Genomic DNA, 266,992 nt, shown 5'->3' on the forward strand with positions numbered 1-266,992 from the left:
ATATCTTTATTTTTCTTGACATAATTAGGTACTCAAAATGTGCAATAGGTTTACATGAAATTCACTTTACCAATTTATAATAATAACCTAAAAGCATGATAAAATCTTTGATGACAATTGTACATACATATATTTAATAGAGGCCCTGCATGCTTTTATCAATTGGCTTCAACTGATTTAAACTGGCAAACCCGGGCATAATGCTATCTATTTAATATATTGTTGGGATCCATGTATTTTCTATGGAGTTAACTCAGTTGTATGTTCGAGATATTGACTTGCTTCTATTGAATTGAATTGAATTGAATATTCTGCCGTGTTTGCTAACTACGTCACATGCAGGACCTCTATACATTCAATACCGACAACAAACTGCTGTACACCACCATAGCATAGTTGGAAGCAGGATCATGACTTAATAAGCAGTGAAAATATATTTGGCAAAAATCCATATGATTATTCCAATTGAAATCCATACAGCCCCTATAGAAGACATGACCACAATCTTCCACACAGGGAGTATCCATTTCAAATGGGGGTTACCTGAATAGGTGACTCTATTTGAAATATACACTCCCTGTGTGGGAGATTAAGATCATGTCTTCCATAAGGGGTTTATGAATTTCAACTGGAACAGCTCATTCACCCATAAATTCTGCTGAACCGATTTACATGAATCCAGAAAGATTCTCATAGACCTTTTACACCCAAGTAAATCTGGGACAAACTAATGATTCTAGTGAATTACTGCTGCCAGAATCCAAATGAATTCTTGCAAAATGAAACAAAATTCTACCCAGCTTACACAGCAGATATCGCAAATAACATTTTTGACAATTATGCAAATGAGGTCATTAATATACTTCAATATGCAGATACCTTAACACCAAACTATGCAGCAGCAGAACTCATCGCGCTTTATAATCCTCTACCAGCTTGAGTTACAGCTCTTATGTTTAGGTGGTGGATGGAAAGGATTCATACATCCCCTATGGAAGACATGACCTTAAATCTTGTATACAGGGAGTGTAAATTTCAATTAGGGTTACCTGTATCTGTATGGGTGACAACCTTTGAAATCTACACCCCCTGAGTACCAGATTAAGGTAATATCTTCCTTAGGGGGTGTAAGGATTTCAACAGGAATAGCCAAATGCCTTGTCCCTGCGGAAAAACGTTGGACTATACATTGGCATTTATTCAAAACTTGCTTATACATAGATCAACAAACATCGCATAATTAATATTCAGTAGTTTATTCTCTAGCACAAAATGGTTTTCTTGCATAGAGAATCTATAGGATATAATTATACCATACATAATATAACAGAAATAAACATAATATACTTCAGATAAACTGTACATAATTATAGATATCTCTTTATCAAAATTAAATGCAGAATATTTTAGACTGACATCTTTTACATTGTGCTATTCGAGTTGAACCCCCCCCCCCCCTACAGAAGGCATGCCCTTAGGCAATAGAACCAAATTAGTTTGATCTTTCGATGATCAACAATCAATTTAGGAAATTAATTAATTGACTATTAATTGTGAGAACCAAATTAGTTTTGGTTGACCCAAAGATAAAACAAATTTGATTTTGGTGCCTTAATCTTCCACATACGGTGTGTTAATTTCAATTGGGGTTACCTGAATGGGTGACTCCATTTGAAATCTACACCCACTGTGTGGGAGATTAAGTTCATGTCTTCTGTAGGGGATGTATGGATTTCAGCTGGAATAGCCCTTTGTATCCCATTAACCAGCATAATCCGAAGGTTCGGTACAACGAAGGCTTATTTCCAGTAGCTCTCCTGGATAATGTTATTCACCAACACAATTACATTGGTACACAACATTACCCAGGAGAGCTAATAGCCTTTGTTGCAGTGAGCCCACAATATAAAACTGAAAATAATTATAATCATGAAAAGATGTAATGACACATAGAGCAATAAGTCATGACCAATTTGGAATAGTATACAAATATTGAACCTTTGAGTACACTGGCAAGAGTATTTTCATGAGGTGAAATTGGGACTGTTCCATTCAACCTTGGTTACTTGCATTAATGATCAACTTCAATGAATACCAATGTTTCATTTTGACCCTGGCATTAATTTTTACACTTATTATGTTGACTGAGAATCTACATTATGTAATGTAATATCTGTGGCATTCTGCAAAATAATCTAAAGAATGCCTGGACGAAATGGCGCACTTTGCAAATATGGAAGACCAACAGGCGTGATAGAAACTACCATGGCATCAGCTCTGATCAATATTTCTAGGGTGGAGATATTAATTCCTTCCTTCTACTATCCTAGCTCTAGTATAGAGCTGTAGAAAAATCCCATCCACTTAAATGCTGTACGCATTTCACACCGACACCCTCAATGCTTGCGATATGCACTCGTTGCTGGGCTGTATGCTCCCAATTAGGACATCAGGATCAGAGGGAAATGGGCCATTTCTGCTATACCATTTTTACCCTGATATGGCAGTGACGTTAGTGCGCATTCCATTGGGCGCAGCCTCAAATCGCTAGCGTTCATTCAAAGTGTTGCGTACACATGCACACGCTTAAAAACTCCACATAGACGTGCAAGTGTAAAAGCTGCTTCAACGTATTGACATCACAGGGTGAAAATGGTATACTATGCACAATGCTTGCTCAGGTAAACAATACTATATCATGCTCTATTTCATACCAAATTTACCAGGATCAGTTAGCACTGCCCTGCCAAGCCAAAATAGTTGTGCATCATTTGTTTTGCAGATACTAAACTTTTTGTGGAAGACATGCTTGTTTGTGTATAATCCAACTGTTCTATGCTACCGGTGGCATTTACTGTGCACATGAATATGAAACCATATAGAAAAAAAATACATGAAGGAATGTTATATGTGATATATATACACAAAAAAACTCTGATAATAATTTATACAAGCGAAATAATTCCCTTTTCAATGAAAACCAAAAACTGCTCAGATTTAAAGGTGGGCACAGTGACCTGATTAGCATCGGTAGCATCCACACCCCAAATTTAGACAACGGAAGAAAACAATTTTTCTCATAATCCAAGTAAATTTGTAGACCCGAAATGTGTACCGTTTAGATGTTATGAACAAAATAGTAGTACACCCCCCATTGTGATACCATTTTTGTGTCTAATATCCAAACCGCTGGTACACTGAAAACTTGGAATCAGGTTCTTTTGGTGTTATCAGAGCACATCAGACATATCGAATTGCATTCTGAATACGAAGAATGTCCTTCTGATATCAAATAATTTTGATTTTTGAAATTAGCAATGTAATACACATTTTATGGCAAATGATTAAAATTGATATTTTTGATATTTAACAGTACTCGAAATAAAGTTTATAAATCTGATGATTTATACTTACAGTGTATGTAGGTGGGATGAAAAGCCGACAATCAATTGAAAATTTGGACCTTCCGTATTGAAGATATGGATTTTTTTCCCAAAACACCCAAAAAAATTAAGTCTTTTGGGAAAAAATCCATATCTTCAATATGAAAGGTCAAAATTTTCAATTGATAAATAAACTTTTCCTCCCAACTACATACACTTTAAGTATATATCATTAGATTTATAAAATTTACTTCGAGGACTGTTATATATCAAAAATGTGAAAAATATCAAATTTTAATAATTTGTCATAAAATTTGTATTATATATATCGTGAATTTCAAAAAATGAAAATTATTTGATATCAGAAAGACATGCTTCGTATTCAGAATACAATTCGATATGTCTGATGTGCTCTCATGTCCCACAAAAAATACTGTCCAAACACTCAAAATGCTCATTCCAGATCCCTTAATGTTAGGTACAAAACACAATATGAAATAATCAGACCACCCACCTTTAATCAAAAGAACATAATCTAAGTAAATTTAAAATATCAAAACTATAATATTCAATATTCATGGGGCAAACCTGTATAACAGGAAATTTTGGAAGGGTTTTAATGTTCATGGTTAAACAGGCAACCTCAAATTTAAAACCCAGCAAAAATATTTTGAACCCATAGGCTTTAATATGTTGCTGTTCCAAACCATGAAAAAAAGAAATCACTATTTCTGTTTAGAACAGTTAAAAATGCGAAAAATGAATCCCACAAAAATATCCTGTTATAGAGATTTAGATTCACAAGCATACAATGTAAGACCTATCTTCTTACTTTTGCATCAAATATAATAATTGAAATGAAAATATAGGTTATAGGTACAGCAGAATGAGGCGATTCCAGTTGAAATCCATACACCCCCTATGGATGACCTTAATATCCTAGGGTGTGATTTAAAAGGAGGCACCCATTCAGGTAATCAATTTGAAATTCTCACTCCTGTGTGTGGGAGATTAAGGTTGTATCTTCCATAGGGGGTGTATGGGTTTCAACTGGAATAGCCCATATCACGTCATCCCATGGTGCATTGCAAATAATTGAGCAAGATTACATAATTGCCCTATAATAAAAAGTGTAAATTTGCTAGTTGGTTTCAAGACCTTTTTCTAGGTAAAAATACCGACTTTTAAATATAGGCCTACACCTCTTTGAAAAGAAAGTTATCTTGGTACATGGTGCATATTTATTTGCTTTTTGATACATTTTAATCCTTGTTGGGCTATTCCAGTTGAATTCTGTACACCCCTATAATGGGAAACATGTCCTTAATTGTCCACACATTTGAAATCTACACTCCCTGTGTGTGAAATTATGGTCATGTCTTCTATAGGGGGTATTTCAACTGCAATAGCCCATTACCTTTCATATTCTTCACCAACCCACAAATTTGACATTGCCTGATTTCTGTTTACATACATTAGAAGTGTAGTTCTCTAAGAGGATCCAGACTAGACAAGTGCAGAATGCTATGGAATCCACCATATTGGATAGGCATGCATGGGTGATTAAAATAGTGTACCTTTGGCATTTTTCAAGGAGGGTCCAAAATCAAACTATAACATGCATTCTTAAAGCATAAGCACTACCAAGATTTCACAAGTAGGGCTTAGCACAATGTGCACTTTTAAGTTGGTGATGTGTCATTGGCCCCTGAACATGGATAATGGATAACCTCCTATGTGACCTCTTGGCAGTTGTGTTTGTTCAAGGGCAAATACATATACTGTGGTTCACCTCAAGTTTGGTAGTGACGTCGATGCTTTTTCGCGGTTGAGTCAAGCGTGAGGACAATCCACCCTTGTACGCATGCGTGTACGCTCTGCGCCTTTAAGTTTACGCGCGCGGTTCACATCAAAATATGCACCTACGTCACTACCGAACTTGAGGCGAACCACAGTATAGGTTGTTTTTTTCCTGCCTAACGACTTGGTGAAATAATCCAAAGTTACACTACTCTACTCCATCCATGCGTGACACATGAACATGGCAGACTCCAGAGCTGTCTAGTTTAACCCCCTGAGCACTACCTGCTGATCTAACATTGCCTTTGATTGGTCAATTACATCATTTTTTCACTTTAATTACCAATCAGAATGGAGCTTCGCAAATAATTCACCCCAATTTTTTTGTGTGGTGAAATTATTCTAACAATGTTGCTGATTGGGTCAATTGATAATGAAATTTTTTTTTGGCCAATCGGCAGATAGTTCTCATGGGGTCTCTGGTAGTTTGAGTCCTGCATATAGATCTCAGGGAACCCATCTCCAAAATGATTTGGATGGCTTCTGTTTACATGTACATCTCTTTAGCTCCATATATGCTGCTGGCCAGGGAATATACTTTATCCGGTACCCTCAATTTTGATTTGGCTGGCTTCCATTCAGATAGTTTAGGATTGTAGCTCTACATAATTTGCTGGGAATAATCCTTCTTTACCCCTACACTCTCCTTTCCACCATCCTTCATCAATTTGCTCTATGTTGGTTATCACTTCATCTGGGTCAAAGGTCAATTCATCATCATCGGCTGTGGATTAAAGAAAATGTGCGAATTAGTATTCATGACAAAAATTACTCATCCACTGCGATCATTTGGTTTTACCTCCACCATTCTAGGGGAGTTAACAGCTGTAGATGACAGATGATGGTGGATGCGATATCGCTATTTTAGGCGTCGCCATTGGATTAACACATAATCATGAAATCTTCACAAACAATTCTAAATTTGTTATGTGGTGTCAAAGCAAAATTATCTTACTCTAAAACCGTTGGGGTTCTGCAAAGTACCCCACTGCAAGTATGTTAATTGTCCATTTATAATCGCTAACCGTGTATTGTGAATGGGGCTGTCAGCCCTGTATCTTCGCCAGCCTCGTACGTCTGTGTTGCGTGTCCTATGCCGCCTGGTAGATGAGGTGATATTTGCAGACGATGTTGGTCAAGTCATTTTAATGTGGCAACAAGCAATTTCGTAAGCAAAAACAGACAATGTGACGGCAACACTGCCTAGACGTTGGACACAAATTTTAATATTTTTCCCGAACTGAGGTGTGTTTTTGGCTCTATTTGCCCAGTTACAGAATTACTTACTTCCTTGGTAGTCATAGACAGCTATTGCTGTTAGCCCTGTACCTCCTGCTGACGGCTCATCATACTGCTGTTCGGGCTCTGCATGGCAAAAAACAAAGAATTACAAGTGGTAGTAGTAATAAGTTAGATGCAGTGGTGGTACCACAATTTTTTTTCATAGGTAAAGTGAATTTGGGTAGGCAACAAATTTTGGCCCAAAAGTGGATCTTTTTTTGGATTTCTTATTGCGACAGGGGAGGGGAAATTGGGAGGGAAGCCCATTATTGATTGGAAAAGCCCCCTCTCATGCCAGCCCTGATGTAACATGGTGAGTGAAATCAATGAGATGCAAATTTTACTGACACATCTTCAAATCATGGGTGTTTTTAATGTGATGGCAATTATGGCATGTTATAAATCACAGCAGCTCACACCATTGGCCAAGTGTTTCTAAAATATGTTAAAAAACCAACTTGATTTTACTGCAATATTCACGGTACGCCTGTGACCTCTCCGGAAAAAGCTGAGTGTTAGGTTTTTCAAATAAATATTTTTTGTGTAAAAACTGTAATGTCAGTAAAGGAATAAATGAATATTAACGCGGCTGTGTACTCTAGCCATTGTTTCTTTCTCAAAATTGAGTTTTTATGATATGTTTGTACCTTTTTATGTTTTTTATAAATACAAGGAATGAAAATTCAGATTTGTAAACTCCAACTGCAATATTTTAAGGATTTTATTTCACTATTCCACTCGTGTTTGAAATTGAAAAGGAAAGAAAATCTTTGTTGTACCAGCAAGGTACCGCGGCGCAACAACTCATCGCGTTGCGTATCGCGCAATTTGTTAACGTACAAATACGCGACGGATACGCGACGCTTATCTACATGCGTGGCGCATCTTATGGAAACACCACGGAAGCACTGATTTCACAAAAACCTAGTGGTCAAATGGCTCCGTTTTAGCTGATAAAATGTGGGTTTTTTTTTTTTTTTTCCCCCGATTTAAATATCAAGTTATGAATGGATTTCGCTCAAACTTCTCAAGGGGCTGTGGATTTACCCGATGTTCACGTAATATAAGTTACAAAAGCGAAAACTGTCGCATTCTCCTGTGAGATTCGATGAAAGTGCAAAATGTGACCACTTTAAACTTCAGCGGCCATTATTTCAATGTTCATGTTCTCGGTAAAATGACGATTTAGGTACACGATAACTCAATAAATACAGCATCTATAGGTAAGCAAATATGATCATCGTAAAAAACATGATCGACTCAAGAAACGGTTTTCTCATTTTTTTATATTTTGGTCTATTTCCGATTTTGAGCATCATTTTGTGCAAATAGGCGTTTTGAATTTTAAAAAGTTCATTTTGATGCCTTATATGGTCAATATCTCAAAAATAAGGGCAATATCAAAAAATAAAAAACCGTTTTTGGAATGGAGCCTCAAGGTTGAGCTAAAAACAAAATAAAATATTTTGGAAAGAGTGTTTTTTTGTTATGATGTACCTAACAAATATTGCCAAAAACTCACTTTTTGTGATTTTCTTCAAAATTGTTGTTTTTACCCCAAATCTGTATTTATATTAAGATTTATTGATGTCTTGCCTTCATAAAATGTATACTTTTATATGTTTTTGTGAATAATTACAAAGTTATTGCACTTTTACTACATACATGTCTGAGAGTACACAGCCACCTTAAATAATACATCTATTTAAATGATTTTTGATACCTACTTACATGTACTTCACAATTCATTTAGTATAGAAGGTAGAGCATTTATTTAAATTTTATATATGCCACCTTTTTTAATTTAGTGAAAACTGAAAAAGATGGTAAAATTATATGTAAAATTTAAATAGAACCCCTCAAAAGATTACTGTTTTGTTGTCATGGTAATCTTATCTTTCAATTTCGTAAATAAAGGGATTTTTGGTGCAAAATGGAACAATCCAATGCCGTATCAGAAATGGAACAATCCAATGCATTATCAAAAACACCATATCTGTCAGCTTCAAAATGGAGTTTGAATGCAGTTCGTAATGCAACTTCTGGTAAGCTTGCGGGAAATACAAACATGTGTATTGGGTAATATGAATAAGCATAGCAACATTAGCATGTAGAACACACAATTTAATAACAATTTAGCACTATAATACACATTAATGTTTTTAAGCAGATCAAATTCAAAAATATGGAACGTTTTCTTATCATGATATTGTTAATTCTATACCCGATAGTTGCTTACATGTATATAAATTATGTTTAAAATTCAATATGGCTATCAATAAGGTAGGTGGCCGAACGAGTTAGGACGTTGGAAGTATACTGTAGCCACGATACCGGCTGTGTGGGTTCAAGGCCCACCTCTGCCAAACTAAATTTCCCTTTTTTTTAATTTCATATAATAAATATTTAGGGAATGAGGCTGTGCAAATTTTTGTATGGCACAGGGAGAAGTGGTTATAAATTGTTGCAGATATGCCCACAGGTATAATAAAGAGTCTATATATTCCAAGAAAGGGTGATGTTAATATTGTTATTAATATTATAATAATAATAATAATAATAATAATAATAATGGACATTTATAAAGCGCACAAAACAAAGGGTCTCTAGGCGCTGCACAAAAGGAAAAATACCGTTAACTACAAACATCTTAAAAACTACAGAAGCATAAAAACCCATCAAAAATCCATTATAATATAATTAAGATAGTGATTCTATTTAGGATATATGTAAACTAGTTTAAGAAATTATGTTATTGTTAATTCTACATTGTGTATTCATATTAGTCCAAGAAAATGAATTTGTGATGTTATTGCATTGCTTCTGCCCAGCAAATTTAATTGCAATGACACAAACAAATCTTGCAATTTGCAAAAAAAAAAAAAAAAAAAAAAACTTTTATAGCTTGTAACATTCAGCAAATTATTTTTTACAATTCACAGCTGTGATACTTTTCATAACATATTTATGCAACTACATGTATTTTGGACTTGGTATACAAATATTGAATGTTTATGAATACAGGTATAATGGTAAGAATATTTTTAGGACGTGAAATTTTCAGGAGGGTTCCTCAACGCTCCCGCCGTTCATCATCTGAAAAACTGTTAATTTGCCGGTAAGTGTTCCTTTTGTTATACTGCACCTGTAGCTTGGAATTCCCTTCCCAATACCATCCACAATATCACTTCTCTTGCTCAATTCAAATGCAGTCTTAAACTCATTTTTTCCAACATGCTTGCCTTGAATCTTAAGGTTTTTTGTGTTTCACTGTGTGTCCTTTGCTTTTTTTCACAACCTGAGATCTTTTTGACGATTTTTGCGCTGTATAAATACGCTCCATTATTATTATTATCATTATTATAATTATATGGACTGTTCCATTCATATGAGGCTTTGCCAAGTTGAATGGAACAGTTCATATTCACCAAATGAAAATATTCTTTCCATTGAACAAATAAGAACATTCAATATTTGTTTATTTAACTCATTTATAAATTCCCTTTCTTCCACTTAATTTTATAAATCACCAGGCAAACATCATAAATTAAAATTTATCTACGCTATTATTAGGTTTTTGTTATTGAGCATGTCAATAAAGTCCAAACTTATCATCACATAAATTTGCATAAACGTGCTTGTCATGCATTGCACAATGCGCAACTTGAGGTATGTACTGCGCCAAACTGTGTGCATGCCATTCTATATCAATACACAATGTTATGATTCTAAATTTTTTCGCCAATTATAAAGTGAACAAACTTTATAAAACTATAAAAGTCGAGGGAGTCACCACGCATTATAAGCTCACATGTGTCAGCGCTGCCATGGTAGCTCCATGTGAATGCAATGGAAACTTTACTACTGAACTTGCACGAGTGCAATAGTTTTTGCAGACGACACTCAATAGTAATCAGCCAATCAAACGACGAGAATCTTTGTATGAGATGTATAGCATTATGAACAAAGGCAATATGTGACATGATCTGGTCCATGGGGGACAAAGGAGGCATTTTTGAAAATTGAGTTATTATAATTATCACATTATATTTACAATAGGCTATCATTTACTGAAAACACCAAAGGCCTAGCATACTTGGTTCTAAAGTTATGAAGTTTTTTGATGTCTATTTTCTTATGAATTTTTTTTACTCCATATTTTTACCTTTATCTTAGTTTCAAATTTGCCGCCTTTGGCCCCTATGGACCAGATCGTGCCACATATATAACACATGCAATTTGGCTATTGGCAATGTCAATCAATTATAGCACTGTTAACAGGAGTAAAAAAGCTACTTTCTACTAGTTTATGTGGAATAGAACCTCATCTTATGCAATTAAGCAAGCAAGCATATTATGGTATGCATACATCATAGAGCAAGCAAACAATCAATAGATTAATCAATTATTTAATCATGCAAATAAGTAGATTAATCAAGCTCTTAGTTGTCACCATTCACATGGCGCCTCATCTTAACGCGACATCAGAGCAAAAGCAAGCAAAGAATCAGGTAATAAAGCAAGTAACACTAGCACCAAGTAATACCTTGTTTTCATGGGACCTCACCTTACAAAGCTCAGAGCAAAAGCAGCAACAACTTAATCAAGCCAGCAGGTAATCAAGCAACCTATCACTCAAGCAAGAATATTAATCAAGCATGTAGTAATACCTTGTTCGCGTGGCACCTCATCATACACAGCATGCATATCATCAGGTGCAGGATCGCTATAAAGAGCCTCAGGCTCTTCATGCATGGCAGGCCCTGCATCCTCATAAAAAACTTCTAGAAACACCATCACCAGAGACCCACAGAAGAAGTAGCGTGAAGGTTATACAGGAGTTAAGGAAGGTGAGTGAAATTAAAAGAGTTAAGGTTAGTGTTAATATGTGAGTAGGGTTGAAATGAAGTGGCTTTTGTCCATCCAATCCTCAAAGGGTAAACTATTGGATACAACTGGCCAATAAACAAAGTATACATTTTTCTAGTATAAGAGAATGTTTTTCCCTTCTCCTTATGCACCAATATGGACATTAATAATGCAATACCACATGAACTCATTTTGGTCATACTAAATTTTGCGCATTGAGCTATTCCAGTTGATAAACAAAAAATACATAAAAAATAAATTGTTGGATTTATATAGCGCCTTTCCAGATCTCAGACGACTCGTAGGGCTGTAATTTCGCTGCCATGGTCAATCATCACAATCAGATCGCATCAACTAGGCTAGTTGCTGTCGAACCCCGCGCACACCTATCCGCATTTACATTGTAATATCCACAAATTAACTGTACAGCTCCCCAAATTTCATTGGGTGAAGGAGGTTTTTGAAACCAAACAACTAATCTCCAATTTTTGATACAACCCCTATGGAAGACATGACCATAATCTTCCACACAGCAAGTGTGAATTTCAAATGGGGTTAACTGAATGAGTAATTCTATTTGAAATCCACACCCTTTGTGTGGGAGATTAAGGTCGTGTCTTTCATAGGGGGTGTATGGATTTCAACTGGAATAGCTCAATGCCACTGCTTAGATATGTGGTACATAAGAGGCCTACTCTAGATAACATATCGAAAAAATATTCCAATATATTCCAATAACAACAACCTTGCTGCACTGAAAGGACAGGAAGTTATTAAAAACAAGTAAGATAAGCTGCATACCTTAGTGAACAAGTAAAGTTAAGTGACACGGTTATGTAACATCTACACAAAGCATTGGACAAGGTATTGATTAATTAGCTAACATAAAAAAGGCTACAAGATAAATATTATGTGACCGCCCACCACAAATGGCTATAATGTCAGCATTTTCACATTTTGAGATTATATTACAGGCAAATTTTCCTCAAAATAAGCTTTACAATGATATATTACATCAGTAAAGAGTTGGGGAATCTTATTGTTTTTTGAGAGGTGCAATGCACCATAAAACAAGCTATGCCGACAATACAGCATATTCATGGTGGATGGTCACATATATAACACAATGGTTAATTAATTGTAAGTGAAGTTAAATCTGGAATAAGTTAGGTACCTGTTAGTCTAGATGGCCTATTCTAGTTAAAATCCATACAACCCCTATGGAAGAGATGACCTTTATCTTCCATACAGAGAACAAGAATTTCAAATGGGGTTACCTGAATGGGTTACTCCATTTGCAATCTACACCTCCTGTGTGAGAGATTAAGGTCATGTCTTCCATGGGGGTGGGGGTATGGATTTCAAATGGACTAGCTCCATTGTTGGCATTGAGCTGCCCATCCCCAGCCTCCTCACTCCAGAGAAAGCACCCACCCTGTATTTCAGATTCGGTGGTGTTCAATCAGGGCAGCTAGAGTTATAACCACCCTGAACACTACATCTCAAACAACAGTACCCTGAGGCAAATGCTGCTACAAACTCCCTCAAACACATTTGCATGACCGACATGCCTCACCCCTATGCTATTCACTAAGATTTATCTTGTAAAAAATGATCTCCTGTGACCTTGATATGACCTCCCAAGTCTTGACTACTTCTATATTCTGTCCACTTTATATAAACAGAAGAGAGTAAAAAACACTAATTCCTCACTAATTGATAAGACCCCCCAAAAAAAAACCCAGATTGTTTGCTTGTCCTCCATGGACCGTCCCTAATCTGAATGTTTATTTTACAAATGAATACCGACTCTAATTTTGGAAATTTCAGAAAAAGTTTTTTTTTCTTTCAACATTTTTGACATCCTGAAAAGTTTTTTACAGTTTCTACACACTTCTTAACTGTTTTAAAAACATGAATGAAGTGGTATACAGTAGAGAAACATCGCAATTCACAACTATTTGGGCTATTTTATTAAGCTAATTAAAGGCATACAGTTATGTTTTGGCTATGACCTTTAAAAAAAAGATTTTTTTTAAAATCCTGACCGACCCAATTCTAAAAAAGTTATGGAGGACAAGCAAGCAATCTTTTTTTTTTGCCTAATTGCCCTTTTATTCAGATTCATAGCTTGAGTAATCTTTGGCAAATTCTTATAAATCAATGTTCTGCACAGGTATTTGTGGTTAGGCATTCACGACAGGATTCTCACCTCATTGACAAGGCAAAAATTAATGTCTGTTTAACTACTAGCCTGACCAGAGTATACACATGGCAGACTCACCTGGTTCAGGGTCAGGCTGGGGAATGTCTGGTAGTTCTCTTCCCTGATTGGGCCTCGCTGGTGGTTGTGGCTCTGGTTCTGGCTCATACTGTGGCTCTGGTTCAGGGCTTGGTTCCCTCTGTGGTTCTGGTTCAGGGCTTGGTTCCCTCTGTGGTTCAGGACTTGGTGCTCTCTGGGGTTCAGGGCTTGGTTCCCTCTGTGGTTCAGGTTCTGGTTCTTGGCTGGCTTGTTCTGCTGCCAATTGTCTTTGCCTTTCCTGATATAAAAGCGATTAATAAATCAGAATAATAGCATGTTGTTGATCTGATGAATGGTTTGGTAGGTATAATTAAAGTTGGGAGATAAAGTAACTAGTTTGCAACTGATGATCAACGTGACTGGTTAGCATTTAAAGGTGTCTTTATCAAAAAATATTATGTCGGTACTTTTACAAGGCAAAAAGCACCTTTTCTAGGCATTCTTGACAGACATGGAAAGAAAGTTTCCTATTACCAAGTCCCAATTTTTGAGACAGTTTGTTTGAAAATGCGAAACTAACCATAGGCATGCTGTTTTATCGCAAAATTTCAAGCATCATGACAAAGTGTCTTTAAGAAATTGCTTTTGTTTTTTAAAACACTTACAAGAGTTCAGATACTTTTTGTGTACAGTATAGTACTTTTTACAGAGCATGGCATTCCTAATCTAACCAGGTGTATGAGTAAGGGCCGGGAAAGAGCACCAACTCATTCACTCATTCAATTGAATTGATTGCAAGCTATGTCCATTCAGCTGATTAACAGTACGGATTGATATCTTGATTTTAACCAAGCATGATGTCCAAAAGGATAGGTTAGAAACTGATGGATTAAGCCTATGCTAGTGCAGAAAACAAAAACACACAAACATGATAGCGGCCTAAATCTAAGACAAGAATACCAACAGAGATCGGAAGCACCGGCGAAATCTATTGTGAACAACTGAACCGTGCCAATGCATGTCTGCTTAGCCTGATTTTGTGCTTCAATACGCAAGAAAACGGCAATAAATATCTGTAGTAAAGATTTTTACGAAGTTTGAGGTCTGATCTGTGTTACTGACACATTCATATTTCATATCATATCATTATTTTGATGTTAAAATACACAATTTGTAGCTAAAATGTAGGAAAATTGCTGTAATATCGAAAATTGACAAAAATGTAACAAACTTGTGCTTCAAACTACATATTATTGAGACCTACATCAAGTCAAGTCTAGTCAAGTTAAACTTTATTAATCCATTTCTGGAAATTACATGCACATGAGATCATAAATAAACTACATTAGAGAACAAGCATAATACAAAAAAAACAGGTATTATAAGCAAAATTGCAATGCATTAAGGAAATAATACACCATGTTATGAGCAACTTTAAATTTACCTAATCGGAAATGGATTTAAATGGATGTTATAACAATGCCTAACCGGATGTTGCACACAGCGATGAATGGGCTCAGGCTATGCTTCCGACCTCTGTTGGTATTCTTGTCTCAGGCCTACATGGTACATTTGTATGACATCATTTCACGCCGATAATATTTCAATAGAGGCCTTGCATGTGACGTATCATCCCGTAAATATGGCGGACTACTCAAATGCATTCACCAAAGCATGATTGCAATCTACAGTGACAGTTTGTCTCACACACATAACCATGCACTACGATCAAATAGGTTGATGACAACATTTGATTGAATGGACTGCACTCCGCCATAACTACGGTGAAGGACACCGGTTCAAATCCTTTAGGAGCCAATCGATAATTTCATGCAGGGCCTCTATAGTATCACAATAAGTCTTCAAATCCATTTGTTTACATACACATATATTAGTATGCAAGAGCTCATTTAGCGCTCGTTAATTACATGTTTACAGGCCAATGCATCAGATGACAAAGACTCACCTCTTCTATTCTCTTCTGTTCCTCCCTTTCCCTCTTATCTTTTGCTTGTCTTCTTTGTCTTTCTTCATCAGCTCTCTTTCTATTTTCCTGTAAATAAATATTAAATATTAAACTTATATCAATTTGACAGGTCCTGTTAATATGTTTATTACATTGGAAGAACTCAAATTTTGCCGTTCTCAGTGGTTTTTTAAAATTATATTAAGATGTTCCTATATCCTCATCAACTTCATGTTCTCCGTCCAATTTTGAGCCCAATCCGAGCCAGGGCTGGATTTACCTTTCTGGGGGCCCTGGGCCAGGTCATAATTTAGAGGCCCCAAACTCACCAAGTGGCCAAATGTTGCTTACGTAAGATCGTTAGTCCAATTTCAGACTATTTTAGCCCACAATGAAGATGAATATTGCTATTTGAAAGGCTAAATTTTACCCTATTTTGGCCCAAAACACATTGTTTTTTCGGCTAACAGGAAGATGAATAGGGCAATTTGGGGGCCTCAAATTGTGGGGGCCCTGGGTTCAGCCCCATCTGGTCAAATGGTAAATCCAGCCCTCTGCTTGATTTTCAACATTTGCCTTTCTTCCCCAATTTCTCCACCAAACAATTTTAAAATTTGACCCAGATAGCATTTGACACCACTTCATTGAACATGTTCCCCTCCTCAGGTTTATGTCATCAATCATAAATTTAAAACATCTTTTCTGACACACACATCACCCCACATACATGTAAAGAGTGTTCCTCCCAGCTATGCTGGAGACCCATAAAAACAAATCACAATGTATCTTTGGTAGTTTACTTACAAAAACTTTTATTATCTAGCTCCAAATCTTAGTGATTTTGAATAGATTGCACAGGACGGGCGTTCAATACGTATGTTTGGAAATCACAATCTCTCTATTATTCCTCTCCCTTTCTTCCCTCTCATCCGTTTCTCCCCTGTCTTCTCTCCTATTATTCCTCTCCCTTTCTTCTCTCTCATCCCTTTTTCCCCTGTCAACTCTCCTATTGTTCCTCTCCCTTTCTTCCATCTCATCCCTTTCTCTCCATCTTCTCTCCTATATTATCCCTTTCTTCCCTCTCATCCCTTTCTCCCCTGGCTTCTCTCCTATTATTCCTCTCTCTTTCTTCCCTCTCATCCCTTTCTTCTCTCCTGTAATGCCCATACCTCTTCTCCTGATTGTGCCATGCTTTCAAACTTGGCCTTCAAGTTGCCTGCTCCTCCAGATCCTAAAACAAGAAAAAAGGGATATATTTATATACATTTAAAAAAAACTTTTCTTTTAAAGGCAATCGTCACTGCACACAACATTGATGACAGAACAGCTATATAGCTCTATTTGCAAACAAAGCCTTTTTGCAATTTCTTATGCAATAATATAATAAGCATCACTGCAAACAATGTTGAGGAAATAATGGGTACACAGCTACAGACATACACAATACAGAATTTTAACAGTGTTTTTACTGGAACTGGTTTAGACTGGTTACCAAGCAAGATATTATTTTGGCGCTTAAATATTATAAGCATCACTACGAACAACATTAAGGAATGAACAGCTACATCATTTTAAAATTTACACATTGCTTATAGCACAACTGGTTTTACTGGTAACTATAATAGATGAGTCAATTTAACTAAACTCCCCTGCCAGGGTGTTAGCTCGCCATCCATCCACCCACTAGTCATTTTGGACAGAAAAATTCTAAAAATAATGCGAATAAGTTCTGTGAATTCAAAACTAGGCCAGACTAGGGGGCATACCCACAAAAAATTGATTCTTTTTTTTTTTTTTTTTTTGAGACCAAATAAAATGCCTTGAAAATATTACCAATTTTACAGCACATTTAATTGACAAGCACAGCAAAGCTTCAGAGTCCTGATTCCAGAAAAATAGAGCACTACATTTTTTTGGATTGAAAAATATTATCCTGTTTTGCCAAAGGAAAAGCTAAGTCAAATTTTAACATTTTTGCAATTTCACATGTTTTCTTACAATTGCAGTTACAAAATTCAAAGACTTGGAAACAGTCTAATCAAAAATCATGAGTATAGGCTAACAGTTTGCTCATAATTTTAATATATCTTATGTTAATTTTGATAATTTATTATTATAAAAGAAATTCAAAGATGTATTTTCCAAAGCTTAGAATACATAACATGAAATTAGTCTTTAGGCTTGATTGTTACAGCATACAAAAAACACATGTTTTTGGACCTTATTTCCAAAAAATTACCCAAATACTAAAATTTGACTTTCATTGCTAGTTAGAATTCAATTAACTAAAGGGTTAGGATTTAGCTATGCTTCATTTAGAAAAATAGCACAATATTACTTTTAATCCAACAAATTTAGTGTTGTATTTTTCTGAAATCGGAAGAAGTAACAAACTCATTGTGTCCAAAGTAATGCAAATCCCAACAAATGTGTTGACTCATAAAATACAGTAAACCAAAAAATTAAGGTACCAGTTGTGTTCACCCCTGTATATCCTAAATAAAGAAAATGTGTCAAAATTAAAACAAGCAGCCAATACCTGTACTCATTAGCTCTGATTTAAATTGGTTGAAAATTAAAGAAACGGTGGTCTAAAACCTAATAAAGAAACGAAATCCAAAGTGGCACTTTTGTGTTCTAATCAATGAAAGCACGACACTAGTTTTAACGTGTTAATCAATGGAAGCACGGCGCTGGTTCTCTTGTTCGTGAACGCATTGTGTGCAAATCAATAGGACACGCAATGGAGCAAATTGCAACTTTTACATTAGCATCTTCCTTGGGTTTTTGGATCGTCACATCTTTATTTCTTGAACAATTTCAACAAATAAGGTCTTAAATTCGAGCTAAAAGATGCAGGTATTGGCTACTGGTTCCAATTATGACATATCTGTCTTTGTTTAGGATATATAAGGGGTGAACATAACTGGTACCTTAATTTTTTGGCTTACTGTAGTATATCCTACATCACTATTTATACCACCTCACACCAATGATTTAAACCAGAGCATGGCAGTATAATGTTCTGGTGCAGAATAAAAGTCTGCACTTGTTAGAATGGTCACAACTTTTCTGATTTCATTTTACGCATGACTGTGTGGTATCATAATGCAGCTCACAAAATTCTCCCAACATTTGTATCCATTGGGCTATTCCAGTTGATATCAACACTCCCTATGGAAGACATGTTCTTAATCTCCCTCAGAGGGGCTGTAGATTTCAAATGGATTCACCATTCAGGTAATCCCATTTGATATTCACACTTCTGTGTAGAAAATTACGGTCACATCTTCCATATGGGGTGTATGGATTATAACCAGAATAGCCTGTTGTATTGGTTTTTATTAATGTGCTTACAGTTGTGACAATTCAAACTATAGTCTGTATACCTTCCGCGAGTCAGTAAAGTAAAATCAAATATTGATATTTTCTCAAAAACTATTAATTTTTGCAGGAATCTGTTATACTAGTTGGATTCCTTGCATCATTTCCTTTCTGAAAATGAATATACGTCTCATCATTACATTTAGAGATACAATAAAAAACATCTAAATTATTGACTCCAGCAAGTTATACAGACTATAGTGGGGATTCTCTGTTATTGTCGGTGTTTAATTACAGTAAAGAGACATGTAGTTCACCAAATCAACACATTTATGACATCTATTATTTGGACACCCTGTACATGTATATTGAAAGCAGTGAGACAATGCCATGGATATTCATAAAATTACCATTAAAATAAGACACTGTCAGAGAAGATATCTTACCCTACCCAGAATCCTTTGCAACATAATATATCACATTTCATCAAATGACACCCCCATTATTTTCTACAGATTCCCTTTGTTTCATTTTGACAATAGATATGGATCGATAGTCAAGAAATAAACTTATTTTGCATCTAGATGTGCTCTGAGCTAGCTGTTCACTGAAGTACATTTTGTCACTATGGACCCATGTTGCACTAGATAGCAGATCAGTACAGGTAATTAAATTGGGAGAAATGCATTATGGGAAGTGTAGAATATCTTCTCTGAGACTTTGTGTACCTACCACACACCACTGTTAAAAATGAAAGCAAGAGTGAGGGGAAAATAAAGTAAACATGCAAAAGGTTAATATCAAATGACCAGGAAATACCATGCATATTATAATGTGTCAGTAATGATGAATAGATTTAAAGTTTTAATATAATTATGTGACATGATCTGATGCACTCAGCCCAAGGTAGGACATTTTGAAACATGTCATTACCTAAGCTTAATTGTTCCAATTCTTAAGGGGTGGGGTATGAGCGTTTGGACAGTATTTATTGTGGGACATTAGAGCACATCAGACATATCGAATTGCATTCTGAATCTGAAGAATGGCCTTCTGATATCAAATAATTTTGATTTTTTTTTTTTATTCTCAATGTAATACACATTTTATGGCAAATCATTAAAAATTGATATTTTTGATATTTAACAGTACTTTAAGTAAACTTTATAAATCTGATGATTTCTACCTAATGTAGGTGGGATGAAAAGCCGACGATCAATTGAAAATTTTGACCTTTCGTATTGAAGATATGGATTTTTTTCCCAAAACACCCAACAAAAATTAGGTCTTTTGGGGAAAAAATCCATATCTTCAATATGAAAGGTCAAAATTTTCAATTGATCGTCGGCTTTTCCTCCCAGCTACATACACTTTAAGACTATATCATTAAATTTATAAAATTTACTTCCACGACTGTTATATCTCCAAAATGTGAAAAATGTCAAATTTTAATAATTTGTCATAAAATTTGTATTATATCGTGAATTTCATAAAATGAAAATTATTTGAAATCAGAAAGACATTCTTAGTATTCAGAATGAAATTCGATAGGTCTGATGTGTTCTCATGTCCCACAAAAAATGCTGTCGAAATGCTCAAAACGCTCATTCCAGTTCCCTTAAATCACTAGAATACTTTGTTGCAAAAGTTATCAATTTTTTAACATGTCCATATTCTTGGGGTTTTTTTTAATTGCTTCTGTTTCTTATATTTGACTCTATCTCAATTTCATTGCCAACTTTGGTCTGATGGGATCAGATTATGTCACTTTTGTCATTATTGGTGGCGGTTTCTCGACCTATAGACACTTACATAACTTTGTAATTGAATGGTGCATTTCAGCACTGATTTTTCCCCTTTTTTGAAATTGTATTTGATCACATGAAATAAATACATGCTACAAATTTGACACAATTGTCACAATTTCAAATACTGTTGTTGGGCAGGAAAACCCTCATACATGTACGTGCCATTGGCCCCTGAACATGTTTAAAGCAAAACCTCTTATGTAACCTCTTGGCAGTTTTGTTTTAAACATGTTCAAGGGCTGCAACATCACTAATAGATGTAGTACCTTTTACAGATGAGATGAATATGGCAGTTAGCTTCTATGGCACAAAATCAAAAATGATGTGATTAAGTGTTCTGTGATGACAACATGCAAAAGTATGTACGTCCCCAGTCGCATAGCCAGGGGGAGCTGGGGGAAATTACCCTCCCTCTACAGCAATGTTTCATGGATAAAATGGGGATGCCAAAGAGTAAGTTTCGGGAGCATGGTGACCGAGCGGAAAGGGCTCCGACTCATAATCTTGTTGTGCCCTTGAGTAAGGCACTTTATCTTGATTACTCCTCTCCACCCAGGTGTATAAATGGGTACCGGCATTCTTAAATGCTGGGCAGGTAAACAGACTCGCTGTGAAGGAGGTTTAGCGATCCCCTATAGCAACATTACATGGAGGAATTTGGCCCAATCGCCTAGACTAATTCCAATCAGCCGTCTACACTTCGCATGTACTGTGTTATGCTTCAGAGTGACGACTGATTAACATACAGTCCATATCGTGACGGACTTCTGAAAATATTCAATGCACCTTTGGTTGTGCGCTATAGCACGACTGACAAGCGGCGCGTGTACCGTGTGGCTGTACCGCGCCGTTGTGACAAGATTACGCTCTGAAGTTCTAAAAACAACAAACTTGGTCAAAAGGTCAATTTGGACACAACTGCGCATGCTCTATGCCACAGGAATCCTGTTGCAAAATCCGTCACTTTTTTTCCAGTCATCAATCCAGACGGTTGACGACTGAGGGCAGCAGTCTACCAATCGCCAATGAAAGAGAGATGGGCACTCCGATCACCAATTATACAGGATCGTCTCCTTCCCCCCCTTAAAGTTTCATTTTAATGACTAAAAATGGGATGAAAAACTGACAAATGGGGATGAAAATTTGGCTTTGTACCCCCCCCCCCACCTCTACAAACACACACTAAAAATCTGGCTATGCCACTATATGTCCCACATATCCCCCAGGTTTCTACTTCTGCTACTACAGAGAAAACCAAAATATTATAAGGTCACATCTGATTGCATGAGTACATTTGGCAGTAACATTCAACAAAAAGTTGATTTTTTAGGGGGTTTTCAGTGATTTAATTTTGATGTGTGCACATCTTTCAGCAAAGTCTGACACATTAATCAAATTGGTCTGACTTCTTGACAAAACTCATTTATATATGGGATTCTTAACAAATGGGCTGTAAAGACAGCAATTTGGCTTGAAATATTAGTGACTTTCCTAGAAAACCGGCTTTATAATGATATACTACATGAGCCTGCAACTTAATGTAAACTTGTCACCAAAGTAATAAATCATAAAAATATAATGGAAAAGAAATGACTTTTTTCCCCTATTGTTCTTGGACCATATCTTAAAACTAGTTTTGCCAACCTTTAAGACCACTTCTCTTTAGTATACTATGATTTGTCATGGATAGTCATCATTTTAATGCCATGGGCACTACTGTCATTTTACAGTACCTCTGATTGGTTAATTACATGATGCATTCATCTGAGTAAGCAATCAAAACAGAGCTTTTAGATATGTTAGTAATTTTAATCTTAATCCCCTTCAATTCTGCTGACTATTCTTAACCTATCTCTGATTGGCTCAATATAGGCTTTAGCCCTCTTTCTAACCAATCATAGTAGTTCTTTGAGGCTGATCATTTTGGCCAGTAGTGCTAAATGGGATTAAGATGACACAAAGAGAACAAGAAAGAATGATACAGTTTGCACCACAATAACCACACCGATGATGAAGTAACAGGGTAACCTGGGTAGAAGCTCAGAGAAACATGAAGGTGGGAGGAGGGGTGATAGTTTACACCGAAACACACCGAAAAGTAAGAGTAAAGTCAAAGTAAACATGGTAGGAGCAAGGAAGACATAGAAACGTGCATATACTGTAATAATGGTGGGTCTAATCATATCACTTAATGTTCTGTACCATTCATGGAAGCTCATCACATAAACATTATTTTTACCAAATTTCAGTTCAATCACTCATTTGGACAATACAAAAATTACTCCAAGTAATTTTATATGAATTTAGGATTAGGGTTAGGATTAGTGTTAGGGTTAATCTGGGTCTGGGATACTGGGTTTAATTCTTTCACCTGATGCAATATTGCATTTACAGGTGAAAATGAGTGCTATTGTGAGGTGTAAAAATGACTGCTGTTGTGAAGGGAAGATGTGATGCTCAGTGATGAAGATGAGGAGTTGCTATGGATGAGGTTGCTATGAAAGAGGATGAGGTTGCTATGGAAGAGGATGAGGTTGCTATGGAAGAGGCTGGATGAGGAGGTACTACCTAAGATATATAAGTATGGAAATCACAGTAATAAAAACAAAAACTGCAATGATGGCAATGAAAAATGAAAGAAATTGAGAGAAGACGCAGCTGGCTTACGGGCGGGGTCCGTCTTGACTGGTTTGTAGGACGACGACGCAGGCTCGATATCATCAAGCGACTTAGCAGCAGCATCTTGACGATCTGTCTGCACGCCAAACTTGCCGCCCGAATCCTTTCTTCATGTCCGTTTGGGATGGATGCAATGGGACATTCTCCTGATCATCAAAGCTATGGGCCGCCTTGTCGACACGGTCCTTCTGCACGCCGTATTTGCCGCCAAAACCTTTGGAATAGTCTACACAAAGCAGGGATATTTCTGTAACTTGGCAGTTCTTATTATTTGACAATAGCTTATACTGGACTTACTGGAACTTAAACTTTATCAATACTTAATATTAATTTTCGAAAAAATTAATTATTTTGAACATTTTCCTGCAGTTTGCTTTGGATGGGAGTATCTACACAGAATTAGAGATGAAGAACCTGTACTTGATCGCCATCTTGATACAGGCATGGAGCAAAAATTGGGGGGGGGGATTCGCTTTCCCTCGAAATGCCCTTGAGGCAATCATTGTCATGCAAGCACAACACTGGTGATGGGAGAGACACACTTGATGCGACCTGCACAGTCCACACAATATCAAGATGCTTCAGAATAGATGCATCATCGGCAAGGACCCAATTTTCTCCCCATAGCTGACAGGCGCTATTGTAGTTGGTGGTATAGGGAATCCAGATTCTCCTTCTCTAATTCTGTGAGCATCTAGTATATACAACATAAACTGTAACATTCTTCGGAATTGTCAGACACAAGTGTACTTTCTTATTACAAGGCGGTTCTCGAACCACGAGTCTCGCCTGCTTTCGCGATTCCTTTTGGTAGAGGTAAATGAATTTGGTGGTTATCAGCTGGGCACGATTATCTGGCTGATGGTGACCGTACCCATCAAGTTTCATGCCCATGCAACAGGTTTTACTAATTTGACCTCAGATGACCCTGGTGACCCTGAAATGACCTTCCAAAAATTTGGCTTTAAATGTTGACTGTACCCACCGAATTTCTTGCCTATCTGAAAGTTTTTACTAATTTGACCTCAGATGACCCCTGGTGGCCTCGAAATGACCTTCCAAAAATGTGGCTTTAAATGTTGACTGTACCCATCAAGTTTCATGCCCGTACAAGTTTTTACTAATTTGACCTCAGATGACCCCTGGTGACCTCGAAATGACCTTCCAAAATTTGACTTTAAATGTTGACTGTACCCACCAAGATTCATGCCCGACCAACAGTTTTTACTAATTTGACCTCAGATGACCCCTGGTGACCTTGAAATGACCTTCTAAAAATTGGGCTTTAAATGTTGACTGTACCCACCAAGTTTCATGCCCGTACAACAGTTTTTACTAATTTGACCTCAGATGACCCCTGGTGACCTTGAAATTACCTTCCAAAAATTTGGCTTTAAATGTTGACTGTACCCATCAAGTTTCATGCCCATACGACAGTTTTTACTAATTTGACCTCAGATGACCCCTGGTGACCTTGAAATGACCTTCCAAAAATTTGGCTTTAAATGTTGACTCTACCAACCAAGTTTCATGCCCATACGACAGTTTTACTAATTTGACCTCAGATGACCCCTGGTGACCTTGAAATGACCTTCCAAAAATTTGGCTTTAAATGTTGACTGTACCAACCAACTTTCATGCCCATACGACAGTTTTTACTAATTTGACCTCAGATGACCCCTACATGCACTAACCAATACAACCCGGTTCTGTCTCGGGTCAAGATGCACCCACCCACCAAGTTTGAGGAACGTGCGACTCATAGTCTCCGAGAAAATAGGCGGAAGGCAAACTTTAACCAAAACTTTAACCAAATTTGTCACATACACACACACACACATACACACATACATACGGAAAAGTGATTATATAGTCTCCTGCCTTATCAGGCGAGACAAAAATTGTACATAAATATTTTATTTTGTGATTCTAAGAAGTAAACTCATGTTTTGGTGACATGCCTTAGTTTAAGTTAAAATGCTACCAGAAACAATTACAGAGAGGAAACTAGGAAACAGTATAACAAAAAACTGAATTGCAGCTTGAAACTGGAACAAAAGGTACTGCCATCAAAATATGGATTTGCTAGTAAAAGTATCATCTAAACTTATTCTCTAGGGCAATCTAGATAAACCTAATATTTTACAAGATGCTACAAAAACGTTGTCTTTCCATTCCAAAATATATGCAATATTTTACCACATAACTACTTAGTCTTACCTTTTTGTGATTCATGTTTTGATAGTTCTGACTGGTACTCCCATCCAACAGCACTCTGTATTTAAAGTATTTAAAAGAAGACCAATACATTAACATTGGGCTATTCCATTTGAAATCCCTACGCCTCATATGGAAGACATGACCTTAATCTCACACACAGGGGGTGCTGAACCCTTTCAGGTAACCAGTTATGTGGAAGATTAAGGTCAAGTCAGCCATATACGGTGTATGGATTTCAAATAGAATAACCTATTATTTCCAGTGCCTGTATCCATAGATCAGGTGATGTGACATGTGACATCATACATAACACTCACCCATCCATTAATAGTTGTCACTGTTCTGGCAGCATGCACATGTATGGCATCCTAGTTTGTTGAGGATTTTTAAAACTTGCGCCAAATCACACAAAGATCAAAAATGCTATTGAAACTAAAGTGATTGAATGCTGTTCTCTGTAGTATAATCATCGATAGACCAGTCCCATGCCTTTGTTTCCTTGCATTTGTTTAGGCAAAAAATTACTTGTATTATTACAGCTAATTGCAAGGATTTTAAAATCCAATAACGGGATGTGTTTTTTCTCTCTCTTTTTTTCCCCTTGACTCAAACTCAGTCCAAATAAAGGTCTGGTTGAGATGCTGGAACTTTCAAAACATACATTCTAAAATCTTTTCACTATAATCAAATTAAGTACTACGGGTGTACGCAGTGTAAGGCGTGTGCATAATTTCTTCTGTACCACGCTATATTCGTGTGTGTTTATCGCGGAGCCATGCACTGGCATTCACTGTGTTCCAGTTTGGCCAAGAAATACTTAATTTGATTATAATTTAAAGTATTAATTACACAATTCTTCCAACAAATGCATATTTTACCAACATAAAATATTGGGATAAAAAAATTAATTGGCCAATTTCTCTGAAACAAATGCGCACCGCAAAAACGAATACATGTGGCAGCTTTCAAACAGAGTATTTTTGGCGTTATAAACATTGCAGTCACATCATCTACTTTATGAGATATACACTTGATTTCAGAGTAGAACGGCAGCCTGTGCTCAGATTGACGCGAATGCCCTGTTAACGAGCGACATATGCCAAGCTTTGTGTTCCCTTCAGGAGCACTGCTCTGCGCCAACCAATGCAATTAGCCAATCAGATTATCGGTCTGTTGTTATGATTGTCAGACGATTGAATAAGCCAATCCGAACCCCATTTCGGTGTTTACGCTGGGCATGCTCTCAAAATGTAAACAACTGTCACTTTTCTCTGCCACAAACTACAAGACTCCAACCTTGCTTATTTGGCCATGATGGGACCAAACATTGGCCGCACAAGTGACAAATGCAGATAAGTTATCTATGCATAATTAATTGCCCAAAGTGTTAAAATTGGAACAACAGGAAACTACTGATGATAGTGCACCAAGCATGATAAGTCTATTTAAACTTCATAGCAATGCTGTAGATAACAAAATTAATGGCCTTCAAATGCTTTAAAGCAAAGAAATAGAAACTGTGTAAATTATATAAAATAGTGTAATAATGTTTTCTTTAGAAGATTATTCAAGTGATGCGAGATATCACAGTACATACAGGGTGTTTCTGAAAGATTGGTACCAAAGCTAGTTTGTGTTCATTTGCTTACTTACAAGCAGAGGAAGTGGTAGGTTTTTATTACAAGGGGTCAAATTTTAAAATTTGCAAGTAAGCCCTACCCCTACATGAAAGGATAAATATTGAAATTGAAACTCAGTATGTTTTACCAATGCTTTAGTATCCTGTTTACATCATCAAATTTACTTATAGATGTTGTTTTACAGCGATTCCCCAAAAATTTATGATACTGATCTTTGTCCACGGATGATGAACTGTTACACACTATACACACAACCCTATCCAGGAAACAGCGACTCTGTACTGAATATGCAAGTTCACACAAAAGATTGTGCCCCAACGCTGTGCTCTAATTGAATAGTAAAATTATACGGCACTCAACTTGAGTAGCTACAACTCTGAAACCCAGATATCAAAGCTAATCAAATACTAGAGATCCCAGGTTGCCACATACCTTATCCACTCTTTCTTTCTGGACACCATATTTACCACCAAACCCTGTAGCATAATCTGTAAGAGAATAAAAAAGCCACATAGGTTACAGGTTGTTGATAGACATGATCGAGTTTCAAATAATCCGGAGGGGAGTGGGTACTTCCATGTTAAAGTGGATGTGCAACCCAAATGGGTCTGTTTTTCACAACAAATCCATAGATATGGGGTAGGTGTTTCACAGAAAATCCCTAGAAATGGGTCCATGTTTTGAAAAATCATCCAAATATGGCAAAAATGGGGAAGATGTTTTCAAACAATAATTAGAAATGGGTCCATGTTTTGCAAAAGAGCAAAATATAGCAGTTTGTAAGTACAAGTTACCCTTCGAAATGAGGTAGGGTGCTCTTGAATCTCAGGTGGCACACCCAGAAATAATTCAAAGTTCCAGCACAGTTAAATCACACTTAAGTTTGAACAAGAACCATGTATGAAGGGACTGGAAATTGGATGGCACTCATTGTACCATGTGAGTTGCTGGTTTACAAATTATCCTCAGTTGATGAGCAAGCATTCAAAATATGTTCATCAATTATAGACCCTGGTATGAATCCCAGCACAGTTACAACACAGTGTGTGGCTTGTGTTTGTACGATCGAAAAGGAGCCTATGTTCGGCTGTAATGAATGACTATCTAGAAATACCACCATAAATCATCAAAGAACCTTATTCTACAGTATCAAAACCAGTATAGGAACAGAAAGCATAATCAATGTGTTCACATTCCAGGAAAATGTTTAATTAATTGGCCAATTTCTCTGAAACAAATGCGCACCGCAAAAACGAATACATGTGGCAGCTTTCAAACAGAGTATTTTTGGCGTTATAAACATTGCAGTCACATCATCTACTTTATGAGATATACACTTGATTTCAGAGTAGAACGGCAGCCTGTGCTCAGATTGACGCGAATGCCCTGTTAACGAGCGACATATGCCAAGCTTTGTGTTCCTTCAGGAGCACTGCTCTGCGCCAACCAATGCAATTAGCCAATCAGATTATCGGTCTGTTGTTATGATTGTCAGACGATTGAATAAGCCAATCCGAACCCCATTTCGGTGTTTACGCTGGGCATGCTCTCAAAATGTAAACAACTGTCACTTTTCTCTGCCACAAACTACAAGACTCCAACCTTGCTTATTTGGCCATGATGGGACCAAACATTTCTAATGGACCCATTAGAAATGGGTCCATGTTTTGCAAAAGAGCAAAATATAGCAGTTTGTAAGTACAAGTTACCCTTCGAAATGAGGTAGGGTGCTCTTGAATCTCAGGTGGCACACCCAGAAATAATTCAAAGTTCCAGCACAGTTAAATCACACTTAAGTTTGAACAAGAACCATGTATGAAGGGACTGGAAATTGGATGGCACTCATTGTACCATGTGAGTTGCTGGTTTACAAATTATCCTCAGTTGATGAGCAAGCATTCAAAATATGTTCATCAATTATAGACCCTGGTACGAATCCCAGCACAGTTACAACACAGTGTGTGGCTTGTGTTGTACGATGCGAAAGGAGCCTATGTTCGGCTGTAATGAATGACTATCTAGAAATACCACCATAAATCATCAAAGAACCTTATTCTACAGTATCAAAACCAGTATAGGAACAGAAAGCATAATCAATGTGTTCACATTCCAGGAAAATGTTTAATTAATTGGCCAATTTCTCTGAAACAAATGCGCACCGCAAAAACGAATACATGTGGCAGCTTTCAAACAGAGTATTTTTGGCGTTATAAACATTGCAGTCACATCATCTACTTTATGAGATATACACTTGATTTCAGAGTAGAACGGCAGCCTGTGCTCAGATTGACGCGAATGCCCTGTTAACGGCGACATATGCCAAGCTTTGTGTTCCTTCAGGAGCACTGCTCTGCGCCAACCAATGCAATTAGCCAATCAGATTATCGGTCTGTTGTTATGATTGTCAGACGATTGAATAAGCCAATCCGAACCCCATTTCGGTGTTTACGCTGGGCATGCTCTCAAAATGTAAACAACTGTCACTTTTCTCTGCCACAAACTACAAGACTCCAACCTTGCTTATTTGGCCATGATGGGACCAAACATTTCTAATGGACCCATTAGAAATGGGTCCATGTTTTGCAAAAGAGCAAAATATAGCAGTTTGTAAGTACAAGTTACCCTTCGAAATGAGGTAGGGTGCTCTTGAATCTCAGGTGGCACACCCAGAAATAATTCAAAGTTCCAGCACAGTTAAATCACACTTAAGTTTGAACAAGAACCATGTATGAAGGGACTGGAAATTGGATGGCACTCATTGTACCATGTGAGTTGCTGGTTTACAAATTATCCTCAGTTGATGAGCAAGCATTCAAAATATGTTCATCAATTATAGACCCTGGTACGAATCCCAGCACAGTTACAACACAGTGTGTGGCTTGTGTTGTACGATGCGAAAGGAGCCTATGTTCGGCTGTAATGAATGACTATCTAGAAATACCACCATAAATCATCAAAGAACCTTATTCTACAGTATCAAAACCAGTATAGGAACAGAAAGCATAATCAATGTGTTCACATTCCAGGAAAATGTTTAATTTGTTTGTTCCATCATTCTGCATTATATAACCACAAAATTATCACATTTTGTGTCCAAAATCCTAAGTATTAACATGATTCTCAATTCTACTTAGAAATTATGAAAACAATAACAGATATTTTACACAATTTGACATAACTTTGGAAAATATTAGGAGAATTTTGATGATTTTTTGGTATTTTGAAGGGCAACATGAGTAAATAATTAGAAATCAAACATGCGCAACTCCTATGTAATCGAAGGTCGTAAAAGATAATCTGATAACAATAAAAACTTTCACAAATCAAGGATTCTTTCAAAATTCTCCTGCGAGAGTTCAACTGGATTCCCTTTTGAGGGAAGAACATTATAAGCAAAGTAAAAAAACACCAAACAAACCAAATGGAAATAATACCTTGGCACAAACTTTCACAACTGCGAGTGGAATCAAAATGCCCATTGTTAAAGGGGGTAACCCTATTGGTTTTGGATATGGATTGTCTTTAAAATTACATAATAATATCAAATATCTCCCCCTTTATGCTGCTTTGTGAAAAAACGAGAGCATTTTCAGCGTAAATGTGAATAAATAGCCAAATTTGCAATCCAATACCTTGTATCGTGAATTGCATTCTGGGTAGGCATGCAACAACAACAATTCCCGTTCAGTATGACGAGCTGACATGCTGCAATGCCCGGCCCGTATTGAACGGAAAATATTTTTTTTGTTTTGTTTTTTTGTTTTTTTCGTACCGTTTCAAAAAAAAAGGAAACAAAATATATTTCCCCTTGCAATATGTACATTTCAAATGAATATAAAAAGTTTGGGTTAAAAATGGAGAGGAAAAAAACCTTCCGATACCGGGTTTTGAACCGGTACCTCTCGGGTAAAAGAACGGTAGGCTAGCCAATTGAGCTATTTCACCAACTGAAATAATCAAGGAATTGTTTTAATTATATACGGCGGACCGTCTCCTCAGCACTTAGCGTAGTTCGCTTTTTCTCTTCCCATGATCCAAGTAATTGTTATTGTTTACAAACTGGTATACCTGTAAAAACCGCTGTGATTCATGATTTCTCCAGAAATACATCGACTTGGAGCGTCAAATTTCAGGATAGTAATGAGAAAAATATATAGTATCTATTATGTGATACCAAAACCTCATCAACAATGAAAAAAATCGGGGGGATGATGCTGTCGATCGGGTTACGGACCTTTAAGTATTGTATACTATATTACAAAAATACAATTGATGTGTAGAAGTGAAACAAACCTATGTGTTATAATTACAACATGCTAATTTCTTCAGAATTCCCTGTTTTCCAACATGATACAAACGCCAAGTTTTTCAGTTGTCACTACAAGCATAACACAAAAGTAGACTATGCAGGATGCAGTTTACTAGTATCTATACCTTTATCCCTCCTATACATTTAATATATTTAGTGTTAATTTTTTTCTTTATAATGATATCAAACTTTCAGGGTTCGTAGGTTTTTGCCGCATTTGGAAAAAAAAAAAGTTACAAAAATATTAAATTTCCTGAGTGTAAAAAGGCCAGATTTTGTAATTGTAAGTAACATATTAAGAAATTAAAGGCATGCATTTTCATTGCTCAAGAGCATTTAACCGAAATGTGGCATATATCAAATTCAAAACGTTTTCATTTTATTAAGGACTTGAGACAAAAAATATGTTGAATGATTCATTAAAAGTTTTGTGTTACTGTTATGAGCTTTGTGTGTTACTCTTTAATATTTGAGTGACTATAAGTGAGTTTTTGCCAGTTTTTGCCATTTTTGCCGGTTTAAACTGGGCAAAAACTGGCAAAAACATGTTTTTGCCACCCTTGCCGGCAGAAACAGGTTTTTGCCGGCAAAAACCGAACCCTGCAAACTTTCAATACCATACTCAGCCTAGTATGGGTAAATTATGTTTTACAAGTCCAAGAAATTACTCTCCTTTAGATGTTTCATCTTCCAATTGGAAGACTTCATCAGTAATGCAATGAATCAACAACACTCCTACTATATCAACTTCCGAGTGTTCAGTTCTTTGCAGTAGCTGGTCGTATACATGATTTATAATGAGTATGTCTCTTCATCACGATTGAAAACGTTGTCCCCCCTATTAACTGATCCACATTGCTTCTCTGATCCATCTGGTTTGCTTGCAAGAGTCTTCGTTGATGACTTTTGCTCCCTCCCAAAGGTCCCAGATGGAAACGTCTAAAATGTGAGTAAACTATTGGACTTGTAATATATAATTTACATATGTGACTGGACACTACGAATCAGCCGTAAAGTTGGCCCGGTCAATTTTGTTTTATTTCATGTTTAGAAAATATATATCATAAGCTTTAAAATAGTATATCATTTGATTTCAAACGATATCCAGAAGCGGGGTTATGGTTTGTTGAACTCTGCTCCTTCAACAAAATGGTAACTTTTTTCGTTTCTATGTGTATCTCATGGCATAAATAACAATATTTAGTGTTGGCCGATCCAGAATCGGTAGATCGAGATCGGTCAATCTGGAAAAAACCCTATGCTGCCGATCTTCATACCGATCTACCAAAAAAATTTCAATAGACTTTCCAGTGGTCCCAGCATAGATAAGCTTATAAATGCAAGGAAGCTTTTGTACACCTATTCTGGCAGAAAAGAATATTTTTTGTGTTTGTAGATTAAGAGACGAATTCCTCATGAAGGAAGGAAATTAAGAGATGGATACGTCTGTGTAGCCAAGTGTGTGTAAGGAGCAGCCCTCGAATTAACCCACGGCACCCATGGCATTTTGCCGTGGGTGCCCCCCCACTGCCGTAATGCCCTCAAAATATGTCCTTTACCCAAGGCAGTTACTTGCCGTGCCCTCTAATGAAGTTGCCGCCGGTGCCCCAGCCCTGCCCCTTCATTATAAAATCATCTATCTATGTTTGTGTGTGTTTTCTTCACTTTTGAGAAATTGCTTTGGTGCCCTTTTCAAATTTTCAACAATTGCCATGATGCCCTCTTGAAATATTACAAACTGCTGTGCTGCCTTGCCTTTTCAGTGAAAATCCAAGGCAATTATCAACTTTCCCTAAAAATGTTGCCGTGCCCCTTCAGATCCTTAATTCAAGGGCTGGTAAGGAGGGAAATTAAGTGATGAATTCGTCCATGTAGCTGTGTGTTAAGAGATATTAAAATTCATCTGTGTAGCTGGGTAAACTGAGGATGGACTAGCGCTGATTTGAAAATATTATAATTATTATATCTAAATCGGGATCGGATCGATCTGTGAATTTTGAAATCGAAGATCGGCACTGCCGATCTTGGGCTGGATCGGGCAACACTAACAATATTAATACAAAAAATACACAAAGCAGCTGTGGGATATATCACATTTTGCATCAAAACTCTTCACAGGGACTACCTTTTGAGGAGAGCAATTGCTCACTATTGCTCTCCTTAAATTTGATGTAGGAGAGTGATCTGTGATTTTAAGCTCTCCTTCGCATTCTCTCCTTACATTCTATTGTAATGTAAAGCTTTAAACAACTCTCCTTGAAGGCTCAAGAAGAGCTATTTAATGCTCTCCTGCAAATTCCAAAAGGCGGTCCCTGTCTTCAGTTCCACCATTACCTTTCTGTGAAGAATGCTGTTCTAACTTTGCCTGGTATTCATAACCCAAGGAAGATTTGTCTTGTCTGTCTTTCTGTACGCCATACTTGCCACCAAATCCCTTGGCATAATCTTTCTGTGACTCATGTTTATTGAGTTGTTCTACGTGATCAGAGCCAACTGCAGACTGTCAAAGACAACATGTAGACAATCATTATGAGGTTAATAAAGAATAGCATCAATACTTTTCAAGATATGAATAATTTTGCAAATGATACCTTGATATTTTTGCCAAATTATACTAGCCTGAGTGGGCCAATAAGTTTCATGCCTTACACAGGATTGAATTTAGAGATTATCATAATTCAAATGTTTTAATAAGTACTTTCAAGGATTTGAAAGTCCACTTAGTCCCACAGTCAAATACCATGAAATTAAGAATTCCGAAATTTGATTTTTTTTAATGGGAATGTCATCTCTAAGGTCTGTATGCACAAAACAGTTAGACCGGGTCTAAAGTTAGACCTGGTCTAAGTGGAATTTAGTCCCAGGAGAAAGGACATTTTCCTTTACATTTGCGTAAGTTCTTTTGTATTATTTTTCAACTTTGCATTTAAATCTTTAGAATTTGCCAGCTACTCTAGGCAGGAAATAAGAGTAAAGGACCATTCCCGAAGGAATTAAATTCCACTTAGACCAGGTCTAACTTTAGACCCGGTCTAACTCTTTTGTGCATACTACTCAAAACATGTCTGGCGACTTGTTCCAGGTTTTGTTGGAGCTGGTCACATTTTTGACATGGCTGCTTGATGTCTTGTCAACTTTAATACTTATGCAGAGTAATAATATTATTATTTGTTTGCACTATGTTATCAGTCCCTATCAGGTAGTAGGCTATTCCAGTTGAAAAACACACACCCTATGACAGACATGACCTTATTCATCTACACAAGGAGTGTGACTTTCCTACCTGAATGGGTGACTCTACTTGAAATCTACACCCCCCCCCCATGTGGGAGATTAAGGTCATATCTTCCATAGGGGGGGTGGATTCAACTGGAATAGCCCAATTAGGGAAACAGTCACCTTACAGAGGAAATAATAACAGCAGTGAAGAATAGATAAAATAATAATATCACAAGAACATTGGTTAGGGTGAGAGAAGTAGTAATTATTTGGAACTAATTTTCTTTTACAACATTGGCTCTCATGAGTCTTATCTACCTGATCCAGCGCATCCAGAATTATAACACAAAAATACTAAACAAAATCATCAAGAATGAAAATACAAAGTTTGCATGTTACATTTACAGTTCTATATACATGCAGACCTTTTTGAAATCCAGATCGGAAATGTTAAGTTAAACAGGTCATGTGTATCCAAGTCAGTAAAGCTAGTGCCCGATGCCAGGGCCTCGATTTCGTCTTGGTTTGCGAGAATAGTCGCTGCACTAACTGTTTGATAGAATGAGAGAAATTGATTCTCGCAACCAAATCTTACAAGAATCATCACAAGAATCGATTCTGTGATTCTCGTTGAAATCTAGGCCCTGGATGCCATTATGCCTCAATTTTCCATGAACCACTGAACCGGGTGCAGCGACCAGAAGAAAAAAAAAATACCAGTATTTAAAACAAAATGGTAGACCAGAAATGTCATGAATTTGTTCACTTTCAGGCAAAAATACAGCTTACAGCCAATGTCACTAACATATGAAACTATCACTCAGGTATTTGGAACTTCACAATAAATGGAAAGAAAAGTGCAATGTCTGTCAATTATTCGGCAATGTCTTGTACATAAGACATACCCCCATGCTGGATCGTGTCCTTCATGCAAATTCAGGCTAATTTGCATATTTTTGTGTTAACTAGCGGTAATGACCCAGAATTATAAAATGATGACCCGGAAAAACAAACTGGTCCTCAAATCCGTTTTTGTTCCAACTGTAGTCTCCATAAAAAAATGACATTATGATGAAAAAAAAAATTATACGGATCTGAAACTTAAGCTATTTACAAAATTCTTCAGAACACGTTGACTTGAATAGGTCTATATGTTAAAAATTATAGCATGAATCAAAGCAGGATCTATCAGCCTGGCTGTAAAAATGTTGAATTCCCAGGAAGATGCCAAATTTCACCACCTGCAACACAGCAAAATATCACCGAATTTCTTTCACATGGAAGCAATGTTTTCCTCCAAAGCACAAAATGTCCCTGCAATGAGCTTCCTGTATTCCTAAGTTTTTCCATCCAGGCTATCTATCAGATCACCACTGAGCCAGTACTTCATGTATCCAATCCTACCTTATCCATTCTGTCTTTCTCCACACCAAATTTGCCACCGTACCCATAGGATGCCTTGGGTCCTGTTTCTAGCTCTTTCTTCTTCGATGTTGAGTGATCTTCTGTGACGCCTTCACGAAGTTTGTGGATGCTGTACAGATGGTGAAAAGTTTTTGAATTAGAGTGAATGTGGGAAATTGGTAATTGGTTTTAACAGGGGGGGTAACCAGGGAGCAAAGCCCAAGTTTTGGGAGCAAAATAATGCCCCCTATTTTTTTCTACCCACTGCCACCAAAATACACCCAGTCTGTAGTTGGAGGTAAACTCGGAATATTGTTGCATCTGACATTTTCTCAATTAGATGTGATGTATTCATATCAAGTAAAATGAGTCGGATGATCATGATGGAATATTGATTTCAAATGAGATATAGCCAATAATTGTATAACTTCCGATTACTGACGCTATTATCGACCATGTGGGCAACTTGGTAAGCTTACTACACAAGATAGCATGGAAATATCAGCATTTTTGAAACATCTTGGTTGAAAAAAAGTGGTGGGGCGTTTATTTGATGGGGGCGACTATTCGAGGAAATACGGTAAATGCTACCACTGTGAGCTGATTCAGCTGAATAAATCTTACTCTATAGATCCCTGGTGTCCCGATCCTTCCACAGACTTTGATCCCCATCTGGATTCCTTCTCGCTGATGTCGTTGACAAAATCTGGATCAGTCTCCCAATCATCGTCATCACCATTGTCTACACTGGTTTGGGCTCCTACTTGAGAACGCCACATGCTGGATTAGAAAGGTCTGCAAAGAAGAAAATGGTTTCAAGAAATGTCAAAAACTATTAGAGTTTACTGTTAACTTTTAAACACTTTCGCTAGTCAGCCAAATTGGCCCATACAATTATGATAAATTATATGTACTAGGCGGTTACCCGTATTTGGCGGTTCTCGGCTGTCGCGATTACCTGGCTGATGGTGACTGTACTCACCAAGTTTTATGCCCATAGGACAGTTTTTACTAATTTGACCTCAGATGACCCCCTGTGACCTTGAAATGACCTTCCAAAATTTGGCTGTACCCACCACGTTTCATGCCCATATGACAGTTTTTAGTAATTTGACCTTGGATGACCCCAAAATGACCTTCCAAAAATTTGACTCTAAAAGGTGACTGTACCCACCAAGTTTCATGCGCATATGATATTTTTTACTAATTTGACCTCAGATGACCCCTGGGTGACCCTGGATGACCCCAAAATGACCTTCCAAAAATTTGACTATAAAAGTTGACTGTACCCCACCAAGTTTCATGTCCATACGATAGTTTTTACTAATTTGACCTCAGATGACCCCTGGATGACCTCGGGTGATCTTGGCCCACTAACTGAAACAAACTTGTTCTGTCTGAGGTCCAGATGCACCCATCCACCAAGTTTGAGGAGCGTGCGACCCCTAGTCTCCGAGAAAATAGGCGGAAAACAGTTTTTACTAATTTGACCTCAGATGACCCCTGGGTGACCTTGACCCACTAATCAATACAAACTTGTTCTGTCCTAGGTCAAGATGCACCTACCCACCAAGTTTCATGCCCATATGACAGTTTTTACTAATTTGACCCCTAGATGACCTCTGGTGACCTTGACCCACTAACCAATACAAACTTGTTCTGTACCGGGTCAAGACGCACCCACCCGTCAAGTTTGAGGAACGTGCGACCCCCATTCTCCGAGACAAACAGTTTTACTAATTTGACCCCTGGATGACCTTGGGTGACCTTGACCCACTAACCAATATAAACTCGTTCTTCCTCATACCAAGCTGCACCCACCCACCAAGTTTGAGGGCGATGCGACCCGTAGTCTCCGAGAAAAGAGGCGGACAGACAAACAGACAAACAGACAGATGGACAGATGTACAGATTCTGGTGAATTATAGTAAGATTTTACATAGAAAATCAAAAGTAAAAATAGGCCAAAGAAACCTACATAATTATATGTTGTCTATACTTCACTTGATCCCCACACACACACACACGAAGCAGAAAATCTGCATAGATTTTAATGCAAAAGTCAATGTAATCATTATGACAAGAAAGTTGCAGTCTACATTTAAAAAGAACAAGGGCCATCCACATCTTGATACACAGACTAACTACAGATTGATCAATCCAGGCACTGATAACTGGCGATGTATCATGTATGAGGATAGAATGGGGAGCTATCAGCTATCTCAAAACGTGTCAGAATTAGTGAAGCATGACACCGTGTAAAGCAATGGAACTTCGGAAGTAAATAACACCGATCACGATGGGTAAAGTGCCCGAAAAAGTTGCTCAAAGGACAAGTCGGCGAATTGTTAACCTCTTAAAAATTAGTAAACTATGCTCTAAAGATTTAGCCTAGGTAACATTTAGAACTTTTAATACGTTTGAAAATTGGCAACGATTGAGTGATTGAAGTAATTAACATATAGTTCCATACTCTATCTTCTATCCACCACTGTCCACACAGTAACTGTATGGTGTCGTGTATAGGCCTACTATAGTATTTTTAATTATATTTACTTAGACAGATTTCTCGATCAAACTACAAATTATTTATCAACTTGCATTCAGCATGAGGCCGATCATTCGACCGTACCATTTCTAACACAATCATGCCAGCATTGTGTGCCTTCGCGTATGTATATACCCTGTGTGGGCAAGTCATACTTCAGTATGACTTGCCCTGAACATCCATATATACTCGGAAGAGACGGATACATTGCATGAGCAGCCTGCCAATTTAAGCTTCCTATAATATCAATTGCACATAACATACGAAGTCACAAACTTACAAACTTCAATATGCACTTCAAATACAGCAGACCAGATGTTAATTATTACCGATCCTGTAGAATAACTTACATAATCGTCCATTTCATGGAATCCCGTTGCTCAGAATTGCCCATTTCATTTTTATCTGTCAAATGCGCTGTGGATGTGCTCCATTAAATCACAGGTGTGAAACTGACTTTATACCACTCGAAGAAAAGCCAGCCTCGTGGCGCTGGGGCATGACGTCATCGTGGACGTATGCAAAATTTCCGACGGGCGTCATATAACCCGTATTGTGATTGGTTGCAAAAGCCATTCTTTGAAATCGTAAGCCAATCAATGAACGCGACGGCCTTTTACGGTATTAATTAATGTGACTCGCCAGTAAAGTACGTCTAACCTGATTGGTTTACAAAACTACTTTGATAATTGCTAAGCCAGTCAGCGTGCTCGATGCAACAACCTCGTAGACACTGGAAACTTCAAATGTCTTAAATTGGAAAAATCGTCCTTCTTTTAATACCCTGGTTGAATGGGGAATTAGGTGTGGCTGACAATAGTACACACTCAAAAGAAGGACCAAAACAAGCTCAAATTAAGACCAAAATAAGCTCAAAGTTGGATGAATGCACTTGAATGTTGGATCAGTCAATACAGTCACAATAGGAAGAAGTACTTCACTCAAGAGGGCACTCAAGTGAAGTGGATTCAGTAAATTTGGCTTGAATTGGTCTTACTTTGAAGTTTGAGCTAGTTTTTGAGTGGTTCAGCTTATTTTGGTCTTACTTTTGAGTGTTTTGGTCCAACTTTTGAGTGTTTTTTATTGTCAGCCAATGCTAATTCCCCATTCAAGCTGGAAGATTAAAAGAAGGACGATTTTTCCAATTTAAGACACTGTGTGTTAGCAGTGAGAGGTTTTCGAGAGGCGAATTCACGTGATGATCCAGCGATCGAGTATAAATTGAGCTTGACACTGCTCTCGCGCGAGATCGCAGGTGCAATAACAATACATGGACACAATCACTGTCATTTACACAATGGAATAATGAATTATTTATGACATGCATCGGCTGGATTTTACGATCGAGGTAAGGTTTTTGGCCTGTCCCAGCGTGAATATCCTTAGTTTTCAGCAAAGATACTTGCGATGACCAGTTTTTTGCGGACACTTTGATAACAGGTAACTTTTATAGGTCATAGGGTAGTATACCCTGTGTGGGCAAGTCATACTTCAGTATGACTTGCCCTGAACATCCACATATATTCGTAAGAGATGGACACATTGCATGAGAGCCTGCCAATTTAAGCTTCCTATAATATCAATTGCATTAAACATACGAAGTCACAAACTTACAAACTTCAATATGAACTTCAAATACACCAGACCAGCTGTTAATCATTACCGATCCTTCAGAACGTTTTACTCTTACAGCTGTTTGATGTAAAATGCGACTTCGCTATCTCCATTTTCCCTATCGAACGTCGGGCGTTGTTTACAATTTTACTGGAAATGTGGGAAATCGCCAGGCCTTCTTCTGAAATCGCAAGGCATTGTGGGAAATTGTCAGAGCTGTGCACGTTGTGTAGCCTAAGTTCCTTGGCCCCGATCTCGAAACAATAAACATGGCGGAATAAAATGACTGTGCGTTAAAGCAGTAAAGGGACTGGTGGATCAAACCTATGTAACTCATCGGTCTGATAAGGTCAGGTCATTACGCATCATCAGAGTTGGTAAATACGTCATCTGCTTTACGCCATTGTTGTAGCCGAGAGAGCAAGCGTGAGGTCTGGACACTTTTCGTGTTCTGGACACAAATTTGTCATAAATATATTGGCGATGTCCAGTATTTAAGGGCACTTTTTACATACAGGTACGTTTGCTTGTGATAGGGTAGATTCGATAGCTGTACAAATTGTACAAAATATCAATTTGATAATGACCTCAAATTGTTTACAAAAATATATTTTTCCATACGTTGTCATTGTATCCAGTTGTTCGACGTTTAATAGGGTAGAAACTATAGTTGTACAATTTAAGTACGAAATATACATTTTGTTATAGGCCTAAAATGTTTACAAAAATATATTGGTCCATACGTTGTGCTTGTATTCAGTTGTTCGACGTATAGCGTATGTATACGCCGCCAACAAAAAACCCCTCAATTTACAATTACAGCTTTGCGTGTCTTCGTGTTTAGTTTAAGACCACAAAAAATATATGGTATGTCATGTACGTGAGCATGTGTGTGTGTAGTGCAGGGAACCCATACCGTAGGGCATCACCAAACGAAAATGTTGTACCGACTACCGATAAATGATGTGTCTGTTTGCCCGGTTTTTTTTTAGTTTGCCTTGCGAACTAGTAGTGTGTGCGAACATGGCAAAGGCTACCAGTTTGAGTTTCGCCCGTCACATTTCACAGAACAATCGAATAATGAATTATTTATGACATGCATCGGCTGGATTTTACGATCGAGGTAAGGTTTTTGGCCTGTCCCAGCGTGAATATCCTTAGTTTTCAGCAAAGATACTTGCGATGACCAGTTTTTTGCGGACACTTTGATAACAGGTAACTTTTATAGGTCATAGGGTAGTATACCCTGTGTGGGCAAGTCATACTTCAGTATGACTTGCCCCTGAACGTCCACATATATTCGTAAGAGATGGACACATTGCATGAGAGCCTGCCAATTTAAGCTTCCTATAATATCAATTGCATTAAACATACGAAGTCACAAACTTACAAACTTCAATATGAACTTCAAATACACCAGACCAGCTGTTAATCATTACCGATCCTTCAGAACGTTTTACTCTTACAGCTGTTTGATGTAAAATGCGACTTCGCTATCTCCATTTTCCCTATCGAAACGTCGGGCGTTGTTTACAATTTTACTGGAAATGTGGGAAATCGCCAGGCCTTCTTCTGGAAATGCGCAAGGCATTGTGGGAAATTGTCAGAGCTGTGCACGTTGTGTAGCCTAAGTTCCTTGGCCCCGATCTCGAAACAATAAACATGGCGGAATAAAATGACTGTGCGTTAAAGCAGTAAAGGGACTGGTGGATCAAACCTATGTAACTCATCGGTCTGATAAGGTCAGGTCATTACGCATCATCAGAGTTGGTAAATACGTCATCTGCTTTACGCCATTGTTGTAGCCGAGAGAGCAAGCGTGAGGTCTGGACACTTTTCGTGTTCTGGACACAAATTTGTCATAAATATATTGGCGATGTCCAGTATTTAAGGGCACTTTTTACATACAGGATGCGTTTGCTTGTGATAGGGTAGATTCGATAGCTGTACAAATTGTACAAAATATCAATTTGATAATGACCTCAAATTGTTTACAAAAATATATTTTTCCATACGTTGTCATTGTATCCAGTTGTTCGACGTTTAATAGGGTAGAAACTATAGTTGTACAATTTAAGTACGAAATATACATTTTGTTATAGGCCTAAAATGTTTACAAAAATATATTGGTCCATACGTTGTGCTTGTATTCAGTTGTTCGACGTATAGCGTATGTATACGCCGCCAACAAAAAACCCCTCAATTTACAATTACAGCTTTGCGTGTCTTCGTGTTTAGTTTAAGACCACAAAAAATATATGGTATGTCATGTACGTGAGCATGTGTGTGTGTAGTGCAGGGAACCCATACCGTAGGGCATCACCAAACGAAAATGTTGTACCGACTACCGATAAATGATGTGTCTGTTTGCCCGGGTTTTTTTTAGTTTGCCTTGCGAACTAGTAGTGTGTGCGAACATGGCAAAGGCTACCAGTTTGAGTTTCGCCCGTCACATTTCACAGAACAATCGGCCCCATTAGCGAGTGATGCAGAGACTCTTGACTATTTGGAGTTTGTCCGTTATCTTTTTCGTCCAAGCTTAAAACTTGATAAGCTTACGCATTCAAGTGTATACAACTTACAAGCGTGACAAGTAAACAACCTGATGAATTTGACACACCTACATTGCTTCACTTGATTAGCTCTTTTTGAGCACAACGTGGAATGTTTTATTATATACAAAGCTATTGGTATTATAAAGTAAAATGCTCTTTACATGACCACGTACCTTGTTGTGGTTGAAATGTAACAGATTCTTATAATTTGGGCAAAATCCTCAGCCCTAAAACACTTGTCGAAACTCAAAATGACTCAGCCTCGTAAACAGAAAACCACTTCCTGAATGAAACTACCTTTTGTAAGAGTACATTTTTAGCAAATTTTGTCATTGTTATGAATATTATTTATTTAAATTTATAATTTAAAATGAAATATTATATTTTTTGATTTATAAAATAAATTAGTACATGGCTTCTGTAATTTTAAAAGTTTTACCTTGTATTATTTGTTTCAGAATTTTACAATACTATTCTAAAAATAAAAATACAACTATTATTATTGCTCGCTTGATTGGTGGCGCTATTTAATAAATTTGTCGGCTGCTACCGTTTATTTATTTGCCCGGTTTATTTGCTCGTTTGCTACGCTATAGCTTTTGCTTGCTTGCTTGCTCGCCTATTCGCTTACTTAGTTGCTTACTTAATTGCTTAATACGTAGTTGCTCACTTCCTTCCTTATTTATTTACTTACTTCTCTTTACTTCTTTACTTACTTGACTTCCTTCCTAATACTTTAATACCAACTTACTGGCAACTTACCCCGGGGGTGCCAGTTGAACCGTCAATGAAGTCATCACCGACCAAAATTTCGCGGTAAAAGGGTATCTTTTTAAGCATAGGCCACGTCCCGCGCGAGACGCGAAAAGGGTCTCAATTTTGGTGTTTTCTGGAAAAAAGGGTACCTTTTTTACAATAGATATGTCGGCGTTTTGGGTTCATGAAAAATCAAAGTCCAGCATTTGACGTCAGCCGCTGTTTTCGTTCCTGATTGTAAACAACTTCTTACTTCCGGGTCTGTAAGTGTATTATATTAGTCTTGTGCCCGGTCTTGTACCATGATTAAAACTCGGTGATGTTTGTGCATGCTGCCGAGCGGGCTGCGTAGAGACGGGCGTAGAGACTACAAATTTTGTACAAGGTACAGATACTGTGTAATCGGAATGGATTACGACATACGTTTGACTGCTGAACCAGATATGACAGGAACCATGCCTTTTGGAAATCGTGAAGTGACATTTGCCATCGCTGTTTGTCACCCGCGCAAAACCGAAGTTAAACGGGGAAAAAAAAAGTGCTTTATATTTCAGATTTCAGAGCTTAGCGCGGATCATGGATTTTGTGTTAAGGATGATATTCCAGGCTATTTCATATTATAACAGAAATTGTATGTAAAGGGATTGGAAATACACTAGGTAAATATTGCTTTCTACCTTCGTCAGTGAAAAGGGTCATTGGGACATGTAAGCTAGGTCAGTGATATGGGTACCTTTGTTTGCACCATGGCTGTGGTCAGTGATTTGGGTATCCTTTTTTCATAGCAGGTCAGTGGTAAGGGTTACCTTTCAGCCCTTGGGCATGTCAGTGTTTTGGGTGAAAAATAAAAGTGTCTGGTCAGTGATGACAACATGCAATGGTATATGAGTGGCACCCCCGGGCAACTTACTTACCAACTTACTTTACCAACTTACTTACCACCTTATTACCAACTTTTATTTTATTTTATTTTATTTTATTTTATTTTATTCTATTCTATTCTATTCTATTCTATTCTATTCTATTCTATTCTTTCTATTCTATTCTATTTTATTTTATTTTATTTTATTTTATTTTATTTTATTTGTTTTATTTTCATTTATTATTATTATTTCATTTATTTCATTTAATTAATTTATTGATTGATTGATTTTATTTCATTTTTAATACCAAATTACTGGCGCGGCAATAAGTTTAAAAAAGTATTAAATAAGTATTAAATAAGTTTTAGGATCAAGATCAAGGATTAAAATAACTTTTATATTCAAGTTGACGTATGGTGACATTATTTTATTGCTTAAACATGGGTAAAATGGGTAACCATGGAAATACTAACAAAATAAAAAATAGGATCCATAAGCCTCAGCACACTTTACAGGTTGTCGCTGACCACTACGGCCCACATCATTCCATAAACCATTTAACAACAAATCAGGGACTTTGCTGCTTCAAGAGCGCACACCCTAGACATTCCACATGATAACCATCGCAACCAGGATCAGCGTTACTATAGGTGTACGACCCTAGATTTTTTTAATTGTAGGCCTATTCCTTATCTCATTAATTCGACACTGCATCCTGTGGGTAGTAGACACCATTGACCAACCAAATGACACCCTTGACCAACCATATGTTTTTATGTCTTTTAATCCTAAAAATCTTGTACATTTATATCTTTGCTTTATTGCGGTAAAGCGCTTTGTGATCGCTTGATGTATTGCGCTATATAAAATTAAAATATTATTATTATATTAGGCTTTGACCACCGAAGTCTACATTGACCCACTATGACACCCCTAATCAACCATGACACCCCTTGACCCACCATGACACTCCGCTTGACCCACCATGACACCCACGGTGGCGACGGGGGGGACACGGTGGGGGGGCCAGGGGACATCCCCAATTATTATTCTTGCTCCCCCAGTTCCCCCCCCCACGTAATCCAAATTACGTAAATTTCCACTTTGTGGCAATTTTGCACAAAATTTGTGATCCCCCCAAAAAAATCATTCCCCCCTCATACCACTGCACCCACTTAGGCCCTACTCTCAATGCCACGTACCTCTTGACTAACCGTTGACACCCCATGACCTACCCTAACACCCCTTCACATCCTGAGGTCCCCTTATCATGAGCTATCGTGGCATTTGCGTTAAAGAACCAAGGATCCAAAATAAAAATGACAGACACGGCCCTTTATAAAGGAATTTGATCAATAACTGATATTTTCAAATTGGCATAAGTGACGTATATTTATTGCATATAAGCTTTCGCTTTCAAGGGAATTTTATCAAATGCCCCCAAACAAAAGATTTTCTTGTCAATTTATTATAGAGGAGAAAAGATTGAATCATTTTGACCCTCCCTCCCTAACCATTCTATTATTATGAAACTACAAGTAGTTAGTCCCGTCCCCGTCCCTAGACCCTCCCTCGGGTCCGTGGAGAACGACTGGTAATGTAGATTACATAGCATTAAAAATAAATCAGCGCTCAATGGACTTTCGCGTTCACTTATAATACGAGTATATTTCTATATTGCTGCATGGTTGACTGTGGTGGGTGTAATTAGTGGCGTCGATTTGTGGATGAAGAGGAATGGGTTTTGGCATTGAAGAAAATAAGGGGGGAGTTGGCATTTTTTTCATAGGGCATTACGTAATTATTTATTGTTACATTATCCAGAGATGGAACCGAACCGAGACTGGGGCCAGTCTACCCCGTCCCCGGCCCGGCCCGCAGTCTGTGTATCCACGGGTTACTCATTCTTTCGCGAAATAAATGTCATGTGTGGTGATTTCTGTTGAAGGAGCACGATTCGCGAAACACACAACACAAAGTCATTTTTCCCCGGCATTTTTCAAAAGCTCTTTGTATTATTCATCATGCTCATAATCATGATAATATTGCTCGAAATTCTTTTTTTGGGAAACAAAAATACGTAAACCTTACTCAGTTTCGGGAATTGTCGTACGCGTTTATCAAAAACAGTGGCGTATAGCTAGGAGGCAAAAGTGGGGGTGGGGAGGTGGGGATTGGGGGAGTACCATGGGTGTCGCCTTTTGGTCGTCTTAGGGCTAAAAAATTGGGGGTCAACAATTCAAAATTGTGTGTGTATTGATATAATAATGTTGCCAAAAATTGCGAGTTGCTTCTTCCCTTTGGCCATATTGACGGATTAGCCTGGGAAAAAAAAAAATGCGGTCAACAATTAACAATTAGTCAGCAAAAATATTTTTTACAAGTTTGGGGCGCCATTCTGTACCACGGGTGCCACAATCCCTAGCTACACTACTGATCCAAAAAAAGGGTATCTTGAAATATCAGAAATGGGGTTAATGAACGGCAAACAATTCGCGAAATTGCTAGAAAAAAGGGTGTTTCCCTCAGAAAAGTTCGCGAAATGAAATGCCATAGGGTGGTGTTTTCAAAAGTTTGCGTTCGCCGAGGGTAGCCGACGAATTGAGTACCCGAAGATACACGCACGCCGGAAAGGGAGTTTCGTTCATAGGACGTCATCAGTCTTTTGGGTTAATGTTCCCTAATATAGCCCCCGGGGGGTCACTCCCATTGTGGCCTGTACACCATCCGCAATAATCAACTTTTGAAAAGCACCCTAAACAAGGATTTAACCCTTGGCTAAAACAATACCCTACAGGTGTTTTCACACCCTAAACAGGGATTTTATTCCTTGCATCAAATTTCATACCCTAAATTTCATTTCCGCGTATTAGCAATTGCAATTTTGCTACCCTTTTTTCTATTTTTTTATGTTTTTGGGACTTTTTGACACCCTAAACGCGTTACGCGCGTATCGTGCTTACCCACGAAAAACTACCCTTTTTACGCGTTTTCATTATCGTGGATGGTGTACAGGCCACAATGGGAGTGACCCCCCGGAATATAGCCTATACAATACAAATAACATTGAAATCAGAACAAAATAAAATATTAGGCCTAAAGAAATGCAACGTTTCACCGTGCGATGTAGACCATCTGTCGCCGTTGCAGCCCTGTGCCTATAGCGATTCATTGGGTAAGAGTCACAGTCCCCTGGTATTGTGATATCTCTATATTTATCTGAATTCGGAAACATTTCTAGGCTGTAGTCTGCTGAAAGAATGTCAAATATTTGTATTTTTTAAAACACGGATAGATCTATCAGTTTTTTTAAGTGGATGCCAAGATCTTGGTCTCTCAAATATTAATCATTTTTATAAACATTATTACGCCTATAAACTTTAATACTTTTATTGTCTGCAGTTGTTGAATCAACACTAGTATAATAAAAATTATATAATAGTGAGAAGTGACACGGATTTTCGGTGTATAGCGATTTAAAGCAACAGGGAACAGCACACAAAGATCTTTGTCTTTGGTCCCGGTCTTTGGTGCGATATCATGGATCCCGAGTTCAATTCCACACAGTTCCGAAAAAAAAAATCAAATCTGTTCCCCCATCCCCATCAGCATGATTTTTGGCATTCAGTGAGAGCATTAAATGTAAAAAATATGCGGGGTCATTGGGTGAGAACATGACCTTTTTCTTAAATGGAAACTTCAAATTTCTTTGTTTTTTTCAAAATAAGTAACAAAACCAGTGGTAAATGGAAGTTGCTGTTCAAATTGAAAAATAAGAGTCTTTGGGTGACAGATCAAATAGAAAAATAGGGGGTCTTTGGGTGACAGAGCATGTGTTCGTAAACAAATATGGGGTCTTTGGGTGACAGCGATGCTGAAAAGGGGGGTCTTACAGCCCTACATTCTCGTCACCTAAAGTGGGAGTGACATTCATCAGTTCCGATCAGGGTAATGCGCGATTTTTGGCTACAATTAATACCTGTTCTATAAAAATGCCCGACCAGCTATATACAACGGCGACTGGGCACTTGTGCCTGGCCGAAGTTTCGTCAACGTCGCGGTGGTGATCGAGAGGAACAAGCGTCTGCCATGGCTGTAGAGGACCGGCCAAGATTGACTACACAAAACTCTGAGAATTTGACTAATAATTGATAAAGAGTGATTTTCACGCGTATTCTTGCAGCTACGATATTCATGATAGGCCTATTCTAAGCTTTCTTTGTATATATGACTTACACATCTTTCACCCGCTTCGGATGTCAAAGCCAAATTTCAATTCGTACAAATGACGTCCAAAAGCTCGAAATGAAATGACGCGAATTAAGGGCTCAATGGCTCCATTTATCATGGGCCTTCATGTCGTTACAGGTCCCTAAGCAACCAATCTTATTTGAAGAATATAAATATTACATTTCAGGCCAAAATGTCAAAACAGATTCAGAATATATGAATCTTAAAATAATAAAAAACAGAGTACATTCTAGTTGAAATCCACCCGGGGGGCACATCGAAAAATATTGGTGGGTATGTTCCCCGGAATTTTGAGGTGGTGGGTCTTTGGGAGCTGACGGCGTACCGATAAAAGGGGGTTATCAAAAATCGACTATGGCATAGTCTAGTTTACATCATAATAATATCACGTGGAATCACAGGATTTCTATTTTCAGGAAATGCGTTTAAACGGACAAACATTGACCTGTTTCGTGTTTGTCTGTAATGTACATGATCATGGTGATGTAGGGCATTCTATAACCACTGCGATTTTTATTCATTGTGTGAATGCTTTTATGCGATTTGGGGGTGTACAAGGAGGGGGTAAATTAGTAAATTGGGGGTGGGTGTATTAGGGATCGGTGAAAATCCGCACGTATACCGGTAATAAAATATTACATCCCCCCCAAAAAAAATATATATGCCTATTATATAATGGTGTGTCCCTACTCCCTTTAATATGCTTCGTTTAAAAGTTGTTTATATAATTATTGTTGTGACCTGTAGTATACAGTACTCTTAGCAAAAAGGTTCCAAGTAGAACACTGTAGGCCCCCTAGAACCTAAAAGAAATCTTAAGCTGTCCGCTATGCGAAGGTCATATAAAGGGCCTACTTCGGAACTGAAATGGGATCTGTAAATGCCAGAAATCGTGCAATTTCCTACAGGGTTCGCAGGTTTTTGCCGCAGGTGGAAAAAACCGTGATTTTAACCGCGGTTTTAACCACTTGGCAAAAACAGTTTTTGCCGGCAAAAATGGCAATAAAAATTCCCTTTAAAAGGGAAGGCCAGCCTCAATGCAGAAGAGGTCTTGTAAATAGTTTGGGTCACCGTGAAAGGCATTTTTAGGATCACGCTTACATCCATGTTACATGACAGTTCACCAAACCATCAATGCTGAGAACATGCACACTGAAACAGCAAAAAGCATTAACTCCTATAACTCCTGTCAACTCTTAATTCATTACTCCAAATTGTTCTGTATTTTTGTCTTTACTGCTTTTTACCCATGCTTATTATTAAAATCAAGAAATACACTGCAGTTGTTAGTTAATTCGCTATGTAAACTCAACTTACATGCACATTTTATTTTAAAATGATTTTATATTATTTCGCAATGTATAGTTTACTATAAAGTAGATAGTGGCAAGCACATGATAAAAGGACTGATCATTCACAACAATCTTCACTTTTAAACTGTATTTTTTGAATGTGTTGATTGTTAGTCCGAAACTCCTGCAAAGCTATGGACATGGCATCTTACCTACTCCTTAGTAATAGTCTGCATTGTGTGTTTTCTCAGTCTTCAATCATTTTGTTGAATGTAATTTTATGAATCAAATAAAAAAGATAGAAAGTGGCCTCACTTTAGTTATGTGTCATTTTACAGTATTTATAATTTATAAAGTAAGACAATAATTTATTTATTTTCTATAAGTGCATGCCAAAATATGGGATATATTGTTCAATATTATAGCTAACCCCTAAAAACTTTATTTTCCATCGGATTTTTCCCGTTGAAAAGACAAAACTAATGTTAAAGATAGCAATAATATCATCAATAACATTTTGAGTCAATTTTATCCATAAAACGATACAGGATAGGATAGATAATTACTTTGACTTCAATGTGGTCCATATAATGAAGATTTTGATTCTACAACATTATTAGATCTGTTATCAACATCAATTATGCACTCACAGGCAACCAAACATCATGCTATGCTCAGTAGTCCACTGATATGACCTTGTTCCAGTGATCATTCCCCGCTAATTACTAATTGTTGACCATGTCATATTTTTGATATGCTGATTGCTGAACAAGTTTATGTTTATACGTGTAGGCCTAACCTATGATAACTTTTTAAGTCATAATTAATTCAAACATAACTTTGGCAATACTCAATCGTTTTCGTTCGTTGAAACGGCAAAACATACCTTCTTTTCCTTGCAAATCGAATTAGCAGACATCAAAAACATTTCCACCACAAGAAGTAAAAAAAAAAATTCATACCAATAGAAGAAGGCTATAATCTTAGCTAATCTTTAGTGTACACAAATCCCATCTCAGAATTAGGTACCAGCCCTATGGGCTGGCGAAAACTAAAAAAGTGATATATAGTTCACTTTTTTCATCTGAAAACAAATTATTAAGTTACAAATGCTTTCCTGAGTGTATCAAGGCCAGATTTTGTAATTATAAGTAACATATTGAGAAATAAAAGGCATATGGGTTTTCATTGCTCACAAGTGCATAAACTGAGATGCGGCTTACCAAATTCAAAACTTTTTTATTTTACGGACTTGATGAGACAAAAAATATGTTGAATGATTAATTGAAAGTTGTGTTGTACAGTTTATGCGCTTTCTGTATTACTTTTTATTATTTGACTGACTATTTATGAGTTTTTGCCATTTTTTGCCATTTTTGACGGTTTAAACCAGGAAAAATCGGGCAAAAGCAGGTTTTTGCCACTTTCTCGGCAAAAACAGGTTTTTGCCAGCAAAAACCGAACCCTGATTTCCTAGAACCCCTACAGCTCTCCGGTAGAACCTTATAACCGCTTTTTTTCTAAGAATGTGGAATTTGTTTAGAATATTGAAGTCTTCGTAGACCTGTTTCTTGCATGGCACTTCAGTCTGTGTGCATTTGTTTTGATCCACCAAATTACTTTGAAAATAAGCTATTCCATTTGAAAATCACACTCCCCTATAGTGGAAGATTTAGATTTACAGAGAGCGTGTGGGGTTCAAATAGAATAGACAATGGGGTATCTTCTATTTAAAAACCTCACTCCAGTTGTGGAAGATATAGGTAAAGCCATACAGGGGGAGTATGGGTTTCACAATAAGTGCCTCTAGCTAATTCCATTGGAAAAACATACTCACTTTTCTTAAATCTTCCACAGGAGTGGCTTTGGCAGATTTCAAAAAGAATACTTCAAAGCCTTTCAATTTAATGACTATAATTTCCTCACTCTCTATTCCATTATAGAATTCTATTCATTCTCTAAAAATATATTGCATCACACTTCAAATTATTCATGAAGTATGGCTGTCAGTCATACTCTAATGATTAGGCAAGAAATAATTGCTAATATGATGGCCTGGTTAAGACTGGCCCTGGAATTGACTAACTGTTCCTAATGTAGTCATCCCTTTTGCTCATGAGGCACTGAGCTGGGCACATGACACTCAGCAATTGCTCTCTCTGGCATTGAATGAAACAGCCAAAAAATAAAATCCTCGTCATGCATCAATGTCATTTCATGTCTTATCCATGAACCGACATTATTGACGACATTTTGGCACATTTTCTGAAATTCCATGCCATTGTACTTTTGTATTGTGTGCCAGTGCTGAAAGATGTGTTGAGGCATTCCTTTGCTATTCTCCAAGATATCTACGGAACTTTCACTGTATTTCAGTCTTCAAGCTCCAGCTGTTTTCAAGCACCAACTTCACGAACTTCCACACTCTGATCTTATAGCTTCATCAACCTTGACGCAACTAAGTTCTAAGTAAGCACTAAACCACATAGTTTTAACCATCCACACTCGCCAGCTTCTCTACATACTTCTGGATTGCTGCCTTAATATACGTGTTCTTCACAACTCTGGATTATCTTAGCGTCAATAGCGCCCGGACATTACGAACTTTGTGAGCGTGTCATTCAAGCTTTTGCTGAATCCGTGTTTAACTTTTTACTGAATCTGTGTTCAACTTCGGAGCAATCGAGTTGCATGACAAGAGACTTACTCGTTCTTTCTTGTACATGCCTGGGAATATCATATCATATCATAGCACCAGAGTTTATAGCTTTCACTTAATTGTACTATTATCAGAATTTTGGCTGGATTCCTTGTGTGTGATCATTTAAATGTGTGTGAAATACATCTATAGCTCGGAAAGGTTTGCATTTCTACTTTTGCATATGATGGGAATTTATAAGAACAGATTTTAGACTCCTCGACATGAAGATTGCTCGTGAATGAAGGTAAGGGAGATTTATCTTGATTATTATTGTCTTAATTAATACAAGCAAATTAAAATTTCACATGGTGCATGGTATTCATTAGCGCCAATCCGGCATGAAATTGGGGGGGGGGGACACCCGACCAAAATTGTTAAAAAGTGGCTGAAAAAAAATTGGTCATTTTGCCCGGGATTGACGCCCATGATGGTATTTAATATCAGGGGCTACAGATGGACCATATAGTGGCACTGGCGTAACTAGGGTTGGTAGCGCCCGGGGCAAGAAACAAAATTGGCGCCCCTACCCCCCACCCAAGAATATCTTAGACACCCCCCCCCCCCATTCTTGAAACAATTGGACAATTTTGACTTTCATCGCTTGAAGGGGCACAGAATCGATGCTAAATTGATCAATTTGGCGCCCCTAAGGGTGGCGCCCGGGGCATGTTCCCCCCCTCTGCCCCCCCCCCCCCGTAGTTACGCCACTGTATATAGATATATCTTTATTGATGAATACTCGTATGTATGAAAACTTTGCAAAGCCAGTCTCACTAATATAAACTTAAACTAATAATGAGAAAGAATAACTCTCGATTCTTTAAAATATATGATTCGTTCATTGAGTGATATTACTCGTACTCCTTGCTAGTACATCTTTTACTCCTTATTTAAAAGTGGCCCTTAGGCAAAATCTGCACGCCTTGTTTATCGTGTATAAGCTCTGATATATAAATAGAGACCATACACTTTATAAATAGGACATCATTTGAGAGATCGCAAGCGGGCATAACCATATTATGATACTATTCCCTGATGCCAATATAAAACGAAGTATCTGTGTAGTTGAGCGTTTTGAGCGTTTCGACAGTTTTTTTTGTGGGACATGAGAGCACATCAGACATATCGAATTGTATTCTGAATACGAAGAATGTCTTTCTGATATCAAAGAATTTTCATTTTTTGAAATTCACGATATAATACAAATTTTATGACAAATTATTAAAATTTGATACTTTTCACATTTTTGATATATAACAGTCCTCGATTTTATAAATCTAATGATATATTCTTAAAGTGTAGGCCTATGTGGATTTTTTTCCCAAAAGACCTTCTTCTTTTTTTTTTTGGTGTTTTGGGAAAAAAATCCATATCTTCAATACAAAAGGTCAAAATTTTCAATTGATCGTCGGCTTTTCATCCCACCTACATACACTTTATGTATAAATCATCAGATTTATAAAGTTTACTTCAAGTACTGTTAAATATCAAAAATATCAATTTTTAATCATTTGCCATAAAATGTGTATTACATAGCGAATTTCAAAAAATCCAAATTATTTGATATCAGAAGGACATTCTTCGTATTCAGAATGCGATTCGATATGTCTGCATGACGTGCTCTAATGTCTCACAATAAATACTGTCCAAACGTTCATACCCCACCCCTTAATACACTCTTAGAAAAATAAAAGTTTGACTTATTCCTTTATATATATGGAACCATCTGAGCATTTTCTAGAAAGAACAATTTCCACGAAAATAGTTCTAAAAGGAACCAGAGAAGTTCTACCAGCTTTGTTGGTTTTACAAAGAACCATTCTTATGGGTTTCAGAACCGTATACCTTTAAAAATGGTTCTTTGTTAAGGAACCATTTTCTTTAAAGGGATCCCGACAGAACCTAGAAAGGATTTTGAACGACATAAAAATGGTTCCTTGTAGAACCAACAAAGCTAATAGAACCTTTTTGGTTCCTTTTAGACTAGAACCATTTGTCGGGAAAATGGTTCTTTTAACCATTTTGGGAGAGGGTTCTATATACAGGACAAAAAAAGAACTTTTTTTCTAAGATTAGGATAAACTAAACCGGCTTTATCTACTGTTATTCACTGTCGATGTCATACTGCGTGGGAGAACAGAGTAATTAAAAAACACACCATCTCAAGTAAGAATACAGTATCAGACGTGTAATGTATCACCAGATAATGCTTTATAACTTGGGAATGCATATTGTGGAGATGGCAAAGTGGGCGTAACATTGGCTCTGGGTTAAGTCAAACTATCGATGGAGCAGAACTGCCGACATCCGCAGATTAATAGCATGATAAAAAAGGGGGGAAATTGGAAAAATATTTGGTATGCAAGGTAGATATAGGTACAAATCTGGTGGATTACTATTAAGCGCTATATAATATGATTTTTTTTATCTTTCCCACAAGACACAAAGTGCCCTGTGCTTTTATTTTCATTATATATTTTCAAAATCACAAGAATCAATAAAAATCACACAAGAAAAATCACAAATGCAGCATCAATATAAAAATGTTACATCATATAAAAGTCTACTTTACCAAATACATGTAATTTAACATTGTCTTCAACACAGCCCAGTACATGTACATACACAAAAACAAAATTAAAGGTCAAATCTCCACTTTTTATAATGAGCAGAAAGTTTACCCTTTTTTTTAGCTATGTAATACTCAGTTTCCCTGTTATTTTTAATATATACTTTGCAAGCAATAAAAGAGGGTTTCTTATTTTGAAATTTACACAAATAAATATAATATTTTACAGACAAGCATAGATATGTAAGAAAATTGTCTTTAGAAACCCCAAACATCTTTTCAAAATTTGACATTGAAAAATTAATGTCATGTTTGTCTTGAATAACCTTTACGAAATCATCCCAAATTGGTTTTACGAGCTCACATTCACAAAAAATATGAACAATAGATTCAGGTAATTTTTTACAAAGATCACAAAGAGGTGAATCTTTACGTTTGATTTTAAATAAAAAATCATTAAAAGCAATAGCTTTATGGAAAACCTTGAAATAAAAAGAGCGGAACTTTGTATCAATAGAGCATTTAAAATTACGCAAATGAATTTCTTCCCACTCAGTGTCATCAGGGTCATGAACCACATTATCGACATCAGCGATTTTTTCCCAAAATTCGACACGCCTCTCCGGAATACATGTCTCTGTCAAAATAGAGTATGCAAATTTTGGGACCTTTTGAGCACTAAGAAGACCCGCTGTGACATCATCAAAAATATTGGAGTTGGAATCTGAACCCTGAAGCCACGAACTGGGAATACATTTCATAAGGAAATTAAATTTTCTTCTATCTAACTTGGATATACCAAAGTCAAGAATCAATTCTTCAAAGAATCTACTACCTGGGAGAGGTGGATTTAAAAGATCACTTATATACACAATACCTTTGTCGCACCAATCCTCATAAAGAAAGAACTTCTTAGTTTTGGACTTAATATTTCTATTAAACCATAGACACTGGAAATATCCCAAATCAGAAAAACTTTTATTATTATAAATATCTTGACATGCCCTATCACGATAAATATACCAAGTCCTGAGAGAGTCAGCTAGTTGGATATTATCAAGCTTGTTAAGAAAACTCTCAGGAGCATATGATTTCCATAACAAATCACCAAAATGACGATCCATATCAGATAATTCAATTGTTTTCCAAAAGCTTTTAAAATTATTATCCAGTAACAATTTACCCCAATTCATTTTTTGAGCCAAACAGAAATTATAAGGGTCAATCATACGAAGGCCACAATGAACAAAATTGTTACGAACAAAAACTCTTTTGACCCTGTCATTACCACCATTCAAATAAATTTATAAAAAATCTTATCCAGGACTTTGAAAAAATGCTTAGGGATTTTAATACACAAAACTGAAAAGAAATAAAGAAGTTGTGGCAAGAGAAGAGTTTTAATAACACAAATTTTACCGACCATAGAAAGATTTCTTGCTCGCCAACAATTTAAAATACCCTCAATTTGTTTTAGTTTAACTTTATAATTAGTATCAAACATGTATGTAGACCGAGTATTCAAAGAAAAGTTAATGCCTAATGTTTTGAATTGGTTTCTTTTCCAAATGAGACCCTGCTCTGAAAAAGGAAAATTTGAAGACCCTTTTAGCACCAATCCAAATAGCTTCTGATTTAGAGATTCATTTTACAACCAGAACAAATAGCAAATTTGTTCAAAGTATCAAAAAGATTATCAAAAGAATCTTGAGAGCCGTCCAAAAAACAAGTGGAGTCATCTGCTAAAAGAGAAATTTTCAACTCGGTATCGCCAATAGGAATTCCCTTGATATTAATATATTTTGACGGACTGCTATGGCCATCGTTTCAATAACCAACAAGAATAAGTATGGTGAGATAGGGCACCCCTGAAAAATTCCCTTAACCATATCAACTGAATCAGTTAAGAAGCCATTATAATATAACTTTTTCTACAAGAATAGATAGTTTCAATCCAGGAAATAAATTGATCCCCAAAATTAAAATGTTTTAGAGCTTGTAATAAAAACTCATGACTTACACTATCAAATGCCTTTTCAATATCGAGAAGTAACAATGCACCAGGAATATCATTTGCATCAGTATAATCAATAATATCTCAAATTAAACGAATATTATTGCCAATATTCCTGCCCTTAAGAAAGCCAGATTGGCCAGGATTAATAAGATTATGAAGATACTTTTTCAACCGATTAGCCAACATTTTAGCAAAAATCTTATAATCAACAGTCAACAAAGAAATTGGCCTGAAATTTTTAATATACATGCAGTCTTTATCTTTTTTAGGCAATAATGTAATAACACCATTTCTTTGAGACATCGACATAAGCCCATTCTCAATAGAATATTTATAAGAATTGAACAACATGTCTGAAATATCAATCCAAAACACAATATAAAACTCAGCTGAAACCCATCATACCCTGGCGTTTTATTCTTTTTCATGGAGATAAGGGAGTCATACAATTCCTTCTTTGAAATTGGCTGATCAAGACTTTTCTTAAAATCAGGACACAACTTAGGGATGTCAATGCTCATAAGAAATTCCTCATTAATATCATAAGAATTTACAGCAACATTTTTAACAGAATACAATTTATGGTAATACTGATGAATTTCTTTTATAATATCACACTGATTTGAAATAACATCACCATTATCATCTTTAATCTTATGAATACATTTTTTCTCACCAGACCTTTTTTCTAAGTTACAAAAATATTTGGAACTTTTTTCACCATCCTCCATCCATCGAGATCTGGAGCGGATAATTAAACCTCTTGTTTCAAAATCTAAAATTTTATTCAATTCCGCTTCCAAATTTTCCAACTCAGAAACTAAGAAATTATTGGATGGATCATCATTAATCTTGATTTTGATCTTTTCAATATTATCCATTATTTTTGTTTTGACACCATTTCTTTCTCTCTTTTTCCTTACACTATATTCAATACATACACCAGCAATTGTACATTTAATGGAATCCCAGAGAACATTGGGATTACACTCAGAATTTTTATGAATGTCCTTAAAATCCTGAATTTTTGTTTTCACCAGTTTAATAAAATCAACATCTTGTAAATAACTGCAATTAAGTTTCCAAAATCCACGACCTTTACTTGGTTGACCATCTTTAAAATTCAAAATAACGACAGAGTGATCAGATTGAACGCCAGGGACAATCTTTGAACTAAGGCAATTGTCAGTGAGATCTTCAGAAACAAGAATGTAATCTAACCTAGATAAAACCCTTGGATTATGCTGATGCCTAGTATATTGCCTCAGAGTGAGGTGAAAATATAATATGATGATGTATACGTACGTTCTTTCGTAAGTGAAGAGGATTTTTATCAATTTTTTTAATAGTTTGAAGTGCAAACTTTTATAAATACCTTATTAGGTTCTATCCATGGATAGAAATAAAAGGGGGGGCAAGTCTTTTTCATGGTTCTGGATTAGGTTATTCCAGTTGAAAGCCATACTCCCCTACAGGGGTGTAGATTTAAAATGGAGTCACCCATTCAGGTGTTTAACCTTATACTATATAGGGTTGTTGAATTCAACCCCCCCCCCCTCCGGGCCCTCCCCACTGTATGTTGAAGATCATGGATTTGTTTTAAAATTTAAATTTTGCTGCAATTAAAGCACTTCAGGCTTAGTCGTTCACATGCAATTTTAGTATACTAGGCTTATATAATTCGGCATTACAATCAATCATGCATAAAGTAGAAATTAGAGAATAATTGAGGAGCAAATTACATTATGGTTTTAAGAATAAGTCTTCGTTGAATTTAAAATATATTAACAGGGCGCATTTCAATCCAGCGTTGATAATTTTGTTGGATCATAGGCATGCCTATATAATTCAAGGGATTCAGTCCGATTAATGCGGTTTTAGTCAAACTGGTTTGAGAACAAGGCACTTTTGTATTGAAGTGTACTTGATTTAATTACATTATTTAAATAGACGAATAGGCGTTGGTACTATCCTTTGTATAGGCCTATTATGCTTCGTTTGTCAAATGGAAGTTGACACGATTTCATAGAAAACACATTTGTGGCAATTAGACCACTATTTAGGGCGTATAGGCCTATAACATAATTTTTGATAGATCTCTCCTATACTTTAAGTCATATATAAATTAATGCAATTTCATAGAAATTTTGCTTGTATATAAAACTTGCACTTTTGAAGCTATTTAGGGCGTATTTTTTCGTCTATCTAAACAAATATAATGTAAGGCGTTGGCATCGTCAAGTTGATTCCCTGAAAGCAAACTCACACTCGAAATATAATATCAACTTGCATGCCAGATTGATACCGATTGATATGACGCGAGGATCATATTAAACTGTTAACTGCCATCTTAAGTTAAAAGGCTGTAACTATACTTTGTGTAAAAACTATTCTATTACAACTGGCCAGTTGAACCAAAGGATGGATCCAAAAGAATACAAGTGTGTCACATTAACAAATGGTTAATTTAAGGGGAGGAGCAACTAAGGTGACAATCTCCGATTTTTTTTTCGACAGCTGAAGTTGTGATAGTATAGTATTGAGATACAACAATATCATGGTATAAACAAGAATCATAGACAGTAACACCATGGCTGTCCAAAGATTTTTAAAAAAAATATGTTCCTTTGGTAAAAATTTCTATTGTCTCTACCCTTAAAAGCAGCAAAAATGTGACACAATATCCAATGGGAGTAACTAAAACAAATAAACACCCACAGTTAAAACCCAACTTTTCAAAAAGACAGAATTTTTCTTTATCAAAAGAGAATACCAGCTCTATATGTTTAGAGTCCATGCAGCTCTTGGTTGGTACACTTAGTGTTAAATCATTAGGTACACTTAATAAAGGTCTATATCTGGTCTCTCTCCCTTGATAAAGAAAATTTTTGTCTTTTCGAAACGTTGGGTTTTTACTTTGCATATTGTTATTTAATTGCTGACGAAAAAATGTTGCAAAATGACAATAACATTTTGACAAAATTAATTAACAATGTTGTTGTAGTGAAAAACGTTTTCATGACCTTTTTTATAACACGACATTTATGTTAAAACGTATGTAAAACCAAAAACATTAAAACTTCTTAACAACGTTTTGTGTTTGCTGGGTATACATGTAAAATGCTCAGAAGATACTTTCTTTTAACATGGATATGATGGAGTAGTATAGTAAGAAGTATTCGCCGTTTTATTTACTTGTTTGATACTGCATCTCTGTAAGCAGACTAATCATAAAACCTCTCAAGTTAAAAGACAGTATATGCTTCGTGGATTGCTCACAGATACAGTGTTTTGACTTGAAAAGACACATATTTAGAACTATTTTCACTCCGTCTACTGGTAGTTTTCTTAAGGAACTTGGGGCTTTCCGTGTTAATCACTAGTGGACCAGCCCCTCACGGCCAAACCGGGATAAGATTGGCATAAACTTGTAAGCGTCCAAGAAGAAAAAATAACTGGAAATATACTTAGACTTAGGAACCAGGGAAGGGGGGACTCAACCCCCTGAATAATTTTGGTGTGGGGTTCGAATGTACCCTTCAGCCCCTCCCAATAACTCCATGGGTGAAGTCAAATACCGGACAACTGGTGTTTTTTTACCTATTTGTGCCAAGTTTTTCGACCTCGGAGGTGGGAGGGGGGCATCCCTCGGGCACCCAGAAAGGGTCATCAACAGAATTTAGTTTGGTCATCCCTCCCCCCCCTGTTAAAATTCTTCCTAAGTAACTATCGATCATGGCTGCTCCTGCACATATCCAAACTGCGATTATCTATATTTGTTCATTGCCCAATTGGAGACATTTGAAGGTAGGAAATTATATTATAAACATTTTATCGGGTATTACACTTAGTTTAAGTGTGTGCGAGGCCAGACTGTGAGCAAGACTTACGATGCTTTATCGACGACAGCTACCACCACAACCGGTAAGCTTAAGCTTAAGCTTACCGGTTGTGGTGGTAGTTGTCGTCGATAAAGCATCACAGTCTCGGCCTCGCACAATCTAAACTAAGTGTTATACCCGATGAAATGATATACTTTATAATATAATTTCATACCTTTAAATGTCTCCAACAGATCTTGCAGACCCCGATCCACAGCTTTGCAGCAAGCCACTCATATCGGCCATCTTGTTTTCTGAAATGCATTTTGCCCAACACAATGACCAATCACAGTTCGCAAAGGAACACCATGTGACCATGGTTGGGCAAAACCATACTTTGCCCAACTTTATTGGCGGGAAAAGGATGTTTTTTACCAAGGTTGGTTAACTTTTAACCAACATTGTGTAAATACCATTTTTAGAGGTGGGGCCGGGGTCGGCCCTGCATATATTATTATTAAAATATTGCAATTTGTTAAAAATTTTACCAATGTGTAAAAGTTCAAAAATGTACGTTGCATAAACCTTTGCTCAATTTTATCAGGAAATTTTCTTTTCTAATCATGAGATCTGATCAATGTATGGCTAGCAATGGTGACAAGTACATGTACTTATGTTCTTAAATATGAGCTGTCAACAGTAGTGAATATATCATCCGCTTATTAATTTAATATTCATTGAAGAAATATAACACCAAGGTGTCCGTGTACTTTGCCTTACACACCCACTAACAGTGCACGTGGTGGTATGAGACTTGCAATTTTTCTAGTTTTTTCAATGGGATTTTTAACGGAATATCGAGCGTCAATTTGACCAAAAGCAAAAGCACTATTGTATAGTCCGACGTTGTTTTGGCGTTTTTCCCCCGGGTTACTGCACTGCGACAGCCGTTGCGTTTTGGGTGCTGCATGCGGCTTTCGGAATTCCCCGTTACAATTCATTCCGCTCAAGCCGTCACGGACAAGGGGTGCCCAAAAATGCCAATTCGAAGAAAGAAAATGTCCACTTTCTCTTAAAAGCGTTGGAACCAGCCATTTGAATGAAAAACTTACAAAATGACCACTGGTTTCCGTAAAAACGTTGAAATCGGCCCCTTTTTGAAGGACATATTCACAAAGGGCCATTTTGAACCCGAACACTTTTGAATTGCCAAATTAAAATTCTCACACTATAGGTCTGTATTAACCCTCCCGCAATTGATTTGAAATAATTTGGTTAAAAAAAGTGACCAGTTCTTTAGATTTCCTGAAAAATTGTGAAAAAGCACCCCTCTCTAAACCGGTTTTTGACATTTTGCGACCCAAAGCTATAAATGCACTAAAACACTCTCATCAACCAGGACACCGATCCTTGATCAAAAATGCATTGAATGACCTTTGAATATTCAAGTACAAAAACTTTTTTGAGGGCCGATTTGGAGCTATAGGGTTGTTAAATGAGGGTTATTGAACTTTGCCGTTGGAATTGATACCATTTTGGCTCATGGTGATGGGAGCCGAGTGTCGTCGTCGGCTCGGCATCGCCATCGGCTTGGCATCGGCTTGGCATCGGCTCGATATCGGTTCCGCATCGACTCCGCATCTGCTCTGCAAATATGACGTCAAATTCGGTATATACATACAACAAGCCATTGGGTTGGCACCGGAAAACGTAGGCTCAGCAACAATGGGCTTGGCTCGGCAACATTTTATCGCAGACATTCCGATGGTTAGTTTCGGGTTGAGGGTTCCAAGCATTAAGCAGCTTTCTCTACTACCCTTTTCAGCCACTCATCCGCACAATACCTATCTTATTGACCCCCCCTTCTTTTTCCTCGAGGTCCAACTAGAGGACAAACGAAGAACCTTTAGTGACACTTCAAAGGGTGAATATGGTGCTTGAGAGGCTGACATGCCCTGTGAAGCATTTTAAACGGCAAGACATTAATTACCATGTTTGTATATTTAACATGTACAGTCATAAGTCCGTCATATTTTGTAATCATTCAGTAAACATGGCATTGATATTGCATGGGCTTAACGGGTTATGCCATTTTAAATCGACTTTCGAAAAGTTTTTTGATACATTCATTGATTTCTCAAAAGTAAAAATCGCAGTTTAACAAATAACGGTTCAAATGAAAGCCATTATTGGGGGCTAATTGTTGTATCACTATGATAGGCCTGACACCAATATAAACACTTGTTTCGGTGACCCAAGTTCATGGTCATTTCTGCTCACGCACTTTTTTACAGATGGCCTGGAATTTCATATTTCGGTTTCAGCGATTGCCCGAAAAAGGTGGTATGTTTTTGAAAAGCGTTTCCGCTTGGAATGTAGATAGTTATTGTTGCTATTACTCTTCGCGATTTTGATTTATACCCTCTTTAGCCGACAATTTTCAATGCATTTTACACAATAGATACGTCGCTTGCATAAATACCGCTATTTTTAACAGTATCGTTTTTGTTAACCAACATAACATCAAAAAGAGTTCTCAAGACTTTGATGAGACCATAGATACCAAATCGGACTACATGTGATGAACAGATTTTACACTAGAATCAAAAGAACCAGCGTAGGCCCTCTCAAAATGTACTTTTTTAAATATCGCGTTGTGATAAAAATGACTGCCTTTTCCTTGTTTTTTATAACAAGGAAAAGCTTTACTACCTCGTCTTTCGATCGTAGTGCTGTCTCAGTGTCCGTTACTGGTTAGTATTATTCCGATTAAGCGATTTTCATGATTTAGGCCTACTTAGCCTACATTTGAGCAACTATTTGCCCACACCGTGTACGAATATATTCCAAATATGGCGCTGCATTCAGTATCACACTAAACGACAAGGTTATACTAAGATGTGTAAGACTTTCTGACACTATATTCACGGTTGTTCTAATGGCTATTCAAACTTATGACAAATTTGGCTGCTTTGCGTTGTTCAATACCATTTCACCTAGTCTTGGTACCAGCCGGTTTGTGCTCCTCCGTCACTAACGGTGACGGAGGAGCACAAACTCGGCTGGTACCTGACTACATTCTGAACGCCGACAAAATATCACTGCGTGTCCCGTCATTAGTTTTTCACCATTAAGTCTATAAAATGTATACAAAGTTAGGTTTCAATAGCAGGAAACTTTTTTTTTTTTTGACACCATGTCCGTAAGGCATAAATATGTTGTTTTTTGCCCCCGAAAGGTATTAGTGATCGCGGCGCCATTATCGTGATTATTGGGGATTCCTTTTTTGTGATGAAGGCACCAGCCGAAATGTCCGTATTCAGAATGTAATGAACTTAACTCTGTACTCCCCCGGGGAGATGATGTAGTTTGCGACACTCATACCCCCCTGGAATAGTGCATGATGGGAAAGAGGGAAAAAGGTCTATTGAAGCAGGCCTCAGTTTAGCGAACTTTGTCTAGTTTAATGCGATGCGAGTGCAAGCGCCGCTCAGACTGTGAAGGTTTCTGGATACCGAATATGGGTTTAGATTAGGCCTATATCATGTCCTCTAGGCCATATAATTTATTTTTGGAAAGGAAGGTCTAATCTCGGAGCCTATTCAATTGAGAAGGGACTGGATTTTGTCATAATAATATAAAAATTAATACTTAATGCCTCGCGATTTTTTTGATATCCAGCCATAGTATTTTAATTGATTAAACTGAACATAAAGCTATATCTTTACTAGCTTCATGCACTAATTTGCAAACCCGACCGGCCTTCTACATGTAGTGAGTACCACATTAGATTGTGTTTACAAGAAATAATAAGCGCTGCCTCCTCGAAATTTCTTATGCCATCAGCTTTGATGATTAAATATTATCTACAACTCGGCACCTGTGTTCAAGGCCTTTCTTTTATCTATTGACCTCAAAAGAAAGGATTAGAATGATCAGAATGCCGTCCCTGACCCCTTTCCACACATTAATAATGAGTCGGTAAGGAACGTGCTACCGTTATACTTCAATGAGTACGTATGGCTACTACGCAGTTCAATGGCCTTATTGTGATCTGGCGGGAGTTTTAAAAGCACGGTCCCTGACTGCGTGGGCATATTTCCGGACAAGGAACAATAGAGACCAATTGCCTGGCAATGACGTCACATGTACTCCCAGTCTATAGTGTGATTAGAACATTATAGGCTGGTGGTCACTTATAGTACGATCAGTACGAAAAGTCCAATGCGATTATTAATGTATTTTCTAAAATTAAAAGAACCACTTTTTAGCGGGAATTTTTGTAAGTTACACAGCTGAAGTTGTGAAAGGGTTGAAAGACTACAATATTACGGCTTAAACAAGAATTTCTTTGTTTGGTCGTTATTCCTATAGACTCATCCCTTAAAAGTTGTAACATGTATAATGCACTATATATTATACACGGGGTCACAGTTCTTTCGTTTTAGGATTAAGGGTCTTTATTTTGTCACCATCAAATGAGAAGAAATAATTACTTACAACACGATTTCCCCAAGTGAATTTGTTTTCAAATTATGGGTGCTTCCATACAATTATTTAAGTAAACTTGTTACACATGTTCCAATGTACATGATTATTTCGTTAGAGCGAAATTGACCTTTCCGGCTTTCCGTTCAAAAGTTACAGTACTTTTGGCAACTCTTTTTACATTGATAAAAATGTGTTTAGTAAGTTAAATAATGATATCACCTCGTTACATGCTAATCATGCTTACTAATACTATAGTTTTCAGCAATATTTAGTATTTATAAAAATATATTATTTGACATTTGTATCTTTAGCTTCTAACTTGTGAATAAAGTGGTGCATTTAGAAAAGTATTTATTTGCAACACATAGTTTTTATATTGTATTCTAAATTAGAGCATAATTATATATTTTTGTAACTGGTAGTTTCATTTAAGGTGATTCTATACCCCTTGATAAATTTGTGACTATTTTTGCATTTTTCTCAAAAATTAATAACACACTGGTAAAAAGTTATGTATAGGAATCCAGTTACACTGGAATTTCAGTGACTCAAGACAATCGGTACGTTATTTATGATAAGAAAAGAGGTACCGCTAGAATATGTACCTCATTTCTTAACATACCGGTATATAATGAACCACTTGTCTTGAATCAGTGAAATTTCAGTGAAGTAATTGGATTCCTTGCCCCTATAATATACATAACTTTTGTTACCAGTGTGTAGTTATTTTTTGAGAAAAATGCATAATTAGTCACAAAATTTATCAGGGGGTATGGTGGTGATAAATTAAGTCATATTTTGCACATTTTTTATTTGTATAGAAGGTACCTTTAAAGATTCATTTATGGATTACAAATTCAGAGTGCAAAAAAAACTTTCAAATTGAAGAATATTTATTAAAATTACATGTAAGAAGTGAAATCATTTTGAAAGTAGTGCACAATTACAGTTACCTCTACGTTTATTTATACGTATATTCAACTTAACCATGAATCTATGTTTTAGTTGAAGTTCTGTATCAAAGTATACCAAGCAAAAATATTGGCCAGAACATAGTTCGGTATTCAGCATAATTTTCTTCCATGATATCATTAGACTTTTACAACAAGAAATGTTTTTAAAAAGACAACGCGAGTGTGATGATTTTTTGTGTGTGTTTTGATTGCACTGGGAAATAGCTGGAAAGTCTAAAACGTGATGTGTTGCCACAATTTGGTAAAAAACAATGTAATTTTATTGTGCAATTTGATTTGCCAAATTTGATTCATAATTATAGGTTGTATATTGGTTAAATGGGTGCTATTATATAGGTATTTGTTAAGAAACCATGTTGAAAAATATATATGTGCCTGGATATATTTCTACATTTAGCGTTATTTTCTTCCATAAGCTATTTAGGCTCATAGACACTTGCAATAATATTTGTCTAAACATAGTTCTGTATTCAGCAAATTTTCTTCATAAATGCTCGTAGACTTGCGACACATGATGCTCTATGTAAGACTGACACACGGAAATTAGTTTGCTTTTCCTCGCCTTAAATCTCTGGCTGTGAGTCTGTTAATTACTCCAGGGAGATGGCTTGGGAGTGGGGGTAAGCACCCTGACTCCCTATCTTATTGTAACAGAACTAGCATAAACCGTGAGGAGATTTGATGGGGTTTAAATGCCGATGCGTTGTTCGAAAAAAGTGCAAAGGGGCGGGACTTACAGTATGTTTTATAATAAGTTTACAATATTTGCTATAGACAGATTGAGTGCGAATGAGAGGGAGAGAGAAAGATTGGCAAAAAGAGAGGGCAGAATAAGAGAGATAGGCAGACGAATGGACAGATCTATATGGGTGTGAGAGACAGACAGACAGACACCCTGACCATGATGACAGACACACAGACAGACAGAATGACAGACAGGCAGTGGCCAAGTCAGTGGGAGCCGGAGGGCTGCTCCACAGTGATGACAATTTTAGTGATGAAAATAGGGACAGCAAATAGTAAATTAGTGTCATTAAAATGACTAAAAATGGAACCAAATATTGACAAATGGGGACGAAATTCCCCCCCCCCCCTCACACACACAACGAGACAAAAATTAACGAAATGGGGACGAAAATTTGACTTTGCCCCTCCAAAAACTGAGACAGAGACAGACGAGTGGCCGAGGAAGGGGGACGCGAGAGGGTTGACAGAAACATAGACAGAGTTTGGACATGCGGGTGGACATATAGGCAAGAGGGATGAGAAAGACGGACAGGGAAGAGAGACGAGTGGACAGAGTTAGATGGATGGGAGAAACTGAGACAGAGATACGGATTTGTTTTCATGAATTGGAAGACATTCTTTGATGTATTACTGAGCTCAATCATCTGAAATTACTGGAGCGTGAGCCACCCAGGCTGGTGGCTCAGCATAGTATTTTATTAACAGAAGGTTTTCTCCAAATTCGTTTCCTAATGGGTTGGACAGACGTGACAGGGACAGAAGAATGTGACAGAGAGATTGAGATATCGAGAGAAATGTATGTGATATTTGATTTTAAACATTGCAAATATTATAGATCAATGTTCACGAGATGTTTCTTTAATAATTTCAAATAGCTGACTTTATTATAAGCTCTCGTATATACTCAAAATGACATTCGTCAATGTTCGTGAAATGTTCTGTCACGTACATCATACTTAATTACAGCTCAATCAACAGACCAGCACTGGTTTGTTTTTAATTAAAAAGATTAGCGTGATTAGTGAATCAACTTAACTTAGACAGTAGACAGCCTAACATGACACCTCTAAGAAGATTTTGAGTTTATTGCTGAATGAGGTAGAAAGGGTACGTATGACTTTGATAGTCCGATCTTGTATCATAGATACTTTACAATCATATTTTCTTTATCATATGTTTCTTTGATTTCCCCCCCCCAAAAAATAATACCCCAATCAACGTCACTGGAAACAGAGGCAGAGCCACGATTTGTTCTAGGGGAGGGGTGCACGGGGGAAGGGGACTGTCGATGGGGAATTTGACAAAATGGGCAAAAAAGAAATCCCGATATGTATTCGCTCTATATGCTCATGATGAAATCGAAATCGTGATTTGATTTCTTCTGTTTTCAGAATAGACCTACCACAATTTTTTCTAAATTTGATTAAATTTTCAAGCTTAACAATAGTATGGGCTATTTCAGTTGATATCCATACACCTCCTAAATACAAATTTCAAATTGAGTCACCCATTCAGGTAACCCCTTAAAACATTCAAACTCCCTGTGTGAAAAATTAAGGTCATGTCTTCCATAGGGTTGTATGGATTTCAACAGAAATAGCTCAATAATTAGAGTTCAATTTTATTTCTTTTATAGAATGAAAATCAAAAATTAATTTCATTTAGTGATAGGCCTTGTCAATATCCCCTTAAAATTTAATACCCACGAATAGAGCGTGTACGGATGTAAAGTACACCCATTATTGACTTATAAATATCCCATTGATTAGTCAAATGAAAAGGTCCACCTTAGTATAAATAGCAGATCATCAACTTCTGTATTTCATAATGTAACTAAACACAATCATGACGAAACAGAAATGTGAATGTAAGATTTCATCTTTCTCAAGTTCATCAAGTAAGCTGTCAATTATGCGTCAATGTAGGATGAGTAAACTCTACTGCGTGTTTTGGTTGCAACCAATTTCCAGCGGATTAAACTTCCGTAGTATTTTACCTGCGACAGGGCCAGTCACCCGGTATAGCATTCATATCTACATACTAACAAAGTATGATGTTTTGCATAACTTTTATTTTGCATAAAGAAACACCGCGCGATGTGTGTTGTAAGGGTGCATACCACCAAATTAATGTCCCTCATCATTTATTAGACATTAGGATAATCATCCCTGAAAACAGAAACATACAGTCATGCAGCGTACACTTAAGTGTGAAACATGTGTTTGAACCTGAGGTATACTGGTATACTACTCTCAGGTTTGACCAAGAACACTAATTTATGCAGGATACACCCCATCCCGACGCCTATACGGTAGGTCTGACCAAACACGGAGAAGCTGAAGGTCACTCTACCCACTCTGTTATTTATCTTCTACCTGACCAGCATGCAAATCCCTCAGAATTTAGACAACCGCAGGTCAAGGCCGTGTAGGCCCTATGTGTTGTTCGGTATCGGCCGCTTTAGGGGCAGAATGGATCCATACGGTCACTGTTCTAATATTGTTTACCTTTCAAAGAATAATTTATATTATATGTAGCCTAATACTTTAGGATTGTGGAGACAGATACAGATATTGCTAATTCATTTGTTACATACACAGTCCGCTATATTTTGCCTTTTTAAAATATAAGTTACCAATCATTGTGACATGCGCCCTTATTCACAAACACGAACTGCACGGGGTTTCCCAGCAAAACTTGTATTTTTCATAGTGACCGTAAAGTATGATATTTTGCATATGCAAAACTACATATTTTGCCGAAGTATGTAGTTTTGCATATGCAAAACTACATACTTTGGAAAGTATGTAATTTGCATATGCAAAACTACATACTTTTGGAAAGTATGTAATTTTGCATATGCAAAATATCATATTTTGCAAAGGTATGTGGTTTTGCACGCAGCACCGGTGCACGTATGAAACAATAAGCGTTGTGGTCGAGATTTATTCATAAAGTTTTCCAGAACCGCTGGACCAGGAGTCCAGCACTAATTTATTGTTCTGCTCATTTTAATGCGTAGGCCTATTCCTTGCCAATTTTAAATATGTTAATAATTTTTGTCTTTTTTATATATTTATTGAGAAAAGTTGGCCATTTTTTTTTTTTTATAGTTGATGTCAATACGCAAAGAGTTACTATGGGTGCAAGAATTGCTAATACTGCATGTTATGTGGTTTCGTGTCTTGTTCTATGTTCTATGGCATTTGAAATCAGTGCTTATCGTGGATTATAAAGAAAACCAACTTGAACATGTGAAGTGATTGGGAAATTCAGTAGTATTAGAATTAATTGGATTGATGGGGTTTTAATATAATATGAACTGGCTTGATACAAGAGACAAAACAATTATAGCAGATATAATAACGATTATGTTATATAAAAATGATTTGTGTGTGAAACTTGAGCTTTTATGAAATATATTTGAATTGAGATTTGTGTAATTGCGGTAATAAGCATGTTATTAATATTAACACAGAAAGACAAAAATGACATATGTTTATTAAAATCGTCTGTTCTAATTTATTTTAAAGGATCATATTTTGAAAATATAATATATGCCTTACGGTATAGCATAAAATGAGAGTTTCAATTAAACACTTGTAAAAAAAAAGGGAAACAATCGAATTACCATCATGTTAAATGCCATCCTCGTTATATACCATAGTGATAAAAGTGTAATCTCTTTCAAAAAGTTTTTCTAACACAAGTTTCCACAAACATAAATGGCAGCCAGTGAACATTAGAGAATGAATTTGGAGAAAACCTTCTGATAATTACAAACACTCGCTGAGCAGCAATACCTTCCCTCTAAGCTTTTAATCCGATAAGCTGATTATCTATTTGTTTTCATGAATTGGAAGGCATTCTTTGATGTATTACTGAGGTCAATCATCTGAAATTACTGGAGCGTGAGCCACCCAGGCTGGTGGCTCAGCATAGTATTTTATTAACAGAAGGTTTTCTCCAAATTCGTTTCCTAATGAAAATAATTACTGACCATTAATAGTTTGAACCGGGGGCCTTTGGATAACCGGACCAATGCTCTGCCAACTAAATGAGCCACATAGAGAAGAGTGGGAAATGAAAAAAAAACACGATGTCATAATAACAGACGGAATTTGGAACAACATGTGAAAATATACTGTGACCATCGCTTCTTAGTAAAATGTTCAACATGTTTAAATATCACAAGTTGTTTTAATTCCTATTATTAACTCACAAATAAAACCAGCATTGTATTTAACTATAAAAAGACACATTTTTTATCAAATTTATATGTTTCGACTTAAGTAGGAAATCCGAAGTGCATCTCCGAGGAAGTGCATAAATGCAGACCAGTTCCAAAAGATTCAAAATTTTCTTTGAAATTCAAAAATTTCAGAATTGTACATTTTATGACCATATTTGGATCAGCATGAAAAATGCATTAAAATAAGTACAAACAAGCCTAGTATTGGTTCAGTGGTTCATGAAATATCTCAAAACGTGGACTTATGTTGAAGCCTTTGCATGCCACGGGGCTGGTCAAGTATTAGTATACTTATGTAATTTCTTACGATTAATCAGAAGAAGGACGACTCCATTGCTGTGCATTTCTTACATTATGCAAATTAGGCATACGGTTTAATTTTTGAGACAATATAAAACATAATAATTTAGCAAGGTAGCTATCATCACCATATTAAAGTATTACATATTCAGGTGCTAACTTATCTATTATAGCTTCTATTAATAAATTAGGTCAAATTTAGGAAAAGCAACATAAGGGTCGTATTATGACAAAATCGGAAGTCCTTTCGTATCACTCGTGTGGTAGCATCAATGTTAATAATCCAACCGCCAAGTCATGGAATTTTTTATTTTAGTAAAATATGTAGTGGGGAATTTCATGTTGTTCATAATTTATAATTTGATTAGTCATTCAATATAGGCCTAAATCATTTTAAAGATATAGCTTTTCCAAGTTTATTTCAATCTTGATACGTTCTCAAGAAGTATATAGATATACACGGTAAAAAAGGGCTGTCAATTAACGTACGCCGGTATTTCAAACTTTCCCGTAAATTTACGGGAACCAGTCGTAAGCAAAACAGCTTTTTGTGATAAGAACCACCTACCTACCTACTACAAACACATGCATCTCTGTAACTCCCTCTTAATTAATTCGGCTTTAACACATTGAAAGTAAAATTAAAATTCCGTAATTTTACTGGTCCCGTAAAATTACGGGAAAACTCCTGCATGACTGTGTAAATTTTCCGATTATCTCGTAATTACATAAATTTGTTGACATAATAAGAATTTTACGAAAATACCTCAAGATGAAGCATTATTGTAAAATTCTTATGTTTCAAGAACGAGTAGTAATACCCCAAAATTAAAGTTTCCGATACAGTTCTTTCAGGGACACCCTGTATACATAGGTGGATTAGCATAATTCAACAGTCCTAAAACTGACAAAAAATTGGCAGCACATATGTGACCGTACAGCACGAAGGAGCCGTAAATGTCCTCAATTGTATTCTGAGTTACAGTGTAAAATGGGCATGAAGGTCGTATTCATAGGTACCTCAATTTGGTGCTACGTGTACCTCATTTAATGAGATACACGTAGCACCAAATTGAAATACCTATGAATATGACCTTCATGCCCATTTTACACTGTAACTCAGAATACAATTGAGGACATTTACGGCTCATTCGTGCTGTACGGTCACATATCATGAAACATTAACTTATTAACATGATTAAGGGGTGGGGTATGAACGTTTGGGCAGTATTTATTGTGGGACATTAGAGCACATCAGACATATGATTTTTGAAATTCGCAATGTAATACACATTTTATGGCAAATGATTAAAAATTTATATTTGTGATATTTAACAGTACTCGAAGTAAACTTTATAAATCTGATGATTTATACTTAAAGTGTATGTAGGTGGGTTGAAAAGCCGACGATCAATTGAAACTGTTGACCTTTCGTATTGAAGATATGGATTTTTTCCCCAAAACACTAAAAAAAATTAGGTCTTTTGGGGAAATTAGGTCTTTATGGAAAAAATCCATATCTTCAATATGAAAGGTCAAAATTTTCAATTGATCGTCGGCTTTTCCTCCCAGCTACATACACTTTAAGAATATGTCATTAGATTTATTAAATATACTTCGAGGACTGTTATATATCAAAAATGTGAAAAATTTCAAATTTTAATAATTTGTCATAACATTTGTATTATATCGTGAATTTCAAAAAATTACAATTATTTGATATCAGAAAGACATTCTTCGTATTCAGAATGCAATTCGATATGTCTGATGTGCTCTCATGTCCCACAAAAAATACTGCTGAAACGCTCATTCCAGATCCCTAAAAGAAAGACTCAGTTTGAAGTAATATATACCATTCTGTCACATATGGATAAAATACACACGGGAAACAGTGCATACATTTCAAAATCATAATGTGATTCATATTATTTATTTAAGTGTCCCACATGATGCATAGATTCTACAATAAAGGGATTTTCGGATCTTTATTACAATCGCAAATTTCCAATTTGCGAGTGTTCTGTTTTTGGTCTTTTTTCTTCTTTCTTTCTTTCTTTCTTTCTTCTGTCAAACTTTTAACGAGCCACCGTAGCCATATGCTTTAAGCCAATGTGACCATATTTGGTCACAAGGACCATTGGGTGGGGGCACAAATGTTACATGACCAACTCGGGGTCAAAGGTCATCCAAAGGTCATTATGACCAAAATGTGATTTTCACTAAAAATGCTACTTCTTCCACAAATTACATAACACAATGTCGTCACTTGCATACCTGCATCGCCTGTAGCCAGTGTCTAAAAGTTGTACAAAGAATTGGGGTGAAAGGTCATTAATGGGATAAAATCTTACAATTGCATTATCTCAACATCCGTAAAGGGTATGGGGCTCAAACTCAGTGACAACAAATCTCATGACTAGGGAACATTTTACAGGGGTTAGGTCAAAGGTCATGCAGAGGTCAAATTTAAGAAATGCATTTTCTGTACATCTGTAATGGGTACGGGACTCAAACTCTGTGACAACAAATTTAATGACCAGGGGAATATTTTGGAACACTTTGCAGGGGTCAGGTCAAAGGTTATCTTGGGTCAAATCTTACAATTTCCTTTTTTGGACATCTGTAAGGGGTACGAGGCTCAAACTCGGTGACAACAAACTTAATGACCAGGGGGAATATTTTGGAACACTTTTGGGTCAGGTCAAAGGTTATCTGGGGTCAAATCTTATACCGTAATTTCATTGTCTGTAAGGGGTATGGGGCTTAATTTCAGTGACAACAAACCTCATGACCCGGGAAACATTTAGGTCAAAGGTCAGGTCAAACGGCCATTAAAGGGTTACATGCCATGCGATTGTCTGCGCTCTGTGAGCGCAAATTATCTCTAGTTAGTTTTATTTCGTGACTTTCCTGGTGTTGTTACTGATTTAATGCAGTCTATATATGAGTAATGTAAAACGGAGTTTCCATGTCTGGCAATGTTTGAAAAAGCAAACAAAAATCTTAAATTGAAAGGGGTGCAAGCTAGGTGACTTCTAAAGGGAGTGGGATTTTGATTTTTTTTTTATAGAGGGTAAAGAAAGAAAGTGTGAGAAAAGAAAGAGACAAATAGATTAGCTGAACGAGAGTTAGAGGAGAGTCTGGAGGATGAGAGGGATGGTAGGGAAGGTGACAAAATGAGAAAAGAAGAGAGAAAGAGAGAGAGGGGATGGAGAGGGAGGGAGAGAGGGGCAGAGGGATGGAGGGAGAGGGTGGGAGGGAGAGAAAGAAAGAGAGAGTGAGAGGAGGAAGGGGAAAGATCATCATGGAGTATGCATGCGAAGTGAGAGAGAGTGCATGGGAGTAAGAGTGAGATCATAGGGCAAAATTCTTTTAACAAGATTGTCCAAGAACGATGGGTGTTAGAAAATGTGTGTTGAGAAATGTTAAGAAATTATTTTTCAGACTTATTGCACTTGACACTTGGCACAGAAACTGGTTTCATGATATCATGCAAATTACTCACTTGTGACTTGAGTTTAAAGCACACTACTGCAATAAGAATACAACACACGGGTCTTCTAAATAAATTTCAGAAATATACATTTCCATTCGGTGCCATTGTAGGTCTTTAAACAGACAGAAAGGTATAGGCTACCTAATAGGTAAATTAATGTTAAGGGGGAAGCATGAACGAACACATCATAGGAGGGGTGTCCTTTTAGGACCGATAAATCTATCGGCGCAACGCAGGTGATGACAAGAGTTATAGTGCAGACCCAGTGAACCGAAAGTGCTCACAACAAGTTACGTGCATACTATATGTGCATATATCATACAAGATATCTTGTGCTTGGTTATTTAACCTTATTTTGAGCCATTTTAGCTCGCTGGCCCCTTATTAAAATTGTATCGTCCCCATCGGCGTGCCGATAGCTGTATCGGCCCTAAATTGATGTCACGCATAGATGTTGGATGTTGTAAGGAATAACTAAACAAAAGGCAAAATTAATCGATAGTTTGATTAATAATCGATTCAATCATTCTGGATTTACGTACTCGTGTACTAAAATTAAATGATCAACCCACCTTCATTTGGGATGATTTTTGAAAATGTTACCATTCCCGTGACATCTATAGAACGAGAATAATGGTTTCCAATCACTTCAATTCCCCATACCAATAACCCATACCCCCTTCAATAAGGAAAGTTTTTTGTGTATCGTATGCGAGGTCTAAAACAAGGCAAAATAAATAAATAAATAAATAAATAAATAAATAAATAAATAAATAAATAAATAAGAATAAATAAACAAAAAAACAAATAAATAAATAAGAATAAATAAATAAATAAATAAATAAATAAATAAGCATAAGTAAATAAATAAATAAATAAATAAATAAATAAATAAATAAATAAATAAATAAGAATAAATAAATAAATAAATAAATAAATAAATAAATAAATAAATAAACCAATAAATAAATAAAATGAAGCATGCTGATAATAATCACAAACATTTTTTGCTGTTATTATAATGACTGCCGAATTTGGTGTACAGCCAATATGATATAAATCAAAGCATATTAATTTGTGTTGGTAATTTGGATCATATCCGCATTTTCGCAAATAGTGAAATGTTTGATCAATTTTCCCTTGAAGCGTAACGATTGATACATATCATTAGGACGTTTATATGCCTACATTTTCTTGTGAATTGGTGAATTTGAAGGAGTTTGAGCAAAATCTGGTATGTAAAATAATTGTGTCGCTGTTCTGAGGATATCTGATAAAACAGACCCTACATTCAATATCACAAAATAAGCGTAAGTGGGAGAGCACAACTCGTAACAATTTTGAAACATTTAATTTTTATTACTTTTTTATTAACATAATTTTGTCTGCAATTGATGATGGGCTCATATATCCACATGTAGCCACCATAGCACTGATGAAACTGTCAGTTGGGATATACTTGAAAGTTGGTGAATGACAGGCATATTCTTCCACTATGGACCATTTTGACAATTCCCAAAATCCTTTGTAAAGAAACTGAGACTACGTCACCATCAATGCGCACAACAATCTCTACTCAAGGGTGCGTGTTGGTGACATCAAGGACGGATCCGGATGGGAGGGCCGCTTCTAAAAACAATATAAAAATTTACACAATAGGCGAATTTGACCAAATTTTTAAGCATGTGCGAGGAAAACAATGTTTATAATAAAAATGATATCTGCAAATTAATGAATATTAATGTCTTCATTTGCATAAAAATAAGAAATCTTGTTTTCGCCACATACACATTTATTCACTACGTTAGTCTAGTTATCTCCTTCACTATTTATGGTGTGAGTCAGCATTTGAAAAGCACAATTTTCCATGTTCCCTTTGCACACATCAAAAACTACTGTGTCATAAAAAACCGATATAATACACTGACAATACAAAAGTTATAATTCCAGTCCAGCATAGGTCTACTAAATATGATTCATTCAATAAACAGCTGAACTCCAAAACACTTGTTCTAATGTCACTTACTTTTACATGCAATGAAACATTAGGAAAGTGTGCCAAAATATTTAGATCACTTTCTTTATCCAGTTATATTAAGGATCTAATCCCTTTAAGCTCAGTAAAGCCTTAAGTACAGCCGGCAAATCTATTCACGATCACTCAGTAAAGCCTTAAGTACAGCCGGTGAATCTTTTCATGATCTTTCAGATTTTACACATAAGTTCCATTAAGTGTGCGGTGTTTGACAGGTATGTGGATGTTCCATTTAAGGTGCGGTGTTTGACAAGTAGGGCCAAAAGAAGTGAACATCGACAGCTAAAGCCTGCTTTATAGACTTGAGACCCGCACAAACACACCTTTGGGATACGCGAGAACAATGGTAGGCCTACCACTTTCTCAAGTGGTGCGCTTACACAACGCACTGCATGGTTTATTGTTCTATTGTGTCCGATTTGAGCGCTGACATATTGGAAAATGTTGCCAATCAATATTCATGAGAGTGTACATTCAACGTAATGCACTTCGTACTTCACCTATAGTCTGGACCACTTTTAATTCTTATCTGAAAACCCATTTGTTTCCAAACTAATTGATTTTAAGTTTTTATTTAGTTAAGTTGTTTATTTCATTGTAGCCTAAGAAGCAGTGTAAGTTGTACTTTTAAGATCATTGGAATGCGCTTTGTTCATAAACCATTATTCAAAAACGGGCGATTGTATTACAAATCTGAAATATGCGTTGGAAGCAGAATTTATCTCTGCACATTTTGGCACCTCATTTGTAGCAATTGACTAAATATTGACGTCACAGCGTACATTTAAATGAATGCAACCCAAGATTTGAAAGTTGCAGTAAATTGTATTGATTTTGTATTCAGTATAATGGAAGGAAATCTGTAATGATTATCTGAGTGTTTTTGTATACATATTGTATATGTAAGTGCAACTTTCAAATCTGGACCTCACTACTTAAATTGACCAGTGTTTTATTGTTTTCTGCGCTATCGTATCAAATGAGGTGTCAAAATGTGCAGAAACAAATTCTGCTTCCAACGTATTTTACAGATTTGTAATACAATAGCTCCTTTTTGAATAATGGCCTTTATTTAAGGGGGGGTAGTTACTTTTTTTGAGATGTTTACTTATGCTAAGGCGCTGTATAATTTCCGTCTACCCATGTTATGAACTTTTTGATGTCCATTTCCTTGATTTTTATTGATTTTTCTCTCCTTAGGCCCTATTGAAATAAATAAGCAGGCCTATAATTAAAGTACTCTTTAAATCAATTATGAAATTAGAATGTTAAACACCCATCACTCTTTTTGTGAGTTATGATCATAAATTATGATAAACATGGGTATACAAATTCCTGTTGGAACCGTGACATGTACATGCAAGGGCGTAAATCGGGTGGGGGACAGGGGGACACGTCCCCCTCACTTTTTAAAGTGGGGGACACAATATCAAATGTCCCCCACTTTTTGGTCCTCACCCTAAAAAAAAAAAGGAAAAGAGAAGAGAAAGGGAGAAAAAGAGAAGAGAAAAGGGAGAAAAAAAGAAGAGAAAGGTTAAATTGCATGTAATTGAGTATGCCCATCACTGCCCATGCCTACAAAAAACGCACAGTCGGTTATATATAGGCCTGTGGTTATTTTAGGCATTGCGTGAAGGCGGGTCCACGGCCCATCCGTGTGAAAATTCCTGCGGGCCCGTCTATATGCAGGGCCTGTCACATTTTATCACCAAAAAAAAGTCAGTATTAAGATGGACTCAATGCTGATTTCAACATCAATCCATGCATGCTTTAGTAACTTGTGAATTTCAAATCTCAAATAGGGAAAACTTTTCCACGAAAGGCTTCATGGACCGTCATTTCACAAATTTTTGGCTTTTTTAAACTAAAATTTTACACACTAATTAGACACCCTGCGTAGTGGGTAAACAAGTAGCCATTTTCGCTTCTGCTTTCCACATTTGCCAATTTATGTAATTTATAGGCCTACAATAATAGGGAAAACTTTTCCACGCAAGGCTTCATGGACCATCATTTCAAAAATTTTTGGCTTTTTTAAACTAAAATTTTACACACTAATAGTGCCAAAATGGGCCATCAAATCGCTTCAATTAGGTATTCATTTTGCAAAAGTTTCTTACTTCTGAGGGGCACATCCCCCTCAGACACCCCTGCATCGCGCAAGCGATGACGCGATGAAGCCGCTTCGCGGCCATTTTTACTGTATTTATTGATTTCCCCAACTGTCAGTGTGTCCCCCCCACTTTCACAAACGGATTTACGCCCCTGTGTACATGTATTATATTATACGTTTTTCAACCTTTTCGCCATAAAAAAAAGAATGGTCGATCCTTTATGTAATTATATCGGGTAAGGTAATCCTAACCTCACCCTAACCCTAATCATAACCCTAACCCTAACCCTAACCCTTTGAGTGAGGGTGAAAAAGGTGTAGCTTCTTCAACTTTATTTCACCCGCCAGTATATGGACTCACCTTGACTTTATCAAAGAGGAAAGGGAGGGTCCAGGATTGGAGATAATTGTCCTTACACTGTCCGTGGGCTTACTATGAAACGATCACGTGTTAAACAGACTAATCTAAAGTTGCCCAGATTGCGTAGTCATTGTTAACCTTTTTGCCCTTATTCATGTTATATTAGGGGCAATCTTTATAATGGAATGTTATCAATTTCATGTCATTGAATTTATCTTTAATTGCGGATGGGAAGTCATTACTTTGAAACCTCTTATATGATTTTTTTATGATTGCATTTTGATTATACCCAACATGATAACATTGTAACGAAGCATGGGCTTCATGAAAAAGGCCTATACAAAAACGTTTTGTGTATCTTAAGGGTAGAGACAATAGAAAGTTTTACCAAAGGAACATATTTTGGTTTATACCATGATATTGTTGTATCTCAATACTATCACAACTTCAGCTGTGTAACTTACTTAAAGGAATCTGGAAAGGAACAGTGGCGACGCCAGGAATTTTTTCCGGGGGGGGGGCGCTTTGAGGGGGCAAAGTGAATTTTAGGGGGGGGGGCAAAATCAACACATTTTGCGCAAAATTACTGCAAAACAGGTGAAATTTTCGCAATTTAGGGTTTTACTGGGGAAATAGGGGCAATAGTTTGCCCCTCATGCCCCCCCCCGTGGCGCCGCCGCCACTGGAAAGGAATCTTTTCAGGCAAACAGTGCATGGAAACGGAGAACTATATTCCGGAAGATTGTCATAACAATCTGCATTCTACGACGACATTTGCCTATTACTTAGATGTAAATGATCTTCAATGTGGATAAAATGACACGAACAATCGAAATCTTCGATATTACACTCGTAGAAAATAGGACACTCTGTTAAAGTTTGTTGGTCTCTGAAAGTCATATAGAACTTTTTTAGGTTCTCTAAAGGGTTGTAATTTTTTAAGAACCTGAGGGTTGAATAGAGGGTTCCCCTTATAGAACCTTCAAATTCAAAGGGTTCATGAAAACCTAAGAATCTTTTGTAGAACCAACAAAGGTTCTATATGAATTTTAGGAAACAAAAAAGTGCCTTATTCCTTTTATCATGTTTATAGTTCTTCTATAAAGGAATCTTTTAAGTGTAGGCCTACTGTCAATTTTGTGAATGTGAATCTTGGCAGCCTGTACTAGTTCCCAATTAATGCAAAGGACCTCCGGATTGTGTTATTCCAGTTTAAATCCACACCCCCTACAGAATACACTACCTTAATTTTACACACAGGGATTGCGAATTCCAAATGGGGTACCTGAATGGGTGACTCCATTTTGAAATCTCACCCTCTGTGCGGGAGATTAATGTCATGTCTTCCATAGGGGGTGTATGGATTTCAACTGGAATAATCCATTGCATAAAAACCAAGTCCGACTCCGTGCAATAGATTTGAATCATTTTATGTTCATTTCCTGTACAAAAATTGATTTCATATTTCCTATGAGAGATATGCATCAATCAATCTAAATTATCAGTAGGATCAGCTCAGTTGTCTTGCCAAAAATATTTGAAAATTTAAATGCCAAAGTAAACATTGATAACTGTAAATATTTGGCTCAGTAAACAAGGTTCGTTGTATCTGATCCGGAAAATGCACTTACTTGTGTTACGTTTCAGCAATATCACTGTTGCCTTTGTCAACACTTGATAATGAGTGATTGCTGCTGGCAACCGACGCTAGATATATCTCCACCGCATGTCGTGGTGTTGCCAGTTGATTGTCCACAGTAGCGATCATTCATCAACATGTATTGACATTGGCAACAGTGTTTACTGAAACGTACACAAGTAAGTGCATTTTTTGGATCAGATACTAGTACAACGAACTGTGTTTGCTATAAAGTTTACTCCAGCTCTACTGATCCAGGTGAATTTGTTCAAAACTTCAACCATGGAAAGTTTGGGGTTTGGCCGAAAAGGGGGTCATGGGTGATGCGTGTTGAAGCTTATCAATTTTCTTGGCTATTTGGTATATTATCGTTTCCTGGTTTGAATTGTTCATCTTGGAATCTTCCTTTCCGATGAAAATTATTTCTAATTTCATTCCCATATACAAACTAACCTCGGAAATTTGAAAAATGAAAAAACAAAGTTTGATTTAGAATTCTCCGTATTCTATTTGAAGAGAAGCATAATCAAATATTCTGGGTCTTATGAAAGATAATCCGCAACCTATATGATCTAAATCTTATTCACGTCCCTTTCTTTTTTCAAACGAAATCCATGACTTGTAAAACAATGACACATACTTATGAAAATGGTGAACTTCAATCGCACAGATACACTGCACAATGTCGAACGTATACATGATCATGACTCTCACAGACGTGCCAGGTGCAATGAATACCATACAACTTTGGTACAGTGTAATAAGACCCTGGAGACCATCCAAATTAAAGTCAGCATCCGAAGATCTGTGTGGCACATCTCTGTTCATTTTTTCGAAGTTCCCCTCGGCGTAAGAAGACAAACAAAAGAAGAAGAAGCTAGAAGAAGAAGATGGTGACGTAGAAGAAAAAAGAGAAGGGAAAGAAGAAGGATGAGAAGGACGAGAAGGAGACGACAACGATGAAGACGTAGATAAGAAGGAAAAGAAGGAGGAAGAAGAAACATAGGAGGAGGAAGAAGAGGATCTAGACCAGAGGATGCATCAGATGAAGAAGAAAGAGAAGAAGACGCAGAAGAGGAAGAGGAATAGGAAGAAGAACTTATAGCACCTTTAAATTAAGAGATACCCCTGTCACTGATTAATTTGATAACCATGCAGGTTTAGTTCACCCCATGAGAACTGCTCTGGTGAGGTTTCCTCTTTAAAGTGATAAACAAACTGATATATTATAACTTGAAACATTTTGTCATACAATGTCATACGAAGATGGAGCAAAGATTCTGTAAACGATCAAATATCTTGTCAACATGGACAAGATAACGATAAAATGACTACATTATCTGCATGCTCTTCAACTTGACCCCAAGACCACGAAGACTATCTGCATGGTCATCTTTTTAACTTCTGTTTGACATGATTGTGAAGATACCGACTACGAAAGACAGATATTGGTACAGGTTCAGCAGAGGACATTGGCACGATTGGATTTGATCCAGTGAGACAAACGATATGGAACGAGAGCAAAGGGAGCATCCTTGATAACGAAAAAGGTACAAGGCTTGGATAATACATGGTATCAGTATAGCAGTGTGAGATGTATAATATAGTTATATATGAAAGTCTTATATAGACGAATCCAACGAGCCAAGTCATGGTCAGGATTTGGTCGGCCATTACTGGGTCCCCGCATCACCAAACTGATGTTTTAGGTGAGATGGAGCCGACGGGGACCCAGCTATGGCTACCATTGAGGTGTAGGAATGCGTGAAATTGGATTCGTCTATAGTTCTTGTCTTGATATATTTCTCAAGATTTGAAAATCGAGATATTCCAATGAGGCGTAAACTTCTGCGAAATGCACATTGAAAACATTAGTAAATTAGTAAACTAATCAAAAGGAAATATTATACTGAAGATGTACTGAACTCAACATGATCAAGAGGGTTTCAAATCTTTTCAGGCACGCGCCTGTCACAACATAGCCGAGATAACCTTTTTGACCGAAGTCCAAGTCCAAACCGGAAGCCCATCATAAGCTTCTGCTTAGCATTGCCCGTGTAACATTCAGCCTATCTTGTCCCAATTCACCCTTAATATTTCAAGTTCACTTTATCACCTATCAAGTTGAGGAATGACATTGAACAGCTAACAAAGTGACATATAAGCCAAAAGGCTTCTCACTTCCTGCGGCACAGTTCAATTAACTGTATCCAACTATCCAATAAGCATATCTATTAAAAGAGTTGACCTCAAGATGTGCGTATGAGTTTTTTGTACCTAACGAGTAACGCATTTAAAGGTATTTTTGTATATAAGTCCATAAACATTGTGGGTTAATGAACTGTGCCATGATGCATTTTAAATGTCGGAACTTAGTATGGCCCAGAGTTTCTCATGTTTTAACATAAATCATGTTTAGATCGGAAGTTTACTGGACTTAACTTACGTGTAACACATGGATTCATCGAGTAGATCATGTTTAGTTTACTGGACTTAACTTACGTGTAACACATGGATTCATCGAGTAGATCATGTTTAGTTTACCGGACTTAACTTACGTGTAACACATGGATTCATCGAGTAGATCATGTTTAGATCGGAAGTTTACTGGACTTAACTTACGTGTAACACATGGATTCATCGAGTAGATCATGTTTAGATCGGAAGTTTACTGGACTTAACTTACGTATAACACATGGATTCATCGAGTAGATCATGTTTAGATCAAAAGTTTACTGGACTTAACTTACGTGTAACACATGGATTCATGGAGTAGATCATGTTTAGATCAAAAGTTTACTGGACTTAACTTACGTGTAACACATGGATTCATGGAGTAGATCATGTTTAGATCAAAAGTTTACTGGACTTAACTTACGTGTAACACATGGATTCATGGAGTAGATCATGTTTAGATCAAAAGTTTACTGGACTTAACTTACGTGTAACACATGGATTCATAGAGTAGATCATGTTTAGATCGGAAGTTTATACTGGACTTAACTTAGGTGTAACACATGGATTCATGGAGTCATCATCATGGTTAACTTTACCTATCAAAGATAATGATGTTGAAAGATAGTACGCCTAAAATAAGAAAAAGTAAAGGCCGTGCCGGAGTATACCATCTATCTTTTTGCCGTTTGGGCTCAAGTACTTCCAAAAGTACCCTCATAGTATCCAAGCCGAGGAAGACGACTCGTCACTCAGCTTTGCGTGTTCGATTGGACCCACTGTCGAGGGTGCTTCTCGATGGACTATTCCTCTGGATACGTGACCCGGTACATGCCAGGCTTAAAAACCTACTTTTCTGCAGTTTATATAGAACAACTTTACGTGTGTTTTTTTCACTTTTTCACGTCCACAAAAAGTAAAATTTGTCTTAAAATTAATATGTTTCAATAGATACGATGAGCTTAACACGAGGCTTTACATCGGCAATAAGTTAATTTCAGGTGTGTTCAAACACACATGTGTACTCAGTCAAAAGGCAGTATTTGTTCTGTAACTTATTTGCAGATATTACCTTTTTACTTTGGATGGCAGAGCTAATGGACATACATGTACGTCTAGATATATGCCATCCATGGAGTCATGTGCACAGTACAGCCCGAATGACGCAGCGCGCTTACACCCCATTTGCATGTCAGAGGACCTGAAAATTACAACAATTTTGAAGTTCAAAAGTCCTCTGTAGGCTATGTCGGCGTCAAGTCCTCGGTAATACCGAACAAGTCCTCGGGAGGTTAACACTCCAACAAGAAAACCGACATGAAGTCCGAGGACGTTAGCTATTATAGAGGGATAGTATGGTTTTGACTGACGTTTCCCTGGGACGAAGTTACGTTTCGCGGTCCTCGCGTCTAGGGGGGTGGTCCTCATTGTGTTTGTGCGTTGTTCAGTTGAAGTCCTCGGAAGTAATGGAAGGCGAATGCAAAGATAATGTGAAGGTGCGCCGTGTGTTTTCTATGGGTATGTGGTCTTAGAGCTTCTTATGCAGATACCTTTAGCTTTGAAAGTAAAATGTGCAAGACTTCCGGAAATATAAATGTCATTTGTGGTTTCCTGAACAATTTCCCTATAGACCTGCTACTCATGTTTACTAGCCACTCATGTTACTTGCTACTCATGTTTTCCTGTCATCACAACTTTATGTTACACTATATATTTCGCCATTCACATTCGCCTTTGGCTGTTACATTAAGAAAAGTTGTATAAGACCATGGGCTGTAGAATATTTCTACAGTCCATGATAAGACATAAGTCAGGTCTATGCCAAATTTAACGCTGCTGAGTGTTTCAGTCCTGAACATTCAATGTTACAATCAAGGAAAACATAATTGGAACTCTTCCTAATTGCCGCTCTGCTAGTTTAGTCAAGGATAACTGCATGTGTTTAATGAGTTATACAAACCTTCCCCTTTCCCTCCACAATTCCCATTCAATCAAATTAGTTGTAGAGACTGGTGCCCAACAGTGTTTACTCAGAGGCTGTATGTCGCAATTTTGACCCAGTGAAAATAATATTTGGCCCACACAAATTTGCAATGCTGTATTACAATTAGTCAATTTGAGGAATTACTGAGCCAAAATTGGGCCAATTTGTGTTGAAAATGCTTCATTCGGCGCACCTAATTTACAGAGAGAGTAAACACTGGTGACAAAACTGCTTTCATCTACATTGAATTGGGTGAGAGGGGGGGTGGCGATTTACATTTGAAGACCTGGGCGCAAGAAGACGGTAAGTTCATTTGGCCCCTCAACTTGTATAAACTAATGTTACGTATAGTTTCTTCGGGTTTTATAATGTTTAATACATGTTCCAGGGTGAAAACATCATGAAAAGTTGTGAAAGATTTGTTTTGGCCACTGAACATGTATAAAACATTACCAAACTAAACGAAACTATACGCAACTTGAGTATACATGTTGAGGGGCCATGTGGGCTTACGGTCTTCTTGTGCTCAGGTCTTCATTTGGTATGCCGGAGCGCAAGCGTATATCAACATTATATGGCTAGAGAGGTTGTGATTTCTAAACGTACGTATCATACGCCCGTACATATATTCAAAATCACTCTCGTAAAGTGTGACGGGCGTACGATAACGTACGTACGTTTGGAAATCGCAACCTCAGAAGCACGAGGTGAGCAATAGAGGTTATCCACTTCACTCATGTGTGACTTCTAACAAAAGGTGCTGGTTCCCGTAGTATTCCTCATTCAAACCAATTTTAATGCACGACCTCGGAGTTACCTGCATGACTTTGGCGGGTTATTTTGAAACAGTCATGGTTGCACATGCAGGTATACTTCTTTTGAAAGTCCTAAACAAGGTATAGCAGTCGCTGATAGGATACGAAGTTTATAGAACACGGATAACCTCTATTTATCCGAACAAGAAGCATTACAAGTCGCTTCCACGCCTTCCAGTATGAAAGGGATTATTTTGCACTTCTTTGATCATCATAATTGTGTAAAATTAAATGTAAGACACTTTTGCTGTCTTTCTCAGTTAATCAACATCGATAAAGGATCAGACCCTCGAGCATGTAATGCAGCCAAATATGAGTTCGTTAGTCTTATCTAAAATAACAACATGGTCAGGGAAAATAAAAATAAGGTTAACTTGGCAAATAAATGGAGCAAATCAGGATATAAGGTTTGACATTGCGTTACTTTACATCATCTAAACAGGCTTTCCTTAGGCAAGTGAGGTTATAGTTAGGCTATTTGTTAACTTGATAAATGAACTTTTAACCGTGACACGGACAACGACAAGCTGACGTTTAAAGTAAAAAACGAGGACTGGACTCAAGTCTAGCAAGTTGCACCCTATCAGTAATTGCACCATATTCTTATCCAAAGTCACATTGGGACTTTGAATATTTCTTATACACGCCTTCCAATAGGAATGCGACGAACATCATTCGAACCCTAACACCTATATAGATTTAAATCGTCTGCTCTTCTCCAGTGTGATTCTGTGGCTTTATTGGTTAGAGCGTCGTGTTACATGTAGTAGGCGCAAATAGCCATAGTAGCTGAAGGCGCCATTAAACCCAAAGAAAGACATGTAGTAATTCAAAGGTTGCCGGTTCGAATCAGGCCAGATGCACTGGTTTTTTTTTCAATATCTGTTTGCGCTGGCTGCTTTGGGTAAAAAAAAATTGTTTAAACCTATTATGTTTATGTAATGTCGTATTTTTTTAAAAGGTTGATCATTAACTGGCCACGTAATAGATGTCTTTGAATCCATGATGGACTGTTTTTCATTGATCTGAAACCAATGATTTCCGTAAGCATGGTAAGTCCAGGGTATGGTTGCCGACGCCGTCGAATTGGGTTGTGTCAGTTGTAATCCATACACCCCCTTTAAAAGACATGACCTTAAGGTTGGTCTGAACCCTGGAATTATGGAAACTTTCGGGCCTCGTCACTTCTAAATTGTTGGTCTAAAGTATATAAAAGTATACATATTTAGAATGGCAAAGACTTGGTAAGTTCATCTGTGAGGTCAAATTTGGGCCAAAATGCCATTTTTGGCCCCAAATCCGAAAAATAACGGTTTTTGGCCCACTTTTTTTTCGTGCATCGTAACAAAAAAATTCTTGAGCCAAATTTTTTTTCACCAAAAATATTTGAAATTTTTGGCCAAAATCGGGCTTTTTTATGATTGTTTTTTGAAAAATCAGCATTTTTTGACCATTTTTGGTGCAAATTTCTCAAAGTTGGTCGAAATTCAAAAAAATGAAAAAACGGGTCCTACTGATATTTTGATCTAGTTTCTAAAAATTAATAAAAAAAAAATCTACGTGGTGTCTGGATTTCATCTGAAAAAGCTAGTTATTATAATATAGGCTATATACGGGATCTGAAATTTCGATATATTTTGCTTTAGGCGTAGGTCTAGAGCAAATGGCTTGCAAATCCGTGATGGCCTATTTAGGTCTCCATGATCCATCCCCGGGGGATTCATCCAGAAGATATTCTCCTATAAGGTTTGGTTTGTGACATTTTTAGGGTTCGGATTTTGACGCCCTGATAACATGGATTTATATGGCCAACCCAGTCAGTGGCGTAGCGTGAGTCATCCAATGGGGGTGGGGTGGGGGGGCACCGGGAATGATTGAGAATGTACTGGGACAGCTTTAAGGGGCACCATTTGATTTTTGATAGCTTTGCTATATATATTGTCAAATGTTTACTCGATTGGGCACACGTGCCTCCCCCTTCAGATGCCACATGTATATAGTTAAAACTAACGGAAAAAATAATTCCCTTGAATTCCTAGAGAGGAGTAGGCCTAAGTTTTGGTTTTATATCGTTTTCTGTCTAGAATGATGTACATCATTCTCAATAGGCCTATATGCATTATGGAATTTCAATGTTAATCGGATATGCTTTTAAAGTTGGAGCTGTTTCCTGATGCCTCATGATGGTAGCCTATATCTAGTCTCCAATCTGAAGGACAAGAATTCCCATGATTCTATAGGGATTATTGTTGGCTGGGATCTTAGACGGGGGGGGGGGTTCTTCCTTGTTGAAGGTATACGGGGATGTGCCACGGTTTTGGGGTACCTTTTCAGCGATTTTGGTATATCGATGGGTGGGTTTTCAGTGGAGACCAATGCGCCCAATTGGGCGCATTTTGGCAAAAGTGCCCTTAAAGCGCCCAATTATTTATGGCAAATTTGGGTGCTTTTTGGGTGCTTTTTCTTGAAAATTGGTATACTGATGGGTAGCAAAAACAGCAAAAAGTAGGTATAGAGAAAGTCAGCATCCGAAAGTCTGCGTGGCACACCCCCGTACAAAATTTTTGAAGAACCCCCCCCGGGATCTTAGACCTATAGAAGAGAACAGGGATCAAATTATGTTTATCTCAAGATGACAACATCCTGGTCTTCCCATATAATCCGCTGAGTGATGTTGACGAGAATCCTGGGCAGGCGATGATCCATGCCATTATATTCAATTCTCTATCTTGGGATTGCCGTATCCTCATGATCTTTAAAGTTGCACTATTCGACACGACATGCCTAAAAATGATCCGAGGGATGAATTAGAAGTTTGTGAAAACTCTGATATTCCAATAGGCTATATACAGTGGTGTAGCGTCATAGGGGCACGGGGGGGGGGGCACGTGCCCCAATCGATCTGAATTCCAATAGGCTATATACAGTGGTGTAGCGTCATAGGGGCACGGGGGCACGTGCCCCAATCGATCTGAATTTTTTAAATCCCATAGGAAAATGGCCGAAAAAACGGCTTGTGCCCCCTCCCCATGCATCAGACCCGCCCCCCAATCGGATGATCCACGCTACGCCACTGGCTATATAGGCTACTATCATTTATCTCAAAAATCTCCCACTGCATTTTACTTACTGCAGGGGGGGGGGCTATAATAACGAAATATCATATTTTAATATATGTTTGATGTGTACTATTAGTGTTATGATGGTCAAATGGTGCTACACATACATTCGAGTGCATACGTTTCACTCTCTTAATGGAGAGCGTATATGTCAATACGGTGGTTAGAATCTCGCTCGATCTGATGCATGAGGTCCCGGATTCGATTTCCGGGCGGATGAGAACTTGCTGGATATCGACATAGGAAAACAAAATACTAAAACATCTTAATAAATCCATGCTTCCGTTCTCCCCAATTGTGCATGAACCTTGCCAGAACTCCGTCCTTCGGAGGGGATGTTAAGCCGGCAATGCCGCACAGAATAGCCATACTACGACCTATTCGAAATATCAATCATTTTCAAATAACGCATCGGGTTAAACATGTTAAAGACACACATTGTTTGGATACACCGAAGCCATACTCATACCTGTCACTGTGATATACACAAGCAGCCCCTCCCTCCCCTTCCCTGGGGCGTTATTCTTGCAGGAGACTCCCTCGATGCCTTTCCTATCTATATGTTTATGATTCTCTATATCGAGTCACCGATCTGAAGGAAAAATTCCCTTAATTCTGGTTAGCAACTTATTTCCCGTGATCATCATGATCATTGGGCCATGATGACAGACCATCCAAAGCCTGTGAGTTCTCGCTCTATATCTACCATTCTGATAGACTAGTGATCAAAATGGTCTCATGTTCTATGCCAAAGTTCAAAAACCTTCATTAAGCAATGATATCTCCAATATTGACCCCGAGTTAATGAGTATTAGTTTTGTACCAAAGTCGGCACAGGTCATTCAATAACCGATATCATTATTGAGAGCCCGGATTGAGAGTGGACACAAATGGCTGAAGAACTTGGTACTTATAGATGATATTATTTGAGCTCTTAGTGTTAACTTTAAGTGTAGACGATGGGCCAGCATGTGTATTTTGAAATTAAGGTTACACGAAAAAGCGCCAAAAGTCGTATAGTCGCGTCTATTTTGCGATAGTCGCGGCTTTCCACTATATGACTTGATGATAATCGACTAATGACGTCTTTCTAGCGTTGAAGAACCTCTATTTTGCACATTATACACGATGCAGTCATGTCTACAGTATAATTCACCACGACCTTTGCAGGACTTGAACCCCATTAAAAGCTATTAAACCAAGATAACACTCATTGAAAACAGCTGCAACTATGTTAAATCAGATCTTCTCTGGTTAAATCCACACTACACATGTTTCTGTTTTACCTGTGCTGTGCGGTATTGCAATGAGCTGGTATTATAGTTTCAGTTGGGTAACCGATTATAAAGCAAACGAAAGGTAACAATACTGGGTGGGCCTTTGTTTACGAAATGAGACAATAATCTGCATATTGTTAACCATTATTCTTGAAAATGAGAAACATAATGGTTGTAGACTTAACACGGTTTGGAAATAATTTATTATAAACTAAGGACATATTACAAAACTATATTGTCTAGAATTTCAGAGAGTACTTTTAATATTTTTCACACAGTGACATTAACTAGGCAATGGCCTATACTTCTAATATACACTATTTGTAGAGGTCACACTTCAATGGTTAGAGCACTGTGTATTGTGTATAGGAAAACGGACAGTAACTGCAGATATGATAGTACAATTATATTTAATACTTTGTAATGCAAATGTGATGCATGAACGTGTCAATAAGTCAGACCCAAATATGGTGGTGGACGATGTTGAAATGGGGCGAGCCATGAGTGGACCAAACCTTGTTTCAAGAATTCTTGGTCATGATAGCTATTTTAGGGCGTATTTTCATGATTTTCATGCTTGTTTGCATGTTTTATTGACCGGAGATGTTCCCGCCCTAATTTCCATCATTGATATAACATGTATTTTTTAAGAGCAATGAACTTAAATATCATCAGTATTCCGATGTATGATGTGCTAATCAGTAAGGGACCGTTCACAGACACTTGTTGGGGGGGGGCTGATGCAAAAAAAATCATCGCGAACATTTTTTTCGGCCCTCCCCTTTTCAGATCTAAAAATTTCAGCCCCCCTTTGACATGAAAATTATGGGTAAACCCCATAGAAAAACATTATAAACTCAATTTTCCCGGGAGAATTGGTGGTCAATTTTTCAGCCCCCTTAGGAGGGCCAAAACTTTTAAGGCCTCATCCCATTTTGCATCAGGCCTTCCCTAACAAGTGTTTGTGAACGGTCCCTAATTGTTTTTCCGGGGGTGATGAGGGGGAGTGAATTCAGGGGATAAAAAATTATGAAATTTCCGTAACGCGAAAATGCCAATTGTTTTTAGTTTGTTGGTTTTTAACGGGTGCAACGGGGAGGGATCTCTGATTGGGGCATTTGTTATATGTTTTCCCAGTGCTACTGAGGAGTAGGCCTACTCATTTTTTTAAATGAGTAGGCCTACTCCTCAGTAGCACCGGGGGAGGTGTGTGAGCGGGGAGAATTCTTATAAAAGTCTGCCAACAATAAATTGATTAGCCCCCCCCCCCTTGACATGCCTAAACATTATTGCTCCCCCCCCCCCTTTGCGACGTGCCCAAAATATTTAGACCACCACCCTCTTTTTACACTTGACCGTCTTGGGGATACCATATAGGGCCTATTTAAAACCTTGCCTTGTCTAACCATGTGAGCAAGAAATTTTGCATATTTGAACGGTAGGCCTACTGTGGTCAGTCGGGTGGAAACTTTTTTCTTTTAGAGTATATTTCTATCTAGTGCAATCAGTTGCAAAATCACAAATTTGACTTAGGAACAAGGGGGCCTTGGGGGCTCAGTCCTATCAATAATTTTGGTGCGGGGGCTGGAACACCTTTCAGTCCCCGCCGGCCCGCCCCCATAATCCTGATAAAATTGTGATAAAATAGAGGGAAAATGGGTGTTTGTGACCTATATATTTTGCAAAATTTCCTGACTCCGGGGGGGTGACCCTTCGGGCACCCCAGGGTGACCACCAAAATTGTTTCAATTTTCAGCCCCCCCCATGTTGAAAATCTTACTAAGCCAATGTTTGAATTTCAGGTTTAAATCTGAATAATATGTCATTCATCTCCGAACTCCATTTTTTTGCGACATTATGACACAACTTCAATGTTACTCACCATAACGCTACAGAATTGTCAGACAATATTTCGTCATAGCAGCAATGGTCATCATAATCAATTTTGCACGCTACAAATCGTTCAGGAAATTATCAAAATGACAATGATGAGATCTGGTTAATTACTGGGTGTCTAGCAAAGGCTAATTGCGTAATACTCATTAAATATGTGTTGAAAATTACACGACAGGTTGATGATAGTTTTCATTAAAAATTTTTTTTTTAAATCAGAATTTCTAATATGTATGGCCTATATCATATTTGGAATCAACATAGAAAACGAACTACAAAGACTTAGAGTATATATGCCTAGTATTTGGTTCAGTGAAATAGTCATTAAAATGGTTATTGACAAGATAGCCGAATTCGGCAGCTTTACATGATTTAAAAGCGTTTCAAATACTTATGGGTGACGATTTGTGACACTGCCAGACATGACAGCTTTCTCGTGTCATGTATCAACCTAATAGTAACCTTCGGCATAAGAAAGTTTCCAGAAATCACCAAATTATTTTCATAAATATAAAATAAGAATAATAATTAGCATACACCTATTCGTCACAAAGTAATGACAAATCTGTACCATAAAGAGTGGATTATGCATATAACTGCAAAATTGAATTCATGGTCAATTATAATTCGCACGTTTTTGTTTTTTCTCAGAATGTTAAGCACGAGCTATAGGAGAGAGATAGGCCTATGCCCTATGTGAAAGGTTTGTCTAAACTCTCTAAATTGGTATTGGGTGCTTTCAAAGCCCTTCCCGGTTTCTTCACACAGCTATACACGACTAAGGGCCCTGCCAATTTTATACCAGGGAACTTCTTGTGGAAAGAAAAACAAGAGTGAAATCCTGTGAGAATAGTTAGAACCGGTCGCTGTCTGCAGATAATCAAGAAATTTACCCGGGAAAGTTAACCAGGAAAATTTGAGCTTTACTTTAAAGTAATGCAGATAATAATAAAGACGTCTCTATGAATTAATGTAAATGAACGATGACGAGGGGACGTACAAGTTTATAATCCTACGTGATAAAATGAAATGACATGGAAACTGGCAACCCTTCATATGCGCATGGCATGTATGTTAGCCATATACCCGGACAAGCTGGTCGGAGCATGTCTGATTGATCAAGCAAGGTTGGATAGTCCGACGAGTAGGACCTGTTTTTTTCTTAGTTTACCAACTATACTCTAACTCTGATCGCTCAAGAAAGATTAACCACAAAATTCCACTATCCTCCCGAAAAAAAGGGGCGCGGTCACTGGACTTTCGCGATTCGTCTTTCTTGCGCCATGTGAGATAGTGATCATAGTGTGAAAAGTGTATAGTCTGGTAACTTAGAAATAAAAGGTCCTACTCGTCGGACTAAGGTTGGAAAATACTACTTGTGGTGAGTTTATTTTACATGTTTTATATACTTTTACCAACATTCAAACAAATCATTGCACATGCTCACTTAATGCAAAATATTTCCAGTGGGACTTTTAAAGTGCATTTAGGGTTAGGGACTTAGGGTATGATATTGCGTTTTAGGGGTAAGCTTTTCAGGAAGGTGGGAAAGAGGTGACTTTTTATGATGTTTATGTTGAGATTTTGTTGACAAATACACGCAATATTTGGCGGGTTATTGGCAAAATTAAGTTTTTCCGAGGGTTTTAGTTTCTATAATAATTATTTCATCAACTTGAAGTGACATTAACGCCTACATCAGGCTTAAATTTAAAGTTCATTTCTGGCAACTTTTAATATTATGAATTGAGAAAAGTATGTTGACGTGACAACAAAATGTCGTATGAAATCAATATTGAAAACAAATCATACTAATACATTAACTTTATTTTGTTTTCAATATCGACCATCAGCTGTCATATGAACATGAAACTACCTAGCAAACACAAAACGTTTCCGACATTACTCGTATAAGGTTGCAAAAAACGTTTGAATGTCGGGTTATATAAAGGGTATAAAACGTTTTCATAACATTCAAAAACATTTTTTTGAAAACTAACTGCAAAATATTATTATATAGGCTAATGTTAGAACAAAAGTATTGACAAAATATTTGGCCAAAAATGTTTGCAAAAATATTTACCATAACATTTTCACAACATTTTTAAAATGTTGTTGCAGTGTGTTTTCACGGATACAAAACATTTTAAAACGTTTTCACGATCTTTATAAAACCCGACATTCATTTTAATGTTATTAAAACGTTTTTACCTAAATCAAAACCCAAAATATGATGTTTAAAACGTGTTGTGTTTGCAGGGTACTAAATTGTTAAAGTTAAAGTTTGCTAGCTGGAAAAAAGGCGTTGCATATCACCGGAAATAGAACTAAAATTCTTAATATTTCGTAATACTAATTTGCTAAAACAGTCATCGATGAATGATTGCTTTGCGCAAATGAAAGAATGGACAATATGTGACAAATATGACAAATGTAGGTCTTCAAAGGTGAGGTGTCCTGATTGGACTTAAAGCCTACGACAGGTGCGGGGGTCCATTGGAAAATTCGTATATATAAGCTTTAATATAGAATCCTTTTTTAGATAATTTGCTTGGAACTCTGGATGTAGTCCAAAATTAATACTGTCATTGTGTAGGCTATAAATGTTCAAACATGCACTATATCGCAATACCGCAATGGTAAAATATGTGATACTGGATTTTTGGGTGCAAATTTTGAATACAAAATGCCCCCCCCCCCCCCATTTTACCTTCCCCATATGGCTCATAATTATTGCACAGTCCCTTATAGCATAAATTGTGAGGGCTACTCTGTTAATCCATCTCGTCATATTGTAAAATCTTCACTTTGTTCTATAGGGCTATGCTTTGAGGAAACTAACATTCAATGAAATATCATCAAATATGAAATATGTTTTTATATCACACCTGGACGATGCCATCATTAAATTATTTTCCTTCTTACCAGCTATTTCAATCAATTTAATATTGGGCTATTCCAGAAATTATGCACACCCCCTATAGAGGAGTTCTGATTTCCGGACTTTTCGTCCAGTCGAGATTGTTGGAAATCCAGACTTTTAAATTGTCCAAAGGCGAAAAAATCCAGCAGAAAATTAGTTAAAATTCAGAAATCCTCAATTTGAGAGGCTCATATTTTTGGAATATTCCGTAATTTTTCATTCATTTAGGCCTAATTGTATTTCCAAGCTTTTTCCAAGTAACAATGGCAACTGGAATTCCAGTTGTTTTCAGAAAGCAGACTTGGAAATCCAGACATTTCTTTTAGTGCAAAGTTACTTCTCCATATATGACTGAAGACCTGAGCGCAAGAAGACCGTAAGTCCAATTGCCCCCTCAACATGTATACACTCAAATTGCGTATAGTTTCGTATAGTTTGGTAATGTTTTATACATGTTCCGGGGCCAAAACAAATCTTTCACAACCTTTCATGATATTTTCACCCTGGAACATGTATTAAACATTATAAAACCCTAAGAAACTATACGTAACTTTAGTGTATAGGGCCTACATGTTGAGGGGCCAAGTGGACTTACGGTCTTCTTGCGCTTAGGTCTTCAATTGTGCACTTATTTCTGGAATAGCCCATTCCTAATTTCACATCTCCCTGGCAACACATTATCTGATTAATATGGACACAGTATCCATGCCATGATGCCACCAACATGATAGGTGACCAACATGAAATTGGCATTTAATCAAATAACGCAATTAGACAAGGTTACCAATGATAAGTAAATTAAAAATCACCGATTTGTGTGCCACCCATTACGTGTCTAAAGTTTCTATATGTTTTAACTTGACATTATTTTAAAACCACATGAAAACATTAATGTCAACACTTGGACAGCTGGAAAGCGGAAATCGCAATAATGTCATTATTGCTATTAATTGAATGTGATAGTAAATTAGAACAACATCACAGATAATTATTGGAACTGTGATCATGGTGATCTGGGCGCGTCGAAACATGATCAAAAATTAAAAAACATGCCCGGTAGAAATAATGATGAAAACGAAAGGCAACAAAGGAAAAAAAGAAAGAAAAAAAAGAAGAAGAAAAGAATGAAAGCAACTTGAAGAATGAGAGGAAATAGAGTCAAATTAATGTATTCAATGTGGAATCGCTAACAATTTGGTGTAATTGACAGTGACTTTCTTATAAAAAGTGAGGAAAATTATGAAAAAAATTCGATTTTGAAATTAATTTGCTTTGCTCCTCTGCCATAATACTGAGCTCGTAAATGTGTACAATTTCGCCCAGTTTTACTGACTTACACTTTATGTAGAAATTTTGAAATATAGAAATTTATCCTAACTTTGACAACACGATACTTCTTCGCTGGAGCACGTGTAAGAGATTATCCTGTCGACAGCATCAATAAGGAAAAGCAGAACTAACTGAAAGTCTAAACATTTTTATTAGTGATTCATGAAGTAAAGAAGATTGTCTTTATGAATCATAAACAAAAGTGATCCCCAATGAATACAAATTATACTTGGGTATACCCCAAAGTGAAAAATTTAAAACTGATGTTTTCGGTTTGATTGAAGCACATTATGTGATATTGACTTTTCGCCAATCATGGAAAGTTGATCGCTTGGCCCTTAAATTCATGAAAATATAGCCATCTTTACTTGGAACGGTTGTCTTGGTTGGGGAGGACTGTACTGAACGCTTGAGCGCCCTCTTGGGCAAAGTGCTGTAGGCATAGTGCATGAATGTGGTTTTTATGCTATAACATGGTCTCTCATTGTGGGCCTCAAATCATGTTCGTAAAGACAATAATGCGAGAAAGACTTTTCAGTTTTCGCCAAAGACCCGTAAATGACATGGTTACACGTCGCTAGTCATAAGGGTCGCTAGTCATAAGGTTCATAAGTCATAAGGGTCGCTAGTCATAACGTGTAGTTTCCTATACCATGAGTTCGCTAGTCATAAATAAAACAAAGGGTTCGCTAGTCATAAGAAAAAAAGGGTTCATTAGTCATAAGGTCCGCTAGTCATAATAGGAAAAAGGGTTCGCTAGTCATAATAGAAAAAGAGGACCGCTAGTCATAATAGAAAAAAAGGCTCGCTAGTCATAATAGAAAAAAAGGACCGCTAGTCATAATAGAAAAAAAAGGCTCGCTAGTCATAAGGCCAAACAAAAATAAAATGATGTTTCCGGTAACATGCTCTGAAAAAATTGGGACGGAAGGAAGGAAAAAATTTTATTTTATAAAAAAATTTTATTTGCACATACTGAAATTTCGACCGAATTTAACACTTGAAGGCTAGCCAACAGAAAAACAGTATGACTCAGGGTCTCAATTGCAAAAGCTCTTCTCATACTTCACAAGTGTGCCGTACTGTCCAATATCATTTAGCTACCCTCTGTCATTCACTGTTCTTGTGAAAATAATATTTTGAAATGACCATAATCAGGGGTAGAAAAAGTAAGGAGTCCAAATGGACCCTCTTATCTTAAATCCAAAAATTAGGGGTCCATAACCAAACTTTTGGGATCCAAAAATAGTCCAATATATTAACTTGTAACCAGTTGATGACTTGAATGTGAAATCCAAGTGTAAATCAAACCAATTTTTTAAGTTTACCTGACTTGAGGATCAAATCTCGACAGAGGTTTCATGCCAATACAACATTTTACTAATTTGACCTCAGGTGACCCCTGATGACCCCCAAATGACCTTACCAAAATATGGCTCTAAATGGTGACTGTATCCACCAAGTTTTATGCCCATATGACAGTTTTACTAATTTGACCTCTGGTGACCCCAAAATGACCTTCAAAAAATTTGGCTCTAAATGTTGACTGTACTAACCAAGTTTCAAGTCCATATGACAGTTTTAACTAATTTGACCTCAGATGACCTCTGGTGACCCCAAAATGACCTTCAAAAATTTGGCTCTAAATGTTGACTGTATTAACTAAGTTTCATGCCCATATGACAGTTTTTACTAATTTGACCTCAGATGACCTCTGGTGACCCCAAAATGACCTTCAAAAATTTGGCTCTAAATGTTGACTGTACTAACCAAGTTTAATGCCCATATGACAGCTTTAACTAATTTGACCTCAGATGACCTCTGTTGACCCCAAATGACCTTAAAAAAAGTTGGCTCTAAATATTGACTGTACTAACCAAGTTTCATGTCCATATGACAGTTTTAACTTATTTGACCTCAGATGACCTCTGATGACCCCCGAAATGACCTTCAAAAAATTTGGCTCTAAATGTTGACTGTATTAACTAAGTTTCATGCCCATATGACAGTTTTTACTTATTTGACCTCAGATGACCTCTGGTGACCCCAAAATGACCTTCAAAAAATTTGGGTCTAAATGTTGACTGTACTAACCAAGTTTCATGCCCATATGACAGTTTTAACTAACTTGACCTCAAATGACCTCTGGTGACCCCAAATGACCTTCAAAAAATTTGGCTCTAAATGTTGACTGTACTAACCAAGTTCCATGCCCATATGTCAGTTTTACTAATTTGACCTTTGGTGACCCCTGAAATTACCCTCCACAAATTTGGCTCTAAATGTTGAATCTATATACACCTATCATTTCATGCCCATATGATAGTTTTACTAATTTGACCTCAGATGACCCCTGGATGACCTTGACCCATTAGCCAATACAAAAAACTTGTTTTGTCTCTGGTCAAGATACACCCACCAAGTTTTGGCCAAATAATAATTGCCCTTGTAAAACAAACTGGGACATCCCCATACCCCCAATTAACATGTGCTTAATATCTGTATCATCCAAGCATCCTCATCTCCAATGCAACGTTCACTATTTATCACTATGGAATTATATTTACATGTTGAAAAATGTAGGCCTAGGGTTGAGTTTCTTAACGGGATAATATGCAGGCATGGGCGAGCGACATGAGAAAATAAATGTTGGTTAATCCTGAAATCTGCCAGGTTAGTTATTTTATTTTTTGTTATTTCGGTGCTAACAAAATGCACAACTTCCTCAACGTTTATAAATTGAAATATTTGGACAATGAACAGTCTTTTATTCATACTTGATAGGGGTTTATCGTTGAGTGTCTAGGACAAGGAAGATTACACAATTTTTCGGCCTACATCATTTTTAGCATTTTAACTTTTTTATTACTTGCTCCCCGGGACTTGCTCTTTTTAATACGAGCTTTATGGGAATTAGTTTTACTATTACCGTTTTTATTAAATTTTTTGCGGGTTTTATGCTACTATTTGGTTGGTTTTGTGCGGATGTTTGGTGGTTTAATTTTTTCACAGACAAAATAGTTCAGTGGTTTTCAATAGTTATAGGCCTGCTGCACGCTGTTTTCATAAAATAAAAAAAAGTTGTGCATTGGCCTATAGGCTAGGCGCGATAAATATTATCTATCAATTCAACTGTATTTCTTTAATCATTGAATGGCAGAAAGTCGGGGGAAAAATAAAATATATGTGATTTCCAACAACTTCATGTCAGAATTTCGACACGGACGACTCTTGAAAAATTTTATTTTTCCAAAAGTGGCATAAAATTTTTTTTTTGCGGCACCAAAAAAGAGGGACGGGCGGGTTACCGGTTTATTTTTAGTAGGCCTAATGGAAAAAGAGGACCGCTAGTCATAATGCAAAAAGAGGTTCGCTAGTCATAATAAAAAAAGGACCGCTAGTCATAATGAAAAAATCACGGCCGCTAGTCATAATATAACAAAAGGACCGCCAGTCATAATAGAGAAACACGTTCGCTAGTCATAATATAAATTTAGGACCGCTGGTCATAAAAAAAGGACCGCTAGTCATAATAAATAAAAAGGACCGCTAACCATAATACAATAGAAGGTTCGCTAGTCATAATAAAACATATCAAAACGTTTTAGCTGTGATAGACCCTTTACAAACTGCGACTTATTACTTATTTCCAACACTGTTTATAGGGATCACAAGGTCAAACGAGATCTGTGCATATCGTTCTGTGCAGGCTCATGTTACCAGTCTTAACCTTTTTGAAACCTCACTATACCAACCGCCTCACTGCAGGTATTGTATACAGAGTGCGGAAAGACCAATGATATCTGGTTCACGCAGAGGTGATTTGGGGCTGTTGCTGCAAAAGTTCAATACTAGTTTTTTAGTTTTTCCGCTGTTTGCGAGTGAGATACTTGACAAATCAGATTCTTTCTTAGATGATTAGCTTGGAAACATCCCAGGCTCCAATTGGATACCAGGAAGCAGGTATACAAATGGTGTCATGACGTTGAAATGCTTTGAGATAAATGGTCAAAATACGTAGAAAATCAGTGAAAAAGCTGAAAACGCGGATCGCAGGCAGAGAATGAAGCAATATTAATGCATAGGTGAAGGTGAATAAAAATTATTTGCGAGTGAACAATATCATCTACATTATTTTCGATACGATCATAAATTGCAGGACATTCTCATGTTTGTTTTGGTGTAAAGAAGCATGATATAGGACTAATAATTTCAAAGTTATGATTTTAGTAATACAAATGTTTTGAGAAAATGTCTGATTTTTTGTTGATGTCAATGGATGGTTGTAATGGAATGAAATAAGAAAATGATCAATGGCGCTTAGGGTACCCTAACGTTTTGATATGAAAATTATCGCTTGTCATGAAAGAGAAAAGGGTCTGCTAAGCCAGAGAATTAGAACTAGAGCTGTTTGATGATCTCTGCATGCTCTTTGACCTCAACTATTATACAAATATTATTATTCTCAATTAGGTAGCTTTTTTATTTTGTAAAAACAATTTGATAACATTAAATGTCGGGTTATACAAAGGTCATGAATTTTTTTTTTAATATTTGTATGAAAACACACTACAACAATATTTTTTAAATGTTATTGTAAAATATTTTTTGCAAACATTTTTTACAAAATATTTTTTCAACACTTGAATAAAATTATTTTAGAATATTTGCAGTAATCAAAAAATATTTTTGAATGTTATGAACACGTTTTATACCCTTTATATAACCCGACAGTTAAACATTTTCCGGTCACCTTTTTCGGGGTCATCCGAGGTCACCCAGGGGTAATCTGAGGTCAAATTACTAAAACTGTCGTATGGGCATGAAACTTGGTGGGTACAGTCAATATTTCAAGTCAAATTTTGGAAGGTCATTTTGGGGTCAATCGAGGTCATACAGGGGTCATCTGAGACCAGATTATTTGGTATAGTCAACATTTAGAGCCAAATATTTTGACGGTCATTTTGGGGTCATCTGAGGTCAACTTACTAAAAACTGTTGTATGGGCATGAAACTTGGTACAGTCATGGGTCATATGTCGTATGGACATGAAACTTGGTCAGTCAACATTTAGAGTCAGATTTTTAGAAGGTCATTTAGAGGTCATCTTAGGCTATCCAGGGGTCACCTGAGGTCAAATTACTAAAACTGTTGTATGGGCATGAAACTTGGTGGGCACAGTCAACATTTAATGCCAAATTTTGCCAAGGTCATTTTGGGGTCATGCGGGGTTATCCAGGGGTCGTCTGAGATCAAATTACTAAAAACTGCCGTATGGCACGAAATTTGGTGGGTACAGTCAATGGATGGTCATTTCGTGGTCATCCGAGGTCACCCAGGGGTCATTTGCGGTCAAATATCTAATATTTGTCGTATGGACATGAAACTTGGTGGGTACAGTCAATATTTAAAGTCAATTTTTGGAAGGTCATTCGGGTGGTCATTCGGAGTCTTCCGAGGTCACCCAGGGGTCATCTGAGGTCAAATTACTAAAAGTGTCGTATGTGAATGAAACTTGGTGGGGACAATCAACATATAGAGTCAAATTTTGGGAATTTCATTCTGCGGTCATCCGGGGTCACCCAGGGGTCATCTGAGGTCAAATTACTAAAAACTGTCATAGGGGAATGAAACTTTGTGGGTACAAACAACATTTAGAGTCAAATTTTTGAAATGTCATTTCGGGTCATTTTAGGTCACCCAGGGGTCATCTGAGGTCAAATTACTAAAAACTTAGTGGGTATAGTTAAGGGTGCATGCCACTAAATCCGCGTGTGAAGCGGTTTCCGGTAAAAGTTTATCACGACTATAGTCCCAACTTTGCATTAAAATGTGCAAAATCGGTACAATATTAACAATTTTAGTGTTGCAAATCGTGTTTTGCTAGAACTTGTGAATGTGATCTCTACTAATTTGAACAGAAAACGCGAAAATTTGAGTGATGTTTACGATGATGAGCGCATGAACACACGAGGTCAAAACGCGGTTAGCAGTCGGACGTAAACACGGGAAAATTGGGTCTTTTATATAGCGCTATTTTTCTCAAAAAAGTAGACCTAAAATATGGTGTCATTTTCAGATATGTTATGCAGAATTTTGTTCTGATTAAGATGATATCAAATATATATTTCAAAGTAAGACGTAACTCGACTTATAGCCTAAAACGTGACCCCTATTTTGCACGTAAAGTCTATGGAAAGCTATTTTGTGGCATGTACCCTTTAAGGAGCAATTCCATGCGTTTTCCGCGCGTCTTTATCTATTTAAAATGCACGCGAAGAAAAGAGGAGGGACATCAACAAGCGCGTTCATGGACGCCGCCAGGTTTTTCGCTGTATGTGCGTTTGCCGCGAATAGGCCTGCTTTTATTTCCAATTTAATAAAAGTTCCGATTTTGGTAGAAGTTTGAAACCTTTTGATATGAATAAAGAAGAGTTTCAAAATATTGAAAACATTGTTTATTGGTGTTTAAATTACAAAGAAGTTTTTCAATTTCATTGTTATTTTTTAACCATTTTTTGTCATTTAAACTCAAGTTTTGGCCTTCAATTTTAATAAAATTACATAAAATATTAGATTTAAGATATTTAAGTTTCTAGTTTGCTTTATTTATACCACTGTCCAGTATTTTAAATTGTTATAACATTCAAAGTTTAATTTATATTAATATTTAATTTCAAATAGCCATTCATTACATTTGCTTTTTGGACAAAACGGGTTAAAAGTGACGCTGGAGGGGGGGGGGGTAGGCCTACTTGATTGACATTTCTTGTCTTTTTAAATATTCTGCAGGTACTGAGAATGTTTTAATTTTGAAGTTATGCACTTGTAAAAGATGTTTAAAGAACGTTTACTCTTAACATCAATTAATATCTTCATGAAAATAGCAAATCGGCAACCATTGTGCATTCATGTGCATCAAAATGACGAAAAATGGCAATTGTCGGCTATCATGCTTGTGCTTGAAATCGACATCCTGTCTAAAGTATGAAAGAAAATAACACACAATTTCTTACAATTAATTCAAAATGTAGTGAAAAAGATAACAAAATCATTTTCAAGGCCTAAAAACGATGTTTTAGCCTCTTCAAGGGTGCATGCCACTAAATCCGCGTGTGAAGCGGTTTCCGGTAAAAGTTTATCACGACTATAGTCCCAACTTTGCATTAAAAATGTGCAAAATCGGTACAATATTAACAATTTTAGTGTTGCAAATCGTGTTTTGCTAGAACTTGTGAATGTGATCTCTACTAATTTGAACAGAAAACGCGAAAATGTGAGTGATGTTTACGATGATGAGCGCATGAACACACGAGGTCAAAACGCGGTTAGCAGTCGGACGTAAACACGGGAAAATCGGGTCTTTTTATATAGCGCTATTTTTCTCAAAAAGTAGACCTAAAATATGCTGTCATTTTAAGATATGTTATGCAGAATTTTGTTCTGATTAAGATGATATCAAATATATATTTCAAAGTAAGACGTAACTCGACTTATAGCCTAAAACGTGACCCCTATTTTGCACGTAAAGTCTATGGAAAGCTATTTTGTGGCATGTACCCTTAACACGTAGAGTCAAACTTTTAGAAGGTCATTTTGGGTTCATCCGGGGTCAGCCAGGGGTCATCTGAGGTCAAATCTAAAAAAAAAGTATGGGAATGAAACCTGTAAGTGCAGCATTTAAAGTCAATTTTTGGATGGTCATTTCGGGGTCATCCGGGGTCACCCAGGGTTTATCTGATGTAAATTACTCAAAATTGTCGTATGGGCATGAAACTTGGTGGGTACAGTCAACATTTAGAGTAAAATTTTGGAAGGTCATTTCAGGGTCATCTTAACGCGGCTGTGTACTCTAGCCATTGTTTCTTTCTCAAAATTGAGTTTTTATGATATGTTTGTACCTTGTTATGTTTTTTATAAATACAAGGAATGAACATCCAGATTTGTAAACTCCAACTGCAATATTTTAAGGATTTTATTTCACTATTCCACTCGTGTTTGAAATTGAAAAGGAAAGAAAATCTTTGTTGTACCAGCAAGGTACACGCGCGCAACAACTCATCGCGTTGCGTATCGAGCAATGTGTTAACGCACAAATACGCGACGCATACGCGACGCTTATCTACATGCGCGGCGCATCGTATGGAAACATCACGGAAGCACTGATTTCACAAAAACCTAGTGGTCAAATGGCTCCGTTTTAGCTGATAAAATGTGGGTTTTTTCAAGTTCTTTCCCCGATTTAAATATCAAGTTATGAATGGATTTCGCTCAAACTTCTCAAGGGGCTGTGGATTTACCCGATGTTCACGTAATATAAGTTACAAAAACGAAAACTGTCGCATTCTCCTGTGAGATTCGATGAAAGTGCAAAATGTGACCACTTTAAACTTCAACGGCCATTATTTCAATGTTCATTTTCTCGGTAAAATGACGATTTAGGTACACGATAACTCAATAAATACAGCATCTATAGGTAAGCAAATATGATCATCGTAAAAAGCATGATCGACTCAAGAAACGGTTTTCTCATTTTTTATATTTTGGTCTATTTCCGATTTTGGGCATCATTTTGTGCAAATAGGCGTTTTTGAATTTTAAAAAGTTCATTTTGATGCCTTATATGGTCAATATCTCAAAAAATAAGGCCAATATCAAAAAAATAAAAAACCCTTTTTTGGAATGGAGCCTCAAGATTGAGCTAAAAACAAAATAAAATATTTTGGAAAGAGTGTTTTTTTGTTATGATGTACCTAACAAATATTGCCAAAAACTCACTTTTTGTGATTTTCTTCAAAATTGTTGTTTTTACCCCAAATCTGTATTTGTATTAAGATTTATTGATGTCTTGCCTTCATAAAAATGTATACTTTTATATGTTTTGCGCGAATAATTACAAAGTTATTGCACTTTTACTACATGCATGTCTGAGAGTACACAGCCACCTTAAAATCCGCCTTGTTTTTTAATGAAATCGGCCAAAAAAAATTCTCTGCACAAAGTCGTTCCTGTGTACAGGTGAATGGACATGAAAAGTGTGTATTCCACGAGTATAACGTGCGATGTAAATTTCGTGTTAGTTGAGGCTAGAAATGTAATGAATCAAAGAATGACCACGGAGTCCATAGTGGTCCAGAACTCAGACCCTCAAATGACGCAATTAATTGCTGTCTTCTGAAGATAGCAATAATATTTGCACTGACCTAAGTGGACACCAAATGATCACTGACCACAAAGTGACCACGTAAGAATGTTCCTTACCAAATGACTCAAAATCCCAGAATAACCACCGACTCAACAGTGGTCTAGAATAAAATATACAGACCCCACATGATTAGTAGGCCTATATACTATATAGTAGCTAGTAATAATAAATTAAATAATAATTGTCTTCAGTTTAACAAAATTATATAAATAATTACTCATGTTCCAGTATTAGATTTAATGTTTACAAAATAAAATACATTTTATAATCAATGTCTTCAAAATAGTATAGTAAAAAGGAAATGGCTTCAGTTTACAATAAATTATGTAGGCCTATGATATTGATTACTATCTTTTGTAGATAGCAATAAGAAATTACATAATTACTGTTGGTCCATGATATCTGGGGTATGGGTGGGGTAGTGGACAGTAATAATAGGCCTAAATTTGATAATTCTGACCCAAAATTACCCCCAAAAGTTATCACTGGTCCAAAAATCATGCACCCTGACACCCAGAGGACCCTAAATTACCCCTCTCTACAAAGTGACCGCAATTGGCTTGTTTTCAAAGTGACTTAAGGGGACTCGATCTTTTGTGCGTAATTATAGAGGGCCAGGGGATTCACTCTATCATTTAAAAAATTATTTGAAGAAGTTAAAGAGCCCTAAGAATAAAAAACTGTAGTGTAATTCACGCCAGACACAATTTCTTTATATGACAAAATTAATTTTTGTAATCGATCAAAAACAAATGTTTTATATCAATTTTAAATTTAGCCTGAATCGGTAAATATGGTACCTCTCGCCCTTTTTTAGGTCAAGGCTGTTTTTACCATTATGCTGCGAACCATTGTTGAAGCTATTTCACATACATGTACAAAACATTCTAGGGAAAGAATGAGGCCATATACTGTTGAAATATCTTTTGTTGATTTCGAATGATAATGTCATGAAGTCGTAAATTTTAAGGTCAAATTCCTAAAACCAAAACAATACATTGCGACGCAGATATTTCCCGACTTACGCAATTTCATCATCAGATCAGTGTCTTTATTATTTGTTTGAAACCTTTCCCAAACGTTCGTGCTCTTTATGCATAAAACGGCTAATCTATCTTTACAAAACGCGTCTTTTTTAGTAAACAAAAGGCTAAAGATGGCATTATGAGATTTATCATTTATCATTACACTCCTCCACTCAACTGCCACCTTGGCCGAGCGGTAAAGCGCCAGACGCGTAATCAAAGGAAGTTCCGAATCGCTGGTTCGAATCCCAACGAAGCCTGTGGAAACTTTTTTTTTCCTTCAAAATTCATGATCGCATTCCAAAAATTGTCGGTAAATCATATATCGTATCCTTAAAAATGATACATGAAGCCAGTGATTCTCACTGGCAACAAAGTTACACCAAAATGTTCCGTTAACTGCAAATGACCCCTTCCTTACCCCCAAATGACCGCCGACCCCAATTCCACGAATGACCGACTCCATAGTGGCCCAAAATGAATTCAGGTCCTAAAATTACACAATTTAATACTGTCCCGCATTATTTGCAACGCCTCATTTCCATTGCCACTCGCGGATTAGGATTCTGGAACGTTGATAAATTTTTAAGGAATCGGATTGCATCGCAGTATTTTCATGGTACCTGTGAGCACATTGAGACATTGATAGGCCTACTTTGTATATCTTTTTTTATATGTATTAATATTTATCAGCCCTTGAAGTAAACTTTATAAATCTAATGATATGTACTCAAAGTGTAAGCAGAAGAAAAGGCGTCATCATTTGAAAATTTTGACCTTTCGTAATGAAGATAATATAGATTTTTTGCCATAAGACTAACTTCGGGACTGTTAAATATCCATTTTTAATAACTTGCCATAAAATTTGTATTATATCGCGAATTTCAAAAAATCTAAATAATTTGTCATCAGAAGAACATTCCGCGTATTCAGAATGCAATTTCACTCTGATGCCACACGGCCGAGCGGTTTTGCCGGCTCTCTCCGACCATCATGCCGGGTCATCATGCAGCTCGCCGCCTGATATCTATGATATTCAACGTATATTCAACGTAAATAGCGCCCTCTGCTGTCTGTAACTGGAGCAATTTCTAAAAAATATTCAAATTAGGGACCGTTCACAAACATTTGTTAGGGGAGCAGGGCTGTCAACTTTTTGGAATTGCTTGGCGTGAAACACTAGTGGCAGAGCTAGAGCAGTAAAAAACTCGGCAGGGGGTGTCTGAGGAGGGATGTGCCCCCTGAGACGTAAGAAACTTTTGCAAAATGAAGACCTAATTGAAGCGATTTGATGGGCCATTTTGGCACTATAATAGTGTGTAAAATTTTAGTTTGTAAAAGTGGTAAATTTGTGTTGGACCATGAAGCCTTTTGTGGACAAGTTTTCCCTATTTGTAGGCCTATATATTGTGTTAAACATTCATTGTCAAATGTCGAAAGTAAAAACAAAAATAGGCGCTTGTTTTTTAGCAGGGGGTGTCTGAGAGGGACGTCCCCACCTGAGAAGTTGGAAAATTTTGCAAAATGAAGACCTAATTGAAGCGATTTGGTACGTGGACCATTCTGGCACTATTTATTTTTAGTGTGTAAAATTTTAGTTTGAAAAAGCCGAAAATTTATGAAATGACGATCCATGAAGCCTTTCGTGGACAAGTTTTCCCTATTATCGTAGGCCTATATATTGTGTTAAACATACATCCTCCAATGGCAAATGCCGAAAGTAGAAACGAAATGGGCACTTGCTTATTCACTTACGCAGGGGGTCTTAGGGATGGTGTCCCCGGATTCGTCCACCCTCAGAAGTTGGAAAATTTTGCAAAATGAAGACCTATTTGATGGACCATTTTGGCACTAATAGTGTGTAAAATTTTAGTTCGAAGAAAAACCGAAAATTTATGAAATGACGATACATGAAGCCTTTCGTGGACAAGTTTTCCCTTTTATTGTAGGGCCTAAATATAGTGTTACACATTATATACATTGGCAAATGTCGAAAGTAGAAACAAAAATTGCTACTTGTTTGGCCCCCTTTACAGGCCTAAAAATTTCAGCCCCCCCTTTTGACATGAAAATTATGGGTGAACCCCATAGAAAAGCATATAAACTCAATTTTCCCAGAAAAATTGTCATTTTCAGGCCCCCTTAGTAGGGTCAAAAAATTTCGGGGCCCCCCTTTTTGCATCAGTGCCCCCCAAACAATTGTTTGTGAACGGTCCCTTAATTCATGTATTCTTTTATTGAAGATTTTATTCAAGATATGTGCCTTAAAGTAAAGTATATCATTAAAACGTTAATACTAGTATTTTTATTAGTTGAAAACCGAAGTGAGGTATGGGGCTGGCTGTGAGTGCTACGGTATGTTAAAAAAAAGGACCACTTTATATTAGGTGACGAAAAAAAGAAAACCTGTTCTAAGTGCGGACGGACCTTTCAAGTAGGGTCGGTCGGTCGGTCGGGTTGTTTTTTTTCTTTTCTTTTTGGGGGAATGACCCACAAAATCACAAAAATCTGTTAATATTTGCAATTTGGGAAAATAAAAAAAAATGTTCCTGAAATTGTCGGAATTTGGGTCGGTATTCATTTGTACAGGAAATTTTTTTTCCCAATTTGTTCAAAATCTGGGGGTCGGGCCCGTAGAACAGGGTTTTCTTTTTTCGTCGCCTAACCGCGAAATGTGGATATCCAAATAGTTTGCTTCGGCCCGCACGGCTGCAAAGAAGCACTAACCGCGAAATATGGATATCCAAGAATCTTAAACTATAAATTAGCCCCCGAAAGAAGGCAGGGCTTGAAGAACGGGGGAAATTATGGGGTAAAAATTTAAAAAAAGTATTAAGGTTATGGTTTAGGGTTAGGGTCTAGGGTAACCTTAATGTAACATTGACTAAAAATTAACCATATTTACAGGAGAAGCGAGGAGAGGAGAGGAGAGGAGAGGAGGGAAGGGAAGGGAAGAGGAGGGGAGTGGAGGGGAGGGGAAGAGAAGAGAGGAGAGGTGCCCCAATCGATCTGAAAATTTTAAAAATCCCATAGGATTACACACGGCTTGTGCCCCCAAATCAGACCCGGTGCCCCCAATCATGGTCGGTGCCCACCCCCCCATGTGATACGCCACTGGAGAGGAGAGGAGAGGAGAAGGGGAGGAGAGGAGAGGAGAAGGGGAGGAGAGGAGAGGAGAAGAGCGATCACGGGGGGCACGTGCCCCCAATCGATCTGAAATTTTAAAAAAAATCCCATAGGAAAATTGCCGAAAAACGACTTGTTCCCCCATGTGCCCCAATCATGGTCGGTGCCCCCCCCCCACCCAAATGTGATGAACCACGCTACGCCACTGGAGAGGAGACGAGGGGAGACGAGACGAGTCTACCTAGCCTACCTCTCTCCCTTTCCTATCCTACACCCATATAACCCATCATGCCCATGGTGACGTCTCGTCTCAATCTCGCTCTCTACATGTAGTTCTTACTTTTTATTAAGGCTCCTTTTTATTATGACTAACGTTTCCTTTTTTAAATTATGATTAGCGGCCCTTTGTTTATAATGACTAGCGGTCCTTTTTTATTATGACTAGCGGTCCTAAATTTATATTATGACTAACGAACGTGTTTCTCTATTATGACTGGCGGTCCTTTTGTTATATTATGACTAGCGGCCGTAAATTTTTTCATTATGACTAGCGGTCCTTTATTTTGATTATGACTAGCGAACCGCTTTTTGCATTATGACTAGCGGTCCTCTTTTCTATTATGACTAGCGACCCTTTTTTCTATTATGACTAGCGGTCCTCTTTTTGTATTATGACTGGCGAGCCTTTTTTCTATTATGACTAGCGGTCCTTTTTTTTATATTATGATTATTGACCCTTATGACTAGCGGTCCTTTTTTTATATTATGATTAGTGAACCTTATGACTGACGACCCTTATGACTAGCGACCCTTATGACTGACGACCCTTATGACTAGCGACCCTTATGACTAGCGGGTGTTCACCAATGACATTACGGGACATTCCCTTATATACTAGCTATCTCTCGGTCGGATGCGAAGCATGCAGTCATTTCAACACGTACAATGCAGGACGGGTGGGTGAGGGATGAACCTGACAGTCTTCGTGACATGTTTGTAATAAAGTCCATGAATGGTTTTAATTCAAGTATCAGTATAATAAGTTACAGAAATATTCAATTTGTGATCTGTTTTGCAGTCATATGTGACACGTTGTTGGCCGACTTGCACACACGTGTTATAAAATGCAGCCTTACAATCATGTCGTTCAACCAGAATGCACAGGGTGCATGGGCTATTTTGACAAACCGGGGTCCTCTCATTCATTGTATTCATTTATTGACCTACTTCCACCTGTACCTACGTTTTCTGCGTTTCCCCACGTCATGTTTTTATACCTTGCTCTTTTTCTTTTCCAGTTGTTCATATATTCAAGGTATCCATGCCCATGTTCTGCTCTTTATCACACAGTTATTGGCGATTTTATATCGTACTCATCTAAACATGCTAAATGACACATTGCAGCTCCTGTACTGCAGTCTGCAGATCATACTGCAGTTACTGTCCGTTTTCCTATACACAATACACAGTGCTCTTTCCCATTGACGCGTGACCTCTACAAATAGCCCTACGTTAAAAGTATGGGGATATGCCTAGTTAACGTCGCTGTGTGAAAAATAACCGGCCAATATTAAAAGTACTCTTCTAAAGTTCTAGAAAATATATATAGTTTTGTAACATGTCCTAAATTTTTAGCTAATTTAGATGTTTGGAAATATGCGTACTTTGGTGTTTTAGTTAATGTTATAGGTAATAGTACATTGCCTAGTTAGCGTCGCTGTGTGAAAAATAACCGGCCAATATTAAAAGGTCGAGATGAATTCTACTGTAGACATGACTGCATCATGTGAGGCCATATCTTGCTCCCCTCTAAATATATACTTATCTCGGGTTCAAACAACGATTAAACATGCATATATTAAAATACCTTTTTAATTAGTCCATTTCAAAATTTGTACCTTCTGTTTTAAAAGTCCCTTACTTCCACATATCATGCATAAGGCAAAGTATTGCAAAAACTTTTATAAAGGCATGAGATGAGTGCCTCATGCGATCCACGTCCAAATGACGTCATCCTCACTCCCAACCTTGATTAATTAAGAACTTGTCCAATGACATGGTCTCATCGCGTCACTCATTCAGTGTCAGTTTGACATTGTTTAAAAGAAAAACATGTTTGCTTGTTTCTCACTAAGGATATACCAGCAATATCAACATCAAATTTGTAACAATACACGATTTCGTCTGGACTTTGCGCTGTTTTTGTTTTTATCTTGTTCGCCATTGCACCAACGTCAACCACGCCCCCTATAGTTTTTTGCGACTGATGATTGAAACAACCTCACATAAGGCTGCGTTCACATAGAAGTATACGGTATTCGGTATTCGCTATACGAAATACGCTCATTCGTTCAGGCTGAGTTCATATAGGAGTATACTATGTGAACTCAGCCTGATCGAATGAGCGTATTCGTATAGCGAATATCGAGTATGTCAGTTTACCCATTTTCTTCGTCTTATCAAATGCTTGTAACTTTACTTCTTGAGGTCACATTGCATTCAATGAGGTGTCATAATGTGCAGAATTAGATAGTGCATCAATTAAAAAAATGAATTTGCCCACATATGGTTTAGATTTTTAAAATTTGGACGGTATACGCTGCACTAAAAATCGAACATGCGCGATTCCCACTATACTATACTATACGCAGGTATACGGCCTTTTCGAATAGCTCTTATGTGACCCGGTACTATGAAATTACCTTGCTCGATTTAATCTATACGCGTGCACCTTCAAAACGTGCATCGTATACCCGAATAGTATACTTCTATGCGATCGTAGCCTTATGTGACCCGGTAGGGGAGAGCGGGGAGTGTTCGCCCTAGGGGTAGGTTCGCCCACCCCTTGTTTCTCAGCACTACGGCTATCGGGGAATTTGGTGATGGCAAAATTAGGTGACAAAGGTCATTATAAACTTCTCATATTAGCTACGTGATATATAGGGACGTGTTCATCGAACTGCAGCCAAAACAACAAATTAACACCAAAACGTAACTTTTTCTTGCATTAATAATGTTGTATTATCATTGATACATAAATACAGATGGTTTTAATGGAAATCTGTATTGGGAACAAATGGGATTTGTCAAAGATTAAATGCAGTTATAAACCCCTTATTCGATTTGTATTTTGCATACCCTTAAGAAAATACAAAAATGTGCACAAGGGGCACGTTCGCCCTTTTAAGGATGGGGCATGTTCGCCCTATATCTTCCCCGGGCGGACTTACCCCAAACTGGAGGGCGGACCTGCCCCATCCGCGTATTATGCAAAATATTGATAATTATACCATTAAACAAGGTAAAACAACTGAAAAGCATGTTTTTTAAAGTTATGTGGTATCAGTATTGCTCATACCACCGTTTATTTCCTAATCCATAATCTCCCCGAAGTTGTAAACATGATACGTTTAAACTCACTTTGGACCCCTACATTTTACCCTGACCCGACCCCTGCAACAAATTTAGTGACTCCCCAGAAGAGAATGAATGCCCTGTATACCCTTGCTAAATGTTTGCATTGAATATGTTATTGTTATGCAATGTTTAAACCTTTTTGGGGATTAGGGTGAACTTACCCACCATATGGGCGAACCTGCCCCAATATGGGGCAAGTTCGCCACTTTGCAAAACTTTTTTGTTTGCTCTATCCTATTGCTATTGTAAGGCGTATAGTTCTAGGATTGTGGCCGTATATAGCTAAGACATAGGGCTTTCACATGGGCTAATCAGGTCATCCCTAACCTTAAAATTGACATCGCTAGGCTGGTCAGAAAAAAATAGGGCGAACACTCCCCGCTCTCCCCTACTATGAAATTGCCTTGCTCGATTTAACTATATACGCGTGCACCTGTAAAACGTGCACCGTATACCCGAATAGTATACTTCTATGTGAACGCAGCCTAAAGAGCAATTAAAAGGTGTTAACCACTTAAGTGACAATTAATTTGTTGATTTGATAAAAACAACAAGTCCCCAGGGAGGGTATTTGTTTGAGGTCGATAATGTTTACTAAGGAGATGGCCCGCCTTCGACGGACCTTGGTGTGAATGTTTGAGCTCAAATCTTTGATTGCCCAAAAATTACGAAAACAGAAGATACTTCATACTACTATACTATACTATACTATACTATACTATACTATACTATACTATACTATACTATACTATACTATACTCATATGAAAAGGTTTGACTACAAAAACGATACACCTCGATACACCGGAGCACACAGACGCAGTCTGTGTAATGCTACACGGTTGAGTGCATAGCATCGTAAGAGCTGTGTGAGATCTAGTGGAAAATAGGATTCTGTGATTGGTTTTTGTCAAAACCTCAAGTGTTTCCTTCACTGATCCAATCAGAATTTTTTTTTATCGAACGAAAGCTAACACTTCCCCCTAAACACACTTTTCACCATATTAGGTCATCAACAGATAACGCAATTCAATGATATAGCAAGGCGAATGTGGTAAATGGGTATTTCTCTGAAAAGGTGTACTATTAGAAGATAGGCAAATATAAATTTGAAAATGATTATAAAAATGTTTCCTTTACATATCTGTAAGGATGTACGTCTCTAGTGCATGAAAACAATATTTGGCACAATCTTTAATCTGCAGGTTGTGCCAGGTGAGCATCATCTCCGCCACATTTAGGCCAAAAAGGAAAAAAGGACAACAAAATTGTTAAAACTCTTAATTATGAGTTTTATGGATAACTTGTAAGTTGCTTGATTCATGTTTGCTTTTTTCATTAAAAAAAATATGATTTTGTACTTTCGTCATTTAGTTGGGACAATGAGAGGCAGGCTGTACGGAAAATGTCATGTCTGTTAGTATTTTTTATACAAACTTAAGTATATTCATAATTTTGCTTGAAATAACTAAATAAATTTCTATTGACATAGTAAACACATACAATATCAATTACATTTCCAAATAGTAAATTCCATGTTGTCTGGGTCAAAGGTCAAATAAAGGTCAACAACAATTGTGATGGAGATGACAATGATGTGATGGAGATGATAGTGATGTGACGGAGATGATATTTCTACACAAATTCCTATAGAGAATCATCTCCGTCACAGACATTTGATTTCAGTAATGTTTTCACACTACTTGAAAATGAAATTCATACAGATGAGAAGGTTTATAGTTGGTAAGCATTTTCTGATAAACTAAACTGGACTTCGCTGTATCTCAAGATCCGGTGATGTGATGGAGATGATGGTGATGTGACGGAGATGATATTTCTACACGAATTCCTATAGAGAATCATCTCCGCCACGGCAAATTGTGACGCCAACTGATGTAGCGGAGATGATGGTTCAGACATTGTTTACGATTAATAGCAGGGTTAAGCTTACCCACGTGTTACATATCACCACAACAGTTTGTGGGACATATTCAACCATCATTATTTTGCGGAAAAATTCAACAATAAGACTTATATCAAATTGATCAGAAACGTTTGGAGATGATGTTGAATAAAGGTACGCGCGTGTATACTTGAAGATACCCTCAAAATTGGCAGGAAAAGAGTGCCAATGTGCACCTGTTCCGGGTTGATGTTTTCGTCGTCTGTAAAGGCAGCGTACAGGGTCAAATTATTGACCTCTGATATTTGGTCTTCACCTCCAGCCGTTTTGATGCCAATGTGACGGCAATGATGCAAAACCAAGGGACAGCAATTTTTTGACACAAATTTTTGAATTATTCCATAAAATTGACTTTAGAAGTGGTTTTAAGCATTTAAACCTTCTTAGACATGATATTTACCCCAGTCAGTGGTAATTTTCACTTCCCACACTTGCTCACAAAAATACTACAAAATCACTAAAATTCGGTGCGTGACATCGGGACATGGGGTTTTCAAGGGGGTCGTCAGATATTCAAGAATATTTTGACTCCAAGAAATTAATTTTTCCCCACTTGGATGTTCTTAACTATTTTTATACATACAAAAGTCCATGACTAAGCCAAAAAAGAAAAAGAAAATCCGCTTTTAAAACTTTTATGAGCGCCGAAAGTCGCGGGACTTAAAAGTTCCCCTTTTCAGAGAATCACCCAAATATGTTAAAAACTATCTATCCAAGCACATTTTTGACCAAAATGTAGGTTTTAAAAGTCAAAACCTCAAGTGTTCCTTACAATATTTTTCAAATTTTATGTCATCAAGTGAAAGAGCATACTATACTATACTATACTATACTATACTATACTATACTATACTATACTATACTATACTATACTATACTATACTATAGATTTACAAACGTTTACAACATAGTAAGTACACAAGTAACACAAGTTGTAATCAAGAAAATCCACATGAAGAAACGAAAACGACGATATTGCATATGCAAAACAAATGAATAGGCCCGCAACTATATTGTTACTTTCTTGGCAGCTTTACCAGATAGGGTAAGTCAGTATGACCATGATGACGAAGCATTTCTTTAACTTGATACTTTCCATTTCCGCTCCAACATCATCGTTTGGAAAAACAAAGATACATCAAATCACTGTAACATCAAATCATAGACATAGAATTAATCAAATCGCTGTTATACGTGTTGCCTTTCCTGTAAAAATATTTGTTGTCTTGTCCAAAAGGATACATCGGAGAAAGAAATAACAGACTGGAGGCGACAGAGGACATGTGGAGATGTCCTTAAATCGCTTTCACGATGAAATAAGAGAAGCAAAGACTTGTGTGGTTATCTGAGAGAGAACGTGATCATGAGATGATGGTCAAAGATGATAAATTTTGTGTAACTCCAAAGTTTATGGAGCTATGATGACAACTTGACAAGCTAATAGGATATATTGAGAACAACCTTTTTTTATCAATGCAAAATGTATTTTTATAATTAAACGAAAGTAAAAGATTTAGAGGAGGAGGAAGAGGAGGAGGAAGAGCAGAACACTCTGAGAAATATAGGTTCTAAAACGGTTCTAAAGTTTTCCTTTCAGAAGAACCCTTCAAGGTTCTCTAAACAACCAAAAATGGTTCCAAAACCATCGAAAATGGCCCCAAAAATGTGATACAGAACTGAAGGTTTCAGTCGCAACGTCGGTTCGTCCGTCAAAAATAGGTATGTCTGGTTGACCAGATTTAAATTAAATCTTAATTTCAACATACCCAGATGAATGAGAGTCTACACAGTGTGATACAGAACCGTTTTCAATTCTTTAGAGAACCTTTAATTGTTCTCCAAAATTAAAGAACCTTTTCAGAGATTCAAGAGGGAGGGTTCTTCTGGGAGGACAAAAAGGTTATATCTAGAACCTTTATTTCTTAGAGTGAAGAAGACTATGTAGATGAAGAGGATAGTGATGAGGCTAGGAGGAGGATGGAGGAGAAGTGGACATGTTGGCAGGATCTAGAAACTGAGGACGCAAAGGGTGGCAATTTGGGCAGATGAAGGAGCAGAACCACGCAATTACATGTCAAACCGGTACAAGAAAAACTTTGAGTTTATAGACTGAGTTTACCGAGCAAAAACCAGAAGGGATACTACATTAATTTGTCGTATTTAATTTTGTGCGTCAAATGTTTTCGGAGCTTTTCGGCATTTTTACCTCCAATTTGCGGTATTCCGACAGGGTCAGTTTCGGCGCAAGAGAAGTCTGTTGAAAGTGGACAACTTTTAATGCACTTAGAGACTATGTACGTCTAGTTTCAAGAAACACGGTTGTTTCTTCTATCGCTTCCTCACACCAATCGAAGACGTGTTTATATTTTCCTTATGCTATAGCTTAACCTTTATTTTTAGCATATAATCATGCCAATATTTAAAGAGGTCATAGACATTGTGCACATAGATAATCAAAACCAAAACTAAACTAAACTAATTCGGTCACTGTACTTACTTAGAAATGCTTCTATTTTTTGCGCCTCAAATTTGGAAAGTTGTTATCTTTTCTGAACTTTTCTGATACAAATCCACAACTTTGTTACGATTATAGCCGAGTCCAGGCTTCCAGATTTCCCGCGGAAATATCGGCTCAAATTAGGGTTTGGCTTGTTTTGTGAGGGAACAAAATGGAAAAAGGTGGTATTATGATAAGTTTTCCCGACTTTTATTTTGAAAGTACAATAAACTTTAAACATGCTAGGCTTGAAAAGCGGAGATGAAAATATCACCAGTAAGACATGTAAGACGATGCCAGGAGTTAGTTGAGCATCGATCGCATGCTGGCGCAATACTATAAATCCTTTCTCCAATGAGCTGCAAAAATGTCAGAGGGAGTGTTGTGTCCCCCATTTGATTGTGTTATTTAAAAATAAATTGAAGCGATAATCTTATCACTTGAGATTAATATGGTTTTTCGTAACAATAAAAAAAAATGCTGACAAATATATCTCGGTTTGATTCTAGCAGAGAGGTGCCACTACTGTATTTGATTCCATAATTGGAGCGATGGGAAAAGTTTAATAAGGGCATTGGACCTCGACCAGGACGGCTACCGGCTGGTCTACATTATTTTCGATTTCTGGTTCGCGTCTCAAAGAAACTTGCCATGAAAGAAAAAGGCAACAGAGAAAAATTATGTTTTTGGAGTTGGTATAAAATCAAACATGTTGACATAGGTGGTACTTCCCTGATTCTATAAGTTAAAGTATTATTTACAATTTACAAAGTTTTGGAGAAAATCCTTCAAACCTGTTTTTGGCCCATTGTTTTCGAACACGTAACAAAAACATTTCTTGAGTAAAAAATGTTTTGTATTAATTTTGAAAAACTAAATAGGACTAGCCTAAATATATAGGATCTGTTTTTTTTCTTTCTTTCTTTTTATGTTTTGTTTTTAAAATCTTGACCAACTTCACCAAAAATAATGGAAATTTGGGGGAAAATCACTCTTTTGTATGATTCTCTTGCAAAATGGAGCATTTTTTTCAACCACTTTTGGTGAAGTTGGTCACTAATATCTTTGCCGTTTAATATACTTGTATGTAGGCCAACGCGGCTTTAGCAGTTATGAGGACCAAAGGTTTCCAACAGGGTTTTTGATATCTAGCTTATATGCCATAGCATAGAATGATAATAATTACGATTTTAATTAAATGGTAGGCCTACCATATAGTAGACCTATCATTGTAACTTTATCGTGTTTGTCAGCTGTAATAAATCCAAAACCGCGGTTAATTAATAGGTTGTTAATTACTTGTTTCGTTGTTTAATTCTTATGAACGTGGTTAGAGAATTAAAGTGTGGTCTATCCATGATCAACATATCGGTCGGAAAAAATTACTTTTGAATAGATCTATCAGCATGATCAATTCCTGGGATTAATGATGAGTCTCGGAATTTAAATTTTGGGAATTGGAATATCAAATTATTTTGTTATGGCTGTTTTGTTGAAATGATGTTGAAGTTTGCAAATATCAGCCTTTTATCATACAATTAATATTTATAGACACTTTATTAATGCTTAATCTTCGACAAATACCTAACTACTTAAAACACTATATACACAAATCAATTAATTTGAAATCATTTCAAACTTAAATTTAGATACAAAACACTAATTGCTGTTTTCTTGGAAACAAATGGCAAAGTTAATAGCCTTGAACTTCATTAGTGTTTACTAAGTAAAAAGATCTCGAAAAATAAATACATCACATGTTTTGTTTGAACATACAGCATAACATGAAGGCCTCATTGGAAGAAAGGTTTGGTGCATGTACTTGATACTTGGAGTTCCAACTAATTAAAGTGATTAACAAAAACTTAGAGCAAACACATTTATCAGATTAAATTACTTTGGCGATACACAATTTTTCTTCCATAAAATTGCAAATAGAAATAATTTGAGTAGAAATCATTTAATCGAGTGGAATAGAAGAAAATTGGTTGAAAAATTGATTTTTTTTTACTTCTTCAATAACTTATACTAGGTGTGTTTAGACGGTAGCCTACATTTGAATGTTACTTACAAGCGAGCCAGCAATTAAATTATGCTACAAGCGAGTGTATGTCCACATGGGACTTACTTGTAAGCCAACTCACTTGTAAGAGTGACCTTCACTGGTAAATTATGCCATGATTATGCACAGTCAGAATAGGATTGGGTCATCAAGGTCATGCTTACAAGCGAGCTAACATGCAAGTCTTGTTCACACTGGCCTTACATTTGAATGTTACTCGCTACATGTAAGATATCTTACATGTAAAATCGTCACTTGTAACTTGCATGTAGCTACATGCGAGTGCGTTTAGACGGGCACTACATACAAGTTTACATTTGAATGTAGCCCGGTCCCCGCACTCCGTGCATTCGCGGGTATTCATGCTCGTCGAAAATTTCGCGAAATAAGGGGTGTTTTCAGACATGTCAGATGAAGAAACGTGATTCGCGAAACACAAAAAAAGGGGTGTTTTTTCAAACCACGTGTTCGCGAAATTGAAAAAAAAGGGTATTTTCATCGAGCAGCCTACGCGTTTCTGCCAGAAAAGGGTATATTAGAAATTTCGTTCGCGTTTTAGCGAAAATAGGGGTATTGTCGGAGGGCAAATAATTCGCGAAATCGCTAAAAAAGGGGTGTTTTTCCCCTAAAAACTTCGCGAAATGAGATGCAAAAGGGGTGTTTTTAAAGTTCACCGACAAGCATGAATACCCGCGGATGCACGGAGTGCGGGGGCCGGGGAATGTAGTTACAAGCGACTTTACAAGCGATCGTCTGAACAAGCCTACTGTTGAATGTTTTTGGTTATGAAATTGAAATCTTATACTAGTATTTCTTCTATACTTGTACTTTTTGGCGTCTTAATTCTTTCTCTGGGTGTCAAAAAGGATGTTAGATATAGTTCCTCCAAGTGACAATTGAGTGAGAAGTCACAAAACCACCGACCCGTATACCACGGGGCCGCCCGCTTTATCGACCACCTCAACTCGCCCCTAGGCAAATATGTCCTCGCTGCTATAATCACAGAGCGGTCTAAATCTAGCTGTTAACAGGGGCAGTGACGGGCGGGGAATCAAAACAATGAGTGGACTAAAATGCTGATAGTGATAATTTATTGAAAGATACAGTAGCTAAATGGTCCCTGAAATTCAGCAATTGATTGTGAGTGATCGGTTAATCGATCAAAATATAGGTCAAAAAGTACAACTGAACATTTTTACTGCAAGTTATTATTGATTTCATTTTAATTATTTGCTAAATACATGTAAAAACTAAGTGATACTAGTATTTTTCTATATCGGTATTATTCATTCATTTCATTCGTCTGCGCGCTGCGGAGCAGGAGACTACAAAGTTTCTCCAAGCACAGCGATAGTTATGCATATTAACGAAAAGTTATATGTCCATTAATCACAATCGCCATGCAGTGGCGTAGCTGGCGGGGGCCAGGTGGGGGGAAATTGCCCCCCTGGCAAAAATTGCCTATTAATGGCCCCCGCCCCTAGCGCAAGGAAAAAAGAGGAAAAGAGAGAGAGAGAGGAAAAAGGGAGGAGAGAGAGGGAGAGGAAGCGCTTATAAAATCCTTTTTTTTTCTTCTTTTTTTTTTTTTTGCTCTTCACTTTTTCAAACCACTGAAAAAAAATTGGGTCAACCTTTTCGGGCTGTTGTCAGAGGAAAGAGGAAGGGGCGGCAAAGTGTTTGGTGGATTTGGGCCCCCGCCCCATACAGGCTTGCCACCCCCCCGGAAAAAATCCCAGCTACGCCACTGTCGCCATGGTAACACAACCCAATTCGGTGGTCATCGCGTCAAAATGAAGACATTTCTGTTTCAACATTGAGACAGTATCATCTCAGTGGTTACAGAAGTAAGGACCTTCTTCTACACTCCCTTAAGGCGCTATACATTCCTATAGACCAGTGGTCTTGTTGATCACAAAGCACTTTGTTTAGGTTCCCATCAGGTATCTTAAGGTATACCAGTCTTACTGTCTGGAATGGACAACCTTGGCCTTGGATGATACAAGAAATACGAGGGCCATGAAAATACCCCGTCAAATAACATAACATGTAAGTGTGATATATTTAACACAAAGAAGTGCTATTTTGAAAGAAAATACTTATAAGACAAACAAGTTCAGCAAACACAAACTGTTTTGAAAACGTGAAAGGTGTTATTTTATATGTTTTGGGTTTGGTTAAAACTTATTAAAAACATTTAAATGTCGGGTTGTATATATAGCTCATGAAAAGGTTTTTAAGCGTTAAAAAAACAAAACAACACCGATGATATTTTAAAACTGCTGTCAAAATGTTATTGTACGATATAAAATACATTTAATATAAAAAATATTCTTGCAAAATACGTTGTCAACACTTAAATATTATCATTTTATAACGTTTCGCAGCAGGTTTTCACAAAAAACACAAGTATATCCATATGTTTTGATGAATCCAAGTGTATGAAAATATTGGATCCAAATCATAATAATGATTAAATTGGATTATTTACGCTCAATATTTATTGGTCTTGCTACATGGATGTGCTATGAGTTTTAAAATATCGGGCTCGAGTGCCGCTTGACTACGTCTCGTCCAATATTTTATAACACATAGCTATAAGGGGTACACCCTGCCCAATTTTGTGCCTATTTTTGCATTTTTCTCAAAAATTATAGAGCATGGCAAGTAAGATATGTATATTATAGGGGCAAGGACTACAACTACTGCACTGGAAATTTTATTTCAGCACAGACAACAGTTGTGGAGTTACAGTCAAAAATGAGGGAAAACCAATACTTGATCAATAAATCAATAACTACTTGCCTTGAGTTGCTGAATTTTCAGTGCAGTAGTTGTAGTCCTTACCCCTATAATATACATATCTTACTTGTCACCAACGCGCTATAATTTTTGAGAAAAATGCACAAATAGGCACAAAATTGGCCAGGGGTGTAGTACCCCCTTAATGCTGAATGACTGCAACATACTGACATCTGTTTGTGGAGGTACGGTGGCACCAGCGGTACGGGCTCTGCCTCGCAATCGGAGGATTCCGAGTTTGAGCCGCAGCGCGGCAGCAGTGCCATCGTATTTCGTGCAATTGGGCAAGCCGCTTTACAAGTCCTTGCATCTCTCCACCCAGGGGTGAAATGTGGGGGGGGGGGCGGGGGCTGTTATGAATATTATCCAGTGAGCACCGCCCAAAAGTATGAGCATGTCTTGGGCATTATATGATAACTGACATATTCTAACGACAGAGGAATAAGCCCTTTGATACACGTGACGTGAGAGGCGCTGCATTAATGCCAACATTTATCTGTAATGTAACAGATAATGCTTCCCCAGTCCTTATTTTTTCTTTTTAAAGGCTAGTAGTGTCCGCAGACTTCATGCTCATGAACGTGACTGAACTTGAAAATCTACCCTTAGGTGTATAATTATTCTAACTCCCCATTAAACATCGTGTGTCATGCAGCAGAATTCTCTGAAAAGATACCCGGGCTACACACGTGGATTTTGAAAAATACTCCACCCGCCATTCTGATTAAAACGTCTCGTTGATCATTTGACGTGCAACATTTAGAGGTTAACTTAATACTAACGTTAAATTAACTCAATAACCGGATAGTAATGGTTAGGCAGGTACAACAGTAGGTAAGAGGTGGATTTGATAACTGTTCCCATAATGCAACACGGCCGCATGCTCTGGTGTACCTGATAATTATAACATAGATCATATAAATAAACATCTCAAAAAAAGTAACTGACCCCCTTAAATAATGACCATTATTCAAAAATGGGTGAGTGTATTACAAATCTGTAAAATGCGTTGGAAGCAGAATTTATTTCTGCACATTTTGACACCTCATATTGACGTCACAGTGTACATTTAAGTCAATGTTGCCCAAGATCTGAAAGTTGCAGTAAATTCTATTGATTTTGCATTCAGTGTATATTATATGGAAGGAAATCTGTGTGATATCTGAGTGTTTTTGTATTATAAAAATTTGTATGTACGTGCAACTTTCAAATCTGGACCTGCATGCACTACATTAAATTGACCGGTGTTTTATTGTTTTCTGAGCTCAAATGAGGTGTCAAAATGCGCAGAAATAAATTCTGCTTCCAACGCATTTTACAGATTTGCAATACAATAGCCCCTTTTTGAATAGGCCCCTAATGGCCATTATTTAAGGGGGGTTAGTTACTTTTTTGGAGATGTTTACATAATAGATGATCTATGATTATAATTTATACAAATTGATCGTGACCTGCATCACTTTCTGAAAAATTCCCAGCTCTCCACCATTCCCATGATCATGGGCAAAATGAGGAAGGATAACGGATAAACGAAGGGAGGGGGCACGTCTTAATTTTTGGCGAGTATGATCCCCGCAGCCCATCTGGAAATGGTGGGTATTGGGAAACTGGTGACGACGTATCGGTCAAAGGTTAGGGAGCCACGAACTGTCCAGCTCAAGGGTCTTTCTTGGTTAAAATCGCCTGAAAAGTACCCTACTGAAATGAGTAATTTGGGTGGCTTTTAGGGTCAGTGCCGTTTTGGTAAATTTCATGGGTCTTTCGGAGCTCGCTGCGCGGTCCAAAAACAAGGGTCTTGCAAAGGAGCATATATCATACTGTCATTTATGTTAAGTAGGCCTACCCAGGTGTCAAATTTTATGTTTTATTAAATTTTGAAACAGTATACGGTTGATACGGTTGCGCGCAATGCACGCCGGGATGTCTTAAATCACTGCTGTGGCCATCGTGCCAGTAGCACGGAAAAGCATATAATTGTTAAAGGAAAACCACCGGTAACTATTATGACTTAAGTACGAAGTTGGTTGTGATAATTTATTGGTTATGATTTAATTTAGCTCGATGATGCTGTCAGTGGTAATACTATGGCAGGTATATAGGTCTGCGATACAGTGATATGCATGGGTGAATGAAAGACAGTTCGAGGAACGCACGGTGTAAAAAGTGTGACTGTCCTAGCTGGAAAAGTTAAGTAATCGTGAAAAATTAGAATACTATTATAAGCTTTGGCTTACACCTGGGATTTCTTAAAAAATATTTAAGGTAAAGGTATGAATATTCACAGGTCCATCTCTTTTTCTATACTTTTCTTGACGTTTTGACCAGACTGTCTTGAATTAACTGTGGAGTACTAGTAGCACAGGCTCTGTGCTGGCTGGACTCTGATACCTATGATGATTTAAGATATCTCACCAGTAGTACGCTACGCTCGCTGCTCGCGTCGCTCGCTATTTGAGGGGCGTCGCTGTTTGCGAATAGGGCTAGTTCTAGGCCTGGGGGTCGCCATTAGCCTTTTCGAGATATGGCGGACACAATAGGATGGCGCTGCACGAAATGGGTAAAGTCTTTTGAATTTGCCGGGTTTTACTGCTCTTCTATAATTGTGTACGTCTTATCCATGATATCTCGAAAAGGCGAATTTTTCCCGAACAAGTCTGTATTACGGCCCAACGCCATATTATACCGGCACTTATTTAGGCCCCGGTGGGTTCAGTCTTCACTGACAATGTGTACGCATGATGGTTCCAATTAGGGGTACTGTTCAAGAAATGTCCGCGGAATTTTCAAGGACAAAATTGTTCGCGATTGTCCAAATTAGGGGTGTTTTGGAGCAAAATTGTCCTTGAAATGAAAAATAGGGTATATTTCTAGGACTTTCGTCCGTGTTTTACCGCTACAGTTTTCGTTATTGTCCTCATTTCCCGGTGAAATAGGGGTAAAAATTCAAAAGCGTCCTTAAATGGTAAAAATAGGGGTATTTATTTCGAAAAAATGTCCTCGATTCCTCGTGATAAGGAGGCGAAATGAAAATGCGTCCTCAAAATGATAAAAATAGGGGAGGTATTTGGGGGCAAATTGTCCTTGATTTTGCGCAAAATAGGGGGTAAAATTGCTGCAAATGTCCTCGATTCCCCGTGAAATAGGGGTCATTTTCAAATCCTGGAACGGTCATACGTCCTACCTTTAAATACAAACTGAACCCACCGGGATTTAGGCCTGTACATCTGGGTGGAGACCGGGGTGGAGAACAGTTTAAAGTTCGATTCGAGATTTCGCGTCGATCGCGCGTTTTCTGTAAGCTTTAAGCCTGCTACGATCGACAATCAAGATAAAATTACCAAATAAAAAGGACATGTCATTCTGATCATCATGATCATGGTCCGGAAAAGTAGATGAGGGCGCATGACACAAATTCAAGTAAAAGAAGGAAAGAGAAAGACATATGGGCGACTAACGAAACAGACTGATGGGAGACGAGATAGAAATAAAGTTGCATTTATATTCCACCGCTGAGCGACGAGCGTTTGATATTTGACCAATGAGATAGCGAGCTTTTCCCAACGCAACACAAGGCTCGCTGCCTCATTGGCCAGAAACCAATGGCTCGTCTCTCAGCGCCATGAAGTATAAATGCAGCTTAAGTGATTAATGAACCATCAATTCCCACCGACCCCATTTTTCATTTTTTTTCTCCAAATCTTAAGCTTACTTGAGTTAAAACAATGAGATTGATACATAAACTCATTATCCATTTGGGAAGGCTATTGGCGACATACGATACAGTCATATTTGTGATACATTGCGGTACATCATTCTGTAGGCCTTACGTTGGTAAAATATTAATAGAATACAGTGGAAAAGTTAGGCTGATCTTTTTGGCACAATGTTGTCGACAGAGGCTAGCGAGCCATCCGCAATATTCCCAAAAGATATAAAAACAGTGATCCTGGCGTGCCGTTGTGCCAATTTGAATCCTTAATTGTTTTAGGCAATTGTGAAACACAAGATGACAATAGAACTATAAATGACCTATTCAGAAAAGTGCACTTAAGGTCGTGACACTTTATTTATAATTTCCCCTCACGTTCTTCTTCCAATCTTGTCCGCCTTCACCACCGTCCTCCAGTCTGCCGAATTCACCACTGATGCAAAATATTAGTCTCGATACCATACCAGCGGGACGTTCGACTAACAAAGGGACGCCCAGTACGCCCGAAGCCCTAAGGGTGTTATTATAACACTTAAATTTCAATTTCGCCCTTAAATTTTAACACTTATTATTGTATTAGTTGATATTAAACAAATAATAAATGCCACTGTTGATAATGATACAAGTATCAAACCGTATAAGAGGCGTGGTTTTTGATATAATATTTTCCAGCGTTACAGCTGTACAGCTGGTTATACGGTAGATTTCCGAATTAAGGTAATTTTGCAGTAACTTAATGTGTTTCTTGGTGACCTACTTCGAAACTTTTTGGTATAGAATTATGAGTCACGACTTTTGTCGACTTATCCGATCCTCAGTGAAGTAACATAGAGTGTTTAAAGTGTTCAAATTTCGAAGACACACTCTTAGAAATAAAGGTTCTAAAAGGCCTTAAAGAAACTTTTTTATACTCCATGGAACCCACAAGAAAACAAATTCTTTAACTAAAAAAACCCTCTTAGGTTCTTTAAGTGTTATTTGACCCTTTGTATAGAATCACTGCCTTTATAATTATAAGTTTTTGGCTCGTTGCGTAACCGTTGAGGGTTCTAGGGTTTTCTGCCAGGCCGTACATAAGTCTCCGAAAAAATAGAAAATAGACTAATAATCTGAACATACGGACTGGTATTTGCAGAACCTTTTTAATTTACAGGAGAACTTAAAGAGGAAGCCCCACAAGATCAAGAGCAGTTCTTCTGGGGTGAACCAACCCTGCCTGGTTATCAAATTAATCAGTGACAAGGTTATCTCCTGAACTTGACGAATGCTAATTGATGCAATAACATTAAAACATCAATTTGCACCTGTAAAATTCAGAGATAATCTTATCACTGATTAATTTGATAACCAGGCAGGTTTGGTTCAGCCCAGAACAACTGCTCTGGCGGGGCTTCCTATTTAAGTTTAAAAACCTTTTTAGGTTCTACTTGGAACCTTACACCTTTTTTTAAAGAGTGTAGCTATCTATATTCTTGTGTTTAAAATTAAAGAAACCTAAAACTGACATTTCAACAAATAAATTATTATTTTAAGTCATCGATCCATAATGATACGGTGCGCGAGATGCGGAAGCGCGCCGTGTTCAAAGAGGTATTATAGTTTTATATGTTTAACAAAATGCATATTTTCCCATGCATGCAACCATATCACCTTGTACAGTGTTATTTTTAAATTCCAGCATATATTCACGTCCGTGAACACATGATACAGTATACACTACCTAAATTAAATTGCTACAACAACATGATCAATAAGAAATTAAAAATATACTGTTTCACCTTCCCAAAATGGCCCTTCATGTAAGGTCATAATTTTGAAAACTTGTACGCGGTGTAAACCGATGAACAAAGTAGCAAAAAAGAGAAAATAAACACCTTAATTATGAGTAAGTAGCAAGGTAAGGTAAAAGATATGAATCTGTAGCCTCTCTAGAGAACATGTGAGGGTAAGCTTTCCACTAGTCGAGCCGTTGTCGCCTAGTATGCCTAAGGATGTCAACTTATACCGGTAAATAAGAACAGTGGGGTGCGAGCTGCCTATTGGACTTGCTACTTGATTTTGCATTCTCTCAACTTATGAACTTGAAAATGAAAGTTGTGATATTAAGGTTAGATACCGAATGGACCGGAGCTGAGAATAGGAAGATAATTGTACAGTGAAACAAAAAACGAAACCTGAGAAATTAGACATGATGTGTAGGCCTAAAAGTTGGACGTGCAACTTTATTTTACTTTATTTTGAGTCTCCCAAACTTGTGAGCTTGAAAAAGAGAGTTATGGCATAAGGTTAGAAACTTAACGGAGGAAACGAAGATAAAATGCAAAGAAATTAGAGAGAAATTTACTCGTAGTTATTGGTCCATAACGATTATGAGTATGTACCGTAAATCGGATTCGTCCGTTTGCAGAATTACGATCTGCGCGCTTAAAAGTACAAAAGTACGCTCGTACTTTCTTTAATTATGCAATAATCGCTATCGTCTCAAAATAAAGGAACTGACTTTTAATTAATATAGCTTATATACACTAGCACAAGATTCAATAGGTGAGTCGAACATCGTGTCAAACAGTTTTAGCAAGTTCTTTCAACTTGGAACTTCGAGTCATTATTGCCAAAGCGTTTTACTTTTTTCTTCTATTGTGGGCCTAATTAATTTGTGTGAAACATGATTGAATCTGCTTTATATACAATGGCGGCGGGTATGGGGGCAAAGTTAATGGGGGGGGGGGGCAAAATCAACAAATTTGCACAACAAGCCACGCCGGGGGCCTCTTACCCCTCCTATATTGCCCTCTGGGATGCTGGCCGCCGTTAAAATGTTGGTATTTTTTGCCAATACAATTGTTTAAAACAATTTTCGTCACCCCCTCTCCCAAGTCGTTTGCTCCTCCCTTTGCCCATTCATCTGGGCAAACCCTGGCTTCGCCACTGTTTTTCTGTTCTTTGTCGTCCCATTACGTGTAAAGTGTGAGAGGGGGAGGGTTTACACAAAGTTCATACAACACTATTTTGCTGCGGTCAATCAAGCCATGAACGAAGTGAAGTTGAAAAGTTGGCAATTTGACATAATCATCTCGTACCTAGGGATTTGTGAACGTGATTTTATCCCCAAGATTGCGGGTCTTGTACACCGTGTATCGAATTTATATACACCCACTAGGGTATATAGCGTTCACAAAAACAAGTATATAATCCTGGGTGGCCACTACGAGGTGTTAAAATTGATAACATTTCGTAATAACTGTTGTCATTTTTTTGTCAGATATGATTTTGCACTTTTGTTGTATAATCTTTATCAGCGATTAGAGTCGAAAACTATATACAAGTTATGATTACATTTGACAGAGATTAGGGCAATATTGGGAACGGTTTACTACACGGAAGCATTGTCTAACCTGGTCCTCAGTGACAGTAAATATTTCCTGTTGTCATTGGTTGTGTTGTGTGTATACATATCAACCTGAAATCATACGCAAATTGAGGATCTTGTAAGTTCTTCGTAAAACCATGATTCGCACATGATTGGGGTTTACGAATTGGCGCATGCTTCGATTTATGATTGAAGGAGGCGGGTTCGAACCCTGGCCAGGAGGGTGAAAGTGCATAGGAACAATGCCGGAAACTACGTCACTCTATTGTTCGACTTAAACTACATCATTTTTAACGCATGCGTGTTCGTTAATACAGCTTTAGTCTCCTCCACCTTCTCAACATGGTACGTGGAATGTCTGGAATCACACTGACGGCGGAGGAGAATACTAGCTGGTCAAACAGTTTAATTTTATCAAGCATATAATACCTAAACAATCACCTTCATTTGATCGATTTACTACAGAATATAATTGATTATTCAAAGTATAATTTTAATATTGTAAACATGTTAACTTATATATTTGTGTACTAAAGTATAAGGACACGTGAATAAAATCATGTCGAAGACAAAATGGCCGCTAATCCGCCTATTGTCTAGACTTAAACTACATCTTCCGGTTTGTTACGTAATACTAGGATGCCCATCCCTTTGTATCGATTCCTGCCCTGCCCTGGCGATGCCATTGTCTTTTGCACTTAGGCATGGGCGTACCGATATAGGGATAATGATATATATAATCATGATAATAGACTTGTTGTGCGTGAGGATGTTAGTACATGTCTAAATATACACCATGAAATACGGAAAAGGAATGGCGACGAATACGAAAGATTTTTTAGACGTATGATGAAATACGGAGTTAGGCAAAGTCATCATAGGGTGGGGTAAGGGGTTATGTAAGTGGGATATGATAAAGAGCGTGAAGAGCCAAGAAACAATATTAATGAGATGAGGCCGATAAGAGAGGATCGACGATAACCGTCCATGGTAAAGAGGAAACTAGAAAGTAACGAACATGATGATGATGGTGAGGAGGAGGAGGATGAGGAGAAGGAGGAGAAAGAAGAAGAGGAGGAGGAGGAGGAGGAGATCAGGAGAAAGAGGAAGTGGAAGAGGAGGAGGAAAAGCAGCAGAGATAAGAGAAGGTAGCCTATATGTGGGCAACAAAGAGGGAGGAGGATAATGTGCATGGAAAATATGATAAAAAGTTAGAAAAATACTATTTCATCTCAACAAACATGACAAAAGGAAAACTTGGAAGGAGAATGCGTCCTTGATGTTTTGCGTTCCTATCGGTATGATCAGGGTATAATATCATAACATTACCGTGATTACCATGGCCATGATGCCAATCTCACACAGTAATCAGACCTCCTTATTAGAAGGAAGCCGCGGTCATCATGGTCATACATGACTGCAAGATGATCCGTACATTCTAGGTATCATAACATCTTTGTAAAATAATATTGCACTTGGCAATGACTATGAATTCGTGGTTGCAAGCAAGTGTCAACCTAGCATCGCATCCAAGATCCGCTGCCGACGTCGGCATCTCACTCCTGACCTTACCCATCATGTAGGTGTAGTAGCGGTGTTGGCAAATATATTTGGCAATAAGTCTTGTAAAATATTAATAGATATGTCTGCAACAATAGAACATTTAAAAAGAATAGAACCATATGTCTTGGCAGAAGACACGAGCTCAGGACACATTATGCTTTATAATCAAGTCATATGTCTAAATAAAAAACAAGGCGCCTCAATACCGGCGTCATTTGACACTGCCTTGTATGCATATAGAGACATGACTTTTTGTCATAAAATTGGGTATGTCTTGCGTAAAGACTATAGAGAGACGTGTACTACGGTGTACTAATTGTATCATACTACTGAGTGGGACATGGCCCTAGTGGGAAATGGCCCAAGTGGAACATAGCCCTAGTGGGACATGGCCTAAGTGGGACATGGCCCTATTGGGGCATGGACCTAGTGGGACATGGCCAAATTGAGACATGGTGTAAGTGGGACATGGCCCAAGTGAAAATGACCTAAGTGGGACATGGCTATATAAGTGGAGACATGGACAAAGTGGGACATGTCCTAAGTGGGACATGGACTATGTGAGATTGGACTAACTGGGACTGGACCAAGTGAGATCTGGATCAAATGGGATTGGACCAAGTGGGAATTGCCCAAACTGGCTTGGCAGGACGTGTCTTAGATTGCTTAGATAGTGTTTTGGCAACTTGAAAAGGGAGGGCGTGGTAATTTTGTTACAAAATCATGGTGTGCACATATTCTTGGTATTACTGTAATACTATTACATAATATAATTTTTCATACCATTGGCAAATACCCCTGTCCTATTCATCACAGATCCGGGTGCTATACCTACTCGCTAGATTTAAATGCTATCACCTATTTCCAACTTTGCCGCCGAAACGCAAATCGACACCGTTGCAGATGAACCAAAACATTTATCGAATTTCCATGAATCCTAGAGGCGTCGTCGTGTTAGCTCAATTAAAAATCAAGTTAAAAATTAAAGAAAGTTCAGTTGTATTGATTCTTAGTAGAGTCCTCTGTTGAGAATTATAATACAAAATACCCAATATAAAGAAATCTAATATGAAAAATAAAAACCGGGACTGGTTACTTTAGAGTAAAAAGATACTCAATCATGTCCAAGAAAAACCTTTTATACTCTTGTCAACTGCATGGGATCTGCTTGTAAACATTGTATCCATAAGTAAAACCTCCTCACAAACATGATTTTGGCTGACAACCAAATCTTTTTTTCAGATCACACATTAATATTGTTTATGAGTATTATATATAATGCAGTTTGCTTGATTCAGACATTGATATGGAGTTATTACTAAGTTCCTTTATACGATCAGATTTGTAAACAAGTTCTAAGGTTCCAAGTATGCACTTCCAAGATTTAAGACCGTGGAATTGTCACGTTTTGGTGCAACACTTCTTAGTTTGCGATATCATCTCAAAGGTAGTCCCACAGGTTTTATTCTAGACATGATTGGAAATAAAATCAGGAACAATTAGGAATTCTCTTATACATGTATCCTTTGTCCTCTTATATCATTGGCTGTTTCTTCTTCGGTTCCTACAAACCCAATGTTGAAATCTTTCGTTTTCTCCCTGCTTTCGTTTCCTTCACAATCGACGAGACAACTGCCTTCTTTGTGCCTGATTAAGTTACATTTTCCCCACAAACTCTGATTTATTTCTAGGTTGCTTCCATCCAGAGATTTGATTGCAGGTTGCTTCCACCCAGAGATTTGATTGCAGGTTGCTTCCATCCAGAGATTTGATTGCAGGTTGCTTCCATGAGATTTGATTGCAGGTTGCTTCCACCCAGAGATTTGATTGCAAGTTGCTTCCCTCCAGAGATTTGATTGCAGGTTGCTTCCACCCAGAGATTTGGTTGCAGGTTGCTTCCATCCAGAGATTTGATTGTAGGTTGCTTCCATCCAGAGATTTGATTGCAGGTTGCTTCCGTCCAGAGATTTAATTGCAGGTTGCTTCCATCCAGAGATTTGATTCTTTTTGTATAGCCTCATTGACACCCAAGTTGGCTAGCAAGTCCATCTTCCAGCGAAATCTGCTATACCCCTGGGGAAGATTTTAGAAACACATCTTCCACAAAAAAGATTATGTTTTTCAAATGATATTAATGGTTAAAACTATTTTAAGAGAAGTTACCCCATTAGCTATTCTATTTTAAACCCATATAGTCCCTCTGCACTTAACTTATTGTATCTTTAAAAGTTTGATGGCAAAAAGGGCAGATCTACGTTATCTCGGTCTTGCAAAAGTCTTCTCAAATCGGCAAGACGTTGGCTAGCAAGTCCATCTTCCAGCGTAGCATCTTAATCTGTTGAAATCCGCTATACCCCTGTGAAAGATTTCAGAAACACATCTTCCACATATGGATTATGTTTTTCAAATGATATTAATGGTTAAAACTATTTTAAGAGAAGTTACCACATTAGCTATTCTATTTTAAACCCATATAGTCCCTCTGAACTTAACTTATTGTATCTTTAAAAGTTTGGTGGCAAAAAGGACAGATCTCGGTCTTACAAAAGTCTTCTCAAATCAGCAAGACCAGTGGCGTAGCTGGGATTTATTCCAGGGGGGGCAAGCCTGTATGGGGCGGGGGCCCAAATCCACCAAACGAAAATGTGGGTAGGTGCGAGTGGTGCGACGCACCCCCATCGAAAAGAAAGTGTACTTTCAAAGAAAAGTACACTTTCAAAGAAAAATTAAAAAACAAAGGTAACTAGTGGCAAATGGTGGTCATAGACCACAAACCTAGCTGGGGCATGTTGGTGTTTTGGAGGTATCTGACCCCTGCAAATTGTTCCAAAAATGTTCCCCTGGTCACAAGGCTTGTTGTCACTGAGTTTGAGTCCCGTACTCCTTACAGATATCCAGAAAATGAAATTCTAAGATTTTTACCCCCAGGTAACCTTTGACCTGACCCCTGCAGTGTTCCAAAGTGTTCCCCTGGTCAGTAAGTTTGTTGTCACGGAGTTTGAGCCCCGTATCCCTTACAGATGTCCAGAAAATGCATTTCGAAAATTTGACCTCTGCATGACCTTTGACCTGACCCCTGCAAAATGTTTCCCTGGTCATGAGATTTGTTGTCACTGACTTTGAGCCCCATACCCCTTACAGATATGCAGAAAATGAACTTATAAGATTTGACCCCCGTTAACCTTTGACCTGATCCATGCAAAGTGTTCCAAAATGTTCCCCTGATCATTAAATTTGTTGTCACCAAGTGTGAGCCCTGTACCCCTTACAGTTGTCCAAGAAATGCATTTCTAAAATTTGACCTCTGCATGACCTTTGACCTGACCCCTGCAAAATATTTCCCTGGTCATAAGATTTGTTGTCACCGAGTTTGAGCCACATACCCCTTACAGATGTCCAGATAATGCAGTTGTAAGATTTTACCCCCTTAATGACCTTTGACCCCAATTCTGTGTGCAAGTTATAGGCGTGTGGTATAGCCGGGGCATATATGCAAATGACGTCATTGTGCTATATAATATGTGGCAGAAGAAGCAATTTAAAGGTATTTGGTTAAATACCGGAAATACCCCCTTAATGACCTTTGGTCCCATTTCTGTTTGCACCCTATGGGCACTGGGTATAGCCGATGCTTATGTGCAAGTGACATCAAGATTTCATAAACACATCTTCCACATATGGATTATGTTTTTCAAATGATATATGGTTAAAACTATTTTAAGAGAAGTTACCACATTAGCTATTCTATTTTAAACCCATATAGTCCCTCTGCACTTAACTTATTGTATCTTTAAAAGTTTGGTGGCAAAAAGGGCAGATCTCCATGATCTCGATCTTTCAAAAGTCTTCTCAAATCAGCAAGACTGTAAACCCAAGACGCTTCTGCGCTACCTGTGAGAAATGAAATGGCGAATTCTTCGCTGAGCTTTTTTTTGTTGCTATATATGTATAATTACGATAAACCAAATATAGCCTACATGTAATTCGTTCCAGCATGAATTATGTCCATTTCTGAGGTTCTCACATTAATTTTGGATGACCAAATTATCTTCTTATATTGTCAAAAGGGCCATAACAAGTTTTACCTAAATATTTCAACTACAAATTTGGGAGTATTTTGTGTGTGCGTCAACATGTTAGTGTGTAAACTTTCTGAGCTTAAAATATACCAAATATAAGTTCGAGAAACACAGAATAAGAGATTTATCACAACATCCTTTTAGTATTTCTACACATGATTCACAACTCTCCTTTCATCATCTTCATAACACTATACTTCATACAATCAATGGAGTCCATTTCTACGGAAATGGCCGAAAGGCATTCTGATTGGCCAAAAGTTCAGTGCACACGTAGACTCCAAACAAGTCGTTTAATAATCCTTAACCTCGTGACCTTCGGAAGCTGTTCCAAGTAGTAGATTCTTAACCAGTCGTTTAGAAGTATTTAACTATACAATGTAATAACCTTTCAAACATTTTATTATATCCATATTAAATAATTGATGAATAAAACATTACAATTGTTGGGATTTTCAGAAATTGATCTGCCTGCAGCATCGACGGCGACACTGCAGTGACACATGTTGCCACATATCGTCGTGTTTATTGTTAGTTTTTAAAAATAATTATGACCGATGAATAGGACGATATAAACTATTAAATAGTCATTATAACTTTTGCGGTAGACCAAATGACACTGATGTATTAATATACCACCATGAAAGATAGTATGATGTTCCGAACGGCTCCTCCGCCGATTACTCACCGAATTTGAGGATGCGAGGAGCCGTCCAACGCCTTCTGACATTTTCATTAATGCAATAGCTATGTTGGTAATGTGTTGGAGGCGTTGGTTAGGTTTATAGTGCAGTGTGGCATGGCACCAAATACAGTGTATAGAGGGCAATAACATTCAAACATGTTACAAAATGATATTGATATTTTTGTAAGTGGTGTCATTGACTGAGTGAATGTTATTCATGGAATGAAATCTATCGTTTCTGTTGCCGTTCACCGTATGCCACTTGTCTCGAGATCCGATGAAAATATGAATATGCTTAATTAGCGTTTTTCAATCAACTAATCAATCCTTGTGATGTATCTACCTTCATCAATACTTGTTAATGTACAATAATAGTTTGAACAATAATTAGCAAACATCGAGGCCCCCCTTCTATGACCCCCCGTAAAATAAAAAGTTATATACCTATATTTTTTGGGTTGTGCACCTGGAGAGTGTTGAGGGGACCCAACTGGTCACCCGCATACCCAACATACCCTTTTATAACTCGCGAATTGAAGTACCCCCTGTAAAGAGAGCTCAAGTCCCTAGGTATCTGTTGTTATGCTTATGAAATTGATGAAAAATGAAAGATTGATTGATGTGATTTAATAAAACCATGATAAAACATCTTTTCCTTCGTCCTTTCTTCAATTCCCTCCCTCCCTCCCCCCTTTCTTCCTCCCTCGCTCCCTCCCCTTCCCTCACTCATCAAATCAATCAATCAATCAATCAATCAATCAATCAATCAATCAATCAATCAACCAATCAATCAACCAATCAATGATCTACATCCGCGTCCCATGCTCAAAAGTTAATCTATTCGATTGCGATAGCTATAGGGACAAATCCAAGCTTTAAAAAATCTTATTAATCTAATATATTAGAATCGAGCTAAATAGGAATTTAAATTAATTCAAATCCATAAGATTGACTCATTTTAAATCTAATGAATTTGAATATTAATCTATTAAACCCTAATTAATAGTAATCTATTAAACCTAGCAAACCTTTCTTCGAACGAACGAAGGCCCCCCTATGTTGGCCAGTCAATGCACACGTGTACACGTATACGCGTGCGAACGCATTTACGCATGCGCAATTGCCCTAGTCATCTTTTGTGGAAACTTATTGTTTTGAAGCAGCCACAAACCCACAAACCTCTAGAGTGATCCATTTAACAGTATGGGGGTTATAGCCCTACTTTTAAAATCTATATCTGCCACAAAACAATGGCATACAAATCCTATTTGAACAGTTTTTATCCACTTGTATACATTATCTTGTTGCTTATTTTGTCAGCACTTTAACAGTTCAAATCACACTGCATTCTAGAGCAAATTTGTCGGGTCTTCACGGAGCCGATATTCGCCTCGTTTCAACAAATAAACGTACCTTATGTTACCCCTTCCATTCACCCATGTGCATATTACTAATCTCTGGGGAAAATTGCAGCCTTTTGTTTTCTCCGCGGCTACAAAATAAGACGGAAAAGTAAGTTATAATGTGACAATATTTTGCTCTTTGAATTTTGGGTGGTTTGTTAAAACAATATCCGTGAATACCTGTGTACTTTTAACCTCTTCACAGCGCGGCGTGGAAGACGAGCGCATGCCAACAAGAATCTGAAAATCTCTTTTGACGGAAATTTGGACGGAGGCGTGTTTCAAGTCAGGCACCCCATGTCACACAGAGCAGAAGCAAAAGGGCTGTTATCAAGAGCATGCAGGGCCGTAGAAAGAGCCTCAGCCCATGGACTATAGGAGCAGTGCAGGGCCCTTTTCATCTCCTTTTAAATCCCACTTCAGTTTCGCTTTTGCTCGGGGCCCCTGGACTTCGTCCACTCACTGTCCACCCGCTTCCTATACGCCCTGGTTAAGAGGCTGACACCCCCATGCCACACATGCCAATAAGGGACTGTTTTCAGGATCTAGGAGGCATGCGGATTTGAGTATCTACCTGAACCACCCTCCATACTCCAGAGCCCCCTGAATTTGCAAAAGGGTAAAAGGGATGATTCTAAACACTTACGGGTTTTGGGATAGCTAAATTTAAAAATGGGGGTCACTGTATAGTTTTATGGATTCAAAGAAGGTCTACGGATTCGGAAAACGTTGATGCAATACGGTTTCTAAATGGAATGTTCATACAATGTGTTGATGGCAGATATTCTCAAAAATAATTCCACAATAAAAAATGAAAAAAGAATTAAAACAATTTTTTCATCCTCGAGCAAGAATATTGTTTTTCATTGGGAATTTAGAATCATGAGAAGCTGGCGCCTTTTAATCTAAAACCGCGAAATTTGAACCCAACCGGAACGGCTTTTACTTAACTCAACATCCACTCAACCAAATCTACCAGTCAATCTGCTGTTGATATACAATAATCTTAACAACATGAAAATGTAATAATCATGGGACTTAACGAATCAGTTCTCCCCTTCTTTGTGACAAAATCAGCTAATATTTGCCGCCACTTTTTTACAGTTTTTATGTCTGCAATTTAAACGTGCTTACATGAAAATCATCGCGGCAACTTTGTCATGTTTTGGTATTTTTAAACAGCGGAACGTCATAAATTTGATGTTTATTTACCGATAAACCACACAAATAGACATTTACTCTTGTGAATTGAAATGAAAATAGAAAAATGATTTTCTTATTGTTAAATGGTACAAGAACTGTTGAAATATATAATATCATTGTCTGTGGTGTTGCCATAAAATAGGTCATCTTAATGTTCTCGGCAGATTTTTCTTATGGCAGTGGTACTAGACTTTCAGAAAGGAGGGGCAGTAACTACGGGGGGGGGCAGAGGGGGCAACGTGCCCCGGGCGCTACCCTTAGGAGGGCGCCAAATTGACCAATTCAGCATCGATTCTGCGCCCCTCCAAGCGATGAAAGTCAAAATTTTAGCGAGCTTCGCGCGCATTTCAGCATAAAATCAATTGAAAGAACATTTTAATACCGATATTCAACTTCTAGTTATCAAATATAATTAGTGGTATGCCTTATTTGTCCAAAATGTCGCGGGCAATTCGTTGTTTCACGAATTGCCCGCGTCTAAGATATTCTCGGGGGGGGAGGGGCGCAAATTTTGTTTCTTGTCCCGGGCGCTACCAACCCTAGTTACACCACTGAGGAGGGGTGGGTATTACCAGAGTATGAGACGGGCCGAAGCACGGACCCTGTATCAACTGCTACTTCGTAGGGGGGGTCACTGGAAACGTCAGTGGTGTGTCTGCAAGAACCAAACAAAATTACGGAGAACCAAACAAATAAAAAGGAAAGGTGATTGACCAAAGAACTTTTATCCAATGATCATACGTATACGACGCATGAGCACTGAGCAGATATGACCCGAGTCAGAAATGACGTTTGTGATTGGTTATATATATGATTCATTAATCATCATGATCATGCTCATACTGCTTGTCCTATATTATCTTATATACAATATGGTTTAGTAGATGCCATGTGAAATGTGCATGATATCCCATCTCGTAAATATTTCAAAATTACCTCGACGACTACATGTATACTGTGTTCATTTTGATGGTTTGGTGCCCCGTCAACCATTACAACTGAGCATTTAGTCAGCTAAATAAAACTTTCGGTGTTTGAAAGAATAAATAAATTACACGATATGCAGAATTTCTGGATCCACGAATGTTAAGTGAAATAATTATGAATAGGTTTGCACTATAATAATAGTCATGCGTACATGACCTGAACTATGATTGGCTGAAAGTTGTTCATAACACTCCGACTCGGCTCATGCTCATACACCCCTTACAGAAAACAAATATCCTTAATCTCCCACAAGTGGGGGTAGATTTCAAATGGAATCACCCATTCAGATAAATCTAATTGAAATTCACACTCCTTCCATAAATAGGTGATAAAATATAAAATTAATGTGTATGTATAAGGCAAGTAGAATGGCAGTTTTTAGCCAATTAACTAAAAACTGCAGTGTATTTCTTAATATAAATAATGAGCTAGGGTAGCCTAAAAGGCAGAAAAGACAAAAAGACAGAACAATTTGGAGTAATGAATTAAAGTGTTGACAGTTAATGTTTGGTTTGCTGTTTCTGTGTGCATGTTCTCATCATTGTTGGTTTGGAGGACTGTCATGAAACATGATGGATCCTAAAAAGCGTGATCCTAAAATGCCTTCCACCCAAACTAATTACAAGACCTCTTCTGCATTGAAGCTGGCTTTCCCTTTTAAAGGGAATTTTAATTATAATCATGATCGAAATTGTATTTCGACCGCACAAAACAAAGCAACAAAGCAGAGTAAAGTAAGGCATTTTTAAAACAAAACAAAACAAAACAAAACAAAACAAAACAACAGCAAAACAAAACAAAACAAAACAAAACGAAACGAAACGAAACAAAACGAAACGAAACGAAACGAAATGAAACAAAACAAAACAAAACAACAGCAACACAAAACAAAACAAAACAAAACAATAGCAAAACAAAACAAAACAAACCGAAAAAACGAAACGAAACGAAACAAACAAAACAAAACAAAACAAAACAAAACAAAACAAAACAAAACAAAACAACAGCAACACAAAACAAAACAAAACAAAACAAAACAAAACAAAACAAAACGAAACGAAGCAAAACAAAACAAAATAAAACAGAAAAATCAAAAGCAAAACACCAAAGAAGTAATTAAACAACAAATATGAAAAGCAATTATAAACAAAACAACTCAAAAATGTAACCATGAAATGCAACATTAGCAATTAACATGATTAAAACAAAAATTACACTGTAAACACGCTGAGCTATTTTTACCCAAATCTGTTCATAGTTCGCCAATTGCCCAGCATGTCTTACAGTGTACAAACATGGAATAAACTGTAAGGTCCGCTGTATACCTTTTATTGAAGCAGAATATACGATGCAACATATCTTCGCTCAGTATTCCCAATCAATTCTAGTCATGTTTAACTCAAAAACGTAAAATCGATAATATATAAATTTCCACCTAGACTTCTCCGTAGTCCACTTGCCCATTTTGCACACTCTGGCTATTACATTTAAGCATAAAACGCTGATTTGTATTAATGTGTGTGTAATTGATAGATTTTCACTGATATTTTCAGTCACCATACTCCCTCTGTTTGTTAGCTTAGATCTTTTACTCGGGCTTTCGCGATCAATAAACTGGTAGATTCCAAAATCAGAATTGTTTAGTATTGAAGTGAGCCATTACAAGATATGTTGAATTCGATAACTTTTATTGTCACTAATCATTAAATTACATAAACTCTTTATGACAATTTTACTTGAACACTTTATTTTTAACATGTTTAATAAACATCAGTATAATTTTGAGTTCAACGGAATGCGTTCATCATGATTAAATAATAATAATAACATATTTTTATCAAAATTCGACTATGGCATATTCTAATTTCCACCAAACATTTGACATCAAATATAATTGATTTTCCGTCTAGAAGACTAAAATGTTTGATTGAAATAGATTGAATAACGATTACTTGTTGAACAAATATTCTACGTCAAATATTTGGAGTCTGTAGCGGCCCTTATTCTACGTCGGATATTTGGAGTCTGTAGCGGCCCTTATTCTACGTCGGATATTTGGAGTCTGTAGCGGCCCTTATTCTACGTCGGATATTTGGAGTCTGTAGCGGCCCTTATTCTACGTCGGATATTTGGAGTCTGTAGCGGCCCTTATTCTACGTCGAATATTTGGAGTCTGTAGCGGCCCTTATTCTACGTCGGATATTTGGAGTCTGTATAAGCGGCCCTTATTCTACGTCGGATATTTGGAGTCTGTAGCGGCCCTTATTCTACGTCGGATATTTGGAGTCTGGAGCGGCCCGTATTCTACGTCGAATATTTGGAGTCTGTATGGTCCCTAACGTCGTTCACGTACTGACCATCATGAGAGACAATTATCGCTCCAAGGACATGATGAGTTAAAAATAATAACAAAATAAACATATGTTCTCCTTCTTAGATTAAAATAAAGCAGGAAATTTAACCAACCGATATCCGGACACGCTTCGTACATTTTCAGAAACATTTCTTTAAAATTAATAATTGTCATTCAACATATTTGTATCAAATTTCACGCATCTTTTTGCAAAGAGAGAGAGAAAAACAAGTGCTTAATTCTCAACAAGGCGGATCCTGCATGCGTGATTACATGTGAGATACAAAAGACCTGTCTTCGCCAAACCTGCACAAAGTCGGAACTTTTCATTATTGGAGTTGTCGTCATAAAGCTGCGGCGACTTTATCCATATTTTGTAGAAGCATGTCTCAAGTTATTATGATGTTTAACATTAGTAATATGCGATTACAAGATTAGTCTTTTTCTCGAAGTAAATCATCTATAAAATCCTCCATGTTAAAAATACTTCCTGCTGGAAGTGCTTTTGTCAAAATCGTCATTGAATTGACAAGATTATTTTGGGTTTTAAAATATTTTTTTCGGGTTGGTCGGATGATGTAGCTTGATGTCATAATCATAATCATCATCACCATCAAGGATGGGATTAATATCATCGGTTTGATAATACATGTGGGTGACCTGTTGGTATGGCAAATTCATGATCCTTTCTGAATTGAACATGAATGACGATAAAATAAGATATCAGAACATTGGCAGAAAGTGGGTAGTTGACATCAATCTGAGCCAGGTAAGTAATGTATCAACAGATTTTCATTATTTTTTAATATTGTATATCACAGCACACAAAACGTTTTCGACATTATTCGCGAAAGATTAGAAAAGGTTGCCAGACAACGTTATGTCGGGTTGTATATAAATGGTATTAAAAGGGTATAAAACGTTCCCATAACATTCAACCTTATTGCAAAACCCGAATTATGATCTGGTTAAAACGTTTTGTGTTTAACGTATTCATGATATTTATATAACCCGACATTTAAATGTTAATTATTAAAACGTTTTGAATAAACGTTTTATGATCATTTTTGTGTTTGTTGATGGGATACAACATACCAGTAAAATCATGATAATAGGTTATAATCCGCATTTCATATTTTAAGTTACCAAAATATCAAACTTACTCCCCCTCCCCCGCCGGGGCCGAGGTGTGGCGGGGTTGGGGTTTCGAACATTTTTTCTCTACTTTTTACTGTTTTTGCAACCCATCAGAAAAGGTAACAAGCACATATAAAAGACAACATTCTTATTGACATGCACATCAGCAATTTTCATATCTGCACGTTTCTCTTCAGCTTAATTAACCATAAAATGGCATCAAATACTACCCAAATATTGAACATGAAATGACCTCAACTTGTGGGATCTTTTTCCTTTTCATATTTTATAATGTGTCATAATATTTTGAGTGTTGTAATTCGTTCCTTAGAGGGTTTTACGATGCAATATTACAGCATTAGACAACTGATGTTATCATGATTTAAAATCATTGATTTTAAGAGTGTATCTGTATACTTATTATGCTAGTCTCAAACAGGAAATGATCCAAATGACCTTTGACCTAAAATCAGTGAACACCCCATATAGACATACACACAGGAAAATGCATGACACTGCACTATAATTTGCCATCAAATTAGTCAAAATGTTGACCCCTATGACCCCGAAATGACCAGCAAAGTGGACATGTTTGGTAATGGACAGTGATGACATCATCAGTGACAAATCCCCGAAAAAAATCGAAGACACTCCCGGGCCCAATTTAGTCAGAACGCATCATATTCTGTTCAGGGCCCGTAATTTTAAAACTACCGCCACATCACACAAGAAGGCTATTGAACAGTGAAGTGGTTGTATGCAGTTCGCTCAAGCATATCGATATTCTAGTCCCTTACCTTCGTTGATAAACATTGAGGTCAACTGCCATTCTTTACCCATGGTATATAGCTCCTTCAATGTCGAGTTTCGGTTAGCGATTCGGTTTGCCAGAATCTGCGTAGTAAATCCCGAGAGTAAATCACCCTAAACAAAAACTGTTTGAAAGATCCCCTCCCTCCGCAATGCTTGATATCCAAGATTGAGTCAATAACTCTTAAAATAGCGTTTGATAGGTCTATATGTTATCTTTGTTTTGAAATAAATATTGGCGCGCAACTCTGACTATTATTTTGATGTTTACCCTGGATAGTTGTAGTCCATAGAGATTAATTAGTGCCAAAATATCAACACAAGCTATGCAGGCCAGACGTGTTGTTACGAGAGGCATGAAGAGGAAATGGCTCTCTGCCGGCCCTGCGAAATTGTCTGAGCCGACTTCAACACTTTGGACAATTATACCGTAAAACATGGTAAAACTGGAGCGAGGTGCAAAAGAGATGAACATATTCATTACTTTACTTCGACCGAACGAGCTACTGCATGGGTGCTTTTCCTACATGTATATTTACGTGCAGTTATATATCAATGGAATCTCATAATTGAAGTTATTAATTTTAAATAACTTGCCCTATAACCATGATAACATGCAATGAACGAGGAATATACGTTAACTCATTCAGAGCATTAATTCAATGAGATGTACAAAAATTCACCAGCCATATTATAAATGTGAAGATGGTAAGAATTGGTCTATAACAAAAAAAAACAGTAGCCAGGTCAATTAAGGAAAAGAATGTGTTAACCCACCACCATGACCACTAATTGCAACAAAGTCTGCCACAATTCATAATGTCATGAAAAATATATTAAATAATACATAAAAAGTCCCCAAAAATCCAAGTATAAAGCCCAAAATGGCCGCTTATGCAGGGGGTGAAAAGATGGTCAAATCTGGTTAAAAACATACCAATGTATCATATGGATTCAGAAAAAGTATAGTTTGACCTATCTCCGACATACAGTTCTTGAGTTATAAGTACATTGTATATAGTCAAATGTCGAATTTTGGGGTCCACATGACATTTACAATATTGAAAAATGCTCCGATTTTAATAAAACTGGTCTCAAGTTGTGCCTTTGGCAAAAATAAATAAAAACAAGAATATTATTGTTTTGGATGTTTTGTTTCATAGGTAACATCACTAAAAATAGGTACAAGGTTATCAGGGTTCAATTAAACAAACAAACAAACAAACAAACAAACAAACAAACAAAAGAAAATCATTATAGTGAACGCCACTACTAACACACACACAAATCCAAATCCTAAAAACAAATCCAAATTTGATAAAAATTCCCTTTAAAAGGGAAAGCCAGCTTCAATGTAGAAGAGGTCTTGTAATTAGTTTGGGTGGAAGGCATTTTTAGGATCACGCTTTTTTAGGATCCATCATGTTTCATGACAGTCCACCAAACCATCAATGATGAGAACATGCACACAGAAACAGCAAACTTTTTGTCTTTTCTGCCTTTTACTCTTCTCTCTCTCTGTGTCAGGTGGCGCTGTGTAGCGCTGCTGTGGTCTTCACAAGAGTACGCCATCTCACTCGATCTGATGCCAAGTGCGTTGCACCTTGCATTCCCTGGTTAGAAACCAGCTTCACGTCATTAGTCCAAGATGTTGGTGGACGTCCTCTTCCTCGTTTGCCTTCCATAGCCCCTTGCAAAATCTGTTTTTCTACACCTCCATGTTTCCTGACAATATGGCCAAAGTACTTCAGCTTTCTCTCCATTATGCCGCTTCTGATGGTTAGACTTGTACCAATCTTGTCGAGGATCCAGGAATTTGTTCTCCTGTCTTTCCATGTCACTCGTAGAAGCCTCCTGTAACACCACATCTCAAAAGCATCTACTCTTTTCCTATCATTCTTGGTCATAGCCCAAGACTCGCATCCATAAGTGGCAATGGAAAACACAGTTGCACGAAGTAGGCGTACCTTGAGGTCAATTGATAGGCCTCTGCTTTTCCATATGCTTGACATGCCCTGCACAGTTGTCCTTGCAATAGCCAGTCTTCTCTTAATTTCAGTTGTGCTGTCACCACTGTTGTTAATCATTGAACCCAGATATTCAAATTGCTTCACCTCCTCAATCTGCTGTCCATCTATCACAAACTCATCACTTTTCCGCTCTCTGTCTACAACCATTATTTTTGTCTTCTTTGTGTTCAGGAGAAGGTGTTTTTCTTCGCTGGCCTCTTTGATGCGCTTCAAAAGATCAATCAGCTCTACTCTGCTGCTACAAATAAGAGTGGTATCATCAGGTTAGTAATTCTTGTACCGCCAAACTTCACTCCACCTTCAAACTCCTCCAAAGCTGTTCTCATTATGTCTTCAGAGTAGATGTTAAATAGGTTTGGTGATAGCACACAGCCCTGTCGTAAGCCTCTTCCAATCTTGAACCAATCTGTGTCTCCACTACTTGTTCTGACTGCCGATTCTTGGTCTTCATACAAGCAGCTGATCAGATCCACAAGATGACTTGGGAAACCCATCTTTTTCATAGTTTCCCACATCTGAGGGTGGCTAACACAGTCAAAAGCTTTACTGTAATCTATGAAGCACATGTAAAGAGGAAGTCTATGCTCTCTGCATTTCTCAATCACATTCCTGATATTGACAATTTGGTCCCTAGTACCCCTTCCTTCACGAAATCCTGCCTGCTCATCAGCTATTTCTTGCTCCATTTTGTTCTTCATTCTCTTGATGATGATCTTCAGAAGCACTTTACTTGCATGACAAATCAGGCTGATGGTCCGGTGATTGGCACACTCTTTCAAATTTCCCTTCTTTGGCAGTGGAATAAATACTGCCCTGCACCAGTCTCTCGGCCATTTCTTCTTTTTCCAGATGATACCACATAGACGCCACATTAGGTCTATCCCTCTTTCCCAGTTGCCTTCCACAACTCAGAAGCTACATTATCAATGCCAGGTGACTTAGCATTTTTCATTTGTTCCATGGCAAGCTCAACTTCAGATCTCAATGGTGGAGGTTCTTCCTCACTCGTTTCACACTGTACATACACCTTGTCATCTTGTGCCTCAAACAGCTGGGAACTATACTGAACCCATCGCCTTTTGATGTCTACACTTTCGGTAAGAGTTACCTTTCTCATCATTTATAACATCCATCCTGGGGGTCCACTTCTTGGTAAGTTCTTTGGCAATACCAAAAGCTATTTTTGAGTCACCCTTACATCTTTCCATTTCCACACATTTCCTTTCGATGTAGTTTCTTTTGTCCTCCTTAACACTTTTGGAGACCTCTTTGTTTAAGCGTGCCCATTCTTCCTTTCCTCCATCTGCCTTTGCTCTCTTCCTGTCATCAGCTAGGTTTAAGGTCTGCTGAGAGATCCACGGCTGTTTCCGTTTCATCTTTCTAGGGATGTACTTCTTTGCTGTGCTCTGGACTGCTTCTTTCATGTCTTCCCACAATTCATTTGGGGTCTGCTCCTCTTCATTAACTTTCAGTAACTCGTCAAACCTGTTCTTCACATCTACTGAATATAGTTTTTTGGTTAATTTTACATTAATTCGCAATGTATAGTTTACTATAGCACATTATAAAATGTATAAAGACTAATTACTCACTCCAATCTTATCTTTTTAACTTTTTAAATGTGTTGATTGTTAGTCCGATACTCCGGCGAAGCTATGAAAATGGCATCTTACCTACTCCATCCATTCTATAGTCTACATTGTGTGTTTTCTCTTCAATCATTTTGTTGAATACCATAATAATTATTTAATAATCAACATGATAAAATAAAAAAAAAGTTGGATTCACTTTAGTTATGTGTCATTTTATTTATTGATAAAATAATACAATAGGCCTAATTCATTTGTTTACCTACCTATTTATAATACATGTCAAATGGGGTATATTGTTCAAAATTATGCCCATATCATAGATAGGCCCTGAAACAGCATCGCATTTTTCCCATTGAAAAGACAAAACTGATGTTTAAGATATCAATTATTTCATTCATGACATTTTGAGTCATTTTATCCATAAAATGATACAGGATATAGGATTTTTTTTTACTTTGACTTTTACATCCATCAAGGTTTTAATTCTGTTATCAATACACTCGCATATCATGCTGTGTTGGTCTCCAGGAGGTCTGCAAATGTAAATCTAAGAACGCCTGTTAACAAGGATACTATAATTTTCTTTCGTTGATATGCTGTGGTAACTATTATAGGCCTGGCATATAACTTTTAATGTAATATTTCCTTCAAACCATAACTTTTGAAATTCTCACTCGTTTTCATTCGTTGAAACGGCAAACCATACTTTCTTTTTCTTACAAATCAAATAAGAGGTCTTACATTATATTTTCACCATAAAAAGGTCCGCAAAGTAATTCAAACCAATGCTAGTAGGACCCCTACCCTGTAATCTCGTTAGCAAACAAAGACGATCTCCGAATTAAATAGCCAGCTCTTAGCTGGCGAAAACAATAACAATTAATTTGGACTCGAATCAAAAGTTCACCAAAAACTCTTTTAACGTAATTTTTACTTTTGTCTTGTTTACCATGTACCATGCATTCGTTAGCATGTTAAAAACATGAAATTGCAGAAACACATAAGTGAACAAAGTGGACTGAAACAGGCCAAAATGGCAAGTTACGCGTTTAGTCACGTATTGTAAAATACATCAAATATTATTTACACATTTAAACATGTGTGTTTGTTACCTGTGCATATTTTTTTTTTATTAAAAAGCATAAAATAGTAATTTCATAACTGACACAGAGCGTGAAGAGACAAAGAGATAAAAAGAGGTTTTAATAGTGATAGTCACGTATTGTATGCTTAAAATATAATTTAAAAAATAAAACATTATATTCTTGAGTACGAGTATAAAGTATAAGAAGACAAATTATGACATGGCACAAAGGGATTATTTACATATTTCTGTTATCGAAAACATTGATTAAATCACGTTTATTTGTAATTGGAATAATACACAATACATTTTTGACAAACAAAAATAACATCAAACAAAGAAATTTTTAATTTTTTATCATTCAATTTTTTTATTATTATAAACATCGGTATTTCAATTTCAGTACTCGACTGATAAAAGAAATAATGCAATACTTTAATAATTTCGCCCAGATGACACCCGATATAAAAATGAGTGAATGTCATGAACAAAATAATATGAAGGTATTTCTTTCTTTTTTCAAACAAAGAGAAAGAACAGTTTTTCATTAGCGGAAACTAAATGGTTTGGTGGGGTTATTAATTCGTTCCGTTAACTATAGTATTGATATCCGTGGGAAGGAAAATGAATTTCATCACACTTACTGGTGTAGATAGTTGAAGTCAAAATGCTTTATGGTGAACTAAAAAAGTCCGTTCTTGTGCATTTCATCATTACATAATAGCCATGGTTGCATATAATAGTCCTTTTGAATTTGAACAACGAATAGGCTATTCCAGTTGAGATCCATACATCCCCTAAGACATGACCTAAGTGAATTTCAAATGTGGTTACCTGAATGGGTGACTCCATTTGAATGTATTGACCCCCTTTATGGGAGATTAAGGTATATTCTTCCATATGAGATTGCCCAATACGCGGATACAGGTTAGTCAAAATGATACCTAAATCATAAAGCAATATTTAAATATCGCTGGATAAACTTAGGCTGATATGCTGCCTTATAATGAATGTACAACAAGAGCATTTGAAAAAAGACACCCTGAAAACTAAGTTGCGGCACGGATGTTAAATACAACCACACTGTCTTTTAACTATGACCTCTACATAATTGAACAAAAATCATACAAAGGATACGTGAAAGTGATTTTAGTGTTTTTTAATCAAAATATCTTGTAGAAATGTATCCATTCATACAAATACAAATGAAGTTATATTGTTCTCCCTGCAGGGTTATTGTTTTAAATCGTAAATCAAAATCCGGCCGGCTGACCCACCAGATTTGAGGCTGGGGGGGGGGGGGCACAACAATTTCTTTTGGCCTAATTAGACACCAAGCATTACACATAACCATGATAAAAGTTAAATCTCTGACAAGAAAATGGAACAAATGACCAGATATTTTGATTCAAAATAACTAATTTCTAAAATTCTAAATTCGATGTGAATGATAGGATATAACAACTTTCTATCATAAACAGAATATACACGGTCATAAACGCAGCGTCATATTTATTTAAGGTGACCACGATTAAAATAAAAAATAAAAAAGTCGTTGGGCGCAGATGATTTTGACTCACCCTGTATAGGTTATTCAACTGACATGTTACGCTTAATAATCATCTCATGTTTGTCACAAATATGCGGTTTTCAATTCCAGCTTTGTGGGTGGCTTATTTCACACTTTGCTACATTTCGAATCATATTTTACAACTCCCTTAACGCCCAAAAACCTCAAAATCAATCTTGGCAATGGGTATACATATCTACCAACCATGGAACTATATAATCCTATATGAATTAGAGATGATTATTCATTATTAATATCTTAAAACTCTTCGTAAACTGGATGCAAAGTATGATACAAAAATGGCCCCATTTTTATCACAATTATCAAAATTTAATAATTTGTCTTTTTCATTATTATATTTGACATATATGCCTACATGAAAATGCAAAATATGAGTTCAAATATGGCTATTATCGGTACAGTGGTTCCTAATATGAACGTTTTTAAAGAATGAAAAGATTTTGACTTATCGTTGCATGCTTACGCGGCAGTTATGGCATTAAGGATGTGGGTTTTTGGTCATCATGGTTTAAGGTACTTAACTTGACTGAGGCAAATAGATGTTTACGATGATGAATTGATATTTAACAAGGTTGTAACACGCATCGTCAACTCAAGTTTATCTCAGAACATGACATGGATCATTTGTAAATATGGTAGGAACGAAATATACATGCGTCAAACGTTTACTTAGAAACATGTCGAAATAATAATAAGATTTCATCTCTTTTTTTCATGACCTATGTTTCATCATTTTCATGGCCTAAAATTAACATTTTTCATGATAAGGCCTAACAAAATTAACATATGATATTCAAGGCCTAAAGTTGAGAAAACTCTTACCATGCTTACTCTTTTGAAACATTGATATTGAACGAGTGAATGGAGAAGTGTCGGTGATTTGCGGTAAATCACTCAGATAATCAGACTCATACAATCATTCAGATAACACTCAATGAAGATAAAATATCGCATTGTTGATCAATAAGTTTATGTAAACTGTGTAGTTTCATTGTAGTTTTCGGAGAACATCCGACCATTGCTAAAAATTACTAAGCCAAATAAGTTGAGCCGACCTTTAATAATTTTGGGTGACTTGTAATTTACAACCCTATAATTTTGTTTACATATAATTATAACTCAATACACCAAATCTTGAGAGGTCCCCATAACGAAATATATAATCAATTTCAGGAGATCGATCCGCATGATCCATGCATCTTAATTCATCTTTTATATTTTCAAGTTCATCAATCATAGGACTATAGTTAAGCATTTTACAAACCCCTAGATTGACAGGAATGATCTGATTTGATCGATTCTGGGAGATCGATCCACATCATCCACGCGTCTTAATTCATCTTTTATATTTCCAAGTTCATCACCCATTGTTAGAGAACTAAATTAGTTGCGCATTTTACAAAACCCCAGATTGACAGGAAGATCTGATTTGATCGATTCTGGATCGATCGATCCGCATCATCCACACATCTTAATTTATCCTTTATATTTTCAAGTTCATCACCCATTGTTAGAGAACTAGTTAAGCATTTTACAAACCCCCAGATTGACAGGATAGGTCAAAAGTTGGCAACAAACTCTGTCGGGTTTTATTTAGCCCTATGGGAAAACTGGCGGAATGTTCGCATCCCCCAATGGCATTGCTCAATGACCCACATTCTTTGAGTGTAGAATTATAGTGGAGTTAGGAACTGTGTCACTAAAGATTGTCATGTTTGAGATTCTACAGCGAGAGAAGCAGGCAAAAGACAGGTTTGGGCATGAACAAATTTCTTTCTTGAAAATGGTAACAGAGTTTGCTCGGTAGACTGGAGGTAGACCGTGGCAGAAAGTGCTGTTTGGTGTTTCGAAAGTTCTAAAACTTTTCATCAGCTAGCCTGAGTAGAGAGTTCCATACCCCGGATGCGACTCTATTGGTTCATTCGTATAAAAGCGTCGAGCACAGATGTGGTCTTATACCATTGCGAGGAACTACTTCACGATCACGTAGATTTATTCTCTCCATCTGAAACATTCAAGGGGCTTGTGCACTTTTAAGTGATATTTATAAATTCGTGGTTGGAAATTGGAGGAACGCCTTAATTGCCTACACGTGCACTAGTTAGCGGTTGTTTACTGGCGGCATAATAAATAATGATATTGAAAGTTTGTTGAGATGGAATAACGTCTTTAAATGGTAAGTGAGCTTTATAATAGAGATAATTTTGATTTTGAAATAAAGGGTTTTAATATATAATAAAACATGTACTAAAAGCATATACAAAACAGGTAATTGTTATGTTCTTAGGATTTTATAAATTGGCCAGCATAGTGTGTTCGGCTATAGTCAACCAGAAAAGATCTTGCCCATCTTCTCTGGGTATTAAACCAGTCATATAACGAAATTATAGAGATTCCTTATTGTTTCTGACAAAATAATGTCTAACAGTAACAGTGTAGTATTTGTATATAAATACATTTATAGTGCCTATTGTTGACGATTGTTTAGCTTCTCCAGCGAAATGTTAACTGTTGATATACCGTAGATTATCTTTATCATGCGTTCAACTCACTTCTTAACAACAAATGTAGCATTTTGTCAAAATTTCATCAGTTATAATTATTTGATTAAGTGTACCATATTTTAATATGGTACACTTAATCAAATAATATATCCGTATCCGTTTATTTAAAAATAAACGGATACGGATATATTATTTAGGCCGAAAAAATGTTTTGGTTCTCATCCCCTCTTCCTCAATTTCTGGGATTTGTCAGATTTTTGTTGTTGAGATTTTTCAAAATTTATGATAATATGAAAAACTTAATTAGAGAACAATCACTTCCAAGAAGTTTGTCGTACTCTAGGGGTTTATCACTCAGAATCTCACATTCGAAAAAAAAATATATAAAAAGGGCATCCGCCTTTCCTCGTCAATTCATGAAAATCCTCTGGACAAGAAACAAAATATTAATTACAATTTATATAATATTACTTTTTAAATATTTGTTCAAATGTGGCTATGTTGTTGTTTACACATTAAGTAAGACACATAATTTACCGGGCTGCGATGTCGTGGGTGACTGTATTTACCATGTTTATAGTGACCATGATTTTCCTGTTTTTAAGAATATTATTGAGAAATAAATCGTCTTACAGGTTTGAAGGCACAATGACATATATTTTGGAATACAATAAACGGAAAGGCATTTAGAATAATTGCGTAAATGCAGCACCCAAATGTTTCCATGGTACAATTCAGTTATTGTCATCTCTGTATCGACATAGCCGTTATTAGGAAGAAGATATGTTTTCCGGTATTAAGAAATATAAGAGATTATAACAAACGTTTACACAATTCGAATATGTAGAGTTCATGTAAAAAGAATAACAGTGAGAAGTTTTTTGCATGAAAATTAAGATTATGAAATAAACACTATTTCAGTAAGACTCTTCCTGACGTGTGTTTGCAATGTGTATATAAGTTTTTGTATAATTGTGAAATACTAATTCGGCCTTTATACATCAAAATATTGTGATTGAATCGCATGTCAGTGCCTGTGTCAAATAATTCAATTTCACTGTCTGCGTGACAGCTGTGATGACATTGACAACAACTTGACTAAACCAATCGATCTCAAGATGGGTTTTCAAACTCATTATTTTACCAAGTGCCTATCTTTTTTTTGCAATTGTGAATGTTTTGAACGCCTCTTCTCTAACAATCATAGAATATCATGGCTCTGTTATTTAAACACCTTTGTTGTCAATTTGAAGTGTTTTGTTAGCTTTTTTGTAAGCATATCGCTCCAAATTGATAGAATATGGGAAAACAAATTTACTGTCAATTTCAACAGTTTTGTTGTCTTTTTTGTATAAGCATGCCTTCTCTTGTAATATGTGAGAAGTTATAATAATAGCGACAACTACCAAACAAAATTGTTGTCAATTTCAATGTGTTATTGTCATGATAGAAGACGGCTAAAATGGGAATTGTTGTCAAATGTTCTTTGATTCAAAGATCTTTCTTTACGTCAAAATATACTTTTATCATTGGAACAATTATTGTTTGTTCTTATCATGCTTATGAATTATATTGCCGACGTATACCATTATCAATATTACTCTTGTATGTTTCCGTGTTTAACATTCCGGGTGGGGTGTGTTGCGGGAAGGTGGGCTGATCCCGGAAAATGATCATGTCTGCAAACATGTTTTGATATATTTATACCGGTTATGTTTAGCAAAACACACACAAAATGATGATACAAAATACAAATTATTTCATTATTTTCATAAATACGATACGAACTTTTATATATTTCACAAAAGACAAAAGGACAAGTTTTCCATGTTATTTTCATCACTGCTGCAGAATAAAGAAATAAATAAAAAATAGAGGAACTACAAACAGGGAGGGGGTTGTTATATTCAATGCAAACACCCTTCATATAAAAAATACCAATTTAATAAAACTAAGGTAAATCTCACAATTTCCATATGTTGAAATAATTGGGGAGGATTTTTGCCCTGCTGAAGTGTCCGTGGTATTGCACAATGACTCGGTAGTACCATCTGGTTAAAAGAGGTGCAGGAGGATGCACACAACAAAATACTCATGATGACATTTTCATACATATCATAAGGTGTTAATACATCTGGAATGAAATCGTCGCTGTTTCCATCTTTCTTATTTCATCATCATCTCATAATATTCCAAAATCATCATAGGCTACTGCAGTTACTGTCCGTTTTCCTATACACAATACACAGTGCTCTCACCATTGACGCGTGAACTCTACAAATGATGTACGTTGGAAGAATGGGCACATGCCTAGTTAACATCACTGTGTGAAAAATAACCAGCCAATATTTTAGCTATTCTCCAAACTTCTAGCAAATACATTTCTCTAACATGACCTAAAATTACAGCTAGGTTAGATGTTCAGAAATAGTCGCACTTTTGTAAAATATGAGTGAGTGCAAGGCATAGCTAGCCAACTCCCCGTGTTAATTGAATGGAGATTTGACCGAAAATATTAGTATCGGACCGCTCACTTCTGAAGGATGCCAATAAAAAAGGGTATAAGCTACATTTTAACTATTCTAAATAGGTTCTAGAAAATATAGTTTTGTAACATGTCCCTAATTTTTAGCTAATTTAGATGTTTGGAGAGGGTCGCACTTTTGTGTTTTAGGAAGGATATGTAAACGACAGATAACACCAAAAATATGAAGAAATTATTTCCAAACCGTGTTAAGTCAACAATCATTATGTTGCTCATTTTGAAGAATGCTGGTTAACAAAAAGCAGGTCTTTGTCTCATTTCGTGAACAAAAGTACACATACCATTGTTTCCTTTCGTTTCCTTTATAATCGGTTACCCAACTGAAGCTATAATACCAGCTTTATTGTGATGTCGCACATTGAAAACAGACACTTGTGCACAACCAGAGAAGATCTGATTTAATCAGTTGAGCTGCTTCAATGAGTGTTATCTTGGTTTAATAGCTTTTAATGTCCTGCAAAGGTCGAAATGAATTCTACTGTAGACATGACTGCAACATGTCCCATTTACAAATTGCGCACTTCGCATTCAACACTAATTTGACCTCATGTGTGGAGTATGATTTTTTGTATCCAACCCATCCAAAGGTCATTGGATCAATGTACAAACATATTGGGGTTAAAGAACTTAGGCCGGCAGATGAGTGAGCAAAGGATCCTATTATAGTTTTATTGTATGTTCCTAAGAAAAGTGACTCACCGGGAGTTTCCCAATCTCGCCGAGTCACAACTCGTCTGTAATACTACGTCTATGTAACGTGCCGTTTTTTCTGACGAAAAAAAAAGAATCTTGCAAACTGTGTTGCAATTTTGTAAAAACATCTCCCACGTAATTCAAACACCTAAATCTTGGCACGCGCAAAGGTTTACATTGATAATAAAATTATTTGCGGGGCAAATATTTTGATCGGTCATCTGGCGCCCAGAGATGATTCAGTTTTAGTACGTATCGTATAAAAATGCATTTTTGTTAATTGACATTAATGTTTGGTTTGATATCATTGGTACGACTCTATTTTAATCATTAATAAAAAGTTATTATTTTAATATTTACTAATATCTCCTTTACCATGCATGCTCACTTCAAGTCAGTATAGCCACGAAGGGGGAAAACATAAGACATAAGAAGGAGAGGCCAAATAAGACCAAAAGTGTTTAAAGACTGTTCCCCGGGGCTGCCCCACCTTTACAGAATGATGAAGAATATAATAATGGGGAGAAAAGATTAAGTACCCTTTTTAAATATCGGCGTCGTCTCTTTAGTCTGCGAAATATCGAAAGTCTGGATAAATTTTTGTACCAGTTTCGGGTTCAGAAACTCTTTATTTCCCACCTCATTTTAAAACATTTTTCATGTTTCATCAAAACCATGACCTACATTCCCACGAACACATTGATGTTACAAAATGTGATTTAAAAGCATTAATTTATTACTCGTCGGCTCCAAGCGGAAAGGGAGGTATACAAGTAAAAGGCCCAATTAGAAGTTGAATTTATTTATGTGATAAAGGTTATGTACTATGTTGGAATACTGTGATAAATTCGTGGTCAAAATTCTCTGCGGAGCTTTAATTTATATCTTTAAACGTATTTGCACACTTTTGGTGCTAAATTGTACTTTATTTTAAAGATAATGATTCATCTTTTTAAACATATCAAAGACGTCGTGTGAAAATGAGAATATCGGGTTAAAAATTTACGTTATTTTGATGTTATTGTCGATATACCCGAAATTCAAATTCCCAGTTGGAATTGAAAATGTAGGTTTAGGAGATAGTTCTATATAGTTATTTAAGAAAATCTGAAAGCTTTTCGTCCATCGGGATCTTCTGCAAGCTTAGATTTAGGACAAGGCACCTTTGAAGTTTGTAGCTTACTGGGCTATTCCAATTGAAATCCATACACCCCTATGGAAGAAATGATCTCAATCGCACACACAGGGAGGGAATTTCAAATGGAGTTACCTGAATGGGTGACTCCATTTGAGATCTACACCGAGATAAAAATCACGTCATGATTTTTTCGGTGGAATTGTTCTTTACCGGTATTGGAGCGTATAAAAACATTGGAACACTCTGAGAAAAAAAGCTCTTTCAAAGAAGCTCATCTCGCTATATGAAAGTTAACTCCACATTTAATTTTAACATTATTTACGGAGTAGTAACCTTGGTAACCAGAAATTTCGATACACATTTTTGATGCACCGTTACCTGGTAACGTGGGTGTTTATGATGTTCACATTTGGCCATTTTTTCAAGTAATCTTATCTCCCGGATAGCTGATTGTCCATACTCAATATCGGAAGATCCACTTACAACTGTAATTAGACATTATTTGAACTCAAAATTGTCGTAAATCATCATTTTGGTATTTCATTTAAGCGATTTGTACGACTTGTTACACGCGATGGGAAAATATAGTAAATGGCGTAGTAAAAATGAAATACTATCACTCTGAGGTAACCCGGATCAAACTGAGCTGGATCCAGATCAAATAATGAGCTAATCTGATCCCAGATCATTTTAAATCTGGAACCTAGCTCAAATTTAATCTTAACCGGATCGTAATTGATCTCAAGTGGATCGAATGCGAGTTAAACATGTTGAATTTTGAATCAAATTGATCGGATAAATGCATTTGATCCTAATCCAGATTTAATTTCATCGGTCTAAAACGCGAGAAGAAGGGGTCGTGAAAAGGTCGCCTTATTCTTTATTTGACTACTGTCTGAGGACTTTTATTTCTATTTTGAGAAGTAATTTAAGAAGTAAACATTTAAATCTTCCCACAATGTCAAACTAGAAAACTAATTATTGGAATGGTATTGTAAATAATAATAATGGCCAGCGATTTGTGTTGTAGAGACGATAGTTGCAGTTAAGGCGCGTCAGAGGGGTCGGGATGCACTTAAATATTGAGACAAATAAAGCAGACACACAAGAGATATGGTATGGGTTCTATAAAGGAGATCCCAATGCTTGATATAAGGGGTGTCATTTCCGCCCCATGAGCATGATATTTCTTGGGTGGGGAAACGCAAACAACTTTCGTTTTGATCAAGAATTGCAAGACAAATTGAAATATACTACGAAGATCATGATGTTGCTTCTTCTCATGCTGAACAATTAATGATTAATGAAAGTAAAACGGCGATACAACCAAGATGACAATCGACAATAGATTGATCACGATGTCCAACTTCTGGACAATAAAATGCACATCTGGTTTTCAATCAAAATAATAAACAAGTTTATTTATCATATTCAATCATATTTCAAAACTTCAAACAATGTCGATTTCATAATACACCTATCACCTTTTGACCCGTGTAGCATCCTTATTTTGAAAGATGTATAAAATGTGCTATTCCAGTTGAAATCCATACACCCCTGTGGAAGACATAATCTTAATCATCCACACAGGGAGTGTGAATTTCAAATGGGGTTACCTGAATGAATGAGTTCATTTAAAATCTTCACCCCCTGTGTAAGAGATTAAGCTCATGGCTTCCATAGGGGTGTATGGATTTCAACCGGAATGGTCCAATAGCTGGGGAGTTGTTTGTCTTCTAAAGATGCCGAGTCGGGAGACTTTCTCCCGGAGGCTCTCCAATAGTTTGAATAAGTAACAATGTTAAAAACCAGCACACCGACTGAAATAAGTTTCTAAATATTTATCTAAGTTTCAAAGCTACCTTCAGAGTTGTTAAACCAACACCAACTTGGTTTGCACCCGACTTGGTGCATTTTCAAATTACACCGTAAAAATGTTGACAAGAATTACAATTTATGATTTATTTTGTGGCAATTGTGTTTGCAAATTTTGAACCTGTCATTGTACTGGACATCAGCGTGCTGAGGCCAAATCGGAGCGAGTTAAAAGAAGGTCAAAGTGTCATCCAAAGGCCAATAAGTTCATCTGGGTTGTCTTATGGGTATCTTCCTGATCCGTATCTTTGGGCGTCAAGAATTATCTCATTTCTCTGATTCGGACATGTTGAATTTAGCTCACAGGCTGTTTTCAGGCCACTCTGCCAGCAATTATGCCAATACAACTTAATTTGCTAAAGGTGTGTCCCTAAATGATTGAAAACGCATATTTTTAGACAGATATAGGTCTAATGATTATAAATATAAAATAAATATTGCACTTAAGAAAGAGATTAATCGTCTCCTCCACTTCCAGCTTCTTCTTCTTCCTCCTTCTTACATGTCTTACTCATCTGTTTATTTGTCTTTTTCATTATCATCATCTTCTTCTTCTTTCTTCGTCTCGTTCCTCTTCCTCCTCCTTCTCCTTCTCCCTCCTCCTCCTCCTCCTCCTCCTCCTCCTCCTCCTCCTCCACCTCGTCCTCATCTCTCACATCTCAATCGATCATTTATTGGTATGTATTATTAAAAAGTCTCGTCCGGGGCTCACCGGCGCCCGGTAAAACTGCCGCACTTACAAAAGTTTAACAACACCATGCACGACTGCATTACACCAAATCATTCTCGAACATTTCATTCCTAATATTGCATTCATTTGAGATTATGAGTATTAGGAGCCTGCATGAGAGTATCTTTTTACTAAATGCATATTGATAAAAGTTTGGAACTTCGGAAGAATCTCCTTTTAAAAATAGTAACTTGGTTTATAATAAATGTTTCGTTCAAGAGAGTTGTTTTTCAGCATTATCTTAACAGGAAGGTCCGATAACTCTGCGTTTAAAATTACACCGATTTTAGAAAGTATAATAACTGACATACGCTCAACAAAAACATGCAGCTTACTGTAATTTATTGAAGTATTAATAAATTGATAAAGGTATAAATATGGATTAAGTTAAACCCATTTGAGTGACTGCAAAGATGAAATAGCAAGCGATAAGCGCTAAGTATCTGATATCTGAAAATTGTGACCCAAATATTTGACATCTGAGACGCTTTAGTACACTTGATAATTCCACTGACTGATGAACCGATAACATGACATTTTTTCTGATCCTATTTTTGTTATTAAAGTTTAAGGTTTCAAAAATTTTGTTTTTATTTTGTATATTAACAGTTTGTTATGTTATTTTAGAATTTATGTAATAATATCGCCGTAAACAGGTCAATCTATGAGCGCTTAACACAGTAACAAATTTACGTGTGCGGTCCAAGTTTCAAGCGTACAGAAATATCTATGTTAATATTATTTTAAGAAACTCTTCCCTATAGCGGTGTACACACATGACTTTTAACAGGGCACCTATCAAATTCACGTTGGTCTAGATTAAACTGCAGCAAGTGTATTTTGTTGTCCGAAGGATCTTGAGAGAAACCTCTGTCGATGACCATTGGCGACAATTTTAATGTATATGGAATGACGACTTTGCAAGCTTTTGGAAACTTTGGGCTATTCTAGTTCTCCCCCTATGGAAGACATGACCTTAATCTCCCACAAAATCGGCGTAATTGCAATTAGACCAGGTCTAACTTTAGACCTAGTCTAAACAATGAGGTAAATCAGTGAGTACCAACGTCACCATGCTTGCCTGTCACTTCCGAAGAGCCGAATAGTGCAACTCCAGATTATTTCGCTATGAGCCGGGTACACTATTTTCCACTCCATGGGTGACAAACAAACATGGTGAAGTTGGTATTCTTTGTTGTACCTCGTTGTTTAGACCAGGTCTAAAGTTAGACCTGGTCTAACTTGTTTTGTGCATATAGACGTAGGACTGGGGTTTCAGGCAAAATTCTATTGCTCATGTGTTTTCTATTGTTGAAGACATGTCTAAGACACCATATTGCTATGGCATGATTTTTTTTACTGTGTAACATTGTCTCAGAAAATTTTGCCCCCCCCCCAAATAAAAACCAATCAGGTCAGGATACGGTTTAGGATTATGGTTATTGGGGCGTGCTATATTCTGCAGTGATATTTCATATAAACATCTCAAAAAAGTAACTAACCCCCTTAAATAATGGCCATTATTGAAATAAGGGCTATTGTATTACAAATCTGTAACATGCGTTGGAAGCAGAATTTTTTTCTGCGCATTTTGACACCTCATTTGATACGATAGCCCAGAAAACAATAAACCACCGGTCAATTTAATGTAGTGAGGTCCAGATTTCAAAGTTGCACTTATATTATATACAAATTTTTACAATACAAAAACACTTAGATATCATCATACAGATTTCCAAATCTTTGGTTTTATACATTGATTTAAATGTACGCGCTGTGACGTCAATATTTAGACAATTGCTGCAAATGAGGTGTCAAAATGTGCAGAAATAAATTTTGCTTCCAACGCATTTGACAGATTTGTAAATGGGCTATTCCAGAAAATAGATGCACCCCCCCTATTGAGGAGTTCGGATATCCAGACTTTTTGTCCAGTTGTGACTGTTAAAGTGCCCAAAGGCAAAAAAATCCGGCAGAAAAGTAGTTCAAAATCATAAATCCGCAATTTGGGAGCTCATTTTCAACATTTCCGTGATTTTTCCTGCATTTGATTGGATTTCCAATCTTTTTCCAGTGACATGGGCAGAAAGCAGACTTGGAAATCCGGACATTTCTTTGATTAAAAAGTTACTCCTCTATAGGGGGTGTGCACCTATTTTCTGGAATAGCCCAATACAATCACCCGTTTTTGAATAATGGTCATTATTTAAGGGGGGTTAGTTACTTTTTTTGAGATGTTTACAATAATGACTTGATTAGTTGAATGTGGTGTGATTTGGATTCTAGTGTGGTATGAGTACCTCCATTGTCATGATTGTCTCAATTTTCTGTCTGGCAAACTTTAGCCGTAAACTTGAGCTTCAACTTACGGCTACTAATATTCTATAACTGTCTGATATGGTGGTCCCCATGACGAGCCTTAAGGACCAATCTCATTAATGACTGTGGATGGACAATATGGACTTCAAAAGAGATGCGACCGGTTTTCGTGTTTGGAAACATTTTGAAGAAAGACCAACCTTAATTTTATATCAAATAAAATTACATTATTTTGATAAGATGTCGTATACAGTATATTGGGTGTTAATGGCTTCAAAAATAAATGTTGAAAAGTTTGCATAACCATGATATGTAACCTGTACTAAAATAACTGTTTGGTCCTTGTGTTTGGTCAATGTTAGGAAATATTAATTTTCAAGAGAAGTTCAAAAATTATCCCTTTGCATGGGGAAACGCTCTGCACTTGTCATATTTGTCTTCTACCCCTGCAGAGTACCTAACAATCGCATAGAATGAGGACGGGGTGAAGACAACTTAACCAAGGGCAAGGTGTGTACCCACGCAAAGGGATAATTTTAAGAACTTCGCGGAGATGCTTAGAAAATGAGGCTTTAAAAGTTGAACTTGAATAATCATATTAATCGGAGGGGCACAGCCGTAGGGAAATATTGGTTGTTTAATTAATAAATAGTTTGTGGTTTTAAAGTTGGTCTCTGGCCTTTCAGATGTTCCTTATTTGCTGCTGGGGGATGGGGGTTGACACATTAACACTCAAGGCATTCAAGTGTCTGTTGCAAGAGTGACATCTTCTTGCTATGAATTCTGCTTGAAGTGAAATTGCAATTCAGAAAACGGCGAATGAAATATAAAAAGCAGTATAATGTAAGAAAGGGTTGGGAAATATTTATTCTAGGTACATAGGCCTATTCAATCGTAAAGAATAAGAAATTTCATGACTAATGGCGAATTCATGACTTCGCGATTTATCATGATTAGTCATTTACGTGCACTACTAATTTATTACTAATTGAATGACTAATTAAATGACTAATTATTTATCAAAAATCTTGTATGACTAATTTTAGTTAGCCGAAAATAAGTCGAATTATACCTTTTTTGACTAACTTACGTTTAAGGTGTAGCTAATTCTAGCAATTAACTGAATAATCAAGAAAATCGTCACTTATTAATAACAAATGATTTAGAATATGTTATGGAGTTGAACGGAATAGTGTTCAGCTTTGACAATTGCATTCAAACTTAACTCTCTTCACGCGGGCGTCGACTGCAGACGACATGTTTCAAAAACTTTTAAAAAAATAAAAAAAATTCAGAAAAGTAAATTTTCATGACCATATTTGGAATCAGCATGAAAAATGCATTAAAATGAGTACAAACAAGCCTAGTATTGGTTCAGTAGTTCTTAAGATAGCTCTTGATATTTTGAGAAAATATTTCAAAACTTAACTTTTTCCGTTGAAGCGCATGGCTAGCACGCAGAGCATAGAACATTCATGTTAGTTGAAATGATGTTCCTAATTCGTGCTGTCATCATGTTGTCCCACAAGACTAAAGATGATATTTGCATCAGTCATGAACGGCATCTCTCGAGAGAGCTAGAGTTAGACATGTCCTAAAGTATGCCATGTTATGCATCTTTTATATGATCTATAGAAATCGCCGACATCATGCCATAATTGATTTATTAGCTTCAGAAACACCTTAAATATGTTGGACAGAGTAACGACCCTAGATAGCAAAGTTAGTTGTCTTGTAAATGTATATGGCTGTCCCAAATGAAATCCATACACCCCCTATGGAAGACATGACCTTGATCTCCAACACAAGGGGAGTCGATTTAAATGGAGTCACACATTCAGGTATAGACCCCATTTAAAATTCACTTCTTGTGTGGAAGATTTAGGTTTTGTCTTTCATAAGGGGTGTAAGGATTTCAACTGGAATAGCTCATAGGCAGTCAAGTTAGCTCAATCGATAAGGCGTTCGACTATGAAGCGAGAGGTTGCGGGTTAGAATCCTGGCGGTGGTATCTCGTGAAAAATTTAGTTAGTTTGAAATTCCCCCGATTGACAAGGAACTTACTGCTAATTGTCTCGTTGTATGAAACATGTAACCCGTATACGGAAACTCGGGGAGCCAATCCTGGTTGAGATGGTCATTGTGTAATGACTAGGGTGTGCGCGCTTGAAGCTGCAAAGTCGTAGTTGTTAAATGGTTTATGGAATGATATAAGGCCTTGTGATCAGCGACAACCTGTAAAGTGTGCTGAGGCTTGTGGATCAACGTCTGGGCGTTGTGCCTGTGCTTAGCGCACTATAAATCATTGCACTTTCTTTCTTTTAAAATTTTTTTTATTTAGGACCTAAAATATTTTGATCGCCCCATATTTTACACCACCACCCTCACCAAAGTATTTATGAACACTCCCTTGACTGGATTCTGCTATGATGTTAACTCATTTAACAATTTATTACTGTTAGTGTTATACGATGACTCACATGACTTGTATCGTACAAACATGCATGGAACCTCATATCGGTATTTTATGGTTCTTGCCAAAATTAAGGTAACTTTTAGACAAACTAGTAGTTGAACATATAAATATATATATGTTCTGTTTCAGAGACGGCTTATGTGATATGTAGAGCGTGCATAGCTATTTGTTTAAGCGTATCAGTGGCTTGAGGCCAGAGGAAACGAGTGATTTTGGTTCGGTTATAGATCTGTGTGAACTGAAAATAACATTTCTTACCTTGAATGTCTTTTCTGACCAGAAATGAAGAACCGAGTTCCTTTTTGTAGGAATTTATTTTTACCTGAAGTATCCGGGTGCCGTCTATCGGCTTGCCAAGTACGCGGAATTTAATTTGGTTGCCGATCGGCGAATCGTAAAGCTTAACAATCATAATCCCTGGACGAAAACGCGCGCCTTAACGCTCATCTGGTAACAGGAATCCCGTTGATGAATTTGGTACTATACTGATATTGCCGGGATTGCAATGGAAAACAGAAGAAGAGCAAATAAAAATATCAGCTAGCAATCAAGCAAACAAACAAACAACAAAAGGCAGTAAAAAGACGCAACCCGGGGACGCAACCCTCCCCCCCAAAAAAAATTAACACCCAACAGTAGAAAACATTGAATTATGATATAAACCAAATGCCCAAATGACAGCCTAATTATAACTACATACTTTAAACTTAAGAAATAAAATAATCACATGATCACAAAAGCCTTGGTTTTAAAGTAGATGGTACCTGGGATTTGATCATGTAGGACGAGACGAGTAAAAATCAGTGCAGATTCTTGAATGTCGATTCACCAGTCGTGACTATAGGCTTATATGGGCTAATGATACATTGACTGACATACGTATTGCAATCAGTAGCACTTAGGCTATTCCAGTCAGGAAATGTCCTCCCTGTCATGAAGTAGCTTCGGCTATTCCTGTCAGGAAATGTCCTCCCTGTCATGAAGTAGCTTCGGCTATCCCAGTCAGGAAATGCCCTCCCTGCGTCCATGGATGAGAAATTAAACAAAGGAATAAAAATAAAAGAATGGGTGCCGGTACTTATTTTTTTTTCGTATTGCATATATAATGCAAGAGCCATTGGAGTATCCCTAAAACATGTAAAAGGTGTGAGCTGTCTAGGATGATTCGTTTCCGTTTGTTGAAGACAACTTCTTTCTTTTGGTTGGACCTAGCCTGGACTGTAATAATAATAATGAATGTTGTTTGATTTTACTTGCGCTTCAGCTAAGATGACCTAATTATCAACACACTTCAACAATTATTCCGCTGTCATTAGGATATATCAGAATCATCTCCGCTTCACCAAGTCTGCAACTGATGCGCAGGTACTCCCCATTTTACACCTGGGTGGAGTGAAGCAATTGGAAATTAAGCTATCTTGCTCAAGGACGCAATACACTGGTCGTGGTGGGGCTCGAACCCGCAACCTTTCGATTATGAAACTCGCGCCCTAACCATTGGGCCACTGTGATGTAACCGAACATCAATACGTAGTACAAGTAAAATATTAAATGAGGTTGACTTACTTAGTACTATAAAACGACCATAATTTCCAAGCCTATTTTACCTATTTATAATTATAAAACATCATGTAAATTTTATATTGAGGCTCATTTTTCTGCTTGTGTATAATTTGGAAGTACAGGAGTAACCATCTGGCAAAGTATATCAAGGCATTAACAGCATTAACCATGACTAGCATATTGCAGAGATTGCTGACTGGTTTGCGCCCATTACGCCCAGTAGCATATAGCTACGGAACAGATTGGCAATGAAACGTAAAAGTCAATTAGAGTTATATTTATCACGGGGTTAAATTGTAACCACCCTTTGCATATTGAGAGTTATAACGAGGAATATATTCAAGTTCATCCAATATGACAGGTTGGTCACTCCCGGTCCTGGGCCATCATTCCCTATTAATCTAAAGTAGCTTATGCCTACATCGTATCCCTACCCCGGGATCCCTACCCGTGAATTACTAACTCTAACCATAATCTAATCCTGTAAATCCTAAAAACACTCACTAACCCATACACTAAACATTATCCCAACTCTAAGCACGAACCGTTGTACATGACACAATTGGCATTTAGTTTGTGTCAGAATATCTTAATAATTGGATCGTAGAGCAACAGCAGATCTGTAGAAGTTCCCAACTCGGCGATTGTGATTCAAGGGGTACATTTCATTTCAAGAATAGCCCGTTCCAAGTTGAATATTTAACTTCGGAATGATGATAGTAAATGATTGGAATAAACCGAATCGTTCTCCGTGACATATACCTCATAGACCGTCTCTGTGATTAGGTGTTCTGTCACTATACCAGCATGTCAACAATAATTAGCTCTCACTGTGATTAATGACTGATTAGACAAGACATTATGACAATGTGGAATATGAAATCGTGAAATTAGGCCGATGCTCCTGTAGATGAGACAGTGGGAATTTGATTAGTAATAATGGCTGGGGCCTATGTTTTAATTAAGTATAGTACATTTATCGGCATAAATCGTCACCCATCCCTTTCAGGGGTAAAACTGAACTGAACTGAACTGAACTGAACTAAGGCACACAATAATACAAAGTAGCATAATTCAATATTCTTCGTTCACCAATCATTGATAGTTGTGGGTCTGAGGATATATACGCGATCGCGGTATTCGCGCACACAAATGCGTTTATTTGATGCATTTGCGGTTATTATTTTTAAAATGTTTTTTTTTTTGACATTAGGGTCATTCAAGGTTTAATACGTTACTACTAAAAAAAGCAGCAGTTATTTACGAAGTTTTTTTCAAAGCTGGATAAAGTTGTACGTTTTAATTACTGTTGCTTCTATTAAACAGCCAAGGACATATTGAATTAGCATGCATTGCTAGCTGTTCAATAGAAGCACAAGTAATTAAATCGTGCAACTTTACCCAGCTTTGAAATAAAACTTAGTAAATAACTTGTTAACTCAAATGGCATTCTATGAACATGATGAATGTACAGATATGTTGAGATGAAAGACATGTGTCGACATATTGGAGTGTTATAAAGGTTTTATTCTTCATTTATCCTCCAGAAGGATCTATCGATGTCTCAAAAATTGAACGAACATTTTCGGTCGCTTTCTATCTTAAGAGGACCCTCTTAAGAGGACCCTCTTATGGTTCTCCCAATTGTTTTGTTTATGGTTGTTCAGATTAAAGGGCTCTTCACGATATGAATCTTATGATCATTTGTTTTTGTTCCTATATAGAGCATATTTATGCCTAACAAAGAACCCTTTACGATATTTTAAGGGTGATGATCCTTCTGGAGAACAATCTAGAATCTGTTTTAATTACAAAAATTTAGAAAATGTCTCTGGTTTGAAGTATTTAATCAGGTGTAAATAAATATTAGGCTATTTCGATTACAAGCGGTTCTGAAAAAGGCATTTTAAAGGAAAATTTGAAATTCAATGAATGATGTAGGACTACCATATTTTTCTGATAAATAATAAGTTAATTCTCTTCACGCGCGGGTGTCGACTGGAGACGACATGTTGTTTTTTTTAATTCAAAAATTTCAGAAATTTTGACCATATTTGGAATCAGCATGAAAAATGCATTAAAATGAGTACAAGCAAGCCTAGTATTGGTTCAGTAGTTCTTAAGATAGCTTTTGATATTTTGAGAAAATACTTCAAAACTTCAACTTCAGCGCATGGCTAGCACGGAGAGCATTAAGGAATGCACACCCTAAAATAAAATATCTCAGTATCTGCTTAGTGTAACTCTTCAGATCTTCTGTCAGCATCACCAGCTCAGAGATAAGTTCTACTTGTGACAGATAAATCGGAAACCAACCGAGTATTGGGATTTCTAAAATTTATGAGCATAGCCATAAATTGATCAAACTTACATTTTTTGTGTCTTAACATCGCTCGTTATTTGTGTAATGTTTGCTTTCATTTCTCTCGGCATTTCATGTCTGTGCGAGTCGCTGGGGATTCCTTCTGGGCAAGGAGAACAAGACATAGCGCCATAATTTATCGAACATAACATAACGTGAGTTTTAAAGACCATTGAGCAGTACCCTGGATGCGCAGTAGTTTAATTGTAGATGTACATCATTTAGTTCAGGACAGTTTCAGTTGAAGATTATTAAGATTAAGTGTTACTTTTGAATTCCAAGAGCTGCAGACCACAGCCTGATTTTCAGGCATATTGGTACTTGGTGCCAATTTCATGCATTTTCTATGACATATTTATAGCTACACAAGCATGCAAACAAACAAACAAAAATTATCGGCTGCTATAATGATGTGCATTTAGCCTTGAATATGCTGATTCTCACAAATATTATCTCTAATAATTAAGCATCTAAACGTGATAATAATACCATAACATTTTCTTCATCGTCTATGTATAGTCACCATGACACGGAGAAAGTGTTATTAGAGATTTCAGTAAAGTGCTTTAATAGGCTTAGCGACAAAGTCACTCCAAGGTCATGGAGATAAAAGATGGAATAATTAATTTTACGTTTTGAATACATAGTTGCGAAACACGTGATAGGCATTTAGATTAACTCATCCGTGCATAGTCACATGCGAAAGTTAACCGTATTAACTACCATAGCAATAGGTAAAACAATTTTTTAATATACCGCGCTGCACCGTCACGCGGTACCTCTGCATTGAACCATATTATGCTGATCACTCGCACCTGTAAGGTTAGTATCTTTGAAAAGACTGGTTTGTATTCAATCTATGATTGCAGACATACACAGGTGATGAGTACAACCTGCTTGTAGTGCAGCGCGATATATTGTTTTCACCTATTGCTATGGTAGTTAATCCGATTATTACGTAACTTCGTCAGCGTATAGCCACGAAAGGGGCTTCGTTATTGTTGTTGTCATTTGATTTGAATTAATTCAGTACGCATGTTGGCGGTTAAACTAATAGCATAAAATACGCTCAACAGATGCAAGTTCATGAAGAGTTCTGAAAAGAAATGATTTTTCTTATATATTATGCCTATACTGTTAATAGAATAGAAAAGAAAGGTGTCAAAATTGTATAATAAATAAGATCCTGTAATAAATAAAAACTTGTGTGTGTTCCACTCCCCAGTGATTTCATTTAGGTTCGTCAAAGTTATTTCTATAATCGTTGAAAATTCGAATCCAGCAGAACTATAACATACAATTATATTACCATCACGACCCATTTGTCAAAATTGCGCACTGTGATTGGTTGAAACACATCACATGATAGTACTTTAATCGCAATAATGGGTCGAGCGTCGACACGCAGACGCGCCGGACGCGAGTTGTTAATCGGTGATGAACAACGGTGATACATATAACTATTGGCTCCTGTAGAAAGGTATAGGAAGAGTTGTTGAATTCAAGATGAAGCGCGTACGCGTGTGTCAAAACGTAAGCGACAGCGATAATTGGGCTCCGGGAAATATTGCTGGTGTAAACCAAACGCAATGCTTTACGTACAACATGTAGATCGTGTCACGGCGTCTACAATGTATATTGCATTGCGCTTTGCTGTGCGTTGTTTTTCGAGAAGAACATAAAGTCTATTGCCCTGGCCACTTTATTGTAATTAAAGATTTTCACGTTACGCGTTTCAACCAATCACAATGCGAGATTTTAGGTGATAGAATTGTACATACTAGTACACTGGCTTTTTACATTGGGAGTGCAGATTGGCTTCCAAGCACCTGCGTCTCGATACGATAGCTTCAATTGTATTTATTTTGTTTAGACATTGTGAAATGCTTTGGTCTTAGCCTATGAACTCACTGTTTCCTGTTATCTACGTACCTATTTGGTCTGGATTCAATGTTAATGGCTGCTTACTGATCGCAATGCTCTGCTTTATTGCCATATGATTCAACATACAAAATCCCAAGTTTTGAGATATTTTTCAAAATATCAAGAGTTATCTCAAGAGCCACTGAACCAATACCAGGCTTGTTTGTACTCATTTTAATGCATTTTTCATGCTGCTACCAAATATGGTCATTACAATATACATTTCTGAAATTTTTGAATTTTCAAAAAAAAATTGAAACTATGTGGATAGGGTTAACTATCGAAAGTTCGAAACCCTGATCATTTGTACTTCCACGATCAGAAAAATATCCAAATGGTTTGCCTTTACTTAAATGTTTTATGGGAATTTATTTCAAAACAAATCTCTTGTTTCTTGTGTTTCTCCATCAAGGAGAAATGTTAAAAATAATACTTTAAGCGAGTCACCGATTAATTACTTGTGACAGTTATTTGCTACAAATTTGTCCGAGAGAAGACACAAATTTCAAGAATTGGGCCCTAATTTAATGCTAAAATCGTTTTCGAATTTTCTGGTGGTCCTCAGCGTATTTGTATGAGTAAAAAGTTTGCAATACGACAGGGTATATCAAAATGTTCGAAGCCTTACAGCATGTTAAGGAAGTTTGTGGTTTTATAATTCCTGTACCAAGGCTATTATATTGCCTCTAACATGTCTAATGTTTCCTCAATGAAATCACAGATTTATTGGAGAAAACGTGTTTTGAAATACCTGCCATTATACTGAAATGTCTAAAGGGTTTAATAAACTAAGATATCAGAGGGACGAAGATCAAAATACATGTAAATGCAGCATTGGAAATATATGTAAAGATCTGAAACATCTTTGACAACATAATCACAACTTGTTTAATACCATGAGAAAAACTATATGAACCACCATGGAAGTGTCTCCTAGTTGCACTTCCCTGGAACCACAATGGCCTCATCTCAATGGCATAGTTTAATAACCTCAATCAAACAATCATAGTGCAAAATTTGACCGCAAGTTGCAGAATATGAGTTTTTTACCCAAATTTTCAAAGGTCATTCAATGAATGTACAAATGTATTGGGGTTAATGAATTGTACCCTGATAGATGAGCATGTTGTGGATCTTAGTGAAAGCGTTTTGAAAAGATACGAAGAGTTCACCGTTGTCCCTGATCTAAAAACTAGTAAACATACCTTAATATTACAATTAACTTCCGTAAAGAAGTATAAGCATATATTGTTACTAGCTGTTGCTGCATCAGATTTATTTTTATGTAGCAACAGCCACAAAATAAAAAGTTACTGACACACTTCATAACATTCACGACCAAACAAGGACAACCCAAAACGCACTTTTTCAAAATATTTCCGAAGTTCTTTTGTCCAAAATAACATTCCTCATGTAACATTAGATGTCAAGTTCCTGGGGCAGAATACAGACAAGATATACCGTTTAGATAGCATTGTCATAAGCCGGTATGGACTTTGAATGACTTGTTTGTGCTATTGTTACGCCTTGGCGAAGACCATGACTTGTTTTTCCAACACCTTAGTAAGATGAAGCGCTTCAGGCATACCGAGACAAGACGTTCAAACTTCCCTTGTATTGTAAACACCGCAAAAAAAAAAAAACCTATACTACTAGTTTGAGTGGTCATAAGTATTAAGATAACCTAATTGATTAAGAACATTAAAATAATTGATATAAATGTATGTTCGGAATAATTTTGGTATATCCTGCGCACAAGTATAAGCCTAACCCTAACCCTAACCCTATCCCCAACCCTAACCCTAAAAAATAGGGTGCGTAGGGTAAACCAGAATTGTATTAAAACAGGGTGCGCAAGGTAAACCAGAATTATACCAAAAGTTGCAATGCATTATTTGAGAGGAGGTATTTTTTTCATGTTTTCCAACAACATTGACAACTGGAAATCGTTTTCAGAAAGCAAACTTGAAAATCCAGACATTTATTTTATTGAAAAGTTACTCCTCTATAGGAGTAACTTTTCTCCTTTTCATTTCGTTCATTTTATTCATTTTATTTCATCCATTGTTTGTGTGTGCAAAGGACATGTTTACATAGTATTAATGTCTTTGAAAAATAACACTCCAATAAATCTTCCTATGCATAGGAAGTTTTTATATCAAATTACGCACTTTATTCAATGCACAAACATGAATATATGCATGGAATTTTGAAGGACCGAACAACTGAAAATCGTACTGATTTTAACAACCCAGATATTTTGTGGATTTTCTTCTCAAAGTGTAAAAAATTTCTGTTTTGACTCAAATTTTGCACCAGATATCAATTTGTAGAACGGAAGGGAGGGAACAAACAAGTACTTGGTGTACATGTGTGGAGTCCCATCACCCACGATGATCAACGGAACTGAATTATACATATGGATACCAACTGCTTAACATGTTATTATAAAGAATATGTTTTCGTAATAGGAGCCCATGCTTCTCTCTGCCTATTTTGGGACCTATAGTGGACACAGGATTATACACTGATCCTAACGTGAATCTTAACCTACAATACAATAATATATACAATATAAAACAAATGACACAATACATAACAATACATACAATACAATACAATACAATACAATACAATATAGTACAATAAAATACAATACAATACAAAGAGATTTTGCGCGTGTTGCGCCATTTCCAAAATGTGCAGATCGCTTATAAAATAAAGGCCTTGATACTAAACCACTTAAAACTACATTCGAAGGTGCATTACTCCTAATCTCAACACTGATCCTAATCACCCATTCCAACCAAACCTAGCCCTTATCGAGCCACTGATTGGTTGAATTACATGATGTAATCAATGAGTAACCAATCAAAATCTCTTTGCAATTCAGTGACCCTAGCCTGAGCACAAGTGTATTGCTTAAAAGTGAAGGATAAGTCATTCAAATTGTCATTTGGTATTTTTGAAATGAAAAAAATTGCAAAAAATGAAGATAACCGCACTATTGACGAAGTTGAAGCCCCATTCAAATAGATGTAGCTAAATTATACACTGTCAGTATATAAAGTCATGTATATTCATGTAGAATACTCCATTTTGTCAAAAATACACGGCTTTAGGCTGAACCACTATAGCAGGCTATGTTAGCACATCTATGACAATGACAGAAGTACCAAAATCTGAATCCGGATGAGCAAATCACTGAATGGGCCTTTAATTACTACCCTTCAATCAGTTGGTGAATTCGTTTCTAGAATGGGCCTTTACTACCCTTCAATCATTTATCATTTCGTTTCCAGAATGACCCACTTTCTTTGTAATTATAACATTTTCTCAGATTTTCAATTCTGGTACTTTCTGTGTTTAAAAAAAGCTCGTAACTCTACCAAGTCTACGGCATGTGGCATTTTTCATCATTTCATTTTTAGAACAACAAAAATAGAAGCCTAATTTGACAATTCCCACCACTTCATACTTTACAACCATATTTCGATACTATTGCACAAGAGAGCAATAATTTCTCAACTTTCCCAAACACTCTTGTGATTGGTCCAATTTTCCGCAATATGCAAATCAGTGAAGCATACTTTTACTACTGATCCCTCGAGTCCGTAACCTCTACAACTTGAACTTTTGTGTGATTACACGCATCATAAAAGCGGCAAACACTTTCACCGTAGTGTCTGTATGCGCCTGGGCCGACCGGGCGGGCATGTGGTACTAATTTTCAGCTTGAAGTTTAGAACATAGTATCATGTAGAAACAAACAATAAGTCCGTATCCCAGATGGTGCGTAAAATCTTTCTATTGTTCCGGTTAGGTCAGCTTTTAACAGTAATGCGTGTGTGAACTTGTTAATGAATTGGATAATTAATTGAGAACGCATTAAAACAATTATGTGGTAATGAACTTGAGAAGGAAATAATGACTAAGCGCAATTATGTATCAATGAATTAGCTGGTACAATGGTATGGATGATCCGGGGCAATCACTAGGATCCACAACATACTCATCTATCAGGACACAGTTCTTTAACCCCAATACATTTGCACATTCATTGAACGACCTTTGAAAAGTTGTGTACAAAAACTCATACTCTTCAACTTGAGGTCAAATTTTTCACTATGATTGTTTAATTGAGGTTATTGTACTATGCCATAGGGATGAGGCATCATTAATGAATGATCTGGTACGTACAATTATGACATAGTACAATGGTGTCAATGAATGATCTCTTACAATAGTATCAATGAATGATCTGGTGCAATGGTATCAATTGATGATTTGGTGTAATGGTGTCAATGAATGATCTGGTACAATGGTGTCAATGAGTGATCTGGTGCAATGGTATCAATGAATGATCTGGTACAATGGTATCAATGAATGATCTGGTGGAAAGGTATCAATGAAAGATCCGGTGCAACGGTATCAGTGAATGATTTGGTGTAATGGTATCAATGAATGATCTGGTACAATTGTGTCAATGAATGATCTGGTACAATGGTATCAATGAATGATCTGGTGCAATGGTATCAATGAATGATCTGGTACAATGGTGTCAATGAATGGTCTGGTACAATGTTATCAATGAATGATCTGGTTCAATGGTATCAATGAATGATCTCGTACAATGGTATCTATGAATGATCTGGTGCAATGGAATCAATGAATGATCTGGTGCAATGGTATCAATGAATGATCTGGTTCAATGGTATCAATGAATGATCTGGTACAATGGTATCAATGAATGATCTGGTACAATGGTATCAATGAATGATCTGGTGCAATGGTATCAATGAATGATCTGGTGCTATGATATCAATGAATGATCTGGTACAATGGTGTCAATGAATGATTTGGTTCAATAGTATCAATGAATGATCTGGTTCAATAGCGTCAATGAATGATCTGGTGCAATGGTATCAATGATTGATCTGGTACAATTGTGTCAATGAATGATCTGGTGCAATAGTGTCAATGAATGATCTGGTGCAATGGTGTCAATGAATAATCTGGTACAATAGTATCAATGATTGATCTGGTACAATTGTGTCAATCTGGTGCAATGGTGTCAATGAATGATCTGGTACAATGGTATCAATGAATGATCTGGTACAATGGTATCAATGAATGATATGGTGCAATGGTATCAATGAATAATCTGGTGCAATGGTATCAGTGAATGATCTGGTACACTGATGGTGTCAATGAATGATCTGGTACAATGGTGTCAATGAATGATCTGGTGCAATGGTATCAATGAATAATCTGGTACAATGGTATCAGTGAATGATCTCGTACAATGGTATCTATGAATGATATGGTACAATGGTGTCAATGAATGATCTGGTACAATGGTGTCAATGAATGATCTGGTGTAGTGGTATCAATGAATGATCTGGTGCTATGATATCAATGAATGTATGTACCGATTTCGATTTTTTTCTCTCTCTTCTAAAACTATCCTATGATATAATTGACAATTAAAGCAGCTTTTTCACATGCAGTATCTTTTGAAAATCCTTTCACTAAATCTGCTATAATGCACCTTTGCGACATTCGACCAAAATCGTACGACATCCTTTCGTTACAAGTATATTTACAATATTATTTTATGTCAGTAATAAAATAAATTGTTAGGAAATAATCAAACACTGAACAGATTGACACCAGTAAACTTGATACTGACACAGCTATTGTTTACCACTTCTTCCACATCTTAATTTGTTTTGCACTCACATAAAAATTGTGATTTATTTTCAAATAATGTTCAATAAAATAAAATCCAACCCCAAATATGGTATCTACATGTAAATCATAATTCTCAATTAGAAACCCTTTCTCACGAATGTACTTAAAAAAGAAAACAGTACAGCCCACCACATGCCCAGAAAAATAATAAATTTTACAAAACAATATTTTGTCGATCGTTAACTACCCATACTCCGGATGAGATTTGACATACCAAAAATCCCGCGACTCATTTTTTTGATATTTCGTCTGTTGAATTTGTCAAGTTTAACACCTGTTTTGCTGGTGCATAATAAAATATTAATAAAATACTGCTTGTACGATTATATTTTATGAAAGACCACACAACAAAATACGAACTACTAAGGTGTCGACAAGTTCAAAGGTCACTGTTATTGTCCCCTTGTCGGCAATAATCACCTCTTGATGTTTGGGATGATGAGGTCATGGGTCATGAGGAGGGTGTCGGTATCAAAAGCGCTACACTGACCCGAAGTGTACTTAGCAAGTTGAAGCCGTGTGGATAAATTGAATTTGTCATGACCAATGGCCCATGAACATCAAAAATGTTTTGTGCTGGTTGCAGTATTGTGTTTGAAAGCTCTCTTTCAACGATTCGATGACATTAGTATGTGTTTTTGTCACCATAATGTCACTGCATGTTAATGAGCACGCAATGTAAGTAGTTCGGTAGTTAGGCGTGGCTAATATTATTTTGTATAAATTCATATCTGATCGCAACTTTAAAAGCCAATGAGATTTAGGGAAGATTCAGGGAAGATTTTGCTGCCACCAGCATGATCAGAGCTATCAATGTCCTTTAGTACGTGAACAGCCTTAGCGTTTCTACTCTTTTGTGCATCTTGGTTACCTGTTTACGGCGTGCTTGGTTACCCCTCTACGGGTAATGATTTTGACATGAGGTTCAATAGATTTGAAAAAACAACACCAAAAATTACCCGCATCTCGCTTACTGCAGAAAGGAGTAATGATGACATTGTCAAAGTTTTGTTAAACGTCATATTAAAAAGTAACTTGAATGTTTTAGTTTTCAGGAGAGTTCTATTTGATGTAAATTGGTTATTGCAATCTAAAGTTACGCCAACTATAAGATAACACATCAGAGTTGGCTTAAACCACTCAAGTCTACGGACATGTATAATCTCAAACCAGTCATGCGTGTCTTTGCACCAAGTGTCTTGAGCATATTTTGATGTGTTACCTTGTAGTTATCGTAACTTTGGATTGGAAAAACCAAGTTAGGCCAAATAAGGTTCTCCTGAAAACTTAAACATTAATTAATTACGTTAAACTTAACAGAAAAATTATAAAGTCATCTCTAACCATTCTTAAAACAAAAGAAATATCTGTTTGAAGGGTTGTTTGTAGTCTCATCTGCTTAGTCTTTTGCAAGCTAGGGGCACACACACATTCACCAGTCTTGTATATCAACATAAATATCGGTCATGAATGTTACCCTGAACTTGTGTTACATATCCGAGTCATAAAATATATTCTCTTAGCTCATGTTTGATGGCTAAACTACATGTTGTGGTTGTTGAGTTTTTTCAACATGACGCCTTCTTATCAAAACTGTTGGGTTGCGTCTCCGAGGACCAAATCAACATTTCATATAGTAGTAATAGTATGATCTGTTCAATATCGAAAATGTTTTGAACGCTTCAACATTTTGTATTTACCACTGCCGTATCAGATAAAATATGAAGTCAGCGGATTTTTATTTCTATTTAGAAACGAACAAATTATATTCAAAAGGACCACTGAAATCAGTTTACATAATACCTGAAGATACCTTATAATAAATGCAATGTGAATTACATGACCAATGACCATCAACAAGATATCAAGTAAAATGTGACTGATATCGTACAGCCACTGTATGACATCCCTGATGACATCACCGTTTACACTAGGATCCACAACATGCTCATTTATCAGGGCACATTTCTTTAACCCAATACATTTGTACATTTATTAAATGACCTTTGAAAATTTGGGTATAAAAACTCATACTCTGCAACTTGAGGTCAAATTTTGCACTATGATTGTTTAATTGAGGTTATTGAACTACGCAATTGGGATGAGGCCATTGTGTCCATAGTGTCACGAGATGCTATATTCCAGTGGACATAATTCCCAACACCCTATTATGTCTATAAAAGGGGGTTATAACCTATTGGCTGTGTCTCAAAATATTAAGTCCCAAAATAAGATATTACGGCGAATGAAAGTGTCAGCATTCTTAGAATCGCTGCAGCACCGAGTCGTGTGGTCAGGGGTCCGTCGAGTGAATCTTCACTAAGAGACAATATATTTTAATATCACATCTGTTGGGGTGGGGTGGGGTGAGGGGTAGGAGGGAGGGGTACTGGCATGTTTGTACTCGGGTCTGTTTTTATTCTTCTGATGTCTGAATTCGTCACGACTGCAGATGACTGCAAAATTTCAGATTTGTACATTTTCATGACCATATTTGGATTCAGCATGAAAAATGCATTAAAATGAGTACAAACAAGCCCAGTATTAGTTCAGTGGTTCTTGAGAAAGCTCTTGATATTTTGATAAAATATCTCAAAACTTGGATTATGGCCAATACGCATTGAGGAAGAAATGCAAATCTGGCATGAAAATCTACTATCTGTCATTACGGATTTGAACATCATATTCTGTTTATTGCTTGTGTACATCTTTTGAAGTTTATGCAAATTCCCAACTGAATTCAACTTTGTTTAGCCCTCCAGCTTTTTTTATGAAGTATGAAAATAACAACAATAGAAGCTTGAAAATATCATAGACTTGAACTTGATTTGGTTTAGAGCTGATGATATAAGACCACCCAAAGATACCCCATTGTTACATACCCGTCTTTCTGCCACATTTTTCATCTGCCTTGAATTTCATTAAAGAATTGAACTTTCACAAAACATAATAATTATACAAGACTACGTGGGTCTAAAGAGTGACAAAAATATCACTTTCGTGAGACGAATGTGACAAGAGACATGGCTTTATTATTTCAAATACTAGTAAGACAAAGTGAATAGTTCCCACGTGGGGTTGGTTTTAAAATCCCTTAAGTTCCCCCTGAGTTCCCGCAAGTTTACTGAGGAGAATCGATGTGTGAATTTTTTGGGGTGCTACATGTGTAGGCCTACATCATGGTCCCGGGGGTCCGGGCCGGGGGTACATGGTCAGAACGATCAACGATGTGTGAATTTTGGGGTGCTCTATGGTCATAAGGGACGCACCATTTGATACTCAGGGGGGGAGTAGGAAGTTTTTCAAAAAAAAAAAAAACTTCCCCCACTACATGAGCAAAAAAAAAAAAACTTTCCCCACCAACACTTAAAAAAAAAAAAACCTTCCCCCACCTAACTGTGTATAAATGCATGAAATTTAAAAAACCTTCGCCCGACCCCAACTTCCTACCCCCTGAGTATCTAATGGTGCGTCCCTAACGATGTGTGAATTTTGGGTGCTATGCCGTGGTCAGAACCAGAACCAAGGATCATTTTATGGGCATGAGTCTCAGGACCCTCAGAATGACTGGCTTAATACCACGGGGAAAACGTGACGTGGTGTGTGACTAATGGATGAAATATAGAGAAGTTTTTGATTAAATCCTGCAAATTAATAGTGATAAAAAGTTGTCATAAATTTGCATATTGCAAATGGATTTAATAGAATTATGTTCTAATTTTGGCAATAAAAAAGTGAATGAATTTATCAATTTTTTTCGGTTATTTGATCCTTAGAGGAAATCTAAAACAACTGATCATAAATAATAAACTGAGGGGGTAAAGGTAGTTTGGATGTTATTTTATTGTAGAAAATATAATATAATACCATCTACAACAAAACTTCACCATCCACTCATGCAAACATGTATTGAAATCAAAAAAAATGACACATTATTTACATTAATTTATTTCTCAATTAAACAAATGAGCACCCCCATTACAATTATTTGATCTTCTATTCAGCTACTTGAATTGAGGTAAATGTAAACATCACATCAAAAGACAAGGCGGAGCGGTTGAGAAGTCGGTTCTGTTTGTGCAGTGTTCTTAACCCTTTTCCATCATCATGTCCTTAGCACAATATTGAACTTGGATAAAATGTCAAAAATTGTTAGAAGTTTGGATCATCGTAATACGCAAGTTCCCGCGCGAGTTCAAGTTTTGTGTTCAGTAATTCTTGTTAAGTCAATGAGTATTTCTACATGTGCATTGTTATTGCGTGTAGTGCCCAGTTTCAAAATTATTCGTAAAACCATGAAAACCTTTGCTGCTTGTGCTTCGACAGTGCTTACACATACTGAAAAGCGCAAAGGCAATAGACCAAAATGTTTTAAATTATCCTCGCTTAATTATAGCTTTAAGAATACTATTGGCACTAAAACACACTCTTACTCTTGCCTCTGTATATGACTAATGTATTGCACATTGCATTAATTACACAGGAGCAAAAGAAAATGATTAATTTTAAAGTGCCAAGTTCAGTTTCTGCGACACAGCATGCAAATTATAAAGTAAACAGTATTGTTTATTTTCTTTGTCACATTAAGTGGAGTGGTCCTTCAATTCATGCCGTATTTATTTCACGTGCCAAGTAATTCAACACGCATTCTTAACGGTTACATGTTACACTTTGTAGGTTCGTTAAAGTGACATTAAGTACTTGAACTTGGAATTTGCTCTCATAGTCAACCGGCAGAGTGATGGTGCCTTGAATGTTTGGTTTATACGATTAAATACCTCCAAAACTAAACTGCGGAAAATACTGCGAAATAAATTCTTGGCTTGTCCCCCTTTTTGTCCATGTGTCATTTACAACTAGCACTAACTAAAACCCTATAATAATTACCCCCCCCCTCACTTACCTCAATCTAAACTTCAGGCCATGTACTCTACATCAAAACCAAGACCATTGTCCAAACTGAATAACGATTCAGAGGACTTAGTGCGAACAAACTGGACTCATCTGATACTCCTCCCCAAACTATAGCTCAAAGTAGAGCGTCAGACTTGCAACCCTGAGGTTCTAGGTTCAAATAATGTTATTTACTGAAATCAGAACATGATAAATAACATTGAAGTTTGACATGTGGTTCTTTATAGATTTGCAAATGCAATGCTTAACCGCTTCTCGCTGATTGTAGAAAAGAGAAATAATGACATTTTAATAAGTTTTGTTAAACGCAACTTGAATGTTTAAGTTTTCAGGAGAGTTTTATTTGGTATTTTGGTTATTGCAATCTTAAGTTACGGCAACTATAAGATAACACATCGGAGTTGTCTTGAACCACTCATGTACATGTATCAAGACTACGGACATAATAATCTCAAACCAGTCATGAGTGTCTTCGGACAAAGTGTCCAGAGCATATTTTGATTTGTAACCTTGTAGTTAGCGTAACTTTGGATTGAATTAACCAATTTAGTCCAAACAAGGTTCTCCTGTAAACTTAAACATTACTCAATCAAGTTAAACTTAACACAAAAATGACGTCATCTCTATAGGTTCGAATGATGTTGTTTACTGAAGTCAATGTTTTCTTCCTTGGCTATCTTCCATCAGTGGTAATAGGTTATCGTATGTCTGGCAAATCTTTAAAAAAGGAGAGAAAGTTGTATAGTATCATAACATTATAACGCACATATCCCGACAAGGTATACCTGTCATGCCTGTTGTGTTCCTTCCTCATGCATCATATGAACTTGAAAATTAAAAGCTATAGGAACCTTTCCATTTGTCAACGCGGAAACTGAAATAAAAGTTATCATTGCGATGATTAGTTCGCAGTTTCGCACAACTTGTGTAATTAATGTAAAGTTGGCAATCGTTGACTCTCAAACTCTATTGGGACTAATTCGTCATCTCCCCAAGTATCCAAAATAAATACGATTGGGGGGGGGGGGGGGGTGGGGTTGTGTGTGTGTTTTGACCTAGCTGGGTGGGTTTACATCCCAGCTAGTTTTGTTTTTTTGCAAAAAAATTAGTCTCATCACAGATACATGCAGATGTGCAGACCTAGCCTACCTCATTTGAACTCGATATTAATGACTATGCAGACAAGTGAATAAAGCCACCATTAATCCGACACGCGACCATTGTGTATCAATCATCACCATGACGACGCAGGTTTTTTTCTTTTCGTCACTTCCGGAAGTTTGCAAAAAACGAGTGAAAATGACTTCGGTTTTCACACTTTTTTGTCGGTTTACGTGCTACCTGATTTAGCGGTGTAATTCAGAATGCCGATGACAGAGTGGATACAATATTATTAACAAGCTCAGTGATAATTTGATGACAAAAGTGCTTCAAAATATTTCGCCAATATCACTGAAAAAACGTGTAGTCGCGGCCCAGAGTCGCGGATAGAAGTGATTACTTTGTTTATTTATATAGTTGAATCATTTTCTTACGATCCGTGACCATTCATAGCATACCTTTGTTTCTCTGTGGATTTGACTAGATGGACATATTCTAAGAAAAAATAGCTCCTATGTCCCTCCCAAAAATGGCGGGAAAATCTATTTATAGCTCATTTTTCAAAATGGCCGCCGGTAACATTTTGAAAAACATGAATATCTATATACCATGCTCTGGATGGGCTATAATGACAAATAATATGCTGTTTTCCACTATCTTTGGCATGCCCAACCTTTTAAGATAAAATTCAAAGTGTTGAGAGGTCATCTTGACCCCTAAATCCAAGATGGCCGCCAGTTTCATATTGAAAACCTGAAAATCAATATATCATGAAGTGGATAGGCTATAATAACAAACAATGTGTCGTTTTCAACTATATTTGGCATGCAAAACCATTTAAGATCATATTCAAAGAGTTTGGGGTCACATTGACCCCTAAATCCAAGATGGCCGCCAGCGCCATATTGACAAAAACATGATAATCTATATACCATGAAGTGGATAGGCTATACTGACAAACAATGTGTCGTTTTCCACTATTTTTGGCATGCCAAATCTTTTTTTGTCATATTCAAAGTGTTTGGGGGTCATCTTGAACCCTAAATCCAAGATGGAAGCCAGCGCCATATTGAAAACATGAAAATCGATATATCATGAAGTGGATTGACTATAATAACCAACAATGTGTCGTTTTCAACTATTTGTGGCATGCAAAACCATTTAAGATCATATTCAAAGAGTTTGGGGTCACCTTGACCCCTAAGTCCAAGATGGCCGCCAGCACCATATTGACAAAAACATGAAGTGGATAGGCTATACTGACAAATATTCCACTATATTTGGCATGCCAAACCTTTTCATGTCGCATCAAAGTGTTTGGAGGCATCTTGACCCCTAAATCCAAGATGACGTCTAAGACATGTCGAAAAACATGAACATCGATATTTAAGATGTGACACACATGAGGCCAATACTTATTTTTACTCAATTACTTATACTATAGATTTTGAAAGTGTTACCTTTGTTTTTTTCAGAAAAGTTGCACGTTAAGAGCATATGATGGAGAACAGAACAGACACCGAAGAGCTACAGAGCAACCAAGAGACTGATAAACTAGAATGCATGCTGAAAGATCATTGCCCTGTAAAAGACAGTTTAGAAAAAGAAGAGAAATGGGAGAACATTAAGGACAAATTTTTATAATGGAAGGGCCTTGGTAAATTTCAACATGTCAATACAACAGTGGAATGGGATAAAGGACCTACAGGTTTTCATATGCATGCTACTTGTTGTACCACGTTGTCTAACACACACGCTCACTGCCAAGCCACAAAACGCAAGCACAAATCTGAGAAATCAAAAAAAAAAAAGAAAAAAAGGCTGGGATGTCCGGTCAGCAATCATCTTTCTCAGGACCTCCTCCCAAGAAACTTCGTTCAAGTATTATAGGTGTTCTGCATGATAAGGCAATGTGCGTCCACAAAAGTCTGGTAACCGGGACAAAAACACTTTTGTTACTTTTGACACAAGATGCATGGAGAAGATTCAAGGCACACACTATCTAAATTGCAGATGAGGATACAAGAGAGCTGTTAGATACATGTACGTTTATAACGTCAATCCCAGACAGGCAAACAGCCTTTGGCTTGGAAATCAGATACCACCGTCATTGCTGGTGTCAAAATATCAGCAATCAAGCGAGAGATAATCTCAGTGGAAATACAGAGCATCTACAGCATGTTAACCTTCGGGAGGCTCAAGCTTTGTTCTTTCAACATATCCATCAAGTCATATTTAAAGATCGTGAAATACGCACCCTTGAAGGACTGCTCCAAGATTACATTCGTATTACTTCAAACCACGGGCACTTTTCCCAAGTAAGGTCCAGCTACCTCAAGGAACTTCTGATCAAAGAATTTGGAAAAGACATAGGATTTCACGTACGTATTCAGAAGAAAGTTGGTGAGCTTGTGTATGATACAAGAGCTGCCGATACATACATCGAGGCCGCGCTGTTATCACTAGGAGTAACGGATGACCAGTGGGTCAAGAACATGTCATCAAAACAACCACTGTTCCTTGGCCCCCGTATATAGATGAGGTGGAGCAGGCTGAAAACTTGAGTGAGCTCATACTAAACTTCATTACCTGGATGAAAAACCTAATACAGGTCTAACTGATGACAACCCAAAGGTCCGATCAATTACATCAATCGTAGGGAGAGATCGTTATTTACGACAGGGGGAATGGGCATTTTGAGGGGGAACCCGAATTTTTTATTTTTTCTTGAGGTGGAAACGTAAAATTGTTTGTTGAAGCAAGAGGGGATTGTTAAGTTTAAAAGGGTGAATCTGACAATTTTGAGTGGATGCGAGGGGAAAGCAAATTTTCAAATTCCGCCCTTGTTTAAACTAATTACTCAATTAAAAACTTAACAATCCCCCTCCTGGTTTCAACAAAAATTTTCGACCCCCCTCAAGATAAAACAAATCGGGTTCCCCCTTCAAAATGCCAACCCCTGTCGTAAATAACTATTGCTCTAAAGATTGACGAAATTGATCAGACCTTTGGCTTGTCATCAGCTGAACCTGTGTTAGGTTTTTTCAACCAGGTAATGAGCTTTAGTAGGAGCTCACTAAAGTTTTCATCTTGCTCCAACTCATGTATGTACGGGGCCCAAGGAATAGTGGTTCTTTTGATGACCTATTCTCTAAGTCGTGTTGCGACATTGTTGACCAACTGGTCATCCGTTACTCCTAGTGATAACAGCGCGGCCTCGATGTATGTACCGGCAGCTCTTGTATCATACAAGCTCACTAACATTCTTCTGAATACGTTCGTGAAATCCTATGACTTTTCCAAATCCTTTGATCAGAAGTTCCTCGAGGTAGCTGGACCTTACTTGGGAAAAGTGCCCGTAGTTTGAAGTAATGCGAATGTAATCTTGGAGCAGTCCTTCAAGGGTGTGTATTTCACGATCTTTAAATATGACTTGTTGGATATGTTGAAAGAACAAAGCTTGAGCCTCCCGAAGGTTAACATGCTGTAGATGATCTGCATTTTCACATAGATTATCTCTCGCTTGATTGCTGACATATTGACGCCAGCAATGACGGTGGAATCTGATTTCCAAGCCAAAGGCTGTTTGCCTGTCTGGGATTGACGTTATAAACGTATCTAACCACTCTCTTGTATCCTCATCTGCAATGTAGATAGTGTGTGCCTTGAATCATCTCCATGCATCTTGTGTCAAAAGTAACAAAAGTGTTTTTGTCCCGGTTACCAGACTTTTGTGGACGCACAATGCCTTATCATGCAGAACACCTTTACTTGAACGAAGTTTCTTGGGAGGAGGTCCTGAGAAAGATAATTGCTGACCGGACATCCCAGCCTTTTTTTTTTTATTTCTCAGATTTGTGCTTGCGTTTTGTGGCTTGGCAGTGAGCGTGTGTGTTATACATCGTGGTACAACAAGTAGCATGCTTATGAAAACCCTAAGGTCCTTTATCCCATTCCACTGTTGTATTGACATGTTGAAATTTATCAAGGCCCTTCCATTATAAAAATTTGTGTTCTCCCATTTCTCTACTTTTTCTAACCTGTCTTTTACAGGGCAATGATCTTTCAGCATGCATTCTAGTTTATATCAGTCTCTTGGTTGCTCTGTAGCTCTTCAGTGTCTGTTCTGTTCTCCATCACATGCTCTTAAACGTGCAACTTTCCTGAAAGAACAAAGGTAACACTTTCAAAATCTATAGTATAAGTAATTGAGTAAAAATAAGTATTGGCCTCATGTGTGTCACATCTTAAATATCGATGTTCATGTTTTTCGGTTTTGGCTTAGACAGTCATCTTGGATTTAGCGGTCAAGATGCCCCCAAACACTTTGAATACGACATGAAAAGGTTTGGCATGCCAAAAATAGTGGAATATTTGTCAGTATAGCCTATCCACTTCATGTTTTTGTCAATATGGTGCTGGCTATCTTGGATTTAGGGTCAAGGTGACCCCAAACTCTTTGAATATGATCTTAAATGGTTTTGCATGCCAAAAATAGTTGAAAACGACACATTGTTTGTTATTATAGTCAATCCACTTTGATATATCGATTTTCATGTTTTTCAATATGGCGCTGGCGGCCATCTTGGATTTAGGGTTCAAGATGACCCCCAAACACTTTGAATTATGACAAAAAAAGATTTGGCATGCCAAAAAATAGTGGAAAACGACACATTGTTTGTCAGTATAGCCTATCCACTTCATGGTATATAGATTTTCATGTTTTTGTCAATATGGCGCTGGCGGCCATCTTGGATTTAGGGGTCAATGTGACCCCAAACTCTTTGAATAGGATCTTAAACGGTTTTGCATGCCAAATATAGTTGAAAACGACACATTGTTTGTTATTATAGCCTATCCACTTCATGATATATCGATTTTTATGCTTTTTAATATGAAACTGGCGGCCATCTTGGATTTAGGGGTCAAGATGACCTCTCAACACTTTGAATTTTATCTTAAAAGGTTGGGCATGCCAAAGATAGTGGAAAACGGCATATTTTTTGTCATTATAGCCTACCCAGAACATGGTATATAGATATTCATGTTTTTCAAAATGTCACCGGCAGCCATTTTGAAAAATGAGCTATAAATAGATTTTCCCGCCATTTTTGGGAGGGACATAGGAGCTATTTTTTCTTAGAATATGTCCATCTAGTCAAATCCACAGAGAAACAAAGGTATGCTATGGATGGTCACGGATCGTAAGAAAATGATTCAACTAATATGGACAATATGGATTTATAGAAACGTTAAAAATAGCAAATAACTTCATTCCGTGTGGAAAATACCAGTACATGGCTTAAATCTAACGTTTATTTGAACATATACTTTAAAAAGAGTTTAAAAACATTTTGTGAAATAAGTCTGATTTTTAGTTAAATCTAAAAGTCTTTTATCAGTTTATAGTACAGTTTGTTCCATGAAATGATAGATGATGTGTAAGTTCTTAATGAGGTCAACAAATACGTTATCATTACGTAATGAATAGATCATTTGATGTTGATTAAAAATGGTGTTCTAAGAGTGACATTTAGAAATTTAAAGTATATCAATAATATTATTTTAGTTTATTCTTACTCGTGTATCTCATATATCGATCAGGTGATTTCATCATGTTCATGTTGAGGTTATATATAGTAAAAAGGCATCAACTGCATAGCTGCCAGGTGTAGGCTAACATGTTTGGATTTGTACTATAGAATGCAGAAATAATCACATTGTCTATATGGCAGCTATTGCAGATAGGGCGTGGTTGAAATAAACCCTTAACAATGCTCAATGTAGCGCTAACAGGATATGTTCTCCGAGCTTTGAATTGGGATGTAAAACTACTGTTTATTTCTAACGCGTTTAATTTCTCAAAACAACTTCCAAGACGTGTGAGAACGCAGCAAGTAGGCTAACTCATCTTTTGGGCAAAAATAAGAAAAGGGTCGGCAAAGGTGGGTCACGCAGAGGTGATGGCCGGGAATGTTGATTCTTTTATTCATTCTATACAAAAGAAGTTTGTATCTTAAGTAAACGAAGAATGTATCACTCTATATGCACTAGAATCTCAAACACACCCATCTGTTAGTACGCAGTTCTTTGACCCCAATATACTTCTACATGCATTATAATGACCTTTGAGTGTGTTGGGTACAAAAACTCATACTCCGTAACTTGAGGTCAACTTAAGGTATGCTTAGTGAATAGAGGTTTTTGAACTATGCCACTGGGGTTATATCATTTCATAGTGTAGGAACACTATACCGTATTTTGATTTAGAGACGATGTCACATCATGCCCACAGTATTTAGGATTCATGTTCGGATAGGATTAGGATTAGAGTCTAGCAATAAGAGATATCGTAAATGTTAGGATGAGGGTTAGGATTAGATTAGGATTAAGCTTGCTATTTCCCATGCATTCAAAAGCTTTACCATTTTCAACCGGAATAAGACCTGGAATGGAAATCCTCATACACACCCTTAAAGTGTTGACAAGTTTGTCATATATCCACGCCCAAATTGGACTTTAAAAGTGTGTTTTTGAACTCTCTCATTTATATAGCATCATATCGGGCCATTCCATTTGAAATTCATACACCCCTATGGAAGACCGGACCTTAATTCCACTGGGTGGAGATTTCCACATTATGCATGCGGGACACCCCATTTGAAATTATTCACAACCCATGTTTGGAAGATTAAGGTCATGTCTTCCATAAGGGGTGTATGGATTTCATCTGGAATAGCCCCGTATTAAAAGGTTAATGCCCATTGTTTTAAGATATTAAAAGTGAACAAACTCTTATCTGCTGTATGGATATGTTTATTGGAAAAGATCATTAACGTATTTGAGGGATGATGATAGGGTACCTAATTAGCCGTGTAGAAATCTCCCTTAGGCTGTTTAAGTTTGCTCGTCCCATACACTTAAAAATCAATTCCCTAAAGATGAAACTGTTACAGCGCTATGGGCCTAAACTCTGACAATATAGGATCTCTAATGCCTCATCTGTCAGTACACGGTTCTTAACCCCAATATACTTTTACGTGAATAGAATGACCTTTGTGATGGGTACAAAAACTCATACTCTCAAACATGAGGGAAACTTTTGAGCTCATGCTTGTTAAATGGAGGTCTCTGACCTTTGCCATTAGGATGAGATGCTCATAATACTATTAGTTCTGCACTATAAGTAAGAAAGCAGTAAGTGTATGCAAATAAGCAAACAGTTACCGTCTTCTTGTTTTTAGGAGGTATGTGTTTTTAAATCAGCCTATTTCCAAAGTAATAATGCAGTATCTACACGTAAATAACATAGCAGATACGCCATTTTGATCTGGGAGGCAAATATTTCTGAAAGTGTTTGAATCATTTTGCTCACAAAGTAAAATGGCGTATTTGATGGTATTGAGTAAAACTGATACTGTTTTTTTACATGGGAGACCAGATTTTGGGTGGGTGTATACGAGTTGTTTTTCTCGAGTTACCATCTTAAGGGGAGGTTATCGAGTGCCCATCAGACGGGCCAGTTTATGTTGCTACCGGACACCTGTCGGATCGGCGGGAGATTATGTGAAAAACGGGACATTTTTTAAAAATTACTTTTTCATTATTTTTTCTACATAATGAACACCTAAAGCAGCAGCTCCAAGAAGTACAGAATCATCCAAAATTATGTTTACTATACTTGTTTATTATGCTTTATTAAAACTGTGCTGCAATTTTGTATGTGCCTTTTGACCATTTTTGTAACTTCAGATCAAATTGGAATAACGTCTGCGCACTAACTTTTTTGGCGCGTTGAAGGTTAAAATCTGATTGAGTTACAAAGCAGGTACCCTGGCCCGCCCTCTTGGTATGAGATATACTTTTACTCACCGATTAATATCAGGATAATTTTAAACCAATCAGACTTTCAGATTTTCAACGAATCATCGGGTGGGATTTTCTTGTTTTTAAAGTCATGGTGTAGGTGTAATGATGCTCACGTTGCAAAAACACATTTTGCGAAACATGAATCCGCCGGAAATCAAACATTTCCTCAAACTCTTACCACGACTATAATCTACGGAATATACCCAAGATAGTCTGCAATCAAATTATCTTGTCAAGTGTAAATTTGACATTTAGTGTAAGAGATTGCTTGGAAGAAAAAAGAATCCCGTACGTCTTCAGTAGAAAAGTAAGGCCATCATCAGTCTTATTTGTCGCCTGTGGGGTCGGTTAAGAAAGAGTCGGAAGAAAGGGTAGGAGTGCTTTTCAGGATACAGCCAGGCCATATATCATGCATACCGATACATATCGTTAGTTGCCAGATAGGTGCTTTTGCCTGCCAATGAGTGGGACAGACTAAGTGCCGAGCCAAAGTTGAGAGATACGCAGTCTGCCAACTTGACTCCAAACGCGCAGGACAGGTATTTTGTGCCGTGTCTGTGGTCTGTTCATTTTACGTGGTGGAATTATCTTCATCAGTGGATACATCTTTTGTTTTATAAGTTCATGACTTGCTGCTTCGCTCTATCTGCAAGATGTACGGCTATAGCAGAAACGGATTATTTTGATACTTTGAAGTGGAGACAATATTGACTTGGAATTTTATTTGCATTTTATGGAATACTTTATTTCTTCGCTGATGAACTTCTACTAGCTCAATTAATGATTATCATTTATGGAATAATGCACATCATCTCCAAATGAATTTGCTTATACTTCACTCGTCAAAAGGTATGCTGTGTTTATTAAGTTACAACTTACACATTATATGAAATCATAAATGCTATTGTTTTTTTATCGTCATTGTTATTATAGTTTTCTGCATTGTTAGGCACATAACTTCTGTTTCGTTTTTTCAAATGCACACATTGTTTTGAATTATGGAAAATGGATCAGAGTAAAATATGTTATCATACATTTTCCGTACATTAGTATGCTTTCATCGTTTGGGTAATTATATCTGCACACATTTTCTCAGCACCAATTATCGAGATGCTCAATTTTGAGTAATTTTTGTTCAGTGATATCATAAATTAATTATCTTCCAACATGCTTCGCTTATTATCCGGACTTAGTTGACAGGAATAACACAGATTGCATAAAATCTGTCATTTCAAGTAATAATGTATAGACATATCTGTAAATAAATTACATCTGAGATACTGCCTGTTACTTGGGACACAGGTGTTTTGACCAAACGTAAAAGACAATATCTACAAGTAAATTGTAAAGCAGGTACTGTCTTTTTATTTGCGAGGCGAGTGTTTTTGAATCAGTCCATCACAAAGTCAAAATGATGTATCTACAAGAAATTAAAAAGAAAATACTGTATTTTTAGGTGAGACAGATTTTTGAATGTTTTTTAATCAGTCTATTCCAAAGTAAAATGCAGTGTCCACTTATCATAACTTAGCATACTCTTAGAATAAAGGTCGACTTAGAACATGTTGTCATAAAAATAGGACTCTCTCCAAAAATACGTGTAATTCTAGAAAGAACCATTATAAAAGGAACAAAAAGATTCAATTAGCTTTGTTGTTCTACAAGAACCATTTTTATGAGTTTTAAACTTTTTTGGTTCAAGGAACCATTTTAATACCATTTTAACGGATTAGGTTCTTTAACCCAAAAATAATTCTTTGTAGAACAAACAAAGCAGGTAGATCCTTGTTTGGTTCCTAAGAACCAGAACCATTTGTCGGAAGCTTCTTTCTAGAACTATTGGAGAGGGATAATTATAAAGGACAAAAAGGGTTCGAAGTCGATCCTTTTTTTTCTAAGAGTGCAGATACTGCGTTCTCACTTAGCACTGACTAATATTTCTTACTTTCATTGTTTTGAGGGAGATATTTTTGAATCCGACCAGCTCTAAAGTAAACGAAAGTATCTGCGAGTAACAAACACACTATATACTCCGTTTTGACTCCAGAGGGTTGACATTAATACCGGTACACATTTTATCCCAGAGGAGTTAACTTCTAGGTGCGCTTCCTTGTACAATTGTGTCAAGAATAACTCTGTTAATGTTCAAGGAAAAGATATTTATTTACTTTTGAAACAAAATGTTTTTAAAATAGTAATGGTTTTGTAAAATAATTCATTGGTGCGTGAAGGTGAAGGAAGCAATGTAGAAGCGACAGTTCAAGGCATATATGACTAGTATTATTATTGCATTTTTTAACATCCTGTATATGTGATAGTAAGAGAGATACAATCTTCAAACATGTTAAAGGATCCATGCACTACGTCATTGGTGCACAAGCAACACAACTAACTTAAACGTGAACATTGAATGTATCAATCTTTTAAAACTAAAAAAATTAAAATCTGTAGATTATAATTATATCATACACGTATAAATGATAATCAGTAACTTTGCTTAAATTATATGATACTGGGTACACTCTTAAAACATGATGTAAAAACTCAAATTTTTCCTACATCGTTTCCGTAAAAAGGCACATGTTTGTTTCGTTTATGCAAGAAAATTTCTTGAAATGTTTTTCTCCCAAAGTTTCGTATTTCCAAAATTTTAACTCTAAAATAAGGGGATATTCTAGAGAATGATGTACACACATAAACTGTTCTTATTAAGAAAACACCTAATTGAATGTTCAGTGTTAATTTGAAGCAACTGCTTCTTAAATAAAAAAATTGCCAAACGTCTAAAAGTATTTTTTTGAAATATTGAAGTGTGGATTTCAACGTCACAGTGATAAAAGTTTTGACTTGACTTAATTCCAAAGTGATGGATGGTAAAAAAAAGTCTGCAATGCTGCTGACTTAATTTCCAGAACAATTGAACTAACTAAATATATCATCATGTCATCCCCGGGATGTCATCCCAGTTTGGAAGTCCCTCGAATGCTTCCTTTCAAGACACATAATTCTAAAATTTCACAAGTTTCTACGAATTTATTGTGTCTAAAATGACATACACTAATCCGAGCAAACATTTAGCCGTGAGTGATCCCAAAGCGCTGCCCGGTGTAAGGCGTGTCACCATATGTTGCCTGCTAGCTACCTGCAAGTGACAGGGCGTGAAACCGAAATGATATTATTTTTAGATACTAAAAAGTATCTTGAAGCTACACTAATATGAGTGACATAAATTGTTGAATCCTGTGAGTGTATCTATTTTGCGTGATTTAAATTAATATTAATCTGCGCATATGCTGCATGTTTTAACTTAAAAGTGATTTCCATATACCCTTAATGCTATGTGTGCTATGCTATTATAGGCTTCAACATAAAAAATCTTTAAGCCTATAGTATTAGTTCAGTGGTTCTTAAGGTAGCTCTTGATATTTTGAGAAAATATCTCAAAACTTTGAGATATTAGAGCTACTTATTTTCTCAAAATATCAAGAGCTACCTTAAGAACCACTAGCACTGAACCACTAGGCTTCTTTGTACTCATTTGAATGCATGCAGTTACTCATGCTGATTCCAAATATCGTCCGACAATTTACAATTCTGAAATTTTTGAATTAAAAAAAAATGAAACTTGTCGTCTGCAGTCGACACCCGCGTAGCAATTCATGAGTTCATAATATAAAAATAAATAACATTATCTCAAGAAACAATGGAACAAGATGAAAGTACATATTTAAATTTGTTTAACTGTACTTTTCACACTGTAATGTTATTGTTAATTTTTGGCTCTTAGCGTAGCTAGGTGAGCCTTACTCATTGCACTCAGTGAGGAATAAATTTTTGCTACATATTTTGGCCACTTGTGTTCTTGCTTTTTATGCTAAGGTTTCTTTTGTTTATGATATTTGGCTTTGAATTTACGTTCCAAGGTTTGCTTAGTTATTTAGCAATCGATTGCACTCCTTTAGAAGTGGATTTGGGGTGGGGAAAGTACTTATTTTGAAGTGAGAAAAGTCAAAAGTCGTCTTGAGAAACAAGTCATTTCTATCGTTTTGCTTGGTTCCCTGTATGCGCTAGAGATTATTTTGGTCTGAGTAATTTAAGTTGTGAGATCATGGCGGGAATTGCCGGATTGCACTATTTTCTTTGGGAAAGTGACCTTTTATCATGAATTTTTGCGGTGATCTCACATGGATAGAAACGTGATTGGATGATTCCTTTGTCCAGATTGTTTATTGAGTTCTCGGGAGTTTTGTTACCATGGGACAACACTTCAAAATATTTAGAGACCAGCGGCGTAGTAATTTAGTTAAATTAACGCTAAATAACCAGGGTTGCCAAAAACATTCAGCCCGAATCGCAGGTCAAATAATCGAAAAGTCGCCCAATTTTTTTCTTTGCCCTTTGTATTCTATAGGGCAGGAAATTGTCCTGGGAAAATCTTCAAAAGTCGCCTAATTGGGTTACCAAATCGCGGGTTTGACAACCCTGAAAACAACGTCTCGGCAGCGAAGGTCACATGGCTATTCATTATCATTGTTTGTCTGGCACGCTTTCTACAGTGTGGGTTGGGAATTCTGAAAATCTGTAAAAGGTGGGAAATAAATTTTGCGGAATAAAGGGTGGGTTTCTAAAAAGCGTGGGAGCAATATATAAAGCGTGTGTGTAACGCTACCAATTGAAAAAAAATATAATAAAGTAATTTGATGATCTGTTGAAAAACATTCATATTTTCTTTATAAATCTGGAAAGAAAATGTCAAAAATTAATTTGCTGATGTTTTCAATTCGTACGACGTCACCCGTAGTAGAATCGACGCGCCGTGAGTTTTATGAATGAATAAAATTTTCAGTCTCTACACCAGCCGCTTTGGCCCGCTCGCTCACACTAGATGCTCGCTCACACTAGAAGTGGAGCGATCTGAACCACAGCGGCTGTGTAGAGAGTAGAGATCAGGATCTCAGCCCTTTGCCAAATGCCCATGTGTTTATGATAAAAAATCTAAAGTCGGATCTTTTCGAAAGATGATTGCAGTGATGCAGTTTTGCCAATATTATGTCGCAAATGTTTCAGATGAATAAGAAAATCATGAGTGTTTGATAGATGGGGATAAATTCTGCATCAATTCGGATTCTGAAATGGATTGATGGCGCAGATAGTGATAAAATAGACCCGGAAGTGACTGTATGAAATGGCGGTAGCGCCGATGTTCAGTCTTCCGAATTTGATAAAGTAATGCTGTAAACAATCTAAAGTCGTATCTTTTCGAAAGATGATTGCAGTGATGCACTTTTGCCAATATTATGTCGCAAATGTTTCAGATGAATAAGAAAATCATGAGTGTTTCATAGATGAGGATAAATTCTGCATCAATTCGGATTCTGAAATGGATTGATGGCGCAGAAAGTGACTGTATGACACGGCGGTAGCGCCGATGTTCAGTCTTCCGAATTTGATAAAGTAATGCTGTATAAAGCTTTGGTCACTCACAAACACTGCATAAGTATGGGGGTTCAATTTTTGATCAAAAGGGTGTCTGTCTAAAAAGTGCGGGGGGGAATATAAATGGTGGGGGTTTGACCCCCTGACAAACGTTCGAAATTTGTAGTTGCTACAACTGATCATCATACTATTTTATTCACTAGAATCTGTTTGTCTGTGTCTGCCTCTTTTCTCAGACTAGTGTAGTAATAAATGGTGGGGTTTGACCCCTGACAAACGTTCGAAATTTGTAGTTGCTACAACTGATCATCATACTATTTTATTCACTAGAATCTGTTTGTCTGTGTCTGCCTCTTTTCTCAGACTAGTGTAGTAGTAGCTCGTTCACGTAGTGATTCCGTTGTCCCACTGGCCTACTAAAGCTAAACGTAGATTGCATGGCGATCGGAGTGTTATCGTCAGAGCACCTCAGACTAGCATAGTAGGGGAAGCATGTTCCTCAAACTTGGTGGGTGGATGCATCTTTAGTACAACAAGTCACACATACATTATTTTCTCAATTCGAATTTTATCCTTTCTGGGTATGACTGATTTTGTTACCGTAAAATTTGTGTCAATTCCCGATATCACATATTAGTACCGTACACTATAAATGTACCACATTTTGTAGGCTCCAATTGCTGATTACATAAATGAGAACAACTGGTAACCAGCGGCACTGTACAGTACCGGCCTGTTATTCAATTGCATTGTGTGTGGGTTACGTGTATTTTATGTGTAAAATGCCTTCTGATGCGGTGATCCACCCAAAATCCCTGTACTAGGTGCATCTTGACCCCAGCATAAGTTTGTATTGGTTAGTGGGTCAAGGTCACCTGAGGTGATCCAGGGGTCATCTGAGGTCAAATTTGCAAAAACTGTTGTAGGGGCATGAAACTTGGTGGGTACAGTCAAGATTTGGAGTCAAATTTTAGGAAGGTCATCCGGGGTCACCCAGGGGTCATCTGAGGTCAAATTACTAAAACTCGTATGAGCATGAAACTTGGTGGGTACAGTCAACATTTAAAGTCACATTTTGGGAAGGTACTAAAAATTGTCGTATGGGCATGAAACTTGGTGGGTACAGTCAACCTTTGGAGTCAAATTTTGGGAAGGTCATTTTGAGGTCATCCAGGGTCACCTAGAGGTCATCTGAGGTCAAATTACTAAAAACTGTCGTAAGGGCATGAAACTTGGTGGGTACAGTCAACATTTGGAGTCAAATTTTGGGAAGGTCATTTTGGGGTCATCTGAGGTCAAATTACTTAAAACTGTCGTATGGACATGAAACTTGGTGGGTACAGTCAACATTTGGAATCAAATTTTGGGAAGGTCATTTTAGGTCACGCAGGGGTCATCTGAGGTCAGATTACTAAAAACTGTTGTATGGACATGAAACTGGATACAGTCAACATTTGGAACCAAATTTTGTGGGGTTGCATGTTCCTCGAACTTGGTGGGTGCATCTTGACCCCAGGCAGACCAGGTTTGTATTGGTTAGTGGGTCAAGGTCACCTGAGGTCATCCAGGGTCATCTGAGGTCAAATTAGCAAAAACTGTCATATGGGCATGAAACTTGGTGAAGGTCATTTCAGGGTCAACCGGTGTCACCCAGGGGTCATCTGAGGTAAAATTGCTAAAAATGTTGTATGGGCATTGGTGGGTACGGCCAACATTTGGAGCCTAATTTTGTGGGGTCGCACAGAACAAGTTTGTATTGGTTAGTGGGTCACGGTCACCTGAGGTCATCCAGGGTCATCTGAGGTCAAATTAGCAAAAACTGTCATATGGGCATGAAACTTGGTGGGTACAGTCAACATTTAGAACCAAATTTTTGGAAGGTCATTTTGGGGTCATGCAGGGGTCATCTGAGGTCAAATTACTAAAAACTGTCATATGTGCATGAAACTTGGTGGGTACAGTCAACATTTGGAGCCAAATTTTTGGAAAGGCATTTTGGGCTCATCCGGGGTCCCCCAGGGGTCATCTGAGGTCAAATAAATTCAAACTGTTGTATGGGCATGAAACAAGGTCGGAACAGTCAACATTTGGAGCCAAATTTTTGTTGGAAAGGCATTCTGGAGTTATCCAGGGTCACCCAGGGGGTCATCTTGAAAGGTCATCTGAGGTCACCATTTAGAGCCAAATTTTTGGGAGGTCATTTCGGGGTCGTCTGAGGTCAATTTAGATGAATTCTAATAGTTGTCAAGGCTTCCTATAGTTGTTGAAAGCTTCAAATACTAAAAAAAGGGATTTTAAAATTTTGCAGAACAAATTATTCTTGCTGGTTCAGTAGTAATTTCCACAATAATGAAATTTTCAGATTTTGCAACTCTAATGCGGCAAAAAATAATAATGCGGCGGAGGAAGATTGACCCCGCATCGAGTTTCAAGGACCGTATTGAATATTTGTGGGGATTTTTTTCAAACTGAAGGTTTAAAAAATTGATCGACCTACCCAACCTTTCCATAAAACTACCAACTTGTTGCGCATTCGACTCCAAGAACAATTGCTTTCCCACAAAAAAGCGTAGAGCCACAGCGCCATTGGTGCTCTTGTTGATTTTAAAACTGATTTAACCATTCAAGTTGAATGAATCAGATCGAATCAAATCAAATATCAAACATATGACACGTGACATAACAACTGATTTGACAACGCAAATTCATAAAAATAAATCATACCAACGTATTTGCCAACCTCCAGAATTTCGCAAATGAGAGGAAGAAAAGAGGGCGCAAAGCATCACGCCTGGTGGATGAGAATGGAGAGCCAAGGTGATGGAGCGCACGGCCAAACATTTATTTCCTCAACTCACAGACGGGCTCACAGATCTGTGTCCAAATTGTGTTGCTCGATTTTAAAGGAGATATCAATTTGTGGGAAATTGGGCAAATAAGACGATGACACTTTTTTTTAGTAATTACACATTTTCTGGTTTGTCTCTTCCACAGACATAAGAGAATGAACATCTTGGCTTGGTTACTATACATCAAAGCATTGGTCTGCCTCCTTCAACCCGTCAGTTCCATGGCCATGTGGGGAAGGCTATGCGGCAAACCACTAGCAGACATGGTCGCATTGGTGTGCGATGGGAGATACTATACCGGACAAACAGGTACGTAGAGATCACACGCTTGAGTCCTGATGGGTCGGCGATGCCGAGCCTGATCGTGTTTACCATAGGCTTACAAGTTCATTAGCAATTATTAAGCAAGCCATTGGGATATTCATAGATGCACATTGCACATCATCATAGAGGAGTTCGGATTTCCAGACTTGTCCAGTCATGCACAGATGTTGGAAACCCAGATGTTTAAAGTGTCCAAAGACTCAAATATCCGGCATAAAATAGTTCGAAATCGGAAATACTCAATTTGAGAGGCTCATTTTGTCAATGCCGTGATTTTTCATTCATTAATTCCAATTCCAAGCTTTTCCAGTAACCATGGTAACATTTGCAACTGAATTGCTGTTACAGAAAGCAAACTTGGAAATCCAGAAATTTCTTTGATTGAAAAGTTATCCCTCTATGGTGTGCACTGATTTCTGGAATAGCCCATTAGGCTTACCCAATTGTCATGGCAACGGATCCATTGGTAATGATGATATGAAGTTTTATCTTATACATTAGTAGGCTTGCTCTGTTATATTTGGGAAGGGGCAAGTCGGTGGGTCCTCTTGTCCAAGACTTCAGTAAAAGTATGTTGACATTCTAAATCTAATTTCTTAAGGTTAGCAACTATTTTAAACTGTTGCGATTCACAGCATCTTGCGAATGGTAGTAAGCTTTGGAAAAAAAAAATGCATTGATTTTTTAGAAGAATTCAAATCATAGATATACTTTTGTAGGAATTGTGGTTCTAGAGTTATGTTTTAAAGAAGGCTGAAACAACAACACCTTTGTAAAACGTACATAACTCATTAACAACAATAAATAGTTTTCGAAGTGTATGATTTCTAGAATGAACATTTGCAAAACATCAAAGTGTTATTTTTCAATAATCAATATCTAGTCTACCCTTATATTAAAGACGAAAAATGCATTATAAATTAATTCATTTAGTATCCAAAACGGGTGGTTTCTGCAGAGATATGAGGTTTCCGAAAGGTGAAGTGGTTGGAGAACTTCTTGACCGAACTTCATAATGATCGTAAGTAGTTGTGGAGTAAGATCTCAAAATTGTTATATGTAACATGTTTGATTCAGTTGAAATCCACACGAACCCTGTGGGAAACACAGGGGTGTAGATTTAAAATGGATCAACCCCATTTGAAATTCACACTTCCTGTGCAGAGATTAAGGTCATGTCTCCTACAGGGGGTGTATGGATTTCAACTGAATTAAGCCATTTCCACTTTTGGGGCATCTTAATTTTCACTTTCTATTGTTTTGTTTTTTCAGATTCACCACTTCTTTCAGAACGTCAAGCAAAATCGTTCACCTCGAATGGAGGCCGAAAACGGACGGGCAAAATCGTCACAGAATGCTGCGATAAACATTGTAATTTACAGATCATTGAGAGCTATTGTGCGCCATTACCAGAGGGACAAACAAGGACACAACTAAGACACTGGTTTCTTCATGAGAAGGAGAAAGAGAGCGCAAATGAAGAAAATAACACAGTGGAAGAACTTCCTCCACCGCCTCCTCCTCGCTCAGAGGAACGTGATGAGGAACAAGTCCCGGATGTTAGTCAAGATTTAACATTTTCAGACCATGATTGGGAGGATTCCATCGAATCCGAAACCCTGAATGAAGCTATAGTTATGTTAGCTGATGCGCCATTAACAGAACAAAATACAGAGGAAGAACTCTTACACAAAAAGGACATAAAATCAGGAACAAATACTACGATGGCCACGCAAGATGAGGCGCGGGAGGAAGATGTGATTTTAAGTGAAAGTAGTGATAGAACTAAAGGCAAAGGCAATAGAACTCATAGGCCAACTCATAGACCTTCTAGTGAGAGGAAATCAAGGCGGAGAAATAGCAAGGAGAAGAAGAGGAATAAAAGCAGGGAAAAGAAAAATAGGGAAGGTAAAAAGAAGAACAAATCCAAAAACAAGAAAAACCGAAGAAGAAAAAATAGACATGGAGAAGATGATTTTACACAGCCCACCGATGAACTTATTACAGATATAGAAGTGATGCATCCACAAGCACGGGTAAGATATATATTTTTCACTTATTCTATACAAAAAGCTGGTCCAACTAAGGAGGAAAACCAAATAATTCCTAAAATCATCCCACATTTAAAAATGTTGTCAAAAATGGTTTTGCAAAATAATTTGAGCAAATTTGAGCGAAATATTATGTTAGAATGTTTTGCATCAAGATTTCAAAATTGTTTTTGGAACGCTATTCAAACGTTTTATACCTCAACAATAAAACGTTTTTGTAAAACGTTTTTGTTTGCTGAGACCTAGAGTGAGTCCTCCTTGTTTCTTCATAAATGAAGATTGGATTGGGCTTGTTTAATTCATACCAAATAATTATAGTCAACACAATAATGTGAAATTCTGTTTTTTCTTTGAATGAGAAAATATAACTAGCTGGTCAACAACACTTACATGTTTGATCCGAAATTATTTCGGAGAAACAATTCTCATTTATTGGCGGTGTAATGACACTTAATACAGTTATTCAGTTCATTGAGTACACCGCTGATGACGGAGAATGGCTTCTCAAAAATATTCGGATCAAAACTTGTGAGTGTTACCATGGTTACTGTACCAGATTTAAACATTTGACAGGTTTGATGCATTTTACCAATGTCTTTATTCCCGGTGTTTTTCTTCTGTAGGTTGTATCCCGATCAGAACCTGTCCATGCGGTCGACGATCCAACAGACCCAGGCTCACGAAGCGAGCGAAGCTTCCTCACGACAATCACCGCTAAATTATTAGATGTAATAGGACTGCAACAGAATAGCAACCACGATAGGCGACGGTGAATATAGAACAGAACTTGCCTATATTTTCATCTGTGCCTTATAGCAACACCTTGACACCTTATTGGCATTTGCAGAAATATACCTTATGGTTGAAAAGGTATTTTAGAAGGTAAACTTTGCAGTCTTAAATACCAATGTAGGTGACTCAAATATATGCAGCATAAGGTGTGCATTAAAAAGACGATTGTGGTGCTTTAAATACAACTGGTAATCGGCGGTGAAAAAGGCGGATTTGTATTACAACTAGGTGTATAAAGTGCCTTTGTTAAGTCATCTTTATACGGTGTTACGTTACGTGTGAAGGAAATGCTATATATCTCAGATCAGAGAACCTTTACGAAAAAGCCTTACACACCTTTGTTTAGAGCGAACGGTGTTTCGTTGGCAAACTGTACGGCTGCAACAAGGTTTTTTCGATCAGTTTAAGGTAACTTGTATATCTGATCTTGCTGATGGCGGCTGTATTATGAAGATGACGAACTTATATTATTTTTATTTGTCTCTCTGTAGACAACTCATGTTTAACATTTTATGTGGTGTTCTACTCCGTCCAAGTAACATAAGTGTTAAGAGAGAGTGGTGTCGAGATTTGAACCCGGGATTTGAAGGTCCTATGAACCAAGTCTCAGATACAGCCATTGTATTCTTTCACTGGCTGTCATAATGTATGGTATATATAAATAGCAATGCCTTAATATTGTATCACAAATTTAAGGTACATTCTGAAACTTGAAATCAGTGCTCATTAGGAAACGAATTTGGAGAAAACCTTCTGTTAATAAAATACTATGCTGAGCCACCAGCCTGGGTGGCTCACGCTCCAGCAATTTCAGATGATTGAGCTAGTTCAGTAATACATCAAAGAATGTCTTCCAATTCATGAAAACAAATAGATAATCAGCTTATCGGATTAAAAGCTTAGAGGGAAGGTCTTGCTGCTCAGCGAGTGTTTGTAATTATCATCAGGTTTTCTCCAAATTCATTCTCTAATGTAACATGAGCACTTAGTTATGATGATAGTAAATCATAACGTTGTCATTTTAGTGCCTTGAATAACGTCTTTCTTGCAGAAAACGACATGACCTCAAACGGGTCTGGACCGATCTGGGCTCGTGTGGAATTAAGTTTGGCACACCTTGCGTTCAAAGGGGTGCTGTTAGGTGGAGCAGATCATGGTCTGTTTGGTTCACTACAATAGTGTGTGTAAGCATTGTTAGGGGTAATGCGGTAACAGATCTGAATCGGTCCGGATTGATCAAAGTACCAAGCGGTTTAAAGATTTAAAGATGGTCCATTTCATGTTGAAAGTGTATCTTCCAATTTTATTATTACCATGGTTACTGTACCATTTGTCTTCTTCTTTGGTAAACTGTAGGGCATTTTACAATAAATGGATTTGACAGTGTCAAATTCACAGCATTAAATGTACTTTATGTCTAGCTTCTTGAGCATCACCATCGCCAAGTAAGTTTCCCAGGCACATCAGTACCAACAGTACCAAAATTGAAATTACATTGTTCTCTAATTTCCCCAAGAAACGTTTGACATCAATATTGCTGACATTGAGTTTACCAGTGAAACCAGTGAAGCGTATTATTCGTGATCAAGGCTCATTGAAACAGCGGTCAATGGTTTCCTCGGGAAACGTAATGTTAGCAGCATTCATGTTACACGTTTCTCGTGAAAACGATTCAGCAGTATTATTTAATACTTGTCAGCAAGACGTATACGCCTCGAAATATGTCAAAAGCTGAAGATGTTTTGCACTATTATTTGGGTTTGACACTGACATAATATACTCACAAAGTACGATTCACCTTTTGGCAATATATCCCGCCCATCAAGTCAAATTGAAGTATCTGCTATGTTATCAGCTTTGTTTTACTTTAAATTGGGAGTGATCTGATGCAAAAAGACTCTCTTCCAAGTAAAATGTCAGTATCTGCATGGTATATGTTATTTACGTTGTAGATAATTGCAATTTTACTTTAGAAATAGACTGATTTACGGTAGGCTACCTACCATGTTAAAAGGCAGGATCGTATTATGTATTTGATGTACGTAGATACTCCCTTTTTACTTGAGCTGACAGGTATATGATGATAAAGGTGAAATGGTGATGATGATCGAAGAGTGATTCAAACTTTGAAAACTGGGTGCTTTAAAAAAGCCTTACGGCGAAGGATCAAGTCGTTGATATATATGCCAGGTAGATATGAACAACGAAGAAGAATCGAGTCGCGACGCGTGCAGTGAACGATGGCGACTGCTGGGCCTATGTGTACTATAAACTGGGTTCACCGTGCTGTAACCTTTTGCAACTGGGTGAAAAATATTGATACGGGACCTGTTATCATGTTGTTTCATATTAATATCTTTAGTGAGAACGTCTTAAGAGACTATAGTGTTTGTTACATAAATGCAAGTTATTAAATAACAAATTAGCCGCCAGATAGGTTGAGTTTCATACTGCGGTTATCAAGACGCCGGCTGTTAAATTTGCCGATACAAAACAATTTGAATTCGCAGTAAAATGGCTAGGTGTGTTAATTGGGGCGAAAAGGAGGCTATTTTTGAACACACGAAAATAAGGTGCTGCTTTATGTGCGTAAACGGGTGTGTAGATAATTTGTTTATCATGTGACCCGATCAAACAGAATGGGGACAATGTCGTCAATTTGTTTTTGAGCTTTACCATTCAAATCATTAATAGGCTATTGCTTATAAAATAGCAAATTTTAAAACTATATACATCTTTGGCTTTTTAGCTGACTGTTCGAAGCATTGTTCACATTTTACTTGATTGGGTGAGATAATATTTGTCAATCTTCTCGTCTGCGCCCTCGTTTGACCACATTGTTGACAATTAATCATTAACATATTCTTCAGACCGTACGTTCTGATTGGAGTTATTTTATTCTCAGACTCATAACCAGAATGCTGCAACGTCAAATTTCCTTAGAAGTTTGACGTTGTGCAGGTCACTCAAATTTGACATAGCCGCGATTACGGCGTATCGCGGTAAATCGTCGACAGAGATAACATTTCTCAGTGTTTGTAATCAAAAGCCATTTTAATAATTGTAGCTAAATTGACAGGACTATTACCGTTAGCATGGTTAGGGGCAGCTAAATGAAAGCGTTGTCGTTTCCGAATGTTGCATATTTGTTCACTTTTTATTCTAATTCAAGATATTTTAAAAATAAGTTCATAACAAACTTTCGGATAAAGTGGTGACAATGGAAAAACGTGTTAATTAAGCTTAGTTTAATCAGTATGTTGACTATGTCACAAACAAGTGACTAATATTCTGTGTAGTTTTATAATTTGCTTGTTAGTCTTTCTATTTAATTTGTTTGTAATGGTCACTTTTTAACATTAACAATTGACCTTTTCGGTTAATCCCATAAGCCTTTGCGAGTACATCTGAGAACTCGTCATATGAAGACACGCCGATCTTCGCCGATCGAACATCGTTACTGCGCATTGCAAGTCGCTGTGACGTCAAATGACGACATCTCAGATGTACTCGAAAAGGCTTATGAGATTTACTGAAAAGGTCAATTATTATTTTGACACAAATTGGGGGTAAAGGACAAGAAAACGGAAAGTATATAGATACCGTAAAACCGCGTCTACAAGCATACAGAATGTTTTTGATGACAGCTTAATTAATCCAGGCGCTTTTCTTAAACCAAATCATAAAATCATGGAGTTTGAGCAAATAAATTACCGAAACAAGCGTATACAAACAAGTATTATTTTATGACCGATTTATTGCATTGGCATAATTACTGCTGTTTCGTAAACACTCTATATGCGTGTAGACGAGGTTTTACGGCAGGCTTTCTCGAAAGTAATTAATAATACGTTGTAGTATTTCTACGAGTACATGTACGCTGCCGGTTATCACACTACCGGTGCAGCCGGTCCCTGTGTGAGTGGTCGAACTTTCGTCAGATGTGTATCTGACTTCATCAGTCCTGATAACAGATCTGACGAAAGCTCGACTACTCACACAGGGACCGGCTGCATCGTTACTGTGGTAACCGATGGCATACTCGTAGATATACTGTAACTTAAATCGGAAAGTGTTTTAACATAATTTAGTTACTTAAAACAAACTAATCTAACAAATTTTGAATCGTATAAGTAGTATAAATGAATACGGTGAAAATTAAATACGTTGAATTCAACTTATTATGCTAACATTTCATCACCCCTGACAACATTGCCTTGTGGTAATGGCACGTACCTAACAGGTTCAATAATTGTAGCCTTTTATAGAATTTGACAAGTAGTTTTCTAAAAAGAGCAGGCTTCCAAAATTGGGTTATTTCAGACAACAATACACAGTTAAAATAATGGTAAATTTTACCCAACGTTGGACGTATAATTATTATGATCAACAGGTGGGTAAGATATTTTGTGGATGATATTTTAAATGGAATGTTTTAGGTTTTGAATTCAGGTTTGAGTGTTTCTATGTGTTAATTTTAACATTAAAACTTTGGGGCAAAAGCTTATCTGGAATACGTCATAATATTAAAATAACGAATATTTATTACAATGAATTATTATGGGTTTGGTTGCGACTTAAAGACACGAAGACATTATTGATAGAAATTAATTTATCAATATTAATTTTATGTTTTTATGTTGACTTGTATTTTTTCTAATATGTGTAATAGTGACAATTCTACGCAATTTTGTTTCTCAAATGAAATAATAATAATGGTTATACTAATGTAACGAGTATTATTTGGAATTATATTATTCTCGTAATGCGTTACGTATAATTATTTACCAAATGTTCAAACAAATATTGGGTCAAGGGTTAAGGTAAGGCGCATCTTCGATCGAGTTGCATAAGCGACATCGGCATTGCAAATTTATTGTGGGACGCGTGCAGTTTTGGGACGCTTTTAACTCTGACCTATCGGGCAAATTGGTTTAATTATTATTCATTCCATGTTATCGGGAAAATATTTGAAATAATCATTTTGTGAGATTAACCATGTTTTTGTTTCATTTCTTTTATCCTAGTAAAACATTTGAAACAATATTTTATATACGCACAAAACAATCCCGATAGGTCAGAGTTCATCGTGTCCCAAAACTTCAAAAGCTGTTCCACAATGCAATGCGAATTTTAATGTCAATTTAGCTTATTTACTTCAATATTTTTGTATAATTTAAATATGTGTTAATTTAAATGTATATTAAATGTTTACCTTCCCAGTAAAACAGTATCTGATGCTGTTGTTTTTTTAAATCCTTAAAGAGACCCATTAGATACTGCATTGGACTATACCAGCTGAAATCCACACTCCCCTGAGGAAGACTAGACTTGAATTTAATCTTTTTGTTTTTCAACTTGAGTTACCAAAATGAGTGGCTCCAGTTGACACCTATACCCCCTGTGTGGTAGATTAAGTTCGTGTCTTCCATAGGGGTGTATGTATTTCAAATGTAATAGTCCATTGCTACTCTACTTGTCCAAGTTTAAGGGCATATGAAAAGGTTGTAAAGATTTGTGTCACATTTTAAGATGTATAATTTTGTAAACGATTTTAAAGCAAGTGTAATGGACATAATTTGTCTCTTAAAATTTGTATTTTAGATCATGTCTGTGTGACACGTATATTGCCAAAAAGTGTGAACTTTATAGATTTATCTTTATTAATGGTGCTTCACATTGTAATTATTGTTTACAAATTGTGTAAAATCGATCACTTTGTGATCCAAAAACACTAGTTGGGTGTAAATTCGATCACTTTGTGATCCAAAAACACCAGTTGGGTGTAAATTCGATCACTTCGTGATCCAAAAACACCAGTTGGGTGTAAATTCGATCACTTTGTGATCCAAAAACACTAGTTGGGTGTAAAATCGATCATTTTATGATCCAAAAAACACTAGTTTGGTGTAAATGTTGTATTCAAGAGAGCTTTGTGGTTTTGCTACAATTTTTCAGAGTGAGTTTTCTTTGTTATCTCTGACACAACAGCATCTCTTATTTGCGTTTTAAATTATAGATATTGTATGATAATATTAGAAGAATATTTATTTTGCATACTTGCATATACATGTTATATAATAAGTTATGTAATAAATATAGATTGAGAAAATATAACGTAGGTGCCTTTCTTTTTTATTTCTTTTTCCCCGTTCAAAATACCGGATGTCACCTCAAACCCAAAGAGCGACTAGATTACAGGCCCGTACGATTTGGGGGGGCAAAAGTCTTAAAAATCACAATTTGGTCAAAAATGTCTAAATTTTGGGATGAAAGTCCACTTTTCACTAAATCGTTTCCCCAATTTTTTTTCCAAAATAAATCATACGTATGAGTCTGCTACATTGCAAAAACAGTTATGTCTCGATATTAAACATTTTTCTTGTCGGTCGGTCGGGATTTTTTGTACCCCAATTTTTTTTTATGGAAGCTAAAATGACCCTAAAACATCACCGTAAGCTTGGAAATTTGGCAAACATTTTATTTTGAAAATGTTCTGAATTTTGTCACAATATTTCGATCAAAATCAATCAATCATGGCCCCAAAACGGGTGATTTTACGTGATTTTAGCAAAAGGTAAAAAAGTCCTCCGTAACAGGTTTTACACTCGTACAATATTTTTGTGACTCGTGTATTATTTTTTACCAACCTGACAGGCATTCACAATAAGCATGATAAGACAAGCCACAGTGTGCTTAATAATGGTCAGTGGTATCACCATTTGGGTGGGGTGGGTAGGGTGAGGTGGGGTAGGGTGGGGTGTGGTGGGGTGGGTGGGGTTGTGTGGGGTGGGGTGGATGGTTGGAGGGCAAGGACAGGGGAAAGTGAATTTTGAGGGTAAAAATTCGACGTTTGGGATGGACTGGATATATGATATATTTAATTGAGAAATGTTGGATTAAATTTTAGACGGGTGTGTCGAATTATGCAAATTATGATTGATAGTTACATAGTAATTATATTTATGTATATTTGAGTCTCAGCGCATAGCCTAACGTATTCACATAATGTCATGTTATTAAAATAATTACCCGAGTCATATTTATACTAATTTGGGATTTTGGCATAAATCATCGTGAGAGACACATGTGGTAACAATGCATAATTTCTCACTCGCTCTCTATGTAGGGTAGCCAAATCAAAATAATAATATTTGCCTAAACAAAAACAAAAACAAAAAACACCAAAAAAACAAAAATATAAAATGACTAAGGCAAATAGTTTTATTTCAATTTTTCTCAAACTAGTAAATATGACTTTGGCAATTATTTTTAATGAGGTGACCATAATTTATAATAAAATATTGAAACCATTATTTTTTTATATTTTAACGTAACAACTCCCGGATCTCTTCAAGAGGTGTTAGGTTAAAATAAAATAATTGTCTAAGAAAAAATAATTGTAATCTTTGTATTATAAGAAATTTATGAACCAAATATTAATCATAAACTCCTTTTGAATCTAATCGTGAAAATGTTGAAGCTGTTTTGATGCTTTTGAACGATCTGATCTAACTTTTAAATCATTTTCAGTAATGGTAAAACTGATCAAAACACTTTTAATTGACACTCTTGTGGTCTAGATTTTTAATTAAAATAATCTTTATTATGTTTATTGTCATTACTTCTTGTGGCAACACTTTGTTTTTAAAAAGTTTCTAAAGTGTATAATTGGTATTTGAGATATTTATATCTTTTTGGCTCTTCAGATTGGCAATGATCATAATAATTCAGTGTCCCCTGTTTAGGCTGTTCATATCCATACACATGACTTTAATCTTCCACACGGGGTGTGTAGATTTCAAATGGAGTCACCCATTTAGGAAACTCCATTTGAAATTCACACTCCCTGTGTGAAAGATTAAGGCCACGTCTTCCACAGGAAGTGTAAGGATTTCAACTGGAAAAGCCTATTTCAATGGCCATCTCAAGATCCACGGAACCAAGACTAGGCATGTTTGGATCCAATTTCATGAAAAAGTTTTTTTTAATTTTGTAAAATTTTGAAATTAGTTGACTTCTTGCACTTGACACCCGCATGATGAGGCTTAATATTGGGAATTAATATGGAACAGTTTGTAAAGGACAATTGTTGCCACGAGAAATCAAATTGTAACAGATATATTAGTGTGTGAAATCGTAACTGATAAATAATCATATATTTCTAAGATTAAAGCTGTAAAATTATATATCCCAGCAAACACAAAATGTTTCAAAGCGCTTTTAAAACGTTTTATTTTGGTTTAATCAAAATATTTTAACAACATTTAATGTCTGGTTTTTATGAACAGGAAAACGTTTTTTTAAACGTTTTGTATAAAAAAAAATACAACATTTTCAAAAACTTTTCAAGAGAACTATGCTAACAATATTATTAAACATTTTTATACGATTTGATATTTTAAAATATTTTAGCATATTTAAAAATATTCTGGGAACATTTTCTAAACCTTTTTGCGAATGTTTTCAAAAACATGTTGTGTTTGCTGGGTATATGAATCTAATAAAATAATACGAAACTTTGTTTTTCATTTACAATGATAAGCAGCATTTGGGCTATTCCATTTGAAATCCATACTCCCGGTACTATAGGTTTCAAATTGAATATAGATAATTGGGTAACTTCTATTTGAAATACTCAATTGTCATGATCGTGGAATATAGGTAAAGCCATATCACGGAGAGTATAATAGTTTTAAAATAATTAACCCCTACAAAATTCCACTTGCAAAACATACTCCCTCTGTCGGAGACTGTTTTTAAATCATCCACAGGGTATGGAATAGATTTTTTTTTTTAAATTTCAAATGGAATAGCCCAATGTTTGCTATAAAAATCAGCAACATTTAAAACAACTCACCGGAGTGATGATATGAATTTCAACTCTTGATCATATTAATTAGAAGATAATTTATGTGATTTAATTTATTTAGATTTTCATTCAGGTAAGAAAACACGTAAAATTATTAAATTGACTATTGGTACAATCAATTAATACTTATTGTTAAAAGCAATAATATTAAATATGAATAAAATTCACTACTCATTGTCTAAAATATATCAGCATCTGTATGTATTCTTTTAAAAGTCTATTGTGTCTCATGCTTGAAAACATTCTCTGCACTCTTAAGGGCTGGGGTATGAAAGTTTGGACAGTATTTATTGTGGGACATTAGAGCACATCAGAAATATCGAATTGTATTCTGAATACGAAGAATGTCCTTCTGATATCAAATAATTTTGATTTTTTGAAATTCGCAATGTAATACATATTTTATGGCAAATGAATAAAATTGATATTTTTGATATTTAACAGTACTCGAAGTAAACTTTATAAATCTGATGATTTATACTTGAAGTGTATGTAGGTGGGATGAAAAGCCGACGATCAATTGAAAATTGTGACCTTTCGTATTGAAGATATGGATTTTTTCCCCAAAACACCAAAACAAAATTAGGTCTTTTTGGGGAAAAAATCCATATCTTCAATATGAAAGGTCAAAACTTTCAATTGATCGTCGGCTTTTCCTCCCAGCTACATACACTTTAAGAATATATCATTAGATTTAAAAAATTTACTTAGAGGACTGTTATATATCAAAAATGTGAACAATATCAAATTTTAATAATTTGTCATAAAATTTGTATTATATCGTGAATTTCAAAAAAGTCAAAATTATTTGATATCAGAAAGACATTCTTCGTATTCAGAATGCAATTCGATATGTCTGATGTGCTCTCATGTCCCACAAAAAATACTGTAGAAACGCTCAAAACGCTCATTCCAGATCCCTTAAAACTGATTGCCCAATAATTATGAGTAAACAAGGAACAGCGAAAACAATTGAGAAAACATAATGCTCATTGAGATGCGTCTAATTTATCCAACATTGAGTACTATTTAGCTCAATTTGTTCCCTTTTAACCCCATGAGAACTACCTGGCGATTGGCCAAAATGAATGCTGTGTCCGATTTTGAACCAATCAAGGAGGGTATTAATAAGATGATCTGCAAATGCAGGTTTGACCATAAATAGTTTAAAGCCTAGTCATAATTTGCAATTGAAATGAGCATTTCAAGTTATCAACCAATCAGAAATGCTGTTAGATGATCAGTAGTGTCCAGGGGATTAACTCAATATTGAGTAATTTGTAATTAGAGTGTAAAATGAAAAACTGAAAAGGAGTTCATGATCTTGATTTTGTTTTTGTTTTTTATTTGTTGTTGTTGTTGTTGTTTTTATTGTTGCTGTGTTTTTTTCTTTCCCTTGTACAGTTATGATTATCACTTATACTGCAAATTAGTATCATTAGTACTTCCGGGTATAGCCTAATCATCCCTATCCTTAACTAAACCATGACAATTTTGCTCGAAAACAATGGCTACAAGTTGATGAAAAACCCATAAATATTCATCTTATCTTTATGACCTCATATAGCACTAGGTAAATCGGGTTGATGACCTTTGTTAAATAGGGTATACCGATATAAGCCAAATAGTCTCAGGTCCAGTGGCACAGTTCAGGTACTTCCATCCAACAATCATAGGTCTAAATTTGACCTCAAGTTACGGGGTATGAGTTTTTGTACCCAGTTCGTTCAAAAGTCATTTTATGTGTGTACAAGCATATTAGAATTAAAAACCTATGCCGTGAGAGATGCGCATGTTGTGTCATCTTGAATTAGTTCACTTGTACATCCCAGTTTTAAGTCATTTATTTTGATCAAAATCACACTTATGTTGATGGATAAATAGCAGTTTACGAGATAATTTATTACAAAAATCGACCCCACGGACTCAGTCCATTGAACTATGCAGTAGTACTCGGATGGTTATTGGATATATTATGATGTATTACTACACAGACCCCACGTAGGTAGTGTGCTGACCCATGTAATAGTAATTCACCCTGAATTTAAATCAAAGAAAAGACTAATGATGATATAGCTCTTCAATCATGTCGTTAGAGATCTCGTATATGAACTTGGTGGATGCTGGGACTAATGGGACAAAATCATATTGTAAGCATTATTGTTAGTATCTGAACTGCATTAATTGCACTCAGTGGCTCTTTCCGTGGGAGGAAAAGTAAAATCTGGGAGAGGGGAAAAATTTCCTACCCCTAAAGTTGTAAAAAAAAGTGGAATTTCGGTGCTTTTGGTTCTGACTGGGAGAAACTGTGGGATAGGCCTAAGTTAAGTGATGCCACGTGGTTTGATCTTGATCAAATTGGTGGCATCTATAAAGACCACTGTACAAATTAAACGAAGTTCCAATGTTTGTGTAAGAGACTATGACGAAAATGTTTTTGTTACTAACGACCCTAAAGGTACAAAATTAGAACTTTGTGTAAAAAATGGTGACATATAATTCAAAGTTAAGTTATAACTCACAAGAGAATCGAATGATAAATGATGGTATGAATTATTCAAAAATATCTTTGGGCATCCAGGAATGGGTTCAAATTATTATTCATATTGACGTGGGCGTGGGTGGGTGGCCTGTACTTTATAACGCCCCATATTTTCACATTTCATTTAATAAATATCTTTGTATTTTGTTCATTGTTTTGTTTTAAAGATCTCGGAGATGTGACAGGCATTGTTTTGAGGGGGGTTTGAGGTTAAACTTATCATTGCTTTCTTAAACCGTTTGGTGAGCGAAGTAAACGTACTGCATTTTGGAATGTATTGATCCCTAACAACTCCACCAAAAACACCTGGGTTGGGCGAAGCAAGTGAGGTAAAGAACTTAACCAAATTGCGCCATATGTCAGGATTCAAACCTGGGACCTCGAGTTTCCTTATTATACGACTGCTAGCTGAAGCCTTCGATGCTTTTATGTCACCGTGCCCTAAATAAGATGATAGTTTATGAGTCTGACATTTCGTTTTGGGAGTGGATTTTTAGTAAACATTTTCACGTGCTGCCTCATAATGATCACGTGATACATTAAGACAAAGTCATGATCGCGTTACGTTTTCCACGCTCACTTAGCTGCCCGATATGTATCTACATACTGCGAGTGGCTATTCCAGCAATTATTGATACTCCCTACATGGGAACTCCCAAAAGTTTAGTTTACTATTTTCCTATCTAATTCAGGGCACTGGAAATTTAGAATTTCGTTGATGAAATGTTTCTGAAACTGGGAATTCGGTTTTTAGCCAGGGAATTCCCAATTTGAACATTCAATTTGTAACCCGGGGATTTCACAATTGTTTCGTTCAAAAATTAATTGTCTTCTTCAAGGGGGTGCCATTAATTTCTGGAATAGCCCATTTCTCTTTGGATTTTGTCCATCGTGTAAAATAAAGGAAGCTTTAACAAAATGTAGCCTATTCAAATCGTCTCGATATACTTTTATGTTAGCATATGTTTTTCACAGTGTTCGGGTCCTCATAATACCGTCATAATTTGCCTCTGGGTATGATATTGTCAACATTTCCCACCGGTCGCTACTTGTCGTAAGTTTTCACCTCATAATTTTTACTGAAAAATAAAGAAATGAAAAGTTTTTTGACGGAAAGTCGCTTCCCGCCATCCCAACAGTTTTGTAGTGAGTCATTGTTTGTCTGCCAGTAAAACAGATTCCTTTTCAAGCAAATTTTAACTTGTTTTTAAGGAGCTTTAAGGTGATACTCCGTAATTTTGTGTGTGCAATCATTCATTGTCTGCAAGAATGAAGTTTACCTTCTGATCACTACCTGCCGATCTAACATTGCCTCTGATTGGCCAATTACATGATATCTTCACTTTAATGACCAATTAGAATGGAGCTTTGCAAATAATTCACCCCAGTTTTTTTGTGTGGTGAAATTATTCTAACAATGTTGCTGATTGGTCCAATTGATAATGGAAACTTCTTTTTGGCCAATTGGCAGGTAGTTCTCATGGGGTTAAATTCCCCTTCTCTCTCTTCTTTTTCTCTTCAATCATCTGTATTTAAATAAAATAAAATTCAAACATAAGGATGAATTACAGTGTTTTGTTATGTTGAATTATTTTTCCTGAATTTTTAGTAGATAGGACAAAATATAGGCCTATGTTGAAGTCACTGTCTAGAATATAGAATAGACCCAGAAGAACTTGTGGATAAATAAAGACAATAGCCTATTATAACAGATATAATAATAACACAAAGCTTTGAATTTTGTCAATTGACCAAGATAATCTTTAAAAGAAGTCTCCAGCAATCACAACATTATGTCTTATATGTTAGAAAAATAATTATCAAGCGCAAATCACATTGGTTTTAAATAAAGTCATATTGACCATAAAAACCAATAAAAACAGCCGGCTCTCAACACGAGATATTTTAAATCCCCGCGCGCCGAAATTGTTTGGGAGCTGGGGCAATGACGTCCAAGTAATACAATGAAAGCTGACAACAATTGAGCACAAATATCCATGACGTCATTGCCCTAGACAATTTCAAGGCGGGAATTTTGAATATCGCGTGTTGAGAGCCGGCTGTTTTTATTGCTTCGTTTTCTTTTTCTTATCTCAAAACAGACATGGTTTAAATGTTATCGGTTTTGCTGATAACCCTAAATCCAGGGCGCAAATAAGGGCATTCTTTATAATACACAGCACTTCTTTTTAAACGGTAGTATAGAAGGTTCACCTTAAGCTTAAACCATGATACTATCTTGAAAATTTATGATGCGAAATAAAAGGCAAAGGTTTGCTAAGATCCTTGATGAAACCGAGCCTGAAGGAATAACGGAGAGTGACAAAGGGGTGGGGAGACGAAGTCTGCCTCGGGATGTCATCGGAGGGATTTCCATTTAAGAATGGACAAAAATGACCAGCTATGTATGGCTGACAACTATAAATGATTCGCAATCGGCAGTACTTTCAAGAGCATGATAGAAACTTAAGTTTTACCCGTCACCATAGACAACATTCCGCAGGAGAGTTATTTCGTATCGATACTAGTTGCTTGTGGCCAGAATCTTTTCGATACCAGTTGCTCAAGTTGTGATGTGGCCAAGGCCATGACCTTGAGCCAAAACCCAAACCAGGTCTTCCTACAACCCTAATCAAACAGCAAACCCATTAGTAGCACTGTCTCTAAAACCTAATAATATCAGTGAATATTCAAATCCAACCATCACCCTGTCTCTAAACCCTAAATTCTGTCTCTATACACTAATTCAAACCCAACTACAGCCTGAACATGAAATTCATACCGATAGTCCCTCAGTTCGTTCCCGGCCTTATAGACATACACCTCATGTTCAAGCAGAAGTTCGAAGGCAAGTTGTAATGTTCGATGTAATATTAGACCAGGGATTTATTCGTGAATCAACTAGTCCTCGGTCTGTATGAATTCAGTGTTATGCCCTTTGGTCTCCATAATGCGCCAGCAACATTCCAGCGAGCAATGCAAGAACTATTGCGTGGGTTAAATTGGAAATTTGTGTTCCGTTACTTAGACGATGTGATTATCTTTAGTCATGACTGTTAGTAGGAGTTTTGAAGAACATTTGGATCATTTAAAACAAGTATTTGATAGACGAAGAGAAGCAGGATTGAAGTTACAACCCAAGAAATACACTATTGGACAAACTGAAGTCAAATATTTAGGGCATATCGTATAGCAAAGATGACATAACCACAGATCCCGCCAAGCTGCAAATTGTTAAGGATTATCCTACTCCAACCAAAGTTTCGTTTCTGAAGTTCGTTCTTTTTTTAGGATTTGTGGGGTAATATCGCAGATTATTAAAGATTGTAAAATTGTTGATCCCCTCCCAAATTTAACCAGAAAGAATATTCATTTTCACTGGGATGCAAAATGCATTGAAACATTTGAAACTTTGAAGCAAAAACTGCTGGAGCCTCCGCCAATTCTGGCCTATCCAAAGATTTGATGGTACTGAATTATTCATTCTTCAAACTGGTGCCTGTTATGTGTTATACAGGGCTAGGTTATATATTGGCCCAGAAACAAGACGACAAAGAATTGTTTCATAATACTATGCTCAAAACGCAGATCTTTTAAGTTTTGTTATTTTGTACTCGATCCAGTACATATAGCATCCAACCTGGCATGATTACTAACCGCTGCATGATCACTATATGCCAAAATGGACATTAGTAACAGGTCAGGCGCAAAGAGCCAAATCACCGGAAAGAGCCTTTGGACACAATGGGACATGAATGATATGGTTCGCTGACGTTATCTGGTTTATAGTCATAAGTTCGATGTTCAAATGGGAAATTCAACTTGCGAGTCCAAATTCAATATCCATTTTATTTGTTTGTTTATTTAATTGATTTCTTGTTTGTTAATACTTGTTTGTTTTATTTGTTAATATCACTATTTAAATATCTTGTCCACGAAGGCTTTGGTCTCTTCCAGTTGAAATCCATACAACCCCTTACGCAATATATGACCATAATCTTCCACACAGGGAGTGTGGTTTTTAAAGGAAAGGAAGGTTTTATTTCAAACACTAATCGTGACCCGCAGGTCAAATTGCTAGAATTGTACATCAAACACACCCAAACAGACACAATGCAATTTGCAGGCAGCAGCTTAATCAGCGCCAATATTGCGACATTGAAACAAACAACCATACAAACATCCAATCCAACCCAACCACATCCCCCCAAGTAGGCAATGAGGATAAAGTGCCTTGCCCACAAGGACACAACACGTTGGCACGAGCGGGGCTCGAACTCACAACCTATATATTATGAGTCGGGCGCCTTATCCACTCGGCCACACGTGCTCCTCATGTGGGATAAGCTAAATGGCAGGTGTAAAAGACTGATCACATTCACAAGTTCACTCTAAGAAATTAAGGCTCTAAATAGAACTTTTTATCCTCTCAGGAGAACACTTCCTCTTGAACCTCTCAAAAAGTTCTTCAATTAAAGGTTCTCTAAAGAACCGAAAACGGTTCTGTATCACATTTGTCATGTTTTTGAGGCCATTTTCGACGGTTTTGGCACATATTTTGGTTCTTTAGAGGCCCTTCCTGAGAGGACAACTTTAGAACGTTTTTAGAACTTTATTTCTTAGAGTGATATTACTGATTACTGATTGATCAGTAGCTGATTACTGATTGTTACAACTGGATAATACCATTTTAGACTTCAAGCCTCCAAGTGTTCCGAAAATGAGTCAACGGAACCAAAATAGTAAATAACCATGCATGATAACCCCTTCCCCCATTGCAACATCTCAATATCTGATAAATATGATAAAGGTAACCTTTATTTCCTATCTTTGGCCGAGTTTCCTCACAGAAAAAAGGAAATCACTGGGTTGACATAACAGACTTAAGGAAAAGATTACTCTTATGGGCCTTACCTAACTTTCTTCATCAAAGGTTCATATCAAAGATGACACACTTATCCCGAGACTTTCAAGTTGCAAATATATAGGCACATGTTTCCATTTTCTACAATTTTCCCCCAGACCCCTAACCGGACCCGCAAGGATGGGTAATTTTTTTTCCGAGTTGCAACGCGTAGCTTATAGACGAATCCAACGAGCCAAGTCATGGTCAGGATTTGGTCGGACATTTTTGGGTCCCCGCATGCACCAAACAGGTGTTGTGAGTGCCCAATTGGGTGGATTAAAGCCGCTTAAAATTCGATGTTAGATTCTTTAGTATTGAAAACTGTCATCATTCTTTTGTCTACGTGTATCACGGGTGATAGAATGCAGTTTAAAATACCCTCCATCAATAGGCCGCATCATTTCACATTTTAGAGCCGACGGGGACCCAGCTAATGGCTGCCATTGAGGTGTAGGAATGCGTGAAATTGGATTCGTCTATATCATGACTCTACATAGGATTATGTACTCTATGAGCCGATTGAATTTTGTGGGGAAAACCTGGCACACTCAAAACAAAAATAACGAACCAAATACAGGGTATCCAAAAAACAAACAAACAAACAAACAAACAAACAAACAAACAAACAAAAACACAACAAAGAACCCTCATTGCGCCCTCTTTTTCTGCCTATTTCTGAAAAATTAATCAAGTATACTTTGGTATGTAAAGAAACCTTTAACCCTAGAACTACGAGGGGGGGGGGGGTACCAAGCGCATTTTTGTAGAATTTTTAGCCGAAAATCAATTTTGCCTATATACTTTGTACAATTTGACATAGCCAGAATTTCCTAAATTTGCATGGGCGCCCTCACATTGTGACGTCATAGCGACATTATGTGGGGAATGTTTGTACTTATTTTGGTATCACTGGATAGAGGAGATCCATAGCTATTATATTACATGTAGTATAACGGTATATGACGTTTATAATTGAAAATTAGGGGGGCCGGGGGGGTGGTTGTTAGGGATTAATCATAAATCAAAACAATTATGCGGCTCACAACTTTTGAAGATACCCTTTTTAAAAATATATCCGTTTTCACGCTGCATGATGAGTTTTGGCTACATCAAAGATTAAAATGAAACACATGGTTAAGGCATTGGATAGCAACGTTTGCAGTATTTTTTGTGGGACTGAGAGCAAATCAGACACATCAGATTGCATTTTGAATACGAGAAATGTCCTTCTGATATCAAATATTTTTGGAAATTCGCGATATAATTCAAATTTTATGGCAAATTATTAAAAATTGATATTTTTGATATTTAACAGTCCTGGAAGTAAATTATAGATCTAATGATATGTAATTAAGTTGTATGTAGCTGGGAGAAAAAGTCAACGATCATTTAAAAATTTTGACCTTAAGATTTTGTGTCCCCAAAAGACCTAAAATTTGTAGGTCTTTTTGGGGGGAAAATGTGTATCACAATGGTACACAACCAACGGTGTTAAAGTTCAGTGTCCCTTCAGCATGTTTAGTCATGTTGTTTTTCACCTAAAATGCACTTTCTAACATCATTTTAGTCATCGATTGGCGTTTGCCCATCAAACAACGAAATACTCAGGGGTGTAACATGATAACCCTGTAAACAAAATGATGTCTTGGCATACCTTGGCAAAGCGTCATGCAAAAAGGTGTCATGTCTTCAAATAATAGAAAACTTAAAATAAAAACATGTGTCTTGATCGAAGACACTATCTGAGACACATGTCTTCCAGCAAGTCGATTAGGGAAGTGCCGTGAAACTCGACTTCACGTCACAGGATTCATGTGTGTCTTCGATCGTATTTTCGGGAACAGCTCATTAATCCGAAGGGTCATTAGTCCGAAAAGGGTTAAAGTTAGGGTTTCATTAGGATTTATGGATGAGGATATAGGGTTATTAAGGTTATGATTTGTATTAAGGTTAGTGTATGGTTAGAGGAAGTGTTAACCCATCAAACACAAAACGTTTTCGACATCATTCGCAAAAGGTTATAAAGGTTGTCAGAAAACGTTTAAATGTCGGGTTATATAAAGGGTATATTAAGAGTATAAAACGTTTTCATAACCTTAAAAACATTTTTGACAATCTACTGCTCAGCAAACGTAAATGTTTTACAGAAAACGTTTAAATGTTGGGTTATATAACGGGTATAAAAACGTTTTAATAACATTCTAAAAACTTTCTTGAAAACTTGATACAAAACATTCTAAACAGAATGTTATTTTGGGGTTGAAAACATATTTTGCGAAATGTTTGCCCAAAATATTTTCAATAACGTTTTAAAAACGTTTTCATGACCATTATATAACCCGACATTTAAATGTTATTAAAAGGTTTTAAGAAAACTTCTGTGCTTGCTGGTTTCAAATATTTTAACATAATGTTATTTAAGTATTGACACAATATTTGGCAAAAATGTTTGCAAAAATAGTTTACAATAACATTTTTTGAAAACATTTAAAAATATTGTTGTAGTGTGTTTTCATACAAAACGTTTTACCATGACCTTTATATAACCCGACATTTTAATATTATTAAAACGTTTTTAGTTAAACCAAAAGCCCAAATATAACTTATTTAAAACGTTTTTAAAACGTTTTTGTGTTTGCTGGGAAGATATGCTTATGTTTTGTGTTATAGGGCATAGATTTTTCTATGGTTAGGGTTATAAAGTTATGATTAGTATTAGGTTAATGTTAGAGTTAGAGGAAGTGTTAAGATTAGAGTTATATGCTTTGTGTTAGGGTTATAAGGTTATGATTAGTATCCGGGTTATAGTGTTAGGGTTAGAGGGAGTGTTAAGATTAGAGTCATATGCTTTGTGTTAGGGTTATAAGGTTATGATTAGTATCCGGGTTATAGTGTTAGGGTTAGAGGGAGTGTTAAGATTAGAGTTATATGCTTTGTGTTAGGGTTATAAGGTTATGATTAGTATCCGGGTTATAGTGTTAGGGTTAGAGGAAGTGTTAAGATTAGAGTTATATGCTTTGTGTTAGGGTTATAAGGTTATGATTAGTATCCGGGTTATAGTGTTAGGGTTAGAGGGAGTGTTAAGATTAGAGTTATATGCTTTGTGTTAGGGTTATAAGGTTATGATTAGTACCCGGGTTATAGTGTTAGGGTTAGAGGAAGTGTTAAGATTAGAGTTATATGCTTTGTGTTAGGGTTATAAGGTTATGATTAGTATCCGGGTTATAGTGTTAGGGTTAGAGGGAGTGTTAAGATTAGAGTTATATGCTTTGTGTTAGGGTTATATAAGGTTATGATTAGTATCCGGGTTATAGTGTTAGGGTTAGAGGGAGTGTTAAGATTAGAGTTATATGCTTTGTGTTAGGGTTATAAGGTTATGATTAGTATCCGGGTTATAGTGTTAGGGTTAGAGGGAGTGTTAAGATTAGAGTTATATGCTTTGTGTTAGGGTTATAAGGTTATGATTAGTATCCGGGTTATAGTGTTAGGGTTAGAGGAAGTGTTAAGATTAGAGTTATATGCTTTGTGTTAGGGTTATAAGGTTATGATTAGTATCCGGGTTATAGTGTTAGGGTTAGAGGGAGTGTTAAGATTAGAGTTATATGCTTTGTGTTAGGGTTATAAGGTTATGATTAGTATCCGGGTTATAGTGTTAGGGTTAGAGGGAGTGTTAAGATTAGAGTTATATGCTTTGTGTTAGGGTTATAAGGTTATGGTTAGTATCCGGGTTATAGTGTTAGGGTTAGAGGGAGTGTTAAGATTCGGAGTTATGCTTATGTTTTGTATTAGGGTTATAAGGTTATAATTAGTAGGGTTAGAGGAAGTGTTAAGAAAGTTATGCTTTTGGTTTTGGTTTTGGTCAAAACGGTTTAACAACCTTTAAACGCCGGGTTATATAAAGCTCATAAAACGCTTTAAAAACGTTTGTATGAAAAACACTGCAACAACTTTTTTTTTTAAATGTTGTCAAAATGTTATTGTCAAAATATTATGTTGCAAATGTTTGCAAATACCATTATATTTTAAGAATGTTTTGCAGCAAGTCTTTTTTTGAATGTCATGAAAACGTTTTATTACTTTTATACCCATATCCCCCCATATCCTAACCTAATCGACACATAAAAGTTTTCTGTAAAACGTTGCTGTGCATCTTTTACAAACCAATAAGGGAACGTCCAAAATTAGTAATATCGGTGAATACTGAAAGTACTTTTTATAGTTAATTTCTTTTTCAGGTGGGTTTTGAGCTGCCTTGATATTTTTTCGGAATTATTTCGTGGAATAAGCGAGTATGCATCATTTTGTATAGCTTTTTGTATACGGCCATACATGGGTAACTTGTGGCAGGCATGCAGGCGGCATATCAGTGGACTGCCACAGTTATTCACCCGTAGACCCGCTGCCAGACGGCGTATAATTTGGTAAGAAACTTGCAAAATGTCTCCTCGGGCCAAATACTCTGTAATTTTCAAAAATCTCATTCTGGTGAAGCATATGATAGACCTACGTTTTGAGACTACACAGGGACCTATACAATCTGAATACTGAATCCAGGGGACTTGAAACTTGTTTTAAAACTTGTCATGCTGATCTGGGGGGAGGGGGCAAGCAGGATCTCAAGTAATATGTATATGCCGCTGAGAATATAAAAGTGAACCCATCGGTATATCAAAGTCAATTTTTTTGGCCAAATGTTTTGGCCAAATTTAATGCATATTGCCCAAGATTGTTAGCAAATTTTGAAAAAAATGGTTTCAGTTAGCATAGGAACAAATATATTGGTCTATTTGTCAGACAAAATTGGGAAAATTTTGAAAAATGACCCATCCATATACCAAACGGCATAAAAAAAGAGGTAATAATTAATATACTAAATGACCGAAAATGCTACCCATATTTGCGGCACGTCCCCTCTTATGTCCCAGGAAACCACAAACGTTTTAAAATATCAGGTTATATTAAAGGGTACAAAACGTTGTACCTACTAGAATATATACGGACATCCAGGAAACATTTTTAAATCTTATAAAATTATTAAATGGTGACAATAAATTTTGCACAAATATTTGCCAAAATAGCTTACTAGTATGTTTTACAATAACATTTTGACAGCATTTATCATGTTTATAAAATGTTATTAACACGTCAAAACCAAAACTTGTTATAACACTTTTATAAAACATTTCTGCGTTTGCTGGGGGCCCGCATGGTAACGTACACTATTGGTCGCTATATAGGAGCTGTTCAGAGAGCTGTTAGGGCTTAAACAAAAAATCCCTTGAAAAGCACGAAAGACTGGACATTCTGGGGTTTAAACATGACATGATGATGGTTTAGGAGTTTAGGGCGATATACTGCACTGTCATATTTCCATAGCTATTAAATCTCTCATTGAACTCATTGAGTGAATGATGGACTATACTGGTGACTTTAATATTGCAAACAACTTTAAGGGAAGGGGAAATGCCCGGATGGACCAAAGTGCCTACGTTCAGGAAAGGGTCACCATGGTCACGTGACATAAATAAGGTTTCTTGGGGTTAATGTCACTAGTCATCATACCCTAGGAAACTTCCCTGGCCCTAAACCATGTTAACCTTTTCACTCTTTAAAATTGAGATACTCTGGATGGCCTTTTTTGAAAACGCTGAAAAATAGAGGAATCTTGCAAACCTTAAACGCCGAGCCAGAAGTCAGAAATTTGCTTCAAAGATGAATTATTGTTTAGGAAGTATACCGTTAGCTGGCAAGTTGAAAGACCGAAAGCGAGCTAAAATTGTACATGTTTGTTGGACTACCGTAGTAAAACCTCGTCTATACAAGCATAGGCCCTATAGTGCTTCTGATAAAAGCTAAATTAATCCAGGAGCCATTATGGAGTTTGAGCAAATAAATTACAGATCCAGGCATATACAAACAAGTATTGCTGTAGACCAATATATTATATTGGCATATACGCATGTATTGTATTAATTTAGTTTTCATCAAAAACACTATGCTTGTAGACGAGGTTTTACGGTATTATGAGTTATGGATCCGATCTAATATACCATTTTGTCCCATGTTTAGAGAGGAGGTATTCTCCTGGTGGGTCGATCTGTTTCCTGCACGGTGCGGTGTGTACAAGTGGTGTAGCATTTTTCCAAAGGGGTGGGTAGGGCAAGGCGAGAAGGCCAAAATATACCAAAAACCGGCAAAAAGGCCTCAAACTACTAGCTACCATAGGCCTACTATTGAACGATCGGGAAATTACTAAAACACTATGGGGTATTTTTGGTAGTGTGTAGAGCTTATATTTTGACAAAACATTGGACAGGTTCAGACGTCCGAGGACTAGGCCTAGGCCTACACATTTACTACATGAATCGTATTCCAAGGTACACAACTTATGCACATCTTATGGAAATGAACATGCCATGAGGCCCGCTTCGTCTCAGCCCAGGGCAGATACACTCTTGTTCCGGCAGTTAACAGTCGCCAAGTATAAGAAGAAAAGTTTAAGATTAATGTTCAAAGGCGTGATTTTGCGCTTAATCTGCAAAGTTTAACGTATGTTAAAAGACTGTTAAACTCGAGCGTATAAAGGTGGTTATTTTTGTTACGTTAAAAGGCGTTAAACTGTGTAATGTTTAGTGGAATTGTACTTTACCTGTTTAACGATACATCTCGCGCCACGGAATTTTAACCAATTATTGTTTAAAATGACAAAAGCAAATGGCGGCCACGAGTGAATGCTGGTCGTGCTGCTTATGGTCTTCTAAAACTTCGTTCAAATAGGTAGGTTTGAGTCAATCAGGTTGCACCAAACTCGAGATTCGTTTGATAAGTTATGCATAGACATCGTTGAGACATAAATGATGGATATTGATGCGTTCATTTGCTAGATTTAACAACGTCATTGGGATTGACATTCTAGCGACACTGTACTGTACTGTTCTACGTGCACGGTACATGTATATCACCAATGTGTGTACCGCGATGTTCAGTTTTGGGCATACGCACAATAGCTTACAATGTAGACGAGATGCATTGAAGTATCGGTATGCTGGATACCGTATCGAGTGTGTGAATTTATTAGCGTTGATGTATTGTATTTTAGCATTGTATCGTAATGCATGCGAGAGAGAAAGGCTTACTAGATTTTAATTTTTTACTCGGATACATTGCCCGGATACATAGCGGGTTGAACTGATTTAAAAAAAAACACTTTATACATGAAATTGTATTTTTGAACGAATCTCACAGTTGACCAAGATCTGATGACTTCAAATCTATCATGAATTATGTTTCAGTATAAAAATTTTAAAAAAGAAAGAAAGAAAGTCCCAATCATAATTAAATCCAATACAACCATTGATTAAGCAGTTGTATTTCTTAAACAATCCTTAGATAAAATAGAACATATAAATCATTATCTGTTTAGAGTTATTAAGCAAATATTGATTAAAAGACCTTAAACAACCTAGTTGGTTAAGCACTTAAACTTGAAGCTGGTTAAAGTGCTATATGCATTTATTGGTTAAAAGTTTTAACCAACTATTGATTTGAGCCTTAAACAACAAGAAAATTAAGGGCCCTTAACCAATATTTCGACGAGAGGACCACGTAACTAACACGAGTTTAAGATTGATTAAGATTGTTTAAGACTTTTTTAATTGGCGAAATAAGAGTGTAATCAAATAAATTTTACTCCAAATATTTGTCTTCAATCTATATTTCCTTCTGTATAATCGTGGTGAACGACAGGGTCTGGGAAATCGTCTGTAGGAAACGAGAAGATAATGCCATAGAATGCCCTCATGATAAACAATGTGTAAATTAAGTTGGTTAAAAGTGAGGGCGTACCTCTGTTTTTTCTGGCAAACCACAAACCCGCTCATCGCACAGGACCAGATTCCCCCGGCAGATTCCTTGTACAATTCAAGAGACTCTTCGATAATGTGTATACATGGTATAGGGGTGGGTTTGATAACATTTCAAGACTTAAAATAAATCCCAAGGAACTTGGATTAGGGCCCAATCAAGTATTTGATTTAAAATTCAAATCTATAAGATTTAAATCTAAAATTGATTGGTCCCTAATTGCAACCTTAAGGATTTATTTTTAAATCCTTGTAATTTAGAGGGTATAGGCCTACTCCTTGTGTGAAAAAATTAAGCTCAAATCTATAGGGAGTGTGGATTTCAAAGGGAATAGCCCATAGAGTGAGGAAAAGAACAAATACTCCACAAACACATCTGCAAAACTGTCGTCTTTTTTAATTATTTGCACTTTTATTAATATATATATTTGTATATTTATTCTCTGTCATTTTTATTTTGATAGTCAATTTGCATTATAACATCTTAAGACATCAATTATCGATGTAAAACAGCAATCACTTTAGTCACATTATTTCGATTTAAGGGGGTACAACACCCCTCGATAAATGTATGTCTATTTTTGCGTTTTTCTCAAAAACCAATATTACAGTGGTAACAAAAGTTATGTATATAGGGGCAAGGAATCCAATTACTACACTGCAATTTCAGTGATTCAAGACAAGCGGTTCGTTATTTATGATAAGAAATAAGGTACCGCTAGGATGTACCTCAATTCCTGTCATATATACTGAACCGCTTGTCTTGAGTGACTGAAATTCAGTGTAGTAATTGCATTCCTTGCCCCAATAATATATATAACTTTTGTTACCAGTGTGTTATTATTTTTTAGAAAATGCAAAAATAATAGTCACATTTACCACAGGGTGTAGTACCCTTTAACTGATTCATGAAGATGAGAAACACGAGAAAAAAGATCCAAAACTGGTTTAGATTAAACCGGTTACGTCTATATTAATACAAGTTTTTAAAATTTAATATGAATCTATTACGCCGGACCAATAAACACACATTAAAATGAACGATAGATCCACTTGTTAACAATAAAATGATAATAATTATGTAACTGAAACATTGCCAAATTCATTGAGCAATTTTAGTTTAGCATTTTAAAATATGTCAGCAGCCATTGAGTTTCTTATACCAGAATTAGGGACGCACCATTAGACTTCAAGGGGGGGAGAAGTTGGGGTCGGGGCAATTCTTCTTTTCACCGCCGAAGGAGGCGATTAAAGGCGGCATTTTTTAAAATAATGTTCATGGATTTTTACACTGTGAGTTAGGTGAGGAAAGGTTTTTTTAGTGTTGGTGAGGAATTTTTTTTTGCTCATGTAGTGGTGTTTTTTTTCAAAACTTCCTATACCCCCACCCTTGAAGTCTAATGGTGCGTCCCTTATATGAATATTTGACAAGCACCATGATCACAGGCAGAATCCTTCAGCACATTTCAAGAAATGGTGCGAGTGTGCATGAGCGAAAGTGCGTTTGTTGAATAGATTACTGTAATAAACACATGTAGTATAACTATAATAATGGTACTTTACGCGCCCACCTTTCAACTTTTACAAGTCCACGCAAATGACGCGAGCAAGTCATCATTTATATAGCTGAAGGATTCTGTCGGCGATTTTTGCACCAGGCAGGGTCTAAACAGTGTTAGCGGGTTTTTTAAAATATATATATCAAAGCGAGTCATTGCTCTTTGTCATAATAAAAATGAATGTGAAATTTCGTTGAAAAAGAGGAGAGTAAATTTAAAAGACTCAACCAACTCCCATGATAGATAGAATCAAATTCATACAGCCACAGCTTTTGTGAAAAAACGGACAGATCTTTCATAAAATATATAAATAAAATATTACATTATATGTATTAATTTAACTCTTTCAAAGTTGCTGCTCAAGTTGTATTTGCCCAAGTATGATTCCTACTTGACCAATTTGCTCCACACTGTACAAATGCTTTAAGGTTTAAAAGTTGCCAAAGCACGAACTCCTACCGGCCTGCTAAGAAGAAACATGATGTTTAACGTTTTACAATTTGATACTGATTAAACACGAATTCTGAAACATTCTATTTTTCTTATCATTGTTTCAAAATCCTGTGTCGTAGAAAACTTATTAATGAAAATTAAAGTATTATTCCTGTAACCATGGTAATTGTACTATCATTGTCGGGCAATCACATTATCATCGTGAATTTTAAATACTGACGAATCTCAGTTTATTAGAAACCGTCCTTATATAAATATAGCGCGATTCGCTTTGAACTATACTCCCTATTCCAGAAAAATATTAGATATTTTTGGATTAAAAAATATCATGTTTTGCCAACATTGATGAAACATAACTACATTGTATATCATAGTTACAACTAATTGGCAATAAAAGTCCAACTTTAATATTTTGGAAATAAAGGCCAAAACCCGGCGTTTTTAGGGTTTTTCGTATGCTGTGACAATTAAACCCAAAGTCTGTAGGCTATACAAATACTAATTTCAGGTTATAGGCATTCTAATTTTTGGAAAACACATTTTCTAATCTCATTTATACCAATTATCAAAATTGACACAAAATGTTAAAATTATGAGCAACTCTTAGCCTATGCTCAAGATTTTGAATTCATTGACTTGAGCCAAGTTTTTGAATTTTGTGATGGCAATTGTAAAAACATTCTAAAATCCATGTACGTTTTTGATCAATTGTTACTCAAATTGCAAAAATATTAAATTTGGACTTTTTATTGTCAGTAATATAACAGTAGTATTAGGATAAGGATTTAGCTATTTTTTATTTTGTAAAACAATGATAATATTTTAAAATCAAAACAACAACAACAACAATAGTGTTGTATTGAGTAATTCGTTTCACGTCCTTCTCTCCTCACTTTCTGCATCAGTCCATATTTTTCAATTTTCATAATTGATTTATGATTTTTTAATACTTAGGCTAATTAAGTAAAATGTTAATGTAGAAAAATAGTTTATTAGTCAACACGAATCACTTGCAAATGTTTTTGAGGAACTCTAAGGGTCTAAACCCTCATAATCTTAATAATTGTTTTGTTTTAAAAAAAGGGCCTCATCGTTTTCCTGCTAGAAATGTCAATTTGATGAATATATAAAAACTGCTATAATTTGTCAATTTAGCAACAACAAAACACTCACCTCTCTCCCTTCTCACTTTTCAAAAAATGATTGAGGATGTGAAACGAATTTTTTATTTTATAGGGGGGCCTATGGCCTAATATCAATGTTGTTCTACAATATAAAAGCCAAGAAGGGTAACAAATGAAGGTTTCAAGTTCTCAGTCTAATAAAATGCAGTGTCTAAAAATTACAAAAGAGGCACTGTAATGTTATTTTACATCTTACAGTGCACTTTATTGGCTAATTACACAATAAAATCATTTGATCAACCAATCAAAATAGGGGTAAGAAATCGCATAGCTGCCTTTTGTTATCCAACATTATAGCACTGTTTAGGTTGGTCTTAACCCTGGAATGAATATTATGGAAACCTTTGGGCATCACAACTGCTAAATTGTTAGTCTTAAACACATAAACATGATAAAAGTATACATAATAGAGTGGCAAAGATTTGATAAATCTATCTGTGAGATCAAATTTGAGCAAAAGTGCTCAGTTTGGGAGAAAATACTTAAAAAACTTTCTTGACCCTGAGATTTTCGGGCTACGCACATAACCAAAGAATTCTTCAATTTTTTTTTTATTAATTAAAAAAACCCCTAAATAATAGCCTAAATATATAGGACTTATTTTCAACTTGAAATTTTGGGTTAAAATCAGGCTTTTTTGTGATTTTTTTTTGGTTGCAAAATTGAGCAATTTTCGACCATTTTTGGTGAAACATTCTCAAAGTTTGTCAAAGTAAAAAAACACACTCTTTGCCATTCTATAAATTAAACTCAAAACTTAAACTCAAAACCAACAAGTTAGCAGTTATGATGCCCACATGTTTCCAAAATTCTAGGTTAAGAACAACCTTAAGGTGCCAATTCTGCGGATAGCGGAACTTGAGATGTTCCAAGGAGCAGTTCAATCAGCCGATGAACATAAATGAACATTTGTCAGGTTTGTAGATTCCTCTGCAAAATGTATTTTAAATTTAAATTGAGGCATCCATTGCAAATACGACTTCCTTGTAAACACTCACGTGACGATTGGAGAAGAATTCAATACTGTCTTTCTTACAGTGCATTTGATTCGTTAATTACATAATATAATCATTTGAATAACCAATCAAAATAGCTTTTAGATCTGTTTAGCGATTTTAAGCTTAATCCCCTTCAGTCCTTCTGGCCATTCTTACTACATTTCTGATTGGCTCAATTTATCACATAGTCCTCTTTGGAACCAATCAAAAAAGTTCTTTAATAAAAAAGAACATATCTTAACATAAATAGTAACAAAATATTGCACATATCCCAAGCATAAATATTTAACTTTGTTTATACACCATTTACATTCAGCTGAGAAAAAATCAACTGTGTCAATAATTCATCAAATAATTACTACCTTCACAAATTAAAATCGTTTATAAAAATTAGTACCGTATTTAACTTTCAACAAAGTTTGAAAGCGTATTAAAAATATACATCAAACACATTTCGAATACTTCATGCTAACATCCTCAAATAATTATTTAAAAATTGTATAACGCATTTTATAGCGTGGTTCTACATTTTGAATTGACCATTTAACATGTCGGATAGGAGTCCAGCGCTCTAGATAAGTACTAGAAACGCCAGAATCTTTACCGTAGGCATGGTAGCGATACTGTATCCACACCTGGTCAATGTACCGGTAAGTACTAGCATGCGGCAGACATGAACACTGTGAAGATGGTAGCGGTACGGTAAAATCCGTATTTTGTCGGTCTTTTTTTTAGTAGAAACGCCAAAAACAATACACGCAAAGAGAACCGACTATATAATAGAAAATGCGCCATTTTGGTTTGCAGCTTAAAGAGGGCAATAGTGTACTTCTGGCATTTTCGGCAAGAGCCCGAAATTGAACGATAATTTGAATCGACGTTTACTTGGTGCATAGCGAAATTATCCGGAGAAACACTATGCCCTCGATTACAAAGCGATGATTGCATGGCGTTGTTGGTACTCTTTTTTTGCACATCATGAGAAACACGCAATTAGTCGCTATGCACAATACATAATGGTGAAAATAACGCAGTGATTCGTACACGCGTACATGTATGGGGATACCTATACATTAAGCATAACAATCCATCGTCACAAAAATCACTTGAATTTTGTTGCCTGATGCGGAAGCTATCCCAAAAAGCAATGCGTCTAGAGCCATATTTTTAGAGGTGAAAAGCTTAAAAATACGGATTGAGGGCAAGTGAATCAGGACATACATATCAGAACTTTGAAATCAACAACACGAATTTAGGTTGCTGGCTAAGTAAAATTATTAAACAGTGTATTTGATTGATTAAAGACTTAGATATTGTTAACTTAATCAAACAGTGTATTTTGCTGTGCATTCTGAAGTGAATCTGGGACAAAGGTGCTTTGACCTTGAGATAGTAGTGATAATAATAATGATTCAAATCTTATTCGAACGCAGTAATCATGATTGTCGCATTATCGCATTAATCAGTGACGATCGCCTTTGCCGCAAAGAGACTCGCACTCACGCTCATGGTACAAAAAACGACGTCAACTTTGCACACCGCTTGGTTGGCTATATGCGTGCAATCCAGGTGTGCGATTCACAAATTTTTCGCTGCTATTAGAATAAAAAAGAATCACTGAACACGGATGATAAAATGTTACGCGGTATTAGTATCCACATTATAATAATTAGTAATGCCCGAGAACTTTAGTTCCGAGTCAGTTCAATTCAACAAACATGCAACGTGTGATTGTTGCGTTGGTCAAAAACCCATCGTGGTTAGTATTTTTTATATGTCGTAACTTAAATCAATTTTAAATTACTTTGTTGTCAAATTTTAGTTATTAGTACATAGGCCCCTATTCCAGTCATGATTTAGTCAATTTATAAACTTGAATCGTCGCAGTCTTTGCAGTCAAACTAAGTGGCAGTGATACACTCTTGTCTGAAGATAATTTTAAAACTTTTCAAACCTCCATTCGTCTAAAAGAAAGTATGTAAGAAGAGAGAAAGAAAGAAAAAGAAAAGAAGGCACACATCCCAGGAAGAATCGCTATACGCGAGAAAATAAGTCATATTTTCATACGCTTACGTTCTGTATCCAAACCAACTCGACAACTAACATCCAAGCCGGGATCCAAGCTGACTATTTGTCAGCGCCCACCGCTTGCGCGCTTATATGCCATGCATAAATCAACGCCAGCCCATACCGTAGACCACTTTGAATTGAACCAATAACAAGACGGTCGTTGAATTTCGCATGTTATGCAATGAAGTGAAATAATTATGAAAAGACAGAGTCTTACTATTCCAAATTTCGTCATCTTGTTATTCGCGAAACTGGCTCACTTTCGGAGAAAAACACGGACAGATCACTTCCCTCATTTTCGCTGCTCTCTGCAAGCGAAAGGCGTGGTAACGGAAGCTTTAACGCTTCGTTGTCGCGATCTAAAAGCAACGATAAAGTTCTTATAGTCCGTTCGTTTAGAGTCCTTTCAGGCAAAGACGGAAACCCGTCACCGTCATCTTTGACCAGTTTTCTTTCTGCCATTTCCAGATCGGGCTTTTCCCAATCTGAGACACGTGGTTTCCGGATAGATGGTATTCGCAAACTTTTCATGGTAAGTTGGTTCCGTTGTAACCGTGATAAAAGATCCGATGGAGAACCCTTGGTATCGGCATCCGACTGCTGTAAGGGGTCTAAGATAGGAGTATTTACGTTCGTTGATGAGTGTGATTGGTCCTTCTCTTGCGTATTATCCATTGTTGTTAGTAATTTCGCCAATTGGGTCATTTCCTCAATATTTTCCTGAACACGCTGTGTCGAAAAAGAAGGATAAGAGAGACAATTAGTATATATATCTTTTTCGTTATAACAGTTAAAGAAATTTTTGGTCCCAAAACCTACTTGTACCTCGTAGACATGCAGACAGTATCGAAAAGAGTCAGATGTTTACCCTTGACATAGGAGGCTAAAATTACCCTAAATTATCACCAAAATTCGAACTTTCATTTGGCATCCAAATGGCTGATTTTACATAATGATTCAAAACGCAAAATCCTGGGTCGGTTGGGCCCGTAGAACAGGTTTTTACTTTGTCGCCTTAAAACTTTTTTAAGTACCTGAATTAAACTCTCTGTATGATTCTCCTCATCAGATTCAGCTCTTTTTGGTCTCTTTCTCTTGTTTCGTCTCCTAGATGACCTCCGACCTTCACGGCTTCCTTTATTTCTTCGTCGGCTGCTCCTCCCGCCTTCTCTTCTGCTGCTATTTTCGTCGTTATTAGTACTGGAAGTAGCTGGTCTGGTGGTAGTAGTACTGGTGCTTTCTGAAGATGTTTTTATGGTCTCAGAGGTCCGCCTTAAATTTGAGATAAAACAAAACATTACAAAGTGAATGGGCACCTAATCAAATTCATACACAATCTATTTTGCGCTATGGAAAAATGAATTTAATCTCCCCACAGATCATGGAAAGCAAGTTACAGGATCTGTGATCTTCCACACCATGCACACAGGTGATGTAGATTTTAAATAGAGTCACCCATTCAGGTAAACCAATGAACTCACACTCTTTGTGTGGAATAATAAAGGCATGTCTTCCATAGGGACTGTATGGATTTCAACTGTAATAGCCCAATGAGGGAACATGAGAGTGCAATATAGTGATGTTACGTTCATCGTACTTAATTTCAAATCTTAACTTTAGTTTCATCTTCAACATGTTCAAAAGTCTAGTGATGTTGGTTGTAAGCTATACTCGTGTCCAAAGTTACCTTTCACCGTGAACATTTTGCGCTCTACGTTCAGGGAAACCAAATTATAGAAACGATCATCTGTTCATAAATAAATTGCGGGCAAATGGCAACACACTTAGCTTCAATCATGAAGGAAACTTGTGATTGCTTGCTCCGCAGCCTACTGACATGACTGATGATGATCTTCTTCATTCGCTTTAGATCCATTGTGATTCAAAAAGGTATTAAAACAGAAACTTACCTGTCACTCGATGTTTCTGGCGCGTTGTCGTCATTATTCTCCCCGCCATTTCTTTCTACATCATTTCTTTCCCCGTCGGACGCACCGCTTCTGTTGTTATCCCCGTCGGACACACCGTTTCTGTTGTTATCCCCGTCGGACGCACCGTTTCTGTTATTGGTTTCTTCCAACGGATCATCCACCATGCTGTCCCCGTCATCACCACCAGTTGCTGATTCGCTAAATTTATGAAACTTCACATCATGATCGATATCAGCCGATTTGTCTTGCCTGATTAGACCAAATAATTCGTCAGCTCTTCCTGGGTGTGACTCAGCTTCGGGCCATGGGTTGCAATAGCTTTCTATGATCGACCAAGAGCAGAGGTTGTCGCAGCATTCATGAGCTATACGGCCTGTGCGTCGTTTTTCGCGAGATAATCCGAGAAAACTTTTAGCCTCGGCTTCTCCTTGGAATGGACTCGAATCTGTGGAAGAAGAAAACGGAAGATCATTTAGCCTGTATCTTGAATGTTATAGTCAATAAACAAATATAACATCTTGTTTCCGTAAACACACAATTTATATCTACCAAGTGGATCTCAATTTAATGCAAATAAGACGACGAGATGAACCGGATCGACGGAACAGGATTATAAGTGCAACTTTCAAATCTGGACCTCACTACGTTAAATTGACCGGTGGTTTATTGTTTTCTGGGCTATCGTATCAAAATGAGGTGTCAAAATGTGCAGAAATTAATTCTGCTTCCAACGCATTTTACAGATTTGTAATACAATCGCCCGTTTTTGAATAATGGTGATTATTTAAGGGGGGTTAGTTACTTTTTTTGAGACGTTTACTTTACATACTTTTCCGGGGGGCACTTCAATATGAAATTGATATAGGTGTAGGGCGGGCACTTTCGCACTAAGGGGCATTCGGTGAGAACAAAATGTAAAAAATATGGGGTCAGTGGGTGAGAACATGACCTTTTTTTTTAAATGGAATCTTTGGGTGAGAGCCGAAACAGCGCCACAGAAACCTCGAGAATCGACTTTCTAGTTCTAAATGGCTTCAAATTTCTTTGTTTTTTCAAAATAAATAACAAAATCAGTGATAAATGAAAGTTGCTGTTCAAATTGAACTTGTAGGGTCTGTGGGTGACAGATCAAATGGAAAAATAGGGGGTCTTCGGGTGACGATGACAGAGCATGTGTTCGTAAAGAAAATAGGGGGTATTTGGGTGACAGCGACGCTGAAAAAGGGGGTCTTAATAACAGCCCTACATACGCGTCACCTCCAAAGTGCCCCCTGGGCATACTTTACTTTGCCTTAATCGGAATACCCATCGCACAAGTAAAAATGTATGGTTCTTGTTTCAACATAACATTTTAATTGGTTTATTTTTAGATATTCAAGATTTTATGACCTTGGGAGTTAAATTATAATTTGTTAATTAATTGGATGCGATGCTAATTACAACATGTATAAGTCACCATGGCTGAGCCATGGTGGTTGAGGAGTGAATTGCACATGTATAGGTTGAAACATTGTCTTTTGAGATTTTCTTGCACGTGTTGTCAAAACAAGAACTGTCTTTAAAAAAGACAGCGCCATATATGAAGATCGTGTTTCATATAATAACAGCTCAAATAGGTTACATACATGTATAAAATATGCCAATATCATAGGTCCTAAAAACTTTATTGGTCATCCGATTTAATACTTTGGATTAACATATGTAAGTTTAAAAATATTTACTTGAAAAAGAAAAGAAAACAAAAACAATCGGGCATCAATTTTTTTAAAAAGAAATATGCTAATTGCCAAAGATACGTAGCCCTACACTTTACACGTGAAGCAAAGTCTTGCAATTTTTTGACGGACACCAAACCTTTGGCATGTTTGGGTACGTTCTAATATTAGGATGATGTCAAAACTGACTTGTGCATCTTAGTTTTAGCACGATAAACACACGTGTTTTGGGCGAAAAATTATGGTAAAATTGAAAAATTGGTAAAACTGAAGTATAGTCTGAAAATTCGCGCGGAAATGTCCTGATAAAATCGTAGCAAAATAGGGTTGTCCCCCTCCAAATTGTAATGCATCCACCGCTATACTGTCGATCTTATAATATAGGTAAACCAAAACTTGGTTGAATGCGCATGCCTCTATTCATGGTGAGCATGGTGAGTATACGGTCGGTATTTATTGTCAGCTCATTTTGGGGCGTTGTTATGAGATGGGGTAAAAACGGAGGGCTGTGGTACTATTCATTATCGCTCAATCGGTTATGCGCCTGTCAATTGAAGCCCCCCCCCCCACCCGGGACCCGGGCAATAATTGGGACCTAGCCGGGACTTAGCCTGGGATGTAATATCTCATTAGGTCCCCGCACTGCCGGCCGGGACACAATTTCGAGTTCAACTGAATGCGCTCATCAATGGACGAATGAAATCCTAGCACCCGGAGAAAGCCTGTACGAGAGCGAGTATGCTCTAAAACCAAATACCCACATGACGCTACCTGGGATAGGCTGCAGGGCTCGAACCCAGGACCTCAGTGGTTCAAAGCGAGAAAACTGAGAACCGCTGTAGACACATACCTGTTAATGATGTTGACCTCTTACGCAATGTAGAACCATGGTAATATCCTCTCTCCCCGCAAACGGCTCGCATGGTATCAGCCAGTGTTTTCCCGCATAATCTAGGCCAGCAATGCACTTGCGAAACCGCCAGAAAAAGGTGTAGAAATACCGCTAAGATTATGTTTAATTCCATTTTCTGCGTCAAATAATCTGGAAAAAATGAAAGGAAGCCGGGAAACTGGTAAGCTACAGCTATGTGGAATTTGTCATAGGCCTAGCAGTTTTTCCATTTGTACGAGTTTGGTGTTTTGACACCAACTTTTGCCATGCAATTTTTCGCCCAAGTCGTGCAATGCTGGTATTGGTACATGGAGAGTCATAAGGCGTATATTCATCTTGCGCTCAAAAGGAGCCCAAATGGGAAAGCGAATTTGGCAACAATGTGAAGACCTAATAAAACATGTCAAATATCTTCCCATTCTTATTTCTACCAAACACAATTTTTAGCCTTCACATACCGCAGAATACATGCACATGATGAGCCGTCAATCAATCATGTTTATTTTTACCTAAGGCTATTTCGTATTTTTCAAATGCTCTAACAATTTTAGACTGCCAATAATCGGGGGGAAAATTAACGCTAGAGTATTTAAGGTGTTTAATGATCCTCTTATACAAAAGTGGATTTCGAGCATTCCCATAATACACTGCGCCATATACAATTATTGAGAACATAATGGCTTTGAATGTGATGTAAGAATATATTGCACGAAATCGAAAACATATTGCACGAGTCGAAGACGAGTGCAATATTGTTGTGTCGAGTGGAATAATATTTTAGTATCACACAAAAATAAACCATTACTGATTAATTCAATGTTATTATCATTAATGTTATCATGAGGTTATAAATATGAATTAAATTTGAATAATTTGAACCATTAGCCCTTAAACTCAATGCGAATGTAAGGCCGATTCGCGAAATGTACCCGCTCGCACATCGCGGGCGCACATTATCTGCACATACAGTGTATTGTAGTCATCCGGGGACTTTGAACATGTTGAAGAAACTGCGGATTTATTTTCACCACTCGATCAAGACGATCAAAATAGTACAACCGCGCAATGAATTGTGGGATATGTTTATCCTCCTATGTCTCAGACCCCCAATGCATGTGTTTCATAAATAGACCTTCTTTATTTGCTGCTTTATTTGCTACTTGCTAGTTTTAGGTAAATATAAAGGCGTGGATTTGACACATGTTAATACATTGTTTGTTTGTTGTTTTTGTTAGTTCACACATGACTAATCGCGATGTATGAACCCTATAGGCAAAAACGCCATGTTTTAAGGGCTACACTCGCAAAACATCTCGATGCTGGAGACATATAAGTGAAATTTAAAAGGTACAAGAATGTATCGAAGTGATATTTGTATAAAGATGTCTTAAGAAGTCAGTTCCTTATTTTTGGAGTACATAAAGACGTACATTCCTTATTAAACACATTAACCCTCTATATACGCGGGTGTCGCTACAGACGAAAAGTTCCAAATTTGCTTTAAAATTTCAAAAAAATTCAGAATTGTACATTCGCATGACCAGTGGACTCAGCATGAAAAATGTATTAAAATGAGTACAGACAAGCCCACTATTAGTTCAGTAGTTCCTGAGATAGCTCTTAAAATTTTGAAAATATCTCAACATTTGGACTTTTTATCTTGTCAAAAAGCCCAGCACACAGAGCATTTTCAGATGCATGATGGGGACTGACAGACGACATGACAGCTCAAGAGTATTTGCAATCATTTCACAATTACATGAAAATTGAAAAGTTATATTTGAATAATAATGTTAAGATGGGTGTAGTCAATCAATTTTTATTTCAGACATACTTCTTGCTTACACGATAGATACGTAATGACCGAGGGCTAACGTAAATTTCCCTTGAAATGTTTAAAGCTATAATCATTAGTTGATATAGGAACCATTAATTGCAAATCTACATGTAAGAGAAAATTAATTATTATTTTTTTGTTCTCTTTAGTTCTTACGAACACATAAATTAAAACAGAACGCGTGGTGTTTTGTTTTAAAATGAACGGTCCTTAAAGGGGAAGCCCCATCAGAGCAGGTCTTCTGCGGTGAACCAAACCTGGCTAGTTATCACATTAATCAGTGATAAGGTTATTTATGAATTTGACAGGTGCTAATTGATGCAATGATATTAAAACATCAATTAGCATCTGTCAAAATCAAAGATAACCTTGTCACCGATTAATTGATAACCAGGCAGATTTGGTTCACCACAGAAGAACTGTTCTGGCGGGATTTTCTCTTTAAAAGGTTTTAGAACCAATCATCAGGTAGTATTGGGATGTATTTCTTTTCATATTTTCCTATTTAGTTCTTACAAAACAACAATTAAAACAAACTACGCGTGGGTGTTTTGTTTTTGTGTAGTATTTTTTTCCATCTTGAGCACACAGGAAATGGTACTAAAATATAAGTAGAATGTTAACAACAACATTTTAAAAGCTCTCACATGAATGTTACGGGGTGTTTTCGTTCACGACATAAATGAGCTCCAATGTTACAAAATGACTTTCCTTTTTGTAATGATCACCTATAATTAGTGTGAAAGCTCTTATATATCCGTCATGTACTTTACTTATATAACACTAATGGGCCAAATGTGTCAACAATGAGACGTTTATTTATAAGTTGTGAATGAATCGGCTCATGGCCTTACCAACAGAAATATGTTTTCTCCCATTTATTCTTCTTCCTCCTCTTTTTTATTTGTTCTTTATCCTGTGCTTAAGCGGGTCGGAGGAGAGCATGACCTAGCACTGTTTGCACTCAACTGTTGAGACAACGAAAGCTGACACACAAGAAGAAAGGTATAGGTTCTATAAAGTAGATCACATGACTTGATATAAGGGGTGTTATTTCCTTTGGGTGAATTTTTCCGGGAGGGGCGAAATGTCCGAAACCTTCGTTTGATATTTTATTATCCTTAACTCAAGAACCACAAGACCTATGGAAATGCGATTTTTAGCTTCCATTTCTAATTTCGTATAAGCTTAATATAGGCCTATTAATGTTAAGCAGTACGTTGCAGTGTTTTAATGAAATGATTAAAACATATATATATATAGCTTCTGCCATCCCACTCGCCTTATTGGGCTATTCCAGTTAAAATCCACACTACCTCCGTGGAAGATTTTGGAAATATGTTCCATAGGGGAGTATGTTTTTCAAATGTAAATGGTCAGGGTTAATCATAATCTTTTCCTATAACATTGTATAACTTCCACAACTGGAGTGAGTATTTCAAATGGAAGTTACCCAACTGTCTATTGTATTCAAAACTCATAATCCCTCTGTGGAAGACTTTAGCTAAATCTTCCACATGGGTAGTGTGGATTTTAAATGGAATAGCCCATTATGTGCACCTTAAAAATATTTAAAAGATCACCCTCAAGAATTTTGATAAATTCTTCGTACAAAATTATCGAAGGGGTCTTAGCGTTGTTTAATTGTGATAATTATCCAACCTTTGACATCAACAAGTTTTTAAGAAATTTTAGCTTTCATTGCCGAGAATGTTAAGAACCACGAGGTCTATGGTTTTGTACACCAAGAGTTCAATATTTAAAGTACCAGGAAGTACTACCATAGACAGTGCAACAATGTTGATACATGTATACTCACAATATTGCACTTGAAGTGCAACACACCGTAGACCTTGCGATTCTGGAGATTCTGGCCCATGAAAATAAACTTTTCTTGGAACGTATGAAAGTTAACTATATAAGATGCTGATTTTTGAAAACGTTTGTCGAAATGTATATAATATAATACATAATATATAGTTAATCAAAACAGCTGAAGATAGTGCTCGATACTATTAGGTAGTAGAGCGTGTAATAAAATACACAAAACAGCGTAATTATGTTATAACAGCATGATTTATGCTGTTATAACATAATTACGCTGTTTTATGTATTTTAATATAAGGCCAAGTAAAATAAAAAACATGTTTCACGTCCGGGTTTTTGAAAAAAAAAGGAGGAAGAGGGGGCTTTTTATTTTTCATCGCAAAATCGGTGTAAATACCCATAATTAGAGCTATTTTAGCGTATACAATAATGCCTGGAAAAAGGAGGAGGCCTGTTTTTATTTGTTGTTCTGAGAGATAGGCCCCCTCTAACTATCACAAAACCTTATAAAAGTGTTTCTTGTATATTAGCAAGGCTATAGAAAGCATCTCTACTTCCTAGACATATTTTTTGAAAAGTTATAACTGAATTTCAAAAAATAAAAATAAAATTGAAGAAACCTCAAAAAAGGAAGCGGGAGGGGACGTGAAACATGTTTTATTTTTTATTTGGCCTAATACATATATAGATACTATTGTAGAGTAAGAAAAAGTTTCAGTTTGGTCGTTATATGCATGGCTTTTATGAAATGCATCAAAATATGAAAAGAAGAAAAATACCGTCTCGACACGTTTGGCCTATTCATAAGAATTAAGTGTGAGTTCAACATGTGAATGCCAGGCTGAAGTTCCTTTAACCCGTAAGATGACAATTAGGCCTAGTTTTAAATATTTTAAAGAAAAACTGTCGGAAAGAACAATATGCGAGATCGAGAGTGAAGTGAAAGGAAATTTAAGTCGATCAGTGAATATATGTTTTTAGGGACGTACGAATACTACGATCACAGTATGAACGCACCAGACGATCTGCACTTTTCAATCATCCAATACTCTCATTTGCAATGGCACAATTCATTAACCTCTGCGTAACAATAATAGGTCAAAATTTGACCTCAACTTACAGGTTATGAGTTTCTATATCCAAGCTCGTTCTATGAACGTAAAATATATCGGGTTAAAAAACCGTGCCCTGGTAGATGCGAATGTTTGTGATCCTATAGTACATGTTGATACAAAATATCCACAGTAGGGCAACTTTCAATATGGACACCACGTTTTTCATTGAAACTTTGTAAACATCGGCTAAAAATAGTGCAAATATATCAGCACACCTGGACAACAGGTATAGGGCTATCAGTTCTGAAACAATAGGAGGGATGGGACTGTGCATAAATATGATTCAAACGAGGATTTGGCATAGAGGAAAATAAATTTGAATGGCAAACATGAAGAAGGATTAGCCGGTCATTTACCGCAGAAAGAAAACAAGATTTTGCCAGAGAGTGATATATCTTCTCGCGAACGTCCCGGGGGCGAACGTCTTAAGAATCTCTACTTGTTTTGTTCATTGGATAATGTATACTTAGAAATTAGTCTCAAACTTATACTTATGACAAAAGTAAACTTGTTTAACCGTTTACTTGAGGGTATGTGTAGGTTACGATTATGGTGGCCGTGTTTCCATTTACAAATAAAATAATTCAAGGTTTATCGCTGCAATTCACGCGCAAAGCGCTACACCATCCATGTACGCGATCAGTCAAGAAGGACCCATAAATGTAAACTATAAAAATCACACAGCTCATTTTTTGGGCAAAATGATACCCGTAAATGTTGTCTATAATAGGCAAGTTAAAACTTGTTTACGTTTTTTATATAAAGATCATTGGTTAAGATTAGAATCTATTGAAAATTTAGAAAATAGGTATAGTCACTTTTGTCTTGTTGGTGATGCATAATTAAATTTAAAATGCTTCTGCTGTTCTATTAAATTCCATTAAATTTACATTAATGGGAAAAAAAAGTTTGTAATATTTTTCTTAAATTCAAATACAAATTAAAATGCTTCTGTTGTTCTATTAAATTCCAATAATTTACAATAATGGAATAAAAGTTTGTAATATTTTTCTTAAGGGACCGTTCATAAATACTTTGGTGGGGGGGCTGGGCACTTGGAAATTTTGAGTCAAAACTTTTTTTGACCCCCCTCCAGAGAACCATAAAACTTTTTTGACCCCCCTCTTTAGACATACAAAACTTTTTTGACCCCCCCCCCCTTTCATGAGGTTAAAAAACAATCTGGGGAGGGTGGCTACTCCATTTGTGCAAACTCAGTCACAATTATAGGCCTGCATGTTTGTTCATACACATTTATTTAATAGACCTGCATGTTTGTTCATACACATTTATTTAATAGGCCTGTTTCCAAAAAAACATGAAAGTTGAAGGTGTTTTTCACATGCTGTGACTTGTATGAAGTTTAATTTATGCATTCTAATTTTTTGAAAATACATGTTTCATTCTTATAACCAATAATTAAATAAATAAAAGTAACACAAAAAAAGGAAATTACATGTAAAGTCTTTGAGATTCCAAAAAGGCTTTAATGGGATACTGGAAATGAGCGCGCGTAGTGCGCCAAAAATGTAGGTCTATTTTGCACTATTTTGAGCCATAATCGGGGTAAAAAGGGCTTTATTGGTACATGTGCGCGCATAGCGCGCAAAAATTTTGTATGCTCTTGTTCTTTTGGTATTTTCTTGTTTAAAACTTTTTGACCCCCCTCCTTTAGTAACCAAAAGTTTTGGTCCCCCCCTTTGTGCAACTCAAAACTTTTGTGTCCCCCCCACACTTTGCCCAGTCCCCCCACCAAAGTATTTATGAACGGTCCCTAAATTCAAATACCCTGCTTTTTTATTGGGAAGACACGCCGATATTTTGACAGTGACCTAAGTCCCCCGAGTACTGGTTCACGAGAGATAACTTTTGACGGTTATATTCAAATATAAAGGGGTCTTAAGGTGATACGAAATGTGATCAAAAAGATGTCTTTATCCGATAAAATGGGTACTACAGGATTACAGCACTTAGGATGACATAATTATTTTGGTATAATTTGGTATTTGGTAATAAGGGTGTTTTAATCAGCAGTTTTGAGGCGAACATTTATTAATTTTTGCGGAATATTTTTGGAAAATGTATATCCAGATTTTTCAGTCAGATTTTGGTGAAATTTTAGGGTAATTTTAGCCTGCAGAAAAAAGGTCCGTTTTTTCGTCGCCTCATGGTATATTGTACATGCCGTGTGGAAAACGTTTTGTACTCAATAATGACTCCTCAAATCATGTATTTAATAATAGTGATATCCTTTTTGTTAAACTCTGTCATAAAATATAGTAACCGTTTTGTCTGATAAACACGTTTTTTTGTCACGACAAGTCACCAAATGCAGGACCCTCCCCTTTTACTAGACCGTGTCACCTTAAAGACCATTTATGCTACAATAACCTTTCAAAATTCATCCCTCGTATACCAGTACTCGGACAGTTAGGTCGCTGTCAAAATATCGCAGTAACTTCCCAAGAAAAAAAAAACAAAAAAAACGTGTTTAAACATAGACTCTTGTTTAAAAGCTTTTAAAAAGTATTCCAAACTTTTTCTTCATGATATTTTCTACGCTCTATGGAAAAAAGGAAAAGGTTTACAATTTCCCAACAACAAGGTTATAAAGGTGGGAAACCAGATGTCAATATGACTTGTTATTGTCGCCTATATCAGCAGTCATCTTAAGCAAACTTTGCCTTCCATTGTGTTAATGGCATTATTCAAATTAGCCACCCTATTTAAATTAATCACTTATTTTAAAAACAACATCATCAACACGTTCAGAGGGACCCTAAACGCCTCAAGATAAAGTAAACATTATTGCATGTATTGTAAGTTAGAAATTTTTGCCATACTTGTACTATTGATATGTTTTAGCAAAGTGTTATTTAGGCATATTTTGTCGGTATATATTTTGGTAGAGTTGTTTAAACTGTCTTTTAGATATAGAAGATGACCCAGACAGCTTGACATTTTTGAACACCTGTTTTGTTTTTTACTTGAATGGAATTCGGATTGTAAATTGATAGTCCTTGTTTATCATGTTATTGGACTGAATGACATATGTCTATCTATCTCAAACAAAATTACTGCTGTGCTTTTGTGAACGCAATTTTGAAATATTGCAAGTAGTTACTTGCTACAGGTTGTATTAAAGTGATTGGTATAGACTTACCGGGGCTATATACGGTGTTAATGTTTATTGAAAAGCATGTTTCTGCTAAGTATTAAGCATTGGGTCCCCTTAATATATAGTTTCATGAACTTTTATAACAGTAATTTACAAATTGCTGGGTCTTATGATGTATCATGAAATTGTGTAACACTAACAGTTTTAGCCCCAACCATGAACCTCATACCAATTTTCATAAAAGGAATCACATAACAGTGGACATGGTAGAGTACTAATAGTAGTAGTGTAAAGTAACAAAGCGATCAAGTTTTTCTGAAATGTGTAAAATAATAATAGTATTATTTATTGTTCTTCTTTTTTTTTCTTTCTTTCTTTCTTTCTTTTTTTCTTTTTTTCTTTCTTTCTTTCTTTCTTTTTTTCTTTCTTTCTTTCTTTCTTTTCTTTCTTTCTTTCTTTCTTTCTTTCTTTCTTTCTTTCTATCTTTTTTTTCTTCTTCTTCTTCTTCTTCTTCTTCTTCTTCTTCTTCTTCCTCCTCCTCCTCCTCCTCCTCCTCCCCGGGCCTCCTCCTCCTCCTCCTCCTCCTCTTCTTCTTCTTCTTCTTTTTCTTTTTCTTTTTATTCTTCTTTTTCTTTTTCTTCTTCTTTTTCTTCTTCTTCATCATCATCATCATCTTCTTCTTCTTCTTCCTCGTCTTCTTCTTCTTCTTCTTCTTCTTCTTCTTCTTCTTCTTCTTCTTCTTCTTCTTCTTCTTCTTCTTCTTCTTCTTGCCACGGTTTACTATAATTGTAACAATCTTCATTAAAGTATCAAGTGCACTAAAAGTAAAGGAATTGTATATGACAGTCGAAAACTTTAATCCCATTATTTGAAACAACCGTTAAGAAATTTCTTTAATCCTATTTATACAATAAATAATAGTGGACGGCATTAACGATATTTCTAACAGTTTCTCGTAAATAATAGTATACTGGTTATAAACTATGTCAAATAATTCTTAAACTGACCTTGATACTTTTATAATATTTTATAAAGAGTACAATCGTCTGGCATCCAAATATCTTTCTGACTTTCATTCTAAATCGAATTAAAATGTACGAATTCCAACGTATTATTATTTTCATTCTGTTGTTGGTGAGCTTTCTTTATTTACCGGGTGGTCCTTAATATGGTAATGGTAACCAGTAGGTTTGCCTACGGTTTACATGTGTAATATATCCGGTTTGTTTGTCGTCGGTCCTTTTAAAATAGAAATAGTTATTATTTTGTAGCAATTTACAAATGAAGAATGTTTATTTTCTCTGCATGACCATGATGATTATGATTAAACTTTGTAATATTTTATTACTATCGGTTTTTTTTTCTATCGAAATATCTTAGTTTTAACATGTTAGTCATTACTTTATATTTGGAAAATATTTATTTAGATATTATATAGATATATTGTTTCTGTATTTATTGCACAACTTTCCCGGAAGTTGCGTAAAAGAGACAATAAGAGAGAATAAAAAGACAGGAAAATCTGGGGATTACGTTAACAGTAATTATGTCAACCCGGAACTATTTAAGGAGTGGACCATCTTCCAGATTTTAGACATAACCCCCCTGATCTTGACTTCTTTTTGGACTTTTTGAATGCCTTATCACCAATGTGGATCTTCCCCTCCGAGTTCTTGACCTTTTTATTGGACCACAGATAGATCAATGATTGGACAAAATATTAAAACTGGACATTTGTGGCCTTTTTTGGGAGTTAGGGTGTGGGTGCTGCTATGCCAAGCACTCCTCTACTATAATCGCTGAAAAGTGACAGGTAGCAATCATTTTGACACATCATCATTTAATATCATGATCATTATCCCAACACCCTAACGATATCGTAAGAGTCGTTGTCCGGGAGGGTATGTAGTATATCAATTTGCAAAAAATGGGTAGCAAACTGGGTTATAATCATCAATGCTGATAAATTAGGGATTACGTTCCGCAAAATAGTATCAATTTCTATGGTCCCTGGATTGAACTGTGATCAGCTGGTACTGTGCAGACAACAGGTGTGAATGAAGATCATTATGGAGGGAGGGTGGGGAGGGAGGGAGGGGTGGGGTGGGTGTTCTACCAATTTTAAGGTTAGCAACTATTTTAAACGGTTGCGATTTGGTAGTTTACAGCATCTTGCGAATGGTAGTGAGCTTTGGCAAAAATTGCATTGATAACGAGTGTGTAGAATAATTCAAATATCACATATACTTTTGTAGGTCCTGTGGTTCTTGAGTTATGTTGTAAAGAGGGCTGAAACAGCAACACTTTTGTATATAACTCATTAACAACATAAATCAAGCAAGTTTTCAATATGATTTGTAGAATGAACGTATATGGTTTGTAGAATGAACTTTTGCAAAACATCAAAGTGTCATTTTTCAATAACATATTGATTTACATAATGAAAATCAATAATTTTTTGGCTGCTTCGACCAACAATAAATCGTCTTCCCTTAAAGGGAATGAAAAGATTTAGGATTAGACCAAGATTCGTGGCTTGGACTCTGAAAACTTAACCCTAAAGTATACCGAAAAGAGATCCAACATTATGCATGATATAGGACAACAAATTAGTTCTGTTCAAAATTTAAGGTAAAGTGGTTATCATGGTCAAATTCTGCACAATAGCAAATAATAATAATAATATTATAAAAACACTAAAACTACATAAATTAATTGCACGAATAAATTTTAAATATACAACCGATACCCAGATACAACTTAGAACAGCTGAAATGAGAATAGGTTACAAAGGTAAAGTTTGATTTTTAAAAGTTTACAAAATATCAGTAAATGCATTGGTAAAAAGGTGAGTTTTTAGCACTCTTCCATCTTTTTTGGAGAAAATTTATTAAGCAATCCACCTCTTTTCTAACATGTCTAAACCAGTTTTGAAATTCATTCTCCAAATCTAAACCATGGCCTGAAAATGCAGCCCAAATCTAAATCTAGGCATGAAAATGCAGCCCAAATCTAAACCTAGGCCTGAAAATGCAGCCCAAATCCAAACCTAGGTCTGAAAATGCAGCCCAAATCTAAACCTTGGCCTGAAAATGCAGCCCAAATCCAAACCTAGGCCTGACAATGCAGCCCAAATCCAAACCTAGGCCTGAAAATGCAGCCCAAATCTGTGGCACATCACCGTATCCACCTACCTTTCCACTAAGAAGCACATGTACATGTGATAGCTGTAAGTATGGTAAGTGAAGACTGAAGGCCGAATAGGATTGGATCATTCCAGTTGAAATCCTAATAAACATATCAAAAAAAGTAACTAACCGTTGGAAGCAGAATTTATTTCTGCGCATTTTGACACCTCATTTGATACGATAGCTCAGAAAACAATAAAACATCGGTCAATTTAAGTAGTGAGGTCCAGATTTGAAAATTGCACTTACACACAAATTTTTACCATACAAAAACACTCAGATATCATTACACAGATTTCCTTCCATTACACTGAATGCAAAATCAATAGAATTTACTGCAACTTTCAAATCTTGGGCTACATTGATTTAAATGTACGCTGTGACGTCAATATTTAGACAATTGCTACAAATGAGGTGTCAAAATGTGCAGAAATAAATTCTGCTTCCAACGCATTTTACAGATTTGTAATACAATCACCCGTTTTTAAATAATGGTCATTATTTAAGGGGGGTCAGTTCCTTTTTTTGAGATGTTTACATCCTACATGTCCTATGTAAGATAAGACCTTATTTTCCACACAGGAGTGAAATTTTCAAATGGGGTTACTATTAAATGAATGGGTGAAATAAGCCCTATCGCAGGGCAGTTTGTATCCCATAATTCGCCTGTTGCGATACATCTTTAACAAGTTTTAAAGTGTGGTACAAAATTTTCAGTACGACTTTGTGTGTTGATTGTCTGAGACAGCATTTCTGCGTCAGATTAAATTGCACCACAACTTTCAAAATGGGGTGCAAAAGTGCACCCAAGGTAACAAAAAAAATAATTCGAAGATACTTGGGAATTTTATTAGCCAACGAAATTGCAAATATTTGCTAGACACTAGAAATGACTAAAATTGTCAAGAATTGTTTTTCTCGTTATTCTGACCTAATATTCTATCTAAATCGATGTACAATAAATCAATTAACTTTGCTTGCTAAATTGTTTGTTTGTATACGCAGAGCCGCTGCAGTTCTCTGCCCCCATTTAACAAAAGATGCAGAATAAATTGTATTATTAGTAAAAATACCTGGTGAGTGATAATTATATTTTGTATTCAAGCCAGCTCGCATTCTGTGTTCAATTAAAATCGTAGTTTTTACAAGAAACCGATCGATTTTGTCGAGGCTAGATCGTGGAGACATGCACGTTTTCACATAGGTAAATGACTCTTTTAAATGTATATAGTTTTTAAAACAATATCATGAATATTGTGAAATATTGTATTTTTATGATGTATTATAATCACTGTTGTGTTATGTTGAATGAATCAGTTGTTTTTCACATATTAAGGGTAGACAAGGTACTGTTGGTTGAAGCAGCCAAAAAATTATTGATTTTCATTATGTAAATCAATATGTTATTGAAAAATGACACTTTGATGTTTTGCAAAAGTTCATTCTACAAACCATATACTTTCAAACCTTGCTTGATTTATCGTTGTTAATGAGTTATGTACGTTTATGTAAGTGTTGCAGGTGTTTCAGCCCTCCTACAACATAACTCAAGAACCACAGGACCTACAAAAGTATATCTGTGATATTTGAATTCTTCTACACACTCGCTATGAAATGAGCAATGCGATTTTTGCCAAAGCTGACTACCATTCGCATTATGATGTGAACTACCAAATCGCAACACTTTAAAATAGTATCAAACCTTACATGATATGAAAGAAAATTTAACATTTTGCTTCATTAATGTGCGTATTGATGGTTTATACAAACAGACGATATTTCAACATGATGATGAACAACTCATTATCAATTGGAAAAAGTTCGTTGTGTAATCTTTAATACAAGATTTCCCACCCAACGTTTGCATATGAGTCCCGGGTTTGAGTTGTTGGGAGAGTAGATTGTCCCTGGTTGAACCGGCAATGCGGGGTAAGAAATACCCATATTTTAACAATGGTGGGCCATGTAAGTAATCTTCGCAATATTCTGTGTATTTTACAGTGAAAACTCCACTTGGATGTGTTTCATTCAAAAAGAGAAATGTTTAAACCTGAAACGCCTTTTTGGGGTAAACAAGCTGGTACAAATAAGTTGAGAACGAGTTCCATCTAAAGTTGTTGCATTATTATGTCATATACATGTTATTATATGGATGCCAAATTGTATATATTGACATTTCGTTTTAATTTTCATTACATACCAATTGGAGATATTATCGAAACATGTACAACATGTACAGGTATTAAGAAATAAAAGTGACAAGTACAACAAGACGAAATGTGCTATTTTCAATAAATTCTTCATTATATTTTGACTATATAACATGTAACCGGTAAACCAGAACCAGCATGACCGGTTAAAACTACTAGTATTGACATCAAAATGTTTACGCGGACCACAAAGCTTATAACCATGCAACACAATTCAATTTAACAAAAGCAAAGTTAATTCGTCTTACCATGTTTACTCAAAGGAATCACACTAGACTTACCTTTAAGAAGTTGCAAGTTTCTAAATCAGATGAGCTACTTTTTAGTAAAGCGTATTATATCCAGCATCAAGCTTTCGTAATATATCCAGTGTCAAAGTAAGGTTAGGTTACAAGAAAATGACAAAACACAAAAATATCCCAAATTGCTTCGTTGTTGTTCTCACCAGGAAGGGCCAAAATTTAACTGGTACTATTATCCTCTGAAGACGCTCTTTTAAAAACAGCCGCTGAACTGGTCAATTTGATAAGCCATTTCTTAATATTCCCGATGTCTTACCAGCTCCATGTAGTGATAGACCAAAACACCTAGAGAAAGTGAGAAAAGTAAATCTCGCGAGAAAAAAGGGCAAGCATGCGGGCCTGCGCAGAGAGCTCAATAGGAGGGCGCCCCCATTTAGAGAGGTTTGCTTTGCGGCACTCGATCAGCAATCGCAGTATAATTGGAGTCACGGAGAGAGCAGCAATTTATCACAACGAATGATATTGGCAAGCCTTAAAAGATAAAATGATGTGTTCTTTTTTAAGCATAGAAAGTTAAAATGATGTGTTCTTTTTTATTAAAAAGCATAGAAAGTATTGGTTGAATTTGGTTATTTTCAAGCGAGAGAAATTTTAATGCGCTTAAATAAAAAATCTTCCATGGTGGTGAGCGTGGAAGTTTCTCTCTGCCTTGTGACGATTATTATATCTGTTCAATTTTCCATAATTTTCATTTTACACTGTCTTTATTTTATTCATTCCTCCATTTCTTTCCTCCTTCGTCCACTTTGATCCACTGGCTCTTACTTCTCATCATTCCTTATCGTGTAGTCCTGTCTTCACCATTTCTCCAATTCCAATTTGTTCAATTTGTATTTTTAGTTTATTACACTTTCCGTTTTTATCCTAAGGGCAACACGATTTTAAAAGTTCGTGTCCAATTGGCACTGTCTCGTCAATACTCTAACGCCAGGCCCATAGAGATGTTTACAGTCCGATTTGCCGCTCACTCCAAGTGAACGCCAAATACACTACCGCCCCCTACTGATTGAGTAATACTGCCCCCTACCGCTTGAGTAATTTGGTAGACAAATAAGCTAACAGGGCTGTTAGGAGAAATTAATTTTTAATGGTTGCCGACACTTAAGCTTTATTTGGTCGTGTAATAGAAATCATAATAATATATAGGTACATTAGTGGTATGATCTTATCACTAGGATCCACAACATGCTCATCTATCAAGACACAGTTCTTTAACATGTTTAACCCCAATACATTTGCACATTCATTGAATGACCTTTGAAAATTTGGGTACAAAACTCATACTCTGAAACTTGTGGTCAAATTTTGCACTTTGATTGTTCAATTGAGGTTATTGAACTATGCCATTGGGATGAGGCCATTGTGGTGCATAGTGTATGAAAAGAGGAAGCACATGCTCGGTTCAAGTGCAGGTCGTAAGGCGTGTTTAGTGTCCGTGTTGCTCTCATTATAAACATGAGAAGAACTTGACCAACTTTCTTTATTTAGGTTTCCCTTGGTAGATCAAGTTGTCACATATCACCAGGTATTTCCTGTGTGTATTAAATATTTCCAATGGGTAATGTACTATTGGCAACACAAACGCTTCTTGGCAGCTTTTCGTATTCACTCACAGGATTGCACATACGCAGATTTTGATGGTCAACTGAAACGTTTTGAATGTGAACATCTTTATTTCTTGATGTGCTACAATCGTAATTTGACATGAAATATCAAATGAAAGTTGCAACAAAATTAACCAAACAGCATTGTTTTATTTTCCTTCACCATGTTCACTTTTCTGTTCTGTCTCCTATAGTCACTCATGCAACCATCATGTAGTGCAAAATAATTAAATCAATCATAACATTGATATCGATAATGTTTTGTACATTGTATGAGATGTTGAAAAATACAACTTTGTTTAAAGCATCATTTTTTAAAAATATGATTATTTTTGACCAAAACAAACGGATTGTGAGAAGAGATAAATTTGGTAGGGTAGCAAAAAGATTCCTTCACAGGTTTTTCAAATCAACAAAATGAATGTCAAGTTATGCAAATAAATGTTTTGTAACTCCTAAATTGATTTTACCATTTTTGAAATACTGGCTGAGTTTTTTCCGACAATGAATGATTTGCCCTGGGATAATTTGTCTTGAATTTGTGTAGGCGGAAGGGGGGGTGCAGGGTGTTGGTGTTGGTGGGGGGGTGGGGGTGTGGGGGGGGTCATAAAATTTCGACCCAAGAGAGGGTGGAGGGGGGGGGGGGTCGTAAAAAATTAGCCCGCGATAGCGTGTCATAAAAATTGATTCCGGTCACTGATATATTCATGACCCCCTTCCGAAGGAAATTTATAAGTATAAATTCAGCTTTAGTCGTACATCATAGTGCAATTACGTCCACGACCTTTCCAGCCATAAACCCGCTTAGTGAAGATTAAACCGATATATATATATGCAGTACTAAACAATTATAGTAATGTATTGTCCAATGCAAATTTATTACCACGTGATAATATTAATCCAACGAGCGATCGAATTGTCCGCTACGGTCGACTAATCCAATCGATAATGTCGCTATTGATATGTACGGACGGAGCTCCACTGACCGAGTTTTGGGGTATTTTTCACTGGTTTGCTGTCATTTGCTCATCAAGGCTGTCCTCCGTTATTATACGGACTATGCTAATGATTTAAAGATTGACATGTAGATAATACATACTGCAGTTACTGTCCGTTTTCCTATACACAATACACAGTGCTCTTACCATTGACGCGTAACCTCTACAAATAGTGTATGATAGAAGTATGGGTAATTGCCTAGTTAACGTCGCTGTGTGAAAAATAACCGGCCAATATTAAAAGTACTCTTCTGAAATTCTAGAAAATATAGTTTTGTAACATGTCCTAACTTAATTTTGAGCTAATTTAGGTGTTTGGAAATATTCGCACTTTGGTGTTTTAGGAAGGATGTGTAAACGACAGATAACACCAAAAAATATGAAGAAATTATTTCCAAACCGTGTTACGGCCCACAGCCATTATGTTTCTCATTTTCAAGAATGTGGTTAACAATATGCACAGTATTGTCTCATTTCGTGAACAAAGGCCACACAGTAATTGTTACCTTGCGTTTGCTTTATAATCATTCACCCAACTGAAACTATTAATACCAGCTCATTGCTCATTGCACAGTGTGGATATAACCAGAGAAGATTTGATGTAACATAGTTGAGCTGTTTTCAATGAGTGTTATCTTGGTTTAATAGCTTTTAATAGGGTTTTTAAACCCCATTAAAAGCTATATATTAAACCTGCAAAGGTCGTGGTGAATTCTACTGTAGACATGAGTGCATCATGAAACCATACTTGATTCACAGAAAGTACTAAATTGGTACCTATTACGGTTTCGTGACACCAATCTTCCAAATACGACCAAGCCAGGGCTGCCCGGTGAAGCAAAATGTGCATTGGAATAACACGGGAATTTGGACAGATGGTAGGATTTCTTTCTCATACAAATGTATGGTCCCCCGTTATTAAAGCTTGTACCGGTTGAAAATTCAGATATTTTAAAAAGAATAAGTAATTGAAACATAGAGCAAGTACTAAAATCATAGCTTTTATACTTTTTGATATATGACGCTAACCAGTTCATCTTCTATATCTACAACACAGCGCTACCAGCAGGGGGCAATTGCCAATTGTGAGTGCCCTGTGTTATGTGCATACATGTAGTTAATAATAACTGCATGATGGTCGTACAGGGTGTTTATAACACATCAAGCCGATCGACCACAGTCACGACCCACAGAATGGTGATACACACATGACACATCGGCGAATTAGGAGCTTTCGTTTTACCCCATTGTTGGGCTCAAAATTAAATCTGACAATGAAATACTGGTTTAATGAATAGATGCCCTGTGAGGTTTGAAATCTAGTTGTGATCCTGTTCCAAAAGTTGCAGACGAAATCTGACATAGGCTTTTGCATAAAAAACAAGCAAATCTGATATCTATGGAATGACACCTTCATCGTCCTTTATCGTCTATGCGACAGGTGTGATATTCCCTATGATAATGAATCAAACTGGGCTTGTGTACAATGCACAATGTACTTTAATCTAATCTATCCCATTGTCAAAGCACCCAACTGTTGGAACATGCGCATGATGGTATATATGTGTAGCCCAGGATAGGTGGGAAAGAATCACAAAGTAAGTGATATGATAGCCAGATAATGTGTTTTTTTATGACGGTGAACGAACCTATAGTTCTCTTCAGTCCCCATATCGTTTGGTTTGGCTACAAAACGATACTCTTATAAATGCATCTATGCACAGTTTCCACCTCGATACACCTGAATACACATATTTGCCCAAAAGACAGAGAGTCTAGGAATGCATTGTCTCTACACAGTGTGTGTTTACAATACACTGTTGAGTGCATAGCATCATAAGAACTGTGTGAGCTTCTAGCTGATGACTATTGAAAAAAACGGCATCTGATAGTTTCCTTCATCCAATCAGAAAAGTTTTTATATCGAACGAAAGCTAACACTTCCCACTAAAAACACTTTTTTTTTCATTGCGTCAACAGATGACGCAATTCAATGTTTATAGCAAGGCGAATGTGGTAAATCTGTTGAAAACGGCCTGCTCACTCGCAATTTTTGACAAAGATATAGGTTTTAAAAGTCAAAACTCCGATTGATCCATACAATATTTTTCAAATTTTATGTCATTAAATGAAAGAGCACACTTTATAACTTGCAAACCTTGTGCAAAAAGTTATAATTTTCGCCTGTTTTGTCATACGGTTGTAAATTCAATCAACAATGACTTTGCTTAAAGGAAGTCTCCGGCAATCACAACATTATTCCTTATATGTTAGAAAAATAATTATCAAGCACGAATCACATGGTTTTATTTAAAACAAACTCATAGTTATTTCTCAACACGCGATATTCTAAATTCCCAGGCGCCGAGTGCAATGACGTCCCAGTAATACAATGAAGGCTGACGACAATTGAACACAAATATTGCACTTAGACAATTTCGGCGCGGGAATTTTGAATATCGCGTGTTGAGAGCCGACTGTTTTTATTCGTTTTTATGGTCAATATGAGTTTGTTTTAAATGACACAATGTGATTCGTGCTTGATAATTATTTTTCTAACATATAAGGCATAATGTTATGATTGTCGAAGTCCCCCTTTAAAGAGCTCTTAGAAATTGATATGACCCAACCTCTGGACTCAGATAAAGCCATGTATGCTGCAGCTGCAGTGGCGTACCAGCGGCGGAGGATGGCAGCGACCCCCTGACGAAAATTTGGCATTTGGACCATGCCCCCTCCCCCTGTGCGGCGTTCGTGTCTGACTTTTTTTTTTTTTGCTTGTTGGTTTTTGGAACTTTTTCCCTGCAGTTACTATAATTAGCACCTTTTCACAAAACACTTTTGGAAATTTAGTTCTCCAACCTTCGATCAGAGTAGTTCCAAATACGCTTTTATTAGCAGCATGTAGACTGATATTGGACTCTATCATAGATAAGTTACCTTTTCAGAGTCTGAGCAGAGCAGAGACGTAGCTTCCGACGCCATCACGGCGTCTTCTTCAGCGTAGTAATTACACTGAATGAAGATGCCGTGATGGAGTCGCAAGCTACGTCTCTGCTCTACTCAGACTCTGAAAGGTAATTTTTAATAAGCTTACGTTTTTTATTAGTTCTGCTAAGGTATGAGGGTACAAAACGGCCTCACTCTAGTGGGGCCGACCCACTCAGGCCCTACCAAATGGTAGAAAAACAAATGGTGGATATTAACAAAACAAATTATACAGTATTACTCAAGTGAAATTGATAACAACGCCAACTTACACATGTAGATGCTATGTATACACTCTTTTTGACTGGTGGAAATTGATGAAATATGAGGTGTGATTATGAAATTGAAGTTGAAGTTGAGAAATTTATATAATTTATTAACGGATTAATAACTGTTTTATAACTGAATTAAAATCTTTAACGAAAACGATTCAGTTCTGCTTGGTGCGGAAATTGAAACATTCAAATATTAGATTGTTTCGATGGTTCAGTTCCATACTCAGTTTAAGGTATATGAGAATTAATATAAGGCCTCAAATGTTTCTTTTATTGGCGTAACATAAAGTCCTAAGTTCTTTTTATGCCTAATGTCATAAGTATACAGTTTAAATGCAATTTCTGTTAGTTAAAGTACATTAAACTTTGGAAAAGACATCTATACCTTTGCGCCCGGACAACAATACTGATAACAATAATTATTTATGCAAAAGAGGTTATCGTATATCGTCGCATGATATTGATCCAAAACCCTGAAAATCATGGTTCGATTTCCTTATCTGACCACAGAAAGTCTGATACCACACCTGCGTGAAAGTTAAATTTAGTTCAAGCCACTTGCTTTCATTCAGCTTTTTCGAATCGACGAGGGGGATTCAGTATTACCTTCATGTCAGCCTAGCATGGTTAACCTGTTATCAAGACAGGGATTATACTGCTTACGAAATTGAAAGCTGTATAAGCATTCATATTCGCAGTAGGCTGTTGTTGTAGGCTAGAAGGGTTTGACGGGTTCACCGTCGGGCAAGTATACAACTTTCAAGCTTTAGTCCTGACATCTACAGGAGTTCTGCATGTAGACGATCATTGGGCTGCCCAAATGATATTTGAGTGCTTGGGTAAAGATTCATTAATATCGCAGGTGCCCTTTTTCTACTATGCATCAAGCCGCCCGAAAAATTAATCAATCCTACGCGACGCGAACGCGCGCGAAACACTGCGCGTAGTACGCGGAGTGCACAATATACACAATCAATGCATGTTTCGTACTTTTCTAACAGCTTTTCTGATTGGCTGATTTGATATAGGAGTGTATGAACTAGGAATGTATGAATTAGGCCTATAGGTTAATAAATACGTATCACTTGTTGGGAGTGAAATTGTACAAAATATTGCACGCGTACAGAGATGTTGATGCGTCAAATGCACATGCCCCTGTGCACTAGACACATCAACATCTCAGTACGCTTGCATTCTTTTGTACAATTGCACTTCCCACAACTGATAAGCATTTATTAACTAATAAATCACTGATTAGATTGATAAGAGAAGTAATTCATTGGTAGAAGAGCACCAGAGCCTTATTTCACCCTTATACAGATGAGCACTCCATTATAATGCCTCTTTGAAGGTGTCTTGGGAAGTATTTCTTGAACTGCATATCTCCTTGTCTTAGGTAGGCATCAATCTATTCTCTGAGGTCTCTGGACTTAGGACCAGACTCTGGTTAGTTAAACCGGTTTTAAGGTACCCCAACCGTCCCGCTTCCCTCAGAGCATATTCCAGTGCTGACATGAACTCCATCAGCCGAAATGATCCCGAGCACCTGCGTACACACAAGCTCAAGTTCAGCGAGCTCAAAAGGACATCCTCAGACGGTGTGTCCACGAAGCAGGAATCTCTGAGGTCCCTGGACTTAGGACCAGACTCAGGTGGGTTAAACCGGTTTTAAGGGGCCCCAACCGTCCCGCTTCCCTCAGTGATAGATTTAATTAAACCATCATCAGATATTGGGCACTCCATCCTACTTTCAGGCTAGGAACAGCTGGTATGAGTGGCGTAACCAGCGTGCTAAGTCAATGTCCCTATATTACCCAGCAGACCCTTGAGCTAGAGTCAGCTGAGCAGAGCTTGCACTGCTGGAACTGGGATGTGCAATGTCATTACGGACAATGACTAGTCACAGGAACCTAGTCTTACTATCAGTTGGAGGGTAGTTCATTGGTAGATCACCAGCGCGGTCATCTTCGGAGTCTAATTTCACCCTTCTTAAGATGAGCACTCCTGGTGTAGTTCTCTCTTGGAAGATGCCAAAATTGGAAAAATCACCAAGTTTATACTTTTTCAAATTTTTCCGCCCTTTTTTCTTTACTGATTCTTTTTTTTGCCGCCACTTCTTCTTCCGCCGCCCCTTCGTTTTGGCCCCCTGCTTTTTACCTGGGGGCTCGTGCCCCAAAGCCCCCCCCAAATACGCGCATGAATAGAGTGATACAAGAATAAAAGTATTATTGGTCCCACCCTTACGACATCAAAGTAATATATAGCAAAGAAACAAAGAAACAAATCCCTAATACCAGTTTATAATGATGATCAATACTACTTAAAACATGCCAATCTAAAGAACAGTTTTTTCCAAAAGTCAATTACGAATCGGACGATATTACGTTCAAATTACCAGAAATCTAATAAACAAAAAAATTCCCATTATCAAATCAAGAAACTAAATTTCATTACTTGCAATACTTGTGCACTTCTTTTGCACTATTTTGACGTCAGATCAACAGGGAACCCTGTGAGAAAGGATTGAAAATTTCAGTAATTTCCGAGATCCTTTGCAAAAGAAACCCAATATACGTCATTACATCGGCATGGATAACTACTCCAGCGTGCACAATGTGCGCTAACAATGACGTAGTTTTGGTTCATTTGCTAAGGATTTCGGGAATAAATGAAATAGTCAATTCGATGCGAACAAAAAAATGCTTCAAATTGAAACAAATATATCTTGTATCAATTCGTTAAAGATGAGTGCAGATAATTCACCTATGCCGACCTGGACACCACCGCGGGTGTTAGGGTTGACCATAACAAGTCATTAGAGAGTTCACCGTGTTTACGGTTACGAGTTTCCTGCACCATGCTGACCTATTCTCATCTTCTCTGCTATGACTTATATAATGACCATGTCTTCAGAAAATAAAATCTTACGTAAATACAATAAAGAAAGATAAAGCTTTCGGTTTTGCTGCTTTAATATAAAATATTTTCTTGGACAGTGTTGAATGTTTTGTAAGTATTGGTATTTATATGGGGATGGCATTTTGTCTTCTCCATTCTCTAGTCTGGTTTATGTGTTTTCTTTTCAATCATTGTGCATAGTTTGTATGTTTTTTAATGATTGCAATAAAGATTGAAATGATCAAATAAATAATAACTATAGTTTAGCTTAGTTTGCGCCAATCGTGTCAAAGGCTTTAGTATTTCCTGATTCACCTGTAAAGCTGCATTTATACTGCATCGCTAAGCGATGAATGATTGGTATTTGACCAATGACGTTACACGCATTTCCCAACGCAACAAAAAGCGCTTGGACTCATTGACCAGTCGTGACTGTTGGAAATCCAGACTTTTAAAGTGTCCAAAGGCAAACAAATCTGGCAGAAAAATAGCTCAAAATCAGAAATCCTCAATTTCAGAGCTCATTTGAGACATTTCCGTGATTTTTCCTTCATTTAATTGGATTTCTAAGCTTTTTCAAGTGACATTGGCAATTGGAATTCCAGTCGTTTTCAGAAAGCAGATTGGAAATCCTTGAAATGCCCTTGATTGAAAAGTTACCGGTACTCCTCTATAGGGGGTGTGCACTTATTTTCTGGAAAAGCCCAATCCTCTCCACGTGGATGTCGACTGCAGACGACAAGTTTCATTTTTTTGTTCAAAAATTTCAGAATTGTAAATTTTCATGACCATATTTGGTATCAACATGAAAAATTACAACGAGTACAAACAAGCATGGGTATTGGTTCAGTGGTTGCTAAAATTGCTCTTGATACTTTCAGAAAATATTTCAGAAAATTTGGGACTCTTTATGTTGAAGCCTGTAGCAATTAAAGCATTCCACCATGCTGGTTTTACCTGTTAATGTTCTTACTATTACATTATGTTAGACAGAAGAAATACGGTCATGTTAAAATGAAGATGAAGTTCGCCACCCTTTCCTCTTTAAGGTATACTGTCAAAATCGACATTTATCGGTCATTGTCGATATTCAACGATCATTGTCGACATGCGTCGAAATTCACCGGTCACAGTGCTGTTTGAAGGTGACATTGCTTGAAGTTCTGATTCAACAGGTAAGCTATACAGTGCCGCACACCGACATCGCCTGGCTAATAATTACCATTACTTGGTGCAGCAGAGATACTAAAATAAATACCCGGGATCGATACACGTGAACGTGCTAAGCACGATTTGATATTCAGACGATAAATCTTTGGATACCGGGGTAGAAAATGATGAATATCTCCCGTAATTTTTTGTTCTAAAGAAGCCATATTTAGATCCTTGCACTTGAACATATGTGTTGAAAGGATATGATAGTCATTAGCTTGAGTATTGAGAAAGAAGCATGCGTCTTGAACTCAAAACTGACCAAAATTCTGATTTTATATTGCGTTGGTCCTGTATGGACTACAGCGCGTAGGCTATAGCTGCACTCACTACTCCCGTGGAGGCAGTATAAAGGTCGATGACCATTGACCTCAATGGCGTATACAAGCTTACTCACATACCGGCTATTGTCAGTATATAGCCTTAGTCATGTCCCTCGGCCTGGGCCCTCGGCTCATTATTAAAGGTCGGAACAAAATGGCCATGTGTGGCCGTGGATTCACCTACCATGGCGATTTCTGCCATGAAGATATCGGTGCGATGACACTGTGTGCCGCCGAGAGCAATGACGGGCCCGGGGGTAAAACGCACGGCCCCTTTGATCCGAGCCTTTGGACGAGTGATGATTGTCATGATTGTGCGACGGTAAGTTGACACCTATTTGTGCGCATGCATCAACTTTGCATCATTTGTCGTCCTCCAGTTTCTGGAACACTACTTGTGAAAACGGCAACTATTCGACGCACCGTCGCAGAACCGATCGTTGTCGAAAACGAATTTTCATATATCAATATTATTAACAACCAGTCGGACTGTAACTGGCGGGTAACACTCTGGGTAAATTGTACTATATATACCAATGACCTACATTATGTAAGTTTCTTCTGAGCCCCAGACACCACCCCGCTACGAAATCAGGCTCAACTTTCCAGTCGTTTAAAAGCTCATCAGGATCACATTCACCACTCTTCACCCACTCACCTAATATTTAACAACTACAAAATACCTATTTAAAATCGCAGACGGGTTTGAAAACAACCAAGAGAAGCGGGTTGTTTGAAAATCTAGCTTACGGCAAAGAGTGCACGCGCCAGGTTCGGCGGGAGTCTAATGGAGGTTCACATAGCTGCCATGTTGGTGTCCACTAAGGTTGAATATTTTGTATTAAGAAATCAATTACTACCAACTGATAATAGTATTCCAATGCAATGAGGTACTTATCGGCGCACTATAGGCAAAAATATTGCGGCTTTTGTTGGTGTTTTGGGTAGATGTACCACTACCTTCGGGCTCTGTTGCTCTAAATATCCAGGGATACTAACTGTTTTGTAATTGTTTACGATGTTCAAGATCCTTTCAAATAATACACTATTGTTTATTTTTTGACGTTTTTGACATATACTTCTTGATGCGAAATCGCTTGCCTGTGAAAAAAAATACTTACGCGTTGTTTTTTGCATAGGAATAATATCAACCCATAACCCCTATGGCCGACAGTGGATATAGGTTTCAAATGGAGTCACAAATTCAGGTAACCCCATTTGAAATACACACTTAAGCCCATGCCTTGCATAAAGTGTGTATGGATTGCAACTGGAATAGCTTATTTTGCCTTGTGAAAAGACTGATTAACAACACACTTGCGTCCTAGGTTAATTTCACTCGAACCTTTTTTTTTAATATAAAATGCTAAACCTGCTTTTAATATCACCAGGTAAGTAGTTACGAAATAAATATTCGCCACCAGCAAGCGATTTGCATTTATTTTAGCCACCCAAGTTACACCTTATCTCACTGGCTAATGCAACCGCTCATTATCAGCGACTGGAGTATAAATTTAGCTAAAATAACATCCGATATGATATTAAAGGTATTTAGCTTTTGAACTCCGCTTGAATTCAATTGAACTTTATTTAAGATCACATTCACCTTTCGTCAAAATGGTATATTGCAATATACCATATTCCAGTTGAAATCCATACACACCTTATGCAAGGCATGGGCTTAATCTTAATATGGGAGAGCGTGGCGCAATGGTTAGGATACTTGCCTTTAGTGCCTGAGGTCCCGGGTTCAATTCCCGGCGGTGGCGATTTGCTGGGATATTGACTTGGAAAAAAAAGTCTGAATTTAATTGGCAACATCTGTAGATTAAATTCAGACTTCTGCTCTCCCCCATGGCTTTCTTGGGTTATCCAGGGTTGTCAAAAAAACCAACAAAAAAAACCCAACCCAAAACAAACAAAAACAATGCGAACTTATTATCAATATTGCATGAGAAAAGTATGTCCATGTTTACAAGCATTAGCAGTGGCGGATCGATCCAGAGGGTACATGAGCTCCTCTTCTCTAAAGAAAGATGATATTTTGGTGATTTTGACCTCAATGTTTGCAAAACATTTCCGACTAAGGGACTCAGAGAGGGGGACCCTACTCGTGTTTCCTCAAAATGACCAATAGAGTCGCACTTGCTGTCAAATTTGGACGAGCGAAGCAAGCCGTAACATTTTCTCATGAGCAGGTTCCCTTTCAAAAACCTAGATCCGCCCACGAGCTTTAGAACTATTCAGATCAGGCTTGGCCAAATCAGGAAACCCGAACGAAACTCAATATAATATTATGATTTGTGTATAGTTTGAAAATGACTTTAAAGGCCCATTCAGTGATTTGCTCATCGGGAGGATCGTAAAAATCATCATAAACATTGCCTGAAAGTGGTAAAGCAAAGTTAAAAACATCTCAAAAAAGTAACTTACCCCCCTTAAATAATGACCATTATTCATAAACGGGTTATTGTATTACAAATCTGTAAAATGCGTTGGAAGAAGCATTTTTTTCTGCGCATTTTAACACCTCATTTGATACGATAGCCCAGAAAACAATAAAACACCGGTCAATTTAATGTAGTGAGGTCCAGATTTGAAAGTTGCACTTACAACAATACAAAAACACTATTAGAGTCACGCGGTAGCCGTGACCAGCAAGTTTTAAAAAAAAGACTGATAAAGAAGACTAATAACAGATGCTCCCGCGAGACTATATTTACACGTAACATTAAAACACTTGACTTCTATTGTTCGATGTTATTTTTCGCTGGGTACAAAATGTATCTAAAACCATGCTAAATGTTATTTACAGTCCCAGGTGTAATATCGTGACAACTCATTAATTCCAAAAGGGCCACCAATCCTACAGTCAATCATTGTTCGTAATAAACAAATATTTTTGCTTCCATTTCACGCGGTATTTCATAGCGAAAATTAGTTGCAAATCATACTGATCCAGAATTTTTGGACACTGCTACTGGTCTACCTGGTTATCACCTTCACACTACTTTTTCAGATTCACTTCCAAATATACCCTAGCAGTTTCCTGGATACCCTACATACAAATTCTGAGCCCCATTCGCCAAAAAATCAAGTTTTTCACAATTCTTTTGTTCTTATCGGACGACGCATCCATTTATATAATAAATGCTGTATTTCGATACAGTATTTTACAGCAGAGGTCCGTGGCCTAATGGTTAGTGCGCTTGACTCCAGATACGCTATCCCGAGTTCGAAACCCGGTGACCAACTGATTTTTTTTTTCAATGTTTTAATAAACAATTTATTGTCATTAATCAAGGATAACATAATTTTAAACATCCAGTGCTATTGTGATATTATTTTTTTATTAAAGCAAGTTGTTTGATTCTCATGTAAATTGTTTTTTGTGTTAAGGGCCTATTTAAAAACACAGCATAATGTGATACAACACCATCAAGGATCAAAAGAAATCTGAATAACACAAGAAACCAGATCAGGTATTATAGGGTATGCAATACGACGTTACTCATTGATATTCTCATTTAAATATATTTTGTCCTACCACGGGCAAATTCGCATGATAATAGGACAATGATGATTGTGATATGTATGAATGGTTGTTGAATCGATTAAGAGACCTGACTCTCTGTCATCTTCAGCTATCGTAGAACATGACAATTGTCATACCGTCCCGGTAGGTTGATTACAAACACTCTGTAGGTGTGGAAAATTGTTCCGCTAGTATGGAAGGCCAGCAGGAAAAAAAATATCCAAATAACATTTATCAAGCATATATAGTACGGAAGCGTCTATGTGACACAACTTGACAAGATAATTATCTTGCCATGTCGACTTATTATCAGCATTATGTCAACATGACGATATAAAATATCTCGCCAAGACAACTGAACAAACAAGTCAATATGGCAAGATAAATTATCATGCTAAGTCGACATACCAAAAATGGATGTCTTCTTCCCGAAATAAATTATTATGCCAAGTCAATTTAGCAACAAATTAATGTCTACATAGCAGGATATTTTGTCACGTCCAGTTGACTTAACAAACAATACAAGTCAACATGGTAAGATAAATTATCATACCAAGGAATAGTAATTTTGACACCGTATAATTTAAATTATTGAAAAGCATCCTCGGGATGTAGAGGAGGGGCGGCCCGAAATTAAAGGTAAAATTAAATCTCAAAAGACCGCCGACAACCGCCGCTCAATAGGGATATCTAACTAGATTGCCCCGCAGGGCTACAAAGAACCACAAACCGCGGAATTTCGATATCCAGCTAGATTGCCCCGCAGGACTCAGGAACCACAAATCTTGAAATATGGATATCCTGCAAATTAAAACCACAAACCGCGAAAAACCGCCAACAACTGCCGCTTAATAGAAATATTCAACTATATTGCCCCGCAGGGCTACAAAGAACCACAAACCGCGAAATTTGGATATCCAACTAGATTGCCCCGCAGGGCTATAAAGAACCATAAACCACGAAATATGGATGTCCAACAAGTTTTAACTATAAATTAGCCCTCGATAGAGGGCAAGCTTGAAGGATTAGGGAAATTATAACCACGAACCGCGAAAGTTGCCTTAACAAACAATATAAGTCAACATGGTAAGATAAGTTATCATACCTAGTAATAGTAATTGTTGACACCGTATAATTTAAATTATTGAAAAGCATCCTCGGGATGTAGAGGAGAGGGCGGCCCGAAATTAAAGGGAAAATCTCAAAAGACCGCCGACAACCGCCGCTCAATAGGGATATCCAACTAGATTGCCCCACAGGGCTACAAAGAACCACAAACCGCGAAATTTGGATATCTAGCTAGATTGCCCCGCAGGACTCAGGAACCACAAATCTTGAAATATGAATATCCTACAAATTAAAACCACAAACCGCGAAAAACTGCCAACAACTGCCGCTCAATAGAAATATCCAACTAGATTGCCCCGCAGGGCTATAAAGAACCACACACCGCGAAATATGGATGTCCAACAAGTTTTAACTATAAATTAGCCCTCAATAGAGGGCAAGGCTTGAAGGATAAGGAAAATTATAACCACGAACCGCGAAAGACCTCCAACAACCACCTCAATAGAGATATCCCACTATATTGCCCCGCAGGGCTACAAAGAACCACACACCGCGAAATATGGATTTCCAACAAGCTTATACAATAAATTAGCCCCGATAGAGGACAGGGCTTGAAGAATAAAGGAATACCACGAACCGCGAAAGACCGCCAACAACCGCCGCTCAATAAAGATATCCAACTAGATTGCCTGCAGGGCTACAAAGAACCACAAACGGCGAAATTTGGATATCCAACTAGATTGCCCCAGTGCTACAAAGAACCACGTACATTTTAGTTATAGCTACATATACTCGTATTTTTTTATTGTCATAAATCAAGGATAATATTATTCAAACTTCTATTTTTCGCTTTGTTCGTCTTATGGAGTACTTCGTAACCGGATGACTTTTCAAGCTTGGAGCTACTCGGCTTCATTCATAAAAAGAAACGAAATCTACCAAAAAAACGTTGACAACGTAAAGAAATCAGCAAGTTTAAAAAGCCCCCACCTCGGCTCACTTTTTGAAACTTGGTCCCATTTGTAAAATATACTGATTTAAACTTTGTCATAATTATCAACTTAAAACATTTCCAGAAGTGTTATGAATCTTTAATGTGCCGATGCGATATATTACTTAAAAGTTGTTAGCATTCTGGAACGATCAGAAAGGTTATTATGTTGTTCTTGGGCAATATCCTATATATGTTTTGTTTTATAATAATTATTAA

The 266,992-nt window shown here is 36.8% G+C and overlaps 3 protein-coding genes across 5 annotated transcripts; 1 reads left to right on the top strand and 2 right to left on the bottom strand.

Moving 5' to 3' along the window:
- Positions 1-5,063: 5,063 nt before the first annotated feature.
- LOC140139760 (uncharacterized) lies at positions 5,064-43,198 on the bottom strand. Its single transcript, XM_072161465.1, is given in 14 exon segments — positions 5,064-5,967; positions 6,531-6,608; positions 11,195-11,308; positions 13,678-13,933; positions 15,602-15,688; positions 16,771-16,832; positions 23,401-23,509; positions 23,511-23,638; positions 25,633-25,687; positions 27,705-27,760; positions 33,916-34,081; positions 36,205-36,334; positions 36,829-36,999; positions 43,095-43,198. Coding segments are annotated over 13 exon segments (1,533 nt in total). The 5' UTR covers positions 36,984-36,999; positions 43,095-43,198; the 3' UTR covers positions 5,064-5,830.
- Positions 43,199-52,558: 9,360 nt separating this feature from the next.
- Positions 52,559-202,383, top strand: LOC140139761 (uncharacterized). Of its 3 annotated transcripts, none has more exons than XM_072161468.1 (4): positions 52,559-53,028; positions 199,279-199,442; positions 200,730-201,493; positions 202,132-202,383. In XM_072161468.1, exons 2-4 carry the CDS (start codon positions 199,289-199,291, stop codon positions 202,279-202,281), a joined length of 1,068 nt encoding a protein of 355 aa, XP_072017569.1. In that variant the 5' UTR covers positions 52,559-53,028; positions 199,279-199,288; the 3' UTR covers positions 202,282-202,383. The 3 variants fall into 3 exon arrangements, with proteins under 3 accessions (XP_072017569.1, XP_072017567.1, XP_072017568.1); XM_072161466.1 differs by lacking the exon at positions 52,559-53,028 and adding an exon at positions 152,938-153,258; XM_072161467.1 differs by lacking the exon at positions 52,559-53,028 and adding an exon at positions 191,318-191,697.
- Positions 202,384-232,977: 30,594 nt separating this feature from the next.
- LOC140139682 (uncharacterized) lies at positions 232,978-237,315 on the bottom strand. The gene is made up of 4 exons (XM_072161384.1): positions 237,243-237,315; positions 234,657-235,122; positions 233,781-234,018; positions 232,978-233,475 (listed from the first exon to the last, which is right to left on the bottom strand). The coding sequence occupies exons 1-4, from the start codon at positions 237,313-237,315 to the stop codon at positions 232,978-232,980; spliced, it is 1,275 nt and encodes a 424-aa protein (XP_072017485.1).
- Between the last annotated feature and the right edge of the window lie 29,677 nt (positions 237,316-266,992).

Source organism: Amphiura filiformis, chromosome 18 (assembly GCF_039555335.1).
Source record: "Amphiura filiformis chromosome 18, Afil_fr2py, whole genome shotgun sequence".
NCBI lineage: Eukaryota > Metazoa > Echinodermata > Ophiuroidea > Amphilepidida > Amphiuridae > Amphiura > Amphiura filiformis.

Bases quoted from the DNA above. Each gene is read 5' to 3' on its own strand.
- LOC140139761 (XM_072161468.1), top strand. From the start codon at position 199,289: ATGAACATCTTGGCTTGGTTACTATACATCAAAGCATTGGTCTGCCTC. The intron at 199,443-200,729 runs GTACGTAGAGAT...TTGTTTTTTCAG, and splicing joins ATACTATACCGGACAAACAG to ATTCACCACTTCTTTCAGAA. The intron at 201,494-202,131 runs GTAAGATATATA...TTTCTTCTGTAG, and splicing joins TGATGCATCCACAAGCACGG to GTTGTATCCCGATCAGAACC.
- LOC140139682 (XM_072161384.1), bottom strand. From the start codon at position 237,315: ATGCGAGCCGTTTGCGGGGAGAGAGGATATTACCATGGTTCTACATTG. The intron at 234,019-234,656 runs GTAAGTTTCTGT...CTCAAATTTAAG, and splicing joins CCAGAAACATCGAGTGACAG to GCGGACCTCTGAGACCATAA. The intron at 233,476-233,780 runs GTACTTAAAAAA...TTTTCGACACAG, and splicing joins ATACAGAGAGTTTAATTCAG to CGTGTTCAGGAAAATATTGA.